A 288,358-nucleotide genomic window follows, 5' to 3' on the forward strand; every position below is an offset into this window, starting at 1 on the left:
ACCAAATGTTACCATACTGATACAAGTGAAGCAACCAGAATTTGGGGAAGAAATGAAATGCCAAGAAAATAACAAACTATTATTTCACACATATATACACCTCAAAAATGTCTTTCAAAAAATTCCATTTACTTAAGTTATTGAAGTTTCAAATTGATAGAAATGATGTGAATGCATCTACTAATATAAATGTTGGTCTAAATGCATTACTTCCACTGCAACAATTTCTTTCTTTCACTGTTATTGATGAATCAACTTTGAAAAGCCCATTTTTATTTCAACAGGACTGAGAAATTTTACTCTGTGAGCTAGATTGTGTCCTTGGTAATGAAAAGGTAAAGTTGGAAAAAGCAACATAAAGATGACAATGTAAAAAAAGTCCCTAGGAATGACCTGTGTAAATATATAATAACTCTCTGCAAATACTTAGTGTAAAACACACACACACACTACACACACACATCTTAGATTGATATTTGAATGTTAAGGACAATTTTTTGTGAGCTATCACTTTTATAAAGATACCAGAGGCCCGGAGCATGAAATTCATGCACGGGTAGGGTCCCTAGGCCTGGCTGGCGATCAGGGCGGATCAGAGCCTTCCAGCTGCTGGCCGGGGCCTTCTTTCTGGCTGTCAGCCAGGGTCTCCCTTCTCCTACTGCCGGGCAGGGCCTTCCTTCATTCTACGCCACGCCCTGGTGGTCAGCACACATCATAGCGAGCGATAGAACTCCCAGTCTCCTGGTTGAACTCCTGCAGGGACACTTCGCATATTAACCTTTTGTATATATAGATATATATATATATATAGATGTCACTGAGAAATTTCAACTTGATTTGAGAAATCACTGAATAGCTGAAAAATATTTTTCCAAACTTGAATTGTATTCAAAATCATCAAGAAAGAATCACAAGATTCAGTTTAATTTAAATAACTTAAATTTAACATGTTCAAATAACTTAGAGCTTTTAACTTTAAAGAAATTTTTAAAAATCCTAGCCCCAATATCAAGGAAAGGTGACAAAAAAGGTCATTACTTTCAGGAGAGAAGGGTCAACCTTTTCCAAGGAGGCTATTTAACACCTTAAAATAACTAATTTGCTATAGTGAGCCAAGTTTTTATAATTGGTCCATCACAAAAAAGTAGATCTTAGGTTCTAATTCCATTTTTCAAATATGAAAATTCCAATAGATTGAAAACAAAAGAAGAGCCCTACATTTTTACATCTAAATTTGCACAAAGAGAAGATATCAACAGAACAGAAATTTGATTACATCTTAGTGTCACAGAATAATGATTACTACAGTAAGTCAAATAGATAAATATCAGTTTCCATAAATTCTCAACTTATGGGGGTACAGTAAACTGCATAAAACTAAAACTTCTGGGAAATTACTACATTGTAGCTTTCAAGAGGTTTGGTGAGGATCATATTTTTTCCCAGAATGCACCTGTTGCTTTTCTAAGAATATCAATAAGCCCAAGAGCTCATCTACACACATTTCCAAGTTTCAATAACAGCCAAAGCATTAAATAACTAATCCAATATAATGCACTATTCCAAAATACAGTGTTTGGCCAATATCTTCAGAGAGATACTGTAATTGTTTCACTCGATTTTCAATGAATGATCTATAACGAAAGTTGTTTTTTAGGCTTAACCTAGAGCAGCTGTGCCCTGTGGGAAATGAAGAGTCTTTGTAAAATGTGTTACAGTTTACTAATAAGGATGAAGAAGAAGCACAACTGATGAACCAGCAAATCTGCTCCGACTTACTTGGTCTTTGCTGAATGAATTTGAATATCATCAAAATACATTATCCTTAAATATAACCTGCTTTCTATGACTCACTGTATCCTCATACTCATTACAAAAGGAACTTTAAGCACTTAAATATTTTAGATACTTGTGCTGGCCCAATGGCAATACATAAAACAATATATTTTCTAAAGGACAAAAATGAAGCTTTCAGTAAGAAAAGGTAACCACGTGAGTATTTAGGATCTGGAAAAAAAAAAAAAACAGAGAACATTTACATAGCAGCATTTATATTTGATACTGACATATAATAAACAGAATTTCTCACCTAAAAATAATGCAAAATTACTTTCTCTGAATATTTACCAATCGGCCACTGGGGAACCATGGAGATGTGAATTAAAATTCTACTTATACCAGTAACAAATTGTTTTATCTTGAATGCAGCCGTTAATTTCTCTCTCCCTCTCCACCTCCCTCCTTTCCATCCTTCTTTCTTTCCTTCCTGATTCACTCACGGATTCATTTAACTTTTATAACATGTGCTGGGCATTATGGTTACCTCTAAAGATGAACAAAATAGTTGTTTCCCAAAGGAACTCTTCATCTTTTAAGTAATAGAAATATGTATGTAAAATATATACTATAAAATATTATGAGGAATGTTTTATTTAGAGTGCTCTGGGAGCAGAAAGGGGATATAATTCAGTTTTTCTGAGATGATGATACATCAACATAGTTTTGAAAAATAGGAATTAGTCAAGAAGTTCTGTGGGTAAGGGGGCAGAGCGAGGCAGGTATTTCTACCAGAAGAAATAGGAGTTCACATGCCACAGGCTCTGCAATTATTTAGTTGCAGGTCTAGGTACATAGCAAATAGAGGAATGACAGCATTTTCCAAAGTTGGGTTCCTACAGCCAGGGGTACATAAGACAATTACAAGAGTACAGGAAGAAAATATTAGAACTTTTTTACAATTATTCTTACAACCTCATTTTTCAAAATTCTATTCTATAACTATTACATAATATACATAATATTTTAGTATTTTAAGCCTTGTACATGTGTATAATTTATAAACAAATAAATATGTATTGGGTATATGCCCTCCAAAATTTTTAATTAATGGTATTATAATTCTACAAAAAAAAGAAAGAACCACATATTCTATATTATCCTAAAGGTGATGCATAGTAATAAAAGATTTTAAGCAAATAAAGAACAATTGGATTTTAACACTCTGGCTATTCCAGGAGGTAAATTAGAAAATGCGATCTGAGACTAGTAAAGCAACTGTGAAGCCACTGTAGTAACTGTAGTGAGAAGATCCTAAGCAATGATGGTGGCACAGTGGAATGCCAAGGAGGAGCAGAGGCAGCCTGGAAGAAAAAAAGATTATAGCCCTAGCCAGTTTGGCTCAGTGGACGGAGCATTGGCCTGTGGACTGAAGGGTCCTGGGTTCAATTCTGGTCAAGGGCACATGCCCGGGTTGTGGGCTCCATCCCTAGTAGGGGGCATGCATGGAGAGGGCCGATTGATGGTTCTCTCACATCATTGATGCTTCTATCTCTCCCTCTTCCTTCCTCTCTGAGATCAATAAAAATATATATTTTAAAAAAGATTATAAACTATAAATCAGATTGACTTAGATCATTCATTACATTTCTTTAAAGTTTTCTTTTATTGGTTGATTGATTTTATTGATTGTAGAGGGAGGAAGAGAGGGAGGGAGGGAGGGAGGGAGGGAGGGAGGGAGGGAGGGAGGAACATCTATTTGTTGTTTCATTTATTTATGCATGCACTGGTTGATTCCTGTGTGTGCCCCAGCTAAGATTCATTACATTTTGATCCTACCCAATTCCACAATGATAATTTATACATCCTCCCAAAAGTAGGCTTACAAATTAAGTTCTAATGTATTATTATCCTACCAGAGACTCGGTGCACAAAATTTGTGCACTGGGGGTTGGGGGGTGGGGTGAGGGGAGGGTGTCCCTCAGCCCAGCCTCACCCTCTCCTATCTGGGACCCCTCAGGGAATGTCCAACTGCTGGATTAGGCCCCATCCCCATGGGATCGGGCCGAAACAGTCAGTCGGACATCCCTCTCACAATCTGGGACTGCTGGCTCCCAACCACTCATCTGCCTGCTTGCCTGATTGCCCCTAACTGCTTCTGCCTGCCAGCCTGATCACCCCCTTATCACTCCCCTGCCAGCCTGAGCGATGCCTAATTGCTCCCCTGCCGGCCTGGTCACCCCTAACTGCCCTCCCCTGCAGGCCTGGACACTCCCCCCCCCCAGCTGCCCTCCCCTGCCGGCCCAGTTGCCCCTAACTTGCCCTCCCCTGCCAGCCTGGTTGCCCACAACTGCCCTCCCCTGCCGGCCATCTTGTGCCCATATGGGGGTGGCCATCTTGTGTGAGGGTGTGATGGTCAATTTGCATATCACCTCTTTATTATATAGTATTTGATGTCATTAAAACTCAAAGGTAAAATTATATTCTGATTTCATGACTAGTACTAATATTTGAAAAACAAGGCAATCACTGTCCCAGTTACATCAATCTAGTTTTTCTTATGTAAGCTACATTAAAATCTTGATCACAGGTGAGGGTAAAAGTTACTGGCTGAAATATAGCTAAGATGCTAGGATGAATATGTGATTATTCCATGCTGTCATAATGGTGATGGAACAAAGCTAGTATTGTTTCTGCCTTCCCTGTCTATTTTATGAGATTCCATAGGCCAGGAAGTTTTTAAAATAAATCTGCATCCAATATAGCATAGATTGCCTTTGCTAAGAAAAACAGAAACCAAGCAAAAGAGAGTGAATATTAAGATATAACTTTGCTTCCTATTAAGATATAAGTTATGCTTTATCCCCTGGAACTTCAACAACTGGATTTAACAAAATTAGATATGTACATTTTGCATAACTGACCTCCACTAAGCTTAAATTCAGGAAAAGGAAAATATTTGATAATAGAATTTGACTACTTCAAGTATTATTCTCCATTAGCATTTTAAGAACTCTTTACCTGTTTTTGAAGGAATGAATGAGTGAATGTTCCAATTTTATTTCATATCAAAGTACTTGATCCTACATAAGAAGTATCCCATTTATGGTCTTGTTGCCAGAAAAGCTCCAGCTAATTTAAATTTAAAATGTTTTCATCCATAGCAGGTAACTTTTTAACTAGGACAAAATGGACTATTACATAAGGTATCCCTAGTGGCATTTTGTAATAGTTCCTCATCTTGGTTTTTTTAAGTATTTCACATGGCCGTCAGTGGCATGGCTCCTCTCTTAAACTACTCTAGTTTTCCCACAGTTCTGTCGGCCCGATTTATATTGAAACTGGCTAAACAGCATAGTGGCAATAAGTGGATTCTCAAGGATATTTCACAAGAACTTAAGATACGTACAGCATCTTTAACATCAATGTTAACAAGTATCACATATAATGTCAAAAATCAGTTTTTTTCATCTTAAAAATATATAAATACCTTTTGGAGTAAAGTGTCTTGTAATATTTCAAAACTAAAAATTTATTGGATTCAGACTGACAGTTCAGTTTAAAGAATAAAAACAAAATGCCAGCCCAGTTTCAAAAAGCGTTTATTAATCATTCTAAATTCCATCTCTCACTTTAATGTATTCTGAGAATACTGTAGCAATCAGCAATATATTACTGTTGCAATGATAGCTTTGGAGGCAACAGAAATCCTCTGTGGAACCCTGAAATCAGACAAGTTGGGGGCAGCTGATAGAGCACTTTGGGGGCATTTTGTTTGGAAATCACAGTTAAGGTGCCCTCTAATCATAGTAAAGTCATCTCAGTTTTTCATTCCAGATTTTAGATTTACTTCTGAACTAATCCTCTATGGGGCTCAAATACAGACTATATTCACCTCCAACAGTAAATTAACTGACATGTGAGCACATAACATGTGGCTTTAAATACAGTTCTAAATTATCCGTCCTCCACAGAAATAGAATGGACTCTGATTCATAGAGCAGGTAACAAACCTAAGGCTCTCAATCACGGCTGAAGGAATTTACGTGCAGCGCAGACATCCACTCTCGGTAGAAGGTCATCGCTTCACAGCCTGGGAAATAATCCCTGCCAACCGCCTTGCAAAGTGCCTGAGGCATCGCTCCTGAGAGGCATAACTCCTCTTCTTTCAAGGCTAGAGGTCAGAGCCATGATCACAGCTCAGTCAAATTTAAAGGAAAAAGTATCTGGGGTCAAAAATATCCTAAGGAAAAATACAAGACTAAAACTAAAAAAATAGATACTGTACTCCTCTGGGCTTCAACATGGTGATGAAAAAAACCTGTTGCAGAATATTAAATTTAAATTTTTTTTTCCATCGGGTAGCTTCAAAATAACTGCACTAAAACTGAATACAGAACATGACAGGTGCCATGCTGCAATCAGTTTTGAGGACATTTTTAAATGCTACAAATACATTTATAGCCTCATCAGCCTAGACATTCTATAAAAGAAAAAAAAATCAAGTGCAAGTGACTTAAACACGAAGCATGAGCAGCAGCTCGTGATTAAATTACTGAGTCGGTTAACCTGAGTACACAGAGAGAAGGCTGCTCTTTTAAGCATCCTTCCTTCTGCCTCTGACCAGACACCCCCTTACATCATGGCTGCTGCTTCACAAAACACTACATAGAGCCAAGGAGGGGAGATCATTTGTAAATAGGGATAAACTGCTATTTGGGAACTCGTTATAAAATACATGAACTAAATTGATGTTTGTGTGGAAAACACTGTCATTTCCTATACTTCTAAAAGTGGAAAACTCTGAAAATTGTTTTTGAAAATCATAAGACAGATGAGATTACCATTAAACTCAACAAAAGTGGCTTGGGCCCCATAGAAATCATAAAGGAGCGTATTTAAAGGTTACGGGCATTTCTGGATGTACACAATGCAAAGGGTAAAGTGTTTTATTTTGGTCGTCTCTGCCAACTGCTATTAGATGCTGTCATTTTCAGCAAGGGGAAATGAATTTGCAAAAGAGTGAGCACAACAGGCCTTCAACCAGACAAGTTGGGGACAGCTGACAGAGCGCTGTCTGCGCTCTGCCTACCAGGCCCCTAGAATATCAGGATTTGTGGTCTATTTTTCTGACATATCTGTAACTTTGTAGAATCTACAACCTCCTGATCTATTAACATGCTTTTAGCTCTACCTTGGTCCTACCCTGGCAAAAAGGAAAGGAAATGCCCCCCCAAAAAACAGATGTTGTCCTGTCATTGTTCCTGGCTTTTCAAAACTCATTTCGGAGGTTATTGTTGTGTCTTGTGTCACTCTGAATGGATTAAGTCTTGGCAAGGTAGTAACCTAACCCCGAAATCTCAGTGGTGTAACCCAAAAGGTTTATTTCTTGCTCACGCAAAGTCCATTGCGACCCTGGCAGCTCCCCATGGCAGCTCCCTCCCAAGAAAGAATGCCAGTCCTAGCTCCTGGCGACCTGGTCATCTTCACATTCCATACCTAGTCTGCCATACGAGGTAACAAAGATCTAGAGGGCAATTTACTCTCTCCTGACTGCTTTGGCCCAGAAGAGCACCCCTTGTGTGCACAGTGCATTGCCTAGCTGTAAAGAAGCTCTGGAAAGAGAGGGAATAACACACTGGTAAGCACTTTAAGTCTCCACTACACCTTTTCTAACCCTGGCCTGTAAATGTGTTTTCATTTGTCTTCACTCTGTTATAGAGCATGCAATTGTTTCTCATCTATTTTACTTCACTAGACAATGAGACAAGGGAACAACTAGATCAATTATTTCCCTGACTAAATTCCATAAACACACAAATAAACATGACCACAGAAAGTTAGATGCATGCCTGCTCAATGTTATGGAGAAATTCTAACTCCCAGGTATGGCAGCAACATCAAAAATATATTTAACTTTATATGAAAACCACCATTTATTCAACATCAACAAATATTCACTTGATATTTCCCATTTACCAATCAAAATTCCAAATACTGAGAAAATAGCAGTGAGATAAACTAGAGCCTTCTCATGTAGTAGTTCACATTCTAATAGGGAAAAACAATAAATAAGCATCATAAACAAGAATTATCAAAAATAATGATGCCAAAAATAAGAAAATACTGGTAGGAGAGTTACTGTAAACTGGGTGATCAGAGAAGTCCTCTAAAAATATTTGAGTGATAGATGAATGGCAAGAAGGAGACTGCAATTAGAAAATCTAAGGGAAGAGTATTTTTTAGATATCTCCATTTTATTTATTTTTATCACTTACATACAATAAAGTGCATAAATCTAAATTTATAACACATAAATTTTTGAGTGTACAACAAGAAAAAAATACATATATCTATGGCCAGATTAAACCATTCAGGTCAAAATATGGAATTTTTGTAGTGCTCTCAAGAAACTGGGCATAAAGGGAATGTACCTCAACATAGTAAAGTCCATATATGACAAGCCTACAGTTAACATCTAAAATAAAAAAAATCCGCCGAAACCGGTTTGGCTCAGTGGATAGAGCGTCGGCCTGCGGACTGAAGGGTCCCAGGTTCAGTTCCGATCAGGGGCATGTGCCTGGGTTGCGGGCACATCCCCAGTGGGAGATGTGCGGGAGGCAGCTGATTGATGTTTCTCTCTCATTGATGTTTCTAACTCTCTATCCCTCTCCCTTCCTCTCTGTAAAAAATCAATAAAATACATTTTTAAAAAAAATCCAAGTTCATAGATACAGAGAACATATTGGTGGTTGCCAGAGGTAAGGAGTGGGCAAAATCAGTGAAGGGAATAAAAAGGTACAAATTTCCAGCTATATAGTAAGTCATGGGGATGTAATGTACAGCATGATGATAGTTAATAATATTGTATCGCATAATAGAAAATTACTAAGAGAATAGATCTTAAAAGTTGTCGTTACAAAAAAAATAAAATCTATAACTAGGTAAGGTAACAGATGTTAACTAAACTTACTGCAGTGATCCTTTCACAATATATACAACTATCAAACCATTGTGTATGCACCTGGAACTAATAAAATGTTGTTTGTCAATTATACCTAAATTTAAAAAAGAAAACTGACAAAGCTAATTTATGGAGATAGAAATCAGAAGAGCAGTTATCTAGGGAGGGGGATACTCTTGAGAGGGGCCCGGGAAATCTGCCAGAAGAGTATTTTAAAAGGAGGGAAAAGAGAAAACTTGGTGTATTCAAAAATGTAGAACTTTTGTATGATGTATGTAAATTGTAAATGCCCCTATCTCTAGTTACATGTGAAATTATCTTCTATCAAGGACCATATGTGGAGCTCAAGATCCCCTCACTTTTATTGAATTCACCTCTACATTGTGTGGAGTTGAAGCATAGTTCCCAGCATACCTCACCCTGATCAATCACCAACTGTTAAGTGCCTTATATGTGAAAAAAAAGCAGCTATTACTGTAGAAGGTTTTAAAAATATCTGACACTCTTAATTTTAAATTTTATAATTTATTAGAGAAAAAGGCAAATATATATAAAGCGTTAATATAAAAATTTAAAAGCAATGTGTGGCAAGAATAAGACATACCTCTAAACAGTATAAGGTTAATTACCAAGAAAAATTATCTACATAAACTTTTATTTCTATATTGCCATAAAATCAAGTTTCTTTCTAGTTAAGGGAAAGTGATAATGGATTTTCACTAAATTTGCAGGATAAAATGGTATATTTATTTACATAATGGAACATTACTCGAGTAAAAAAAAAAAAGAAGAAGAAGGAAATTATGCCTTTGCAACAGCATGGATGGATCTGAAGTGAAATAAGACAGTCAGAGAAAGACAAATACCATATGACTTCACTTACATGTAAAATCTAATGGACAAAATATACAAACAACATAGAAACAGACTCATGGATACAGAAAACAGACTGACAGCTGTCAGGGGGGAGGGAAGCTGGGGGGCTAGAAGAAAAAGGTGAAAGGATTAACAAACACAAAACAAAACAAGAAAACCTCATAGACACAGACAACGGCATGGTGATTACCAGAGGGGAAAGGGAGTGGGGGGGAGGTAGAAGAGGGTAAAGGGTGGATAAATGGTGATGGAAAGAGATTGCCTTGGGTGGTGAACACACAATACAATATACAGATGATATATTATAGAAGTGCACATTTGAAACCTATATAATTTTATTAACCAATGTCACGCCAATAAATTCCATAAATTTTTTTAAAAAAAATTTTTTGATCCTCACCCAAGAATATTTTTTCCATTGATTTTTAGAAAGACTAGAAGGGAGGGAGGGAGGGAGGGAGGGAAAGAAAGGAGGGAAGAGACAGAGAGAGAGAGAGAGAGAGAGAGAGAGAGAGAGAGAGAGGTCAATGTGAGAGAGACACATCCATTGGTTGACTCCCGCACATGCCCCACCAGGGCTGGGGATCAAGCCTGCAACCAAGGTACATGCCCTTGACCTGAATTGAATCCAAGACCCTTCAGTCTGAGGGTCAATATTCTAACCACTGAGCAAAACTGGCTAGGGCCAGAATATTTTTAAAAATACGTTTTTAGTGATTTTAGAGAGAGAAGAAGAGAGAGGGAAAGAGAGATAAAAACTTCGATGCTAGAGAAACATTTATCGCTGTCTTCTGTACCCCCCTCCCTCCTACTGGGGGATTGAGCCCACAACCTGGGCATGTGCCCTGAACAGAAATCAAACCCATGACCTCTTGGTGCATGGACAATGTTCAATGAGCCACAATGGCCAGGCAGCATCTGTCCAGAATATTTACAAGATGAATGTAAAATACGTTTTCATGCCAGAAAGGAAGTAAGCTATCAAACACTATAGTGGCGTGGTCATAAGAATTTAGCTCACTTGAGGGGTTCTCACTAGCCAAAGAAGAAACAATTTGAACATCAAAATAATAAATATTATTAAAATCCTTTTTAAATAATATCTTCAATGACATAAAAGATACTTAAAATTTTAACATCCATGAGTTCATAAACATACTTAAAAACTTGAAGGACAATAAGGAACTAGCTCATTATTCTGAAAACTAGGAAATAAAGGAGAAAACTACACATTTATCCTAATCTTCCTGTATAACTGTACAGATATTTAATGAGGCAAAGTTATTATAAAAGAATTTGTGAGTAAATGTAGAATGAATAATCAAATTAGAATATCACCATTTTGAAACTCTAAATGAAATAATGGACCTATGTGATAATCATCAATGACTGCTAAAACCATTAGCTGAAAAATCCATGAAAAAAATTTATCACAAACTTTATCAGGTTGATAACATCTGAACTCAATAACCAATTATAACATGACAAAAAGAGAGACAACCAGACAGTATTTGCCTCTTAATGTAATACAACAGGAAGGAAATAATAACACCTATGAAATAGTTTTTGGGGGAAAAAAAGGCTTAATCTGGATAGTCCTGTAAATTTAATTACCAATTGACAAGAAATACAGCAGAAAGGACATCATAGGAATACAATTTGCAAAATTCAGAATGTGGGAAATTCCATAAAGCAAAAGATGATCAAATCATCAAGTGTAATGTGGAGATTTTGTTTAGATTCTGATTCGAGTAAAACATGTAAAATAAAATTTGTGAGATGATAAAATTTGATACTGAATATCTCATATTACAGAATTATTGTAAAATTTAAGTTGCATTAATGATATTGTAGTAACGTTTTTAAATACCTTTTATATTATATATATATTCATAATTCCAAAAGTTTTATTCTTAAATATTTATTAGTAAAATAACATGGTATCTAGAATTTACTTCAAAAGAATCTAAAGGACTGAAAGATTATATATTAATAATTATTTATGCTATATTATAATATATTAATAATATATTAACTTTTTTACTAATTTGTTTACTTAACATACGTTGGAATAGCAAGATTGGATATTCCTAGTGAATTAACTAAAACTTAGTATTTCTAACCTCTTGCCTAATCACAGAAATCATTAAGGACTGACGGCAACTATTGACGGACAGAAGCATAAATAAAGCTAAAAAGAGCAGTTGTGAAAGTACAATGTTGACGGGAACAGAAAACTTCACTGTGATAAGCTTCCAATTGATATATTGGGTAGTTAGACAAGAGCAGAGTAGAAAGGATGGGCCAGGTACAGAAGGTCACCAGGGCCAAAGCTCCGGGTGCCTAGCAACAGACAAAACTGGAAACACGGTATTATAGGGTGACCTGTCCTCACCTTGACTACCGCTGGCCATGTGGTTTAGAACTCCTGACTCCTTAACTGTTGCTGATTGCCCAAGAGACAGTTTAGTAAAGAAAAAATCCGGAAGTTAGAAGACTGCCAACACCTACCTTTGTCATCTCGGACTCACATAACCTCTGTAGGTTTTGGAGCATAATAAACAACAGCGGCAATAATAATTGTGTTGAGGGTACTAGCTATAGACTTAGCACTGCATGCATTATCCAATTTAAACCTCACAGCAACCCACGAAGGTGTGTTGTGGGCACTTGGTGGGCATCAACACATGGCACCATTTTTCACATGAGGAGGCTGAGGTTCGGAGGCCAACAGCTTACTTAGGTCATGTACTGGAAAGTCTTGGTCCAGGTCATATTCCAGTTTTCTTTAACATGAAAGAATGCTTTGAACACTCCATTGCATTGGACTCTATGGACTGTTGCAAACTACTGGAAAACTTAAGTCCATTCCACAGAGCTCGAGTTTCCCAAGCCAGCACCACACTCCACACATCTCACCTGGAAGACTCACCAACCCTTCACTCACCTCCAGGGAGCCTGTTGTCCTAGCCTGGAATCCTGTGCCATAGGACTGTCTTCCCCAAACCCCACCCCTTCTAGGGTGGCGCACAGCCTTGGACCTTCAAACTACATCTCCCATAAAGCCGTGCGAGGTCACCGGCCCTTGACCAAAAGTCGGGAAGTCCCCAAGTCGCCGGCTCCGGGAAGAGTAAGTGTGTGTTTCCCATCTCCTGATCTGCTGTTCTGGTCTTCGCTTGGTTAGTAGCGGCAGCGGCGAGCCAGGCGGTCGGCCGGGTCTGGGGCCGGGGACAGTCTCCATGCCTTCTGCCCCTTCCCCCTCCCTCACCCACCCTCCGAATCGCCCGGCCTGCGGGTCGCGGGGCGCCGCCTCGCCCTGGGCGCGGGCGAAGGAGCGGTGACCCCGCCGAGCGCACCCCGCGGGGCCCCGGGGGGCCTTCCCAGCCGGGTCTCTGAAGCGGTGAAAGGAGACGCTGCCTCGATTTGGTTTCACATTAAAAGGACGCTCACAGTAGTGGCGAGAAAATCAACTGTTTCGGGCATTCGACCCTCTGAAGAGACAGGCGTGGGTGGCGCCTGCTGGTTAAAGGGCCACCCTGGGTGCCAGGAAGGGGGTCGGTTGGGTAGCGGTGGGTGACTGGGGACAGAGCCCCACTGGAGGGCCGCCCTGCCTCCCCTGAGCCAGGGACCGAGTTAGCAACGTCAGAAACAGTGGGTGTTGGTTTGGATCAACTCTAAGACGGGGAAACCTGCGATTCTGTTAGATGGCCTCTCAGAACAGCCCGTGCCCCTCGGGAGCGGGGCAGCACTTAGGTAACTGAGTCACCCGCCCTGCCTTCCAGGGCGCACCCCATGGAGGACCTGTCAGTGAGACGGAAAAGTAAACGGGGTGAATAACGGTGCTCTTTCTCGGTGGCTTTCATGCCAAGAAGCTAAGGGGGAAGGTGTGCGTTTTCAAAGCCTTTCTGCTGAAAACATGTGCTGCCATGAGCCTGGCGCCGGGCTGCTGAGCGGTGCTGTGCTCTGGAGGACAGTTTTGCAGCCCCTGGAGCGGCCTGTGCGGAGGGGGAGGCAGTGAGATACTGCTCCCAGCAAACCTAACTAAAGGACCATATGCTGAGATTTTACAGCACGGAAAGTTAAGAGAAAGGCAGTGTAGAAGGGAGACGACACATCAGTCTGTGCATAGCAGTGCTTCGAAACAAAGTCCTTAAAAGGTGTCTATTAGAATATTTTTAAAGCATTTAGAAAGCTCAATATGAAGACAGTGGTCAGGTAAATTTTAAACGAAATCTAAAGAAAATTGTTTTCTAATACCGAAGTCACTCTCAATTAAGTTATAAACAGATTTTCATTATTAGGTTTTATTCGAATGTTTACATTCCTGTGACTATATTTCACCTATTTATAGTTTTTACCTACTTACAGTGGGGCCTTGACTTACGAGTTTAATTCCTTCCGTGATGGAGCTCGTAACTCAAATTACTCGTATGTCAAATCAACAGTGAACGAGTGAGACACGTGATGCTGGGCTGATGTTTTGGCGTTCACTGTGACGTTCGCTGCGCCAACTAGCGGTGGGGTATCTGAAGCTGGCTTGTAACCCGAATTTTAGCTCGCAACTCAAAGCAAAAAATCCGCGGAGAGACAGCTCATATCTCAAAAAACTCGTTAGCCGGGACACTCGTAAGTCAAGGCCCCACTGTACTTATAAGTAGTACAAAGATACAAACAAGAAAGTTAAACAAAAATAAAGTTACTCTCTTGTCCATTTTCCCCCTACTCATACTATAAAATTAGCCTGCCAAATTTGTAGTGTCAGAATTCTAAAGACAACTGTTTTCAAAAAATACGGATTCTAACCTTTCCTTCTTTTAGCACAGTGATTCCAACCTGTGGGTCGCGACCCCTTTGGAGGTCGAACGACCATTTCACAGGGGTCGCCGAAGACCATCGGAAAACACATATATAATTACATATTGTTTTGTGATTAATCACTACGCTTTAATTATGTTCAATTTGTAACAATGAAATTGGGGGTCGCCACAACATGAGGAACTGTATTAAAGCAGCATTAGGAAGGTTGAGAACCACTGTTTTAGCATGAATATCTATTGCTTAGAATAGTAGAAACCCAAATATTAACTGCATTTCATAGAAAAAAAATACACATTAAAAAAAGGTACTTTGAGGAATTCATATCCAACTGAAACATGAACCATTTCCACCAAAAAAATAGCTCAGTTTGTGCCCTACCACATTTAACCCATGTTTAGGCAACATTTATTAAGATATGAAACAATTGTTTTTTTATATTTTTTTTCTTACTGAAACAGCAGTGTGACAAAGCAGACAAAGTTAAGGGTTTAAAAAGTTTCTGTGATTCAAGGGTAGACAAAGTGACCATTAGAATACTGTCCAATAAAAAAAAAATATGGTCATCTGATTTATGACAAAGATAATACTGTAGTACAAAAGGATAAGATAGTAATTTCAAGAATGAGGCCAAGTCTTATGGGTTATTCTATGAGATAAAAATGTATGTTGACCCTTACCTCACACCTTAAACAAAAATCAATTCCAGATAGATTGCAGAATTGTGCAAGGAAAAGCAATACATGGTTTTCATGAGAAACTTAGCTTTTTAATAATTTGTTAAAGGTTCTTAATTTCTCTGAGGATAGGAACCTGTTTCTGGTACCTGCAAATCTAAGGGAAATAGTACTTGTCGTCTGCTAAAAACTTCTGTCTTTACTTCTATCTGCTTTAAGCCCTTCTCCCATTGAAGTATGTCTGGTGTACTTCAAATATCTGCTTCTCTTTGTAAAGCTGTTACCTGGTCCCTCTCCCAAGAATATGGCCCCCTCATCTGCGTTACCAAAGATCTGTGTAATGTATATATCCCTCATGTTGAATCATATTTAAAATTCCCAACTGATGACAATTTTGAAATGTATGCTGTGATGACAGTTGACTGCTAATTACCTTTTGCTAATTATGTTTTAGAGACCATAATTATTCTAATTATATCAGCACTCAGATAATGTTCAATTGTTGATATGAAGAGCAATTGCAAATGAGGTTTTTTTCTATTTTCCTTTTTTTAAGGAAGAAATGTCTTCTATAAAAAGAAATCCAAAGCAAGAAATAGTTTCTCAATTTCACTATTCAGCTGCAGAAGGAGATATTGCCAGATTAACAGTAATACTCAGTCGTTCTCCATCTCTACTCAATGAAACTTCTGAAAATGGCTGGACTGCTTTAATGTATGCTGCAAGGAATGGGCACCCAGATGTTGTCCAATTTCTACTTGAGAAAGGGTAAACATTTGAGGCTATATCACCTGAAGGATTATATGGTTTAATTTCTGGGTTACATCTTTTCAAAATTTTCTTGTAGCCATTATTTATATCATCGGACATGTAAATAACTCATTGATCAGTTTTGTGATATAAAAATGTAGCATAATTTCTAACTAAAAACTTGTAACTTTCTTTACTGAGGAATTAACTTTTCATTCTTAATAGCAAAGCAAACTTAGGAGTTAATCTAATATTTTTTCCAAACAGAAAATGTGAATTTACCCACTATGACTACCATGAATCCCTTGTAAAAGTTTAATATCTTATAGAACATACTGCTTTTTAATTTTATAATTCTCCAGAAAATTGAAATATCCACTATCTATAACTTTTCATCATTTATGATTATTTCTTTTAACCTTCCCACTTGTAAATTATGTAGTAAATGAAAAAAAATCTATGTAAGCATTAAATAAAGGAACTATAATGTGCATCTGAAAATATTAAGTAAATACTGGAGAAAACATTTTTTTCCTATTATATTTTTCCTTTTATCTATAGGTGTGACAGATCCATTGTCAACAAATCAAGGCAGACTGCACTGGATATTGCTAACTTTTGGGGTTACAAGCATATAGCTAACTTACTAGCTAATAATAAAGGTGGGAAGAAGCCTTGGTTCCTAACCAATGAAGTAGAAGAATGTGAAAATTATTTTGGCAAAACACTGTTGGACCGGAAAAGTGAAAAAAGAAGTAATTCTGACTGGCTACTAGCTAAAGAAAGCCATCCAGCCACAGTTTATATACTTTTCTCAGATTTAAATCCCTTGGTTACTCTGGGTGGCAATAAAGAAAGTTCCCAACAGCCAGAAGTCAGGCTTTGTCAGCTGAACTACACAGATATAAAGGATTATTTGGCTCAGCCTGAAAAGATCACCTTGATTTTCCTTGGAGTAGAACTTGAAATGAAAAAAGAGTTACTTAATTATACTGGGGAAGTCCCAAGAGAAGAAGATGGGTTGGTTGCCTGGTTTGCTCTAGGCATAGATACTGTTGCTGCTGAAGAATTTAAGCAAAGACATGAAAATTGTTATTTTCTTCATCCTCCAATGCCAGCTCTTCTGCAATTGAAAGAAAATGAAGCTGGTAAGAAGTGAACACTCTATACTTGTATTGATGATAATCTGGTCTTTGGAACTCTATTGGAGTTGTATGTATCTACAGTTTCTAGGGGGCATGCTTTTTTCAGTAAGCAATGAAATTAAGCTATATCTTCATTAGAAACCTTGTAAAGCTCTCACCCTAGGGGACTATTCTCCTGGGCAGTTACAGCAGTCTTAATCAGCCAAGACAGATTTCCCCAGAATTAACCCTAAAGCATGATGGTTTCATTTGATTCTTCAGTGAACAGTGAGCACCTGGTGTACAATGAGCATGATGGCAAAGACTTAGACTATTTCGTTTTTTCTGTTGCTGGGTATGCCAGTTCATGTGGGGCCTTTCAAGTCATGATAAGAACCTAGGGATGTTAGTCTAAATTCCATCTAAATATTATAACCTGACCTGTGTTTAAGGGAGAAAAAAAAAAAAAACCCTCACTCTGGCTGCTTTGTAGATCATGAATTGCAGGCCATTAAGTATGGAAGTCAGTAGTCTTATTGTGAGGTGATTAGCAATTACTGCATGCCAGGTAAGATATTTTATTGGCTTGGATTAGTAGAGTGGCAGGAGAGAGTTTGAGATATGATGGAGGTAGGACTGATAGGCCTTTATCAGTATGTTGAGACTATTATAAGTGAGAGGGAGATGATAGTAACTTGGACTATGACCTAAATTAAAGTAATAATATTAGAGATGGTGAAAAGGAGGTACATTCAAGATATATTTTTGAAAGAAAAATAACAGTACTTATTGGAATGAGGATAGAGTATATAATAATGAAGGAAAAGATAAGGAATAACTGCTAGGCTTGAGACTAATAATTTGGTAAGTAGTGATACTATTTTTTAAATAAAATAATATAGGGTGATGAGTAGAACAAGGGAAACAGGAAAGATTTAAAGTAAGTAAATCTAGATATTAGTTTTAAGCATGCTAAATTTTAGAGGATATTAGAATCTGGAAAGAGGAGAGGAGAGGCCTGAACTGGTGATACCCATATGGGAGTCATCAACACAAAGATGGTTTTTGAATCCCAGGAAACTACTGAGATTACTTCGAGTTGAGAGCAAGAAAGAAAGAGAATCTCAGAATCATACCTCAATCCCTCTCAATTTAAAGGTCAGGTAAAAAGAGAGGAGCCATCAAAAGTGAAAACCATGAGAGCAGAGTATTTTTTGGAGGTACTGGTCAAATGGATTGAATGCCGTTGAGAATATGAGTAAGACAAAGACAACGTTTTTGTGGTTTTTTAAAAGATCTTTGGAGAGTATGAAGGTTTTGGTGAATTTGACAAGAGGAGTATCAGTGGAGTGGAAGGAAAGAAGCTAGATTATGATAGAATGAGAAGTTAATGGGAGGTGATAAAGGGGTCACTTGTCAGTGTTCCCCTACCCTTAGGTCAGTGGCCAGCAAACTGGCCCCTTGAGTGTGGCTCTTCACAAAATACCACGTGCGGGCATGCATGTACAGTGCGACTGAAACTTCGTGGCCCATGCCATGGGGCCAAAGAGCCGCATGTGGCTCGTGAGCCGCGGTTTGCCGACCACTGCCTTAGGTAATGGGGAAGGCCCTTCCAAGGATATGAATGTTGTAAACAGCATTATTTTTTTTAATATTATGTGCAGTTTCCAGTTGTAAACAGGATAGGTTCCACAATGACATGGGCCAGTAGGGGCTTAGTCAGTCACCAAGGTAGAGATGAGTACCAGCAGTTTGTAATATTGCCTTTTTTGTTCAAGTCCAAGTTAGGAACAGCCTTTATAATGTATTTTTAGAAAAGTCTCCATTATAAAGTTACTATTTGTAGAGTCACTATACACCTTGTATATCCAAAATTTCAAAATCATCTGTAGTAAAAGTCTGAGCTAATACAGTGTGTAAGATGGATGTTAGTACATCTATCTTATATGAGTTATATTTTCTTAGTTCAAATTAAAGTTAAATCTAATTTTCATTTGTCATATGTAGAATTAAATCTTTTACTTTAAAAAAAATGTACACATCATCAAAATAGGAGTACTAAACTCTTGATCACACCGCTATTCAGAAGTATATTCTTTATTATGACTTAAGAACATTTATACCATATGTCTTTATTATGACTCAAGAATATTTTACTTATGATTAATTTGTTTATAATTTTTCACAGAATTAAAACTTTTTGTTTTCTCAAAAAGGAGTTGTAGCTCAAGCAAGATCCGTCCTTGCCTGGCACAGTAGATATAAGTTCTGCCCAACCTGTGGAAGTGCAACGAAAATTGAAGAAGGTGGATATAAAAGAGTATGCTTAAAAGAAGGCTGCCCTAGCCTCCATGGCGTTCACAATACATCATATCCAAGAGTTGGTAAGCCTTTTCTTTTACAGTGAAATCTCAGCCATCTGGAATCTTGAGGAATAAGACATTCTAGAAAGACAAGATTTTCAGTTGCTGAGTGTGGGGAGCCGGCGCGGCCAAGGCATACTCAGCCCCGGGCGCCTTATGTGCCATGCCAGCTCAGCCAAGGGTGATCCTGCGTGTGGGGGTGAAAGGATTGAGAAAAGACCGACATGAGAATGAAAGCTGGGTCTCGGTGGGACACTGCTCCCTGATGAGAAGACAGCGCCAGCGCCCACAAGCCGTGTCTTTATTTTATAGCAGATGCCACGAGGCAAAGTAGGGGCGTGATCACGTTGTTTACAGCATTCTCATGAGTTTCAACCTCACTTAACTACATGCACCCGAACTCTATCACAAGGCACGCGGGGCCACGTGTTCGGACCATAGGCTCAAGCTTACAACCACAGCCATTGGCTATGATTGTGCTGGGGGGGCCCTGCCCTCCAGGTGGGATTTGCACGTGGCAATGAGAGGACCCTGTCCTTTCATTAGTCCGAGGCTTGAACCTGGCCAAAACACCGTAACCGTGCCCCACAGTTGAGGGGTTGACCTTTTTGTTAAAAGCATGTTTAATTTAACCATTATGTCTATAAGTATTAAGTTATTGCATACTTTCATGAATTTTAAGTAAAGGACATTGTACATAATTAGCCATTTCTTAACTCTGGGTTAATTAATCAGTATGAATTTGATGTGTGGAGAAACACGATTTCAAAAGCCCACCAATCTGGGTCCACTTAGTTCAGAGACACCAAAAAAGAAGCCCCAACAATTTAGTACCTGTTTGAGGCATCACCCACGCAGTACAGTCTGGAGCTAGTTTCTCATAACTGCTGGTATCTGCCTATACTTTCTCTGCTCCTAATTGCTTTGAGACTGCTGTTGATTTGGAAATCTGATAACCCAGCCCTATCAAACTGTGAAAAAGAACAGACAGACTAAGTAAGCAACACCTGAAGAGGTCTCCTAGGAGTGAGTAAAGTGCTTGGCTTGGTGACATCTATTTTTACTGCTCGGGACCCTTTTACATCTGATTCCTGGATCTCAGTCATGATATAGAGAGGATAATTCACTAGATTAGTGATGTCCGGAGACATGACTGTATCTAATTTATATGTATATGTATTTTTTAATAGCTTAAATGTAATCACAGAACTACCTTAGCTTTTAAAAACATTTTATTATGGACTAGAGGCCCAGTGCACAAAAATTTGTGCACTCGGGGAGAAAGGGGGGATCTCTCAGCCTGGCCTGTGCCCTCTCACAGTCTGGGACCCCTCGGGAGATAACGCCCTGCTGGCTTAGGCCTGCTCCCGGGTAGCAGAGGGCAGGCCTAATCCCTAGGTGCAGCCCCTGGTCAGGCTCAGAGCAGGGCTGATTGGGGAGTTGGAGCGCCGCCCCCTGTCATGCACAGAGCAGGGTGGATTGGGAGGTTGTGATGCCACCCTCAGTCACGCTCAGGGTAGGGCCGATTGGGGGGTTGGGGCACCGCCCCCTGTCACACTCAATCAGCGCCGATGGGGAGGTTATGGCTCTACCCTGTCACACACAGAGCAGGGCCAATCAGGGGGTTGGGGAGCTCCCCCATATCAGGCACAGAGCAGGGCTGATCAGGAGTTTGGGGCGCCTTCCTGTGTCACAAACAGAGCAGGGCGGATAGGGAGGTTGTGGCCCCGCCCCCTGTCACACACAGAGCCGCAGGGCAATCAGGGGGTTTGGGCGCTGCCCTCTGTCATGCTGATCCCGGTGCTGGGAGGCCTCGTGGCTCCGCTGATCCCAGTGCTTGGAGGCATATTACCCTTTTACTATATAGGATAGAGGCCTGGTGAATGGGTGGGACTGGTTGGTTTGCCCTGAAGGGTGTCCTGGATCAGGGTGGGTGTCCCCACTGGGGTGCCTGGCCAGTCTGGATGAGGGGATGATGGCTGTTTGCAGCTGGTTACACGCCCTTCAGGGTGGGGGTCCCCACTGGGGTGCGTGGCCAGCCTGGGTGAGGGGCTGAGGGCTGTTTTCAGGCTGGCGGGTGACTAAAGCTCCCAACTGCTCCTTTTTTTCTTTTCTTTTTTATTCTGGTCCAGCTTTAGCTCTGGCTCCAGCTCTGAGGCCTCAGCTGCTGAAAGCAGCTATCTGGTTTGTTTGGGTTCTATAATCGAAACAATGTATCAACTCCAGCTCTGAGATCCCAGCTGCTAAAAGCAGGTTTCTGGGGTTTGTTTAGCTTCTATATTTGTTACAATGTTTCAAACTGCAGGCTCAGAGGCCGGCAAGGCAGGCAGGGAAAGTTGGTTTCCTCCATCACTGAAGCAAGCAAGCCTCATGTTAGCTTCAAGCTGCCTGGCTGCCAGCCACCATCTTGGCTGGCAGTTAATTTGCATATCACCCTGATTAGCCAATGGGAAGGGTAGCGGTCGTACACTAATTACCATGTTTCTCTTTTATTAGATAGGATTAGGATGGAAGGGAAAGGAAAATCCACTACATTTACTATGGTAAAATTTGAATTTTATTCATGCCATGCATTATCTACTCACACTTTTTTCTTATAAAAAAATAAGAGCCCTACCTGGTTTGACTCAGTGGATAGAGTGTCAGCCTGTGGACTGAAGGGTTCTGAGTTTGATTCCCATCAAGGGCACATGCCTGGATTGCGGGCTCAATCCCTAGTAGGGGGCATGCAGGAGGCAGTCAATCAATGATTCTCTCGTATCATTGATGTCTCCCTCTCCCTTCCTCTCTGAAATCAATAAAAATATATTTTAAAAAATATGCCTAGCATACCATAAGTACACAATGTTATTAAAATGAGGACAAAATTGATCTTTTACCTTACTGACAGTATTCTTTATAACTTTCCTAAAATACTGTCATTAGGTAGAAAGAAACAATCTCTTGTAACTAGACAAGTCTTGTTCTTACAGTAGATATACCTTTTAATTATCCTACTAGATAGTGACTGTATATACAGAATGAGTGGAAATTATTTTTTCCTGTTATTCATACATCCAATTTTTTTTTAATAGATCCAGTAGTAATCATGCAAGTTATTCATCCAGATGGGACCAAATGTCTTTTAGGCAGGCAGAAAAGATTTCCTCCAGGCATGTTTACTTGCCTTGCTGGATTTATTGAACCTGGTAAGCTTTTTAAAAATAATTTTTGTAATGATTTTTATTTAACATATAATCTCCAAATAAATATTTTAGGCAGCATTTGAGAAATAATCTTTGATAAATTATTGAATAAAATCATATGTTTACATATTTTCTTTGTATTTTAAATGATACAACTTTTGTTTTTACTAATGGAATAATTTTGTGTTTTAAAAATTTAATACTTGCTCTTTCATATATCTTTCATATATTTCTGTTACCCAAGATATCAGCATGATTTATACCTCACTTCCTTCTGTGCTAGACCCAGCTGTCATCTTTTCAAATATATCTTCCCTGATAGCTCCAAATGCATTCCTTAGCCCCATAGCCTACATTCACAATTCCTGTTATCCTGCCAGTTTTTTTGCTATAGCACTCATCACCACCTAACATGGTATGTGTGTATGTATGTATGTATGTATGTATTTTTGTATGTATCTATTTGTCTACCTCTATTTATCTGCTTTTACCAGAAAGTAAGCTCCATAAGGGCAGGGACTTTGTTTTATTCATTGGTGTGTCCCAAACCCTTAAAGCAGTGCCTCTTACATAGTAGGAGTTCAATAAATATTTGCAGAATAAATGAATGAATATATCTATTAATACATATTTAACCTCAAACTTCCAATATTAATCTGCATTACTAGATAATAATAGTAACAAGTATATATTAGAGCCACACTCTGTTCCCAAGGCTTTCCATGTATTAAATCATATGATCCTCAGCAGTTTTATAGATGGGGCACAAAGGCAGAGGGGCTGAATAACTTGCCCCAAATCAAGCAGGTAGTAAGTGATAGGGCAGGGACTTAAACCTGGGCAGTTGTCTCTGAGTACATGATCTTAATCACTCTGCTGCTTCTCATAGCTCTGGATTACTTTTTTTCACTGCTGTGTAGTATTCCATTTATGAATATCCTGCAATTTATTTATTCTGCTGTTGGACATTTATTTCAAAGCTCTTGCTATTACAAGCAACACTGCCATTAATATTTTTATACCACTCCTTGTACACATTTGCAAGAGTTATCTAGCGTATATACCTGAGAGTATCATTGTTAGATCGTAGGATATCAGCATCTTAACCTTTGTAGTTATTGCCAAGTTGCTCTCTACAGTGTCCCAGCTAATTTACATTCCTCTTAGCGGTACAAGAAATGTTCAGTTATTCCAAATCTACACCAAATTAGAGTTTTCAAATTTTTAATTTGTCATTCTGGTGGATATGAAATAGTGTGTCACTGTATTTTTCATTTTTATTTCCCTGCTGATGGAGTATCCTTTCCAAATGTATAATAGGCACCCAGTTTTCTTTACTCCTGAGTTGTACATGTTTATGTTGTTTGCCTATTTTTGTTTTTGGTTGTTTATCCTTTTTTCTTATTGATTTTAGGAGTATTAAAATATGTATTGTTTGCTAATCTTTATTTAGTTATGGTCTTGCAAATATCTTATGCTAGTCAATGACTCATCTTTTCACTGTTTTCTGTGAATATAAGTTAATTTCAATATAGGAAAGGTATTCATCTATTTAAAAAGAAAGCTATATTTAAATAGCACAATATTTCTAAACTTCCAGATAAACTTAACTCAGAAACCATTCCCTCTATCCTAATTCTCAATCCCAAAATTTCAAAATCTAAAATACATTTATAGGCATCATTTTATTTTATCAAAGCTGACTCAGCCGTCATCTGGAGCAGTGATTTCCAGCCTTTTTCATCTCATGGCACACAGAAACTAATTACCAAAACTCTGCAGCCCACATAAAATACATTTTTTGCCAATCTGACAAATAAAATATGTATTCTCTTGATTGATTTACAAAAGTATAATAGTAACTACCTATCTTTTTTTGCTCCTAAGTGACTTTTTGAAAAATCAGGTGCCTTTACTTGTATATAGTATATAAGGATTTCTGGTACAAAGAATTAACCAATAAGGCTGAACCTTATTATGCAATATGACCAATAATATGCACCTCTGTTATATGACTTATATATTTATTGTTCAAGACAGGGCATTCACATCGGTCAGCTATTATTGTGTTGGCTGTTGTCATGTTTCACTTGACAGCCTAAGGGAAAAGAGGTCAGTGCCCCTAACTAAATAGTCATGTATTGCATGTTTTAAAAATTCTTGTAGCACACCCATTGAAAATCGCTGATCTAGAGGAAAATACTAATGTTAAAAGAAAAATGCTGAATTTCACTTACTGTGGTTTTTAAACTTTTAGTGTTATGTGCTTTCTAACTATTTTGAAAACAGTTATCTGTAATCATTGACAACATAAGAAAAAAGAGTTGGAAGATTTTAGTGAGGAAAAGACTAGCCATTAAAAAATAGTTATAATTTATAACTATTTAGTGATAATATATTAATGAAATAATATATAAAATGTTTACAGTGTTTAGCCAAATGTAGGTGCTAGATAGTTGTATATGTTATTATTTTTTTAATGTAACTAAAAATTTGGACCTTTAAGAAATGAAAAGTTTGTTGGTATTTTGATTTTGTATGTGGTCATAAACTTTAAGAAATAATGTTTTCTTGAACTCCAATCTAGTTTTAGGCTTCTGCTTTCTGATTCTTTGAACTAGGTTTCTGTCCAAAGTGATTTCCAAATGTTTGAACCATTCCTAGCACAGTATGTCCATCAGCTACTTGTTCTTTTGCCCCATTTGATTAGGGGAGACAATAGAAGATGCTGTTCGGAGAGAAGTAGAAGAGGAAAGTGGTGTCAAAGTTGGCCATGTTCAGTATGTCTCTTGTCAACCATGGCCAATGCCCTCTTCCTTAATGATTGGTTGCTTAGCTGTGGCAGTGTCTACAGAAATTAAAGTTGACAAGAATGAAATAGAGGATGCCCGCTGGTTCACTAGAGAACAGGTAAAGTTCAATTTAATTTCCTTCTTCTATTGATTGTTCTCTGACTGTATCGGTTTAAGCATGCAGCAAAGATACTTGTTTTCAGCAAGTTGAATGAATGGCTATGGCCTCTCATCATGCATGGATTACAGTGTAATCAATGTGTCCTATGTTAAGTCATTCTCTGAGATTCTTCTAGTAATGCTGATTCTGTGCCATTTTCTAATCAAATGCCATTCCTCTGGATTAATACCTTTTAATGGACTTAAAATAGGTAACCATTATTTCAGAGATGAAAAACAGGAATATTGTTTTTAGACATTTTGTATTTTAATTTATAGCTTTAAAACAGTTTTCTCTCAAAAAATCTATAATAATCTATAATAATAAAAGCATAATATGCTAATTAGACTGGACATGCTTCCTTCCTGACAAGGCTGCAGGGGGCGGGGGCCGAGGCAGAGACGGCAGAGGCCCTGGCCACAGCGGCGGGCGGGGCCTCTGCCCATGTAGGAACATCGTGCATCAGGCCTCTAGTGTATAGAAAGCTTAAAATCTGTGAAAAATTCTTGTTCAGTTTAAAATATACTTAAGGATAAGAACGAAAAATCTCACGAGAACTTTCTGAAACACCATTAAGTATTATAATGAGAGATAAATTACTTGGCTGTGTTTTGTATAACCCAGAGTATTTGTATAGAAAACAAATGGATATACTTCAGTATTGAACACCTGAAATCCTTCTGACTACGTCGAAATAAAATTAATTTGCTCAACCTCCAAAAGTAGAAATTAGAATTTTTTTCAGAATTTTGTAAAATGGAACCTATTCCAAAAGTTGACTTTACTTTCAAAATAAGTGTGGAGCATATACTTAGCTTTTTCATGACCTTATTTTCTCGAATATTTTAAAAACTGAATCACAAACTCATTGAAGCAACTAAAGAGGCTGTACTAAATTTTGCATGTTGAATATGGATGTTAATCACTTTCTACTGTTGTTATTCACTATAAAAGTTCTCACATTTAAGTTGAATTGTATAAGCATAGAAATAATATTTAAGTATGAGAGTGTTGAAATTCTAATACATTTTATTATGTATATTTTAGGTTGTGGATGTTCTGACCAAAGGGAAGCAGCAGGCATTCTTTGTGCCACCAAGCCGAGCGATTGCACATCAGTTAATCAAACACTGGATTGGAATGAACCCCAATCTCTAAATCAATAACTAGACTTTGAGTACTACTTGATTTCTAATACTACTTATTTCATCATATGATATTAGAAATGTTCACTGCTCTTTAGAATGTCACAATACAAAATATCATACTGGGTGTCTAAAATATTTTCAAAGTGTACTTTTCATCTTAACCACAGAATTCTTAACTTTATAAATTATAACATTGCCTCAGATTTTGTTAAATCTGGATCATCCTTCTGTAAAGAGTTTTTTGGGGGTTTTTTTGGTTGTGCTCCATAATTTTATCTCACAAAACCATATTTCTAATAAGAGAAACCATGTTGTAAAGAACTATGTTCTAAAAATGTAAGTAACCTAAACTCTTGTAAGCATTAGACCAGACATTAAAGACCCAACACTGAAATTAAACATATTCTAAAGGAATTCTCAAATATCAGATTTAAATCTCAAATAGATGTACATCTATATATATATATAAAACACTAATATGCAAGTAGACAAATGGTGGAATAACCGGACAATCGGTCACTGTGAAGTGAGCTGACCACCAGGGGGTGCGCGTGGAACATGGCGGGCATTGGCAGCAGGCGGCAGAGCGCAGAACATGGCAGTTGTTGACCACAATGGGATGGTGGAGCAGGTGAGCCAGACCAGGGTGGGGTGCCAGCTGCTGTCATTGGGGCGAGCCTCTGGTGGTTACTGAAAATTCTTTGTTCCCACACACTGCCCTGATCACTCAGTGCCATCAGCGGGTGCAAGTGGCAGCTGCCAGCCCCAATCACCCTTCAGGGCTTCTCCACCTCCCCCTGCTCCTGAGGGGCAAGCGGAGCCGGCAGCCGCCTCTCACACCTACTACCGGCACCAGAGCCACCACTTGCACCCACTGCTGACACCCAGCACCAGTACTGATTGCTCGGCACCATCAAAGGGTGTGAGCTGCGGCTCCTGGCCCCGATCACTCCTGAGGGCTTCTCCACCTCCCCCTACTCCTGAGGGGTGATCAGGACAGCAGCTGCCACTCACACCAGCTGATGGCACCAGACCCACTGTCAGCTGCTGGTGCCGGCCCCAGTCACTCCCCACTGTCAGCGGGTGCGAGCGGGACCGGCACCTTCAGTGCATGGGAGCAGCAGTGGCAGGAGCAGGGCTGCCAGCAGATGGGACCAGAGGCCACAGTGGGAGGTGCCGGGTGGAGGCATGGAGGATGGGGCAAGACCTGCCCCTGTGCCCACAGCAGCCTCACGGCCCACAGTTCCTTTCAACGTCCACAAATTCATGCACTAGGCCCCTAGTATTTAATAAAAACTGACTTTATGTCTTATCTTTGAGAAATTAGACTAATTTTAATGAGTTTTGAGCTTGCTTTTTTAATCTTCCCATTACCATAACGTTTCTTTCAGTTATCAATAGCTGATTTTTTTTCTCATCTTCCCATTGTAATAAATGGTTTTCTCCTGGTTCCATTGTTCTAGCAGTGGTACAGTTACAGTGCTGCTACTAGTCTATTTCGTCAGTGTTAAGAATTTTCTATTTTGATAACTCTACTAGTGATCAGAATAAGTGAGAGCATACTATTTTATCTGGGACCTCCTCCTTAAACCTAAAATTAATCTATCAATTAATCTGTTAGTTCTACTCAAAGTCTTAAGACAAATCGGGACTCTGTGCTTTTTCACTGAAATTAAACATATTTGAAAGGAATGTTCCTTTAAAGGTCAGATAGCTTTGCATATTTTTAAAAAACACTGGCTTTATGGCATTTTCTGATACGGGTTGTATCTGCATTAACAAAAAATTGTATAACCATTACTCATTTTATTAAACTCAAATATAACATTTTTATTTTGGCCTTAAATCATCACATTCTAAGAAATCTTTGTAAAATAAATATATCTTAGAAATGAATCAGTAAGATTCTAGAGAAAGTAAATTGTAGTAATTCACAATTTCGCAATATAGAACTATATTTTACAAGGCTGTTTTGAAATTGTCTTAAAAGCAAATGCTTAAATATATAAATTTATATAATTTGGCTCTATACTATAGTATGTTAACGCTGGAAGAGAGTTTAAGGATAATATATATAGTCCATTGCCCTTCTTTTATGGATAAGGTAAGAGAAATCCTAAAAAGTGAATTTAATTCATTAAAGGTGAATTTAAATAACTTTAATACAATTAATTGTAATTACAATTAAGTAACTTAATTACAACAGTCTATACTGTGTAATCTAGTGCAGGATTCTCCCTCTAATAGGAAGTAGAAACTATTACTAAAAGTAATTGCTTGATGAATCAAAATAACAGATGATAATAAATTTAGTTTACCAAATATTGTTAATTAACATTTTTAGATACTAAAATTTATTAACTTAAATAATTTTATTAGATAAAACTTTATTTTACTGATTAAACAATGGTTTTCTTAGTAATTGATGAAGACTTATTGATAGCAGGACTTTAGACAAAATTAAGACACAGGACATTTAGATACATAATAAAATCTGAACTACATTGATACTTAGAAAATAACTTGCCTTAATTATTATGAAGTATAATGACTTAAGGTTCAGTTTTATTTCAAGTGTACTTTTAATACATACAGATCCCAAGATTACATAAAAAATTTCAGGTTTCCATAATAGGATAGCAAAGTAAAATACAAAGTTATCAACAAAATGTAGTTATAAATTTACTTTTGATATTTAATCCTGTACTCAGGGAAAATCAGTATCTAAGTAAATTATTGTTTTAATAATTATTCTTAAATTGCTAACCTCTGAGAGGTGAATAGCTACATTAAGTAGAAGGAATAGCCAAAAAATGGTAGCAGTTCAAGTGCCAAGAATGTATTGTACTGGAAATGAATGTAACAATACATTAAAATTTTTATCTACTTTCTGTGTGGTGTGTTATGTGTGGTTTTTAATGTTTTGATAAATGTCTTCTGAAAAAATGGAATAAAACAAATTTTAGTCATTATCTGTTTAATATGTAAATAAAAAGCACAAAAACCTTTTTAAAAGTTATTCTATTGGAAGACTTAAATTTTTTGTTTAAATCTTTTTATTTTTTATTATTTTTTTTAAATTTATTTTATTGATTTTTTACAGAGAGGAAGGGAGAGAGATAGAGAGTTAGAAACATCGATGAGAGAGAAACATTGATCAGCTGCCTCCTGCACATCTCCTACTGGGGATGTGCCCGCAACCCAGGTACATGCCCTTGACCGGAATCGAACCTGGGACCTTTCAGTCCGCAAGCCGACGCTCTATCCACTGAGCCAAACCGGTTTCAGCTGTTTAAATCTTTTTAATTGTATAAGTTGGGTCATATATATGTATGTATGTATGACACACACTGACCTACATATACATGTCAATAATTTATCTTCACATTTAAAGTTATGTATCTAGTCTAATGCCTGTTTTTATTACTTGTCCAATATTACCAATCTTTGCATTTTAAATTTCTCATTTGTTTATTGTTCAAGGAAGGACTAGAAGAATTAGAAGCCTACATATTTTATTTAGTTGGAAAAATGACTAACTCTTTTAAAGATCAGGTAAGGAATATTGGTAAAGACAGAAAAGAATGGAACAACCAAGGTGAGACCATGAGATGGAAGGAGAAAGTATAAATTTCTTAATAAACTAAATTAAATATCATATGAAAACAGTAGATAGAACTGATTCTTGAACTGTGTTGTTAATGTGTATATAGCAAAATATTAGGGGGAAATATTCTATAAAGCAAATCTATTATTTAGAATAAAATTTCCACAATGCAAATTTTATTAGGAATGGGAGCGTTATTAGGTTCTGAATATTATATATATACTAAAGGCCCGATGCATGAAATTCATGCAAGAGTAGACCTTCCTTTCCCCAGCTACTGGCCCCAACTTCCCTCTGACACCCAGGACCCAAAGGTCGCCTGGTCTATTTAGCATATAACACTTTTATTATTCTACTAGAGGCCCAGTGCATGAAATTCATGCATGGGGGTGGTCCCTCAGCCCGGCCTGCACCCTCTCCAATCTGGAACCACGCGGGGGATGTCCGACAGCCAGTTTAGGCCTGATCCCAGGAATCGGGTCTAAACCGGTAGTCAGACATCCCTCTTGCAATCTGGGACCGCTGGCTCCTAACTGCTCGCCTGCCTGCCTGCCTGATTGCCCCTAACCCCTCTGCCTGCCTGCCTAATCTCCCCTAACTACCTCTGCCTGCCTGATTGCCCCTAACTACCTCTGCCTCAGCCCCCACACCTGAGACCCAGGCATTTCTCCTCCAGCCAGCCACAGGCACCCGGGAATGGTCTTCCCTCCCTCTGACCGACCGCAGGCACCTGGGATTCAGGCCAGCTTCACCTGGGCCGGCCACAGGTGCCCGGGACTGTGGGCGGTTTTGCCTGGGCCTGCTTTGTCAGGAAGGATGTCCGGAAGGTTGTCTGGAAGACGTCTGGTCTAATTAGCATATTACCCTTTCATTAATATAGATAGATGCAAATCAACCAAACGGCAGAACCACCAGTCAGTGGAGGGTGGGGCCAGTAAGCAGGCAGCATCAGGCCATCCAAGGCGCGTGCCAGCAAGCAGAGGGAGGGGATGGTGATGGGGGGAGGAGGTGGCGGTGACCAGCGGTGGCAGAGGGGCAATGGGGGGGCGGGGCCGTGCTGGCCAGCACCGTCCCCTGATGGGCCACCCAGTTGCCTCCCACAGAGGGAGGCCAGCAGCAGGAGCAGTGGTGGGGTGATGGGGGTGGCGCTGTCCCCTGATTGACCTGCCTGGTTGCCTCCCACAGAGGCCAGACTACAGCTTAGGCCCACTCCCTACAGCAGTGATGGCGAACCTATGACACGTGTGGCAGAGGTGACACGTGAACTCATTTTTTTGGTTGATTTTTCTTTGTTAAATGGCATTTAAATATATAAAATAAACATCAAAAATATAACTCTTTGTTTTACTATGGTTGCAAATATCAAAAAATTTCAATATGTGACACGGCACCAGAGTTAAGTTAGGGTTTTTCAAACTGCGGACACACCGAGCTCAAAAGCTTCGCCATCACTGCCCTACAGCATTCCCTGAGGACTCCCGGACTGTGAGAGGGTGCAGGCTGGGCTGAGGGACCTCCCCACCACCACCCAAGTGCACAGATTTTTGTGCACGAGGCCTCTAGTTATAAATATATGTGCATGTATGTGAGGCATGAGTGGTGTGGGCATTGAGTGAAATTTGTGTGTGTGCTACACTTAAAAGGGCCAGTTTTCTTTAGTAGGAAAGTAGGACAAAGTAAATTCAAGTCCAAAATTAAGAGTATCTATCTACAAATGTAAAAGATCTAGGTTGTGAGACACTTAAAAAGGGATGGAGAGTTTGACTTCAGTGCAGATGGGAAAGGGTGCTCGATAAGGGGGCCAAATGCTTGGGAGCTTTGACACCACAGTGGTAGATGAGAGACAGACGCACAGTGTATTTTGAGGAGACAAATAATGTTGCCAAGAGCCTCCATCTTCAAAAAGAGTCTCATTGGTCAGGAGACAACTGGAAAGGAATTGTTTGTGAAAATAAACTCAATGCTGAAAATGACTTTTTTTTTCCACACATCATCTTATCTTCCCCCTGTCCCCTCCCCTCCCCAGACCCCCCCCCTCCCGGCCCCCGGACAGTAAATTTTCAAATAATTCAATTTATTTGCCCAAAGTAGAAATGGTCAAAGGAAAGTTAGTCAAGATGGCATGGAGGGAAATGGGTAATTAGAAGCCTGAGTTATTGTTTGAGAAAAATCTCAACTATAAAATGAATACTTGCATCTATTAATGGGGCAGGCAAGTTCCTCATTCTATTTTCACTAAAGGATATGCACATGTAATTGCACTTGGTGGAAGCAGCACTTTTCACTTTTCTGTATCCCTTCAGGAATACTCGTTTCTCTTTTGCTGTTAAGCAGACAGCACCTAGCATTGGACAGTGGATATGTCTCCTTTTCACAATTCCCATTATAATGATGCTGTACAGAATAGTGGGGGCGGCTATGAAATTTTAAAACACATTTTAAGTTAAAAAAATAAACCTTTCTGCTAATGGAAACATTTTTTCTTTCTAACTAAAAGTCTGATAAGAAACAAGCTACAACATGAAGGATGAAAGCATGCCCTGGCTTCCCATTTCTGGGCTCATGGGAACTATACCAGACCATCCCCTTGTCTCACCCCTGATGGATTAAAAACATTCCTCTAATCACTTGCGAGGTGGCCTCATACTTAGTAATGTGTAAGTTTCAGCCAGGAGTAGAAATTGAAAATGGTACTACTTATACCTAGTTCAGAATAGAGTAAGTGGACAAGTGGTCTAGTCTGAAGTTTATTTTTGGTTACTTTTTACTCAGCCCATTTTACTCTAGCCCCAAATCGTAGTCAATTGGAGCAGTGTGAGGTTTTGAACACCTCAGTAAAATACCTTATCAATATTTATTACTGCTTTCAGATAGCAGTAAACTGAAGTCATCTCTGTCAGTAGGGGTGAAAACGATTTAAAATGCCATTGATCCAACAGCTTTGCTGCTAAGAGTTATTTTGCTTTTGGTGCTGGGCTTACCTGTTATGAAACAAGTCTGAAAACTCTAGTGCCAAACAGGCTGTATGGTTTGGAACTCCAAATAAGATGCCCTCACAATGGGTGCAAATTCAAACCTCAGGGGCTGCGATGGTTCTGTCTGCCCTGCGTCTTAGGGCTTCAGTAGGATTGTAGCCATGAGTGGGAAGCCAGGAGGAACTTGGTGTGGGAGATAGGCCAACAGTACTAATGAATTGTAAATTTAAATCAACTTCAGATTTCTGAGCCTTGTTAAAATTACTTTTTGCTTGTTCTTTCCGATATATTTCTAAGAACTAATAGATCTCTACTTACAGTAAGCTCCAAAGAAAATAGAACTCTAATTAACTTATTCTCATAATATTAATACTATTTACATAGGACTTTATATATAGAATGTTGACAATTATTGTTTTTTTAATCCTTAAACAGCCCTATGAAATACTTATTAATACTGTAACATTATCTCCATTTGCAATTGGCATAGGGGAGTTAACTTTCTCAAAGTCAGCATGTTAATAAATAGGAGAGCCAAAACTTGAACCCAAGTCTTTCACTCCAAATCCTTTCCCTACCAGCTATTTTAGAGAAGTTCCTTAATAATGCTACATTGGCAAAAGCACATCCAGTCTTGACATCCTCTTTCAATTCCTTAAATTCTGGTCATTTTTCAGATTGAGTCTTCTATTATTATCATACTTTTTTTTTTCCCCCACAACCTTCAACTCCTTATTTGGTTCCCAAATTTCTATCTCCAACTGTCTGTTAGACATATTTGTTTGGACATCTCAGAGCCTCCCAAATACTACATATGTAAAATTATCTTTTCTCCCAGGCATGTTCCTGTTTCTACATCCCTCTCTCAGAGGTCTTGCAAGGTCATCATGAAACTTTGATATTGTTATCTTTGTCTCTCACCCTACCCTACCCTACAGCCAACACTTTTATGTTCGTTTTCTCTCTCTCTCTCTCTCTCTCTCTCTCTCTCTCTCTCTCTCTCTCTCTCTCTCTCTCCTGTCTCTGTCTCTCCACTGTCACCACCCTACTCAAGGCTACTCACCTGATTTCTAGCTCAGCTTAGCTTCCTAAATTAATCTCCCTACTTCAAACTTTTACTCCCAATCCATTCTTCACACTGCAGCCAAGGAGATCTTGCTAAAGGGCAATCTAATCTAGTCTTTTACTTACTCTTATTCAGAAAAACTCCTCTGTGGACAAAGGATCAAGTCCAATTTCCTTAGCATAGCAATTTACCTCCAACTCTCTTTCTTCCAACCCCTTATATTTATGTTTTTTGGGGGAAAAGCCACAGACAAACCTTCTAAAATTTTATAATGCATTGATAACATTCATTAAGGATCATCTGAATAATTATAACCAATTTCATAAGCTACTGGGTTAAATAGAAGTGTTTCATTCATTTAAAAATTCTAAACTGAATTTCCAAACTATATTTCCATTTGCATATTTCAAAGTATTTAAAAAATTCTAGATCAACGCCTTTATTATTTATCCCAGTTTTAACAAATAAGCACTTGAGTCTAATAAGTCAAATGACTTCACCAAACAACCTAGGATATGGAAATAGAACTCAAATTTAAATCTTTCTAATGAAAGCCTATAACCTCCACCATACCGTACACCATACTGCTTCTGCCCCGCTATGTACTACACAACGACAAATGAATTAGCCAATAAAGAGCCAAACTAGATCATTTAAGTTTTTATTTTTTTCTTGTTTCTTCTCATCTGCACCACGTGAACATCATATCTGTGTTTCATAAACGCCCCTATATCCAAGCTCCTAAGCCACAAGAGCACCATTCTGCACTAAAAATATATTTGAAAATAAACAGACTTTAGGAATAGTTAAGACAGATAATAATAGACCGATTAAAGGATGCTAGATCATTCCTGACACTGCATAAGATTAAATATGGTAATCAGATTTTGGATTTAGACAACCCCAGATAAATCCAAAGTAGAACAAGATGAGGTCTTCAAATCTCTACTTCATTTTCTTGCCTTTCAAAATACATATTTGCATTTAATTCATGTCTCCTTCAGAGCTGAGGAATTTATGAAGGCTTTACCCAGGTGAGCTGATTATATGTCCTTTTTACTTTTTTCTTCTTTTCTGTTCTGTTTTGAATGAAGCAGTCTCTATTTTAATCCTTGTTTTCATAAATTAGTTGCTTAGCAAAGGGAAACTTTTTTGAATATTATATATGAGGACACTTTAACAATGTATTTCGTTACAGTCACAGAAAGTCCAACATCTGTTTGTAACTGACTCTGTCATTAGAGAGGATGGATGCATCCTAAAAAGTTCTCAATGGTCAATGTGTTTAGGCTTCTTTTATTTAGGCTAAGAAAGACATCATATGCACAGTTGAATAGCTACCAGCCATATCCTAATTTGGTTATTTGAAATAAATTGTGCATTTGGAAAGCAAGGAAAATGCAATTGACAAGCTAGGCTTCTAAGCATAATTGAAATTCATTCTGAATTCAAGGACGGTCAGTCTCATTTCAAAGCAGTAATGTTTGTTTTGAATTCCTATATTCTGCTTTGTTTCCACTGCAGCATTAATTTACTACCAAATGTAAATTTGATTTTAATAAATCACCAAATGATTTTCTCATCTGGTTTAGTTAGAATTTTTCTTCATTAACTTTACCTTAATTTCACTTACATGTTTTTACTTGATTTTTAAAATATATTAATCACCCAAAACATTGTAATCTGATCTCAAGAAAGAAGACATCAAAGATTACTTTTTCCTATTACAATAATTGCAATTACTCTGAGATTTACAACAATTTCATAGGCAAATATTCTGGCTAATACTTTTGTGTAAATAATCCCAAATCAAACTTTGCAAAATGATCAGGAATTCAGACAGTCCTTGCCTTCCTCATTCTCACTCAGAATTTAAATATTAGACGGCTATCAATCTCCCTTTTCGTCTTCCAGCATTTAAGCATTAGTTGTTTTTTATTCTAGTGTCAGATTACCCTAAGGTTGAATAAGTACCCTCAAATTATTTATTTGGAAAGAAAGCAAAAATAAATTTCTATTGTCTACTTATTATTTTACATATTTCCCCAGTTACTAACAATTCGCTTTTTAAAATTTTTTATATGAAGGCATTTAACTTCTCAAACAAATCTGTAGTACCCATGTGAGTAAATTACAATCAGGAAATCAGCATGCTCATAAATAGTCTTGGTGTGTTCTTTTCAAGAGGAAAATCATCCAATAACCAAATTTTCAAACAGGTCTTTAAAATGACATACCAGGAACTGAGATGTGATGGGTTAAATTCTCAACCCTCTCAACAGCCACGAAGCCTCTTTCAGAGACTGGTTCCAGATTATTTTTGCAATAGCAATAAAAATTCTCAATATGATCTGACTTGTGAAGGTATACAGTAATTACACAAAACACAATGGTATGTTGCTCCTATCTCATGGGACTGCCCACGCCTCAGTGAATTTGAGAGATGTGATGAAATGTTAGCACTGATTATCTGCCCAATATAAACCCAATCCTAATGTAATTAAATTAACCTGGCAGGTTCAATCTAACCATAATCTATCATTCTAAGCATAACTCTCATCCTTAGCCAGACTGCAATTTACACACTTTTTTTATGATAATGAGCAAAGATACAGCACAGTCGTTCAAGCTATACATAAGGAAATCCAGAAAATATCAAGCATAGAATAATGTAAAGTGTCCTATGGGACTTAAGTGAATAGAAATGGGTTTCCCAACATTGATTCTGAAAGACCCTGTGCTGGTCAGGTCAGAGTAGGAGAAAACTATAATCACAGATTTCTCAGACATAGCAATTGAAAAAAATTCAGAGTAGCTAGCATTCTAATTGCAGCTGAATAGGGTGACTTCTCTTTCTATACTGATATTTAATTTATGCATCATTCTGCATGTGGGATTAGCTAAACTTGCACTCTAATACTCCTTCTAAAACCAAAGAGTAAATTAATCAAAGCAAAATACACTTCTTTAGGGTTTTCTAGTCTAACAATGTCATGATAATAATACATAGAGTAAGACTATACCTTCTAAAGTGAGTGACACATACCACTACTGGTCTGCAAAGTGGTTTCAGATGGTGCACAATGAAGATATTTTTGTTATTTTTTATTTATTGTTTTTGTTTTCATGAATATTTGCTACACCCCAGATTTTCACATATAGTACTGTCTAGTATACAGCTAACGTAAAAAGTTTAATGAATCAATAAACTTTAAGCAAATAACAGCACAGCTATTTCATGGGAGTAGTAAGACTCATGAAAGTAGTACACAAATGACTGAAGTTGGGAACCAATAGTGCAAGTTGCCTTCAGTCATTCATTTCTTCATCCAACAAATGTCTATTAACCACTGTGTTCTTCCACATACTAGTATATGGAACAGGAACACATCAAAGTATAAGACAGACAAGATCTTTTTCCTGGTGGATCCTACACTTTGGCCCACATCTCTAGTGCTTCCTCAGAAGAGTAGGACAGTCTGAGGATGTATAGTATACACTGGGGTGTTTTCTCTTCCTTCGCTGGGCCTCAAAGTAAATTCCCTCTGGAGTTCTGTTGGCTCAAATAAGGTTAACAATGGAGCAGCCAGGGATCTGGTTTAATCCCAGGAAGATAGTCTCACTGGGGGTGCTTCATAAAGAACAATGCCCTATAAATACTGGAGCTCTAAGAAGAGGATGGATGCCCCATCATAAAAAGGAAGGTCAAGGTTTAGGTGCCTCACTCACCCCCCCAGACATCCTCCTTCTGAACACTTCCACACTAATCCCATGTACTTGCCAACCATTTTAGCTTACAGACAAAGTCAAACCCAAAATACAGCACAGGAACCCTTTCACTCTGAGAAGCCCTAAGTGAATACAGGGAGACAAGCAGTGAAAATATGACATGATATCTTTCTTACTCTACTGGCCCTGGCCTACTAGTCTGACTTGCTAAGTCTTTATCTAAGTCATGTTTAGGGCAGATGAAAGCAAGATATTGAGGAATTAACACCTAAAATTGATTTAGGACACAATTTGGGTAGAGCCTCTACACTGGGCTGAGAAAAAATAAAAAATTATCTCTCAAGAAGGTTGTTTTTTTCCCTGTAAGTTTACTGATATAGAAAGAGAATCTTTTGTGCTTAAACCAAAATAATAATAATAAAATTATAAAAAATAAAATAAAAATTTAAACCTTAGAGGTACTGTCTGGGAGGGGAGGAATATGGAGTGAAAAGAAATGGAATTCATTGCAGGCCTCCTCAAGACTGCCTTAGGCCATTAAATATTTTCTGAATGAGCCTCCATTCCACCTGTTCAAAACTGTTATCTGTTTCAACAGTGTTTCTGAAATCAGAGTCACACGGGGTTGGAGGTTGGGTGCTTATTAAAAATGCCTGTTCCTGGGCCCCACCTCCGAATCTGAATCTACATTTTTAGCAAGTTGCTCAGTGATGCTTAAGCACTCTCACGTTTGAGTAAATCCCTGTGCTAACCTATAAATTCCTTTCCGTTTGTATTATATGCACATTTTTATGTTAAGTTCAGCTCAGAATCTTGAGCCCATAGCAAGCACAGCAGCAAATTCTTAAGGCTACCTCTGTGAGAAGTACGCTGGGGTTTCTCCATTAGAAGTTTGCTCCTTTCCCTTGAATCATTCTACAAGAAAGTGAGAGGGGAAAGGGAGAGTTCTGGAAGCATGTCAGGAAGAGCCTCTACACTTAACACAGTAAAGCAATAAAAACCTTGCAAAAATCGTCAGCAAAAAACATTCCTCACTCTCAGAGGCTTGCCGTGACGGAGAAAGAAGTGAAGCAGTATCTCTGCACTGTTTCCTTGGGCAAGTCACTACGGTACATCACTCTCAGCTTCCTCTAGTGAGAAATGAGGGGTTGGGTAGCGGACTCACACCTACCCATCCTGTCCAGCAAAGGGGAGACACTTTTGGAAGTGGAAGAGAGTCTCATTTTTAGTTCATCCTTCCCTTCCTTTACTGGTATTACTTAATGTATCAAACTTTATTAAATACTGAGTTTAATTTTTTTCTGGTTTACGAATATAAATTTTTACCTAGTTTTTAAAACGTTAAAAATAGTAATAATAACAATAATATATCCCCACTGCACAATGCTCTCCTCTGTCTGCATTTTATTTCTGCAGGGATTCTGATTTAACTTGTATAAGGTAGGCTTCTTTTTTAAAAATATGTTTTATTGAATTTTTACAGAGAGGAAGGGAGAGGGATAGAGAGTTAGAAACATCAATGAGAGAGAAACATCTATCAGCTGCCTCCTGACACTCCCTACTGGGGATGTGCCCATAACCAAGGTACATGCCCTTGACCAGAATTGAACCTGGGACCCTTGAATCCACAGGCGGACGCTCCATCCACTGAGCCAAACCAGTCAGGGCTAAGGTGGGCTTCTTGTTCTTTAAGGATTACCCTCATCTACTTAATTATGTTTGATCCATTATAGATCAAATGGGGTGATGGCATTCCTCCAAAGCTTATGCTTAAAGATAATTCTTTTGGCCCTGGCCAGTGTTTCTAAGTGGTTAGAGCATCAGGCCTGTGCACCAAAGGGTGTTGGGTTCAATTCCCAGTCAAGGGCACTTACCTGGGCTACAGGTTTACTCCCTGCCCCCAGTCAGGGCTGGTGTGGGAGACAACCAGTTGATGTGTCTCACAACAATCAATCTCTTCTCTTCTCTTCTCTTCTCTTCTCTTTCTTCTCTTCTCTTCTCTTCTCTTCTCTTCTCTTCTCTTCTCTTCTCTTCTCTTCTCTTCTCTTCTCTTCTCTTCTCTTCTCTTCTCTCTCTCTCTCTCTCTCTCTCTCTCTCTCTCTCTCTCTCTCTCTCTCTTTTCACCTCCCTCCCTCTCTTCCACTCTCCCTGAAAAGCAATGGAAAAAAATATCCTCAGGTGATATCTATTATTATTATTGTAATAAAGTGCTTTTATATTTATTTTTATGAACTCTACACATTAACTGATTAATGCTACAATGATTACCAAGAATCTCTTTTGCAGATAGACATGAATATTCTCTGTGAGATTCAACAACTACCCATTGTATGCTCAGGGAGAGGAAAAGTTGGTTTCATTGGACATGAGATTTGGATGTTTCTATTTTAAAATTTTAACCTAATAGATTCTAATATTTTACCAATATGAAAGTATATAAATATAGATATAAAAACAAAAGCTGTTCAGTTTCCAGACACTGGGAAATTTTTATTAATAACTACTGCCTAACAGCCAAGTTCGTTAAGTTTGATCCTTGTATCCCCATAGTGCAAGTCTAAAGTGATGTACAGATATTATTGAAACAGCTGTTTTCCAACATAACTCTTCTTATGCTTATACATACTTTTTAAAAAATTTTAGACAAAAAAGAGTAGTTTAAGAATACATGCTATTCAAAATCAGGAATTATAATAGATAAGTTTGTACACTTAAAACATACTTTCAAAAGTAAATAGAAAATTTACAATTTTTTTCTCTTCAAATATTTTTAAACTTAAACTTTTCATAATTTGTTTTACGTGTACAAATTTCTTCTAAACGTTTAGTGCAAAGAACAAGGGCTTTGTGATAAAATCATGAAAGTGAAAAAATAGGCAAAAGTTGCTTTCAAATTCTACAGAAAACTGGAGCCAATGGGCATTAAATGCTACCCTGGAAGTTAAGCATGTAACCTTCTGAATTAATTTTGTATTTGGTCTCCTCTAGAATTTTAATAGTGATCATTATTTACACTGTTATGAGTCTTTCTTTTTTTACTGATAACAGAACATTTCCTTTGAATATTCCAAGGAAAACATTTCAGCTTAGCAATATAATAGAGAATTTTTAAGTAATTTGTCAAAAAAAAGTGGCACCAGTAAAATTTCCTAATACCTTAAAAAAAAAAAAAAAAAAGCACCTTTACATTCTAACAGGTTTCTCAGAATAATGCTATCAATATGTAATTCTGCAGTGGAAGGATATTGTTAGTATTTCCTGTTTACATTTTTTCCTCATTCTTCTGTGAATTATAGTAATGAGTCAAAGCTCAGTTGGACAAAAAAAAAATAAATCCATAAAATCCAATATAAAGGTCTCAAATGTGATAGAATTTGGCTGATATATAACTGCAATCATGGTAACTTTCCTGAGCTTTATTGACAATTTTGCACAGAACAAATAAACATTTATGAAAAATATAAATCCAGGAAATCTGTGGTGAAATCGGTACCTTAATGTATATTCTAAGGCCTAATGGTGATGTATTTTACTGGTGGATAAAATTATACTTTATACATATGTGCAAAAAAAGCTAAAGTGCTTAGAAGTTTGTCAAAGTATAATGAGAGTCCATTAGAGGGTTATTAAAAGGGGATGGCATGATTTAATTTATATATTTTTAAAATCTGGCTCCTATGTAAATAATCTAAGGATGTAAATATAAAAGTAGGAAATCAGTTAGAAAGCCATTGCAGTTGTCCAGATTTAAAATATAAATGAACATATATTTAAACATATTTAAATATATTATAAATATATAAATATATTAGGGGCCCGGTGCACGAAATTCGTGCACTGGGGGGGGGGGGAGAGTGTCCCTCAGCCCAGCCTGCCCCTTCTCACATACTGGGAGCCCTCAGGCGTTGACCCCCACCACCCTCCAATCGCAGGATCGGCCCCTTGCCCAGGCCTGACGCCTCCGCCAGAGGTGTCAGGCTTGGACAGGGGACCCCCATCTCCCCCTGATCACTGGCTCTGGCCCCCGCCCAGGCCTGAGGCCTCTGGCCCAGGAATCATGCCTGGACAGGGGACCCCCATCTCCCTCTGATCGCTTGCTTTGCCCCCCGCCCAAGCCTGACGCCTCTGACCCAGGCTTCAGGCCTGGGCAAGGGAACCATCATATCCCCCAAATCCCCGGCTCAGCCCCCCACCCAGGTCTGATGCCTCGGCCAGAGGAGTTGACCCTCATCACCCTCCAATCACCAATCACCGGATCGGCCCCTTGACCAGGCCTGAGGCCTCCGGCAGAGGTGTCAGGCCTGGGCAGGGGACCCCCAGCTCCCTGCGGTTGCAGGCTCTGCCCAGGCCTAACGCCTCTGGCCTAGGCGTCCAGCCCAGGCAGCGGGGACCCGCAGCTGCAGTGGCCCCGCGATCGTGGGCTTCGCTTTAGGCCCAGGCACGGGACCCCTAGCTCCCGGGACTGCCAGCTTCAACCGTGCCCAGCTCCCATCACTGACTCCACCCCTACTTCCTGCTATCACTGGCCAGGGTGGCAAAGGCGCCTGATTCTCCGATCATGGCTGGGGGGCAGGGCAAAGGCGGCCCCAGGGCCGCCTTTGCCCTGCCCCCCAGCTCTTAGCTCCCCCCTGGGTTTCCGATCACTGTCAGTGGAAGGGGGCTTCTTCCTGCTTTCCCTTTCGCCTCCCTGCATTGTGCCTACATATGCAAATTAACCGCCATCTTGTTGGCAGTTAACTGCCAATCATAGTTGGCAGTTAATTTGCATATAGCCCTGATTAGCCAATGAAAAGGGTATCGTCGTACGCCAATTACCATTTTTCTCTTTTATTAGTGTAGATATTTTTAAAGTCTGGACTACCTATGTACATGTACCTGTACACACATATGTATATATGTAGAGGGAGAGGCTTACAATGGGGTATTAGTAATGGAGGAAAAAGAAGTAGACATACTAAGGATAGATATTTAAAAACAGAACACAGAAAACTTGCTGATGGGTTTGATGAGGAAAGTAAGTTAAAGAGAAACATCAAGGATGACATCTAGGTGTTTGATTTGAGTAACATAGATGGTGAAACTGTCAACTGAGATTGGAAAGATTCTGGGGAGGAAAGAATTGGAGAAGGCAGGGAACCTCAAGAGCTCCGTTTGTGACATGATAATAGGAGATTACAATTGGACATCCAAGTAGATATGTCAACTTAGCAGTTGGATGTTTAAGCCTAGACTTTGGGGAGGAAGTCTGGGGTAGAATTATGAATTTAGAATCATTTGTGTAGGTTATTTTAAAACCACGAAAATGAGTAGGATTTCCTGGGGAGAGAGTTGATAAAGAAGCAAAAAGAACTCTGAAGATGCCAAAGCTTAGAGATTGAGCAAGAGAAGATCCAGAAAAAGCATTTAAGAGTGAAAAGCCAGTGGAGCAAGATGAGGACCGGGAGAGTGTGGCATCAGGGAATCTAAAGGAAGGAATAGAGTCAGGAGGAATGGAGTGATCAGTTGCATCAAATTCTGCCTAAAGTGTGACTAAGTTGACTACAGAGAAGTGACTGTTGGCTTTGGCAATACAGATGTCACTGTTGATTGGAGGCAAGAGTGCTCTGAGTGGAGTGGTGAGGATAATAGACTTTGTGGAGTGGGTTTGGGAAAAGAATGTGAGGAGAGAAGGTGGAGTCAATATATATAGACGACTCCTTCAAGATGTGTTGCTGAAAAGGTGATCACAGGCATGTGATAATAGATGGAGGAGTCAAGAAATGTTTATATGCCTTTATTAACTATAAACTAATGAATACACAGTAAAAGGGAAAATGCATTTAGAAATACAAGAGGGCACATTTTTGAGAACATAATTAGATAGAGATTGGCGCTGCCTAACCATTTATTCGTGCATATTTATTAGTTGAGATGCCTACTAGGTGTCAGACACTGTGCTAGATACCAGGTACATATTTAACAGCACCTTCAATTTCCTGAAACAAAACTGTAGTGCTCTTTTGTAGCTAAAGTGAAAACTGATTTAAATTTGTTCTGTGTGATCAGAAACAGTCCCAGGGCATCAATACCGGAAGTGTTGGTTCAAAGAGGAAGTTTACTTAATTCCTAACAGTCTGGGTTCTTGCCCCGAATTTGCCAATATTAGTGCAATACAGGACACTAGGACTCTCTGAGTATCAGTTTTTCTAAAAAGAGAACTTTGGATGAGCTGATCTTGAAAATGTCTAGATTTTTTTTGGGGGGGGGGGTGGTGTCAAAAAGGTTAAGGTTTGATTAGCTTTATCTAAGTACTCACTCGCAGCTCTGATATGATGGATAGTCTCTCAAAGTCAGGCACTGCTCAACTCTATGTTTGCATGTATGCTAATAGATTCATTATACTCTAACACAAAGTAAGAATAACAGATGTCATTGACTGGAGTCATCTATAATATAATGTCAGTTGTGTTTCTTCAAGGTGAATCTGTAAGGCGGAATTCATAATTGCCATCTTAGAGGCAAAGGCAATTCAGCCTACCAGAGACTACAACACTTGCCCAGTAAGCAGCAGAGCCAGACAACAACCCAGAGCTTTTGAGGCAAAGTCCAGGGTACTCTCCATTAAACACAGCACAGCCAGAGGCTGCATTTTGCTATTCAAACTATGTGGGGCCGTAGAGAAATTGATAACCTAGTCAAGTGCCTTTGGACTATATGTCAAATTAGAAAATCCAATATGTGTAAGACAGGGATTTAAGAAAAAAGTAAAATATTAATTATATGTTTGTAATCCTCTCCCAAATCCAACCTCCAAGTTGGCCTTCTAAGAAAATGGATTATTGCTTGCTTAGTCAGCCATAGGAACTTAATTGTGCCTTTTGGAGGCGTAAATAGAAAGGATAATTGGAAGATGCCAGAAGAGTGGCAATTGCTCTCAATAAGAAAGGTAGCCTAAAGAAAAAAACAATTTTCAGAGAGTTATGAGAATGAGAATCTGTGGAGGAAAAAGGATTTGAAATCAACACTTACTATAATGTAGGAGATTTTGAACTGAGATGAGTTAAGAATTTACATATATTTTTGCAAAAACTGGCCACAAACCAGTCCATTTTATTTGATTTACAGTACAGCAGATAAAAGTTGAGCTTCTCTGCTGAGGTATGTAAAGACACAGACTGCCAAAAATGCACTCACAACAAACTATTTCAGTGGAAGCATTCTCTTTGCATCTTTGCAGATAGTTCAATCTTCTAAAAGTAAAGCAATGGAATCAGGCTTAGCTCTATGCGTGGGCAGGTCCCTAATGGATGTGATGCCTGGAAAGTTAGGAGACTGCCTTTCCCCTAAGTATCTCCCCCAAAACATTTTCTGTTGGCTAAGACATCATCAACACAGAAAATAATCCTTTATTTTGCAATAAATCATATGCATTTAATCCTATATTTAAATATAGTAGATATGGTAATAATGTAATTAAGGCAATCTATCTCCTGCTATACTTAATTTAGCATGGCACAAATCTGATATTAAATTTGGTTCAACTTCATAAAAAATTAGGTATTTCTATTAGGCCAAGAAAATTTGCAATATAAATAATTAATTGAACAGAATGTCATTTTATAATTTGCATCCTACATGTCTACACATATGAAAATACATGTTTGAATGTTCATGTGGTATAAAATAATGTACTAAATAGTTTGGGGGGGCGGAATTACACAAAAAGGAAAAGTATAATTTTGATAAAATGTATTCAAAGGAGAACACTGTGATATATCAGAGAAAGGTATAATGCTGTCAAGTTGCAATGAGTTAAATTAGTAATTTTGAGTGGAAAATAATTTCAAATTTTATGCTTTCAAAGGACGGTGAAAGCTGCAGACCCTCAGCTCCCAAAAATGAGGAGAAAACGAAGAAAAGCCTATAGAAAATGGAAACTCTTGAATCCCACAATATGTATGTCAAATTCATTGGTTTTATAAGCATGTAAATATGAATTACCCAAACTTATGTACTTTCTTCTTTATCCCAGGAATGTTTACAAAAGTAGAAAGATAAATGCATATAAATGTTATAAAACTATTTTAAAGGTTATAAAAGTATTTAGAAGTTTGGTCAATTGTTATTATGTATATATTTCTGCATTGATTATTAATAATATTAGTATTGTGAATAAAAATGTAAATAAAATATGAGACAAAGGCTATTAAGACCTCTATTCTTAGGAACTGTGTTTAGTACATTGCCATGAAACTATCTCAGTTCTTTCTTCTTACTTGCAAAAATTGATGCGCCGTCAATTGAAAACGGCTATCTTACCTAAGAATAGACAAACATGTAAATTGACCGTACCTTCACTATGCTAACCAGCCAATCAGGAGAGTATGCAAATTAACCTGCCAAATATGGTGGTTAATTTGCATATGTAGGCTGGTGGAGCAGCAAAAGCCTCAGGGACCCGGGGCCGGCTCCAGCTGGAGCCCGGCCAGAGCGAAGGCCTGAGTTCCGGGTGCCGGAGGAAAACCAGTCCCAGTAGCCAGGGGAGAGGAAGGCCTCTTCGTGCAACAGGCCTCTAGTAAATTATAAAACTGTAAAGGGCTACAAAGTGAACTGCTCTTGGCCTGAGAGTGCTTTTTAAGAATATATTGTAATCTACGGCTCTGGAAGGCAGTTCTATCAGTCTATAAACTGCTCTCATGTACATGCTGTATTGTAAATGGGTTTTGGAGAGAGATGTTTCCATGTCTTTTCTCCCAGAACTTCCACATGATAGCTCCAGGTTATAGCCAGACCTGCTGGGCACTGTTTCAGTACTTGTGGTGAAAAAGGCCATTCCCTCGGACTAGAAGAGCGGCAGATGGGAACGGTTAGACTCTTCACGAAAGTCCAAGGCTCTTGGAGAGCACATTGTCAAATCAGAAGTCTGTATACCTCTCCTGAAGTTTGGGGATTTATGATTCCTAAACCTATGATTCTTTATTTGATTCTGAAACAGCAATTCTTTTTCTGTAGCCCATACTTCTATGCCACCTCTAGCCAAATTTTAGTGGAATGTTTTTCTTTTTTCTGTTGAAGAGAATTTATGTATTTACTCTTCATATAAGTGTTTATATGTTTGTTTTTATATTTTATATTAAAAATATATAAGTATATATATAAAATCACATTTAAATTAAGAACATTTCAAGTAAATTTATAAATAATCCTTTAAAATTTTTAGCTTAATCAATTTATTAAAACTACTAGAGGCCCAGTGCATGGATTCATGCACGGGTGAGGTCCCTCAGCCGGGCCTGCGCCCTCTCGGAATCCCAGACCAAGTGATAATTTGCATTCTAAGATAATTGATTTAAAATAAGATGTTTATTAGAAATGCATGTTGTGGGGAATACCATGAGATGTTATTCAAAATATTTACAAAAGATATACACTGAATAGAAACTTTTTCCCCTCTTTCATCTATAGGTGAACCTCAGCCTGCTAATCAAGCATGCCAAAAAAATGTAAAAGGTCTGGAAAAGGTCAAAGGAGACACCTCAGAGGCTGTGTCTCATCAAACTAGGACATTAGGGAAATCTAAGGGAAATGGAGATGAGCGTACATCTGCTTCTATGAATGGAAAGCAGAATTCCTCTTTTCTCCCTAAAGATAAGAAGCAACCTTCCTCGGACAGCAAAAGAAGTAGGGAAAAGGGAAATGATGATTCTTCTCCATCCATTTCTCATCAACTAAAGGAAGTCTTACCAGCGATCATGTTTAATGACTGTGAAGGATCATTATCAGGAAAAATTACTCTACAGGATTTCCCAAACACAGTGGAAGGCTCTAAACAAGAAAATGGCAAAATTATTACAGAAGTAAAATATGGGGATTTTAATGTTCAAGTGGCAAACAAGAGCAGATTTTTCTCTAAAACAGAAATACAGTTCCCAACAAAAAAGAGATGTCCCAAATGTCACCAGTGTTACTCTGTCAGACATATTCCAAGATGTTACTCTTCTAGAAGCTGCTCTTATAAGTACAGGAACATATCGATAGAAGAAATAAAATCAGAGGCTCCATCTAAATATGAAGGAGAAACCGCCAGAACTGAGAGCTCCTCACTGGAAGTCAGCATTGTAGGGAAAGGAATTAAAGTTAAATACATGAGTAAGAAGCAGAATATAATAGTTAATATCACTCATCCTAAAAGAAGGGGGAAGACAGCTAAATACGGAAACGTTTCCTCCGATCACACCACTAAAGAACCTCCCAGGTCCTCTGCACAGCCTGGTGCCAGGCTGCCTGGAAAGGGGCGGCTTGGAAACAAGCATCGGAGTCCGGATCCCTTGCACACCTCTCCTCCGGCTCTGTCTGCTGTCCAGGAGGAGGTGAATCCTGACACAGCTGTGGTTTCTCTGTGCTCACCCCCCGAGAGGAAGAATAAGCCTGACAGGCTATTTTCAGTCTCCGATGGCAAGTTAGAATCTGCCATCTCTCAGCAGAAGGACTCTAAAATTAACTGGAACACCTCACAAAAGAAACAGTTCTTTGAAGCTGAGGCTCTTCTCAGAAATGTTTTTCCTACTTCACATGATGCCCTAAAGACCACAAGTTTAAGTAACGCAGACTTAAGGAAAATGCCTTTTGAGGATAGAAAAGTCAACTTCGATATCCCAGAAAATACCACAGCAGACTCATACAGGCAGCAAAGCACAGGAGGGAGAAATTATTTGCCAAGTACCATTACTAACATCTCTCCAGTCCAACGTGGCCAGGACTCTGACTTTTATTCTTCATCGTCTCTGAATTGGAAGCACACAGGAGCAAAGGCAGCCAGCATTTATGGCAAAGGCAGCAAAATTCCACCTGCAGACGACGGTGAGAACTCAAAGTGCAAATCTTTCCCTCCCAGTCAAAATACTGTGAAGCCGTCCATTCCATCCCACCCACCCGCCGGGGCCAGCGGACATTCAGAACCTAAGGAAACCCTTGGGCATGCATTTCCCTTTGGTCTCGGTGCTGAGTGTGTGGCAGACTATGCGGAAGAGCACGCTGATGGGACTGGCAGAGACTTCACAACAGCCACTTTACATAGCGACTCTCATACGAACATGCAGCAACTACTGGAAACGAAGAGTACTCAGTGTCCAAGTCTCAGCCGTGCGTCCTCTGGCGGGCTTGCTGCTGGGAGCCCACTCAACAGCAGTAGCCACAGCTCTGTGGCATGGAGTCCAACAGGGTCCCAGGAAAGTCAGGCAGAGATCATGTTTAATGACTGTAAAGGATCATTATCAGGAAATACAGAAGTGTCAGCAGTGACCTCAATAACTGATGAGTTAGAGCAAAGATTAATTATTCAAAATGATAAAGAAAGCACGGTTGATACGAATTGTCCCATGGGAATAAAACACCTTAAAGATTCACCCAGCTTTGGGGGAAATGTTGAAAAAGACGAGCTCCTCATAAGGCCAGTGGTAAAGACTACATGCCACAGAGAATTTGAAGACCTATCAAATGGTGAAGCCTGTTTTCAAATGAAATTTCCACTGAACACTGCCGAGTTCAACTCTGCAGTGTGTGCTGCAGATAATCTGTTTCTTATTGAGAAACCACTGACCAGTGACGCAGACCAATACAGTAAGCAAGATGAGATAACCCTGGGACTAACCAGCTTTACACAGGAGGCAGCAGAGTGCCAAAGCATTGCATCCATGAGGCCAAATGCTGAAGGAGATAAAAAGGAAACTTACCATCACCAAATGGACATACTGCATTCCCCTCAGAAACAGAAGGCTTTGAAAGGTGCAGTGCTATACAGAATCCTTTACTTCATTCTTACATGTTTGAGCTTTGGAAAGTCTTAATGTGAGGGCTTTTTTATTGCTTTGAATATTTTTTCTTTATTGCTGAACATATATTGAGTATTTTAGAGTTAAATGAATATGGGCAAGCATATATCAACCACCCCACCCATAAAAGTGCATAACAAAATTACCAAGGCTACAGTTTAATATAAAGTAAGAAAAAAATCAATTTCTCTTTAAAAGGTTGATGTATTGCCAAATCAATTTTGTAGGAGACATTAGCCTTTTGCCACTCTTAAAAAATCTACCAATTCTTTCCTTCTTGCAAGCTAAGCATGTTTAGAAGAATAGGAAAAATGTGTTTGTGATAAAATGTGTTTTTAAGCCTTGCTGTGGTGTTGCAGAAGCGTGGTATACATGTCTCAGGAGGCCATGTGGGATAGCAATTGAAGCAAAGAACACAAACCAGAAATGGCTATGACTAATCCTGACCCAGCTGTCCCTGGGGCCTCTGAACTCAAGCAGACCTCTGACCTCCCTTGTGCATTGGTTGGCCTTGCTCAAACCATTGATAAAACCCAGAAACTCTCCAGGCCGCAAGAGGGCTGAGATGGAAGCTCTTTCCTAAGTATATAATACCGCCTGTCTGCTTTCAATCTTGGGTCCATACTATACCATTTTGGTCACTTCATTAAGATCCCTTGTTGTTTTTCTCAGTAAGTCCAAAATATTTCATATTTAGTGTTAACATTATGACACACTGTATATTAAATTATATCTTGAACAAATAAACATTTTTATACTGCCAGTAACATTCCTAACTGTTCAAAAATGCAATTTTGAATGATGAAACTTCGAGAAGCCCTCTTTTCTTTGCTATTGTTCTATTCCTAATTTTTAAATAGAATTTAAAAACTTTATAAGTTAAAGTAAAAATACAAAAAGGACAATTACATAAATGTTGGCATAAAATGTGAAATTTATTGTATGGAGAATAAAAGCCCTAAAACAACACAAAATCTATACAGTCACCAACGTAAGATGAGCACCCTAAGGCCAAGATCCATCAGTTACATGACTGCTCCCCAGTGCCAACATACCTCCAGATACCAAGTGAATCGAATGAATCCCAGCATTGGGCTCAGCCCACGATTATTTAGGTCTTCAAGAAGCAGCCTGCTCTACTGTGTCTTGTAGAGCAGACACCTGCTCACCTAGGTGTATGTATATTCTTCCCATGTGCCTCTCCTTGGACTGCCTCTTCCAGCAAAACATACTTCCTTAAGAAGATCAGTAACTCAAGTCAGAATCCTCCCAAAGCTAATATTGCACCTCAATAGGCTTTGAAATTGTCTCATCTCGATGGGTTCCCTATGTTACTGTGATTCATCAAGACTGTTTCTGTAACTCCTCCTCCTCCAGCTTGAGGTATTCAAGCATTATGCTGATTCAAGTAGTAAACGGGTAGCAAATTTGATTCTGGGAAGTGTCCAAGCTTAGACTGAATGACTACTTTTTCAAAATCTTGTAGAAGTTTTTAAACATACAAAGGGTGGTTGGACCAAATTACCTTCTACGCTTTTGCAAAGGTGAGATTACACAACTAACAAGCAGGACAATGGGAGTGCTTTGCATCCTGTGGGCATTACAATCGGTTCTCAAATCAAACTATGAGACATACTGCAGGGCCCATATTTTCTTCTCATGTGAGTATATAAGCAGATATCCCAGACAAACGCTTTTCCCACCACATCCCAGGGCCATATTTCCATCACACACTTCCCTAAGCCCATCAGACTTCTTTTTTCTCCAGCAATTTCAGAAAACAATCAGTTTTAAATGTAAAATATTGACATTAGAAAATTATTCTTCTTATGGATGCCTTCAGAATCAACCTGGACTCTCTATCTCTACAAATAGAGGAACTACAAGGACATTGGAAAAAATAGCCAGAGACCAGTTCTGTGGCCTTTTTTAAAGTTCCACCACTCTGTCAAGTTCCAGAGGATAAAAACCCAACATGTTCATAGCTGTAGACCAAGTAGCCAGCACAGTGGAAACTAGATATAGATTCAATTCACTATCAGATTGAAGTATTCAATTACAGTGGAAGCAGCAATAACTATTACAGAATGAATGTCATTTTTCTGTCACCCTATTTCTTTCTAGGGAAGAGGTAGGAGTCAACAGCAGAGTTCTGGAAAATTAGAGGACTGGATAATGACTTGCTCTCCCTTCTGTGTCTTTAGCCCTGACAAGTGAAATTTAAATTATTATGCAAATTGATCACTAATAGTTATACATTAAAATAAAGAAGATGATTTATTCATGGATATATCCTATTTATTATTTAAATAGATCTGGGAACAAACTTTGATACTGATAAGTTAGAGCTTAATTTATAAAGATCAAGTTTTAAAAACTCCTCTGCTCCTGGGAATAGAATAAAAGTAAAGGTTAAGAGTTGGTCTTTTTTTAAATTGATGTTTACCTTTTCATATAGTACCAAAAAGTTAAAGCAAGTAAAATCTTCACCAATCCTAACCTATCAAATTATGTTCTAGGTATTACATGCTCAGCTATTTGAATACTTTTTATTTCACTCTTTTAGTTACCAGTATTTTCTTAAATTTTGCTTGTATTACAATTAGTTTATTTGTCATTTTCTTTCTTTTAATTAATACACAGCATCTCAGCTTATGAGGACAGAAGGCAGAAGTTTTAAAGTTATAATTGATATTTATTTAAAAGTTATTGTTATCTATTCAAATATAAAATTTTCAAGACTTTCATGCACTCTGGCTTTTTCCCCTCTTTTTCTCATTTTGAACCAACACATGCAGCAAGAAAAGTATCATGAAATTTTTATTCTTGTGATTCATGGAAGTCAAACCATAAAGGACTTGAGTTCAATAGTAAACTTATCATAGATTATCATATAACTAACTCAGGTAATCATATCTTGTCTTCTTATTGAGAATTCAGAGGACATAATTGAGAATTTATTTGCACTTTGCTCCTCCGGAGTAACTAATTAATATAGTATTGTGTATACTACTGCTGCCCAAGAAATATCTGTTAATTGAATCCAACTGAGGCAATGCGTGGTGACCCCCCTTTCCTATGTAACTCGATTTTTCAATTAAATGATTCTTCTTTTTTAAGCAATACAAGTTTAGAAAGTGAATCATGAAGAAGGTAAATGAAATTATTCTAATTCTAGTCTCCAGTGACTCTGTTTTAAATATTAGAATATTTGAAATTCTACCTTTTCCTATATAATGTGGTTTAATCTAGATTGGAATTTGCAAATAAATAGCCTCCTCAAGTTACCCCAGGAATTGCCTCCAAGAGGAACAAGGGCCAGTGATGGTTCCCAGAAGGAAGCAATAGACCAGTGGGCCAGGAGGAGGCAGCAATTCAAGGATGGCAAAAGCAGCAGCTCAGCCGGGAGAAGTTCATTCGCCAGCACCATCACAGAAGGATCCAGTGAGTAGACAATTACTTTCTTTTCCAAAACCAGAGGAAACTCAATGACTCACTGAACCTACAGGACTTCGGACCTATCCACATATATGTTTTCTAGCATTCCTGTCAAAATGGACGTTTGTACTTATTTCACTATCTCAAACCCACACTAGCAAATAGCTTCCCTTTGCCCCTGTAACTTGCTTTTTCACTTTCTGCCCCAGGAGTCTTACCCCTATGGACTATTCCAAGGGGATAATTTTGTTGGGCTTAATCAACAGGGAAGATCAGCAGGAGCTGGAGGGAGCGAGGAGAGTGAGGTTTTGGACACTGAGGCCCAGAACCACCTATTCCCACACATCTTAGGCTACATTGCATGACCTCATCCTGAGGCTTTTATCAACACAACTTTACTTTCCAGGAAGCTCTTGACTAGGCAAATATTTGTATTGTTCATTGCAGAAACTCACCCTTCCCCAAAGCCATCAAATTTGCAACAGAAAATGCCAACAGATCATTTATTTTCAGAGTCTCTTTGAAATCCTTAAAAGCCTCACCTTGCCATGTCTATAACTCATGATTCTGACTCAGTCCTAATCGAGTTCTCACTTTGAAAGACCTGCCTTAAACCCAATTTCTAACCCTCAATAAGATTGGACTTTGCCTCAGACCTCTCCCGGTGGTGTGCCAAGGGCTGTTGGTGTCCCTAAAGCCGCACTGCTGTAAATGCCCCTCCTCGCAGCCTTCTGTGGTTCTGGTTCCGGTCATTGGTACCTGCTCCCTCCTCTTACCTCTTCAGGGTTAATTTTACTATATCACACCTGATTTCCTTACATCTTATCCCCACTTTGTAAGTAGTATTTTTATTGTCTGTAAATTACTCATTTGAATGTGCCATGTATTTTGTGCCACAGCCTATGCTAACCCAGTGCTCTGTTTTCATACTACAGCAATGACCAGACATCACCAACACTGCACCAGTGTGCAGACAGAATGGTTTATTGCTTTCAGAGATAAGGGAGGACTCCCCCTACACAGAGCATTGGAAATGTCTCGGGGGGTGGGGGGGAGGCAAAGTCTATTTTATCGAGAATTAGAGATTTTGTTCTCAGTGTACTCAAAACTTCCTCAGTCTTGAGGTGACTAAGTAGTTGAAATTTCACTAAGATGGATTCCCCAAACTGGATTTCCTAGATAGCAATATCCTTGAAGTGTCATTCAAGTGTTTCTTGACCTTTTGTTTGATAAACTTGCAATCTGGAAATTTTCTGTCTTTTCACCGAAGAATACAAATCTTGTGTTATGCATGTAAGTCAGATACAATAGCCACTAGCCCTACTAGTCCGGATCCTCCCTGAAGAATATAGTTACACAAAAGCAATAGTCAGAGTGACAGAGATCTCCTAACGACATCCAAGGAGAGGTTCAGGAGGACATACATCACATACTCCACAGCAAACAACTCTGAAACCTCCTTTAGATGCCACAGTACTTCAAAGGCCCCTGTGCTGCGCTTCAGGCACCCAAGGAGGCCCTTATATAGCCCTGCTTTCCTCATATGATACCCGTATTCCTTGAGTTCTATTTTCTCCTTTCTGGGTTTTTCCTTGGACTCTTGAAATTCCTCTCCTTTGTACTGCAGACAATTCAACTGCAGTTCATGCCTCTAAACCCATGTAAACAAAATTATCAAAGTGTTCAACAATTAATCAACCCTACAGTAATCAGAACTAAGCCATCTTAAAAACTAAGAAGGAAGAATCTGAGGGAAGAATAGTTTGATGATAAATAAGAAAAACAGAAGCAACATTTTACATGTAGAAAACATTTTTATTGCTCATGGCAATAGCTTCCATTATTACCTGGAACTATTTATGATTGATCTAAACTAAAAAGACTGAACGGAAGCTTTGTTCAGTCTGATTAACCACAGAGGATCTTCTCGTGGCCTAGAGAAAAGGACCATTTTCCCACGTTTTCAGCTCTTCCTCCTACAGGACCAGTTCTTTCTAGTTCACAGAGTCTGTCAGGTTTCTGGAACCTTTCAATCCAAGTCCATTTCCTCCTTTGTTTTATGGACAAGTCTGCCTCTACTAGTGCTCTTAGACATTCATGTCCGTTCTGCATTTCTTGACACAAGTGTAGGTGTGCGAGAATCAGCCACAGTGGTTCACGGTAGCCAACTGTGCACATTTTTTGTTGTTTTTTTCTGACGCTGCAATTTAGTAGCATCAGGTTGGGAGCTTGAAATGGGCCATGGTGGGAGTATGTACCACAGAAACTGGCAAGCACTACACATCAGGGCTTTTTTAGGTTCCTTTTGGGAACTCTAATGTTAAACATTTACCAGTGCCCACTTGACACAACCCCTGGAATCAGCTGGATAACTTGCACCAATTCAAATTTCAGGCCAAAATTACACAATCATTTTGATTAAAAACAATGATTGTGTTTTCTTTGAGATGACTTCTGTTTTTAATGGAAATTTATACTAACAATTTGTTTTACATTGGACTTAAGGGAATGGAACCATCTGCTATTTTATTTTGTAGTTTATCTAAGCCCCAGACACAAGAGGCATGCTGTATTTCTTCAGCAGCTTTTTAGGAGAGACTGCACTTCACTAAGAGCTGCTGGAGCTAGCATTGTTTAATGTGTGGTTTAAATTTTATCTCATTTATAGAGTCAGGATATGCTACTAATCCGTGACTTGGAATCTGACAGCTTTATCGAGCATCATTACAGCTGGTGCTGTTCAGTCTGTTAATCTCATTCAGCTCTGACTTGCTCCATGATAACTGGAAAAGACATTAGGAATGACATGGTTACGTATGTGGGCACAGCTGATCAATCCATCTAGGCTGTGGGAGTGCTGACTAAGGCTCACCGGGTCAATAACCTGAAGGCTGCAAACTGAAGTCAGAAGGGTCTGCAGGCTCTGATTTTCAGAATCTCAAATGACTCCAGTGTCACCAACAGCTGTGGTAAGAATTTGGGTCTAATTGTGTGAGGCTACTTGAGAGCATTTTTCTTATTTCAGCTGTAAAAATTATTATGGAAATGTATTTTCAAACATTAGTTTGCATAGAAATAAGAAAGCCGAAGTGCGGGGTGGGGGGAAAGAGAAGGAAATGAAGGCAGGCCGAAGAACTTTAATTTCTAATAATAAGAGCTAAAAATTACATTGTGCTTATTCTTCCAAGTTTTATAACACAATAGCTTATTAATTCTCCCAATAGCACTATGAGCTAAGTACTATATTTTGATCCTAACTTTACCAGATGAGGAATCTGAGTCATGGAGAGAAGTGACTTGTCCAATGTCACTTCGCCATAGTTGGTGTTTCAAACCCAGACACCCTGACCAGAGTCTATGCCACTGAACACAACTCACTGTTTCTGGTTGGATCATTCAAATCTGATCATGGTCTCTCTCCGGGGAAGTCCAAACAGGTCTCCCTTAATCAGATACCAGTTTTTATTATCCTCAAGTAGTTCCATGGAATGAATGAGATATGAGAATGTCTAAAGACACCTGGAACTGAGCTAAGTATTTTATATTTTTTTATTCTGATATCAAAAATAAGGGAAGTATTTCAAGTTCTCAAGAGCACAGAAGTACAAATGCAGTATCAGTAATGCCAACATAATTAAGAGCTCATTGTGTTACTGTTTCATTTATTAAAAAGCTCATCTAGCAAGCCAAATTTTGGTGACAAAGTCACATTTGAGTATGTTTGCTACGTGGCTCAAAGGTCCCCAGGGACAGTTGTTGAGAAATCTAGCAGTTCAAAGCTGCAGCAGGTGTGTGGCTTGCTGCTTCAATGGACTTTAACACAGGTATTATGTCTCAGTTTATGTAAGAGGATGCTGATTAGCTCTGTCTTGGTAACTGAATGAACAGAGAACTGCTCATCCACATAATCAAATCTGCTTGTAAATAAGTGAGCTATTTTAATAGTCCTATGCATGCTGTTAAAAACAAAGATCACTATAATTTAAAGGCCCATCCTCAGACCATAACATAATAGGGGATGATTACAGAGCCACCGTGGACAGCTACTCCTCAGAAAAAATAAAATAAAATAACATTAAGTCACGGGGCCCAGGAATGTATGTACATTACAGTCATAAATATTAATATGTAACTGAATATTTAAGGCCAAGTATATAGAAGATGAATCAAATAAGGGAAGATGCTTTAAATGCCTTTGGGGCTTCTGTAACTTTAGCAACTGCTATGTATGAGAAAGCATCTTGGATTTAGACTTAAAGCTCAAAAAGATGGGTCAGTAAATTCTGATAATACTAGAGGCCCAGTGCACCAAGTTCGTGCATGGGTAGGGTCCCTAGAGGCTGCTGGCTGCCAGCCAGGGCCTTTCTTCATTTTTCACCGCCCCCTGGTGGTCAGTGCACATCATAGTGAGCGATCGAACTCCCAATCAGTCAAACTCCTGAGGGGACACTTTGTATATTAGGCTTTTATATAGAGAGATTTGGGGTTGACATTTCCTACCATATAAAGTCAAATGTCACACTCAGACTTATTCAAAAATAAATGCCAAAAAAAACCCTTAAAATATTTTGAAGTATTATGCATGGAAGATGGCATCCCATATCCTGAGTTAAAGTATTCTATTCTAAAGAGTTCATAATTTTATTTCAATAAATAAGATATCTCACAAAATTCTCATATCATTTACATTCCAACTTTGTTAATATGTAATATTCCCATATGTCATCCCCTTTATTTCCACACACCAAAATTATATTTAGTCAGTCAACACGGTCTATCTTTCCAGTGCCTATTTCCCCCTATAGTAGTGATGGCGAACCTTTTGAGCTTGGCGTGTCAGCATTTTGAAAAACCCTAACTTAACTCTGGTGCCGTGTCACATATAGAAATTTTTTGATATTTGCAACCATAGTAAAACAAAGACATATTTTTGATATTTATATTATATATTTAAATGCCATTTAGCAAATAAAAATCAACCAAAAAAAATGAGTTTGCATGTTACCTCTGACATGCGTGTCATAGGTTCACCATCACTGCCCTATAGCATGTCTATCTTCCTGTAAATGTTGCCCACTCCTCAGGGTCCAGTCTAATGATATTCTTCCTTTAATCATACCCTTCCCCTATAGCCAGAATCACTACTTCCTCTGAGATCCATATCGTTCTCATCTTTCCATCTCCATTGTGCCTAAAATTGTACCTTGCTCATGACAGAACACTTATTTTAAATTAAATTAATAAATTCATGAATGTACCAGAAACTGTTTAAACTGTGGATTAGTGTCAAATGACTAATAAAAATCTTATTTGGTGTACAAACTATAAGAACAAGCATTGTTTCTGACTGCAAGAATCTATGCTTTGTGAATAAACCACCCCTGACCATTTCTACACAAATTAAACAAATATAGGAGCTAGAAAACTACTGTTACACTTCTGTGTGTCAGGACAACAGCTGGCATTTACACTCTTCAATCCAGTGCTAGGGAAGCAGAGGTAGAAATGTAGGGGCCAGGACAAGAACCATTAGGAACGAGTCTCCAGAGGAAACCAGTGAGAGCAGCGCCACTCTTCCAGGGGCTGTAGCAAACTGACCTGCAGCAGAAGTCCAATGGTTAAGAGACGGGCATAGGAACAACTACAGTATGCAAGAAGAAATAGAAAGAGAGGTGTGTTTGTTGTTGTTGTTGTTTAAGAAGCATTCTGTGATCTTTAAATCCCACCCTCTTCAAGGGAGTTGAGAAATGCACATAAAGGAGTGATGTTTTGAAATTACATTTTGGTTATGAAACGGAGCTTCTTAATACTGCACCCTTGAAAGACTGGAAGACTTAGGGCGTGACTTTATTCATGTTTGAACTCCTGCATGGGGCCACAAAGAAGCACTTGGAAGCTAATATAAAAATGCAATTTCTTTTCCTTAACTGGCACAGTCTTCCACACTATCCAAGAGACTCCCAAATACACAGAAACACCAAAACTGCTAGGATTGAAATTGTCAGATGAAACTTTATTCTACACATTAAGACCATAGTGAGTTTTTCTAAGAATGTATGGTTATGTTGCTGCACCTTCTTTGAAGCATAAAGGCAATAATGCTTTTTTTTCCTTGTGCTTGGAATTTTGAAAGGAATGGTAAAGCTTACTCTCAGTCTTGTGTGGCTTTCTCTTGATGCCTAAATACTAATATATGTCTCAACAACCATTATTTTCCCATAGTTTTTCTACCAAAATAATAATAATAATTAATAATAATAATAATAATAATAATAAATAAAATAAGGATTTACTGTGCTGTCTGTAGTCTGCTGATTCCTGCAGTGTGGGTCCTCAAGCAATGCCTTCTTCATTTGTGATATCTTCAGATTATGTAAGTTCTTCCCCAGAGAATTGTCTCTCCAGCTAAGCTATTTGCTTCAAGGGTGATACTCTGCCTTCAGCACAGGCTTCGCCCCGCACACATCCTTTGGCTGTTTTCTCACTGTGGCCATCAGTGTGTGCTCACCTTCTTTCCAGAGCACAGTTCATGGTGTCACCTTTTCTGCTCCTCAGTCATCTCAGAAGACAGCTGTTCTGTGGACTTTGGCTTTCGAGTTGATATTGAGGAAAAAGGTTTCTACACGGAGATTTTCCATTCAGCAGCCTGGGTTTTTCGAGGGGACGATGGGAACCCGGAGGACAGCCCCAGATGCCTTAGTAAAAAACCCCGACCTGCAGCTGGTAAGGACTCTATGATTGTGATAAAATGAATGTGTATGTCTTAGAGCAGTGATGGCGAACCTATGACATGCGTGTCAGAGGTGACACGCAAACTCATTTTTTTGGTTGATTTTTCTTTGTTAAATGGCATTTAAATATATAAAATAAATATCAAAAATTTAAGTCTTTGTTTTACTATGGTTGCAATATCAAAAAATTTCTATATGTGACGCGGCACCAGAGTTAAGTTAGGGTTTTTCAAAATGCTGACACGCTGAGCTCAAAAGGTTCGCCATCACTCTTAGAGACTGTAACCAGGCTCTAGGCAAGTCTCTGAAGTCGGCAAACTTGCACACTGGGTGTAGCATTTGGAGAGAAGTATGTGTACTTGAATATATAGACATATATAATGTATTTATTAATAGTGTGAAAGAATCTGAAGCTATTAAAATAAAAACTGTCTTAAGAGCTCAGTCAAACATAGAAAGTAATTTCAAAGTTGGAGTAAAGATTACTGGAGGAAGAGTCAAGCCTATTTCATCCTATAAGTAAAAAATACTATTTTTCAAAAATGTACTCGAGAGTATAAACAAGTAACAAATTATAATTTATTGTTCCAATACCAAAACATAACCATTTTATTGTTTCTGCATTGTCTTTTTATTATACACTAGAGACCCAGTGCATGAAATTCATGCATGGTTAGGGTCCCTAGGCCTGGCCGGCAATCAGAGCCGATTGGTGCCTTCTGGCTGCCAGCCAGGGCCTTCCTTCTGGCTGCCAGCTGGGGCCTCCCTTCCCCCAGCTGCCAGCTGGGGCCTTCCTTCATTCCATGCCACTTCCTGGTGGTCAGCACATGTCATAGCAAGTGATCAAACTCTCGATCGAACTACTCCCGAGAGGGCACTTGGCATATTAGCCTTTTATATATATAGATAGGTCTAGTCCTGTTTTATTAACATATATGAAATATGCATTTGATATTGTCATGTCTATAGTCTGAAACATAAGAATGTGCTAGTTATGCTGATTGTTATGAAGACTTGAAGTGTTACATATATAAAATGCTTATTTTCTTAACTATGTGATATTGAGAGATCAATAAAGAAGATTGAGATTGGGAGGAAAGGTGATTTGTAGACAAAACCAGTCATTTTTGAACTGAAAAGCATCTTTATTAACCGAATGGTATTTTAAGATGTTGCAATACTAATTTGTATCTACCAGCATGTATTTTGTGAGAATAAATGTTACGCCTTAAAAATATCCAATTCGTTATTTCCTAAAAGAGCTCTTCTATTAGTTGGAGAAATAGATAAACAAAGGTTTGGATCACTACAAAATTCTATTGCTGGAGCCACAAGAAAAAGTTAGGGTATTTTAACTTTCACATTTAACAAGATGATTCCAAAGTAGTGTTATTTGAGGGGATAAACTACTTGAAGATGAGCCCTGAAAAAGACAATGGCATTTATTTGTAGCTTTTCGGCAGCTGTGTCATACATTACCCACCAGACAGTGGCAAGGGAAACCAGGACTATAAATCTTAAAATATGAAAAAATTATCTTCTGAATGGGGGGAAGAAGGGGGGGGGGACATGTTGCAAAACATTTTGATTGTCTTTTCTCCCACAGGAGACTGCTACAGTTGAGTTCACCAGTTAAAGATTTTATTGAATTGTTTATATCTTAACAATTTCATGTTATAAGGAAAAACAACAAACAATTTGATTTAAATCAATGGTAAAAATACTTCATTAAACAAATATCTGCTGGGTAATCAATATGTCAAAAGCAGAAGACAGTATCAAGAGGATAACCTACAGGGAGCAAGAAGTTTTGACAAGTGGGGAAGTTAAAAATTATTTCTACAAAGGTCAGAAATCGTTTCCGATTTTCCTTTTTGCCCTGATTAGCTACCAGCCTATTGCAGACTGCTAAAATATACATTTCTGTAGCTTTAAATTTCCCAGTTCTGCTTCTTAAGTTATACTGAAATCCAGTAACTGGCAGCCCAAACAAACATGTAAAATGGCTGCCACAAGGGAAATGTACTAACAAATGATAGAGATCTTCCCAGGAGCACAGAATAGAGCAGAGGGCATAATTTTAGAGCTGGAATATACCAATACCTTCACGGCAACTTGGTATGCTTTTCCAGATGCTGTTTTCAACAACAGAAAAACAGTATTTTTCCCAGGCATTTTGGAAAGACCAACATTCCTTCAGGAATCCACATGAAGAGACTATATCTTTCCTGTCTTTGTTTGCCAATTTTGGCAGCCAATGTTTATCATGTAAACTCCATGAGAAAAAAGTCTCTTGTCTGTCTTTGCCACTACAGTCCTGATGCATAGGAAAATACCTGGGCACATAGTAGATACTCAGTAAATGTTTGTGAAAGACTTCTGCTATTAGGCTACAGGGAACTGTTAAAGACAGTGATGCTTGCTTCCTTGTTGTTATCAGATATTTTTATTCCCTAGCTGACCAGGGAGATGGTCACATCCAATCACATTTGTACAGATTGACTAATCTTTTACTGTCCTTGTCATTTCTTATAGGAAACTGAATTTTTTAGAAGTATTGATTTACCACAGAATATCTGGGAGGAGTTTTATTAAAATAATGGCATATCTTCTTACAAATTCTGAAAAATACAATGTAAATATGTAATAACTAGAGGCCCAGTGCATGAAATTAGTCCCTAGGCCAGGGCTGATCGGGGCCTTCTAGCTGCCAGCCGGGGCCTTCATTCATTCTGCACTGCCCTCTGGTGGTCAGCACACATCATAGCGAGCGATCAAATTCCCAGTCTCCCGGTAAAACTCCTGAGGGGACACTTTTCATATTAGTCATATATATATATATATATATATATATATATATATATATATATATATATATATATATATTAGAGGCCCAGTGCACAAAAATTTGTGCACTCAGGGGGGAGGGGAGGTCCCTCAGCCCAGCCTGTGCCCTCTCGCAGTCTGGGATCCCTCAGGGGATGACCACCTGCTGGCTTAGGCCCGCTCCCAGGGGGATTGGGCCTAAGCTGGTAATCAGACATCCCGCTGGCAGCCCGGCAGCCATTGGGGGATGTCCACTTGCCAGCGGGGAGCAGGCCTAAGCTGCAGTCGGACATCCTTAGCGCTGCTGAGGAGGCAGGAGAGGCTCCCACCACCACTGCTGTGCTGGCAGCCATCAGCCTGGCTTGTGGCTGAGCAGAGCTCCTCCCATGTGAGAGCACCCTGACCACCAAAGGGCAGCTTCTGAATTGAGCATCTGCTCCCTGGTGGTCAGTGTGTGTCATAGTGACCAGTCATTCCCAGTCCTGCTGTTAGGGTCAGTTTGCATATAACCCTTTTATTATATAGGATAGAGTCATGGTGCGCGGGTGGAGGCCCACTGGTTTGCCCTGAAGGGTGTCCCGGATCAGGGTGGGGGTCCCGTTTGGGTGCCTGGCCAGCCTAGGTGAGGGGATGATGGCTGTTTGCAGCTGGTCACACCCCCTTCAGGATGGGAGTCCCCACTGGGATGCCTGGCCAGCTTGGATGAGGGGAAGATGGCTGTTTGCAGCTGGTCACATCCCCTTCAGGGTGGGGGGTCCCCACTGGGGTGCCTGGCCAGCCTGGATGAGGAGATGATGGCTATTTGCAGCTGGTCACCCCCCTTCAGGGTGGGGGTCCCCACTGGGGTGCCTGGCCAGTCTGGGTGAGGGGCTGAGGGCCGTTTTCAGGCTGGCGGGTGACTGAAGCTCCCAACCTCTCCTTTTTTTTCTTTTTTCTTTTTTATTCTGGGATTTATTTACCTTCTATGGCTGTCACTGGAACTGAGAGCTGGCTTTAGCTCTGAGGCTCAGCTCCAGCTCTGAGACCTCGGCTGCTGAAAGCAGGTATCTGCTTTTGTTTGGCTTCTATAATTGAAACACTATTGCAACTCCAGCTCTGAGGCCCGGCTCAGCTCGCTGAAAGCAGGTTTCTGGGGATTGTTTAGCTTCTATATTTGCAACATTGTTTCTTAGACTGCAGCTCAGAGGCCCACAGTGGTAGGAGGGGAACCTTGGCTTCCTCCTTCACTGGAGCAAGCAAGCCTCCTGTTCGCTTTAGCTGCCTGGCTGCTAGCCGTCATCTTGGCTGGCAGTTAATTTGCATATCTTGCTGATTAGCCAATGGGAAGGGTAGCGAAGTTATGGTTAATTACCATGTTTCTCTATTATTAGATAGGATAGATAATATATCTCCCAAAGATTAGGGACTCACCCACATAGAGCACCTGTCAGAGATGACAAGGAAGAGATTCCCCATAAAGTAGAAAGCTGGACTAAGGTCCTTCTCCACTCAAAGTATAACTGCTAAGTCATTTTAAATTCTCAGGATTTTCTTTGACCTCTTGATGGCTTCTAGTTCTATCCATATTTTGTCTACATAGCACATTCTGTAACAGCCTTTAAATATGTAACCTAAAGAGGATGCAGCCCTGCAAAGCAGAAATGTTCTTGATATCCAACCCAGAGAAAGATATAAATCTATCTGTAAAATGAGAATCGAAATACAAAAATACAGTAAGTCTAATCTATTCCTATTTTTTAATAAAAGGGTATTCTAGTAAATTATAATTTTAAGATGATAATTTACCCTGCCCTTATTAATAAATAAGCATTCTTATTTTGTAATTAATTACCTCAGGGACTTATAACAGGGCTATTACTAATAATTCACTTCTGAGGTTCAGGAAGTTTATCATTATATTTTGTTATGATTCTTTCTTTATTAACATGTTAAGCACCCAGCCTGTTTTGTCTTCCAGATGGAAAGTATAGTGTCAGTCACCAGTGACTGACAGGGCAAAAAGGAAAATTGGAAACTACTTCTGACCTTTGTAGAAATAATTTTTAACTTCCCCACTTAATGTGTTAAAGACTAGAGTCCAGGTGCACAAAATTCGTGCACAAAATTCATGCACGGGGAGGTGGGGAGGGGTGTTCCTCAGCCCAGCCTGCACCCTCTCCAATCTGGAACCCTTCGGGGGATCTCTGACTGCCAGACATCCCTCTCACAATCTGGGACCACTGGCTTCTAACCAGTTGCCTGCCTGATTGCCCCTAACCACCTCTGCCTTGGCCTCTGCCACCGTGGCTTTGTCTGGAAGGACATCCGGAAGATGTCCATTCTAATTAGCATATTACCCTTTTATTAGTATAGATATTAACAAATGTATACACACACGCATGCGCGCATGCACACACACACACAGAGACAAGACTGTATGAGGTAGCAAAAGGAAAGGGGACAAGATACATGGAAAAGCAGACTGAGAAGTGGCTGAGCCACATTAAGTAAAGATCCGTGGACTAATGTAAAAATCCATGGATTCTTACTGTGAAGTCTATGGAACTCTCCACCTTGAAGCCATCACAACTTTACAGTTACAGTTCCTACGAGGCTCAGCTTTTTCTGTTTCTTTCTGAGAAGCTCAGTTGTTCAGCGCTCTTGGATTTCTATAAGACCTAAATGTACGGCTAAGAATTCTGTTTTCTTATTTCTACCTTGAAATAAATGTCCCACTATTGACAGATCTGAGTGACAGACCTGTAAGGCTCAGCTGCCATTTGGGAGTCATGCTGCCTCAGAGTCGTCAGCAGTGTCTCTTCCTCACCCTGTGACTCAGGCGACTTGTTTAACCGCTCTGTGCCTCAGTTTCCTCCTCTCCAAAAATATAATAATAGGTTAATCAGAAGATTAAATTAGATAATATTTATAAAGTGTTTAAAACATTTTTATTTAGGCCTGGTATGCAATAAACAAGCAGTAAATACTAGACATTTTTATAATCATAATTATGGTACTTAAAGATGAACTCAAAGGATGTCCTCTTTGCTTCCTCTATAGTTCGAGAGCGAACCCTAAGGCTCTTCAAAGGAACTGATGATTGTCCCTGGGGCTTCCAAATTCAATTCTCCAAACCAATCGTGGTAACAGAAGTGGATGCTAGTAAGTTGTCTCACTCTAGCAGTTTTAATCTAAATAGCCTTTGATATCATAGTCCTGAAAAGCATGCATATGCAATAGAAGCAATTTCTAAATTTCAGTCTATCAGAAACGCATGGTGATTGACAGATGCCCACAACATGACCAGATGTTTTTTATAAGACATGCTTTCCTGATGGAAAATACTCCTCTGCTATACATAGGGCACTGGTCTCCCTGCCCAAAACTAACCCTACCTGCAAAGAATAACAGCCTAGGAGTAGGCTGTTGCTGATTTATTAGTACTTAATATTTTCTGGGAAGCATTCCATTACCCCCTGAATTATTTCCCTACAGCTTTTCAGATCTCCTTATTTCCTAACAAGCAAATTAAGAATTAGTAGGTGCCTAGGGAAAGTTGGATCCTTTGCTCCCTACTCTATAACATGAGAGTAATGTGAGATCAATGCTTGGAGGCCAGAACACGAAGGCGGGGAGGCATATAAACTAAAGGTGTCCACACCCACATGATGCATTAGGTGAGGCTTAATGAGATTATCACAGAGGGAGGCCCAGTGCCACTAGCGGGTTTCTCATTTACATTTCAGTACTTGTCTAGACTGTAAGTTTCCCAAGGTCAGAAACTATATCTTACACAGTATTTTATCCTCAATACTTTCTGCAGTATCCCAAAGGCAACAGAGTAGATGCCCAAAAAGCTTGTTGAGTGACAGGACGAGCCCTGGGTGCCTAAGGGCTGGGGATGCATAGGGCAGAGAGGAAGGGAGAAGTGCCGTCCAGCAGGATTATGACCCGTCCTGCCTTGTCCTGGTGCTCTAGTCCCTTCTCTGGTGCCCTTATCACCAGGGTCACATGGCGCTTTCCTTGGCCTGTCAGCAGTCAGGTACCAGTCCTCCTCTGCTGTACGCTCTGTGGTTCTGCTAGGAGTCAGCTCTCCTATCTGTAAAGAAGTGGCTGGCTACTCAGCTCTGGCAGCAGGGGTGGCAGACGCAGTATTTGGAGTTGGTGCCTCCTAGCCCAGCATTTCAGTCATAGGTGGCACCAGTGGGTAGGAAACAATGTGCCCAACCACTATCTTTTATATGAACAGAATTTTCTAATCAAATCTCAGTTCATAGGAATGGAGGCAAGAAATACTGAGTATCTATACAGAATGTGAGATATTCCTGGTGTAGCAACGAAGCCAGGTTTTCTAGTTGTAGGGCCTGCCCTAAGGAAACGTCTTACAGGTTATCACTTTTGCCAGGTGCTCAATGGCACAGATTTGGGGTAATCCTGTAGAGGCTTAGTCTCCTTTAAACAGGAGGGGATTATCTATGGACTAAGTAACCTGGATATCTATTTCACACTCATTGGTGTTTATAAAGAAAGAAATTTACATATTTATAATATCAAAATAGCAATTAAGTGCACGGCAAAGCCTTCAACCCATAATCCAGGGCTGGCACCTGTGAAAAGAGAGAGGGAGAGAAGCAGGATTGGGTAAAAAGAACCTCAAACTGCAGTGCAGCTCTGAGAAATTCTGAGACAGACTGACGGGAAGGCCCACAGCAGCAGGTCCCTGACTGAGGCCCCGCGATGGCCAGGAGCAGCTTGGCTCCCGTGTCCTTTCCGACTCACTCACAGGCCGCGAACAGCGCCTTCCCGGGGAGGACGTAGCCTTAGTGTGAGGCGCGGTGCTCAGAAAGTGTGGCAGTTGAAGACGTTTACTCAGTTACAAACCTCACATCACATCTCTTGAAGGTGTATGTTGGCAGTGTAGGTCCGACACCTCCACGGAGGGTGTGAATAGGAAGCCCTCAGCAAGCAGGAGAAAATTGATAGGAACAATCCAAATAAAGGAGTGACAAATACTAGTTTGAAAATAACAAAATATAGAAAGAAATTTAAGAACATATAAATTAATGGCAGAAAAAACATGTGTATCACTTGTAAATCTTAATGTGTAAAGATGTCAATTCTTCCTTAAATTGATCTGTAGATGTAATCCCAATTAAAATTCTAGTAAAGTAGCTGTTTTAGTTTTTGCTTTTGTGGTAAATTTTCTTAAATTAGATTCTAAAATACTTATAGAAAGCAAAGGGCCAAGTTATTAAGCTGAAATTTTTTTTTTTAGGGAAAAAAGCCTTTTAATTCTGAGTTAGATGTCAAAATTCGAATGCATGGATATATTTTTACTTTGAAATGAATGAATTTCAATTAAAGTTTAATCAGTTAATCAAATATGTAAATGATGACTTAACAAATAATTTTCTTATTAAGGGAAGGGAAAGGGAGGAAATTTACCCAAATGTAGGGGGGATTTGGGGGTGGAAGAATGAACCCCAAATAAGTGTGGAAAGGGTAGAATTGGAACATGGTTACAGAACTCAGGTGACAAAAGATAAAGATTGCAAATTTTGTCCAAGGTCAATCTTACTTGGCCCTTTAGTGCCCTTCAAATTAACAAGAACAAAAAACAATTGTGGGATTACTTCTTTATAGACACAAAGACAGGCAACTTTTTATCATCAAGTGGCTTCTGGTTTTTGTCACTGCGTTTTTAAAAAGACATCTAGCTTTAAGGATATAAATGTTTATTCATGGGGAATGTATTTATGGATGTTTCTCATCTTCCCACTCCACTTTCTTCTCTCCCCCTCCCCTCTTACCATTTTTCTCTTCTCTTTCCTTTTCCCCTTTTGCCTACTCTCCTCTTTCTACCTCTGACTTTACAAAATTTGTCTTAAATAAAGAAATAAACTAATTCATAAAGAAAATAAACGACTACCCCTTTTTCTAAAAAATCAAATAGGTCTGACTTTAAAAGTTTAGCAGATTTTTGCAAAATATCCAAAACCTTGACAGACTTGACTCTGTGCCTGTCATTCTAGATAAAATAATGAAATGCAGTTTCATAAAACGTTATGATCTCTTTAATTTTTGATACCTTTGCAACTGTTCAACTGAAATCTCTGTTAACCGTATCTCATCCATTCAAATGCGAAACAAAAATGTTTGGATTGCAAATGACTGTATTTAGGAGGCCTTGAGGTTTTGTAATAGGAAAAGCTGAAGCGTGTCTACTGTAGCAGAAATGGTACAATACATAGTTAACCTAGGATTTTATTCAATATCAGAAAGTGCTGCCCTGGCAGAGATTCATGTAGCTGCTGAGTCTACTTCTTTTTTAAAACGTTTCTCAAGAGCAACCTCTGAAACCCATTGTCTAGTCAAATCTACTAAATGAGTGGTTGAGGGACTTCAAAATTACACATATTTTCAGCACTTCTGAGAATCTCATTCACACCACACAACATTGTTCTGGATGCACTGGAGAGGCTTAATTACACACTGGAGATAAAAAGATAAAGCGGGAGACGTGTAGGTGGGATGGAAGTGATTATCCATAAGTATATAGAGAGGGAGCTTGCGTGTAGCTTACATAACTAATTGCCCACACCCACCAGCTGGCATTTGCATGAACATTTTCTATGAAAGACTAAATGCTTGTGCGATCTGTTGGCATAAACAAAAGAACCAGATGTTCCAACTTTGATACCAAGCAAACTTGAAAAGGAAACTATACATTTAGGGATGGACAAACCATACAGGAAATTGTGGACAGGCCCATCTTTCTGGAAGCTCTAGAATTAAAATGCTACTGTTGTAGTACAATTTTTTTTTTTAATGAAAAGGACAAGCCCCTTTTTTAAATTATAAGGTTTTCAGATTCTGCTTTGTATGTAAATATGCATGAAAGGCTAGAGTCGCTCAGCATTTAACTTTCTATAAACCCAGAACTATTTAGTCAAGTATCCTTTTGGAGAAACAAACTTAGAAAACAATAGTCTTGTTTTTCCACCATGTCATTCCTTCCTGTGTAATGTAGGATACACGCTTCTAGCTGCTCCCAAGGCCAAGTAGGGCAACCATCTGTATGATATATTGCCGGGTCACCTTGAAATAGTTCCCTCCTCCAAGAAGTCCTAATGCCTCAAATTCCTACCATTAATTAGTAGATAAAGGGAAAATTTGTAAGTTGCATTGCAAAATGGAACACACATCTATCATTAAAGCTAAAAACAAACTATCGAAAATAATACCGTTACTAGTACAAACAAGAATCCTTTTTACTCTCATAGCTCAAAAATACAAAGATAAATACTGTAACAATTTTTAAATGAGTAAAATATTTAAGTAGACATTTCTCCAATGAAAATGTACACATAGCCAATAAGCACATAAAAAAATGTTCAACAGTCATCAGGAAAATGCAGAGGACAACCACAGTGAAATGCCACTTCACACTCACTAGGGTGGCTATAATCAAAAAGTCAGAAGCAACAATTCTTGGCAAGAATGTGGAGAAATCCAGAACATGTATGCAATACCAATGGGAATGTAAAATGTAAAACAGTATGACCGCATCTCAAAAAGTTAAATAAACATAGTTACCATTTGACTCACAGTTCCACTCATAGGTATATACCTAAGACAAATGAAAACCTATGTCCACAAGAAAACTTGTACACAAATTTCCACAGCAGCATTATTTATTCAAAAAGTGGAAACAATACAAATTCCCATCTACTGATGATGCATAAAAAAATGTTCTATATCCTTACAATAAAATATTTATTCAGCAATTAAAAGAAATGTAATACATGCTACAATGTGAATAAATCTTTAAAAGAGCATGAGTTTGTGTGGGGGGGGGAGGTTGGGAGTTAATGGGGGGGATGAGGACACATTTGTAATACCTTAACTAATAATAATAATAATAATAAAAGAGTTTGCTAAATCAATGATGCTAAACACAAAAGATGACATACTATATGATTTCACTTATATGAAATGTCCGCAATAGGCAAATCCATAGAGGAGGAAAAAATAGATAAGCAGTTGCCTGCAGCTGAGAGGCTGGCGGAAATAGAGAGTGACAGCTATTAGTTAGGGAATTTCTTTCTGGGGTAACAAAAATGTTCTAAAATTATATTGTGGTGATGGTAGCACAATTTCAAGAACATAGTAAAAAACATTTAATTATATGCTTTAAATGGGTGAAATATATGATATGAGAATTAAATCTCAAAGGTGTTGAAAATGAATTATTTCCATATTGGTGGAGCCCTTAAGTCAAAAATTATTGTTTAAAGGCAGAGTTTACTTAGGAGTCAAGATGTATTATCACACACTTATACTTTGATTATAGTAGTTTATGACTTTACCTAGTCAATTATTTAGCAGGTATTGATCAGCACAAATAGCTCTAACATTTGTCTTCCACTTTCCTCATACTCCTTAAAATTCTTTATCATTTACTTTCCCATCTCCAGAGTTAATCACCTTTCATTGGTTCTTGTTCTTGACTTCTTTAATAGACTGGAATTTAAAAAGCTATTTCTATGGAATGTTTTGTGGTGTCACTGTTGAAGTCCATCTTGAAATTCTTCTCTTGCCTTCACTGATCTTATACTCTTGCTTCCATGTTCTCTGGGATCCATCGGCTCCATCTCTATTCTATGTTCCTTTTTGGCTCCTCTTTCCCTCCTCTCCTTAAAGGTGATTATTCATCAAGGATTTGTCCTCAATACTCTGCATTTCTCTCCTTACACTTGTCCCTTTCTTCATACATTCTGAACCCATTTCTCAGACCCATCACATATCCTAGGTTTCAAACATATTTTTCTATCAGCCTAATAAACATTTTCAATTTTCTCTTCCATGGTTATTTTAGCATTACCAAAAAACACACATGTTTAGCCAACTTTTTAAATGCCCTACGATGTGCCAGAGATTATACTAGACATGAGAAACACATAGATGGATGGATAGATAGATGATAGATATAGATAAGTAGGTAGGTAGGTAGATAGATAGATAATAGGTAGATAGATAGATAGATAGATAGATAGATAGATAGATAGATAGATAGATAGATAGATAGATATAGATAGAAGATAGATAAATTTTTACTTGCTCTTGAGGTATTCATAGTCCATTAGGTATAGAAAGGCAGATATGAAAATGAGTGAAATGAAGTGGTTTAGGTCCTATGCCAGCATTTTATACCTTCCATTCATTTCCAGTTTGTATTCCCAGAGTCCCATTACAGGCCTGTTTTAATTCTGATAATAATATATCTTCTTCATTTAATCTCTCCCTATTGTAAATCAATCTTCTAAAAACCACTGCATATATATTGTCTGCTCACAAACTTTAATGGCTCTCTATTGTTGAAGGATCAAGTACAAATTCCTCATCCTCACATGGAAGACCCTTTACACACTGGCTAACTGTTTGATCTTCTCCTCCACACTCACCCTACCTACCAACAACCTCTGCTGCAGTTGATCTGAGTCACTAACTTTTTGGCATGTCTTAAAACATTCTGCTTGTGTACCTTTGCTCAGAAAACTTCTATTTCTTGGCTTGTTGACTGAGGTTATGCTAGCTTTGGTAACAAAAATATATAAATGGCTTAAGACAATAAATGCTCATCAGTCACTCGTATTAATGAGTGACTAATAGTACAATGTGGATGTTCTTGATTGAATGCTGACTTTGACCTACACAATGTTTCAAGATCCAGGTGTTTTGTTTTCTTTTGTTGTTGTTCAGTGTTATCATCCCCTAGGGCAGCTGTTCTCAACCTGTGGGCTGCGACCCCTTTGGGGGTCGAATGACCCTTTCACAGGGGTTGCCTAAGACCATCGGAAAACACATATATAATTACATATTGTTTTGGGGATTAATCACTATGCTTTAATTATGTTGAATTTGTAACAATGAAAATACATCCTGCATATCAGATATTTATTTTACGATTCATAACAGTAGCAAAATTACAATTATGAAGTAGCAATGAAAATAATTTTATGGTTGGGGTTCACCACAACATGAGGAGCTGTATTAAAGGGTCGTGGCATTAGGAAGGTTGAGAACCACTGCCCTACGGCCTTGAAGCTATCTGCATCTGGCAAGCAGATGGGAAAGGAATATGAAGGGTGGTCCCTGGGATGTTTTTGGGGGTCAGGTCTAGCAGTGGCATACATCACTTCTACCCACATTCTATTGGCCAGAACTCAATCATACTGCCTATCCAACTGCAAGAGAGTCTGAGAAAAACTGTCTAACTGTTGAGTTCAGGTAGAAGAGGAATTCATTTCGTGAACACCCAGCAGTCTTTGCCACCCTGACCTCCTCATTACTCCCCACTGTGGGGAATCTAGCTCCACCTCCTCTGGAAAGCATTTCTTAACCACTTCAAATGGGAATGAGAATCCCTTTTCTGGGGTTTTATAGTACCTACTATCTTCATTACTTACTTTACACTTACCACTCACTGCGTTGCAAATTACTTTTCTTTTTCATTGTGCATATCTTTTCATCCCCAGGGGAATCCTAAACCCCTTGAAGGCATACTTTTGGGCCATTCATTCATTCAATATGTGTTTTATGGACAACCACCATATAGGACTTAATATTTGGTGCCATAGGGAACACAAAAAATGATTTTTTTTAAAAAGTCATTCTGGATCTATATTATCATTTTAGAATTTGATTTATAATGCATTGACATAACAAGTCCTCTGAGTCCTTTAAAACTATAGAGGAATTCATTTCAATGATCAACCATACCATAATACTTCAATTCATTACAAGGGTGGCATTATGTAAATGAATGGATATATTAAATGTTATTCTTCGCTTACCTTTCCACATTGATTGGCCGTTGCTTATCCAAGCAGCAAATACCTTCCCCCCACTACATTGTAAATAGACGCAGACAAATTGTGATCATTTCTAAAATTACTCAGTCATGTTACCTTACCAATTAAGTCATGCTTTAAGATTAAAAGTCTTTGAGGAGGGTATGACAACCTAGATAAGGACAGCCTGGTAATTCTGCACAATATTCTGCACGCCCATGAACCGTGCACATGCATTCGGCACTGAGAGCTGAGAAAAAGGAAATGGGTTCACACTGAAGTGTAGCAGAAAAAGTAGATTTAAACTGCTGGTGAAGGAATCTTGGTTAAATATATGGAAGATCTTATTAGAAATGAATTAACCTTAAAATGGCTTAAGCCCTCTTTTACCCCTAGAAAATATTAGGTATGTTACAGGAAGTGCAGATACTACAAAACCAGAAGATAAAATAAATAGCCTCTGGATAGGTCCTCACCACCCTTCAAAGTCTAAATCCCAAGGCTTAGGCTATTTTTGGTTTCCTTTCAGAACTGAGCCTATACAATGAAAGCAAAAGCAGCTCTTTATTTCTTTTTTCCTTTTTTCTCTGGCTACTCCAAGATCTGTTTTTGCCACAACTTCATAAGTATTTCAATTACTTGTTCCCTCAACAATCCTGCAGCGAAGCGCTGCCCCCACCCTCCTTTTTATAGATGAAGATATTGAGGTTAAGTGATTTTCTCAGGGTTACAAAGAGACCTAGCAGCAATGAAGGAATGAGAACTCGCAGTTCAACCTTCTGGTGGATGAATAGATTGAGTTTCTGAGCAGCTGCTATTATATTGCAAAGAGGCCACGTAGATGCCTGGCTGAATGTGCAAAGAGACCGGGTCCAGGAAATGAAAGGGAGGCCGCGAGGACAGCTTTTTCCTTCTTATTAATGACACAGTCAATTGTTTAAAGTTGGAAAGAAAGGCCCTTTAGAGAAAGAGCTTTTTAAAAAGAGGACAAACAGCAGGGCACTCCATTTGGGACCCTGCCTCAATGAGACCCTTGTTGTCTGTCTTCTTGCAGACGGCGCTGCTGAGGAAGCTGGGCTGCAGGTCGGAGACATGGTGCTGGCTGTCAATGGCACCGAGGTCACCAGTGCGGAGCACGCAGAAGCCGTGCACCTTGCGAGGAAAGGTAGGTAGAGCCACAGAGTCTACAGTTAATCTGAGGAAGCACAGAGCCGCACTTCACCAGGGAGTTCCAACAGGTGGAAGAGGCAACGTAATCTTTTCATATGAATAAAATCACATTTCTGCCCATGCTCCTTCTGTAGCAATAGCCAGCCACAATAGTGAAACTAGACAATGGCAATAAGTCAAATGTGCTCTATTTATTTCCACATATTCAACATATTTCCTTAAATTCCCTCCCTCTATTGTCTCTTTCTTCCTTTTTTCTTACCTTCCATCAGTTGTTAGAGTTAAGAGACTCCGGGTTTAAATTAAAGAGAGAGAGAGAGAAATGAAGAAATTACAACTTAAAGTTTTTACAGATTCTCCTAGAGCCACTTGAAGCCTGCCCTTAAAGCAATTCTGACACGGATGGAACCAGAGGACAGTAACACATGCCCCGCACCCTGTATCCACTCACATTAAACTCCATGGGAAGGCTAATACCATCTTCCTCTCTGCGAACCAAGTTACTTCCTTTGGTGTGAAGTTACAAATCCTTACCTCCACACAGACCTAAAAGTGCGCAGCTGGCAAATGCTTTATTCCATCACCGGCTTCTTTGGTGACGTGTCCTATGCCTGGCTCCCAAAAGGCTGTATGCATACCTCCCCGCCCCTGGAGTATATTATCAGGCAGCGATATTAAAATGTGAGCATTTGAGATAGGCCACAGGTGCCACTTGCTGAGCTGTATCACTTGCCCTTTTTCATGATGCCATTATGCCTGAGGGTTAGCAACAGCAAGAGACTTCTCTAGGGCAGAAAATCACTAACAAATGTTGCCTCCTGATAAGCTATTCTACCTTTTTAAAGAAAAGAATTTAGCTTAGCATTTGGCTACCTCCGAAGGAGTTGTTATGTACTAGGTGCACCAGGAACCCAAGGACACGATCAGGTCACATGTGCACAACTACTTGTGAGTCCTACATGTGCAGATGAGGAATCAAGATAACATGGTAATGACTGTACGAATGAATTGGTAGCATCCCATACAATACGGGAAGTTTATCCCATTGCTTTTGGATTTACCTGTTCCTAGGTTCTTTGTCACAAATGATTATTTTTCCAATTTTCTCAGTTAAATAAAACCTGATTTTAGTAACACTTACACTTGTAGGACTTATTTTATTTCCCCCCAAGAAGTTTGATGTTCTTGATAATTCTGAACCATTCAGCCTCGCTACATCAGTTAATGGAACACCTCTAAAACTTGAATGGAAGGTTTTCAGATTTCTAAAAGATGACGAGCTGACACTGAAACCGAGAGGAGAGCTAAATCTAACACCCTCGCTTGTGCTGTGCCTGGCAGCCAGTTGTAGGCTGGGTTTCCCTGCTGCTGTATTCTGGCTTCCACCCTACCTTGGTCTCCCTTCCCCAAGAACACACTCAGCCTCCCTGTGTCTCCACTCCTCAAACCCAACAGTGGAGATGCTTCAGAAGCAGAAAGGCAAATTGTAGATCTGATGTTCTAAAGTGAGGACAGTAAGAAACTTTTGAGAAGACAATGTCATTGTGGATTTTCGGAGGAGTGGGATCTACAGCCAGGAGCAGAAGAGGGCTGAACGCCTCATGTAGGGCACAGCTGGGGGACCCTTTCTTAGTGTTTTCCTCCCCTCTGGCCCCCAGTGGTCAATCCCCTACCACTGAAAGCCAGACAAACAGAAGCACCTGCTATGGGCAGACAGTGGAAACATAAGGTGGCGCATCAGCCCAGCCGGATTAGGGAGATGGTTATTCCTTTCTCAGACTCCACCTCCCACACATCTCTAAGACTAACTGAGAAATAAAAAGAAAAAATGCAAATAAACAAAATAAAATAGAAGCAATAGAAAAATAGTTTTAAAAACAATTAAATACTACTTTGAACTATGTAAGAATAAATCTGAAAACTAGATAGATAAAAATATTTTCCAAAAACATTCATGGTGCCAAAGTAAGTGCAAGAATAGATAGAAAATTGGTACAGACTATAATACATTTCCATACTACTCCATCCACCATAAAAAAAGCCCAAAATACCAGTCACTTTTATAGGTGAAATTTATTTAACTTTCAAAGAACAAGTAATTCCTATTCTATAGAGTTTTTCCAGAAACAGGGAAACAGAGAATGCTTCTTGGCTCGTTTTATAAGATTATTATAACTTTGATTCCAGAACCAGATAAATATATGATAAAAAATAAAATAATATACCCATTTTACTTATGAAGTGTAAGAACAAAGAGTAGATATCTGAATCAAGCTGTTTATTCAAATTATACATAATACATCATAATCAAGTCACGTTTAAAGTAAAGATGGCTTATCATAAGAAAATATTTTAACACAATTCATTGCATTAATGGACTAAAGAAAAAACATCACATGACTATCTCAATAGAATAAAAAAAATCATGTAATAAAGTTCAGCAAATTTATTTAAAATTCTCTAAACAATAGGAACAGAAGTTTCTTTTCATAACTTGATAAAAGGAGTCTACCAAAAATCTAACCATGAAAAGAAAAAGTATATGAAAAGAATGTACACAACAACAAAACATTTAATAGAAAAATTTTGGACATATTTTTTTTGAGATTGAGAAGAATAATGCCAATTTTAGCAACCTCTGTTTATCTAATATCAAAGGTCCTGACTTATCCAATAATACAAAAAAGAAAAAAAAAAGGTGTATTGAAGGAAAGAAATAAAATCATTATTATTTGCAGATTGTATAATTATAACAAAATCAATAGACTAATGCTTAGAACGAATTAGGGAAATATTGACCAAACCAAGATCTCCTTATAAAAATCAGTAGTGTTCACCTACACCAGTAATAACCAAAAAGAAAAAAAAAGGACACGAAGATATGATTTAAAATAGAAAAAAAACTACAAGGACTTTGTTAAAAAAAATATGTACTACTTGACCAAAATACATAAAAGAAGACATAAGTATCTGGAGAGGTATAGTTATCTTTATAGGTGAAAAAACATTGTAAAGACATTGATTCTCCCCAAATTAATAAAATGAATAATTACATTTTATTAAACCTATTTGAGTAGCTTGTCAAAGTTATCCTCAAATATATGCAAAAGAATACTTGTCTACAAATAATCACATCATTTATGAATGGGGCAAGCAATGGCGAAGAAACATTTTATACAAGATATTGAGGTACATTATAAAACCATAATAATAATAAATAAAAAGTGGTACTGTCACATAAAAACACAAGTGGGATAGAATGGGTTAGAAAACTTAGAAACACACTAAAACAAAGTAAATATTTATTAAAACTTGATCTATGATAAATGTATCATCACAAAACAATGAGGAAAGGCCAATTTTTTTTAGTACATCATTTTTATACAAAACTATAAGTATGCTACCTTATACTTTATATCACATACAAAGGTGGACAATAAAAGAAATTGTGGGAGCCCTAATCGGTTTGGCTCAGCGAATAGAGCATCGGCCTACGAACTCAAGGGTCCCAGGTTCGATTCCAGTCAAGGGCATGTACCTTGGTTGCGGGCACATCCCCAGTGGGGAGTGTGCAGGAGGCAGCTGATCGATGTGTCTCTCTCACCAATGTTTCTAACTCTCTATCCCTCTCCCTTCCTCTCTGTAAAAAATCAATAAAATACATTTTTTTAAAAAAGAAAGAAAGAAATTGTAGGAGAAAAACTTTGTTAGTGGTCAAAGAAATGCAAATTAACAAGATGACATTTTAGATCCACCAGCTTAGAGGAGGAAATTATAAATGATATGATAGCCAACTTTGGTAAGGATATGAAGAAATGAGAACCCTCATGCACTCTTGTTAGGCTATAGGCATTTCAGAGAGCAATCTGGCAACATCTAGTAAAGTACCTTATCAATCTTTTGCACTAGATTGCACTTCTGGGTTTAAGCCCAAAGAAACTGCTGAGAGGACAAATACAAGGACATTCAATGCAATGTTCTGTGTGGTAGAGAATATTTAGAGGAAGTCTGGTTAACCAATGGATACGTAACATACTTGCATTTCTATGCCACACTTTGAAACAATAAAAGAGATGAGCATTTAGCATCATGGATAGATAGATCCTTTAAAAATGGTTTTGAGTAGAGAGAGAGAGAGTAATAGAGTGAGATATTAGCACAATATCATTTATGTAAAATAAAATGACATACACAAAAGAGTGTGCCTTACAGTCCTATGAGTGCCTATTGTGAGGAGCAGAATGTTGGAAGAAGGTTAGGAACAGAGGGAGGCAATAAAGTAAAATAATACAAAACAAAAGGGAGCTTCATTCCAAAGACAATTGTATGCAACAACCTGAGTGTCATGATGGGCTGGGCGGTCTCCACCCAAGTTCAGGAGTGACAGATGAACACCTCCTGAGCAGGGACCCACCCATACACAATTTTACCTCCACCAACATTCTAAAATGTATAGGCAGTAATGGTGAAGGAAGGCAAAAACAAAAGCAAAACTGGATTATTGAGATGCAGTGGGTCTGTGAGAAGAAACTAAAAAGAGGAAAAGAAAAGGGAAAAAAAATAATAGGAATAAGTTAGTTTTATGTAGTGCTTTACATGTTTGATTTTATTAGCAAGCCTAGAAACTGGTCAGGGTGTCTCTGGAACATAAAATTTGAGGCAAGATTTTGGGTGTCCTCTCTGTGAGAAGAAAGTCACCAACTTATCTGTAAAAAGCAATGATCATAAAACAACTGATAGAGCCTTTTGTTTAACTCATCTGATGTATACAGATCTTGAAATATATATTTAAGCATCAATTAAGAGCTTATTTAAAAATCAAAAATAAAAATCCAAATGTTTCTGCTTGCCTGTTGTATGTGTTTGCCTAGACTTCTTAAGAGTCTAACTGATATCATTTTGGCCACTATATATTTCTGTACCGTTTCATTCCCATGCATTTGAAATGTTGGTAAAATCCTATTGTATTACTGGTTGCTACTTTGCTTATTTAGACTTTTAAACATTAAGTCACTTTTCTCAAAACATTAAATCCTGTATCTAACAGCACGTGAGACCCACCAGAGACACTCTTTTACGTACAGAGTTTCTGGTGGCCTGCACATTTGTAGTTTTGATCAGCTCTCCCTGGTGGCTCTTTCCCAGCCAGCTCAGCATCAGTACACAGCCCGGCATTGCAGAGGCATGGCCAGAAGGTGACAGCCATAGACGAGGAGTCTATTTTGTTAGCTTCCCATGCAGGTGTTACCATATTTCCCTAGACTTGCATTAGAAAGGGGTCCACCGTCTGTTATAAGGTCAATTTTTCAATAATTCTATTGAATAATTCTATTCAGTAATAACCATAGGATAATATAGTAACATATTATATATTACAGACAATCATACTATAAAATAAAAGCATTTGAATAATAATTCTATTTAAAAATGCTACTAATCACACCCACTTGTGCAAATTACCTTAATTCTGCCGCTGGGAAACCCAAAACAGATTTGAGAAAGCATTCAGTGTCACACCGGGAGTGACCATAGTTCCATGTGGATCTTTACCTAATTAAGTCCCTCATATGCTCTAGTTTGGGTTTTATAGAGCTGGTTACTTGAAGACTCACATGGAAGATCTAATGATCAAGGGGCAATGCTGGAAAGAAGAAAAGGAGAGGAAAACAATAAAGCTTCATCGCCCTGGAAGCCCTTTGCTTCTGTGGGGGCTCCTGGTCTCCCTGTGTGCAGGCTTCCCTGAAAACAGGCAGGGGTGCCATGGAGCAGGGCCTTGGCAGCTGCACCCAGCGCCGCCCACCGAGCAGCCCTGAGGGACGGGGAGGTGCCTGTCTTGCAGCTCTCTCTCCTGCGCCTGCGGGGTGCTGGAGTTTGTCTGACAACAGAGGTGCGACTCTGACACGGTTGAAGATTGGTGGCATAATGGGAAGACAGTGATGCAAGGAGCAAGTGTGAATTAAAAAAAGAAGTCACTTTTCTCTCTCCTGTAGCTGTAAATAACATCACCCACAATTCCTCACTTCCAAAATTCTAGGCCCAAGTGCTACGGCAGTGCTGGCGAACCTTTTGAGCTCGGCGTGTCAGCATTTTGAAAAACCCTAACTTAACTCTGGTGCCGTGTCACATATAGAAATTTTTTGATATTTGCAACCATAGTAAAACAAAGACTTATATTTTTGATATTTATTTTTTATATTTAAATGCCATTTAACAAAGAAAAATCAACCAAAAAAATGAGTTTGCGTGTCACCTCTGACACGCGTGTCATAGGTTCGCCATCACTGTGCTAGGGCATGAGAGTTTGCTAGAGACTTTTTCTTTTTAAGGACATCATCACCAAAGAGCTGTATTTGTTAAAGACATGATTTTCAAACTCTCCTCCCATGAATAGTTCCCTTGACTATTGCACCTCAAGCCATTCATCTTCCTGTATCCTTCCTCCCACCCACCCCCACACAGCAAGCAAGGTTTCTGGGATGTCTAATAGAAGGCAATGGGTATGTGTGTTCTTTCTCCAGGGTGGAGAGATACTTAGAGAAAGAAGTAACCCATGGAAAAACTAATGATTTTGTGGTTGCAAAATATTGGGGCTGAAAATGAAAGCATGCAGGGGAAACTAAATCATAGTCAAGGAAAGGAAGAAGCATGGTGGTTGGTAATAAAGCTCTGTTTATGAGCAGAGCCTCTCAGCAACTGAGAGAAGCCTGGGGGGACTTGCTACTCAAACTGTGGTCTGACACCACCTGAGAGCGTGTTACAAGTGCGTAATCGCAGGCCTCATCCCAGACCTGAATGAGGACATGCACTGCAACAGACCCACCAGGTAATCTGCAGCTGCATTTAGCCTGAGAAGCCCTCAGCTGGGACATTTAATATTTTAGTGTCCCAGTAAATTAATAGATAAATAATAATAAATCCAGGAGGTTTTATTTGTTTGTACTTTACATTGAGTTTACACACACACACACACACACACACACACACACACACACACACACACTACAGTAACTACATAAATCATCTAATTTGGAGAGGACATCTAAAATCTAAAATCTCTGTGAATGCCTCGGTCCCCTGCCCCTGATGGAATCTGCAGAGGATAGCACCACCATCACCCAGCAGCTGTTTGGAACTCAACAGCTCCCCATGCGTCAGGATCACGTCCTAACTCTGAACGTGAAAAACGGTATAGATGGCACCTTGCTGCAGTAGGACCATTTGCATCCTTGCTCCGAGAGAGTGTTTTTGGTGCACCGAGTCGTGTTGATGGCTGGCTGAAGCTCAAGCTTAGCCCGATCAGCATCAGGGAACCCCACATGCAGTCTGTGTAAGCAAGAGGAACATGACCTCCAGGGCCACCCACGGCAGCAGCACATAAATAAATGGGCAGATGTGTCGACGAGGCACATTAGTCCAGGAGTGCAGCTCTTTGGGGACTAAAGTCCAAAGACAAAGACATTTGTAGTTGCCGGTCAACCTGGAGCATTTCTGCTAATTTTTCTGGATGTGTTTTTGACAGGAGCTTAAGGGCAGCTCAATAAATTAAAATGTATTTACATGGCAATGAAGAATTATCTTGACACACAGAGTTATTTAATTACCGAAGTGCTTTGCGTGCTGCTAAAGTTAAGACTGTGTCAGCCTTTCTGGAACAAACCTTTATTTTCAGGGCCGTATGGCTCAGCCAGGAATGATCCCCGGGGTTGGAGCTTGTCATTTGTATAAGAGGAGTCTCCTCACTGACCCCCATTTCCATAAACAGCTCTAAACAGATCAGTAATCTCAATGTCAGACATCATGATGAAGTCAGCACGGCCAAGGCCAACTGTCCCCCTTCCGGGACGTGGCCTGCCTCTCAGAGGAATTGTAAATGAAGCCATCCCCCATTTGCAGTCTTCAAAACATGTCAGGGTTGCTGTCTGTCTGAATGACATTCGGAGAATTTTCTTGAGGCATCAAGAGGTGGGCGTACGTTGCAAGTCTGTGTCCACGCTGGCAGCATCAAAGCAGTTGTAAACAGTGATCTCATATTACCAGGGACAATTTCCCCTCAGCTACGGACCACCCTGATCCTATTGGAAAGGAGGCCCAGGCTGGAAGGAAGGCACTCTGAGAAGTCGAGGACAAGCACCTGGAAGCTCAGGGTCCAATCCTCAGCACTAAGTTTGGTAGAATTTCTGTCTACTTCCAAGTTCAAAGGTTTGTCATTGATCTCGATCAGAGATAATACTGGTGACAGGCATATTAGCAGTGGTTTAGATCCTCCCTTTAACTAGCTCAGGTCAAGGAGGCTCATTGAGTAAAAGTGAGATAGGAAAGCCAAACATTACCTATCTTCCTTCTTAGGATGCAAATCAAAATACATTAAAGATTTTGCTTGTCGTTGTTACAGACAGTCAGAAGGAACAGACTTGAGTGATTCATGATCTGACCCAACTAGGCTGATGGTTGAATAGAGAGAGTTCTGCACCAGAAGTCAGGAAACCTGGGTCTCCCATCTGATTCAACCCCTTGTGAGCAGTGGGGACTCACAAAAGTCACTTTACCTCCCCAGCTTTCATTTTCCTCATCAACGTGAAGGGCTGAATTACTAAAGAACGCTGATTCATTCCAATTGTGGGATTCTATTTCATCTAATCCATTTGTGAAAACGATAATTTCTTTTTCATCCATTTTCCCCCGTGAAAAGCAGCAATCCTTCCAGCTGATTGAAAGATTCAGCCATTGCAAAGGCTAGATTAGCACCTCCCAAGAGGACAGAAGTTCTCTCACTGCTGACACAGCTGATTCTCATAGCCACTTGGCCTGGAGGTCAAACCCTCCCTGGAATTAGCTACAACAATCAAGATTTAACTATAAGACTGCGAACAAAGACCACTAGGGGGTGCACCAAGGAAGCATAACAAAATGCGGAGACAAAGAAACAGGACAAAATTGTCAATGGAAGATATAGAGTTCAGAACCACACTTTTAAGGTCTCTCAAGAACTGTTTAGAAGCTGCCGATAAACTTAATGAGATCTACACGAAAACTAATAAGACCCTCGATCTTATATTGGGGAACCAACTAGAAATTAAGCATACACGGACTGAAATAACGAATATTATACAGACGCCCGACAGCAGACCAGAGGAGTGCAAGAATCAAGTCAATGATTTGAAATGCGAGGAAGCAAAAAACATCCAACCGGAAAAGCAAAATGAAAAAAGAATCCAAAAATGCGAGGATAGTGTAAGGAGCCTCTGGGACAGCTTCAAGCATACCAACATCAGAATTATAGGGGTGCCAGAAGATGAGAGAGAGCAAGATATTGAAAACCTATTTGAAGAAATAATGACAGAAAACTTCCCCCACCTGGTGAAAGAAATGGACTTACAGGTCCAAGAAGCACGGAGAACCCCAAACAAAAGGAATCCAAAGAGGACCACACCAAGACACATCATAATTAAAATGCCAAGAGCAAAAGATAAAGAGAGAATCTTAAAAACAGCAAGAGAAAGAAACTCAGTTACCTACAAGGGAATACCCATACGACTGTCAGCTGATTTCTCAACAGAAACTTTGCAGGCCAGAAGGGAGTGGCAAGAAATATTCAAAGTGATGAATACCAAGAACCTACAACCAAGATTACTTTATCCAGCAAAGCTATCATTCAGAGTTGAAGGTCAGATAAAGAGCTTCACAGATAAGGAAAAGCTAAAGGAGTTCATCACCACCAAACCAGGATTATATGAAATGCTGAAAGGTATCCTTTAAGAAGAGGAAGAGGAAGAAAAAGGTAAAGATACAAATTATGAACAACAAATATGCATCTATCAATAAGTGAATCTAAGAATCAAGTGAATAAATAATCTGATGAACAGAATGAACTGTTGATTATAATAGAATCAGGGACATAGAAAGGGAATGGACTGACTATTCTTGGGGGGGATAGGGGCGTGGGAGATGTGGGAAGAGACTGGACAAAAATCGTGCACCTATGGATGAGGACAGTGGGTGGGGAGTGAGGGCGGAGGGTGGGGCGGGAACTGGGAGGAGGGGAGTTATGGGGGGCGGGGGAAGAGGAACAAATGTAATAATCTGAACAATAAAGATTTAATTAAAAAAAAAAAAAAAGAAAGATTCAGCCATTGAACTCTCCCAAATTCATTCCCCTAGGCCCAGACATCTTGACTCTGGTGGTGGGATCTGACATCAGCCGCTGTCCCAATACCCCTCGCCCCACCTGCCGCGGCTACCTACATAAGAGGACTCACTCTGGCTTCGTGAAGGGTTGGAGGAAGAGGTGGTTTGTGCTGAAGCATGACGGCTGCCTCCACTATCACAGACATAAGAAGGTAAATTGAGGGCAGGTGTAAGGGTTGGCATGGTTGAGCTCAAGCAACCCTTGGAAGTGCGGTCAGTCCATTACCAATGCATTGTCTTGCGCGGTGGTAGGATTCTGGAAACCATGTTCTGTTCTGCGACTTCCAAAACTTCTTCAGAGGTGCAGAGCATTGTAATTTATTTTCTCTGCTGCTGCCTAAATCGAGGTTGGCATACGTTTCTATCTCATTTATTCCTATTTTCAGTTCCTCTGTGAGTACTTCCTTATCAAGCCAAGAAAATAAGAACCAAACTGCATACTTAGTGCCTTAGAGAAATCAAGGTGGGCTAAGGCAAAGCGCAGCCAACATCCCACTAGACGGCGTGCCTGGGCACTGTTCCCCAGGAAGCTGATCCCCCGAGAAAGCCGCCTGGAATACCTTGTTTCGTTCCCCAGATTTCGTTAGCGCAGTGATTTCTAACTATAGGTGAAGGTTGGAATCATCTGGGGAATGTTCTCCAATGATGCAGAGCCAGTCCCCCTCCCAGATGTTTCTCATTCTGTCAGTTAAGGATGTAGCCTGGGCCTGTTGGTCTGGGGAAAGCACTTCAGGTGATTCTAGAGAGCAATTCTGAAGAACGACCTGCAGGCTGTCTTGTCAGCAGACATATTTTCTTAGCCCTATGCAGTACGGTGTTTAATGATTTTAATCTGATGCAAACGTAAAATTCAGAGACTTCATATAGAAATCCCAGTTTCCAAATTTGCCTGAAAAATTCCTTAACGACATTTGGTGGAAGCTAAATAGCATCCCCCTCTCCTAGGGAGCGCGGGAACTGTCCATTTCAATAAGGGCCACACTTCCTGTGTCTCCCGCCCTGCTGGCCTCACTCCAGACCACATTTTCAACCCTTAACAAGTGTTAGAAACATGAGTTTGGGTTGTTTACCTTTTTATGACACAATCTTATTATTTCTGCCTTTATCCACTGCCCTAGTTTGTTCATTTTAAGCTTTTTTTATTTTATATATATATATATATACACACATATATGTATATATATACACACATATATGTGTATATATATACACGTATATGTATATGTACACATATATGTATATGTATATCCCATGTTCAAAGGCTGTTAAATCGCGTTGTTTACGCATATCTTCAGAAAAAAATCACTTCTACTGTTGTGGTAAACAATCTGCTTCCCTATTTATAATGGTCTGGCCCTCTAGCAACTTCAGCATGAAATTATAGCTAATTTGCCTACAGCCATCAGGTGGTCATAATAATCTGGCCACTCAGTGTATACGTATGTATGTATGTATGTATATATATATATTTTTTTTTGGATGACCTTAATTCTTTCTAGAACAAAGAATCTATCTACATAAAAGGCTAATATGCTAAGTGTCCTTCCCACTTTCCGACCAGTTGCTATGACATGCACTGACCACCAGGGGGAAGACACTCGATACAGGAGCTGCCATGACATGCACAGAGAAACAGCACCGTGTCCACAAAGCAACACTCGGCTTCCCCCAAGTGGGACACGGGTTCCATCACCACCCTGGAGTGACAGCCCACCAAATCACAGCCAACGCTGCCAAAACCCTATGGCGTAAAATGCAGCCCACAGCCCAGCCCAGCCCAAAAATGACGGCTGTGGGCTCCAGGTAATGATGTCGTGTAGCAATGCCTGGCTTCACCTCCCTAGTGATGACTAGACCCCTTGCAGTTTCTTCAGCCCTGGAACACAGGTGGAAACATTTTACACTTTAACCAAATGTCTGTGAAGCATTTTCCAGTGCCTCATCTCATTTGATCTTCACAGAAGGCCTGGAATAGGTAGATAGGAGACTCAGTGGAATCCTATTTGCTTTTCATTAGCCAGAAAACAGAGATTCAGAAAGTTTAGAAACTTGACCCGACTGAAAAGAAGAAGGAAATGGTGGACCTTGGAAATGACTTCAGGTTTTCTCACTGCACAGAATATAGTCAAACACTGCTGCAGTTAAATATTTTACCCTTTGTTCTCCCTGCGTGATCTACAATAATAACCTGGTTTGTGTTGATATTTACTGCTGTGTTGCTGACAATTACCTGAAAGAGAAGTTGGGGTGCTTCACTGGGCTGGAAAAAGTTTAGCTAAATCAGAAAGCAGGTCTAACTAAGCAAGTTTATTTTATATCTATAGAAGGCTAAGTTGACTCGCACATGTGAGATACATATAAAGCTCTCGCTGGCGCCAATTGCACACGTGTATTTCGATCTGTCATTGTCAATCGTGAATTTGGTTGACACTCCTATTATAGAAAAAGGGTGAATAATGATACTAAAATGTCTTCTAATTAATTTCCTTTCAATGTGCACAAATTCGTGCACCGGGCCACTAGTATATCAATAAAGAAATCAACACATATTTTAAAGTGAGGAGTAATTTTGCATATTGAATCCTTGTGAAGACTCTCTGTTCTGTGATTATTTCTCACTTATCTGTGACACAGACTAGGAGGTGTCTGCCTCTTGTGGCTATGTGAGCTGCACAGCTACTTTGGAAAAACTCTGTCTCCCTCCAGTGCAGGAAAATAAGATTCTCTGTAATCAGGATGAGAAATGATGGTTCAGCCTTGTTCTCTGTATTCTGAGTATTAGAGGGGAACAGACCAGAAGTGTCCAATCTGGGTGTGCTTCAGAAGCCCCTGAAGAGTTTTCCAAAGTGCACACGCATACCGTCTCCTTCTCCCTTACCTCCCGAGTGGGTCCTGGAAACTGGGTGTTCTTTCTTAAGCTTTCAAGGTAGTTAGGATAGACCTGATTTGTAACCTGGCCAAGTCCCACAACAAGGTTTATTTCCATCTATAGTCAGAAGAAAAAAACAGGAGGCAAAAGAAAAGCTTGCCAGTTTTTCTTCCATGGTTCTTTATCCTGAGATTTTGTTCTTTCTACCTCTTGGTGATAATTTTTGCTTTCTCTTATGAAATAGTGACAGCAGTAGATGCTGGCTTTTCTTTAATGGCCTTCCTCAGTAAAATAAATCCATAAAAGCAACCTTTTGTCAAGCACTCCATATTTTAAAATTCATGGTTCTTGAAAGTCAGAATGGTTCCTGGAGCCAGTGTTTTAGGCCTGGGTTTGCCAGGTGGCAATCACAGGACTGGTGCTGCCTGCAGATGTTATGTTTGGCTTGCACAATATTTTTATAAATTTTTAATTAAATGCATTCAGGTGCAGCACGTACTATCCAACTTGCCATAATCCTTACTACTCCTCATTACCCTACTCTGAGCCCAGTCATATAAACTACCCACTAGACCCTGTAGGGATTTGAGTATTTGAATACTGAGGGTAGAATTCATACGAAAAATTAGTTCTGTGGTTGTATAGTGGTAGGAATTAAAATAGATTTTTTTAACTGCTTCTAGTCCTCTTTGGAAAAGAAATGTGGATCTTACAGTAAGTTTGGACACAGCTAAGGAAAAACTATTTGAGTAACTGCAGTTGTGACCATCATTGCCACATAAGTTTTAATGTGGAGATGGTTAAATATAAAAACACAGCTTTATTTTGTTTATAAAGGGCCAAAATCAGATCCCTTGTGTGCTACAGATTCCAGAACACATTATGCCTGATCTTTAGAATAGATAGCAATGACTAACAGAATTAATGGGGCATAATAAGAACATAACAGAATAAATTAGCAGAAAACTAACTCAGCCATGCAGTATTTATTCATGCAACAAATATGTATTGAGTGCTTTTTATGAGCCAGGCATTACGCTAAGTACTGGGAACACACACACACACAATAACTGCGGATATTGTACCTGCCCTGTTTGTGCTTATACTTCCATAGGAGAGACTAATATTAAAAAGTGGATTCACAAATAAATATGCAATTATGACCCTGGCCAGGTGGCTCAGTTGGTTGGAACAATATCCCATATACCAAGGTGACAGTTTCAATTCCTGGCCAGAGCACATACCTAGGTTGTGAGTTCAATCCCCAGTCAGAGCCCATGCAGGAAACAACCAATCAGTGATTCTCTCTCATATAGATATTTTCTCCTCTCTCTCTCTCTTCTCTCTCTCTCTCTCTCTCTCTCTCTCTCTCTCTCTCTCTCTCTCCCTTCCTTTCTTTCTTTCTTTCTAAAATTAACAAAAACATATCCTAGGGTGAGGATTTAAAAAAATATGCAATTGTGGTTGGTCCATAAGTAAAATTACAAGGTAGGTGAAGAGAATTGTGGCAGTCTGGATCCAAGAGATACAATCCCATAGTGATTTAAACAAGTGAAGTTTAATATAGAATATTATTAAACTATGAGAAAAAAATAACTATAGGCTATAAGAAAACTGCATGGTACTAAGGGAGAGTCCCAGAGGAAGGACAAACAGAGAAAGGAAATCCCTCTCTAAGGTTGAGGATTCAGATCTCCTTGGGAAATGCAGTGCAACCCCTGGATGGCAGGGCCGCTCACTGGTTTGCTGGGTCAGAGCCAGTCTGCAGTCCCAGGGCAAAGAGGAGGCAACCCTTTGGGGCACGGGAGAGGCAGGGAATCGGAAGCTGGTAGCTGGGGCCTGAGTGTGTAAAGGGAGTGGGGATGCCGGTGTGGCAGGAGGCCTGCAGCACGAGGTGTCCTGTCGGGAAGGCCTTGTCTAGAAGGCAGTGATGTGGTCAGACAGACCTAGGGGAGAGAGGAAGCGAGCAGAGCTATCAGGCACTGGGGCTGGCAGGAGACCTGGAGCAGAGGACGGCCACCTGGGAAGGGTCACAGGAAGGCGATCACCAGGCCACACTGGGGCTGCAAGGTCTCCAGGGACAGCGTGTTCTTGGGTGCATAGCTGGGACAGAGCACCCCCAAATGTCCACACTCCCCACTACAGACCCACGCAGAGCACCTGGAAAGAGCAGGAGTGCCCCTTCCTCCTGAAATGTTCCTCTACCGCCCTCTACTGAGAAAGCGTAACACCATGTTTACTGCACAGGAGTTCCGTCCCTCATTGCAGAGCACACATCAGGGCTGAACTTGGAGCTGAGAAGCAGTAAGTGGATAACTGGCACGTGAGTAAAACAGAGGGTCTCTAGTATAAATTAAGAGAAGGAGTCGTATTTAATGAATTCCTTCTTGAGGATGTAGTATTTCAACTGAGGCCTGGAGTTTGAATAAACGTTAGCCAGACAGAAAGTTGGGATGCGCATTCTCCAGGCAGAAGAGATAGCATGTGTGAAGTCCCTGAACCGGAAAAAAAGCTTGGAAAGTGTAAGGAACTCGAGGAAGTCCCTTGTGGCTAGTTCAGAGTACAAGGGGGAGAGCAGGGAAGGCGGGGTCAGGCAACTCTGGACCCTGGGTCAGTGACAGGAGTTTTGTATGCTCTTCTAACTACAGTAAAGAGACTAAAACAGCGGTTCTCAACCTGTAAGTCGCGACCCCTTTGGCGGTGGAATGACCCTTTCACAGGGGTCGCCTAAGACCATCCTGCATATCAGATCTTTACATTACGATTCATAACAGTAGCAACATTACAGTTATGAAGTAGCAACGAAAATAATTTTATGGTTGGGTCACAACATGAGGAACTGTATTTAAAGGGCCAGAAGGTTGAGAACCACTACTCTAAAACATCTTAGGCAGGGAAGTGTTGTTTTTAAGGTGCAAGATACCAGTATAAGTATGAATGCTGTTGAGAGTAGAATCAAGCAGAGAGAGAAAAGTTAAAGGTACAGAAAAAGGGGGATACCTAATGGACACATAAGCCATCTATCCTAAAAGTTGGGTATGTAGTCCATAGGTACCAGCAGAGACACTAAACTTTATGAAGGATAAGACTGAATGTTCAACCAGATTAAAAACAAAAAGACACGTTCTCTGCACATTGTAGCAGAACAAGGCAGTTTTGTTTTGTTCTGTGAAGCTATGTATGCAAGAACCCACATGTGGGTGTGTGGGGGAGAACCAGGGGCTGGGAGACACTTCACACACTGGGCTTCACAGATGCTCAAAGAAGAAAGCAGTGTTATGCCTTCAATAACTGCCTCTATTCAGGGCTTCTGATGGTCACAGCATATTTCCGTGGCTGAGCTGGAGGAGGAGTCCAAGGGGCTGAACGGCACACAATAGTGTGAGAGTCTTCATTTTGAACAAAGAGTAAAATTTGAAGCATGAAATAAGATTAATTATTTTAGTCATGTGGTCTTGAACCCCTTTTCTAAGTGAGACCTGTTGATGTTTTCCTTTCTTTTATGAAAGGCAAGTGAATGATATGCCTTTCCCAAATGGCCAAGAAGCTAACAATTCACTTTTAAAAGCTGCAAAGCCCTGAAACCAAATGGAGGCTGAGTGAAGTAGAATAGAGTGTGGGCTTTGAAGGCCAACCCAGCTTTACAGACCCCAACCTTAGAATATAATGGTCCCCCGGACCCGCCGGGGATTCCTCTCAGGACACCCAATGAATGCCTGACACTGAGCGTAGTACCTAGCCCTAATCCACTTCTGCAATTCTGCCAGCAATGCAGCAGCAGCAGCAGCACAGGCAGCCTCTCCAATCATTTTTATGTTGTTTTTTCAGACCAGACCTAGTTTTGAGTCTGTGTAACCATCCCTTACTTAGTAAATGGCTTGGTGTCACTTGTTCCAGAGATCCCTTGCTGAAATCTCAGTGCTTTCTGGTGCAACACCTTGCCATCAATGAGAACACATTTTTGGTTCGTATCTTCCGCCCATAAATTGAATGCCTTTTCCATTTTAACTAAGCACTTAAAATGCACTGTGGCTGTAACATTTTGCAGCTTGAGGTGCAATAGCAAAACTAGCAGGAATTTCTTTTTTCATCTTCACAATTTCATGGCTGGAAGATTTATTCTTACCATAGATCTTAGCAACCTCACCATAAGATATTTTTCTTTCCTTATTAAGTTGAGAACTTTCACCTTTTCACTTAAAAGAATCACTTTTGTGGTTTCTCTTTGGCATGCCAAATTGCCAGTATCCCCACTCCTGTGTTTGGGCCATTATTAAATAGAATAAGGGTAATTTGAACACAAGCACATGATTCCACGACAGTCGATCTGATACGAGACAGCTACTAAGTGACTAACAGCCAGAAGTGTCTCCATTGCGGATAGGATAGATGGGCCGGACAGAGCAAGAAGGTAGGAGATCACTCTACTCAGAACAGAGCACCCCCAATTTCAGACTTATAAATTGCTTAATTCTGGAACTTTTATTTAATAGCTTCGGATCTCCGTTGACCACAGACAACTGAAACCGCAGAAAGGGAAACCATAGGTAAAGGGGAACTAGTGTAATTTTATACTCCGTCTTTAAGTAAACTAAGAGTTACCAGAAAATGGGTGACTCCTGGGACTTGCCCTCGAATTAACCCAAGGAGCCGAGGAAAACCCAGCCCACAGAATGGGTTTGAATGGGCAGTGTAAGGCATCAATGCAGTTGATTTCTGATGACACCTTATGGCCCTGCTTGTTACCGACACGAGCCCAGGTGACCATATGGAGGAGACAGAATGCTGGAGCTCAGGGGAGTGATCTGGCAAGAGCTGTGTTAATCATTTGCATATAGAGTTGGCACCATATGCCTTGAGGTCACCCAGGAAGAATGTTGATTACAAGAGAAGAGAGCTGAGGTCAGTCTTGAGGATGAGAACAGAGCCAGTCAGAAATCTGGTGCAGAGAAGAGGATCCGGCATTACCGGCTGAATAAGAACGGCCAATGAGACAGGAGGAAAACCGAGGGAGTCTTATGTTCTCATAAGACAGAGATGAATGTGTTTCAAAAAGGTGAGAGTGGTCAATGGTTGTCAAATGCTGCTGTGAAGTAATGGCCCACTGGATACAAGCCTCGTAGTGAGAGAGTGGACCTCCCTTGCTATGACTGGTCCTGTGTGGAACTTATTTTTTCCCATCTAAACGCATATTGTCTCAGCCATTCTGAGAGGGCAGGGGAAACTGCCTTGAATGCACAGTTTTGGGGACTAACTTTCTATCTTTCTTACCCCTTTCTAAGGCAACATCTTGGAAAGAGTTGTCTAACACTATCTTCCTCCACTTTCTTTCCTAATCCACTGCAATCAGGAGTCTACTTTCATTATATATGTGGCTGCTGAAATCACAATCATGCCAGATTATTCAGGAAGAGAGTGTAGGATGAGAAAAATGTTGGGCCACCAACATTTAATGGGACATGATATTATCTACCTGATAAGACTCAGGTGAATTGAAGTAGCACATATACACTAATAATATAATCAGGGTCAGCACGCAGTCTCAAATACTATTTTTTATCCCCTTGACCCACTTTACCCTTTTCTACGTAACCTGCCTGTGGTCACGCAGCTAGTCAGTGAGAACAGATTTAAACTCGCGTCTGCCTGGCTAAAAAGATCATGTTCTTTCTTTCCATTATGCCAAGCTTCCTCCCCAGTACTTCTGTGCCCACCGACAAGCCACCTGCCCCCGGGAACCCCAATCCCTGGCCCGTTTCCCAGGTTCACGCCTAGGAGCCTGAACTCACTCTGCTAATCTGCTTCTACTCCAGGAAGCGGCCTCCTCTGGATGCCCATCTCATTTGTCCTCACGTCCTCCCTGAGTCAGCCCCAGATCAAGATGCAGCACAAAAGAGAGGCGGACGTAAAAACTGAGTGAGCTCTGTGGGCACCGTTTACTGCATTTGCAGGAATGGGGTGGATGCATACCCCACCAGTGAAAGAGTGCTGCGGCACTCAGAAAGCAGGGAACCAGTCAGTGTGTGCATGTGTCAATATAATAGAGGATCTCCACGTTTCCAATAGTTCATTCCCAAGTCTCAATACCTCACTGGAGCCTTACTTTGTCATTTCAGAGATGCCCAGTAGGTGGAGCAGCTTACTCACAGATGGTTTTTCAGGGACGGCCAAGGATCGGATTTTGAGTCATACATTTCTTGTTGATTCAGGAGATTGAGAAACAATTGAGACCAACCTCCTCCTTTTCCACAATACAGAAATGAGGAGTAAAGATTACATAATTTACAACAGCATATCCAGCACGTAAACTAGCTGGCTGATGTTCACCTGAAATCCTGTTTATACGATCTAGGAATCTCCAACTTGGGATAACATTCCGTAAGAAGGCCACGTCAAGGCACCAAGCGGCGCATTCTGGGTTAGGAGGACGTACGGACACACAGTGATGTTGTCTGCTGTTAGGTGACCTCATTTCTTAGGATGATGCCCTGTTGGAGCTATTTGCCCGGTATTAATAAGTCCCAATTTTAAAAAAAGGACACTTTAGAAAGGGAAGAGTACACCCTTAGCCTTTTTTACTTTCTCCCACCACCTGCTGCTGTTTCCCCTACAACAAAATCCCACCTACAAAGGGCATGTTCAGTGTAAAGCAGAAGAAAGCCCATTTCCTGAGCTGGCTTCCTTCCTGGGTGGTCCCAGTACAGTACTTGGAATGCCCAGGGATAAAGGCGGGGCCATGTCCAATGTTAAGAGATATTCACATCCATTCAGTCACCGGCAAAACACTTATTGAAAACTGTCTATATGCCAGGAATAGAGCTGTAAAAAGAGTAGACAAAGCCAACAGCTCTCCTGGAATTGCACTTTACTGTGGGAAGAAACAGGAAAGCCACAAGATAATTCCGGATACTGATAAGTATTTAGAATTGTGAATGCCTGAGGGCGGGGTGGGGTTGAGAGATTATTTTCAAGGAATGGTCAAGGAAGCTTGTCTGAGAAGATAATATTTAAAACACAGATCTGGGAGAATGATTTTGGCAGGGGAAACAGCTAATACAAAGACCTGAGCAGGGAGTGTTAAGCTATTTTCAATTAGGACATTCTCCATAAGCATTAGTTCATCAGGTTGCGCTTTTATTTTTTAATCTGTAATTTTTTACTTTAAAAATCCATAACACATGGTAATATAACAGTTACTCAACGTGGGATGGGTTTGGTCACTGCGTTCTGAATATTTGAAATATTTTATTAAGAAAGATACTCTATTATAAACAGCTCCGATACTAGTCATGAGATGTCATGGATACCGTGTGGCTACAAGAGTGTTTGGGGACCATCACAGGGATGCTTAAATACAGCATGCTTTCCTCTAAAAACATAGAAAGTTACTTTTTATGGATGAATTGTGTTTCAATTTGCTACCTCCGGATGGGGAAGGTACCAAGTCCCATGGGTCTGAATTTAAAAGACGAAGCAGCTTTATGTTTCCTTCAGGGACCACGGTATCCAGGGTTTACACTTAGGTTTCAAAGCAAACAATTTCTTTCTAAGGAAAGGGGAAACATAAGAGAGCATTCTGTTGGAATATCTAAATTTAGCAAAGGAAACATGGGCAAAAAGCCCTGTAAAAGGATAACAATAATTTTAACTGAGCAACTTCATCCCAATAATTTCTAGACCGAAAACCTGTCAGTCACCTCAATGAAACCAAGGCCACTGAAATGTGCTTGGAAGGGCAGGCAGATCACTGGAGCAAGTTCTGACATATTCTTGAGAATTAAAAATGCACGGCGCACACACAGAGGAAGGGGGAAGAGGGCCAACACCCTAAAACTGTGGTTCTCAACCTTCCTAATGCCGCGACCCCTTAACACGGTTCCTCATGTTGTGGTGACCCCCAACCATAAAATTATTTTCGTTGCTACCTCATAACTGTAACTTTGCTACTGTTATGAATTATAATGTAAATATCTGATGTGCAGGATGTATATTCATGGTTACAAATTGAACATAATTAAAGCATAGTGATTAATCACAAAAACAATATGTAATTATATGTGTTTTCCGATGGTCTTAGGCGATCCCCTGTGAAAGGGTCGTTCGATCCCCAAAGGGGTCGCGACCCACAGGTTGAGAACCGCTGCCCTAAAATAACTTGTCTACCGATTTTTAGCTGCAAGTTTTTTAATCACAAAATCACTCACCTTCTATCCTGAAAGATGTGCTCGCCTCTCCTCTGGATGGGTGGCCCTGGCGCTGGCAGGACAGAGCACTGGTCACATAGCACTTGAACTTCATGCCCCAGGGACGGTGATGCTGGTGATGTGAGCTGCAGGTTCAGCGGGGAACCCCTGGGACGCAGGCCGAGAAGGCGGGCTTCCTTCTCCACCCCGGGCCTCGGGATGGCTTTGCCCATCTCGCGGGAGGGATCCTGGGAACCGCCCTCCTTCCACGCACCTGCACCTGAGGGTCCCATAACCCGAGTCTCCTCAAGCGGGCGAGGGCGCACCTGGGAACCATGGGGTTGGTCGGGCCTCCACTGTGGCTGAGCCACGCGGGGCTGAGGGCGCACCTGGGAACCTTGGGGTTGGGTGGGCCTCCGTTGTGGCTGAGCGCATTGAACTTCTGACGCTCCACTGCGGTGACGACAACTTCTAGGGACCCTGGAAGCCAGAGTCCGGGTTTAATTCTCCCGAGAAGTCGTCTTTTTCATCCTGAACTTCCACATATGCTTCATCTGGAGATGCTCCAGGACAAAGGGCGCCTTCGTCCGCTGAGGCGATTTTTCTGATGAAACTGGTCAAATTTCTCCTCGATTCCATCCTAACGATCTCTTGCAGAGCCTGGAGGCTATACCCGGCGCTGAAATAGCTTTGGCGAGTGACACTGGCTTCCTAAATATTCCAAGATGATTTCCTTGAAAAAGATCAGCTGTGGGCTCAGAGCGGCCTGGGCTCTTTGAACGTGGGGAGGAGTCACTGTGGGCGGCATCTTCCTGCTTTAACAGCTCGTTGGCCCAGGTTTTTGAAAGCCTCGTTCAGACTCAGTTTTTGTTTTTGCTGAAAGGTCTTCTTGGCCGGTGTTGTGTTTTTTTAAACTCTGGGGGTTACTAGGGCTTGCTGGACCCAAACCCGACTCCCACAGGAAATCAGCCCATCAGGATGTGTTTTGGTTTTTTGTGGGGTTTTTTGTTTGGTTGGATGGTTAGTAACATTTTTTAATCTGATCAAATGGTTACCAGTTGCTGTGAGGCACCTTATACTTTATTTTTTTTAATCTTTATTGTTGAAAGTACCACATATGTCCCCCTCCCCCCTCCCCCCGCATTGACCTCTCCCAACTCTCCCAGGGTCCCCACCCCAGGCCTTCACCACCCTATTGTCTGTGTCCATGGGTTATGCATACAAGCTCGTTGGTTGAGTTCTTCCCACCCACAAGGGTGCTTCTTAAGTGCTACTTGCTACCTGGTATAAAGAAAATACTGAAGGAGCAAAAGTTTAAATGAGGGAGGGGAAAGGGATGATCCTAAAACACAGCAGCTGTGTCTCCTTTTCCCAGCGGGGAGGTGGGAGGCCACTGAGTCCAGCTGTGTGGCAGTAGTTCATTAGGCTTTCTTCAAAGGTGCAGTATTATTTTTTCTCTGGAAGGTGTAATTTTGTGGGCAGTACTCTCCCTTAATCGCAAGCGCATTGAGCTCTCTCTCCCCTCGTCCTCTTCTGGGGACACGATGGGCAGAAAGTTCCATTCATGAGATTGTGGGTTGGGAGGAGGCGATTTCAACTCCTGTCCTGACCGCAATGAGAACACGGCAAGTGCATTTGGAATGGAGCTTGCTATCCATTCCTCACGTCTGCTGGTACCTTTGTATGCAATTTAGAAAACCATGGCCAAAAGGCAAGAATAATCTGGATGTCTTACTTACCCACCTCCCATCTGTAATTAGGTATTGAGGTGTGTTTTTTTAACTAACCCTTCCATTGACCTGAGCCCAATAAACAAAGGAGCAGGGTTATTTGGTTGCCTGATACATTTAATGCTTGGGGTTTTTTTAAGGTTTTATCATCAAAAACTTGAAGAGAAAGCCTATGCCTTCTTTCTTCCACATATTTTTCTGGTAGGCCACAATGCCCAATAGTAGCAACAGCAACAGCAGTTACTAGTACAGCCGCAGGGCCTTTGCAAAGATGTTTCTTTTTTCGGAAACCTAACAGCCTTTGCTTAAAGACTATTCAATCACTATTCACACTCTTCAAATGCTTTAACTGAAATGTCAGAGGCTGCATCCGGGTGGAAATTATTTTATGGCTCCATAATACATTATTTTTCTCTGCAATAGCCTTATCTCCTTATTCCAATAAAATATCTGCTAAATATCAGCAAAAGGGGAATCAGTCAATTAAAGTTTGTATATTTGTTCTTCACAAGCAATTCTCTAGGTCCAAGTCCAAGAATGGACAATTAAGGCCAATTATTCATGAAGTGAAGTGCCATTTGCATTTTTCCCTTCAGGATACATTTGTTATCGTCACTTACAGGGAGAGTATTTGCTTGCAGATCTGCCCTTTTACCGCAGAACCGAAGATAATGTTTCTATTTAAACTGAGTCATCCTTGTCCTAAATATTGCAGAGTGGCAAGGACTGCCACCTCCTGTTCCCTTGGGCCAAGCATGATGACAAGGCAAACTAGGCTATGGTCCCTACGTCTCTTTGCACTCACTGCCATTTTGTGTGGTGGTCAGATGTGTTTATCATATTGCGGAGAATTCTAATGCTGGATGAGTTGCATAAAATTCTATCCAAGAAATTTTAAAATAAAATGCTTGCAAATGAAGTGCCTGTTCAAGGTATGAAAAATGTGTTCTGAAAGCACTGAAGGAACATTTGCAACTTGAAACTTTTCATCAGAAATTGAGAGAACTCAAGGTCAGTTTAATATTAATTCTCCCCCAGCTCTTTCATCTAACAGATATCAAGTTGCATTTGAATCAGTAAAGAGATATGAATTTAGGTCAGATTAGCCTTCAAAGGATGAATTTCTTGAGAAATATTTTGTATCCATCTAGTTAGTCTTAAGTATCACAGGTTATTCTGAGGTAAAAATGACCAAAAACCTGCCTTTTTCATAGAAATGTAAATTCATTTCTGGTAAGTTGAAATTGCTTTTGAATAATTTATGGGGACAGAGAATTCATCAGGTCTGATAACATCAGCAGCCATGAGATTACCTTGTTCTGTAATGGGTGCTATGGGAACTGGAGAGCTGGAGTTGGTTAACATGAGACTTTCTATCCAGAATCTCATACTGGTTAAAGGCAAGCAACATTTCAGGAAAGTAAAGACTTGGTCAAAACGATGTAAGAAGGAACCTTAACAGAAAATTGCTTCACACTGAAATTGTTCTCTAGTCCTCCCTGCCTGATGCTGATATTCATTCCACTGCAGTTCCCAGTCAATATACTAGTTACTAGTACAAGGCCTCCTCTCTTAATAGCACCACCCTCTCCTCCCTTTCATTAGATGGGGTAAGGAAAACCTCCAATTCATTACTGATAAACTCCCTATTTCTCCTACTCAAATATTAAAATTCTTTCTCTCACTCTTTTAGACCTGCTGCTGAATCTAACTACCTTGAATCCCACCTGAAATTAAAAAATGTATAATCAGGGGACTCTCCCAAAAATCCATGTTTAGTCTTCTTGTTCATTCATTTAAAATGCTATATTGGTCATCTTTTGTGTGCAAAAGACACAGCTAATCATTAGTTTAGAAGCTACGTTGAATAAGACAAAGTTCCTATTTTTAGCATGGGTAGAATTTCTGCACATATAATGTGGGAAAGAAAATTCCAGATGGAAGCAACAGCCTGAGGAAAGTCTGGACTACAATGTGTTGGAACCCCCAAGTGGGCCAATTTGCATCACGGGGTACATGGAGAAGACCAATGGAGACTTTGATTATAAAGATAGAACAAAGCCAAATGCTAATTAACCTTAAATTCAGAATAAAAAGCTATACCCTATTTGGGAGGCAATGAAGAACCTCTGAATGGTTTTGAACCTCAGACGCATAACTGAAAGATAAAGGAAGTTTTTTCTATTTCATGAGCCTTCCTTGATACATCTTCAGAATGCCAGTTCTTCTGTAGCCAAGCATAATCTCAATCTCAATTTGTCCTTTTGTTTGTTTGTTTGTTTTTTTCTTAAAGAATTATTTCTATGCTAAATAAAATGCTGTACTCTTCCTGGATCTAGTTAGTTTGTTGTTGCTGCATTCCAGAAGCCAGCAACTTTTAAAGGTGAATGCCAAGTCTCCATCATTCACTTCCTTGTAAGCGGTAGCAGGAGATGAGAGAGGAATTTTCTTCTGGGAAATTAATGCTGCATAAAGCACGTGGACAAACCTATTGACTGTCCAATGACATGGAGAGAGAGGGCAGGAAGGAAATTGTTGACCAGAAAATAGACAAGAGGGCATTTTCGGATACAACAAGTGCACCAAACATGAGTTTCCTCTAGAAATGACTCTGACTGCTCCCACTGAGTGATCCTGTGTGTTAAGAATCTTGGCGCATGTGCATAAATTGATAACCTCTGTTACATAACTTCTCAAAGGGCATAGGCTTAGGCCTCACACTGAAAATGAAAGCACAGTAAATATTTTCTTTGCTGACATTGTGATGAAACTAGAATAATTTCAACAGATTTTGTTTTTGTGAAAGTTCCTTCCAATTTACCTCATTTCCTATGACTAAGAGATGGCACTGGTGACAGAGAAAAAATACTATGTATACTATACTGTACAACTTTGTGGAGGGTTCCATGTGGGGGTTTTTTTTTGTTGTTGTTAGGCTTTCTCCTCTTTTAACTTACATATTAAATGACAAGTGAAAATATAGTTTTCTAGAAGATTGTACACAGAATTTTCATCAGTAGTTTCTCCCATTATTGGAAGTAAATAAGATTTCAGTTGCTGTATTTGAACATCTGTAACTTGACATTTTCATAAGTAACCAAGGAACACAGGAATGTGAGGTTTGATCAGTAGATTGGAGCAGCAGATGCAAGGATGAGTGGTATCACAAAAGGTAGACTGAGAATTCAGAGACCAAAAGGGTCAAGGGATTAGAGTGGGCCATAGCATCTGCAAAGCAGAACTAAAGTGAAAAATGCTCACTGTCTGGCCACTGGGACATCATTGTTTCAATAAGGATAGCACCGGGGTGCTTTGCCTGAGCCCTGTGCCCAGGAAGACATGAAGGAGGATAAATGTCACAGAGAAGGTGAACAGTCATATAGTATTTTAACACAAATTATTAAAAGCGTACAAAGGATATGACATATTACATTTGGAAAAACATAAGATTATGAGAATTAGGGTGAACAGACCAATGGTGTTCCCTGGTGGTATTCAAAGAGTCCATGGCAAAAAAGGAAAAGAAAAAATTAGAGAACAATGTATAAGCTGTTCATAACGAAATTACTTCCATTTTAGTGGTTTGTCCTTTCTTCTGCAATTACATTCTTCTTAATTTTCTGATGTTAAATTGTTTTTTCTTTTCAAAATACAAGTAATAGATGGCAGTCTTTTCTTAAACAAAAAGAAAATTTTTAAGAATTGAAAAGTATATCCAATCTTCCCAACTTATGTTAATTTTCCACTTTTAGAATGGGTAGTTCAGACCAGTGATCCCTGAACCTACTTATTACATATATCTTTCCGAAAAATTTTAGCACACATCCCTAGCATATGGGACTTTATAAAGTACATTCATATGCTGCTCTATAATATATATTGGTATTATTAAACTTACACAAAAATATAAATTTAAAAGGATGAAATAAACATTAAAACTTTATTTATTAAAGATTCAAAAGACACTTTATGCTCTCTCTCATTTTAAAAATATTGTTGAGATTCCCTTATTTGATACATCTGATTTTTTTAAAATCTTAGTATAACACTTTGTGAGACAGGAATTCAGTTTATTTTCCCACGGAGTTTACTGGCTGCCATAACTTAACTGCACACTTTACAAAGACAGCAGAGATCCAAACGGAAAAGTGCCTTATTGGTTGTACTTCCTGAATTATGATATTCATTTTTCAGTCCCATCCACCAATTATGCAAAAGCTTTTCCTTTAAATTTGGCTAGTAAATTTCCATCTGCCCTGATGTCAGTCATTCATCCATGCAAACTAACTGGGCAGTGTTGCATTCTCCTATTTTTAACACATGGATTCAGAACATCTTATTTGGAGATTTTTAAAATTCCAAGTGCCTTAAATGTGGAGCTATGAGTTTTATAGGTGAAACCCACTGTTTGTGGCAACTAAATCATTACTAAGAACAGCATTCCCCAAATGCTTTTTTCATGAGTTTCTTTCAAAAGCAGTTCCTTTCTCATCCATTATTAAAATGTGACCTTTACCTTGAAGAGACAGATCAAGTCTGCTTATTTTTTTATATATATATCTGCTAGGTAACACACTACTGATAGCTACTTGTCATCGCCAAAAAGGTCAGCAAACCTAGCTCATGAGGGCTTTGTTTTGTTTGATTTTGTTTATAAACATAACCAGCAAACCTCTGTGTTGTGGAAAAGATTTTCATAGCCATTGCTTCATATCCTTAGAAAGGATTCTAAAGATATTTTTAAATATAAGGTAATATAATGTGTATTCCTCTTACCCATATGTTAATTTCACATTGCACTGTGCTGACACATAGCATGGCTGAGCAGTCAACACTTCCAAGTGTGGAACTCCTGCTCTGCCCTTGAGAGGTGGAGCCTTGGGCCAGGTCCCTAACTTGTAACTGCTGGAAATGCAGGCGACATGATGATGCCTGGGAGATACAGTCAATGTTTATAAAGCTTACTTTATTATCATGCTTGTAGATAAAAGTCTAAAAATAGAAGTGCTATTATTTTCTTCTTGCATCTCCATCTCTGAGGTGTACATACAATGAATACCAAGGCCTTAGTTGATTTGGATGTTGTGCTTTTTTATTTTTTGAATTGACTGTCAAAGATCAGTAATTTTAATGGAAAAGATTATTAATTAACATTTTCATCTGTCTCTATGGACATAATGGTATATTATATAAAGTGTGGTGTCCACGAATTCTTTAAGTTTTCCAAGAACAAGTTAAAAGTGTAAGGACATGAAGCCTAGAAAATTAACTCTGGATAAATTAAAATAAAGAATTCCTTTTTAATGAACAGTGTTAAAACAAATTCTTTAAAAAAAAAAATCTTTCTCTCCACATCTTTTCTAAAATATTAAACTGCCTGAGATGAAAGGAAATCTATATAACATGTGTTGGAGCCAGACTTTCCTGCTAATCTATGAACACACAGTTTCTGTGCCTGAGTTTTCACAATAAGAACCTAGGCACAGCCTTTCCTGGTTCCCTAATGATTACATTCTCCCTTCAACTAAAAGATGCATTTGATTTCTATTACTACCACCTTTATCAGGATCTTGTGATTATTACTCAAAGTGATCAACCAATAGAAATTAAACACAAACAGAAATTTAATTGAGGATTACTAAAAATTATAAATAGCCTGAAACAAATATCCAAGGAATAAAATAATGAAAACATTAGCTTTGACATTTTGTTATAATTATTTTTTCACTAAATTGTTAGTTTAAAATTAGCAGATTACAACAAAACACTATAAAAGGATAATCAAATGAAATTAGTATCATTGGGCCATATAAATTTACCGATAAATAACAAGTTGCCAGAAATATTAAACAATACTTTCATATTTGCAAAGGTATATATTCTTATGGTGACTATTGATTAAATAATTAACCTATTATATATAATATAACCTATTATATTCATTGTTACAAAGACAAATTTCAAAAGTACATTCAATGCTCATTATTCTCAGTATTAGATTCTATAAAGTAACTGCAAATGCTGAATTCATGAATACTGAACCACTTCTCCTAGGAGAAACACAAAGTTAGGTTCCTGCAGGCCTCTGATCACAGCATTTTCATCAGCTAATCAATCATCATCTTATTTTATATGTGTTCCTTTTTAAATGTACTTTAATATATTATTGATTGATTGACATTGGACTCACAGCTCTAGCATTATAACTCATGCTTGAACGAAGCTTATTTACATGCAGATATTTTCTCCATGAGGTACATCACAGTCTTCTTGCCCTTAGGAACACTAGCCAGCAATTCAACATTCTCTTTGGAGACCATTTTAAAAAGTGAAATTCCCAGCCCAAAAAAACATAAAAATACAAAGAACATGGCAATAAATAGACCAGGAGAAGGGCACTTGTTTACAAAATAAGAGCTGAAATGAGAAGAAAGAGCATTGCTTTGTTTGGCCTCAGCTGAGAACATGGGCATTAGACAACTCGATTTTTTTTGAAACTTTACATGTGTCCATGAATGACCATGAAAGTGCTACAAGTATTGATCTGGGGGTTACAAATAAATTTTAGCAAGCAGGTGGATTCACACATACAGAATCCATGAATAATGAGGACCATCTGTTCCTTATAAAACTTAAAATACTAAGTTAATGGAACAGGGAAGCAAAATATGAAAAATCATTCTTTTTTTATCGTCAAGTCTTATTTAAAAATGGGAGGAAAGTATTGTGGTGAAAATGACAAATGACTCTTTTAAGAGTTTTATTATGAACAAAATAAGACCCTGTTAAGCACTTAAACTTTTAATTACAACAAGCCACTAAGGTGGTTAACACTGTTATGCCCATTTACAGATGAGGAAACTGAGGCTTAGAAAAGAAAGCAGCCCTGACCACTGTGGCTCAGTTGGTTGAGCGTCATCCGATGCAGCAAAAGGTCACTGGTTTGATTCCCCAGCAGGGCACATGCCTGGGTTGCAGGCTCTATCCCCAGTAAAAAGTGTGCAGGAGGCAGACTATTTATGTTTCTCTTTCACATCGATGTTTCTCTCTTTCTGTCTCCCTCTCCCTTCCTCTCTCTCTAATAAATACATAAATAAATAAATAAATAAATAAATAATTTTTTTTTTAAAGAAAGAAAAGCATATTCCTCAAGCTCACCCAGCTATTAATTGGCTGAGCTAGTACTCAATGTAAGCTCAAAGGTCAGAGTGCTCCTACAACTCTAGGAAATATGGCTTTCCTAAATTTAATTCCAGGCTCTCATTTTGAAATCAGTTGATAAAGTTACTACAATGCCATTTTTTAGCTAGAATGTAGTTGCTTTTTTAAAAGTTTTTCCTTTGTTCATGTTCTTATAAACATTCTATCTAAATCATTCATCTTAACCATGCACAGTCATTCTGTTGACATTCTTGTAAACTCCGTGGAACATAAAAGAGCAAAATGTAACCTTTCAGGTAACACAATCCTGTTTTTCTTGTATTTGTTCAGGAATACACTCTTTTGTACACAAGCTTACAGTACTTTCCCAGAAAGGAGGAAATGTGTTCTTTCAGGAACACAGATGGTAAATACTTGTCGCACCTTAAAAATACTGCTAACTCTTCCTTATATTTTGTTATAAATAATAGGGAATGCTGTCATTTTGTTTAACAAGTTTCAGTTATTTCTCACTATACACAGAACAAAGTAAAACGCCTCAGCCTGGCCTCTAGAGTCCACAACATGAGTCCGACTATCTCCATAGCATTCCTCGATGCTTACTCTGCTCCATCCAACCCATTCAATTTGCTGCCACTTCAAACACCTTTTCCCTCCAACTCCTGGGTCATTCTTTACACCATTCCTTCTCCTTGTCTCTCTTACTTCCCAATACCTCTCGATGCAAAAATATGGCCCCCGCTATACCACCTCAGTGTCTCCGGGTCACAATTAGTTTATTCCACCTTCATAGCTCCTATATGTACTTGTCTTTAAGAAAGTGACTACACATCATAGGTGTCCAACATATGTTAGTCAAACTGAAACGAAAGAGCCATGAATATCTACGACATAGGCATATCTGTTAGGACATCTTTTACAAAGGACAGCTGAGAAATCATTGCTAATTCTTGTTGGGAAATGATTGAACTTTACATGGGGACAGACTAGCTCTGGGTATTTGGTAATTGATCAATAAATCAACACTTTAATATAGCTCTTTGTTTTTGTTAGCTTTCTCTACATCTTCCTTACTGCCTGACCTACCCATAGATTTTGGTCAATCCAAATCTTGGGCTAGTGAGATCTAGACCACATCAAGAACTCTCTTCTGATCTGTAAGAGAAGCCGAGATAAGTTTCATTTATTATGCTCTTGGGAACAACATACATGTGCCTACATCCTAGAAGTTAACTCGCAGCGTGAGAATGAAGAGTGACTAATAACACCTTTTCCATGAAGTGGGGAGAGGCTTCTGGATTATGCAAGAGGGTCCAATGTCATTACAAGGATTCCTATTAGAGGGAAGCAGGAGAGTCAGACTCAGTAAAGCAGATGTGACAAAAGAAGCAGAGATCACAATAGGGAGGGGCCACCAGGCTAGGAATACAAGCAGCCTCTAAAGCTGGGGAAGGTGAGGAAACCATTCTCCCCTACAACCTCTAAAAGGAAGGCAGCCCTGCCAACACCCTGATTTTAGCCCAGTAAACATGATTTCAGACTTGGGGCTTCCAGATCTATAAGAGAATACATTTATGTTACGTTAAGCCACTAAGTTTGTGGTAACTTACTACAGCAGCAATAGGAAACGAATACAATGCCATGGCTTCTGAGTGGAGAATGGCTTGGACGGGGATCAAAGGTAGAACTGGGAGGCCAGCTGAGATACTATTACAACAATCCAGACAACGTAGGTCTGTCCAAGCGGAATGGGAGCTGCACAGACCTGAGCTAAAGAGACAAACTGGTGATCTATTTTGGAGGTAAGGCTGACAGGACTGGCCAAATTCCCATAGCTCCTAAACCACTCTTTGTCTTGGCAGAAGCTGGAACCCCTAGGTACTATTTGGCACGCTAGAGTCATCAGTCTTAGAAAGTAAGTGCTGCTTTATTAGGTGACAGATTTGACAAATAAATAATTTACTCACCACCAGAAACATCCAGCCAATGAAAAAAAAAAAACCAGCTCACAGTCCGGACTAAACAAGTTTCAAGGCAAACTCTTGGGTTCTGTGCTGTCGTAAGGAATGGAAAAGCAAGGTCAGAGAGAGCAGCAGGCACAAAAGCGGATGCCTTCAAGGGGAAAACTGTGCTGTGGTCTAACCCCAGGCTCTGCAGAATTCCCTCTTTACAAGAAGAAAAGTTCTTTTCTCCACCATGGAAAAGAGAAGGGAAGTAATAGCCTTTTCACCCCAGTACTATTTGTCAGACCTCCAGTCCATGCCTCCTGCGGGCCAGGACCCCACCTGGCTGATTGCAGGGAGGCCTTCCTAGAGGCAAGAATCCAAGCTGCGGCCTCTGCCCACAGTGCTCTCGCTGCAGCCCAGGGCTGTCTGAAAGGCCAGCTTGAGCACTTGAAGGCCCAGGGAAGGGGGACACCCGCAGGAGACCAGCAATGCTGCCCTGTCACACAATAGACATGCTCATCTCGGGGAGAAGACTAACAGAAGCTCTCACTCCACCAAGCCACCAGGACCTTGCCTGCAGGATTTCCCTTAAATCACCTCCCCAGACTAGCCCCACCATCCCACGTCATCACGCCTTTTCCTACCAGTACCGAGTTCATCTCAGCTTCCCGAGGACGCAGCTGACCCAGCAGACAGGTCTCAGGGCTGTAGCATGACTCTTATTTACCCCACGGTCCACATCGTTGCGTGTTGTCCTGTGTGTGCCACTCACTGCCCTTTCCTCCAACGCACTCTGATTTTCTAACTCTCCCTAGAAATGAAACCACTTGTCATCACAACACAGAGGCGCCCCAAACCCAGGGTTTTGCACTGTTGAGAGGGGAGGGGAGCATCCTCATTATCACGTGATCCCTGAGGCTCAGAGCCTCCCACGAGGAGCTCTTCTCCACAAGGGAAGAGGGAGTTAGTTGCGCGAACAAGGTTCAGAAGGCTGCACGCCCTCTCCCCCTGCCTGGCTCCAAATCCCCAGCCTCCTGCATAATCGCCCTGTCCTCCAGCGTTTGGAGATCATTTGCAGCTCTAGTCTCTTTTGTTTGTTTGTTTGTTTGTTTGTTTTGTTTTATTAAGGTATTACATATGTGTCCTTATCCCCCCATTGCATTCTTCCCCCGCCCCCCGTTCATGCCCTCACCTCCCTGGTGTCTGTGTCCATTGGTTAGGCTTATATCCATGCATACAAGTCCTTTGGTTGATCTCTCCCCCTTACCCCCACCCTCCCCTACCTTCCCTCTGAGGTTTGATGGTCTGATCAATGCTTCTCTGTCTCTGGATCTGGTTTTTTTTCATCAGTTTATGTTGTTCATTATAATCCACAAATGAGTGAGATCATGTGATATTTATCTTTTTCTGACTCACTTATTTCACTTAGCATAATGCTCTCCAGCTCCATCCATGCTGTTGCAAATGGTAGGAGTTCCTTCCTTTTTACAGCAGCATAGTATTCCATTGTATAGACGTATCTCCATAAGGGTTTAATCTCCAGCATTTACAGGGAACTCATACAATTTAACAAAAGGAAGATAAACAACCCAATCAAAAAAATGGGCACCGGACCTAAATATATACTTTTCGAAAGAGGACATAAGGAAGGCCAAGAGACATATGAAAACATGCTCAAAGTCACTAATCATCTGAGAGATGCAGATCAAAATGACAATGAGGTACCATCTCCCACCTGTCAGAATACCTATCATCAACAAATCAACAAATGACAAGTGCTGGTGAGGATGTGGAGAAAAAGGAACCCTTGTGCACTGCTGGTGGGAATGCAGACTGGGGCAGCCACTGTGGAGAACAGTATGGAGTTTCCTCAAAAAACTAAAAATGGAACTCCTATTTGACCCAGTGATCCCACTTCTAGGAATATATCCCAAGAAAACAGACACACCAATCAGAACGGATATATGCATCCCTATGTTCATAGCAGCACAATTTACAAGAGCTAAGATTTGGAATCAGCCTAAGTGCCCATCAGCAGATGAATGGGTTAAAAAACTGTGGTACATCTACACAATGGAATACAGCTCCAGTCTCTTATCCTAGAGCTTATGCAGCCTCATCTCAACCCAGCTGAGCTGGTCACAGGCCTAGTGTTCTTACCCAGGACAACCAGAACAGATCACTCTACCATTTTTTAATGCACACCATTTTGACTTAATGGTCCCATTTCTGCCCCAAACCTCTCACTCTCTGGATTAATACCTCACTTGACCTTTTCACATCCCCCAGATACCCAAAATGTTTATGGGCACCTACATTTTTATTGATAAGGAAAATCAACGTGCTTTTTATTGATGAGGAAAATCAAAATGCTTTGCTGAAAGAGTAACACAGATGCCCCGTGCTCATAGGAAGGTGCCCTCCAGCTCTGGTCCCTCCCATCAGAACCAGGCCTCATTCCTGGCCTCTATTTTGGGAAGCTTTTCATCCCACAGGCCACAAAGGCAGCCAGTTCCCCGAAGAGAATGGCACTGTGAAGAACACAGAGGTCACACTGGAGACCGTGTGCTGCTAGTTGATTACACCCTTTTCCAAGCCCGTCCTTGGTACAGACGCAGTGAATGCCTGTGATTCTCGTTCCGGCAATTAGTTTTGATCTCTCTCAGGCTTAATGCTGTGTCCAGTTGTTCTGAAAGAGAAAAGAAATGCTCTCTGCCTCTGCACCATTTATTTTTATATCTGCATTCAATGAAGACTTATTGAAGCTGAGGTCTCTCCCAGGCATTGTGAAGGATAAGAATGAATCATTCCCCACCTTCAAGAAGCTAGTAGCATAGAAGAGAGAAAACATGTAACCAGTATATGGCATACAATATACTCCAGTGTTTGAGGGAGAGAAAGGGCCCTTCCTTTTTCAACAGGTAAATGCTGAGCATGGTTTACGGCAGGGGGATAGGGAAGTGAAAAAGTCAAAAGAGGTCTTTCCCTGCGTGGGGAGAGATGATCATTAAACCAATAAAAAAAGTTAAATACACAAAGTTAATTTAAAAAGTGACCAGTACAATTACTAGCAGAGGAATGGGACAGGGTGGGATGGCGGTCAGCTTAGAGCAGGTATTCATTCGGGTGGACCTACCTGGAAGGTGAGCTTCGTCCTGAAAGACGAGTGGGTCCCAGCTGCACAGGCCGAGGAAAGGGAGGAAACAGGTGCCAAGGCCAGGAGGTGGGCACAGGCGGGGGGCTTTAGGAGAGAAGTTAAATTGGCGTTTTAAACACACAATGGCATCAGCAGAGGCACAGAACTGGGAAAGCATGAACTGCATTCCCTTGGCAGCAAGCATGGATTTGAATCAAGGTACGGTGAAGCCTGCAGGCAGGGTGCGGCTAGACTATTTACGGAGCCCCCAGGGCCACGCTGTCTTGGTGAGCAGGGGTACAGTCTCTGGCTTGATAAGAATGTGCTTTAGGAAGATTTCTCTGGCCTTCGCGGGAACTAGCTTTGCCTTTGACAAACAAATATCCCTCTGTGCTTGTCGAAGCTTCCTATTTCCTGGTAAATATTCATCTTCATGCCTAGGTTTCCTGTAAGAGGCTGCGCTATAAAACAGTTTTAAGTGTGCTGGCAATACAATTTGTGGGGCCCAGCGCAAAATGAAAATGCCGGCCCTTTGTCCAAAATGCAGTGTAAAAGCTTTTTCCTTTCTCCAGCCATCTCTGTCACAGCTAGTCATGGTGTTTTGTGTCTGTTACTTACTACACAATACCTCCCTCAGGATGTTCATGGGGGCAAGTGCAGCTGGTCACAGGCACCAAATGCCCCCTCCCCCCACCCCCTGACCCTCTGGAACCCACACCCAGCGCCCTGCAGCAGGGGAAGGAAACAGTGGGCACTGAGTGGGGTGCCCACACCCTGACCACAGAACAGAGACAGAAGTGGAACCACATACCATCCAAGGCTCCCCACCCCCGGCACATGCTCCATTGTTCTCCTATTTCACATACAACACACAACTCAAAGGTACAATCATTAAGAACTTCACGATGCGAATTGCATCCTTCTGCATATGGGGCTTTGGCACATGTGAAGCCCGCCTTAGTTTGAGGCCTGGTGAGAAGGTAACTGCATCTCAACATGGGTTTTCCCCCCCTGGAATTTAAACTCAGTGAGCTACTGTCCATCAAAAACAAACATGCTACCCTCGTCTGTAAGATGTTGCCACTGGGAGACCTGAGTGAAGGGTACATAGGACCTGTCTGTTTTGTTTCGTTTGTTTTTTTTTTCAACTCCCTGTGAATCTACAATTATTTGAAAATAAAGGTTATGTATGCAAAGCCCTCACACATGCGCTATTTTGCTGAAGGCAATAGGAGAGAAAGAGAGATAAAACGAAGGGAGGAATCGAAGAGCAAGATTGAGGGGATGAAATTAAAGCCACTTGGTACTCAGCCGGACATCACTAGTTATCTTGCAACCTTAACTGGAAATGCAGACCTTGTCCTTGAGCTGGGAAGGGATAAAAGGACAGTGGTCAGGCTCACATTTCCAAAGGTGAAGGCCTAACCAGCTTGTTTCTGACCACACTCCCCTTTCAGCCTATTCAAATCCATCAAATGGTCGTTTACGGATGGCTCACTGTGTGAGGAATGCACCACACTGCCCTGTGCTCTCCGGGATTACAGTATGAGAGAATTGCATTTTATGCAAAGAATGTTTTCTCAAGAACTGATGGAATCCAAGAAGAGTCTTGACAGAGAACGGCAGGCACTTCTGGTTACCAGGTGAAGAAGTACTGCCTTGTGGTAATAGAGTGAAAAGAATTCTTTTGGCCCATATGTTTTGGAATTCTTGTTCATTTTTCATTTAATTTGGGAGTATATCTGATTTTGTGCCTAATGTTTGCATAATACGATTGCAAATTTGCATAATTCAAATTGTCATAAAAGGACCTACACAGTTCCTAAAGGCATATTGTTGGAATTAAACTAACATATATAAAGCATCTAAGCAACCTTGGAAACAAACAGGAAGAAAATTAAAGGTAGTCATTCTTATTGTTGTTATATTCAATAATATTCCCAATAAATCACAGTCTCCAATCCCAAAGAATAGTATCTCTAGGCTATGAAGTTGGAACATTTTTTTTATCAGTATGAGTAGAATAAAAGTAGAGCACATAGAGTTAAAACATTTCATAGGAAAATACCGTTTAGCATTGAGGTTCTAAGTGTTTTTCCTCTGAAGGGAAAATTAATACCCAGTTAATTCTTTTGTTTCTGTGCTAATGAGGAACAGAGTAACACATCAAACCTACACATCATCCCAAAGCTTTCATCTAATCAATGATTAAGATACATTTTCCATGATGTTATTTTTCTTTGTCCTCACCATGGGGGAAGGATTAGAGATCAGTGAGGTCTCTGAATGAAAGGCCAACAGTGGTAGAAGCATTCTGCAAGGTCATACCCCCTGAGCATCAGAGCAGGGCCAGCGCCCCAGCGTTCAGAGCACCCAGCACCATCCTTATGCAATCCGATGGCAGGCTTCCCTTTGGCTCTGGCCATTGTCAGCATTGTCATCTGTCCTGCGTAGCATGTCCTCCAGAGCCAGTCTTTTATCTTGGTGGGACCTTGAAGATCAAAAGAGGCCAAAGTCACCAGACAAATAGCCTTCACACCATCCCAGGGACAGGAAAATTTTTATGAACACAACTAGGGGGACTTATCTCTGGAGAGGTCATATCATTGCTCTGAAGAAATACAATAAAACACTAGAAAGTTCGGTATCCCTGAACTGATGCTGGGTTCCAGGACTCTGGGCTCCTTAACAGTTGTCCACCCACCTGAGTATTTCCTCTGGATCCAGCACTGTCTTAGCTACTATCTGGGAAAAACGCAATGTCTCCTCAGGTGGAGCTTGTCTGTACCCTGGTCCATTTACCTACACAAAATAGTCCATCTAACAATAGACTAAGAGCACCTTTTCCGGATTTCATAGACTGGGACCCAGGCTTTAACCCTGCAAATCTGCAACCTGGACAATTCAATGGAGTTTTCTAAGCCTTAGAAAACTATGGGATGGGGCTAATAACAGCCCTGACCCTCCAAGGTGAAGATGAACATGAGATGCCTTTATGAAATAAATCTGATTTCACAGAGACAGTCTCGTGTTGTGGTTAGGTGAACCTTGGTTCACATCCTGGCTTTACCGCCTATTAGCTGTGTTTCCTTGGTCAAATTACTTAATCTCATGTGCTGCCCCACTTCCTTGTTTGTAGAATGCAAATAATGTAACCCTCATGGTGAGATCATTTTATAACCATGCCCAAATCAACAAGGAGTATTAAGACATCTTTCTGGACATGTAGAAACAAGACGAATCTGCTGCCGTTTTAATCTTCACTCAAGACTAAGGCTAAACAGCATTCAGAAATCACCTACACTGCATTTACCTGTATGCTGATGAAATTTCTTTTCCTTTTTTCAAAGGTGTGAGTCATTCAGTTTTCTTGAGGTTAGCCAGAAGAGGGTTTGCTAGAAACTTCCAGTAAACTCTATGGACATGACGCAGCAACTACTGAAAGAGGGTTAGGTTTTCTGACCCTTTCTATCACCTCCCTGGGGTTTCACTGTGGATCACAGGATGGGTTATCTCACTGGAGGCAGGTTCAGAAGAAAGGCTTCCCTTTATCATTTACTACAAATACTAAACCAGCGGGCGGCTATGCTTTTCAGATGCACAGAGAGATTTCTCACAGGAACATGACACATATTATATGTCCTCTCCCTCATTTGTACCTGTCATTTATCTTCTAAAAAGGGTACGCCCTGACCTCATAATCTCTTACTTAAGAACAAGAGACTATCGTTCCACTTTGCTAATTTCATTTGGTTCCAAAGAAAAATAAGAAAAGTTTTTATTATATGGTGACTCTTGGGGGAGCACCTAGACCCATAAAGAGAGTATTTGATGGAGTATCTCCCACAGGAGATGATTAAAAGTGCACACCATAGCGCAGTGTGCATAAGAACGCAATCTCAATAACTATTAGGAAAAAGCCCCACATGAATCACTATATAATTCAGCATTCAATTATATGGCACAGGCGTGCTTTGTAGGAACTTCACTACTACAGGTAAGCTTTCCCTGGCTTCCCCCCATAATTCCAAATTAATATTTCTTGTCTTGTGTGTCAATTTGTGCATCAGCTCTTTCTCCAAGCCTTTGAACCCGAAAGCTACGCTGGCCATGGCCTTTCACAATTGCAGACATTTTAATTTAAGTTAAATTAATTTAAATAGAAGAAGTTTAATATAAAGAACTATTAACCAATGATAGAAAAGTAATTATAAAAATAAAGGAAAGAGAACTCTGAAAGGTATCTTAAAGCAAAGAGGAAGAGCAACCACAGAAGCACAAGTTTGAAAGTAGAGGTTCAGAACTCATTGGAGAGGGTGGTTGCAGCCGCTGAACGATGGAGGATTTTGCTGGGTTGCCTGGGCCAGAGCTGGTCCACAGTCTCTGGACAAGGAGGAACAACCTGCTGTACCTCAGGTGACCCAAGGCTGCTGCACAGGTGTGCAATGCGTCAGGAGTGCGGAGGGCATCGGGTGCTACTGTAGGTGGGAGGTCTAGAGAGTATAGTGTCTGCATTGGCACAGGCACAAAAACTACTGTCCGCCATGTAGGTGAACCAAGGCCAGGCACACAGAGGCCGTTGGATGCTGGGTGCTGGGGTGCCACAGTGCATGCTGTTAGAACAGGGAACTGGAGCGGCCTCCCTCATAAGAACCTCATGTACTTTTGGGTGCTTCTTAAGCCATGGGGGCAGTCTCCTACATGCCCAGTGGCACCAGACTGAGGAAAGGGTGTGCAGAGCAGAAACCTGAGATAGAGTGCAGGCATCACTCTTTGGGGCTCCCCACAATGCACCACTCCCCAAACTGAGAGCTGGGAAATCCTGGGGAAGCCACATCCTGCTGGCACTTAGCACTGGAGGGCACCTCACGGCCGAGGATGCGGGAAAATGCAGTACTCTCCAGGTCCCTTTGAGCTCCCCACAGGAGCCAGGAAGAACAGTCCTCCTGCTGTGTCTCTCCAGTGTTCTGTGCTGGCAAAGGGGAGACATTTAGAAGTCCCAGATCTCTTCTCACAAATCAGGCAACAAGGTATAAATTAGGGGCAGAGAGGCAACACGTTGGCAGTGGCACCATGGGCAGTGCAGTGGGAGCAGCCCTGTGTGGGCGGTATCAGATGGTTCCAATTATGTTGTCTAGACTTGACTGGCCTCGAGACGTTCAGGCAGGAGGCTGCTGGAGCGATAAAGGCATGAGATGCCAGGCCTCAGAGCAAAGTGATGTCAGGAGGAATGAACTAGAAGGTGGAGTGAGATATTTCAAAGGAAAAACAAAATTCTTCCTCAGGTTAATCACCCTGTCATAGTCCATTCAGGTTGCTTAACAAAAATATCATAGGCGTGGTGGCTGACGTAACAAACACTTATTTCTCCCAGTTCTGGAGACTGGCAAGTCCAACATCAAGGCCCTGGCAGGTTTGGTGTCTGAGTCACAGACAGCTGTCTTTCCCATGGGTCTTCCCGTGGGAGAAGGGGCACTGATCCATTCATGAGGGTTCGACCCTCAGGCCATAATCACCTCTCAAAGGCCCTGCCTGCCAACACCATCGCAGTGATGGTTAGGATTTCAATATAGGATTCTGGCGGGGTGGGAGGGGCAAAAACTTTGGTCTATAACACATCCCAAATTTTTAAAAGTAAAAATGTGAGGAATCTGCAAAGAGCTTAGAGACAGCCACTTTTCCTCCCCTTGGCTGTGGAGTAGGCCTCACGTGTACAGACAAACATCTGAATCCACTGAGAGCAAACCACTGCCCTCAGGAGAACCGGGATCAGACGAGCCCGCCAAAGGACCGCGAGGAAGGATGGGCACATTGGGTCTGGCGAGTTCCCGTGGTCTAAGAACATGGCCAGAAAGGGGCTGAGGAATTGTCAGGACTGAGACCAGAACTCGGTCTAAGGCAAATGCCGTGCAGGGCCTTAGGGTGCAGCACTTCTGGCAGGCGGCACAGACACTCAGTAAGCATTGGTGGGAGGAAGGGAGGGCGGGAGGGTGGCGACAGGAGAGACATCTTTAACATGTAGAACGTTAATCCAGGAGGGGCGGGGTTTGGCAAAGGTCTGAAAGGCACCCTCACAGTGTGAGAGCATAGAGGAGGCGGAGACAGTGATAAGAGCCTGGCTCTCAGCAGCAGGCAGCCTCTACCTGTGCCTGTGGGAGACTCTCCATCCATGTGTAGCCAGAGGCAGGTCCTGGATCTCTGAGGAAGGGGGAGAGAGCATTCGGTGAGCTCTGTCACCTGAATGACAAGAATCCAGGAAGAAAGCCAACCACTCAGATCATCACAACTCCCTTCCAGGATGTGACAGGGAAGTCACCCAGCCTCCCTTCCCTCTGTCTGCTCCCTCAATCCAGATGGGGTAGTACTGGAGGAGGGCCGCGGTGGCCTAGGGCAGGAGCTTTTCTCACAGCTGCCCTGAGTCCTAAAGACAATGTAGTGATGCTTCATTTGCACTTAAACTGAAAGTGGACCCCAGACATAGGAAAGAATCTCCATTGAACAGCTATGTGTCAAACACATTGCGTAGATGAACTCATCTCATCCTCAAAGGAAGGTGCTGTTACCCTCCTTACCCCCCCACCCCCCGCCCCACTCCCACCCCAGTTTTACAAATGATGACACAGATTTCAAGAGATTAAATCCTTCCCCTTGTTCATGCAACCTATTGTTTTTGGAGCAAACAAACAAAAAAGACAGATAAAGAAATTTAGTTTAAATAGAGTTATCCTGTCACCCATATTAAAGCTTCTTGGTAAACTAAATTTTCTGGGTTCTTACTCTTGACTTTCATCAAATTTCTACATAATAATGAAATCTAACATATGAAGGGCAAGACAGTGTTCTTAATAACATATATACATATATGTGTGTGTTAATTTTACAGGTAAAGGAAAGTGGGGCACAGAGAGGTTAAGTAACTTACCCAAGGTCACACAAGTGACCTAATAAGTGGTGCGTGAGGATTCCAACCCAGCTCGTCTGGGCGTATAATTCATCAACAAACCAACAGCACAGTGAGTGCAGAGGGAACCCTTGTGGGACCAACATTCAATGGCAGGGCTTAAGATGTAGAATGTCTTGATGTTATAGGTAACTTGATGGTAACTTTTTTAAAACTTGGAACTAGGTCATAAGTATGACTCAGCCTTACTACTTCACAGTCTTTCTGTTGTGATGAGAGTATCTCGTGGTAGTTGTTGTACTCTAGGGGACAGTTTAGGAGCCAAGGAAAATGGTGACAAATGAGACATGTGATTGAGGCCGAAGTGTCTCTTCAAAGCTGCAGCGTAGCAACCCTCCACTGGGCTGCCTCTCCAGCAGAAGCCTGTCAGTGCCTGCGAGCTCCTTCAGCCTCGGAGATGCCTGTGCTTCCTGGAGCCCAGTCTCCCGGAGCCGGGAGACAACGTGGTGCTGCCAGCACGCATTTGTCACTCCTCAAAACTGGTCCACCACTCCAGGCAAACGGAAAAGAAAAGCACCACATCTGAGTTTGCAGTCAGTTACCTCTGCTGATGCCATGTAGCCAGGCAGCGTTAGGAACCCAGGGAAAGAGCAGTAGTACATTCACACTGGAGAGGTGCTGTGATGGGGGGGGAGGGGGTAACGGAATTGCTATTGTCTCAATTTCATGACGAAATCAAAAGGAGTGATGTTAAATCCACGAAGCTCTGGCGGGGAACATCCGCCACCTACAAACATGCATCTGACTTGTATGCTCGCCTTACTTTCTGTTCTCTATTCTTCATCCTCTCTTGCCTACCTGGAGGGAAGAAAAGAAAGCATCTATAATAATAAAAGCGTAATATGCTAATTAGACTGAACAGACGAACGACCTTCCGGATGAAGCCGGAGCTTGCACGAGTTTCATGCATTGGGCCTCTAGACCAATGTAAACAATCACATACCTACATAGATGCATGTAAAAGTCATGAGTGATGTAGCGAGGGGCTCGCAGTGCTCAGAGTCAAGACTTCTATTTAATCACAGGACGAGGGTAGCAGAGTCACTACAGGGAGAAGGCACTCTTGCATCTTTCCCTCCTTCTTGCCTCTGCAGGCTTTGCTGCTCTCCTGATCCTATCAGCCAAGACATGGACGGAGGCCATCCTCTCACAGCTATCAAGGAGTGGTGGTTGTCCATCACCAGTGGGGGAGGTGCCTCCAAACTGCTGCCTAGCGATAAAGGGCCCCCGGCATCATTAATAAGGCTCCAAGAGACACTCATCCTTGAATTTTGCTGCAACCTGCCAGCGTTAAATATAGCACTCTGGCTGTATATGCCATGCACCCTTTCCTGTGGTACGTTGCTTTAGGACATGCTTTCTTGTCCTCTAAATTTATCTTGGCTCTGGCTTCCCCTCTGAGATTTAGCTATTTTTCATGGCTAAAGATGCCTTTTTTCCTCCTCCTTAGTTTGTGGATTTTCATGACTGTGCCTTGAGATAAAATGAAATGTGTTGGTATAGCTTCCCAGCCTTTTCTCTTTTCTTAGACAATGAGGCCTAACAGTAACAATCAAAAAAAAAAAATAAAATAAAAAATAAATCTAGCACGTTCAAACCAAAACTTTGACCAAAGCAAATTAACTCAAAAACATCTATAGGGAATTTTATTTTACTAGAGAGCCGAAGTTGCAGACAGACACAAATGTCCTTGTCTGTATTTTTCTTTATAAGAAATAATTTAAAGTAGAAGCGGCAGACTCACTCTGGGCTGGGTCTTTGTCATTACTATTGTTTACTGTTTCCCTTTGCTGAGCAGTGTGACCTTTGGGATTACTGCTGTAGAAATCGTATTTCCATGATAGACAATGTCAACATTATCCTGGGCCATCTGGCATAAGCAGCCTAAGTTCCTTTATTCTCCGTGGATAGCTTCTGGACTTCTCTGAGCAAATCCCTTCGCCATCCCTGCTATGTTAATCAATCCTGCACACATGAAGCAGCTGGATCTCTGATTTGCTCAGGAATTTTTAAAAAATGGAGCTGGAGCCTTTTCGCGTCTTGGAAAGGAGAATATGAAGTTCTGGGAAACCCGTACTGACAAAAGTGAGACTTTTGGCAGAGCCAGAGGGGCGGACTCAAACAGACCCCATTTAAGAGTTATTGCCAAACCGAAGGACTGAGTTTTGCTTAAGGGAGGAGTTGAAAACCCCAAGGGCACAGTTGTAAGATAGAAAAAGGATCCTAGTTGTTCTTTATCTCTCGAAAACGTTTGACTGGGGACCATGGAACCACAGTCAAAGCAGCATCAGGATTAGACTGAATAGAGAACCTTTTTCCAAACTCTGTGTCTCCACAAGATTGGAGCCTCAAGGTGCTTGGACTGGTGAAACCCACGGAAAGAGTCAGGTGAGTGAGCACAGCTGCAGGAGCACCACCCTTCCCACACTGGCTGTGCCTGTGGTTTTCGTTGCAGCTGTTTCCAGGCCACAGCAGGCTTGTCATCGTGGGCCAAGGGGCAGCAGGTGAGTTCAGTGACAATGGAATCTGGGCCAGGACAGAGACCATTTAAGACAAATAGCCTCATTTTCCATCTGATTTGTTCACCAATCATGCATTCTCCCCACACAGCTGCAACTTGAGCAGAGGGGAAGAGCCTCAGGCGTGTGTCATATGCCACATGAGTGTACTCTTTGGCATGTTCCAGCAGCAAAGGATGTGGGAGAACATGGTAGCTCCAAAGTGACCTCAGAGGGCTGACTCTGAGACACCAACATAGGATATCATCTTATCTGCACAATGGGCCCAAACAAAAGCAGACCCAGCGAATATTTGCTCATAGCAAGTGAGCAGACGAAAGTGTGATCTCCGGGATTTATTTATGCTTCCCTCCTCTCACTTATTTTTCTTTATTTGTTTAAGATGCTCTTGGGGAAGTTATATAAATAATTAACTGTGACTTATAGTCATCTAAAGTCTTTTTCCTTATTAAAGCTAATGAAAATATATTCTTCTGATTTCTAGTGTCATAGTACTGGCCATATACCATTATTATAAGGCGTGCTAACTTCCTAATATTTACTAAAACTGAACAAAAATTTCATATTTCTGTCTCTATAAGAAAACCTGATGACTTCAGGAAATACTCTGTATTTAAATGTTGACTACCCAGTCTTCATGTGTTGACTCTAAGAGTCAGCCGTCTCCCAAATTGCAGTGGCCCAAGAAGGCAGACGTGTGAGAGAAGTAGTGTGGAAGACAGAGCCAGAAGACCCGCTTTCTTTCTCTATAAAATGGTGTAACATTAGCTTTCTACTTTATAGAATAGTTGCAAAGAATAAAAAGATAGAGTCCATGAAAATTTTTATAAATTGAAGTACCATACAACTATGATTTATTACCTTTAGAGGAAGAATATCTTTGTATCTTTTCACTAATGAGTTGCAAGACATATTTGCATGTGTGTACATGCATGCACACATACATGTGTATTTACATACACATGTAGGTATATACACACATACACATACATGTGTATACAGGCACACAAACATGATTATGCATTTTTGGTGGGGTGTTCATAGTTTTCATCAGCATCCCAAAGGAACTCATTTTCTAAAATTGGTTAAGAACCTCTGCACCTGCCAAAACCGGTTTGGCTCAGTGGATAGAGCGTCGGCCTGTGGACTGAAGGGTCCCAGGTTCGATTCCGGTCAAGGGCATATACCTTGGTTGCGGGCACATCCCCAGTAGGAGGTGTGCAGGAGGCAGCTGATCGATGTTTCGCTCTCATCGATGTTTCTAACTCTCTATCCCTCTCCCTTCCTCTCTGTAAAAAAAAAAAAAAATCAATAAAAATATATTTTAAAAAAACCTCTGCACCAAATGGGATTCCACATTATCAGTCATTAGAAATAAGCAAATTAAAACCACTAGGAGATACCACTATATACCCAGTAGGACAGCTGTTATCAAAAAGACAAGCAATACGGAGTATTGGTGAGAGTGTGGAGAATCCGGGCCACTCATACACTGCTGGTGGGGATGCAAAATGGTACAGTCACTGTGGAAAACAGCTTGCCAGTTTCCTATAAAGTGAAAGCTGAATTTACCATGTGGCCCAGCAATTTCACTCTTCGTTATCTACCAAAGAGAATGAAAGCATATGTCTACACAAAGAGCTGTACACAAGTGTTCTTAGCAGCATTATTCAAATGGACAAAAACTGGAAAGAAAAGTCCCATCAAATTGTGAAGGGATAAAGTAAATGAGGCATAACCATATAATAGAATACAGAGTGAGGCAAAAGTAGGTTTACAGTTGTGAGTGCATGAAAAAAAAGAGTTTATTCTTGTATTATTATTTATTATTGTATTCTTTTCCAAACAAACAACTGTAAACCTACGTTTGCCATGCCTTGTATAGCTCAGCAAAAGATGTGAAAAACTAGTAAGTGCTATAACATGAATGAGGCTTAAAAACATTACACTAAGGGAAAGCAGCCAGTCACAAAAAAACCCATAATATATGTTACTTATATGGAATGTCCAGAAATGGCACATTTATAGGGACAAAAAGCAGATCTGTGATTGCCTTTGATTGGAGGGGCAAGAGTAGCAATTGAACGCACATTGGCTCAAAGAAAATTTAGCGGTTGATGGAAAAGTTCTAAAACTACATTGTGGCAATGGTTTCAGGACTCTATAAATTTATTTTAAAAATCACTGAATGGTCCATGTACACGAATGTCTATGATATTTAAAATATACCTCAATATATTTTATAGCTGTTTTTAGAAAAGGGGTAAATAATGGAGAGGATATTTTGAAATATAACTAAAATAAACATAAATAACAAAATATCTGTAAAATGCTTTAGTCTTGCAAACATATCGTGGTATTCTAAACTATTGTCATTTGAAGAAAAGTGTTCTTTATTCTCGCTATACTGCAGTTTCTCATCTGTAAAATAGAGATAATAAAAGTAACTACCTCCTGAGCATTTGTGAAGTTAAATCAGTTAATGTATGTGAAGTATTTAGAAGCGGTCCTGACACACGAGCATGAAATACATGTTAATTAGACACTAACTAGAGATCTCATGTCGCTACCAATCACATACACTTTATAATATCAATTTCTTTCTTTTTTCTGATAGAAAAAAATGGGCATTAAAAATTAACGATACTTTCCTGAGATGGCATGGGTAAAATGCATATTAATAGATACTCTTCAAAAGGGATATGGGAAAATATCCTCGCTGGAAATTTGGAGTACCATGGAGTATATCATGGAAAACATAATCTACAAAAACTCATTTTGGTTTTCTTTTTATTCCAGAGCAAGCAATCAATTGAAAGACTAACCCGAGTCCTTTCCTCTCTCACTTTCTCCCTTATCTGTTAGTTGCAGCGCCCAGGCTGACCCTCTTCCTTATCAATTGCAGGATGAAGGGAAATGCCCCCCTCTAGAGGTAATAAAATTAGAAGGTGCCGAAGTCGACATTGACAGCAGTTTGGGAAAACCATTTGTATTTAACTGTGTGCCGCAGTCTGGAAATAGAACTTTTTGCCTCTGTGCAACCTCAAACCAAGAAATGAAAAGGTAATTCGTTCATCTTTTATCTTACCAGATTCATTGGAGGGGGTTGCTTCTTCAACAGCAGGCTTACAGATGATTGGGATTGGAACAGCAAATTCATAGCAGGAGTCAAGAAAGTATCTGTTCCTTGGGTATGAGAAGTCTGGTCCTTCACTATCCCCCCAGCCTTTTCTAACAGAATATCTAACGAACATAAGCATCTTCTCCTAACTTACTTTGGATCTCCACATTTTCCTAAAAAACTTAGTAATGCCACAGTTCATATCTAGCTTCCCCAAAAGTTACCGAATTTATTTATTTTAAGCTAATTCGATGGGTAATCCCAGGCATAAAAGTAATGTGCTATGGCTATAATTGAACACACTACAGTGAGGCGAGCAACATAAATAATAGTGATGTAGCTTGGTGGGGAATGAATCCAGTTGGCACTTGTCAGCATACAACCCAATCAGAGGGTAGATGTGTACAGGCATTCTCAGAGGGTGACCTACAAACTCCATTCATTTAGAGACTTATGATCATTATTCAGTGTATCACCTGCTTTAAGGTTTCTAGGACTATGAGTATGATGAAGCCTTCAGAAAGCTCTCAACTAAGACTATAGGGCGTTTATTCCAATATTTTTAATTCAAAGTAGAAATTGAGAAGCGCTACAGGAGAAGACAAAGGTGGCACAGGAACGAGGGGAGGAGAGAAGGTCTCTGGTGTAGGGCTGAGGGAGGAGTTTATGAACGGTGCAATATCAAATCAGATAAGCAAACAACAGAAGAAATGGAACGGAGGAGGAAGAGGGACTAAGTCAAACTTTTAGACAAAGAGCAAGCAGTATGGTTTGATGGGAAGTTATGTGGTTCAAAAGGAAATTTTAAAAGATTGGCAAGATGGGATGGGTTGGGGTGGATAGGCTGGTCATGGCTAAGGAGGCAGGACTAAGAAAATTCAGTTCGGCAAGTAGAGGCACTAATTGCTCCCTAAAGGAGACCACTATGTCCAAGAGACGCTTGAGAGTGACTATTTACCAGTCTTCCCATATTTTAACAACCAGTGCCTTGCAGTTAATACATGAGTTGCTATCAGCCCTGCTGGTATTAATAAATGCACATACCTTAGTAACATGAAAAATGAATGAGTTTGCTCTAAGGCACTAATTAAACTATAGTAGAGAAGAATAATTTATTTTAAATATGCCTGGCGGGTATGGGATTTGCCACTTAGTAACAGTAATTCTGTAAGAATGTGTTGCCCTTCAACCATGAACTTAAGAGAGTAAAATATATGTGAGCCTCAGTACCGTTCTGTCTGGATGATGGGTTTCAGGGAGAACAGCCAGCCCCTCCAAATAGCACTTATCAGGGACCCCCAAGAAAGCACCCCTCATTTTATTGTCTTTCAGGTGGCTTGAGGCAATGCACAAAGCGGCCCATCCTGTCCGCCAGGTAAGTGTTCTCGATATTTACCTTGGCCTTCATTCTGGTTTTCTACTCAGAGGGGCAAAGGATCAAGTGCACCCTGGGACTTATCAGATCTGCTCTACAAGCTGGGAAAGAGGGTTTTAAGTCAACAGGGTTTCCTACTCAGAGTCCAAGGGGAGCTTGCATTCCTGCTGCTCTTTTTCTTTCCAGGAGTGTGTGTGTGGCACTGCTCCCAGTGAGCTCAGTGGGGAGTCACAAACGGGGGTGGAATTTGTTTCACACAGAGCAATCCTGTAGCTCCCCGAGAGGTTAGACACTGCTGCTGTTTTCTTCTCATTCCCCAAGTCCAAGGCGTCGGGGATGGCTTGGGATAGTGCAGTGGGCCGAGCAGCTGATTAGAAAACGAGTGTCTTAGTTCATATCCTTGTTCTGGAGACATATTAGGCCACCTTTCTTTCACTGTTCTTGCTAGTTCATGATTCCTAGCCTTGGAGCAGTATAATTTTTAACTTAGATTTGACCTATAAACTGACAGATAACTTCATAACACCAACAGGTGAGTCATCACTTTAGCCCTAAGGCATTTGATATTCCTTTCTCTGAGCTCATGCTACGACCTGGGGGAGGGGCGTGCCGGGGAGGGGAGTGAGGGAAATTGCTTTAATACCCAACTGCTCCATTTTTATACTCTGTATATGATTTCTAATGGGGTGATAGATACACGTTCCTATTTAAACACGTTCATTTTTTCACAAAATGGCATATAAGCAAAAGGCATTTTCAGTTAATTATCTTCTATACATATTTTGGCTCTTGTCTATTTTGGAACATTTGCCTCACTTGAGCTTGAGTGCACTGCCCCGTGCCCTGGAACTGTCCTTCCAGAACAATCGCTGGCATCATCATATGACAAACAACAGGACTCGTGTTTCATATCACCTGGAACACAAAGCTCACTGCACTCAGCCCCTCTTCAATGCGCGCTCCCAGTGGGCGTCAGTATTTTAAGAGGGATCGTTTCTGCTAATGCCCTCAGTGTCCGTAGCCGAGTGAAAAGGGAACAACCAAACCCCCAGCGGGCTCCCACTTCACAGCAACGAAAAAAGCCAGCTCCACATTCTGAAATCTTTCGCAAGGCCTTGTTAAAACTAAAGAGCAACAATGAAACTAAACAAAGAGAAACTGGCTGGGCGCCAGGCATGGTGTTCTGATAGAGATGAAGCCGGTGTCCTATGCCTCGGGTCAAGTTCCCTGGAAGAACCTGCCTCTAGTCCTATGGACTGAGGACTACCCTCCAGGGTAGAGGAGCTTGGTTTATTGTGGGCCTGCCATAAGAGCCCAAGGCCTGGTCTGGCCTGGGGCATTTAGCCTGTTCCACTGCACACCTGGGAGTAAATTAAAGCATGAACCCGGGGCTGCTATTAGTCACAGTGGACCTACCTGGAGCAGGGCAAACGGGGACCAACCCTGACAGACAGCGCCATTCCCACTAGTCTTTGCGGAGATGCCTGTTTCCACTTCCTTTCTGTACATCACTGGTGTCCTTTTGATTTCCTCACAGTAGAATCCAAAGAGAAGGGCTGTCTTTGGACATGAAAAGGGAGACATTCTCTATGGCCAAGAGATGAATTCAGGTTTTCTGGCCAGTTGCTCAAGTATTCACATGGCCTTAGCAATAGAATCGCTGAGGACTGTGGCTTCTCTGAGGTCAAATAGCCTGGGTGTGATGCCGCCGGCTCAGGGAATGTCTGGCGCAGGCTGATCACTCAGCCCACCCTTTGTGCCGCACCTGCAGAACCATGTCTGGGAAGATGTTACTCTGCACAACAGTAGCCTCCCACCCCTGGCTATCAAGAACCCGGAGTGCCTGGGCCTTCTGCACCAACTGGACAGAAGCACGGACATGTGGGCCCAGCGCTACTGCATTCTGAAGGACGGCTGCTTGTACCTCTACGCCAGCATTCGCTCCACCCAGGCCTCAGGTATGGACTCAACTTTCACATGAAATAGCAGTAATTACAATAATAATAGTAATGACATCTTAGCTTTATGGAGCCCTTACCAAGTCTTGTGCTATGTAATTCACCTAAATGAACTCAATTATCCTCCAAAGAAGAGGTACTACTGTAATTTCCATTTTACAGATAAGAAAACTGGCTGGAAAGTCTACGTAACTTGACAAGATCATATGTAGTAAGCAATGAAGCTGAGCTCTGAGCACAGCCAAACTCCAGAGCCTTACCCCTGACCCCATGCTTTTACTGCCTGGAAATGCGAAAAATCAACTCCATTCTTTCAGACACTAAGGACATTCAGAGTCGATGTAGTGACAGGTAGTGACTCCACCCTTTTCTCACAGTATCCCTAATCTTAGATAAGTGAGTAAAAAAAAAGAACTTTAGCTGTCAATTTTCCCTAGGCAAGTTCCTTAAATTCCTAAAACTTTCTTTCCTCATTTATAAAATGGAAACAGCTATCTATTTCACAGGACTATTGTTAAGATCAAATGAGATAATTGCCAATGGAGTGACTTAAGCTCTACATAGAAAGCTCTCTACATAAAAAGCTCTCTATTTTATACATGTATATAGATATATGCATTTATTATATTTATTAAATTGTATATATTAAAAAATATATATATACAAAACAAGTATTTAAAAAATATAGTTTAATAATAAAATAATTGTGCCTGATTTCTACAATAAATTACTTAACCTTCTTATAATTTTTGACAAAAGAGATCATTAGTGTTTTGTTTGCAGATGGACTTTTTCCAAAATGAAAAATCCTTAAATAGTTAGCAGTAGTGAACATTCTGCAATCTCGGCCATTTAATTTCTTTTTGTAGCATTAATGCTTAGGTGTAATTAATCTAGAAAGACATGGCAACTGGGAAATGAGTATCTTGTGACAATTTTCTATCTTCTTGGAAGGGTACAAAAGAGGTACAAAGCAAGCCTGGTCCATTTCTCATCATTCAGGATGAACAATACAATAATTCTCTCCACTTAATCGCCCTTTGGTTTTGAGAGTGAAAACATGACCCAGAATATCATTCAACAATTAACAGGTAGAGGGCATCTCTAAGCACTCACAGGACAGCCTGTTCCTATTCAAGTCCAAATCCACAGCTTCAAGCACCGGACACCAGGGTGGGAATGAAGTAAACACAACAAACCTCCAACCTGGTCATTGCCTGGGACTTTGTTATAAAGTATCATTATAAAAGTCTGAATGTTTTAATTCCCAAATCAATGAAGCTCATTTTCAAGAGACTGTTTCCATCGCTAGGGAGGAAATGTTTAGGATTGAATGCTCAGACTACTCCAAACTGAAATATCAACACAGTGCTGCCAAACCCCTAGGCCAGAGACAGCTGCTGATTCCAAAAGTTTAAAATAGCCAGTGGCAGCCAGTAGATGGCTTCCCTTAATCGGAAAAGTCAGAGGAGGCCCTACTTAGAAAGTCCTAGTTGGAGAATTGGAAAACAGCTACTAATAATGGCCATGGCCAAAGTTGCCGGTTCGATCCCCGGTCATGGCACATACAAGAATCAACCAAAGGCCCAGCCAGTGTTGCTAAGTGGTTGGGGTCGGGGTCCTATGCCTGGAAGGGGCATATGTCCAGGTTGCTGGCTCAATCCCCAGTGGGGAGCATGCAGGTGCAGCTGATCAATGACTCTCTCTCATCATGGATGTTTCTATCTCTCTCTCTCCCCCTCACTTCCTCTCTGAAATCAATTTTTTTAAAAAAAATCAAACCAATGAATGTATCAATAAGTGGAACAACAAATCGATGTTAAAGCACCCTGCACTCTACCCAAACATGGTCACATTCTATTTCCTTAGCACACCCTTGGATGTTTTCTGATCCATCTCTTTGCTTGTGCTAACTCCGTCCCTGGAAACAGTCTCTACCTACTGATTCCCTAACACAAGTTGTCCAGATCCTACCTGTCCTTCAAGTGCTTTTTCCATTGTTAGCTGTCTCTGCTATAAAGCGATCCCAGATGGTCCTGGATAAACAAGCATCTCCCTTTTCTGAACTTGTACACTGACCTATTTTATGACACTTATCACCCTCCACTTTGCATTTTTATCTTTATTTAAGCAATCCTGTCTCTTCTAAGGGATTATATGCTCGGAGATATAATGTGTGTTTAATGAATGAATGAATGACCCATATCACCTCAATTAGCCATTATTCCCATGAAATGTTAGAAGTCTGTCATTCCCTCATTTAATAGTAGAGAAAGATTAGAAAACTGAAAACCCAATTCAAAGGTAAAACCAAAACTCAGGCCTTCCTGCCATATCCCACTCTTTTTAGCTATTATGAATTACCTAATTTCTAATTCCTTTCTAGAAAATATATTATTTTGTGGTTTAAAAATACTCAATCCAAAGCCATTCATTCTCCCTCAGCCTTAAGTCTTGAATATTCCTATCTCCACAGGTCATCAATTTCTAGCCCAAATTATCTCAAATATGGATTGAAAGAACATTTCCCTTGCTGAAATTCCAAGAGAAATTGTATATCTAGGCCATGTTCTAAAATAGAGGCCTGTGGTTTTTAGTTTTACATGACTCTGCTTTTCCTTGAATAAAGAAATAACACTTGCCTGAGCACATACCTTGTTCTAAACGGTGCATGTTACTGCCACCCCCTCCCCACTCCCACCCTGACAGCTGCTGGGGCCTCACAGAAGCTCTCCAAGGGTTAATCAGGTGGCTGTACTCTTCTAAAGTCTTCACCCTTTCCTAGATTTCAATTTTAAATTGAGGTTTACAATCTATTTTGGAGAGTCCTGCTCAACCTTTCTGTACATTTTAACTTCAATCATGACCCGATGTTCACAGCCAGTGATCTGGCACAGTAAAACTAAGATAGGATTGATGCATATCCACATCCCCGGTGGGACAGTCCCAAAATAAATATGCCCGTCCCCAGTGCCCTGGTTAACCACATTTTTTTAGAGGACTGGACCACACTGCTCTGGTGTATTGAAGTGGGAAAGTTAGCATGTATTATGGGATGCTCCCTATGTGTCCAGGACTGGATAAGCACTTATGTTCATTGCCTAAGACTGATATTTGCAAAATATCCCCCGGTATTTCACCATAATAAGTGAGAAACTAAAGCTTAGAGAAGTTAACAATATCCGGTGATCACCCAGCTAGTAAGTGACAGCGACAAAATGTGAACAAATGCTATCTGAATCCTGTGCCCAAACTCTTAGCCACAGTGCTACGTGTAGTTCTCCCTGACAGAAAGTAGTCTCTGAGAGTAACACTCAGTCTAGTGCGCTGTTTGTCTGGTCTCTGTACTCTGAACATCAGCAGTCCAACTGTTTATCACAAGAGCCACGGGACTTGTGAGGACAGCAGAGACACTTACTGAGAATGGCTGAACCCACGATGTGCCGTAAACACTGCAGGCCCTCAAATACGCCATTTAACTTAATCATGTTACATGTATGGAATGTGAATCATTATTATATTCACAGAGATTATACAGAGTCTTAACACTCATTTTCAGTTCTTCCAAGTGATGCCAAGTGAGTGGCCTTTGTGCTGGTCGAATCTAAAATTCCTCCTTTACTTGTATTATCCAAGCTCTGCTTGGCTCTTGCACATCCCACCCTAGCCTGGTTCCTTGTTCTCCAGCCCTGTGAAGGTCATAACCTTGAAATAGGCCATGATTACCATTTATACCAAATTGCAGGTTTTGATCCCATTACTGAGTCATGCAATCAATGTAGCAGGTTGGGACCAGTATTTAAAACTAGAATATAATAGAATTGAATAGAAAATATTATGATATTTTGTTCTAAATGTACGAAACATTTCATAAAATTTTGTTCTAAATGTACGAAAACATGTAGAGGTCTGTTTTTCTCACAGGCAAAACAGTTGGGAAAATACAAAAATACTGTCTCTGAATATATGCTTATTCCGTCAGTTTTCGGTTCAGAATTGTAGGGTACTTACAAGGGCTCTTTCCTTTCTGTTATCTTTATAATATGCCAATCATATTAGTTGACTTCTGTGGCCACCACTTCATAGAGACATGGTCCACTGGCTATAGCATCCTTGTTGCTTTACTGTTTCATTTTTACTTATTTTATTTTTTAATTTACTTTATTTCATTGATTTATGTTCTTTATGAGCATTTGCTATTTGTCATTTCTGAAAGTTTCTGTAATATTTTGAGCATGTCTTATTTCTTGTAACAGTCATCTGAGATGCTAAGACAATACCGAGGACAAGAAAGGGAAGACAAGAAGAAATAACAGTGAAATGAGAAAGAGCAAGATATGAGAAGCCACACAGCCCTGATTTCCTGTAAAAACCACATCAGATGCTAATCCCACATTTTACTTTCCGCTAGATAAATATGCCTCTAATGTGTATTGTGGGAGTTAGAAATAGCCGCAGACAGTTCCCTGAAGTCTGTCCTTACTATCAAGGAAAGTGCTGGTACTTTCACAATATGGATTACTGGCTTGCCTGTGCCTGTTAATACTAAAAAGGTATTGTGTGAGGATTCTAGAAGCCCTTTAGTCAAGTGCCTCTTGACAGGCCTGAGCCCTTTGTCATTCACCATATACTTGATTTTTTTTCCCTTTTATCTCTCTCCAGCCAAAGCTGGAAGTAGCAAATTGTGACTTTTAACTGTGCTTCCTGAATAAGTCACATCAAGGTCTGTGAGCAAATGGAACACGTAATGCTTGCATAGTTTTTGTGAGAAATCTCTGTCCAAACTTTTGCCAGCTTGCTATTTATTGCTGCTATCCAGGAGCAGATAGAGACTGGCCCAATGAGGTCACCTCAGTGAGGTAATTGGGTTATAATTAATTGGATGTCTTCACTGTCAATCATTTCTACACTATAACTAGTTAGAAAAGGGGTCAGGTAACCTTCCTGTTTGTAGCAGACACATTTGGACAGCATCTTCTCTCCATTCTAAGAAAGGGTAGGGATAGGGGAGGGTATTCATATCTGCTCAGATAGATGAGAAAAGGAAATCTCACAAGCAGGAAGATGTCAGAAACCAGTGCAGCAACATATAAATGCTGTGTGCTATAGTTTGGAGCAGAAAATTAAGACAGCAAAATTACCCTCTGATATGTCTTTAGGTAACCTAGAGTCCTGAAACGTCTACCACATTGCTTATTCCACTTCTAGCATATACCCCCAAAACACATATCTAAGCAAAATATGTACATGAACATTCATAACAACATTATTCATAATAAAACAATGAAGAAAATCCAATTATCCATCAACTAATGAGCATATGAATAAATAAAATGTGATATATCCAAACAATAAAAAGAAATGAAGTGCTGACACATGATATAACATGGATGAATCCTGAAAACATCATGCTAAATGAAAGAAGCCAGTCACAAAAGACCACATATTGTATAATTCCATTCATATTAAGTGTCCCAGGAAAAGCAAATCTATAGAGCCAAAAAATAGGTTTGGATTGTCTAGGGTTAGGTTGGGGCAGCAGATGGGACGTGACTACAAATGGGTATGGAGTTTCTTTTTGAGGGGATGAAAATGTTATAAAATTAGATTATGATGATGGTTATACAACTCCATAAATACACTAAAAATCATTAATTATACACTAAAAATGGGTGAATTTTATGATGTGTAAATTAAAGTTGACACATATAATGCAAAGGAAGAGGTCACTCTATGATTTTAGTAAAAACCATTGTACTGGGTCTACTTAATAAAAAAAAATCTAACCCTTTCTAAAATGAATATTTTCCTAGTAGTTCTAAAATTGACTTTTTTTAATGAAAAACTTAAAAAACTTTAATATTATATCTAAATCCTCTTATAAAATAAACAAGTTTTCCCTTAATTTTTAAAGTCCAAAAGCCACTCAATTCAGTTTAAAAATGAAAATATATGACTTCCTGACCGTGTACATTGGTGCCAGGTTAACCAAAAGGAAAACAAAAGTCACCCATATTCAAAGGGACCAAATTTTCTCTTGGCAGTTCCTTACTAATGCATGGGCATGAAATAGTTACCGTGTGAGTAGCAAAAATCCAAGTTGTATTTTTGTCAGTACAGTGCACTAAAGTGGCTCCTAGAGGGAGGTGGGGCATGAGAACAAGAGTTAGCAAGAGCAAGAGAGAGGTTTAAACATCTCATCATCGCTGCTAATGATGTTGCCCGAAGTCTCTGCATGAGATGCAGGTTACCTCAGAGCAGTGGTTCTCAACCTTCCTAATGCCGCGACCCTTGAATACAGTTCTTCATGTTGTGGTGACCCCCAACCATAAAATTATTTTTGTTGCTACTTCATAACTGTAATTTTGCTACTGTTATGAATCATAATATAAATATCTGATATGCAGGATGTATTTTCATTGTTACAAATTGAACATAATTAAACATAGTGATTAATCACAAAAACAATATGTAATTATATATGTGTTTTCCCATGGTCTTATGCGACCCCTGTGAAAAGGTCGTTCGACCCCAAAAGGGGTCGTGACCCACAGGTTGAGAACCGCTGCCTCAGAGCATCAAGACATCATAAAAAACAAAACACTCAAGCGTTTGATTTTTCAGCACCTTCTACACTGATATCCTCTCCCAAACCCCCACATAATGGAAAGAAATTTCATGCCAAGCAATATGTAACCACTAACATAGATTCAAAGGACCATGGGGAGGAAATTATCTTTTAAAACCAGTCATTTACTCTCATTTTAATTCGAGTTGGCTCCCTCACTTCACCCTGTGGGTTCATATTTTAAATGTGCTTTGCATTAAATATGCACAAAAAGGTAAGAATCTGTGTTGGTTACAGAAACTGCTGGCAGTCTACATTATTCTTCAGAAAGGATGCCTTGCCTGGCTGGCATGGCTCAGTGGCTGAGCATTGACATATGAACCAGGAGGTCACGGTTCAAGGTTGTGGGTTCGATCCCCAGTAGGGGGCATGCAGAAGGCAGTCAGGCAATGATTCTCTCTCATCACTGATCTTTCTGTCTCTCTCTCCCTCTCTCTTCCTCTCTGAAAGCAATAAAAAATATTTTTTTAAAGAAAGATGCCTAAATAGTTCTGCCCAACCAATATTATTAAATTTTCCTCTAATGTGATATTGCAGGTGTTATTCTTTGATACCAAAAAATTTATTTCAAAATGTGTTCCCCAGGTAAAGAAGCTAACTTAGTAGGCCCACAGTAAACCAAAGCGTAATACCAAACATACATTAAGAAGATTGCAAAAATGAAAACCAGAAAACCCAAACTTTATTACCAATCTTGCCATTAATCATTAATGGCAAGACTGAAATAGAACAGCTGGATTAGAGTTTCCTTCAGATGCAAGTTCTTTTCTTGGTACCATTTCAGTCTCATTTTCTCTATCTTAACTCTTTCTCTATTCTCCTCACTTGTTTTTTCTTTTCTTTCACCTTCTATAGGTGGCCTATATCTACAAGGATATAGGGTCAATGAGCAGACCCTTAGCTTCAAGCAATCAATAATTGAACTCAAACCTCCATCTGAAGAATTCAAGACTTTCTATTTCTGTGCAGAAAATAAAACAGAAAACCAACGGTAAGTCAAGATCTGCACATTTCTTCTTCTTTATTAGTCCTGCAAGAGCCTTCATAGCAAACCCTTATTCTTATTTTCCAACTTCAACTCTGATATTCAATCAAATCACTCCCTTTCTTTGCATGGTCTCTCCATGGTTACTATTACCCAGGATTCTTTTTCTTTCAATGTATAGAAGGTGGCTCTTCTCAAAGTATTATTTTCAAATAAAAAAGCAGTTTACAATTTTTCCCAAGGCAGTGACTGACTCAGGCTTCAACATAAAAAATATAATACCATAATCTGTGAGGTTGTAATTTACTAATTCAGATGTGCTGTTTCACCTCCTTTCACGTAACTCCTATTGATATGTCCATCTGAATTTGACCTTTATTTTTTTATTTTGTCATAAGTCATTGAAGGACACAGGACTTATCCATCTAATTCAATATGTTCATTGTACAACTTGGTATATACAAATGGGCACTTGGTTCATAATGATTCTGGAGAAAAAAAGCACTAAAGTTAACAAAGACAGGACCACGAAGCAGAGGAAGTGTGCTCTGGTGTCTAGAACGTCCTCCTGCATATCTCAAGTCTCCCTGTCCTAAATCCAATTCCCAAGACAGCTGTGCCCTCCAACCACTTGGTGATCATTCCTCACCTCATACGGACACTTTCTCTCAACTAATAAAAAGTATCTAATAAAAAATTCACAGTAATTTATTAAAACAGATGATGTAATAAAATTTCCAGAGACATTTGCGAGAACTAGATACACTGTTTTAACCCAAAGGAATAAAACTCTGAAAGTAGAATTTCAGGATCTCCAGCAAGTGACCATTTGAGGAAGGGAAAAAGGATCTCCCTACACCTTCCCCCATATGTAAATCTTGTCTGTTTCACTCATTCCTAAGGGCAGACTAGAGCAAGAGGAAAATGAATATAGAATTGCTAGATATTTTGCCAAGATTTTCTTCCTTGGGATGGTACTATACAATTTGGGTGGGAGATGAAGATGTTTCCCTTGAAGGTGAAGCTCCAATTGGCATATACAGGAAACAGAGTTAACTCCTATTCGATATAATGGACTGGCTTCTCTGAGAAGAGGTTGAATAGTTGGATCTCACCACCAAATCCATGAGTGGATATTATCAAAAGGAAACAATATGTAATCATCACAGAAATATTTAAAAGCATAAGAGCAAGAGCTTCACAAAGTGGTTCATGGAACTCTGGTTTCACAAGATACCCCACTCACAAAAAGTAAGTGTAAGAAATGATACAAAATATTACCTTCTTAGGTAATCACAGAGCACACTAACTTATTAATGTTGCTAAGGCACCCTACCCTGATAGAAAGAATCCTGGTTAGTGCTCCATAATTCCCATTAGCCAAGCTTATCTGACCCAAACCATCTTTTTAATAATCCCTATTAACCACCCTTAGAATAAATGCTATATATGCACATTAAAAAAAAAAACCATCCAAGAAAATGAAAGGAAGGGAGAGGAGAAGAAAGGAAAGTTAACTGCTGTGGTTTCCAAAATTTAACAAAGAAATATTTGCTCTAATGGCAATATTTGATTGCTATATGTGTGGTCAACTAAACTTTATCTTTAAATAGAAACAGAAATGTTTTTTAAAGTCTTATAGTTTCATTATTCACCATTTACAAATATTGTATCCTCTTCTGATTCTATTATTTATACGAACACAGTTTTATTTCAGAGCTACAATTGCATATTTCTCATTTGGTGTTTTATTTTTTTGTTTAATCCAAAACCTAAGGAGCATTGCTCACTTTATTAATTTCAAGCTAAATAACCAAGAGAAACAATTAAAAAATAAATGAAATGATTGTGTAACATTTCACCTTCCTTGAGTGGGATGGTTTTTTAATGACTTGTCATGCACTGTTATTTCTGCAGCTGGATTACAGCTCTGAAAATGTCTATCAAGAAATGGCTTCCTTTGCATCAGGCTATTCAAGACTTCATCAATCGACCCCTAGAGGAGACCAGAATGTAAAAAGAACCCTAATCTTAAGAGAAAATATCCACAAAATCATTACCAGCTAGTTGTGGGGATAAACAAAAACATTTCTCATTATAGAGCTTTTCAAATGAATGTTTCTCCAATATAGTAAAACTCTGTGATAAGATTATAGTTTTGTTTTTTAACTAAAGCACCAAAATCGATGTGACATTCAAATAATCCAACTTATGTCAACATCATTAATCCCCCCTCATGTTTTCCCCCCTAAGACTGTACATGTTGGCTTCAACATATACTATGCCCTATCCACCCGCCCCGTCTTTTGAAAACATAAATACAATAAAGTTGATTTATTTTATTTTCTCTTTTTTATTCTTTTCTAAATGTTCCACTCTGTGCTTTAGCTATAGGCTTCTTAGAATGCCTACAGGCCCTGATGTGGGAAGCTGATATTTGGGAAAATGAAAATCATGGAAATGAAGTGCCTTAAATGATGAATAAATAATTCGGCTAAACAAGGTCCTCTCTGTTAGGTCATCTTATAATCAACTGACTCAAGTGACTCCTAGGACTTCCCACATGGAAAAAAAAAAAGTAATATTATTCTTATAAAAATTAAACGAGGAAAGAATTAGACTAAATTTAGGGGAGAAAAATGCAAAGGCATAGGTCTTATTATTACCTGAATATTTATCATACTATAGGGGGCAAACACAAAATAATTAAAAATGTCTTGCTCTTGATACTGACAGTAAAATTCAGAGAAATTGGAAAGTGAATTCTAGTCATTGGGCTAATTTCTCAGGGGAACAATTTTTAAGTGTATCCAAGATGTCAGGATGCATTTGGAAGTCCTATGCCTTCACTAATGGAACATAAAACACAGATTCCAGGGAGTTCAACTACCAGATGCAAGTGCTCTGCAGCAGCTCAAAAATGAAAAAAAAAAATAAAAAATTGAAATCTTGTCTTTTCATAAAATCATAGTATTTCAGAACTCATACGGGCCTTACAATGCAACCCCTTTTCTTCCTGGCTGAGGCTCAGGGAGGTAGTAGTCTGTTGAAGATCACATTGGTTGTTACTGGCAGAACTAAAACGGAATCCTGGTCTTCACCTCTCCATCCACTGCTGCTTCCATTCATCCTACGGCTCCTCACTGTGCTCACGAATGTGGTGTATTTTCACAAAAACAATGTGACCACTCTCTCCCCAAAGTTATCAAAGACTTCTAGTCGTTGGCTGAGAACTGAAACATGTCAATTCCAGCCATGTTTATATTTCCGCAATCTCATGGAAGACTGCATCATCTTTCAAATTATATCCTTTTCCAGCGAATCTTAAATGTGAAAAATATATCAAAATTTGAGTCATTTTTCCTATACTCTTCACCACCACCGCGCGCCCCTCCCGCCCAGTGAACTCTTCAAACAGATGGCTCCAGTTTGCAGCTGCCTTTCACAGCAACTCAGATAAAGGCGGCTTGTGAGTAAGCATACACTGCTCAGTTGCCATATTAAGAGAAGCGGCCCACAGGAACTCATGCCCAAAACAACACTGTAATACTCTGGCCAACTTAATACCATAATCAAAAATATCCAGTTAACAATAACAGATCGCCCTCTGTTCTGAGAATGGCCCCTTTGTTCTCCGGGTATTGACCATGATAATAATGAGGCCTTTCAGCAGGGGCGTCATCAGTAATGCTCATGTCAGAAACCTGGAGCTCACACATCCGCTCCCAGCAGGGTGCTCTGCGGGTCTGGAGCCGCGCCATGGAATGCAGAAACTGCACAGCCAGCAGTGCCCACAGCCAAGGGCAACACTGACCGGAGCTTCCCCACAAGGAGAGAAACAAGAGCAACTCCCTCAGGAAAGTGTGAATACGATTTTACCTGAATTAAGCAAGCACTCATATACCTCGCTGGCAAGTGAAGGGTATCAACATTCGAAGTTCCAAGTCACAGCCCAAAAACTATTGTTGTTAGTCCTGGAAGGTTCTAGACACCTAAACAATCCTGGACATCATACCAAAAAAATAAAAATAAACGTGTTGTGTATTTTTATGTGGAGAGGATTCTAAGCTTTTATATGGTTTGCAAGGGATATGTGACCCAGAAAGAACTTAGTTTTAAGATTAAGAACATTTCCCTGGATCCATAGGTTTCCATCTCCAATAGACCCAATGCAGAGGGAAAAGGGTGCAGGGCCAGCCGTCTACATATGCACCATCTGACTGCACATTGTAACATTAGCCCACCTTTTGGCAAATCAAGAAGAATTCCCTATGAGCCCGATAGTCACGGAGTCAATAAATGTTCATTGGGCACCTACTGTGGGCCACTGCGGGCTGCCACCCGGCCTACTTTTAAGGAGAGGCAGAAAGAATTGTTCAAAGCATGCACTCTGCAGCCCGAGGGCCCGAGTTCAAATTCTAGCTTTATCACTTCTGTCCATCACCTTGGTTTAACTCTCCCTGCTTTAGTTTCCTCATCTACAAATGGATATGATTATAGCATCTGTCACATGTTTATGAGGATTAAATGACTGGTCCATGAAAAGCACTGAACAGTGAGCAGCCCCAGTGAACTCTCGATCTCATTAGCAAGGATTGCCAGCTGGTTCTATGCAGACCTCCTATCCCTGTGGACAGCTCCAGAAGGAATGCATCTTGCCTCCTTCGCCTCACTACCTGCAGAGGGGAGGATGGAGCGTCCCATCAGGGAGGAGCATTGTCTTAAGTGGACTTAGGAGAAGGCCAAGTACTAGTAGAGTTTGAGGCTTTCTGAGTCATATGCAGCACAGTGCTGCCTATTTAGAACCCCAAAGACTGGCCTACTGTTGTCAAAACTCTGCTAGCCCCCAAGTTGATAAACTGGGAAGAGTTTCCATCAGCACTCCTAGAAGCCCTAAACTAAGCCCCCATTGTTCTCAGGAGGTCCCCGCAGGCCTACGTCAGTGCTGGTGTAACTCCAGTTCTCGTTCGGCCTCATCCGCGGTCTTAATGTGCACACAATGAGGAAAACCCGTGGACTGTTCTGTACTTGGGAATTACATTTAGGGATGATAGAGTAATAAACATCAAAGACACAGTAATTTGTTCCCATAGAAAAGGAACACTAGAAGCAATCGGTCTATTTCCTTACTTGCCTCACCCACTCAGCCTGAGAAAATGATAGCAATGATCCTTTGCCTTCAAATCACTTCTCAAGCTTCTTCCTGGGTTCGGAACAGTCTCCCCGACCCTCAAAATGAGAATAAATATTTTCCCTAAAGAGGTTTGGCTAACACAGAAGAATTGTCTTTTCCATTCTAGACCACCCAACAACCATGTAACACTCATCTCTAAGACATGTTCATAGCAGGATGTATTTTTTCAAATCTGTCTTTTTAGAATGAAACCATTCTTAAGCAAAGAATTTTCACTGTAGTGACTCTTCATAGGCTATGAATGCCCAGGATGCATAAACAAGGTTCTGAATATACTAGTGGATCATTTCATCCTTTTTTGAAGCAGACTGGGAAGAATCTCATGCCTGTAATTACCGGTTTGATGATTTCACAGGGGTAGGAATAGGAATATGTCTGTCTTACCGTTTTCCCTGAAGCTAGCACAATAACTAGCCTACATTGAGCATTTGATATTCATATGGTAAAAGCATAAATAAATGAATTTCAGGCATTTATTTAATCACAAATGAAAACTAAATTTACTAATTTTGTGCTAGGAATTTAAGGACTGCAAATTACAGAAAGGTTTTAGAGATAAGTTAAGCATAAAGGTATTATAATTATTAAGAAACTAGCCTTGACTAGTTTGGTTCAGTGGATGGAGCATCAGCCTGCAGACTCAAGGGTCCCAGGTTCGATTCCGGTCAAGGGCATGTACCTTGGTTGCGGGCACATCGCCAGTAATGTGTGTGCAGGAAGCAGCTGATCAATGTTTCTCTCTCACTGATGTTTCTAACTCTATCCTTCTCCCTTCCTCTCTGTAAAAAATCAATAAAATATATTAAAAAAAGAAAGAAACTAGTAGCCCTGTGCACGAATCCGTGGGCCAGTAGCTCACCAGTAGTTCGCTGCCACCCTCTAGTAGCTTTCCGCCTGCTGCCCCGCCCTCCTGTAGTTCCTCCTGCCCCCCGCCCTCCTCATAGTTTGCTATCTGTCCCCTCCTGTAGCTCTCTGCCACCAGCTTGTAGCTCGCTGACCCACCATCCTGTGGATCCGTGATCCGGTTGTTATGCAGTCGGTCATTATGCTTCATGGTGTAATGACCATGTGCATATTACATCTTTATTATATAGGATAGTGGCATATGATGGAACCTAAAGGCAAGAATGCACCTCAGAGGGATGCAGCCTCAATAGGGATTGGAGCATAAGAAACCCAAGGTATCTTCTCTGCTCTACTGCTTGCCGTCCACCTACCTCATTCTTCTTCCTGCACGTTGACTTTGTTTGATATGGAGAATGAATGCAGGAATTGGAAGTCAAAACCCCAGTGACAGTCATAGCCTCTAATCAGCATCACCCATGAAGATTGCCTAACCCACATATTCATCAAGTCTATGACCAGAGGAGGGGGTAGCCTAGCCTTTGTAGACTCATATGTAGAGTCAGCATGTTAGAGTCTGCATCTCACCAGCAACAGCAAGGGCCTACCCAGCAACACGTAAGGGAGAACCAAACTCAAAACAGGAGCTTTCCCTTTACCAGTGAAGAGCTAGAGGAGCCTTCCTAGTGCCAAGGCACTTGCTCCCACACAGAGGTAAATGCCATCCCTCCACGCTTTCCAGATGCTTGAAAGCTGTCGCACCCTGGATGATGGTACTCAGAGAACTAGGCAGCTGCTATTCCAGTCGAGCTTCTATCACTTGCCATCAAAGTGTCTAGAGTGATTAAGATAGCCACATGATTTAGCTTCCAAATCAGGGAATTTTGAGAAAAGACTATTTTTTTAATGTTTTTTTAATCCTCACTTGACAATATTTTTTCCATTGATTTTTAGAGAGAGTGGCAGGGAGGGGGAGAGACACAGAGAGAAACATTGATGTGAGAGAGACACATCTATTGGCTGCCTCCTGCATGACACCAACTAGGGCCAGGGATTGAGCCTGCAACTGAGGTATGTGCTCTTGACTGGAATCAAACCTGAGACCCTTCAGTCCTTGGGCTGATGCTCTATCCACTGAGCCAAACCCACCCACTAGGGTGAGAAAAGACACTGTTAATAATTATACGGAAACAACAGATACAAGCAGGCAGTGTCTCAGCAAAGTGAAACTCATGCCATCTTATGAATACTGGACAAACTGGTGTTCTCTGCTTCATCATCCACAGGGCGGAACATGATTTTAGCTGACAGCTTCAAGTATGGATGTTCTCAGGTCCAGTTCCCTGTGAGAGAATGATTTCTCTCTTTCAATACCAATGCCAACAAATAGAAAGAGACCCATTACTCATGACCAAGAAGGTGGGCTTAAAATATAAAGAAGTAGGTTCTGGAAGCTGGGTAACCTTAACACTGTTTGTTTGGAGTAGAGCAGAGGGAGGAAGAGCTGGATTTCCAGTAAAATGAAGTCTCTGGGAAGCCAAGGATTGGGATTTTATTCTACTTAAATAAGTTTAATGGTGAGAAAAAAGACTTAGAAGCCAAAGAATTCAAATGACTGTACAACTTAATGAATTAGCCTGCCACAGTTCCATGCGTGCGTGCAGAAAACATGGGATTCTTGTGTCTGAAACAAGACTTTTTTTACTCAGTCAAAGCACTGTTGTTGCTATAACTTATGACACTGGTTTCAGCTCTGTCACTAACTAGCTGCATCGCCTTAAAATAAAAGTCATTCGGCTTTTCAGATATTTACTCTCATCACCTTTATTTTTGTGCTATGCAGACGCAGGCCCCGAATAGATTTCAAAACTAATTTACTTAAGCAACAGTTCTTGAGAAATATGGTAGAATAGTGGAATTAACTACCCCACACTTTAAAGAAGTTTCTATATTATACAATAAATGAGAATGTAGTTTGAGATTATGAGGAAGGTATAGTAATCTGTAATTAAAATTATAAATATGAAACAAGAGACCCCTTTTGGGCAGACATTGTTCAAATAACACTGGAATCAAATTTGACCTTTCACAGAGCTTCACTACTGTGTTGATTTAGCAGCAAAGCAATGAAGTGTTATATTATAAGTGTGAGTTTCAAACAGGAACTCTCTTGGGTGAATGCCATTGAACCACACCAAGTCCTTTATTTTACTAAAATCTCCCTCTCAGACAACTTTCCAACTGATTATACATATTTGTCCTTTATGCTTCATCAGTTTCTCAACTTGTAGATATAAATAAAATGTTTTGTTCACAGAATCTGTTCAATTGTAGTCACTGTAATTATGACTTTCTTTTTAAATGGTTATGCTGTACTTTTCTATGCTGTAAGATAAATTAAAATTTTGTTTGGGGGAATTTTACTCTATTTCTTGTGCCAACATAAGGTAATAGGATCCAATCATTTTGTCCCATTTTCATACGGACTTTTCTAGCTTCTCTCACCTTCCTCTGGAGTGTTAATTACCTGCAAAATCTAATACTAATTGGACCAACAGAGTTATATTTAGCCCCAGTACTTTCAGCAATATTATATTTACTGTGAATTTGTTAATTATGGATTTCCATGAAAATATACTGATGATGCTATTTTCAGGGTTTTTTTTCCCTTAGTCTCATGAGAATATATTCTTGATCTTTGAAAGGCATGTGTTTGTGTTTTGATCTTTTTTTTTATTTTTTATCTTTGCTAGTACTTCCTAACTTTTTTTTTTATTGCATGACAGGGTTTTAATTTAACACAATGTTCCTTGATTGCAATAGTGATACTGAAGTTCCCCTTCCACAGAAATATATGTCATTAAAAACTGGAGGTTCCTCTGTTCTCCTACAGCAGTGGTTCTCAACCTTCTGGCCCTTTAAATACAGTTCCTCATGTTGTGACCCAACCATAAAATCATTTTCGTTGCTACTTCATAACTGTAATGTTGCTACTGTTATGAATCGTAATGCAAATATCTGATATGCAGGATGGTCTTAGGCGACCCCTGTGAAAGGGTCGTTCGACCGCCAAAGGGGTCGCGACCCACAGGTTGAGAACCGCTGTCCTACAGCATCCATTCTTTTGTCCACGACTGTGGTGCTTTTACTTCAGGAACCACTTAAACCTGGTTTCAAATGCAGTAGCAGCTTAGAATCATGTACACACCATTCAGCTGAAGAAGTTATAGGTACTAAAGAGTGCCTTCATTCCTAGAGAGGTGAAATTTTCAAGTTCTTACCGAGAATTGACAAAGATGCCATGTCAAATAAGATCATTACTCCATCATGTTCCGCTACAAAGTTTCCATGCTTCAGGTATCAAGTAAAATAAGCATGGCTCCTGAAAAACCTTCATGGAATTATCTTTCTCATGAACACTGGTTAAAACAGCAATAGGCTTTCATCCAATTGGTAAATAATCATTTGATCAGGGGAAATAATTATGAGCACAGCATCCATATATTTAGTCAAAAGATAAAATCAGGTTTAACATGTATTCAAATTTTTAGCTTCTGTGATCATTCATTCATTCTCAGCATGTGTCAGGCCCTGGAGAACAGTTGCCTGGTGCACAAGGTTGCTGTCCTCACTGCAGAGCTGACCTTCTAGTGGAGGAGTCTAGCATTAAACTAGCAATGCAGTAAATCAATGAATGAAATAACTACAAAAAGTGATGAATGCAACAAAGAAAATAACCAGCTTATTCTGAGAGAGAAGAAAGTGATCATGTTAGTCAGATAGGATGGGCAGGAAAGGGCTCTCTATTAAACGGAGACCCAGAAGATGAGAAGAAGCCTCTTTGGGAATAGCTGGATTTCTGTCAGAAGATGGAAAACAAGTGAACAAAAAAAGGGGGTTGCAGATGCAGAAGAGTTTGCTAATCATGGAGCAGGAGCTGTGGAGGCACAAGGAGCCAAGGGAGATTGAGTCAGCTTGGCTAACATATTGAGCCCCCTTAAAGAGACAGGTACTGAGCCCCTTACAGAGACAAGCTTATTACTATAAAGACCTGGGCGCTTGAGCTTCATACCACTGCTGAGGTAAACTAGAGAGGGAGGCATGATTAAATTAATTATAATAAATTCTTAGTTAAAAAAGTAAGCATTGTTATAGCATTGAAGCATCACACATTTTGCTGGGAGGGGTGACATCCTACAGTACACCAACTGACTAGCTATTATTAAAGCACCACTGCTCAAATTTGTGATGACATAACTTTTCATCCGTATTTTCAACTAATTATAATAGTTTAAAAATAAAATGTGATAAATTTGCATGACATTTTCTTTGCACTACCTAATACCTCTTGGTAGGCTGAGTGCTAATGGATTCTGCTTCCCCACCGCACCTGTACTTTTTCACTGATAAGTACACTGTCATAATATAGTGTTAGAATAACAAAGTATTGTGTCTAAATCATTTTTTATGTACCCTGAAACTACTTGGCTCAGGTAGTTACTTGCAAGGCTAATAGATGTTTTAATAGGTTAAGTACCTTCCTGATTGAATTGGCTTTGTTCTCTTCCAATGCCATAAGTTGCACTCTTACTACAGACAATTTCTCAAAAGACCATGTTGTTTTGTTGTTTTTAAAAGTGCTCTGCCATTATAAAAATAACTCCAAGCACAAGTCCTAAAATCATAGGTCAACTGTGTCACATGCAAAGGACATTCAGTACATTCTTTTGTCATATCGTAAAGTACTTCCTTTGTACTGAAGCAGAGACATAAAAAAGGTAAGTGACTTACTGAGATCATAAACAAAAACGATGATAAAAAAAAAGAGAGAGAAGTGAATACCCAGCCCTGGCAGTACAGAGGAAGAAGACTCTATCTAAAAGATAAGCCCTGCCACATGATCACTAACATGACGCAGAAAGAAATGCCTGGCAATTTACAGGTTAGAACAAGAGGATAAAGGCTCAAGGTAACCACAAGTGTTTTACATCTTTCTTAAAAGAAAAAAAGACTGAATAGAGTGAGTTTTTAAATCCTCATTTTCAAAATAAAGAAGTTGAAGTCTGTTGGAAGCTGAAAAATCTACAGGTTACCCGTGAATAATGGAATTAGAGACACCAGATCCTATAATAACATAGAAGCACTAGTCTAAGCAGCAGAGATTTGCTTAGAGAACCCAATGGTTTATGGAGAAACTCCAGTATAATGTAGAAAACAGAGAGAGAAAAGAAAAGATGGTGACTCGAGAAATGCATTAGGTTCCCTTTTATTCTTTAAGAACTGAAGTCAGTTCATTGACAAAGAACCATAGGTGCTAATCATCCGAGAGATGCAAGTCAAAACAGCAATGAGGTACCATCTCACACCTGTCAGACTGGCTATCATCAACAAATCAACAAACGACAAGTGCTGGAGAGGATGTGGAGAAAAAGGAACACTTGCGCACTGCTGGTGGGAATGCAGACTGGTCCAGCCACTATGGAAGACAGTATGGAGTTTCCTTAAAAAACTGAAAATGGAACTCCCATTTGACCCTGTGATCCCACTTCTAGGAATATATCCCAAGAAACCAGAAACACCAATCAGAAAGGATATATGCACCCCTATGTTCATAGCAGCACAATTCACCATAGCTAAGATCTGGAAACAGCCTAAGTGCCCATCAGTAGATGAATGGATTAGAAAACTGTGGTACATCTACACGATGGAATACTATGCTGCTCTAAAAAGGAAGGAACTCTTACCATTTGCAACGTCATGGATGGAACTGGAGAGCATTATGCTAAGTGAAATAAGCCAGTCAATAAAGGAAAAATACCACATGATCTCACTCATTCGTGGACAATAGAGACCATTATAAACTTTTGAACAATAATAGATACAGAGGCAGAGCTGCCTCAAACAGATTGTCGAGCTGCAGCGGGAAGGCCGGGGAGGGTTGAGGGGCAGGAGGTAGGGGGGTAAGAGATCAACTAAAGGACTTGTATGCATGCATATAAGCATAACCAATGGACATAAGACACTGGGTGATAGGGGAGGCTAGGGGACTGTCTAGGGCGGGGGGATAAAATGGATACATATGTAATACCCTTTGTAATACTTTAAGCAATAAAAAAAAAAAAAAAAGAACCATAGGTGGAACCTTGGCCAACTGAGAGCTCAGTCATTGTGGTGAGTTCTTGATGTGTCTAAAGAAAGATGAATCCCCAGTGGCATGATGATTTGGTCACCTGAAGCAGCAGGTCTGCTATGAGAATGGCTGTATTACATCATACAAGGTTCCCGAAAATTCAAAGGCCACTGACCAAGACAGTAAGAGCGTTTCATGACACCAAGAAATGAGATCAAGAAAACACTCTGAATTTAGGGTATAGTAGAGTCAACTGGCCCCAGTGACAAACTTGTTGTTCTCGCATAGGGCATAAGGGCAGGAGATATAAGTTCAGGCAGCACATCTGGAAAATGTGATAAGTAGTAAATGTCTAGTTCTAGAGAACACTGACCTTCTGCCCCATGAAGGAGGAGCAAACGATCATGAATTACTACACTGGCTAGGAAGAAAGAGCAAAAACAGGCCCACTGCATCAAGGATCTAAAAGTTCACCATCCCAGTACTACAAACATAATGGGGAAAATGTACTTTCCTTGTTATAGTTTCCATGTCAAAATCTAATCCAACTAAGAATGTCTCTGAAAGACATAAGGTCCCCAGGTGGTTAGTACTGAGGAGCTGAGGCTAAACTATATCAGTCAAGAAGTTATACTCAGCGAGAGCCTTTTAGCTATACATGTTTAAAGAGGCTGAAAATTCCATGGTGGTGCCAGCCAGCTTCCTGCTACGTGTCACGTCACTGAAAGAAGTGATGTTGACACATTAATTCTCCTTCCATGGACCTTTGAGTTACAGTGAGAGAAAGCAATTAGTACCTAAAGACACAAGACCATCACATTCTGAACCAAAGTAAGTTATTCTCTCTTTAGTTAGAGCAGCACTGTCAATAGGCAGCCTCTCCAGCCGTGGGCAAACTACGGCCCGCGGGCCGGATTCGGCCTGTTCGGCTCTTCTATCCGGCCCGCAGAGCCGAAAGAGCGAGGGTTCTCTTGCTCTCCCCTCCGCTCCTTCACCAGCAGCAGTGTTAACATGTATTAGTTCACACAAACACTCCATCCATGCTTTTGTTCTGGCCCTCCGGTCCAGTTTAAGAACCCATTGTGGCCCTCGAGTCAAAAAGTTTGCCCACCCCTGCTAGCCACATGTGGCTATTGAACACTTGAAATGTGACTAGTGGTGTGTTGTTAGTGTAAAATATACACTAGATTTATTAGATTTAGTACCAAAAAATGTAAACGATTTCACTAATGATTCCTTATATTTGTTACCTGTTCAAACAATAATCTATTGAAGTTATTAGTCTAATTAAAATAATTTTTAAATCTTAGCTATGGTAAATTGTACTGCTATGAACATAGGGGTGCATATATCCTTTCTGATTGGTGTTTCTAGTTTCCTGGGATATATTCCTAGAAGTGGGATCACTGGGTCAAATGGGAGTTCCAGTTTTAATTTTTTGAGGAAACTCCATACTGTTCTCCACAGTGTCTGCACCAGTCTGCATTCCCACCAGCAGTGCACGAGGATTCCTTTTCCTCCGCATCCCCGCCAGCACTTAAATAATTTTACCACTTTTTTTTTTAGTTTTCTAATGTAGTTACCAGAAAAATTTTAATTACATATGTAACTCACAATATATTTCTATTGAACAGTGCAGAGCTACAGCTTCCACATTATACTGATAAAAAAAAACAAAAAACAACAACCAACCAAACAAACAAAAAACACCAAACTTGCCCTAGCTGGTTTGGCTCGGTAAATAGAGCGTTGGCCTGCAGACTGAAGGGTCTCAGGTTCAATTCCTGTCAAGGGCACATACCGGGGTTGCAGGCTGGATCCCCAGTGTGGGGTGTGCAGGAGGCAGCCAATCAATGATTCTCTCCCATCATTGATGTTTCTATCTCTCTCTCCCTCTCCCTTCCTCTCTAAAATCAATAAAAAAAATATATTTTTTAAAAAACAAACAAACAAACAAACAGCAATGGAGACACGAGTCTCCTCTTCCAGAAGTCTAGGCTGGAGATGAGCCCTGACACAGTATCACTAAGAAGCTGAGATACGGAAGGCTCCACTTTTCCAGCTGACTAAGAAACTGGGAAGTCTGTGATCCTACAAAAATTAAACAAGAGCTATAAATGAAACTGTCCATGCTGGAATGAGTACAACTTTTAAAAGAACAAGAGAAAAGGTGCTCAAAGAATCATGGGAATAGACCTCATTCAGGCAGATGCACTAAGATAATTAGTGTGAGGATTGTGCAAGTTCATAGGTAGAAACTGAAGTGAGGCATACTCCAGGATGCATTTGTAATTTGCTGTCAGCACACATCCACATAAACCCAACCCCAAACACAGTGCCTCCTGCTATGACATAGTGAGGATTAGCTTGCTCTACCTCTATTCCAATGCCCTTTCTGAATTTCCTCCTATGGATAGAGCTAGAAAACTGAAGAAAATGGCTTCGGTTTCAGATGATATTTTTTTGGTTCTGTCAGTCAGACGCACAAATAGGAGACCTGAGTTTGGAACTGCATACACGGGGTAAGAGCAGAGCAGTAGCATTTATGTTGGGATCTTACTTCCCAGGCTGATAGATGGGAGGGCAAGAGCATCAGCTGGACAGGTGACTCCACTGGTGGCGAGGGCAGCAGCTCCTTGGCAGCTTAGTTTTGTATGAAGATTCGGGAGCCATTCCAAGAATCTCAGTCTAATCTACGTATGTCTCTTCAACTATAGAATGTACACAAAAATGGTCCGTATCTTATAGGCCATTTTGGGTAGTAATAAACTACTGCCCAAATAAATTTCTTTGTAGGGCTGGCATAGTGATCAGCACCTGTTCGCTTTTATTAGAATGTTAATGTTCGTTATGAGGATTTGAATTCGGGGTTTATCGTGAAGGAGGCTTGCATCGCAAGTGAGATTCTGACCAGAGGTAAAACTGATTACGTTTTCCTCCCACGAAGAACCAAGGGGAAAAGTCCTTAATCTAGTCACACATTGAATAGAAGTTGGAGAAGCACCTTCTTCCATAAATTCCTGAGAGAGGATAATAACGCTCTCAAGCAGGTAAGAATAAGAGACCACAGGCATCTGCCATGTAGCAATGCTTCAGGAAGCTAATTACCTGGGGCTGTTCATGAAAACGTGTGTGGCTGGAGGGGCCATAAAGAGAAACAGCCATTTCAAAGTAACAACACAGAAATCAAAATAAACAAAAACTCTTTGCTGCTTAGTCCTCATACTAATGGAGAATGTTACATGAAGGTTGAACTAATTTATTTTCCAAGACTACATTGCTGACTTCATTTCCAGAGGGCACCGTTAATTAATTCTTTAAATGGCTATTAAGCCTCCATGTACCAGGCACTGGGGATTAAAATGTCAGAAAGCAAATCAGTGACCTGTAGTTGCCATGGCAAGGGGAGATAGGAGCTGAAATGAGATAGGAATGGAGTTTGACTGGAAAAGCATAAATCTTGGATACAGTTCTTGGGATGAGTAGGATTCAGCGGCATAATGTTCCCCAAAAGTTTTTATCTCTTTACTTACACTTTACATCAGCCTTCTTCCACGTTCCCTTGCCCAGAGGACTAACAACCAATCTAGAAGCGATGCTCTGAGCTGCTTGGCAAAAGTCAGGGGAGCAATGTTAACTTTTTAAAACAAACTAAAATTTACAAAAAGTTTACAAGTATTGTACAAAGAAACTTATTCCTGAATCCCCTGAGGATAAGTCACTGCCATGATGCGTCATCATACTCAAATACATTCATGTGATTTTCCTACAAGCAGGGACATTCGCTACACAGCCACAACACAACAACCAAAATCGGGACGTTAACACTGATACATTGCCACCAGCTCCTCCTCAGACCCCGTCTGAGTTGCACCAGTTGTTCCAATAATGCCCTTTAATAGGATCCACTTCAGAATCCTGGGTTGCATTTAGTTGCCACATCTCTTTAGTCTCCTTCCATCTGCAACAGTTCCTGACTTGTGAACTGGGCACTTTGAAGATTATAGGTCAGTTATTTTGTAGTATTACCCTCAATTTTGGTTATTCTGATATTGTCTCATGATTATCAAATGGCAAACAATCTCTGTTGGCACCATTTTGACTAACATTCACTTTGAGCAAGGTGGTAATCTGCCAAATTTCTCCATTGCAACCTTATTCTTTATCTCCAATAATTAAAAAGGAGTTTGTGGAGAGACACTTTAAAACTACATAAATAACCCATCCCTCACCGATTATTTTTATTTATTCATTTATTTATTTACTAGTATATCAGTATGCCCTCATGGTTTCTGATTTTAATCAGTGAGTTATAACCCATATTCTCATGACTTAGCTTGATGTTCAGATTGCCTCAGATTTGGTCAGTGGAAGTTCCTTCAGACTGACTCTGTGTCCAGTTGATGTTGCCCACATCATTCTTTGGGCACTTTTTAACTTTCTGGTGCAACAAGATGTTCCAGATTCATATTGTACTTTGCCTGTTCCATCCTGGAATCAGCCATTTCCCTAAGAAGCTTTGGATTCCTTTTGGTTGAAGGTAACAGTATTGCCAGCTGTCAGCCACTTCAGGGAGTGCCTTAGCTACACATAGCGGCCTTGCCCAAGGTCACACCCTATTCTGAGCAACCCAGTTGAGGCAGGTGTGGAAGTCTGTCTCAGTGTATGCCTCCTGGAAAACTAAAACTAAACCAAAGCCCAGATCTAGTTACTAGTTGTTTTCTTTGATATTGGGGTGTTGCTACTCCTAAGCCCTCTCAGTGAGCAGAGGGAGATTTTTTGTGTGTGCGTGTGTGTGTATACACGTAAACACATGTATATTTATACAAGGTGGGGCAAAAGTAGTTTTACAGTTGTGGGTGCATGAAACACAGAGTTTATTTTTATACTATTTTTATGAATTATTGTATTATTTTTCATACAAACAACTGTAAACCTACATTTGCCCTACCCTGTATAGCTATGGTAGGTTTAAATATATCCACAGCTGAACTCTGGAACCTGTGAATGCTACCTTATACAGTTGTTGTTTGTAAAGGAGGGAGCCATTGTAGATATAATTAAGTTTAAACAATCTTGAGGTGGGGGAGTTAGCATGGATTCTCCAGGTGGGGCAGTGTAATCCCAAAGGTCCTTATAAGAGAAAGGCAGGAGGGCAGAATCAGAGCATGAGATATGACAATGGAAGCAGAGGCCAGGGTGACACAGGACCACAAGCCAAGGAATGCCAGCAGCTTCTAGAAGCTGCAAAGACAAGAAAATAGATTCTCCTCTGTAGCCTACAGAAGGAACGTAGCCCTGCAACATCTTGATTGCAGCCCAGTGAAACTGATTTTAGACTTCTGGCCTCCAGAACTGTGAGAAAATTCATTTCTGTTGTAAGCCACCAAGGTTTTGGTCGTTTGTTAGCAGCCCTAGGGAACTAATTCAACATCTATCACTACATAGAAGCCTTCCTTGCCCAGCTCAGACTCTGATGCCCATAGCGGGTCACCACCCCCTGCACCCTGCGGCTCCAGCATCCTGGGGTGACATCCCCTGGAGGATGACCATCTCCTCCTGCTCAGATGCAGAGAACGCATGCCAGGCCACACTCTGTACAGATGCTCTCCTCACCCCACGGAGGTTCCAGCTTCCCATGCCCCACACCAGGCTGCCTTTCTGTGCATAAGGGATGCATTACACAGCATTGCTTCGTAGCTTTCTTTGCCTCACTTCCCTTTTTTTTTTTTTTTTTTTTTTTTTTTTACCTTCCCCTGCCTGGGCTTATACTGCCCAAACAAAGTATCAAAACAGGAATCCCTGAGTTAATCTGTTTTTAGAACTGTATTAAAATATATTTCATTTTCAAAATTGAGCTATCAGCTATTAAAGTGTGTATACATTTTTGGGGACACCTTTGTTGAGACAGAAGATTAATTTCCTTTATAAGTCTTCTGATATTACTGATTTTAAAAATTAACTCTGTATATTACTTTCATAAAGTAAAAAAATAATTTTAAATTATATGATGACTACCATTATATGCAGTTAAAATTGCTCACATACCTTTCATAAGTTTTCCCCATAGTTCGGAGGAACAAGGTAACAATTATTTTAGTAGTATTCTAATAATGTTGACTTAAATCTCTGCACTTACACACATTTTATAGATTTTTGTAAAAAAAAAAAACACAAAAACAAACAACCCTTTTATAAAAAATGAAGGAAGATGTCATCATAAGATCAATGCCTCCTTGTATCCTGCTTAAAGTGCTATGTTCTTGAAATGGCAGCAAGTGCTTTATGGCAGAACAGCAATAAGTCAATCTATAGACTCATCTTAATGAATTATAGAGGAAAGAGCAGCAGCTAAAAAAAGAAACCATTTTATTTTTACATTGACTGTCTTTTGAAAAATGGAACTGAGGGTGGAATTAATGATTTAATTAAACCACTTAATGTTTTATTAAAGTCAATATGGTCTAGTGTTCCTGTGCAACCATCAGATTATCAATAAAAGCTCATATTTATTTTTGCCAAAGAAGTCATATTTAGTATAAGATGTGCCTGCATTACAGAGCCTCTAATTGTGTTCAGGGACTTTCCATTGGGGGCGGGGGGGGGGCGTGTCACAAAATTCTACTGAAAAAAAATCAGGTCAGGCTCTGAAGGCATGATTTATTCAGCTTGGTTACCACTCGCCACGAGGAGCTCTATTTCTGCTCCGTTCAGCAGAATATCGGCTGGACTTTTACAGGAAAGGAGGGACTCAAGGTCACCAGTGCAAAACCCACTTGAGGCTAACGTAGCCAGCAGCAAACACTGAAGCACAGGAGCGGATTTTCTCACCAGCACCTGTTAGTTCCTCCCCCTTCTTTGGAATATGTCTTTTCTCATCCCTGACTCCCCATTTCTCTAGCCAATGTAAATTACTGAAAGTAAATGGCCAGTTAAGGGAAGAGGAAGATAGCTTAGGAGAGGCCTCCAAGATAATTTACAAACGTGAGCCTATTTTCATTTGAAGCCTTGAGATTCCGTGGGAGCAGTCCTGGCAGAGAGAAGAGTGTGCAAATGCAAATTCAAAAAAGAAAAAGTGATCCAACGTGTATGCCTTGCCTGCACCCTGCCTTTCCCCTGATGTGGCTTCACTTATGCACCTGCATTTATAAGACCTAGGACAGTTAGACCAATAACCAGCTACCGACACCATGTTTTCACGTCCTATGACTTGTTTTGCTTTGGTCTATATATTGCTAGAGGGAAACTTTCCAGACAAAAGCTGCCTTTTAACCAGAAAGAAGTATCTGTTCCTGTAATGCTGACGTGGATGTTCACAGATCAAAGCCTCAGTGGGTGGGTCATGCTCCCACACTCTCTCCTCAAGCCCCTCATTTAACAGAAAACACAGACTCACAGAGGAGTGTGTTCATCAGGTCTATGACACACATGCGTCAGGCCGACCGATGTTACAGACTTGTTTTCTCCACACTTTGGCCCAAGGTATTTTTATAAGATTTATTTGACACAAATTAATTTGTTTTAAATTCACAGGTTTCACATTTTTTTGTTTTTAAAAATATTAACCAACTGGCTTGACTGACTTTTCACATAATTGACTTGCTTTGTAAAACAAATATGCAAATAAGGCTCACTAAATATATATATCTTAATGTTCAGTAAATAATCTTTTCCCCTAAAATATAGAAAAAAACATCGCCTGCATTCCTACAATCCATCCTCAGAATTGATAACTTTTAATATTGAATTAATTGCTCTAATACTCTTTTCTGTATGGATAATATTAAATAAAACTACACAAGCAACTTATGCTTGTATTATCTTAAGAAAAGAAGGGAGGTGGGAGGGAGAGGAAGGGAAGGAATAAAGTTCTCCTTGACAACCACCAACCTCATTTCTCATCTCCCCTCTTTATTCTCTGCCCCATAGGCAACTCCCCCACACCAGGCAACCCATAGCACAGTATACATAATTTTTTCAAATTTTCATACTTATATATGTATCCAGAAATAACATACTGTACATATCCTTCTGCCACTTGCTTTTTTATTCAGCATTAAGTTTTTGAGCTCTAGTCCTGATGATTTATATAGATCTAGGGCACTGTCATTCACATCTTTGTCAAAAGTTCCCTTACTACTTGCTAAGAAAGTAGCACCATTTGCTAAGTACCAGGGACAAGCTCACCCCTTCCACCTACATGAAGTGCTGAAAAATCGAAGTTACTTTGGCAAATTCATAGAAGGACAACTTTACAGTAAAGTCCTGATTTAAAACCAAAATGAAAAGCTTTTCTTTGGAAAGCTTAAATAATTTTACACTTGAAAAAAGCATTTCTCCAGCTGGCTAAATTCAGGCACTACGAAAGTTCAATCCAAGAATACTCCTCAGCTTGAATCCGTTGCCTTTACTTGTGGTTGGAAATCAGATACACTTCCTCCCTAAACGCTCTTGCCAATGTGTACTTTTTTCTAAAAGAGTTAAATAAATGTCAACAGGCAAGCCAGCTCCCTTAATATTTCCTTCATTCGGTAACCTATTTTGGTTGAAGTTTTGCATATAGAGATGCATTCAGTTTCTTTAACACATTTCCAGAAAATATGCAAATAAGGTTCATATTCTTCTAAAGTCTTACAAGCCACTAATGTTCAATATGTAATATTCCTTCTCTCCACTGCCTGAAGCCTCACTATCTCCTAATTTTGATGCCCTTAGAAAAAGGAAAATGTTTTTAAGATGTTCTTCTCTTTCATCCCTTACCCTGTCCTACTAGGGAATGTTTTAGGAACTGTTTTCAGATAGGATCTACCTTGCTTTCCACTTACTTTGCATTTTTAAGCTCTCCATCTGGACTCCGTTGCTCCTTCACCTTTTGAATTTTGAAAAAAACTCCCAGGAAAGCATACATCTGCACAGAGACTCCGGCATTGTGCATACGTGTACCAGGAGGGTGGTGTCCCTGAATTCACCCAGCCTTTATCAAGCATACATCGCCCCCCCCCCCCCCGACCTCGCCCCCATGCTCTTTCTGGAACCTCTCACCTGGCAGAAACAGCTATGCCCCTGCTCTTTCCTCCCACTTTCCCAAACTCTTGCAGTCTCAGTCACAAAAGAAAGTATTTCTAACCAAAGATGCAGGCAAGGTTGCTTGGTGGTCTCATTTCAAGAACCAAAAAACCTACCCCCTACACCCTCCTGAAAAGTAATGCTGCTTTCAGCTATTGGTGGGGTAAAAATTGGTGTTTTCAGATGATAAAAAGAAGCACAGTGAATGAAAAGAGAACAAAACTACTACATATTGAATGGTACACCGTATCTGTACAGTTAGACACTCTGGTTGACCCATTTCCCCCCAAATGTTTCCTGCCCCTTTTCTATCCATTCTCAACATCATATTGCTGCTCTCTATCCCCTCTACAAGAAGAACTTGAGTGTCCTGAAGGTTAAGGCCTGCAGGTGTTAAAAGAAGAATTGCTGGTCATGCAAGCTGCCAAGAACCAGCTTACTCCAGATACTCGGGGGCATTCAGTACTGAAAACAAAGAAACATGACCTTTCTGTTTGGGGATATCACTTGCTCTATGTATTTTTTTCCAGGCCTGCCAGGAATTTTTGGTGAAGGCAAGTGACAACTGAGGTAATACCTAGACAGACTCATCGTAAGCCCGTCAATGACTCATCTTTGATTCTACCATCTGTACATTAAGAGAAAAAGATATAGCATTTCTTAATTACCTCTATGTATGTTATTCTCCTGAAAATTTGATATTTAAGGTGATTTCCCTTCAGCATACTTCAGAAGGTAATTCCCCAGTCACCAACTGGCTCATACTGAGAGAATACAAACTTATAATATCACCCTCAGTGAAACCCACTGTGGGAGATGTTTATGTTGCCCAGAATTATAAACTATATTCTTGAGTCAAAGGTACATAATTTAGGATTTAGAAATTCATTTTGGATATTCTGTACTTATACTACTCTCTATCTAATAGTTACATAATTATTTTGTAAGTAGATATAATATCTGATAAGTGGGTAATTGGTATCTTATTGTTCACCCCTCAGAGCTTCTAGAATGACTGTTTTTAGTATCAAACATGAAAACCAATTGAATGGTACACCGTATCTGTACAGTTAGACACTCTGGTTGACCCATTTCCCCCCAAATGTTTCCTGCCCCTTTTCTATCCATTCTCTACATCATATTGCTGCTCTCTATCCCCTCTACATACAATATGTCTGTAGTGTCCTAGTCCACATAATCCTGTCTCTGTGTCAGAGAAATTGTGGTAAATCTTTGGTGGTCTGGATTATGCAGCCTCACACTAGGGTGAGAATACTGAGTCCAACTGCTCAACACCAAACTCGCCACCTTTCCAACACAGCATCTCATGTAACCCACCATACATCTGTCAACAAATCTGGTCAGATATCCCTAAATACCTTAATTGAAGTCTACATCTTTCTGATTCTTACTGTCATTGCCCTCACGGTTTTCTGTTCTATTAGAACATCAACCTTTCTCACTGTCTCCCTAGACTTATCCATTCTCTACCTGACTGCTGAAAAATCTTCCTAAAATGCCACTTGTATCCTGTTTCCCAGCAGTGATAGACAGCATAATGTTTCCCAAAGTTGTCCACGTCAGATATCTGTGACATGTCATGTTATCTATAATAACAAAAGCATAATATGCTAATTAGACCAGACATCCTTCCAGACATCTTTCCAGATGACCTTCTGGACGAAGCCAGGGCTATAAAGCCGGTGCCGGCGGCCAGGGGAAGGAAGGCCTACTCTTGCACGAATTTTGTGCACTGGGCCTCTAGTATGACATAAGAGACTTGGCATATATAATCAAGGCTACAGATGTTAGAATAGGGAGATTATCCTGGGTTACCCAAGTGGGCCCAGTCTAATCACATGAGCTCTTAAAAACAGAGAAGAAAGACTCTAGCTACTAGTACTGTTACTGGCTCAAAGATGAAGGTCAAAATGACAAGGAATGTGGTGGCCTGAAGGAGCTAAGAGATGGTATCAGCTGACACTCAGCAAGAAAACAGGCTTCAGCCCTATGGCCACAAGAAATTGAATTCTGCTAACAACCTGAAGGAGCTAGGGAACAGATTCTCCCCCGAGGCCTCCAGCTAAGAGCTCAGCCCAGCCAACCCCTTGATCCCAGCCTTGATTTCAGAGCAAAGAAACCAGACTTCTGACCTACAGGACCATGAGATAATACATTTGTGCTACTGTAAGCCACTGAGTGTGTGGTCATGTGTTATGACAGCAGTAGACTAATCAATCCAAACTCTCCCTGTACTTTTCAAGACACATCCCAGTCTAGGCCTGCTCAGCTAATCTTAATTAATTTCCCTCTGCTCACACACACCAGCTCTTGGTTTCTGCCAGACCAGGTTCGGCTTTGACACAGAGCTTACATTCTTTGCAAAAGGAAAAAGAAACAGTGAGAAATAGCTAAACATTAAAAATTCAGGGAGTTTGTGGCAGATGGAAAGCTATGCTCTCCATAACCCTTTCAAAAAAGAAGGTGCTGTCCAGCTGTGGGGAAGTGTGGTCAGCAAGCAGCTCCAGCTGTCAGCACTTTCAGGACCCACTTCGGGGACAGAGAGCCACCCTTCATATGGCCATACGATTTCCAAGGATGTTTGCATCTGATGGTTGAGCAAGGGAGCAGGGATAGAGAGGCCCAGCCATGTTGGCTCAACACAGGCCACTCTGACAGGCAGACTTTACCCCAGAGCTTCCCACAAGGCTGGCGGAGGCTTTCTCAGGCCCACATCGCAGTTTTACTCCCCCCTGTGCCCAATCCTGCTCCCCGCTTTCTTTCACAGATTAATTGCTGATAAACAACTTGGAACCCAAAATCTACCTCGGTATCTGCTTCTGTTGAATTCACCCTGTGACTAATAAAAAAAAATAAGGCAGGTTAATGAGATACTGTCTGGGATAGCAACTCAGAGGAATGAATAGCTTGTAAAAATTGTCATGCTACGAAGACTCAGAAAAGTCAAACGAAAACATTTTTTAAATTATGGCTAAGGTCATATGAAAGTAAGAGATATCCCAAAATGCAAGAAACAAAGGTGAAACTAAAAGTCAAAATAGTAAGAATGCAAGCTGACATGGTATGAATACGGAAATAGCTGGACCTGGAAATAGGACTTGATGGCTAGGAGACTTGATTGTCATTTACACACAGGGGCAGAAGAAAAGAACTTAGGCCTATGTGAAGCAGAAATTGAGGCTAAGAACTTGCATAAACCTGGCACCCTAAGAGATCTACATCCTCAGTAGAAGAAAAACTCAATTCATCTTCCAATAAAATTATAGAGAAGCTTGTTTTATGAGTAAGAAAAAGAAATATCCCCAAAATTGCCACAAACATGCATTTGGAGTTCCACTTGAACTATAAGAATTTCCTATACTTAGTAATATAAGAATTTCCAGGCTGAGAATTAAAGTAAGTATGTCATGAGCCAAAATATCTCTGGAGAATCAAGCAACAGCAAATCGTCTGCCCTTGATTCCCTCAGAAAAAACAATACCAGCAGAAGATGCATTCACAAGTTATGACACATGTTAGGGAAGGATCCAGGATGTGAGAGGCAGATAGGATGGAATATAAAATAAGCATAATTAAACTAATACAAGAGTTTTAAAAGGTATAGAAGCTACAAGAAAAGATGCTGAAAAAAGGGAAACCTGACAGATTTGAAAACAAAAACTAAAATAACCCCTAAAATAAAAATCTTAATCATTGACTGTGAAACTCATTCATGGTTAGGTTAAACAACTAATCAAACAGAACTGAAGAGAGAATTAGCAATGTAGAAAATGGATCTGAGAACATTTGCCCAATATTCCCATAGAGGTGTGCCATGCAGATCTCCCTATAAGATATTCTGTTGAAGAGAGCTTAATTGACCAATATCCCCAACTACTAAACTTCTGGATTCACACTGCATTCCCTCTGAGGACTACCTAGTCTCAGGGGTACTACAGTCAGCTCATTCCCACTCAACATACAATCTTCTAATGGGTAACTTTTGCTCAGGAACTCCTCATCAAAACATTCCCAGAATGACCCTTCAGTCTAAGCTTCTTCCGATCAAATCTTTCTTTTCTTCTCACCCTTCACAGTTGTCAGTCTTGCATGAGGGTCTGAAGGCTCTGCCTATCTATTCCTGTGCCCTCCCTCTTTGCCTTTTATTTCCTACAATTGATCTCTTGCATACCTAATCCTACCTTGCCTTCTGCTTCTCAGAAAAGCCAAGCTTTTACAAAAACTAGAGGCCCGAAGCATGAAATTTTTGCATGGATACAATCCCTAGGCCTGGCCTACATCAGGGCCATCTTCCCCGGCTGCCTACATCCAGCCCCTCCCCACACCACCACTCACCTCTGGTTCCCCATTCGCCATCAGGTGATCAGAGGCTGCCAGCTGCGGGGGGGGAACCAAAAGGTCAGTCGTTCCCACCTGCTTGCTGGCCCTGCCCCCACCGCGGGACACCATTTGTGTGTGGGGTGACCAGCGGGGTGGGGGCCTTGGCCTGGCACCATCCATGTCCCCGCCACCCACCCTTGGTTCCCCATTCGCCATCACGCTATGGGAGCCTGCCGGCCAGGGAAAGGGACCAAGAGGTGGTCAGTGCACCTCATAGTGACTGGTCGAGCAGTCATTCTGGTTGTAATGCCATTAGGGTCAATTTGCATATTACCCTTTTATTATATAGGATTATTATGTAGGACACAACTAAAATAACTAAGAAACTTTAGCATTGAATATAGGAGGAAGGAATCAATATTAGTATATTTAATAATGTTTTTATTGTATAAAGGCAAGGAGTTTGCCAGAGAGTTTATTAGATTTATATTTTGTTAAGAATGAATATTTAAAATGTAGGGACAAACTCTTAAAGATTACAAATAAGATTCATTATTGTAAACCCAGAACGGAGGAGAAACCTATTAGCTGTATGAAAGAAGACAAAGCAAAGTAAGAAAAAAGGGAGATAACTAAAAAGAACAATTTAAGATGGCAGAACAATACAAGCAAAGTAATTACAATAAAATACTGAAACTATTCAGTTTATTAAAAATCAAGCTATGCCGAAACCGGTTTGGCTCAGTGGATAGAGCGTTGGCCTGCGGACTGAAAGGTCCCAGGTTCGATTCCGGTCAAGGGCATGTACCTGGGTTGCGAGCATATCCCCAGTAGGAGATGTGCAGGAGGCAGCTGATCGATGTTTCTCTCTCATCGATGTTTCTAACTCTCTATCTCTCTCCCTTCCTCTCTGTAAAAAATCAATAAAATATATTTTAAAAAAAAATCAAGCTATATGTGATAACAAGAGAAACACCTAATCTTAAGGTTCCCCAAAATAGAAACTAAAATTATGTAGAAAGATGTTCTAACAAAAGACTTCCTAAGAGAGGGTTGCTTTCTTAATATTAGGGGGAAAAAACCAAGGTTTAAAAAAAATTGTTTAAGCATTACAGGAAAAAGGAGGAACATTTCATAATGATAAAAGAAATTTACTAGAAATGTCATAATCCTGAACCTGTAAGCACCTCACAACATAGTTTGAAATACATAAACAACAGGGAGGAAGAGAAAGTGTGAAGAGAAGCACGGAAGGAATTCAATCAATCAGAAACTAAGTCTATGTATGTTTCCTGAAAACATGTGCCACGAATGTCCCTGTTCTGGAGCACTTGGCCTCGGGACTTAAACTTGGGCTTGGACTCCCTCATTCCCGAAGCAGTGAGGAAACATTCCAGAGCATAAGCTTAACCCAACAAACTGCAGATTTCAACTCCTCGCACCCATAAGGGACACACTCAAGAAGCAGAATCAGGTTCGGAGGAAGCCAGAAGAAGACCCGGCTGGGCCAGCAACATGGAACGCTGTACCAGCAAACACACAAACAGATCCACCAGATCCAGTCTCACATGGGACGCCGGGAGATGGCAGACAAGCAGTCTGTGCACTTAATAGAAAACAAAATCCCAGCAAGCATACCGGAAATTTAGCCAGCAAGAACACCTGGAGATTTTGTCCAGCAAGGAGCCGCCCAACAAAAGACAGAATGCCAAACTTCGTGTTGCTGAGACGGCCCCCGTGAGGCTGAGCCAGCCCCCATGAGGCTGAGCCGCCCCCCGTGAGGCTGAGCCGGCCCCCGTGAGGCTGAGCCGGCCCCTGTGAGGCTGAGACGGCCCCTGTGAGGCTGGGATGGCCCCTGTGAGGTTGAGATGGCCCCTGTGAGGCTGAGACTGCCCCTGTGAGGCTGGGACGGCCCCTATGAGGCTGGGATGGCCCCTGTGAGGCTGAGACGCCCCCTGTGAGGCTGGGACAGCCCTGGTGAGGTTGAGACGACCCCTGTGAAGTTGAGACAGCCCCTGTGAGGCTGGGACGGCCCCTGGGAAGCCGGGAAAAATACTACATGATCTCACTCATTTATGGATAATAAAGACCATTATAAACTGATGAAAAAAAATAGGTACAAAGGCAGAGCAGCATTGAACAGACTGTCAAACTACAGTGGGAAGCCTGGGGAGGTTTGGGGGGAGGTAAGAGATCAACTGAAGGACTTGTATGCATGCATATAAGAATAACCAATGGACACAAGACAGTGGGGGTTAAGCCGGGGGAATGTCAAGAGGGGGGGGGGGGAAGGAGACATGTGTAATACTCTTTGTAATACTTTAAGAAATAAAACAAAATTAAATATAAAAAAAAGAAATACATAAACAAAAATAGGAGAAAAAATTTCCAAGGGAAATGGAAAATTACACAATCCTAATAAGAATTTGATATACTTCTCTCAGGATCTTAGAAATCAAGTGAATAAAAATTATTGAGGACATAGATTTGAATATATAATAAGTATATATACAATCCAACACAAACTATTAAAAATTACATGTTCTTTTTAACTACACAAGGAACATTTACAGTAATTGATCAAATTTTGTTGAGCAAAACTCAACAAACACCAAAGCATTGGCATAATACAGATCTCATTCTCTGACTACAATGCTATAGTAAAACTAGATATCAGGAACAAAATAACCCCCAAATCCCATATATTTGACTATCTTAAAACATAAGAATTAAATAATCTGTGACTCAAAATTAAACCATAAGAGACATTTTAAAAATATTTAGAATTGAACAGCAATTTTTAAAACACATTATTAATCAGAACTAGTGGGATACAGCTGAAGTGATATGGAAGTCACAACCTTAAATTCATGTATAAATGGAAAAATGAAAAATAATGAGTCAAATATCCAATCAAAGAGTCAGTATAATACTTAAAAATTAAACTCCCAAAATGTCAAAGTAAAACAATAAAGAAAAAGCGAATGAGTGGGTAGGATAGAAGTGGTTATTTATTTCAGACGAAATGGTAACAACAAAAAATGGACAGGCCTTTTAGATAGAAATATGCCAAAAGAAAAACTTTCAGATATTAATAAAAATGCTTTTAAAATAACAATATGCACATTTTGCTTTCTGCTCTACCATGGAAGGTGACAGAAAATTGGCTTACCAGACTGCAGTTCACAGCAGGTGTATATATAGAGTGGAAAAATCATGCATCTCTTGGCTCACGAATCCTCCCTGGGGATGAAGTCATAAATGCAGCAAGTGTGATGAGAATAGACCCCTGGAGGAAAGGATGATGACAGACTGTGTGAAGGGCGTCCATACTCCTGAAATTAGAGAGCCTCTCAATTCTGCCACCCAGTTACCCCAGTGAGAGTCAGCAGTGGCAACTTGTGTCCCAACCGCACAACAGTCCACCCTGGCCTCTTACCAGCAAGCAGGACTGCCCTTCCTGCTGGCAGCATCACAGGACTTTGGTGCCTTGCAGAGGCTTGTGCTTCTAATCCTAAAGCACCTTTTGCTTATCCCTTTGCTCTTGTATCCTGCTGATCACCTCGTCGAGTCAGCTGATTACTCACATTCTCCCAAAAGATGATTCTCCCATCGTATCACATCATTGTCACCAATGCAGCTCATCCATCATCACCTAGACATTCACCGCCCCCCCCACCTTCCACTATTCAGTAGCTCCATTAATTAGGTCCAACTGTCCACACCTCCCAGCCTTTAGAAAATCCAACATGGAACTCCCCATCACATCTGTTTGACTTCTCTACAGAGGACTTATCATCTGGTCATTTTCTTGATAATTTATTTGATTGTTTCTTTCATGTCTTCCCCCATGAGAACATAATCTCCATGGACCTTCTGTGTCTTTCTTGTTCACTGCCATATGCCAGCTCACAGGAGTGCTTAGCACCTTGTGGAAACATAATGCATTTTTGAACATATGATCTAAAGTAATATAAGTAATGAATGAATTTCTTCATGTATATCAGGGAATCTTCTCTCCATATGAAGACAAGAGGGAAGATCATTAGCACTAATGTTCACTCTTTAGTATAATCCTGCCATTTCAGAATTTGTAAGCAACTGTAGAGATAATGTTGTGCAGCCTCCTCACGTCCATCTTTCTCTGCCTCATGAGAATTATACTCCTGCTATTCTGGTCCCATGCCCAGATTAAAAGGACTATACTACATCGATTTTTGCTGGGCAAGATGCCAACCAAAGACCATTTGGGAAGAATTCCCCACAGTAGGCAGAAAGTGACACCTCCCAAGCAAGCTTAAACTGCTCTCAGCAGCCAGGCTCCATGTGACACTGCGCTGTGGAGAGTACACCTGGGCATTCTGGGACATGACATCAGCAGCCCAAACTGCTTCTGGTATAAACCCCAACTCTGGCAAACCTACTCACACAGCAGGAAACCTATTACACCCTGTTAATCACAGACGGTTTGCAGGCCCTAATTAATCCCTGCCTCTTTGAAGGATTTCTCTTCGGCATTTACTTACTTCAAAGTTGCTACCAGTTCAACAATCAACAACTCAGTTGATTTTATTTACATTATTTTTTTTTAATATATTTTATTGAGTTTTCACAGAGAGGAAGGGAGAGAGATAGAGAGCTAGAAACATCGATGAGAGAGAATCATCGATCAGCTGCCTCCTGCACATCCCCCACTGGGGATATGCCCGCAACCCAGGCACATGCCCTTGCCCGGAATCGAACCCGGGACCTCTCAGTCCGCAGGCCAACACTCTATCCACTGAGCCAAACCGGCTTCGGCTATTTACATTATTTTTGTTTTTGTCAGCAAAGATGTGTGTAGATGCAAAAAAAATAAAATGGCAATTGAGAAAAGGTAGCCCTAGAATAGTAATGGTATCTTAACCAATAATTTCCCTGCCAAATATTCATACTGTGGCAGAAAACTAATTCTAGCACTTAATGAATCATTTGGTAGAAATTTGCTAAAGACTAAAGTTTAATAGGTAAAACTGTCAGAATTTCAACCTACTTGGCTAGCTCTCACTGACCACCGTAAGGCCAGTCACAGTCAAGTCTAATTGGCTACCTTCCAGGCTTTTCGAAACACCTTAAATTTTGCTTCCTCTAGAAAAAAGAAGGTTCTTTACCCCTTCCAAGACTAATTTAAGTGACCCTGTGTGTTGTTCTTATAGAACCTTCTGTTGACTCTTGTTAATTTTTATTAACTCTTATTTCCTCAAGAAAATATAAGCTTCTTAAAGATAAGGATTGTGTTTTGCTTTCTCATTGTGTCCATGGGGCTTAGCGCATGGCCTGGGTTAGGATGGGTGCTAAACAAGTGCATTGGGTTGAACCGATAGATGAACAGATGGCTAGATGGACAAAAGGAGTGATGAGTGAACCAGAGTGAACCAGTATAGCAGACTCCTTAGGTACCCGGTATCACAGGGCCCTCTGGTTTTAGGACCCCTACAGTAGACAGTATGAGAAAGCTCAGACTAAACTCTCTCATTGCATTGCACCTCAAACATAATCTGCATGTCTTTCTGCTCAGAGTCTTCTCTGACGCTGCAGGTGCCCATTTAGCCCAGCACAGGCACAGCAGGAGAGCTTACACCCTCCAGGATGCTCAGGCAATGAGGTGCCCGAGCCACTGAATGGACATCCAGCCTCCTACCCTCAGTAGCATCTGGGCATGTCTCATCAAGTCTCAGCAGAATGGAGCCCCTGTTGCCTACAGCAATGCCCTTGATACTACATCCTCATGCTGTCTTTCACTCTTCTCACTCCTTCACGTCTGTCCTGAGCTCATCTGTTCCATAAACTGCCTGCACCCAAGTCTTTGTCTCAGGCCTTGCTTTCATGGAAACCCAAAGAAAAGTGTCATAATGTGAGAATCTCAACCTGAGAAAGATGTCCAAGGGCCTAAATAATCTCAGACATGACCACCTCGGAGAACAAATGTATCATATCACATGTGGTCCACCACTAACAGAATCATGAAACAGCCCAGCCGGCGTGGCTCAGTGTTTGAGCATCGACCTATGAACCAGGAGGTCATGGTTCTATTACTGGTTAGGGCACATGCCCAGGTTGCAGGCTCCATCCCCAGTGTGGGGTGTACAGGAGGCAGCCTATCAATGATTCTCTTGCATCATTGATGTTTCTATCTCTCTCTCCCTCTCCCTTCCTCTCTGAAATAAATAATAAAAAATTAAAAAATGTAAAAAGATAATAATGAGAGAAAGCACCGAACATAGTCCCTAGGTCATAGCAAATGCCTGACAAGTTGTGCCGTCCCTCTTTCCTGGTTAATTCCCATCCTTTCTGCATTGCTTCCTCTATAAGCTCCGTGGGAACCCAAAGACATGAGCCTCTCAGCTACTCTCACCACCTTCTATGCAAATGTCTCAGAAGGTTTCTTACTCTAAAAAATGAAGGCTCTTGGTGAGTAATTAGAGATCAAGAGAAGTGATCAATGAAAGTTGCAACAGCTCATGTTTAGTGTAAAAAAATACAAATATACTCTAGTGTTTGTATTTAGATCTTCCACTTTTACAGAGAGTAATAATTGATTAATTAATATTATTGGTTAACTAAATGAATAAACTCAATACCATATTACAAGTACTGGAGGATAGCCATTCTTACCTATTCAAAGCTTCATTGCTAGATCCATCAGGTTAAATGTAGATGTAGTTCCCAGGGTAGTCACATGTAGTCAAGCCTTATAAATCTGACTCTGCAAAATCAGTATAGACATTGCCACTTCTCCAAATTGCATTTTCATTTTAGGATTTTACCCGAAGATGTGAGATATCTTAGGGTTTCAGGCATCATGGATAACCAGATGAAGAGAGTTTGGGGACAGATTGACCTAAAATCAAATCACATAAGTATTCCACCTGAGACAAGATCTAAACTATTCCCTGATGAACATTACTATTCCTTTGACATGCCAATAATGCCACTCATATAAATATGAAAAATGCTATAATATTACTATCTCTTTAACACAGAGTTAGAAAAGCCTTGGATTGTTCAAGCAACCAAACTTAAAGTGAGCAAACATCACAGATCCTGTAAACATCTTGTCTTAGGAAAGAAATCACAGCACATGCACAGCTCTGATATCACACTTGCAGTTCTCAACTACTTTTTCAAACACCTTGTTTCTGCAAAGATGGAAATCGTTCCAAGTCTAGGAATTAGTGGTGAGTGAAACTGGCAACATTTGAATTCTTCACGTGTCTAATCTTAACACTATATTTTATGCAAATTAAACTTAAAACAGAAACCCTAAGTATAATTTTGGACAGAATTTATCAACAGTGGTGGCAAAATTGAATTGCAGCCCTACCACTGTCTCTAACAATACCCCAAAGCCCCCAACAAGCATATGGTTAAGTAATGATCTTTATTGGGCTTGCTATGCAAATGAGGCTTTGAGAGGAGGCCTGTTTTCTCATCAGCATCAAAGTCATCTCTGATAAGCATGCAATCTGGGCTTGCTATGAAACCATAATGTCAATAACAGTGGGCTTGCTATGCAAACATAATGTCAAAGCCAATTCTAGCTCTTCCTTCTGACCGTATTGTCATCCTAAACCTGCTTTCATAGACACTCAGGGCCCACTATCATCTACCATTTAATTTTCTAAATTTTGTAAGTGAGCTAAAATTTATAGTAACAATAGTTAGCCAATGATAGATTATGTGATTTTTTAAATACTTTATTTTCTATTATTATTACATGAGGTTTTTCAAGAAACTCTTTGAATGTTTTCAGAACATTTGTTTTCATTAAAATATGGAAATAATTCTATTGTAAAAATTAACAATTTAATACCATCGGACTTGACGTAGATTTCCAACCAATTTTGTCCAGTGGACAGTTAAATGCTCTGATCAATTCCAGGATGCATATTTTTGGACCTTCAGCATTGGTTTCCCTACTTCAACAAGGACATAAAAGAAAACAAACTGCAGACTTTCCTCTGTGTTGGGTGCTCTGCCATCCCAACACCCAGGGGTGATTAAACTTTGCTTCTGTCTCTCCATTTATAAATGGGAGCCTGGGTTCTGAGTTGTTCACTAGCTTGCTCAAGGTCACAGTGACAAAGGCAGAACACAGACAACAGAGGTTGAAAATCACTTCCTAGAACTTGCTGTCGCTGATGCCAAAGAGAGTTAATTGGATTAAACTATATGTCTCCCTCTGTCTCAGCTCATTGGAATTCGAAGAGGAGCTGCTACGATGCCGTGACTAGTGTGTACCACATCTTGCTAGAAGATGCTCTGGGAGTTTACTAGAAAACTTCCTTTGAAACCAGGAGCTAGAGATGATTAAAATTAATGAGAAATAAGATCATTGCCCAAATGGGGAATAGCAAGATCGAGGAGTGAAAACAGACACACGGAGCTTGTATTACTATAAAACCCTTAGCAGAAAGTGGTAGCACATCCGTCTAAGAGCAGGAACAGAGAGGGTTGGAGTGTGGAGAACAGTTAAGTGGGAGTTCAGAAGCTATGTCTTGCCAGATGGTAGTTTAGTTCAAGCCTGTCAGTGAGTTTCAAACAATCAGAGAAGAGGAGGAGTGAAAACCATCTTTTCTGTAAATTCTTCAAAATGTACATTTAGCACAAATCACAATGCAGACTAAAATGAATGCTAGGTTTGAAAAATAAAAATAAGCTTATTTTTATAAGCTGTTCCAAGAATCAAACTTCCACTAACAATCAAGGTCGCCCCTCTTCAAGGTCAAAAGGCACATGAAGGTGCTGTGAGCAGTATGTGCGAGCATGAGTAGGAAGTGCTCTCAGGTGACACACCTCCATGCTCTCACAGTCAGTGCCCTCAGAGAGCGGAAGACCTGCACGGGGAAAGGGATGCGTGTGCCCTGTTTTGTGAGTCCCCCGACTTGAGAAATATTAATTATCTGGAAAAACAGTAACAGTGGCCTGAGGACAGGATTAAATGAAACAAAGATTTCTTCCTGGGGTTGGAGTGGCGGGGGAGGTGAGGAGTGGATAAGTCCCCAAATCCTCATTCCTCAAGGCCAAAATATTAACAGCAAAAAGGAACAAAACACGGGCACACGCCCATTGAAAGGAAGAGCACTGGGAGCCCAGGGTTGCTGTAAACAGCTGCATCTTAGAGTTGAATAGTCCTCAGCCTCTTCAGCCTGCCAGACTCTTTTCACCCAGGAGCTTAATATGAGCTCTGTGTTAATTATACATTACAATTACACAGAGACATGGGCGCGTGTGCACACACACGCACACGCACGCGCACACACACTGTAATGATCATGCTGCTATTGCGCACCAGCTCTGGAACTGATTCAGGTCACCTCGGCCCCTGTGGATACGACCTTTGCTGTCTAGTACCTCACCCTTGACTTTCCCCGGAGATGACTACCCGGAAATGAGCCTCCTCCAAAGGGCACACTCTTTGTCAAGGTTTTCCAAGGAAACAGATTACAAATGTCGTATGCTACGCAGTGACTAAAAAATGTGTGTGCGGTGACAAAATCAAAATGTCCCGACCACACATCTTGGGCAAGTGTGGCCCAGTGTGCTGGGAGGGCCTTCCCGTGCGTGTGGCAAGGCCTCGCAAGGCGGTCAGATCCAGAGCGTGGCTTTTAGGTTGCAGGGGAAATGGATGTTGAAGGCTCTTCCTGTCATCACAGCAGTTTGGGTGATTGCAAGATGGGCCGGGGAACAAAGACTCGGCAGAAATATCCCTGCACTTCCCCCAAGCCCAGCTGCCGGCCCTTGACATCTCCAAACTGGCACTTCAGTGAGCGCTTAGCCCCTGAGAGCAGCGCACAAAATGTAAGGCCAGAAGCATCTATTTATGAAGCGTGGTCACTAAATTAATCTTTCCCTGTGCCCAGCTGTGAAGTGGAGTTAATGAGGATGAAGCAGAAGCTGAACGGGGACATAGTTAGCCTTGGGCTGCGCCTCAAGGCCTCACACCCTTGGCAAAAGAATCAGGACATCTCCCTCCTGACATGGGAAGGGGGTGACAGGGGCCCACTGGCAGAGAATCCAGGCAACTTTTACTTCCGTCACCCCACCCCCTCTATTACTGAACACCTGGCAGTATGTGTGCTCCAACACAGTGTTGCCTCCCAGGCCTGCAGCCTTCTCACCAGAGTTGGGCTTCTCCATTTGTCAATCGGTCAAATAGTCGTATTGACTGTGCCCCTCCCATGTCTGAGCACGGGGCCATGTGCTGAAGACATGGCAGTGAACAAAGCAAACTCCCTTCTCTCAGAGACCTCGCCGTGCAATGCGAGTAACGAACAAGGATGCGAACAAACACGCAGTTTCAGGCTGTGAGGAGGCCTTGCTGGAGGCTGCAGCACAGCTGAGAAGCAACCCTAGCTGGGTGGTCAGGGAAAGCCCCTCTCAGGAAGTGTTGCTTCAGCTCTGCCAAGCCCCAGTGTGGAGACCCAAGCACACGCTCTAACAAACAAGGGAGGAGAGACATCGAGAGAGTTAAACACAGCAGTGCTTTGATAAGTGCTCTTGCATTTGATCTCCCCAATGAATTACAGAGAGGTAGTTATTATTAGGGACTCAGCTGTGAAATGGATTCAAGTTGTTTGGTCACTGAAACCCCAAAGAGGACACATGATGTAATGCAAAGAGACCGGCACAAGTCCAAATTCCCAACGTCCCCGTGGCTGGGTAACTTTGAGCGTGTAATTTAATTTCTACATGCCTCAGTTTTCTCACTGGGAAGAGTGGGTTGCTACAAGGATTAAATTACCGAGCATGCAAGAATTACCTGGCATCGCTCTTGGCGCACAGTAGGTCCTCCAGGAGTGTTCATCAGAGCCAATAGTTGTGTGTGGGCTAGGTGTGAAGGTAAGCCCTTTGCAGACATTTTAAAACTTAATTCCCCTAATGGACACTATTGCTGTCACCGTTTTAAAAATGAGGAAGCAGAAGCCAAGAGGACCTAAACAAATTGCTCCATATGTAAAGCTGGTAGGTGAGAAAGCTGGTACTTGACCCTGGTTTGACACGAGAGCCAAGCAATTAGCTCACTTCCCTGTTACAGTGTACCCATACGGGAAGTGTCTAACCCCAAGCCAAGTTCCACCTCTTCACATGGCATCAGAAGCCATCCACTTTAATATTCCACTACCATCTCATCTTCCTCTGAGAGGATCAAGAGAAAAAAAAGTTCCACTCCATTTTGACCTTTTCTTTTCTGGTTTCTTCTCAACTGACATGTCATGAAACTCAAAGACCTTTAGTTTAACTCTTTTTACTAAGAAAATAGGCTGGAATAAGCAGAGCTGGGGTGAGATTCCTATTGTTTTGTGTGGTTTACCTCTCTCTCGCTCTCTCTCTCTCTCTCTCTCTCTCTCTCTCTCTCTCTCACACACACACACACACACACACACTGTCACACATTAGGTCCAGTGATAGAAGTGGTCCATGAACAGTATACCATTTTGCCACTTATCTCCAAAGGAAAGCTGTCTCCATAATGATGAAAACTTTGTCTGACAAATCAGAAAAATGCAAAACAGCAAAAGTTTTAATGAGCTTGTCCATGAAAAAAATCCTGCTTTATTCCATATTCCATTGAGATTAAGAATATACAAGGAATCAGACACTCAGATACACATTAACAAAAATAGGGGAGACAAACCAAGAATTAGTTATCTTAATAATAATAACAACTGTGATGGCTCAATGAGAGTTTAAGGAATACAAAAAGTATCTTGAAAAGTATATGGGTTTTCATTCATTTGACCCACAGAAATTTATTCCTGCATATTATATTCCTGGCACTGCTCTAAACACGGGATACAGCAGTAAACTAACCAATAAAAATAGATACCATCAAAATAATAATATCAACAATAAATGCCCACCGTCATGGAACTTTATTTGTGCAGATACTGAATATTATACAAATATTCTTCATTTTTTGTTTCCTTTACTTTGAAGTTGACTTTTACTTAAATGGAAATATCTGACAGTATGCTCCTTTAATTGGTGACCAGTCTAGTCAACCTTACCCTTTCATGAATTTCCTGGTGGAAATAAAAAGGAGCGTGTAATGTGAGGGCAGGAGGAGTTTGTGCCAGGTGAGGTGGGGGACGGGTGAGGAAGGAGGAGAATGGTGCCTCTCATAATTTTGCCTACCAAAAACACTGGCAACACAAAAATAATCTCACTATGATTCTAATTAAAACACCGGCGACTGCTTTCAAAAAGGAAAGAAAAAACCTCACATCACACATTTCAAAGTCAGAAACAATAGTTGTATGGTCTGAATTACTATTCCTCCCATTAGCATGAATAATCAAGTTTACTATGTGTTCAATCAAAGCGAGCCACGAGTCCTAAAATATAGCATTTGCATAGGTTCTTCCCACTCCTGCCCTGCATAATGGGTCCTGAAGGCGAAAGAGTGTTCAAACAGGCAGATGCATAGTTCTAAGTGCGTGGGTAAATCCATAAAAAGTGCAGCATTTTACACTAGGTAGGAGAAAGGCAGGCATGGGTGTGCCCTTCCCTGAAACACCAAGAATAGTCCCTTTTTAGAGGAAGGAAGATGAAGCCAGAGTGACAAGATGAGATCTGATTGGTTGGTTACTCTTTCATCCCCAAAAGACAATTTCAGGGGATTGAGACCATAGACTAATCCAAATGTCAAATAGTAGTTAGTCAAAAGAAATGAGAGAGAGAGGGAGAGAGAGAGAGAGAGAGAGAGAGAGAGAGAGAGAGAGAGAGAGAAGAATAAGAAGGGAGAGGGAGAAGGAGAGGAAGGGGGAGGGGGAGGGGAAGGGAGGAATAGGGGGAGGGGGGAGGAAAAGGGAGAGGGAGGGGAGAGAAGAGGGCGTGTGGGGGAGGCCCTGGGAACTGTCAGATCTCTGGGATAGGAATGGCACCATTATGCCTGCATTTTCAGAAGTGGCCCTCCTCTTATCCTAGTTTCAAAAGAAGCCCCTCTATTCACCTTCTCATTAAAACAGCCTCCAGGAAAAATGCTGAGACCACACAAAGCAGGGCATTCATCACTAGGGCAACCCATGTACTCAATGAAAGCTGGCAAGCACAAAAGGCTCGCTTCAGGCTTTGCAGGGAAGCTGGGTCTCTTTGCCTCAGATCATATTTCAGATTTAACATTGAACACAGATAGGAAGCATATTTTATTTTGGGGGGGAGGGTTGTACTAGGAGTACTTATGAAGAATGAAATCATCCTTTTAATCTAATTTCACTTTTAAAGCAGGCAACTTCTTGGATAGTATTAAGGACCAATTTTTTTTATTTACCAAGACACTACCACCAGCTACATCCCATCCATTTTATGCCATCCCGTATATGCCATCTAAATTTAATGTGGCTAATTGTCTCCGAGGATGGCCTTGAGACTAAATCTTAAGGGCCATTCAGATACACTTCTCAGCTTTGCCCCTACCTGCCCACCCCCACCCCACCATCACAGTGACTTCCACCCATCCACCCTGCCAAAGACCACACACACACTCCTCAAGGTCAACACGAGCCTACTCAGCTATAGCTCAAATATAATGTGTGAAATGACACCAGAATCTGGATACAGCATTATTCACACATATAATGGAATTTAATACAAGTCATTTTTTTCTTATATATTCTTTTTAAGGACTCTGAGATATTAAAGTTACCAAAGAAATCTTCATTCCTTGGAGGCAAGGGGCAGACTGTCTTACAGTAAAACCATCATAAACTAAGTTTCAGTTAGTGTGTGCACCTGATCAACCCTGCTTTATTCCTGGTCCTCCTTCAATGTCTTTCTTTTCCTGGAGATGGAATATAATTACGACATTGGGCCGGGATAATTATACTGTATCTCAGCTGTATTTTAATTTGCTGTTGACAGAGCTTCTTCTCGGACACTTTTCACAAATAACATCTCCTAAGAAATCACTTTAGCATATTAGAATCTCAAGCAGAAGTTCCATTGTGGACACCTGGGGCAATTTTCTCAGTGATAGTGCAGACTTCAGCTGGAGTGTGAAATTTGATCCTTTTTTCCTTGTCTTTTGCATGTGTTTTGAGGAGTGGGGTGAGTTGGTTTTGTACTCCTGTTTCATAACCTATTCTTTCCGTTTGTTTTAAATCTATACAAATCAGCTAAAAAAGAAATTTGAACAGAAACTCAGCTGACATACTAGCTAACTCTTCCATTTACCAACAGAGAATTAAAGAGATTGGGTAAATAACCAGATAGAGTAAATAATAACCCCCCTCTCCCCCCCCCCCAAAAAAAGTGTTAAGTTCTGAGTCAGGTACCAGGGATTGCAAGATTAGTAAAACATAAATTCTGCTTTTGTGATGTTCATTCTAGGCAACAGAGTATTTATCCATCTGGAAAGAGAAGGTAAACATCTCAGAATAGATAATACCTTGTGGCTACACACATAAACAAGAGCTGTTTGAACTCCTCTATAAGTTTCAAAATTCTAAAAGGGGTCCTGAGATCAAAATGCTTGAAAAAGGCTCTTCTAGGAAATGAGGAAACAGACAGAGAGTAGAAACAATGCTTTCAGGAAGTTTAATGGGAAAACAACAAACAAAGGATTATTGTTAGAAGGGAGCTTTGGGGTCAGAGATGGGGTGTGTGTGTGTGTGTGTGTGTGTGTGTGTGTGTGTGTGTGTAGAGACAGTATTTAAACTTGAGCATGTTTAAATACTAAGGGTAAATGCCCATTAAGAAGGGAGATACAGCCTGGCTAGGATAGCTCAGTGGTTGAGTGTGGACCTATGAACCAGGAGGTCACTGTTCAATTCCAGGTCAGGGCACATGCCCAGGTTGTGGGCTTGATCCCCAGTGTGGGGCATGCAGGAGGCAGCTGATCAATGATTCTCTCTCATCATTGATGTTTTTATCTCTCTCCCCCTCTTCCTTCCTCTCTGAAATCAATAAAAAATATATTAAAAAAATAATTAAAAAAAACGAGATACTGTGCAGTTGGAGCATATTGATGTAGAGAAAATAAAATACCTTAGAAGAAATAGAGACTGGAGAATTAGACTGGAGAAAGGATGGCTTAGTCCTTTTAACAGGAGAAAATTAGAAAAGAATTGCTTCTGATGTTGAGAAATTTTTGTTTTTGTGGCAGGAGTGTGAGAAAACTCTCATCTTATGGCTGTTAATATGCTCTGCGAATTAGAAGGTAACATTATGTGCTAAGGAGGAGGAGAGGGGTTGGGAGCAGGGGAGGAGTAGGAGTTTGGAGAGAATGTGGAATATTTGAAAGTGTTCCTCTAGAGAATGTCAGGACCATGGCGATGAAAACCAAGGCAAGATTGCCAAGAAGTAATGAAAATCCTGTTGCCCTCCCAGGAAGCTATCTAGAATCTACCTTTAATCTCCTCCAGCCTTCACACTCTCCCCATCCCCAGGCCAAAGAGGGCCAGGCCCATGGACACAGAGGCATTGGCCCGTGATTTTCATGGTGGTAGCCAATACTGCATCCCAGAAGCAAAATAACAGACGAGCTCATGGAAAAAGGATTATGGCCACCGAGTCTGAATACCCACAAACAGTCCTGCCAAAAGGCAGATATATTTCTAGACGTGCAACTGTGGATACTACGTGAGATGACCAGTGGAGAAGACTGTTTCTTTTTTAGTTTTTTTATTATTTGATTTATTGAGGAAAACTGTTTCTGAGGAATGTCCTTGCACATCAGCGCTCAAAAACAGGGCCAAAAGAGAATAACAAGGACCACAACCAAAACCACAACAGGCTGCAGGGGCAAAACAAAAGGCAATGCTGCAAACACCAACACACCCTGACGCACGCACACATGTTCCCACGTCCCCACGTCCCCACGTCCCGGCAGGGTTCCCAGGAGTTTAGGGTGGCATTAGTCATTGCTCCTAATTCCTGTCATCCAGAGCCCCCTCCAGGCCAAGGCATCATCCCATGACACACGATGTCTTCCTTTGTAATGAATGCATTTTCAGTTTTGCCAGTAACACAATCTGCGGCTTTGGTGTTCTTTTACAGAAACACTGATCGAATTACCCTGGGACCTTTTTGCGTGTTCTGGGTTACTGGGCAGAATTCCAAAAACAAACGCTAACATTATCCTCAGATACAATACCTAATTTTTAAAGACTACTCAGAAGTAGATATTTCTCAGTCATTCCAGGCTTGGCCATTGATAAAGGCACAGTCCACTTGACATCCCGTTCTCTGGCCACTGGGTTACACAGGCCATGTATAATCTTATAACCTGTAAAACAGTTCCCGTAAAAGCTCTTTGTAGCCAGACATCCTATGCTCTGCACTGGAAATGTAAACAGGACGCGTTTCTCTTAGTCTACTCCCTGCACAGTGCAGACTCGTTTCCCAACCTTATTACGTCTCCTTGTCGTTTCCATTCCATTCAATCAATTCACTTAAGAAATTTCTGCCTATTTCATCAAATGCCCAGGAAAAAGAATCACCTCCTTTTTTCTCCAGTATGTTTCAGCATTGTGCAACATTTTAGAAGTTCTTTCTAGTGGCATCCAGAAAATCTATCATTTAGAATAGAAGTAAGAGTAAAGTCTATGACAATTATGTCGCTTATCCCCCTAATTTGACAGTCGGAGAAACTGAACCTACAATTTAAATGACTTGTCCAAGATCAACAGTGTCAAAATCAAGTGCCGTATTCATTCTAGTCCTAGTGGTTTCCTACCATATCCCTCGCATCTTAAAATCTGAACTTTTTTATTTGCTTTATGCTGCCAGGATTCCTATAACTTTTCCTTTTCCTACAAACACTGCTGATTACATGCTTTGCCTGCATCTTCACCAAAATAAAACCCCAACACATCTTTTTAAAAAATATATAGGACTAACAGAAGCTGACAATTGAATATACATCATGTCAATTTGACCTTGAAGCGTCAGTGTTATTTAATGTGAAGCTATCAAGATGATAGCACAGCAGGTGCTGCCAAATGAAAATTTTGCTGCAATGAGCTTTTTATGAAATATTGAGGCTAAGCAGAGAACCGGTGCCTCTGACAAAAATATTCTCAGTCACTCCCCTCACTAAATCACGATGTGGAGTCTGCAGCGACTCTGGGCTTTCTGTGGCCAGCAATGACATCCTGAATGTGCTTCGCTGGGAAACACCCAAGATCAAGAGATAACCTCTCTATTGCAGATTGTGAGATCATCTTCATTCCCATAGACTTACATTCAAGACAAAGGTTTTGTTTTGTGGGGTTTTTTAAAATTAAATGGTATTCAAGAACTTTGTAGGAAGTAAAAAAAAAAAAAATACCTCCCACTACCCAGCCGGTGTGGCTCAGCAGTTGAGTGTCAACCTATAAACCAGGAGGTCATGGTTCAATTCCCGTTCAGGGCACATGTTTGGTTTGCAGGCTCAATCCCCAATAGGGAACTTCCGTGCAGGAGGCAGTCAATCAGTGATTCTCTCGCATCCTTGATGTTTCTCTCTCTCTCCTCTCCACCCCTCTCTGATATATACCCTACTGAGCAGGAAAGGAAGTGGTGGACTTTCTCACTATGGCTGCATCTTGGAAGCATCTTCTCACATCTTGGAAGCACACTGTATTCTCTCTCTGCTACTGCAGTCCCAGTCAGTCGCCACTCTCCCCTCAGGTGGAGAATCTACATCACACTTGTAGAGGAACGCCTTTGACCCACCACTCAGTGAGGCCAGCTAGGTTTAGAGCAGCGGTTCTCAACCTGTGGGTCGCGACCCCTTTGGGGGTCGAATGACCCTTTCACAGGGGTTGCCTAAGACCCTCGGAAAACACATATACAATTACATATTGTTTTTGTGATTAATCACTATGCTTTAATTATGTTCAATTTGTAACAATGAAATTGGGGGTCACCACAACATGAGGAACTGTATGAAAGGGTCACGGCATTAGGAAGGTTGAGAACCACTGGTTTAGAGGAAGAAAAGGAAGTCCTAACTAGAGATGCTGCACTGGGACAGCCAGGATGTGCTGCTGTAATAAGGAGTGTGATGGTAAAGGCCTCCTGAGGGGCTCCTCTTGGTCACCTGGTGGGGACTCTACATCAGATGACATTTATTAAGCAGCCAGTCACTGTTCTGCTGGGGGACAGGTTTAGGAGATAAGGGGTAGGCTGCATTCCTCCACGGATACAGAAAGCCAAAGGTCTCTCCACCCGATGCATGGAGCAGGGACTGGGGTGGAATAAGGCATACAGTCCAGCTACTGTTCAAGGACATGCCCTGAAGACACCATGGTAACCTTTAGTTTTACTGACTGCTATGGCCTCACTGTTCTATTCCTGGCACAATGCTCACTGTTGGCCAGGATTCATTCCTCCCAATTCAGTTCAAGTTGGAGTCACGTGGTAAAATGCACAGTGACAAGATTTCCTGAGGCTTCCAGGCGCCCTCAACCTGGCAGGCTGCGAGTTGCTACATCTCTAGATCCCAGGGTTTAGGGAAGGCGCCCATTGCTCCTAGACTTCATTTGGAATCCAAGCAGATGCTGTCTAGCATTAGCTATTCAGGAGGCAGTTAAAGATCATTTCATTCATTTATATGACAAAATACTTTTAGAGTACCAACTATGTCCCAGGCATTATGCTCGGCCCTGGATGATACAAATATAAATAAGACACAACCAGGCGAGTCTCTAGGTACGTGAGGGAGAGAGAGAAGTACAGATGTAATACAACATGGTGAGCGCAAGATCAGAGATATGTGCAGGGTCCTCAGAGAAAGAGCATCTAATCCAGAGAAAGAGCATCTAATCCAGTCTGAAATGGATAAGAAGAACTTTGTTAAGAAAGTCTGGCCAAAAAAAAGGAGGGAAAGTGGGTTAAAGAGCACGGGTTACAGGCAAAAAGAAAAATATAAGCAAAGGGAAGGGCATACATATATGAAGCAGAATGCTTTGTGCACAGGGTTGCCAAGGACAAGTCATCCAATGTGCGTGCGATCAGGGATGGCGACCGACCACTAGCTAGGAATTCAGGTAGAGGCCGGGTCAGGAGAAGTGTATGTCCCATGTAAGGAGCTGTATTCTATAGGCACTGAGGAGCCATTGGAGGCTTTGAGATGGGGCGGGACAGCCCATTAGCACTCCTGAAAGGTCACTCTGGCAACAGTGTGGAGGAAAGGTCTGGGGCTGAGACTAAAGGGAGGGAGAACAGTTAGGAGCTTATTTCAAAAGCTGAGATGAGTAACGAGGGCCTGCCTCTTGACCTCTCAAAGAGCTGACCACCACGTCTGGAAACCACAGACATCCCCATTTATGCACAGAGCACAATCAGCATTAAACCCACGGTAGCAAACCTACTGTGTGAAGTGTGGCAGACTTAACCTTGGTATGTCCTCCTAAAGCAGATGGAAGCCAGGGGAGAAAAGGTCCAGACATTTCATGCACACCCTACTCCCTGCCAGCCTCTTTCCCAGTTGCTTAGGCTTCTGGCCCCATTTCCTGAATGCTCAGACCGACCCACACCCGGCTGTGGCCTTGCTTGCTTCTGTTACACAGGGTGGCTCTGCCACATCCGGGTCTGCTGCTCGTTTTTCCTGCCTCTGTTAACTTCTGAGGACTTGCTTCTCATCTGTCTTATGGTCACTGTCATTTCTGCCCCTTTCTAAATAAACCTGCTGAGTTGGCCCCTCCACACCAGCTCAGTTCTATGGCTGCTGAATAAGGCACGGTGGCTACCTCCAATGACATGAGCAAATGACCATTCAGTTAGATATGCCCCAAGGTATTCTAAGGGCTGCACCTCTGGCAAGTCCATGACTTATGTCCCAAGGTATTCTGAGGGCTGCACTTCAGGATACACATGACCTACAGGCTGCAGCTTGCATGGAGAACACTCTGGCTTGGAGGCCAATATTTTTCTTTTCAGGAGATTTGCGATCCTAGGCAAGTGACCCCGAATAGCAGGTTTAAAAAAAAAAAAAACGAATCAAAAGAACAGAAAATTTTGCACTGGAAAGAACAAGAAAACATGTGCACCCTCTGATAAGAATTCAGCATGCACTGGAGAGATAGCCTCCATGGTGATCTTCAGTGACCAAGATTTGGGCAGATGCTGGACAAAATTGCAAAAGGCAATTTGCTCTCATGCCCTCTCTTTTCCCCACTGGCATCATTTTCAGGACAGTTCCCGCCATGGGGCGCACGACATTGGAAATCATTCACAGCAACATGGAACTTGTGGGGAGATCAGGAATGTCAAGTGACATTAAGCCTGGCGTGAAGCCAAGCACATGGATCTGAACTGGGGGGACTATCTCAGCTGTACCCAGACAGACCCCCTGGTGTCCCACGGGCACAGTTAACTTTAGGCATGATTTACACAATAATTGGCATCAACTCAAATCTAGCATTTAGGGGAGATTGACTTCTGGCATGGCAGAGTGAGGAGCTCTGCTGACCTACTCTCCAGTGAAACTGATGAAAATTATTAAAAACAACACACCAACAATCATTTAAAGCCTCTGGAAATGGCCCTAAGAGTATACAAAATAGCAAGCTCCCACCACCAACCTGGCTCATCCTAACCCCCTTTCCTGCTTTCTCTTTCTCCGTAGTACTTATTACTACCTGACATACTATATATGTACTTGCTTGTCTGTTAATTGTCTCTCCTTAATAGAATGCAAGTTCTATGAGGACACAGGCTTGGGGTTTTTGGTGCCTAGAACATTGTAGACCACAGTATCTGCTCAATAAAATACTGTTGAATGAATGAATGATTGAATGAATGAATGAACAAATGAACGAACCAGGATTCAGTAGCCATAACTGGCCCACTGAATCCCAAGCCTGAGAGTGTACCTTTATATTATGATCATTACTTAATAAGACTGAAGCTGATGCTTGCATCCATAAGAGCACCATACGCTCCTACCCACCCCATTGCTACTCTATATGCATTGCTTCCAGCTGATTTACATTGAACCACTGCTAAAATAATTAAATTGTTATTGGCTAGGTTTAAGGTATAATTCATTTAAGATGTCTATGCATTTTTATTATATCCAGTAAGGATTTGCTGAGTGTCTAGGATATAAGTTTACTATAGGATTGTGCCAAGAGCTTTGGAGCTTCACATATTAGAATAATGATGAAGTTTATAATCTCATCTACAATATCCAGAAAGAACAGCTGGGGATTTAAATGCATTCAAAACTCAAAAAAAATGCAATTATGGTCAAATCAGAGATGGTGGAAGTTTGATCTATAGTTATATATAAATTTATACCCACACCCACAATGGTAGGCTAGAGCTGGCTTATATTAGCACCTGAAAGCCAATTGAATTTTCAGAAATTTTGCAAGCCAGTTGTTAAATACAACCATTATTAAAATTAAATTATTTAAACTTCAATTAAAGAAATAATATTAAAAAGAAAGGTAGTAAAAGTACATAAAATTATCACTTTCTTATGATTTTATTACATCTTGTTACCAGGTTATTTATATCTATTCTAATGGTGAGCTACTGACCATCTCTTCCAGACTCCACATTCCATGGAGGCCTGAAATCTGCCATGGTGAAAGTGTTCATATCATGCCAATCAGTAAATTGTTACAAAATAGGGCTTAAGTTATTGCTTTGTTGATTGTTGAGCCTTAGGAAAGTGATGGAGAATATGTTAATAGTTTTGATTAAAATTAAGATTGTGACATATCTGCAGCTGTTACATTGTGAAAACTCAAAATGTTCTTCTAGTGTTTGAAATCTATTAGCCGAGTTAATGAAAAGGTAGCTCACATCATTGAGAAATCAGTAAAATTTCAAAATACATCTTTGTTGCTTCACTTAATTCATGTCATAATATAACATTCATGTTATAATTATACATCATCATAATTGATGAAGGATACAAATGTTTGACAGAAATTAATGAAAGCATTCTAAATATATGGCATTTGTAATAAAGAGTTGTATATTTTATTACTCATAATGTAATTTCTTTATAGCAGAAGAAAATGATAATAAACTTATGTATGTATAAATTTGCATACCTTTTTTTCAGCAAGCTGGTTGTCAAATGTTTCCAGCACATTACTTTCCACCCCACCCTTCTCCCCTACATTATAATTAAGTAAATTAACTCACTTTGTGTAACATAATAAGAAATATATGTTCAATCTCTGTCCTGAGTTCCTGGCATAGAGCTCTTAAAATCTTTGTAATTTCCTGAAGGATAGGGGGTGAAAGGAGCACCTTTTGTCATTATAATTGTTCTGCATCCCAGCTTCCTAACACAAGAGCTTCAAGATCCTTGGAATCTCTGGAGCCACAAGAGTATCGTTTTGTTTGGTCATGAGATGACTGGTGGCTGCAGGCCCGGGCAGCTTCAGGATGGGGGCAAGTCACAGAAAATCAAGACATGCTTAGAGGGTTGGAACTTTTAGGCCCAGCTCCGGACCTCTACAGCGGGGAAGGGGCTGGAAATTGACTTGATCATCAACGGCTGATGACTTAATCAATTGTGCATACATGATTCAGCCTCCATAAAAACACTAAACAATGGGGTTTGGAAAGTTCCCAGGTTCGTTCCCACATGCTGGGAGAGTGGCACAGCCTCTAACTCCAAGAGACAAAACTCCTGTACTGAGAGACCCTTCTGGACCTCACCCTGTGTATCTCTTCGTCTGGCTGCTCATCTGTATTCTCTGTTGCATCCTTTACAACAAACCAGTAAATGTTAAGTGTTTCCTTTAGTTCTCTGAGCCATGATAACAAATTACTGAAACGAAGGAGTGGTTCAATATAGGATGAGCAACCTATAGAAAACTAATAGCCAGATGGTCAGAAGTACAGGTGACAACCTGGGACTTGCAGCTGGTATCTGAAGTGAGACAGCCACTTGGGACTGAGCCCTCAACCTGTAGGGTCTGCACCAACTCTGGGTAGTCAGTGTCAGAATAAGTTAAATAATAGATTATAAGACATTCAGTTAGTGTTTGCAGAGAATTAGAGAATACGTGGTGTGAAAAACCAGCACATTTGGTGTCAGAAGTGTTGTGAGTAGAGGAAAGGGTTTTCCTTTGCTTTGTAACTGATTTTACATAAAACCTTCTATGTGAGACATTTTCTAATCTACATCTATGAGTCTACATAGAATTTTTACAGAAATATATCATAGGATTATCCACATAGCAAAGAGTGTAAATAGTTTGTAGTGGCATATTTTCTCTCCTGCTACATCTGACTAAATCAACTTCAGTGACTTATTAATACATTTGCATCTGCTAATAACCCTTTCCATTTAGACTTGTAACAGTTCTTTTTGTGATAAGTTATAGTGAATACAAAATAAAAAGACAGTGTATGACTTTCTTACAATTCACACTTTTATAATGCTGCACTTGGAATGTGTGCAACCCTGCACAGAGGCATCATTGGCACGGTGTGGGTCGACGTGTAAATCAAGTAGGTGCCTGAGCATCTCCAGCTCTGCTTTATGTCTCTGCAAGGTCATTATCATGAAACACCAAATGAAGTAGCTTGCTTACAATTAAAAGCAATAGAACATGACACGGTAACTTTGATAAGACTTCAAAAATCTGTTTTGCTTAGCACTCAAAATATGTCATTAAATGTGTTTCAATGTATATAACTATTAGGTCAAAGCTGTTTTATTTATTTTTTTGTATGATAGGAAAACATTTGCACTTTAAATGCCTTTTTAAATAAAATGGCACAAAACATTTTTATTCTATCTTCCAATATTTTCAAATAAAACTACGAATCTTCTGGCCTAGTTTATTGTATAAGCTTTTCTTAAACTATTAGATGTTCACTTTGAGGTCCTTTCCTGATACACCCACATCGATTGAGCAACCTATACACAAAATTATTCTATATATTGTGAGAGGCATCTAAGAAATAAGATTGTGCAGGAATGAATCCTCCCTTATTATCTATACTGCTTGTCTGGGCCTAGTGATGCACTGGCCAGACATTCTGTCCAGCAATTCATAATAATTACCAATTGACTGGTTGTTCAGTCCAATTGTTTGACTGGCTTGAATGTAAAGAGCTGGCATGATTTCTCTCAAAGGAAGTTTTCTGGTTGAATTTTCCAAAAATTAGAAAGCATTTTCCTGGAAAGTATTGTGTGTGTCTGGACTTTATTTCCTCCACAATTTTGACAAAGCCTGTGGCTGCTAGACTTCCAGGCACCAAGAACACGGCATCTTTCCAGGCTTTCTGTGTATCTCCAACATATTGCAGAGATGACCTTGGCTCTGGAATATCTCTTCATCTGTATCTCCATGATAACAACCAGCAAAAAAGGGAGAAGTTAAGTCAATCAGCTGATTGTTGTTTTTTATATAACCCCAATAGCTTTGGTAGATTTTCTTCCCCCTGTCTTGGCTGATTGCTTGGAAACTATCAATAAAGAGTTTGCTAAGTGTGAGATTGAGGATTAGAGAAGTGACTAGAGGCGTGGTGCATGAAATTCATGCATGGGAAGTGAGGGGGTGTCCCTCATCTCGGCCTGTACCCTCTCTAATTTGAGACCCCTCAGAGAACATCCCTCTCGCAATCTGGGACTGCTGGCTCCTAACCACTGCCTGCCGACCTGAATGCCCCCTAACTGCCCTCCCCTGTCAGCCTGATGGCCCCCAACTGCCCTCCCCTGCAGGCCTGATCGCCCCAACTGCCCTCCCCTGCAGGCCTGATAGCCCCTAACTGATCTCCCCTGCCAGCCTGATCGCCCATAACTGCCTCTGCCTCAGCCCCTGCCACCATGGCTTTGTCCGGAAGGACATCCGGAAGATGTCTGGTCTAATTAGCATATTATCCTTTTATTAGTATAGATTAACTTTAATATGATTATGAAAGTCTACTTAAAATTATTTGTACACTGTAGTGTACAAATAAAAAATAACATCAAAATGACTACTATAGGCATTGTAATGAGGAAGAAAAAAAGCAGGAGACTGAAGACACAATTTTTCTTTGTCTTCCATGTGGCATCTTTTTAAAAGACCTGTCTGCACATCTTTCATGGTGGCTGTTAGACTTTCAAAATGATGGTCTAAAAAGAGGACTAGCAACTTGATCTGTTCACTCTGGACACCAAAATCTTGCCTTCACCCACAGGTGTCCAACTTGGTTGAGTCTCTTTTGCTAACCTAAAAAGAACTTTTAATGAGTCTTTTAAAAAAATTAAAAATGGTTAGCTGAGAAAAAAATAAACTTCAATAAGGAACAAGAAAACTCTAACTATAGACTATATCTAATAATAATAATGATGGCTGTAATCATTAATTTTATGTATCAATTTGACTGGGTTATGGGGTGCTCCGATATAAGGTCAAACATTATTCTGGGTATTTCTGTGAGGGTGTTTTTGGATGATATTAACATTGAAACCAGTAATCTGAATTAAGCCGATTGCCCTCCCACTTCGGATGGGCCTCTTCCAATAAGCTGAAGGCCTGAATAGAACAGAAGGCTGGCCCTCCCGTGAGTAAAAGGAGTTCTCCTGCCCGACGGCCTTCCAATTAGAACATCAGATCATCCTGGTTCTCCAGCAGCTTCCAGCCTTCAGATTTTAACTGCAGACTTGGCCTGACCAGCCTCCATAACTGCATGAACCAATTCCCTATATTAAACACCTCTTTCTCTCTCCTCTCTCGATAGATAGGTAGGTAGATTGGTAGATAGATAGATAGATAGATAGATAGATAGATAGATAGATAGATAGATAGATAGAGATAGATGATAGATAGATAGATAGATAGATAGATAGATAGATAGATAGATAGATATAGATAGATAGAGAGATGATCGATAGATGATAGAGATAGATGATCGATAGATATAGATAGAGATAGATAGATAGATAGATAGATAGATAGATAGATAGATGATAGATAGATAGATATAGATAGATAGATAGATAGATGATAGATAGATAGATATAGATAGATAGATAGATAGATAGATAGATAGATAGATAGATAGAAATACAGATAGATCCTGTTTCTCTGGAGAAGCCTAACTAGTACAATGGCTATAATATACTGAGCACTTACTGTGTCTCCACCACTGTTACGGTTATTACCTCTACCATTTCATTTAATTCACACAACCCTGTGAGCTGGGTTTCACACATTATGTCCATTTTACACATGATGAAACTGATTCAAAGCAGATATATTACATTCAGGGTCAGTGAACTAACCCTGGCATTATAGCCAGATGCATTGCTCCCAATCTTGTATTTTTACGTATTTATTATTATCCTATTTTTTAATGTGGCATAAACGATTAGTGCTCACCTAAAGTCCATGTGCTCCTCTACATTTCCCAGCCTTCCTTTCAGATATGTTGGGCTGTGTGAATAGTGCTGCTCAATGAAATATGTGTGGATGTGACATGAGACCTTATGGAGTAGGCAATTAAGAGCTGATATGGCACTTTCATTTTTCTTTCTCTGATTATTCAACCCTGGAGGACACCTGTCCCAGCTGGCATAGTTACAAGAGGATAGCAGCCCAGGTCACTGAGTCATCTTTTGGATAAGAGCCACACAGGAAAGTCATCTAAGCCACATAGAACTTTGAGTAGGAAATAAACTTTTATTGGGGCAAGCCACTGATATTTTAGTGTTTGTTACCACAGCAAATGTTACACTATTAAATTCCAATTTATACCATTATGAGACAATATAAAAAATGATCAGCAATGGAACACTTTATGAATTTATGTATATAACAGCATAGCAAGGCTTTGGAACCTGGCTACCTAATTCAAATCTTAATTCCACTAAGATTTGACCTGGGACAAGTGACTGACCTTGGATGAGTTACTGACTATTCTGTGCTTCTCATCTAAAACAGGGGTTATTATAACAGGGTGGCTGTAATAATCAGGTGGGTAAGTATGGGCATACTCAGAGATACTGCGGGTTTGGTTCCAGACCACCACAATAAAGCAAACATCTCAACAAAGCAAGTTGTAATCTTTTTTGCTGATGGAAGGTCCTGCCTTGAAACTGTAGAAAACACAACATCTGTGAAGCACAATAAAGCAAAATGCAGTAGAATGAAGTATACCAGTATACTTAAAGCTATATGTTGGTATATATGAAAAGTATAAAATATGAGATATGTAAGTAAACAGTAATATACATTGCCAGTGTAAAACAACTTTTTACTACGATTCACTCAAGTTTATCAAACAAACAACAATATCAACACTAATAAAAGAGAAAAATGGTAATTGGCGTACGACGCTACTCTTTTCATTGGCTAATCAGGGCTATATGCAAATTAACTGCCAACTAAGATTGCCAGTTAACTGCCAACAAGATGGCGGTTAATTTGCATATGTAGGCACAATGCAGGGAGGCGAAAGGGAAAGCAGGAAGAAGCCCCCTGCCACTGACAGTGATTGGAAACCCAGAGGGGAGCTAAGAGCTGGGGGACAGGGCAAAGGCGGCCCTGGGGCTGCCTTTGCCCTGCCCCCCAGCCATGATCGGAGAATCAGGTGCCTTTTCCGCCCTGGCCAGTGATAGCAGGAAGTAGGGGTGGAGCCAGCGATGGGAGCTGGGCACGGTCGAAGCTGGCAGTCCCAGGAGCTAGGGGTCCCTTGCCTGGGCCTAAAGCGAAGCCCACAATTGTGGGGCCGCTGCAGCTGCGGGTCCCCGCTGCCCGGGCCGGACGCCTCAGTCAGAGGCGTCCTGCAGGGGCAGGGGCGGAGCCCGTGCGATCACGGCACCCCCCCGCCGCCCCCGCTGCCACTGCAGGTCCCCACTGCCCGTGCTGGGCGCCTAGGCCAGAGGCGTCAGGCCTGGGCAAGGGGCCGATCCTGCGATTGGAGGGTGATGGGGGTCAACGCCTGAGGGCTCCCAGTATGTGAGAGGGGGCAGGCTGGGCTGAGGGACACTCCCCCCCACACACACCCAGTGCACGAATTTTGTGCACCGGGCCCCTAGTATTTAATAAAACCATACAGCCAACACTAAACTAGATTCTGGGGGTAGGAAGATGAATGAATGAAACATGTTTCTATTTTCCAGAGTTCACAACATATTAGAGGAGCCATGTGATTAATATTGCAATTTAATAAGCACCATAAAGAACCATTTTCTGGACTTCACAATTATGCCTTTGTAAAAAATACTTCATTTCCAGTTTGAGATTTTTGGCATGAGTAACCCAGGCAATATTGGTGATATGGTAGAAGGAACACATCTCCCAATTCACCTTCCAGCTTCTATTTCCTCTCTCCAAATCACTTTCTAGACTGTCTGCTAGAACACAGATTTGATTGAAAATGCTACTACTACTTTAAAGTCTTTGAAGAATCTCTATTCCCTATAGAATAAAGTATTGGAGAGTAGCAAGATGCCCCTGCAGCTCTACATACTTGCAGCTAACATCCTCTCATGTAGAAGAAGAATGGGTGAGAAGTCATATAAAGAGAACTAGGAACCCTGAAGACAGGCCTAAATTCTACCTCTTATTGTCTTTGAATCCAAACTTCTCTATATCTCAGCTTCCCCATCTATGAAAAGGAGATGTTACCTGTTCTTATATTTAACAAGGTTGCTAAGAGTCAGATGACATTGTAAATGTTAAAGTGATTTATGATTTATCATACACACACACACACACACACACACACACACAACTTCAGGGCAGGAAAAATATTCTTTCTAGGATGTTTTTAAATACATATTCACCCAAGTGCCTTCCCCAAAGATCTTAATTCAATAAGTTAATTTGATTTTTTGCCAGACAAGCCAAGTGATTCTGAAACTGGTAGTCAATGGACCACACTATGAAAAATGCTGATGTAAAGTGTCATAAAGTCCAGAAAGATGAGTCCTAACCAACATAAATATGTTTGACCCAACAAAAATATATCTTGGTCAATATCTACTTTTCTATCCTTTATCATTCTAAAAATAGAAATTGTTGTCAGACTACTAGCAAACCGGAAATTGATATAATTATTGAGAAACCCAGAAAGTTTCATAGGCTTTCCCCTCATTTTAGGCCTTGGAAAAAATAGAAGTCTACAGTTATAGTCCAAATTGGTAAGACTTAGATGTGGTAGAAATCTCTAGTGCCATCTGGAAAGGCATTTGAGACTTTTAAAGCCTGAGTAGGGTGGAGCCAGAACTGGCCAGAAGCCAGACTTTGTGGAAGCTCTTGAGGTGTAAAGGTGGCTACTATCAGTGCTGATGAGCTGCAATTCACAAATCGATATTTTCCCATTACCACTCTGCCTCCAGATTTTGTTGAATCTGAAACATTAAAAATATTACCTCTATTGTAGTTATTCCTCATTTCCCCAACGCAGCTCGTGTATATGGTAGAATGAAGGCCACAGCTATCCTTAAGGGAGCTAGCCGCATCAAACATTAAGAGACTAATGGCAATAATACTCAAAGTCACTTTCTTTGGTAAAAACTCCAAATAAAGCTCCATTCCATCTCGATTGTGAGAAATGTAAATAAGGAGCTGAATATATACAAATTTCTTAAAAGCGTTTACTAATAGCCCTTTGGCAAAGACAAAATCAAGCAATCTAAAGCTCTTACATTCTTGCCAGCCAATTATCTTGTTCTTCCTTTTGTTTCTGTTTTTGTTTTTAAACTACTAATATAATAAATGAGAAAGGATCATAAAATTTTTCTGCCCCAAATACACAAAAGTCCTAGTAAAAAGAGAGAACTACCTCTCACACATAGTTTATCTTAATATTACAATTAATAGCTATAATAAAGCATTCTGAAATTCAGAGGGGTATGATGATTGGGGAAAAAATATTTTTATATATAAAAAATAATAAAGCCAAGATAGTTTTAAGTTCAAACAAACCTTTGTGTGACTTAAGGGAAGCATCATATTTTCATTTACTCCTTGAAGTAAAGTGGTAATAATTCATTAACAGAAAAAAAATTCAGGAAATGGAGCAAAATAATAAGAAACACAGAAAATATTTTAAAAGGAGGAAAAATCCTGTATACTGTTTGTTCTATAGCCCACTATCCACAGATTTAAAAAAAAAAAAAAAAACACAAAAACACCACTAACAGATGTGCAGCAGAAACAGAGAAATTCTTGCTTGCACTAATCTGAACTAACAGCTGTTATTAGGGCTGACTCTGAAATACTTCTGTCATCACTTCTGAAAACGAGCTTTTCAAATGTGGAAAGGGGAATTTGCAAATATGAGAGGGAAACTTCAGGGATATAAATTTGGCTTTTATCGGTCCTGAAGTTCATCACCTTTTAAACTCACAATCAATATTTTTCCATTATAAGCTCTGCCTCCAGACATTTTTATATGGAAGCTTGAAAATATCACTTCTATTGTGGCTATTCCTCTTCACTATATTGACCACATTTTGAAGGAACTAATACAGAAGTTTAAAATGCTTGCGCCGCACATGAACTTCATATGAATATATCTCAACATGTGCATGCTCTGGTGACGCAACCAAAGGGCACTGTAATACAGTGACAAATAAGTAGCATAGGCTTTACATGCAGATGGCCCACATTTAAATACCACCCTTCCCACTTTGTGACCCTGGATAAACAATGCTAGCTCTTTGCGCCTCTATTTCCTTCTCTGACAAATGGTATCTATTAGTAGGTACTAGTATCTACTAATGCCAAGGATGCTTTGAGGATTAAATATTATACCTATGTATATGTATATGTATATGTATATGTACATTTGCATATGTGAAGTATAGGTATGTGTGTGTGGGGGGTGTGGCTTAAAGCCATGCCTATCACAATATACACATTCTTTAAGTGTTAAATGCCGCTGTTGCTGTTATTTATTATTAGTGTCATTATAAAGCTACTATACTGCTTAACCTATAAATCAGACTGGGGCACTGATTAATTCAAAATCTGTGTCTGTAAAACTTAACTCATGAGAAAAGTCCAACTAAACACATTTCACTTTTTTTTTCCACTGAGAATTGTTTTTAAAGAACTTAAATTTACTGCCTGTTTGGTGTGGTGTACACACATAGAGAATACGGCCATGATTCATCTCAAAGCTGTTTTCTCAAATTCAGTTCTCAGTCAGGAATCAGTTAGAAGACATTGAAGAGTTTTATAATTTCACATTCAATTGTGGCAACCAGCGGGGTCTGTTTGGGTTAGTTGCCTTAACGACACATTTCAATTTGTGCTTATCTAGTATTTTAGCATAAGATAGAATTCTCTGCTGCATTGTTTGGTGAGGGCTCTACTGAGGCTGGCACCAAATTGTTAAGTCTCTAAGGGGGCTTGATAGTTAATATGGGGAGTGAGGTGTTGTTTTCCAAGTGAGAGAGATTGTGTTTTTAACCATTTTTTAATAGAAACCAAAGAACCATATTCTTTTAGCGTTAGCAATGTAATTTCATTTTAACTTCAGTAACAAAAAATATATAGTTTGTATATAAAAAAATTGTTACAGGATCATTATTCTTTCTTTTTCCTATTAAAAAATCCCAATTCTTCTTTTTCTGACATACTCTTCTCCAAATAGCTTTTCTAAATCTGCCCTTTTAAAATCGTCTATCAGACATTGATTTTTTTCATCATTTAATGGAATGAAAATTAAGAGGACCACACTGTGTGTGCGCGCGTGTGTGTGTAACACTTTTTTAAAAACCCTCACCTTTGAGCTCATTATTTTGATAAAATATGTTTTCAGACACCAATATATTCAGGTGTGTTAGCTCTAGCTTTGGAAGAAATATGATTTTTCATTACCTCCTTCTAAGTCCAAAGGGAAAGGACTGAGTATGAGCTTTTACAGAAACTACCAAATATGTGAATTCTTGTATTACTTTTTACATTGTTCAGTAATTCAGTGATAAATTTTTCCAACTCAGTATCCTTAAGTTGAGCCTTGTCTTGAGGCTAAAATTTCAACCGTGGCTCTTTATTTGCCTTGTCATTTTACATATTTCAACAATGCATTAATTTTAGTTGATTAACAAAAAGCAACTGAAATGCAAAGGATAATAGAATAATAAGGCAATTGATAGCATTCTTCCTGCCAGATAAACATGCCTCACAGAAGGCTTAACTGTTACATACCTACAGTTTCAGCTGTCTGAGAGTTTTGATAATAGCCTGACATGTCAAAATTCAGCTGCCAACACCAAGCTGTCAGCTTTCAAAACGTTCTATGGAGTGTTTGTCCCTTAAGGGCATAAATTCCAAGGAGCAACTGAGCTGCCCTACAACTTGACAGCTATCCTAGTTCTGGGAGAGCCTTGCATCTGTGCAAATCTAGGAAATGTAACTGCAGCTCGAAGATGAGGATCTGTGATTGGAGCACAACTGCTCAGAAAATAGCACAGAGGCCATTTGGGTGCTAGATAATCAAAGGGCTTTTGAGGTCTCTGGAAAAGAAGCTTACTTCAGCTAACTAGCTGGTGCAGCTGGACAGAAAGCACTTACGCAACTGCTTCGGCCAAGATTCTCAAGGTGGAAAATGATATCCTGGAACCACTCTTTCTTTGCTGGTGACCCTGCTAAGTAGAAGCAATTTCCCATATTATGACGGCAATTTCTCATCAAGCATTACATAACCCCTATCATTTCATCTTCCTAAAATAAATTATGCATGGCGTTTGGGAATTCATCTGGGAGTTGCAGGTCAAATGCACCATTTGCTGCTAAATTACTGTTAACATTTTTCCTTTTCTTCTGAATTATTAGCTATTTACACAGAATATTGCTTGGATATAACACATATTTCCTCAATGCAGTATTTCTATGAAAAAGCAAATCTTTATTTTCTTTTGACTCCCCAAGGTCAACTTAAGGAATATCAGTGGCCCTGAAAAATAGTAGAGTAACATCCTCAAAAGATTCACATCATCTACAAAAAATTTCTCACCTGACACTTCGAAGTTTTGATGACATAAAATGGCTGTTCTAGGAAGACAGTCTAGTGTAATGGAAAGTAGTTTGACTGTGGGATTGGTTATCCCAGCTCTTCCATTTCCTGGCTGTGTGACAAGAGGGAATTTATTTCCAACTCTTAGCCTAACTGGTGTCATCACTAACATGAAAATATTGTTAGCACCAGTTTTGAGAACCATTGTAAAAATCAAGTTAGTGAATACATAGAGCAGGGGTGGGCAACCTTTTTGTGAGTGCATGCCAAAACCAGAAAAATCTCTGACTCAAAATTCTTCTGCGTGCCAACCCTAATTTTTTGAGAACATGTTACGCCTACTTGATATATCTTAAGGTGTATGTATGTGAAGAACCTTGAAGAAATAATAAAATTTATTCGAGCGACAAAAACACAGTATATGATGATGAAAAATACATTTATTTTTTAATGTATACATGTGCACTGATGGTCCGACAGAAAACTTTACGACTCCGTTTGATATTATCAGTGGGACTTTTGCTGCTGCATCACTGATGACAGAGATTTTACATCAGGTTTTTATTTCGTGACCTTCAGAGATATGCACGAGCTACTACTTTCATCCGTCAGGCTACTCCTATTACGAGACTTAACAAAATTCATCACTGAGAACAAAGATTCACAATTGTAAATGGAAGATTATAAGAGAGGGTGTCGCATGCCAGCAAAAGTTACTAGCGTGCCATGTTTGGCATGCGTGCCAGGGGTTGCCCACCCCTGACATAGAGTGTTTATACTACTGCTGGATTTAATTATGCTTGTAAATATTAACTATTATTTTGTACATGCTTAAATTGTCACATTATCCTGACTTGATCTTTCAGGATTCATTATTTTTAAAAAATGATAAATTAGTGAGTCAGCAAGCAGCACAATAATGTTACTTGTGGAATGTGTGTTCCTAATCTAGCCATGGAATCTGAACCCTAACCTACAGGGATTAGTACACTAGATGTCCATGCACGTACCTAGGAGAGGGGGAAGTTGCCCCCTCACTAGGAACAGCAGCAATATAGATTCCTGAGTCTCAGTTCTGACCTACCCAGATGCACATCCTCTGAGGGCCCACCCAAACATCCCTTCTTGTTTATTTCTTGTTTATTTCTTTCATAGATATAAAAGTATCTGAAATTATCACTTTTTGATTTTTATTTATTTGCTCCTTTATTTGCTGACCACACCCACACATTTTTCACACATTTCTATAGTTCTACTTCTTTTTCCTTTCCACAATATTCGTGGGAAAACATTCCTTCTGCCCATCATTTCTCACCACCTTGCACAAAGGAAGCAATGCATGCAACAAACAGACCCTTCAGTGTTCTCCTGCTGCCCATGTGAAGCATCAATGCAAATATGTGTGGCTCTAATCAGAGGAATCAGAACGGTAACAGTTGTCAACCATCATTGTTACATTCCACAGTTATTCACCACCACTGTAAACATGTAAAAGATGGCTGAAAAAATAGTATTTCAGCTCTTGTCTCTTGTTCTGAGAATGTTTTTCCAGACATAAAAATGTACACTCTAAAACAAGACTATTATTCTGATATTCACCTGGGTCATTCATTTTTAATTAATTAAAATACATAAAAGTAAATATTGCCCTGTTAAATGTGAAGATTTCTACACGTACTGGTCTCCACTAAAGGTATTTGGTCCCTGTTCTGTATCCACAGGTGCCTTGCATTTTCTATCTGCCACAAATTTGCTTCCTTTTTTATGATATTAAGTGATAGCATAGCGATCATCTTTGGCCTTGGATTCAGACACAAAATTATTCCATGTCAACTATGACAACCAGGTGCGATCCAATTTGTTGATCTGAGCATTTTCATGTTGAGTATAGCAAGTTCTTTATGCTGAAATTACTGTGGCGCTCCTATATTTGGTTTGCTTTCATTTGCAAGAGTCCAAATTTAGAAAATATTTTTACAACCATCACTTTCGCATGGGATTGACCAAGGTCATTAGGTGGTGTTCAGTTGGCAGATGAGAGATCCCAAATGGATTCACTGACATATCTGATGCCACAATAAAAGTGGCTGCAAGAGAGCTGTTGACCAGAGTGTCTCTGCAGGGCCTCTCCAGCATGGCAGTCTCAGGGCAGTCTGCATGCATAGTTGCTATTCAACATATGTTTTCTCAATAAATAATGAATACGGTTGTCACATTGATTAAATTTCCATTGGAGCGCTCAACTAAGGTTTAAGAATGAGCAATAATGTATCTCAGTGCCCTGAAGTAAAAACCTAGAGCCACAGGGAGCACTTCCTCTCCATACACAGTACGAGACCCTCTGGTTTGGAGAGCAGTCCTTGAAGGTCCTGCTTGCTTGCTGACTCTTGCAGAAAACCTGCCAGAAGATGACTAAATGGTAGTCATTTACCGTAAAGAGTCATTACCTGTGCACAGCACTGGAAACATTTCTGGTGTATTCTTTGACAATATACTTAGCATGAATCTCAGCCCACAATTCTAGGTGTGTAAATAATTCTATATTATTTCTGACTCAAAGCACCAATTCTCTGAGATTGTGAACAACTTAATACCAGCTGTCTTTGAGTTCCCTCTTTAATAGGGTCTGTCAGAGTTCTAGGACCTTCTGCCAAGCCAAGGCATGGAGAAGAATGTGGAGACTAGAGTACCCTGTCCTCAATCACCATTCAGACAGGTTGCTTGTGAGGTATATGATAGCCTTTCAATAGGTCCTTAGGTCTTTGCTGCTTCTGTGGGGAAGCTATCGATGGTTCTCTCTGCCCAGACAGCTTCTCCCCACCCCCACCCCCCAACACCAGGGGATATCAAAAGTAAAGCACAGGTCCTCTTTCAATCCCAGTAGCCATGGATTTTCCTCTCTTCCTCTCATCAGGCTGGGAGCACCTCTTTATCTAAAGGCATTTTCTCTAAACCTATGACTCCTACGCCTGAACTAGGGTGTAGTGGAAATCGCATAAATGGACATTTCATATGCAGATCACTTTTCTGATCATTTTGTACCTAGGGGAAATCAAGCCACTTTTGGTTGATTTGCTAGTCAATTAAGTCTATATTACCAGGACTTAATCTTCAAAATGACTCTGTAAAGGCTGGCTCATGCTTACAGCAACCAGATCGAGGAGGAAACAAGTGTAAGATGCTGGCTGGAGAATGCAGAATCTAAGGGGTGTGCTGTCACTCAGTCCAGACCTGTGGTGAGATCATCCAAATTTCAAGGGATGCTGAAGATTTTTGTGTTAAAGCTCTTAGATTTTTAAAAGCTGACTCATTTGTTGTAACACAGTATGTTCATACATAGTGTAGGCTAAATAAAATACACCCCAAGGTAGATAGAGCCAGCCCATGAGCTACCAATTTGCATAATCCAGATATAAGTGTATCACTTGGTCAAAGAACTACTGTACCCAATAGTATAGAGAAAGGATTTCTTTTAATCAGTGATTTGTAAAACTCAGCTCTTTTTCCATTTTATAACAAAACTCAAATTTCTGCTGCTACCAGTTATAAAGGCAGGATGTAAGATTTACTATCATTATAAGGAAATGTGGTATCTCTGGCTCTTTGGACATCACCATAAAGATAAGGAATCTATTTTCTTGGCCTTCTCCTTCCCTTTCTTATCATTGCCACTTTCTTAACCCTTTCAGAACATCACCAGCACAACCCAGTCCTTACTCAGAAACAGAGCCCCATTCCCTCAAGCCCCTTTCAGTACATGTTAGTAACTGTGATTCACAGAATCATTTAGAATCAGACCAAAGTGCAAAATTGCACCATCCACACAAACAAATCCTGACAGTTACTAAACTGATGATATTCTTTTCCCAGAAACCAAGAATTCATATATATATATATATATATATATATATATATATATATATATATATACACACACACACACACACACACACACACACACACACTAATAAAAGACAAAAATGCTAATTGACCATACCTTCACTATGCCCATCAGCCAATCAGAAGAGTATGCAAATTAACCCAACAAAGATGGCCGTTAAATTTGTGTACTGCAGGCGGGGCGGGACAGCATGAGCTGCCATCCAGGCCTCCCATGTGTGACCTGGGGCGGTGGGGGGGACAGCGTGAGCCGCCACCCACCGTGCTGCCATCCGGGCCTCCCATGTGCGACCCGGGGTGGCAGGGTGGGACAGTGTAAGCTGCCACCAGCCCAGCCATCATCCGGGCCTCCCGTGTGTGACCCGGGGCAGCGCGATCCGCCGCCCGCCCTGCCACCATCCAGGCCTCCTGTGGATAAGCCAGCAGGTGGTCATCCCCCGAGGGGTCCCAGACTGGGAGAGAGCACAGGCTGGGCTGAGGGACCCCCCCCCCGAGTGCACAAATTTTTGTGCACCAGGCCTCTAGTATATATATATATCATATAATCATCCAAAACTTAATCTCTTAAAATGATAATGATTTAGTATTTCTTATCATTCAGTGCAGGGCTCGGCAGTCCCATCTGGTTGTGCCTGGACTCACTCATGTGCTTTCACTGAGCCAGAGGGGTGGCCAGGCTAGAAGATCCATAATGGCCATACTCACATCTGAGAGTGGGTGCTGGCCATCAGCTAGCTTGCCTTGGTTCTCCTCAGAATAGAGAGCCTGAAATACATACACACAAATATAATACTACTGCTCAACAATGAAGTAAAAGCAATACAAGGGAGCAAAGAGAGACTTCTCCACAAATGGTGCTGGAACAACTGGACATCCACTTGCAAAAAAATGAATCTAGAGGAGAGAACCAAGATGGCGGCATAGGTTAACGCCAGAGTTTGCTGCTTTGAACAACTACTTCAAAAGTGAAACCAAAAAACGGAAGGGACATCTCCCAGAACCACAGGAACGCTGGCTGAGTGGAAGTCCTACAACTAGGAGGAAAGAGAAACGCACACGGACACTCAGAGGAGGCGCAGTGCTGAAGTCAAATTCTGAGGTGCAGAGTGCGCGGAGCGGGCTGGCGGCGGAGGGCGCGGTTGTTGTTTTCAATCGGGAGGGAGTCGCAGACTCTGAGCTCCAGATCCGGGCGAGTCTTTAGGGACCCAGACTCAAACGGGAGAAGCGGGACTGTCTGGCTTCGGTCAGAGCGAGTGCAGCTTTCTCTCCCAGCTTTGCAGCGGGTGCTGGGACTCAGAGAGGCAGAGCCCCTGGGGACAGGACTGAGAGCCGCCATAACTGCTCTCTCCGGCCCACCCTGTTGATCCTGTGCGACCCGCCCCGCCCAAGCCCTGCACAGAGGCATTTGCCGGATAGCCTCAGGCAAAGGCTAGATTAGCACCTCCCTAGAGGACAGAAGTTCTCTCACTGCTGACACAGCTGATTCTCATAGCCACTTGGCCTGGAGGTCAAACCCTCCCTGGAATTAGCTACAACAATCAAGATTTAACTATAAGACTGCGAACAAAGACCACTAGGGGGTGCACCAAGGAAGCATAACAAAATGCGGAGACAAAGAAACAGGATAAAATTGTCAAAGGAAGATATAGAGTTCAGAACCACACTTTTAAGGTCTCTCAAGAACTGTTTAGAAGCTGCCGATAAACTTAATGAGATCTACACGAAAACTAATAAGACCCTCGATCTTATATTGGGGAACCAACTAGAAATTAAGCATACACGGACTGAAATAACGAATATTATACAGACGCCCGACAGCAGACCAGAGGAGCGCAAGAATCAAGTCAATGATTTGAAATGCGAGGAAGCAAAAAACATCCAACCGGAAAAGCAAAATGAAAAAAGAATCCAAAAATGCGAGGATAGTGTAAGGAGCCTCTGGGACAGCTTCAAGCATACCAACATCAGAATTATAGGGGTGCCAGAAGATGAGAGAGAGCAAGATATTGAAAACCTATTTGAAGAAATAATGACAGAAAACTTCCCCCACCTGGTGAAAGAAATGGACTTACAGGTCCAAACAAAAGGAATCCAAAGAGGACCACACCAAGACACATCATAATTAAAATGCCAAGAGCAAAAGATAAAGAAAGAATCTTAAAAACAGCAAGAGAAAGAAACTCAGTTACCTACAAGGGAATACCCATACGACTGTCAGCTGATTTCTCAACAGAAACTTTGCAGGCCAGAAGGGAGTGGCAAGAAATATTCAAAGTGATGAATACCAAGAACCTACAACCAAGATTACTTTATCCAGCAAAGCTATCATTCAGAATTGAAGGTCAGATAAAGAGCTTCACAGATAAGGAAAAGCTAAAGGAGTTCATCACCACCAAACCAGGATTATATGAAATGCTGAAAGGTATCCTTTAAGAAGAGGAAGAGGAAGAAAAAGGTAAAGATACAAATTATGAACAACAAATATGCATCTATCAACAAGTGAATCTAAGAATCAAGTGAATAAATAATCTGATGAACAGAATGAACTGTTGATTATAATAGAATCAGGGACATAGAAAGGGAATGGACTGACTATTCTTGGGGGGGAAAGGGGTATGGGAGATGTGGGAAGAGACTGGACAAAAATCGTGCACCTATGGATGAGGACAGTGGGTGGGGAGTGAGGGCGGAGGGTGGGGCGGGAACTGGGAGGAGGGGAGTTATGGGGGGGAAAAAAAAGAGGAACAAATGTAATAATCTGAACAATAAAGATTTAATTAAAAAAAAATGAATCTAGACACCGACCTTATACTCTTCACAAAATTTAACTCAAAATTAATCACAGATCTATATATAAACCACAAAACTATAAAACTCCTAGATGGTAACATAGAAGAAGACCTAAATGAACTTGGGTATAACAATATCCTTTTAGATACAACACCAAAGGCATGACTCATGAAAGAAATAACTGATAAATTAGACTCCATTAAAATTAAAAATATCTACCCTGCAAAAGAGAATGTCAAGAGAAAGCAAAGACAAACCACAGACTAGAAGAAAATATTGGCAAAAGACATTTAATAAAGGACTGTTATCTAAAATATGCAAAGAACTCTTTCAAGTCAACAAAAAGAAAACAATCATATTTTAAAATGTGCCAAAAACCTGAATAGACACCTCACTCAAAAAGAAAAGATGTCCAACAACATATATCATTAAAGAACTACAAAATAAAATAATGATATGCCGCTGCATAACTATTAAAATGGCCCAAATCTGGAACAGTGATAATACCAAATGCTGGCCAGGATGTGAAGCAACAGGACTGTCATTCATTGCTGGTGGGAATACAAAAGGTTCTAGCCACTTTGGTGGTTTCTTTCTAAAGACACTCTTACCATTTGATCTGGCAATTGCGCTCCTTAGTTTTTACCCAACGGTGTTGAAACTTATACACACGAAGAACCTATACATGAATGTTTATAGAAACTTTATTCATAACTGTCAAAACCTGGCCACAACCAAGATGTCCTTTGGTAGGTGAATGAATAAATAAACTGATACATCCAGACAATAGAATATTATTCACCACTTAAATGAAATGATCTATCTATATATATAAAAAGCCAGTGACCAGAATGCTGTAATGACCAGAATGACCGGTCGCTATGATACCCACTGCAGCTATCAAACCATCTCGATCTAGGGGTGGGGTCAAGCCGGCCAACCTCCCATGGCCCCTCCTCCAGCCAGCACCACCCATGATTGGCCTCTCCCACCCCAATAGGGGGTGGGCAGGCTGGCCAACCTCCTGCAGCCCCTCCACCCAGCCAGCCCCACCCTCAATGGGCTCCCACCACCCTGATCAGCCCACAGCCCCTCCCCCCAGATTATCCCTCCCACCCCGATCTGGGGCAGGGCTGACCTGTCAACCACCTGCGGACCCTCCCCCCAGCCAGCCCCAAGCCCAATGGGCCCCCATCACCCCAATCGCCCGCCCCGCCCCCCCAGCCAGCTCTGCCCCTGATTGGCCCCTCCCACTCCAATCAGGGGCAGGACCGGCCGGCCAACCACCTTTAGCCCCTCCCCCAGGCCGCTGGCCCTCAATCAGTCCCCCCACTCCATCTAGGGGTGGGGCTGTGGCTGGCCCAGCACCCACAGCCCCTCCCCACAGCCAGCCTCACCTACAAAGGGCCCCCACCACCCCAATTGGCTCACTGCCCCTCCCCCCAACCAGCTCCACCTCCAATCATCCCCCACCCCATGCAGGGGCGGGGCCAGCTGGCCCACCACCCACAGCCCCTCCCCATGGCCGGCCCCACCCCCAATTGGCCCCCACCCACCCAAATCAGAGGCAGGGCCTGCCGGCCAACCTCCCACTATCTCCTCCTCCCAACAGGCTGGGCCCTGATCCACCCTGATTGAGGCCGGGCCAGCCGGACCCCACTGGTGCACAAATTCGTACACTGGGCCTCTAGTCAAGTCATAAAATGACATGGAACCTTAAATGCATATTACTAAGTGAAAGAAGTCAATCTGAAAAGGCTACATACTATGATTCCAACTCTAAGATATTCTGGAAGAGTTCAGTCACACAGACCAATTCTGGCTCTATCATTTAGCCAGCTACTTGCCTCAAGTCAAGTGACTTAATCTCTCTTCTTTTCTTAAATTACTCACCCATGAAAGATGACTAAAGGGTGCCTCCCTCATGGGGTTTATCTGAGATAAAGAAAATAATGCATCCAAATTGATTAGCACAGTGTCAGGCAGAAAGCAAGCCCTTGCCAACTCTCTCATGTCTGAGAAGCATCCTTCAATACACTCTAAGAGATACAAAGAAGAAAAAGCATAAAAGTGCCCTCCAGGAGTCCTAATCTAGTAGAAACTATGGAAAGGTACTGACATTAGTTCACAATAAATTTTGTCATAATTATAAATGTGACTTAATCAGGAGTTAAAGGCCTTAAAAGGGAATTTCCGTTGTAATTTATTGTAAGAATAGAAACCTTCAAACACCAGGGCAAGTACAAAGACTGTCTCAGATATTTTCTGACCACATAGTCTTCTGCAGAGCTAAAATCCTGGTATTAGTCAGCTTTATAGCTTTGATGAACATCACAAACAGGAAGCCACCAACTGCTGTGTCAGTGCTATATTTGGTGCTGGTTTGCCCTTACTTAGAGAACCCTATTCCGTATTGATCCTCCTACCTCAGAAATGATATAACTACCCTTGGGGAAGTGAAAATATACAGAGCTATGTGAGCTAAGCTTAGCTCCAGGATTTATGGCTGCAAGATATGAAATGCTAAGTAGGCAAGAAAGCTCAAGAACATATTTTCATCAAAAAGACATAGAGACTTGCAGTCCCTGCTACACAAATAACTCCCTAACAACCATACTGAAAATATGACCACACAAAAAAGACAATGTATCTGAGTTGTTAATATGATTAAAAATATTGACACCCTTGACCCACTAGAACAGGGATGGGCAAACTTTTTGACTCGAGGGCCACAATGGGTTCTTAAACTGGACCGGAGGGCCAGAACAAAAGCATGGATGGAGTGTTTGTGTGAACTAATATAAATTCAAAGTAAACATCATTACATAAAAGGGTACGGTCTTTTTTTTTTTTTTTAGTTTTATTCATTTCAAACGGGCCGGATCCGGCCCGCAGGCTGTAGTTTGCCCACGGCTGCACTAGAACCTCCTACAAGCTTCACTGGACAGAGTAGTAATCAGTGCAAGGGAGATTATTAAGGATAAGACATTAACTTTATCCCAAACCAACTACCATAATTACACTTTTAACACTGATGAAACTTTCTTGGTGTGATTCAAAAGATTATTTAGAGTGATGTTCTGACTTAGTTACATGAATTATTTTTAAGCATCACATGGCAGAAGCGTATTAAAGGTAGAATTTTTACTGAATTCAATGAGTAAACCAGTTGTAAAGAGTCACTATCATGACTTCTAAAGCAACACAATTTAATGCAGTGTCTAATCAAGACCTTTTAAAAGTTCTAATTAGATATGGCATTAAATTGTATCAAAATTAAAACAAATTTTTAAAAACTTATTTAAATGACATGACACCATATCTGACATTTTATGTTATGCTGTCACTTTTTAGAAGCAAAGAAGAGAATAATGGCATATTTGTCTTGCATCATAATTCAAATAATGTAATTTTTAATCCAAAATTGCTCCAGTGGCAAATTTCCATTTTTGCAGAAAACCCATTTGTACAGAGTATCTATGGTCCAAAATCATTGTTTAAAAACAAACTATTAAACATTGTCTTTCTGGGTTTTGACATTTAGAGTCAAAGTCTATACAAGCATAAAAGACATTTGTAGTTGCAGAATGAAATGTAAATGTTAACTTGACCATGTGAAAGCCAATGTGCAACTGATAGGTGGAGGAGGTAGAAATAGAAAAGGAAAAGTGAGAAAAAAAAGGAGGGGTCCTACTACTTAAATGTACTCGTTTTACAAAGCAAGGAATCAAAAAAGTCTGACCCCCCCCCCCCGAAATGAGTTTATGTTATTATTTAAAAATTACAAAGGCTTAGAAAAACTAAAAATAATATTAATATCAAACTTTAGCATAGGAGATGGGGATGGGAGAGTAATGGAAGTGAGTTATTACCTCACCTTTCATAAAAGGAATTCTATAGGTGTGGTTTATTGATTTATGGAAGAGTACAGGAATAGGCACATTATCTAAAGTTATCAAGGCAATCTTCAAAAATAATTTTTGAAGTAGCAGCTAAAAGATGTTGTCTTTAGGGAGAATAATTGGGAATGGAGAAATATGGGTGAGAAACTGTTACTTTTCACCAAAAACTCATCTGTACTATTTGATTATTTATCATATGCATGTGGTATTATGAAAGAACATCTTTTAAAAAAACTATATATGCATATTGGCATTATTTATTATATGTAGAGAGAAATGCAATAATAGGTAACTTTAAAAGACAACATTTACAGAAAATTTTCATCATAAGCCACAATACACTTAAAAAAACATTCTGAAAAGCTCAGTATTTTCTAATTTATTAATATTTCCCTGATAAAATATGTACATGACAGAAAACATTCCTTTTTAATAGTTGAAAACGATTCAGCAGTGTAATAGAGAAACAAAGAAGAGACTGCACTTCAGGCACAGCCAGGAGTACATGTGTGACATTGGAAAATTCTACCGGGGCCTTAGTTTCCACTGGATGAAAAGGTTAGGCAAAAAAGGCCTTGAAGGCTACTTCAGGCTTGACCTTATATATAGAAAAGCAACTCATTTCATGTAATTAGAATCAAAAATTTCAAAGATTGGAAAAGAGCTTAGAAGTCAATCTTTCAACCTCATTCTGCAGAAAGAAAAGTGAGGTCTCATAAAACTTCTAGAGCCGCAAGAGCTAAGGGTGGTGGAATCAGAAATAGAACCCATATTCCTAGACTCTCATGCTGCCATAACAAATACCATAGAACCAGAACACCTTTTCTGGAAGTTACAAGTTCAAGATCAGGGTATTGGCATGGTTGGGTTCTAGTGTGGACTCGCTTCTGGGCTTGCAGATGGTAGCCTTGTCACTGTGAGCTCATATGGTCTCTCCTTGGTGCACTTACATTGGAGAAAATCTATTTCTCTTCCTCTTCTTAAAAGGCCACCAATCATGTCAGATTAGGACCCCACCCTGTTACCTTGTTAACCTTAATTGCCTCCTAAAAGCCCCTTCTCTAAAAATAGTCACATTGGGGGCCGGGGCTTCAACATATGAATTTGGGAGGGAACACAGTTCAGTCCATAGCATCTTCTTTCATAAAATGTATGACACAACTTTTTGTTGTTGTTAATCCTTCCATTGATTTTCAGAGAGAATGGAAGGGAGGGGGAGAGACAGAGAGAAAGAAACATCGATGTGAGAGAGAAGCAATGATTGGTTGCTTTCCACACGCCCTAACCAGGGCCAGGGATCTGAGTCTGCAACCAATATACGTGCCCTTGGCCAGAATCAGACCCAGGGCCCTTTAATCCCATGGCCAACGCTCTATCCAATGAGCCAAACCAGCCAGGGCAGGATGACACAATCTGTACACATCTCTTCTCCCTGCCAACGTAACACAACATGTTATAATTTTCAATATGAGAAAATTATACTTGACTATAAAAAAGGAAACTATTTCACAGCTTGATATTGTTTCTCGTTTCTTAGTGATGACTTAAGGAGACTAATTGCATAAAGATTTGCATGTGATATAGTTTGCACTTTCTCTACATCGAAGTGTAAAATCAAAGACACAAACATAGAGGTGCTAAGTTATCCTGTGATAGCCTTCCATACACACTTATCGGTTGCTCTGACAATATCCCCAAGAGCAAAATATACCCATTAAAGATAATAGATTTCTAGGAAGAAAAATGTTTTGTACTTGGTTGAACATTTCCTTAGCAGTCCAGTTTTGTGAAATAAAACCCCAACTCTTCCTTTCAAATCAACAAAAGCAAACAATACAGTCAACATCTGGGTGAGGTAAGGGTTATATTTTCAGTTCAGAGTTGAGGAACTGAACTCTAATCATAAAAAGCATATGAAGTTATTGAAATACCCCAATAAGGAGCTGAGAATAGGAAACTTTGTTTTAGAGCAGGGGTGGGCAAACTTTTTGACTCGAGGGCCACAATGGGTTCTTAAACTGGACCGGAGGGCCGGAACAAAAGCATGGATGAAGTGTTTGTGTGAACTAATATAAATTCAAAGTAAACATCATTACATAAAAGGGTACGGTCTTTTTTTTCAATAGTTTTATTCATTTCAAACGGGCCGGATCCGGCCCGCGGGCTGTAGTTTGCCCACAGCTGTTTTAGAGGAAACTACTACTTAAATTACAGCATGTCTAGAAATGGGAAGGAATGCATAAAACCCATGAGGTTGCAGATAGTATAATTTGTTCACTAAAAAAGATAAAAAAATAAGAGAAAAGGCTGTGCACTATAGATCAAGTAGAAAATACTTTAGGCGAGGTTTTAGAGACAACTACAAGGAGGTTTATATGACTTCATACTCACAGGTCATGTGAGAGGAGATGGTGTAGTCATCCACTAAAACTCCTTTCCAGGGCCTCCCCACCCTCTTCCTACTCCCTCTGCAGAGTCAACCAGCCCCTCCTTGGCTCCCAGAGCACCGGAGTAAACACCTTTGCTGTAACCCTTACATATCGCCTGGCAGTGTTTTTCCCGGTGTGGTTCTCACACCATCTGCATCAAACTCACCTCCACTAGTCCCCAGCCCGCCCATCCCTGCATGCTTATTAAAAATGCAGATTCTTTGGCAGCTCTGTAGAGAACATCTCTTTGAGAATGAGCTCAGGAATCTGCATTTTATCCACCTGATTAAACGTATACTACATTTTGAAAATTGCTACTACATGTTAGCTATTAGCTTGTCTCTCACCAAACTGCGAGTGCCTTTGATGACAGGTGCTGTGATTTATCAGCCTCTTTATCAAATGACAAGCTTGAGTAGGTCCTTGATAAACACATGTTGACTGGGACCCTAAGGAGCACCTCCTAGTCAGCAGAAGGCAGGGAAGTGGAACTCACAGAATGACTGACCAAATCTAAAAACTGGCACTCAGTCCTCAAAGTCGAGATGAAATAAGCAAGAAATGATGTTGGGTTCCGATTGAGAACTGACTCAATACTTTGCAAACTGCTTTCGAAATATTTACTAATTTTGCTCTGTGGGAAACCACGTGAGGGCTAGCTGAGGCTCCAAGGAGTCCTGCCACTGCGTGCAGTGACTTAGGCAGGACACAGCAGTGGTACCAACGGATGCCAGTGAGGAGCAGCAGGGAAGAGGGTCAGCGAAGAAGCCAGGAAGTCCCTCACTTCTGGGGAGTGCCGAGAAGGATTTGCAGCTGAAATTTGAGGTTGAGTCGAAAACCACATGAGAAGCAAGGTGTCGAAATGAAGCCTCTCAGACTCACACAGGAAGCCACACACCAGAGGCTGACCCGGCCATCAAGCTGACTCCTCCCGTACATCTGCGCTTGGGAATGTACTCATCGCAAGTACAGATCAGGACTGGGAGCGACTTTTCCAGAAAGAAGAACATTGGGATGACAATTGGTCAGTGGAAACTAAAAGGGGAATACTGAGATCTTTGTTGAAAGCTGTGAAATCTTGCCTCTCACCTGAATAGGGAGGGCGTAGGGTTAGACTAGGCACCTTCTGTCTTGCTGTAAAAGAACCTTCAGGCTTGCAGAAGCAGAATATGTTACTTCCAAGGAGAAAAGCTACATGATATAATATAAATGCTAGTTTATATTATATGTCCAGTTTTTGTGGTCATGTTGATCAACCTAATTATCATACCAACTTTAAAAAGGATTTACATTTAAGTTTGGTTTCTGGGAAAAACATGCTTGAACTCATTGTTTTTATTTGTTGGAAGTCCTGCAGGTAGAAAATGTTTAGTCTTTTACAAAAGTCAATGTGTCAGCCTCAGGTACATTCTGTCTATGCTGAGGCTTAAATTCAGAGAGCAGCTAAGCGCTGGTGAGCAGTTCAGAATGGAAATAACAGGAGAGGTGTCTCTCACATCTAAGTAGCTAAGAGCACCTGGAGAGAGAAAGCTACCCAACCTTGCCTTCTGATAGCCTGGCATTTCCTCCTATGTCTCTATTCTGCTCCCGCTCATAATTCCATCATAGTTATTCCAAAATATCTTCATAAGTCCCTGACCCCATTGCTCTCCTTATCACTTTTACATGATGACTCTTCACTTTGTAGATCACAGAGGAAATAAGGTGCCAGTGATAAGAGCTTCTTCACTTTCCTGCTTGCACTGGGCCCCCACCCAGAAAAGAAACTTATTCACACCCATCCTCCTCTCATAAACATCACGTACACACATCTGTCTTACAATGTTTGCCCCAGTATTTGCTTGTGAGACATCCCAATCAGTCTGCAGGGCACAGAGCAAATCCCGCTTCTCGCCCCTCTGCTTCCCAATACATAAATGTTCTATAAGTGTTCATGGAAGGAAGCAGACATGAGAAAGGCAGAGGTATTTGCCACATGTTTGAGAATGTTTAACATTCAAGGTGAATGGTGGGATAGTGCTAATTCAAGGAAACATTTAATATAAGTTTAAAACCAATGAGACCACTTTAGCCTACCTACATAGGCACTTACCTATGGCTTCATCAAACCATGGGTAAGAATAAGATCATGAGCCTCATTTAATGATTTTATTTTTAACTAGAGTCCTGTTGCACGAAGAGATTCGTGCAATAGGCCTTCCCTTCCCTTGGCTGCTGGCACCGGTTTTCCTCCGGCACCCGGGACCCAGGCCTTTGCTCTGGCTGGGCTCCGGCCGGAGCCGCCCTGGAGCCCTCAGGCTTTGCTGCTCAGCAGGCCCCGGGGTTTTGAGGCCTCGCTGCTCAGCCAATCTTGGGGCCATGAGGCCTCGCTGCTCTGCCAGCCCTGGGGCCGTGATGCCTCGCTGCCCTGCCTGGCGCCAGGGCGTGTGGACTCACTGCTCTGCCTGGCACCGGGGCCATGTGACCTCGCTGCTCTGCCTGGTGCCAGGGTGTGAGGCCTCACTGCTATGCCTGGTGCCGGGGCCATGAGGCCTCGCTGTTCTGCCTGGCGCCAGGGTGTGAGGCCTCGCTGCTATGCCCACCCCGGGCCATGAGGCCTCGCTGCTCCGCCTGGCGCCGGGGTGTCCTCACTGCTCTGGCCCCAGGCCGTCAGACTTCACTCCACTGCTTGGAACCTAGTTTGCAAATTAACCATCATCTTTGTTGGCGGTTATTTTGCATATTGTGCTGATTAGCCAATGGGAGGCATAGGGAAGGTATGGTCAATTACCATGTTTGTCTATTATTAGGTAAGATTGTGGTAAAATTCATATAACATAAAATTAGCCATCTTAACCAATTTTTAAAATTTTGAATTACTTTTTGCTATGTTTTTTTCTCTATCTTTTTTATTGAATTCATTGGGGGAAACATTGGTTAATAAAATTTAGATAGGTTTCAGGTGTACAGTTTTATAATACATCTTCTGTATATTGTATTGTGTGTTCACCACCCAAGTCGTCTCCTTCGGTCACCATTTACCACCCCCCCCCGACCCACCACACACATAAGAAAACACACACCTTAACCATTTTTAAGCTGAGTCGTGTTAAATGTGTTCACATTGTTATAAGCCCACCACTTTTAATGATATAAAACGAGGTTATATCCTCCTTTTGTAAAAAGGACAAATAAAGGCGTTCGAAAGATTTGCCTTAGGAAGGCTAGGCTTGTGCCTAAAGCACATGCAGTGACTAGGCAGGCCGCCTGAAGGAGGCACCACTGATTACCAGGCAGCAGCTTCTGGGGCTGAAGGCAAGACTGGGCTGAAGTCACAGTAATTGAAGGGTGTTTTCTTCCAAAGGACTCGAGCCGCAGACGACATTTCTGGTGCTAAACATCCCCTGGGCTTGACACCTGCCAACGATGATAGCCAGTCAACTTTAGGCCTGGCCCTGATTAACCAACAAACTAGATACTGAGTGATTATTGAGAAGCAATTCAGATCCAAAATGTACCAGTAAGTAAACAGCACCTCATCCCACCTCTTACCCCCCAAAATGCATCTTTATCCAGCCCTGAACTCTCTGGACTGGACCATCTGGCAATCTTCCACAGCAGGCGAGTAAGTAAGAGACAAGAAATTTGAACGTATTGACAGTATCTGAAGCCAGGCAGTTAATAGGGTCCTTGCACCAATTCTAACATAATCATTTCGCAGCACAGGGTCAATACCCGCCTAGAACCAGGGCAGAGTGTTTTACGTAACAACACAAAGCTTCAACTGCCACCAGAAGGACTTAGAAAAGAAGTCAAAATACATTTTCCACAGCTACTTATTGAGGCTCTCCTATGGACCAGCTGTGTGTTAAACAGTATAACATGAATATTAGCACAGTTGCTCCCAAATTTCAGAAATAAATCTTTCAAACTATGAAAAATCTGATCAAAAGTTATATAACAAAAAATAGTTATATAACCATGAAGGAAAAATGATAATATTTGCTTCTTCAAAACTTGTAGAGAATACAAACTGACAGAAAATATTACAATGGACTATAAAGGGAATGTCCTAGAAAGAAAGAAACTGGAATATTTGAAACGATTATTCAGAATTGGATGATGATAATTTTCACAATTATTTGATTACTTTTCTTGGTCTGGAATTTATTTTGACAGTAAGAAACAGAATGTGCCAACCTCTTATAAGCAAATAGTGGTGTTTACTAGAAAGATAGATGGATAGTTTATTGAACCCAAAGGGTAGGAAACACACCTGTGCAGTGCCAGGGAAGGAAACACGGAATTGGGAGTTAGGAATTGTGATTACTCTACAATTGCGCTGGAAAGTAAGATGCTCCCATTTCCACTTCTCTGTTTGCCTCCTTTATTCTTTTCCTCTGCAGACAGGCTTTCTCTGCCTGGGGATGGCCCAAATATGCAACCCCCTCTCCCACCAAAGCCCTGTTATTCTCACCCCTCACATTCACTAGGGAAGCACTAAAGCTTCTGAGACCTAATTTCAAATTCCCACGTGGAGAAATTGATGAGGATAGCTTAGGCCAAGTATTCACTCGCAGGTGTCTATGTTTTCCAGAAGGCTCTATTTCCTGTGACGCCAGATATAGTACTATATTTTAATGTTCTACCCATAGGATTGCAGCAACTTGATTCATCAGCAACCAAGTGAAGTTACAGAAATGTGAAGCAAGAACATTCTGTGCCAAATGCTTAAATTAACAGATCAATATTGTTGGTTTTCATCCCATCCACCAAAAAGCATGTGCAGTTTTTCTTAAGTGAAGAGTTGCAAGCATATCCTTAGGATATTCACTTTGTACTATGCTTCTTTTTTCACAGGAGATAAACTCATCTTTACTTACTGGAAAAAGCAGTCTGTGTGGTTGTTCTCATCATCAGCGTGGGAGCTGCTCTATGAAAGGCTAAGCATTTATCGACTTCAAGACTGTTGCAACACACAGACAGAGAGCATAAACCAGCATTTCTCACCACAGATGCTTTGTCTTAGAGACTGGGAGCTGTGCTTGGTAACAAATGCTGGAAGGCACTGAGGTATCAATTACTAACTATTTACGGACAATGCCATCTTTAGAAAGGAATAACACAATGATAAAAACAGTTGATTCTGTTGCAGGAGTCAAGTATTTCCATACTCTCTTTAGCAAGCCTTTATAATCTATATTTAATCATGACTTTCTTTGGGGATTCTTGCCTAGGGACAAGCTTAAACCATTAATTAAATCACTGCATCTGTGATGCTGGAGTTGTTCCTTCCTTGTCTATAATATACACTTGTCTACTGGTCTGAATGAGGAGAACGGGAGGCAGAACCCAGACTGTGCCGCCTCATCTTGGGTTGAATTGTCCCCCTCCCCCCAATTCATATATCGAAGTCCTAACCCCAGTATCTCCAAGTGTGACCGTATCTGAAGACAGGGCCTTTAAAGAGGCGATTACGCTAAAATGAGACCACTAGAGTGGGCCCTGATCCAGGATGACTGATGTTCGTATAGTAAGAAGACATTTGGACACGCAAAGGGAAGTTTGAGCGCCAGGGATACTAAGCACAGAGAAGAGATCATGTGAGGACCCAGTGAGAAGATGGCCGTCTGCAAGCCAAGGAGAGAGGCCTCAGAGGAAACAAACCTGTCAGCACCTTGTTCTTGGGCTCTCAGCCTCCTGAACTGTGAGAAGCTAAATTTCTGTTGGTTAAGCCAGCCAATCTGAAATATTCTATTATGGCAGCCATAGCAAATTAATATGCTCCCCTGGGAGAGATTTTAATAGCAGAGGATCCCCTAATACTTTTCTTCAGGTGACCCATTCACAAGTTTAACTGAACGTGAGCTCATTTAAGAGCAGTTCCCACAGTGCACGGCTGCCTTCCCTCATGGCAACAATTAGCTGGGACATGTAGCAATTGCCTCCTTTCTAAGGGAGTTTTACACAGTCCCAAGACTGCCTACTGTCATACACATAATTGCTCCCCCCATTTACAACATCGCCCTGACTTCTGCAAGCATTTGAGCCGCTGCGATGGTCTGCTCAGAGCCAGGTGCTGAAGTCAGGATGCCTCCATGACGGGGGCAGAGGCGTGGCTCAGACAGCCCTGAGACTCGGCAGCAGCACGCCCACCACTCATGTTTCCTCCAAAGCCAATGACATTGATTTTTTTTTTTAATGGATAGACCTCCCAGGACAAAACAAAGTTGCAGAATCAAAGAAGCAATAATTTTTCTCTGGCCATTGTAATTGTTAAAGTGAAGTCACCTTGTGAACAAACCAGATTATGAAACATGGGGAAATCCTCCCCTTTTCCACTTGCTTATTTAAACATTTGTTATCAAAGGAAGGAAAGCTGATTATGAGTCCAAAGGGGGATACTGTGGCTTAGTACAAATCAGGGGTTTAAGTTGTTGCAGGACTTTTTGGTGAAGAGTTGAAAAGATTAATTTCCTCCACGTTGGGGTTGGTTCAAAGGTTGTTCTTTGCTGGTTTGTGATGCCCCCAGCACTGTATTTCCTTGGTCCGTGGTTAATTTATAGAAGTTGAAAATAATCAGGAAAGGCCTCCAGAGATAGTCTGTGAGCCCTGTGACCCTTATTACTCCCCTGGCCAAGGAGAGTCCCCCAGGACAAAAGCCAAAATGTGCGAGGGATGCCAGGGCTGCACAGAGCTCAAAAGCAGAGATCTCTCTCGTTCTGTGTCTCTCCCTAACCTCTCTCCCTCTCCCTCTCATTTTCTCCCCCACTCACTCCACTCTCATTCATTCACTCTCTCTTGCTAGAGCAGATCGAAAAGATTTTCAATTAGGCAGTCCCCAACAATAAGAGTTCAAGGTGGGGCTGCTTTTGGAGGAGGCTCAGGACTTGGGACTCACATTAGAATCTCCAGGCACAGGCACTGGTTAGCAAAAGACTTGGAAGCAAATAGCATCTCAGCATTGATCTGTGCTCCCCCATAAACTAAGGATGCAAAAGATTCATGTGTTCACATGACCAAATGTTAATTCAGGACCCTTCCTGGACAGAAGCTAAATGCACACTTCCCACCAAACACACACACCCAGCAACAACAGCCCCTCCCACGTACACACAAGAACCACCACGCTCACACACCACAACAACCAGCACATACACCACCAACCGCCACACCCACACACATCATCAGCCACTACTCACCCACATGCATGTCGATAACAAACACCATCCACACACAACGCATCCCACACACAGTTTCACAAGAGGCACTTTACAAAAATGCAGCCCTCATAAATGAGTTAGAGGGAATATGAAAAACAAGAACCCTCAACAACATCATCTCTATTCTCTATTCTTCTCGTTGTTTCAGAGTCTCTACCTCTGCATTACACTAACCCAGATTTTAACATTGACTTTGGAAGGGAAATGTTTAGTACCTTGGATAGGAACCATTTGTTCTATCTTCCCCAAAATGTTTGTCTGGAGTCTCCTGATTCTGTCACTTTAGGCAAGAGGGTTTGCTCAGTGTGTCTTAAAAAACAAAGGCACAGCTACATTTTATAACCCGGTACCAGACCACATTCTCTCGTCATGTCTGCCTCCTTGCCCAAAAGCAATGAATGCTCCTTTACTAATGGAAAAAAATTCTGCGTAAGGTAATCGGGTCACTTTAGAAGGGTGTGGATTATGTGCGTTTTAGGGCATGAGGGGTGTGCTTAGTTTTTCAGAAATAAAAATTGGACATATCACCCTCCTCTAATTTGGAAAGAGATTATTCAAAAGCAGTCAGCTCATGATAACACTAAGCCCAATGTACTTGAGCCTTGTTTTGTTTGTTTTTTTCCCTTCTGCTGCCTACTCTTTCTCATTTTCACTGTTCATTATCTTCTTTGTCAGTGTGTAGACAGAAAGGTCATGGTGACATATAAGTCAATCCCTTTCATTTTATCTTTGTGGCTCTGCAAAAGATTTGGAAGAGGAATAAGCTGAAACCTAAGGATCACCTGAGGATTTTAATTACTTCTGTGCTCTCTGCCCCCCAATTTGTACCATTTAATTGAGTTTTTTTGCATGAGATAAATGTGTCTTTATCTCTCCATCCTTGCCTCAGTACAAGACATGCCTCAAACAAGCAATTTGGCAAATGAAAGTAATCAATAAGAGCCACTGCAAAGGGCTTGTTAACCCAAACTATGATGTCTGTACCACATTCCTCTGCCAACTTCTAGGTCATCCACACCAAAAGGTTGCTAAGCTCCATATCCTCTGGAAGGATTTGACATAAAAGCGAATTGCATGCAAATTGGGTGTATGACTCTGTAATGCTATAACTGCACAGAAAACTGTTGTCATCTCTGGCCACTGATAAACTCTACTTGGCATAAAGAAAGACACCTAAAATGTATGGACTTCAGTAAGCCCATCTTCAAAAGATTCATTGCCCAAATTCATAGTGAATGACTGACTGTGAGTTGTACATAAGGGCTATTCAAGCTGTTCAAGAATTTTAACATTCCATTGTTTGAGAATGATTAATAATTAATTCATGACTAATACAATCAGTATAATTAATGAATGGTTAATACAATAATTACTATATGACACACTGTATAAAATGTAAATAGATAGGTTGAATGGGCATTAATGTTAATGGAGGACAGTTTGCACTTATGTAATTAGACAATTCATTGTTGGGTGCATAATCAATTGGGATGTATTGCATAGAATGTATTGACTGCTAATTAACTTTAATGATACTTATTCCATTGTTTAAATAGAAAGTATGAAAACTAATCACTGCAGAATTTCCTGAAGCTCTATTCTTTGTTTCAATCAATATTTGCTTTCTCTACAGCGTAATACTTCAGAAATTATCTCAAGCTTGACCAAGAATATTGGCTCTGATTCACCACAATTTAAAAAAAAACCAACAAATTGTTATAATTTCCAAAATGTTGTCCCTCATTTCTGAGTAATTGTTGTTGTTTGTGGTATAATGACTCCACTCTAAAAGGCATGGGGAAAGTAGCTAATCTTTTCCCTGTCTTTGGATATCATCAGGAGTTAAAATGCAAAGTTCCTGGGAGTTCAGGGTTTAGGAATATGTGGAAGGGAGCTGTGCTTTTTCTAAGAATATGTTCTGATTCTGATGATTCTAGCTACAAACTGTGTAGGGAATGTTTCACAGCTTTAAATGAACAGACTTACTCACTAGATCAATGTCTGAAATCAGATTTTTATCCACTCACAGTAATGATTTAATGTACATGAACAGCCACTGGTTAGATGTATCAAAAATTAATGCTAGTGGGCCAAAGAGCAGTTTTATGCAAATAAAAAAAACACCTGACATTGCCATTTTAGTTATTTCTCACTAAGGAGAAAGAATAATAAAAACAATGACTAATGTTAGTTGAGCCTTTTCTAAGTCCCAGACACTACTATCACAATTGCTTTATATGGATTACGTCACTGAGTCTTCAAACAACTCCATGTTGTAAAATTGAGACATATTAGAGGTCAAGTAACATGTTCTAGGTCACACAATTATTAAGAGGCAGACTAGATCTGAACTGAAGCATTCTTACTCCAGATCCCCTTTTTTAAACTAGTAAGTTACATAGCCTGCAAACTCACTTACACATCAGAATTCTACATAGCCATGCCTAAAACTTTTCTGGATTACCAACAAAAGGACAAATTCTTATCATACCATTACACAGTTTTCCTTCCCTCCACACTTCAACATTCAAAAAAGCACAGGTGATATACATCACCTTCTGAATTTCCTAACTCTTCTCACATCTAGAGCACAGTTCTTTATTTTTCTGTACTAATTGGAAAACAGCATATACAAGAGTACATAGGATCATGGTGCAAAATAAAGAACCAAGTCACACTCACAAGCAAATTCACATTGGGATAGAGTTAACCAATTTCCAACAAATAAGATAGTGTCCTTTAAATTTTTCAACAAATTTAACTCATCAGCTTGTAAAAACCAAATCAGCTTGGGAATGAAAGTGAAGTAACTCTGGCTTGGTCAAGGAAATGAAAAGGAAAATGGAGTCAGGAGTTTATAGTCTTATTTTCTTTCCCCTCAGGTGACTCATATCACTTCAACCTTATCGCAACATACCTGTACACACCCAGTCCGTTCATCATCCTATGCCCAACACGAAACCTTTTTTTTTTAACTTATGTTTTTACTGATTTCAGAGGAAGAGAGAGAGAGAGAGAGAGAGAGAGAGAGAGAGAGAGAGAGAGAGAGAGAGAGAGAGAAACATCAACAATGAGAGAGAATCATTGATCGGCTGTCTCCTGCACTTCCCCCACTGGGGATCGAGCCTGACACTTGGGCATGTGCCTTTCCTGGGAATTGAATGGTGACCTCCTGATTCATGGGTCAATGCTCAATCATTGAGCCACACTGGCTGTGCTTAAACCTTTTTCAATGAAACACCAAGGACCTATAACACAATTCTCCCTCAAAACCAACAAGCCATTGTTTGCTATTAATTTCAAATCTCCCAAAGTGTAATTTTCCCCATTAATTCATTTAAAATTGATCGTTGGAAAGCTATGACTTAGCTATTCTTCATCCTTGATATTGGAGTTCTACAGCTACTTTTCCCAAATTCTAACTAATTAGTATCCACCTACAAGTATACCCTTCAAATGAACATACTATCAAATTTATGTTTTTATAAATTCTTCAGTTTTTCTATTAGACTTCGATGGTGTCTGATATCTTTCAAAGTATCTTCTCACTCAAAAGCTACTAACCCATATCACCATAATATAAGTGTGGGGATCTTCAATTTTCCTCATAATAAAAATATTTGACACCTTTGAAAAGCACATAAGCTATTGATGAGTTAAATTTGTTGAATATTTTAAAGGACACTATCTTATTTGTTGGAAATTGGTTAACTCTATCATAGTGTGAATTTGCTTGTGAGTGTGAAAGTAGCTAACACACACATTTTCAGTATACATCAATTTGCTTTGTGCAGAATAGCAAATTGAATAGCAATATAGTAGTTTTAATAACACCAAATAACAGCAGCATTGATGGGCATTTAATGTCTTTGTTACTCAGCTAGTTTGTTGTTACTTAATAAGAAAAATTATGTAAACATCAAGTACTTCTAGCTTGAAAGTTGATTTTATTTGTCCTTCCCTTTAAAAATCTTAAATAGGCAGCATATATCTCTTGGAAAGTGTTGTTTCCTTTTAATACAACAATTCTTCTTTGAGTGTGTGGTCAGGCAATAATAAGCTTATAGTTTTGTAGGTAAAAAACCTGATCACACATGAAATACTTTTCACATTTTCTCTTGTTCATATGTCTCCATGGTTAAGATGTATAGATATTTTTAAAGACTTGGAAATACCTGAATACTAACATAAGAACAGTGAATCCAATGCCCTAACCCAGTGGTCGGCAAACTCATTAGTCAACAGAGCTAAATATCAACAGTACAATGACTGAAATTTCTTTTGAGAGCCAAATTTTTTAAACTTAAACTATATAGGTAGGTATATTGTTATTAACTTAATTAGGATACTCCTAAGGCTTAGGAAGACCCACACTCAAGGGGCCAGAGAGCCGCATGTGGCTCGAGAGATGCAGTTTGCCAACCACAGCCCTAACCGGTTTGGCTCAGTGGATACAGCGTCGGCCTGAGGACTCAAGGGTCCCAGGTTCAATTCCGGTCAAGGGCATGTACCTTGGTTGTGGGCACATACCCAGTAGGTAGTGTGCAGGAGACAGCTGATCGATGTTTCTCTCTCATCGATGTTTCTAACTCTCTATTCCTCTCCCTTCCTCTATGCAAAAATTAATAAAATATATTTTTTAAAAAGAACAATGAATCCAACAGCAATAAATGATATTGTACCATTTATATGTGTCCATGTTGAATCAAATTAGCCAGCTTTAGATTGCAGGGCAAGGATAGACTAACCAGTTTATTGCAAGCATTTATTCAACCTTTGAAACTATACCTTGTCATAGGTTGCTCCAGGGAAAGACTGAGGAAATGTTTTGTAGGATGTACTTATTTTTCAACACTATGCCTAGTGTCCTGAAAATAACCCTTTTGAAAAAATACTTCTGCAATTTTGGTCTTCCCCCCGCCCCGCCTCCCCCCTGCTTTACAAATATGGTAACTTGATAGTTCAGTAGGGTTCTTCACAATATGTTCCAGGAGTACGTAGTTATTTGAAGCTTTATGAGATTAATATAAATACATTCTAAAGACTCTGCCAATTGTATATGCTTAAAAGTTGTTCCACATGGTTTTTTTGTTTGTTTGGTTTTTCTTGATAAGTTCATCGAGGTCCAGTGTCCCAGGATAGGGTAAAAGATCAATGAAAGCATTAGGGGCTAAGGCTTAAGTAAGGTGAAATTATCTGGCATGCTGTACACCTGCCCTGCTTCCACCGATTACAGGATTTCCCTCTGGGAGGTTTCCACACAAGAGTCTCAGTTAGAAGAGTCTATTAAAAACAAAGCTTTCTAGACAGGTGGGGTTTGGGATGTTGTTTTGGTTTTTTTTTTGCAAGAATATTACATTCAAAACAACCACAGCAAGACTTTCAATAAATAAGTTTATAATATTTCTGATGTTCAAAATAAATGTCAGAATCATCCATTTTTCATTCAGAGGATTCAATTTTCAACCTACTATGTAAGCACACATCAAGCTAGGAAAAGAAATCTATGCACAGCATGACCTACTTTTGGTGTACTGAATTTTTTCTTAAAAAGAATTAAAAACTGTCATTAAAAATCCAGACAGTGCTGCATTAATACAATGAATGCAAAAGCATATTTCAATATAAATAAGAATGAGCTGTATTTTTTCAAGAGATTCTACAAGCAATAATTTTAGGTATATTTTTCTGTTATATATACTACTATAAACACTATTAGACTATTTAAATTTACACTCATATCCTCAGTTGCCTGTTCTCGCACATAATTCTTTTTGTAAAGGAAAGAAAAACCTTTATTAAGGTAGGTTCAATTTTGATACTATGATTATTCATATTCTCATACTATTATGTTTTTCATTTAGACATGCTCAGAGATACCCTTGCCTCTATATTAGAATTTTATTTTTATTACCTAATTCTTCTGCTTTTATTACAAAATGCACTCTAAGTTGTTTAAAATTCTTTTCCTAACACGCACAAGAACTCTATGACATATGCATATAGCCCATTTTATAGTGGAGGATGCGGAGGCTCATAAATAGTAAAGAACCTGCCTAGAGCTCAATAACTAGAAAGGGGAAGAGAACCCAGTTCTGTTTGGCTTTATACTTCTGCTCTTTCCACTACATCAGGTAACAAGTCACATATGCTTCATATAGTTGTAAGCATCAGAGATTATATAATTTTTGGCCTATTTTTGACATTCAGTAAATGACACCTACTTATTGTCATCATCATTCTTTTTTATAGTGTCACTTAGCTATGAGCATTCCTTTGCCAGAGAAACACCCTCTAACAGGTCATTTTCAACCCAAGCATATGCTTTTTGTGCCTCTGCCTTCTCTCTGTTACCCTACACAATCCATTGCATAATTGAAATATTCCTCATTTTCTCCTCCACATACACAAGTTCAGGATAGTAGTAGAACAGTAGAAAGAACACTGGCTTGTGAGTCGACTAGAACCCCATTTGACTCTCAGCACAGACCACTTCACAGCTAAGTAACTGTGGGCAAGTTACTTAACTTCTCTGAGATGAAGATCTTTTCATCTGTAAAGCAAATAATGATGCCTATCTTATAGGGTTTGTAGATTAGAAACAATGCATGCACATAGTAGGTACTCAGTAAATAGTTTTTCTCATTATCATTTTCATAATTATAACCTATGCTTCAGTTAAATCAGACCAAATACCCACCCCCAATACTGTCTGTGCTTTGCAATTCTTTCCCCATCGCATTGTCACCCAGTTCATTCTTCTTCTTCAATCTTAGTTCAAAAGTCACTTCCATCAGACTTTCCTAGGTCCTACTACAAGAAGAGATCGTTCCTTTATCTGAACTGCTGTAGCACTTGGAACTTGCTTATTAGGCCACTGTATATTGTATCACAATATGTTTATTTTTGCCTATGTTTGTTATTAAGCTGTAAGAACCTTGATTGCATGGACAATATCTTAAACTTCTCTGTTTTCTCCATAGCACTTAGCTCAGTACCCGGCACTCAATAAATGGATGAATAAATCACATATATAAATAAAGTTTTTATGAAATCTGTATTCTTTCTTTAATAGTTTCAAATCTCTTAATTTAAAATGTGTAGAAACTCTTAATAGTTTTCAGAATATGATCTATTTCTAAAGTGATTAAATAAAAAATTATGCTCCTTGACCCTCCCTTAGAAAACATCCCTCCCATGATGGCTATGACTATGTGGAATTTCCAGAGGAGCCTTAGGCACACTGAGGTACATGTAGACATGTGGCCTGAAACAAAGAGAATGGGAAGACTGGAAGAAACCAAGATTATATATATATATATATAAATGATTTATTATAAGGAATGTACTCACATGATTAGGAAGGCTGAGAAGTCCCACAACCTGCGATCTGCAAGCTGAAGTCCCAGGAGAGCCGATTGGTGTAGTTCCATTCCCAGTCTGAAGGCCTGAGAAGCAGCTAGTGCTCTGCTTGCCAAGCTCTCCCAGGAGCATCCATGATGATGTAGGTCCAGTCTGAGAGCAACAGAACATTGATGTCCTAGTTCAGTTACCCAGACAGAGAGGGAGAGGGAGAGGGAAAAGGGGGGCGGGGGGAGAGAGAAAGAGAGAATTCTTCCTTCTACATTAGGGAAGACAATCTGCTTTACTTATCCTACAGATTCAAATGCTAATCTCACCCAGAAACAATCACAGACACACCTTGAAATCATGTTCAGCCAAATAACTGGGCACGCCATGATCCAGTTGAGTTGACACATAAAATTAACCATCGCAACTCTCAAGTTTAAAAGGATGTGATCTTGGCAAAAAATAAAAATAAAAAAATTCAGCAACCTAAACCAGAGTAATATCTCATTCATCTGCTGCAGGCGAATCATTAAAGACAGGCCCTGAGCCGAGGGAGAAGTAGGCACTGAAACCACACTCTGCCCACCAAGCTTTACCAAGTTGGCCTGGGGCAGCCTCCACCTGGGGGAAGGTGCCTCTTTTTAATTCGCTGAGTAGTTGTGGGCCAGGAGAAGAAAGATGCATTTGATGTGAACCCCTGGAAGGAATTTACCTGCTGAGATGGACTTCCTAGGGTCAATCGAGGACCCAAATTTTATGAATAATAAGTCTCGCGGCCATTTGCTAACAGGGGGTCCTCACATTGAACTCTGGGCTTCCCACATTATTTCCCTGCCTATTTACACTGTTGAGTCAACAACTGCAGGGAAACTCTCTGAGACCTGCCCACTTATCCAATAGTATATTGTATATTTATTTGTCCAATAGTATATTTATATGTATGATTGCTGTCTTAAAGTATTTTTATAGAACATTCCAAACATATACTGAAATAGAGAGTATTATATAATAGCTCTCAACATACCCATTAATCAGCTTCATCAATGACCTACCCAATTTTATTTTATCTATACCCCCATAGTATAGATTTCAAGGGAAGAGAGAAAATAGAAAAAGTAAAAAGAACCCCAAAGCCGCTGGAATGATAAATAAAAATATTATTTTTCAATCTGTTACTTGGTCTGGTACTCATCACATATTCTGAGTTCTTATGGCAGATCAAGCTTCTAGACTTCAGATCCCTCATTTGTAAAATAAAGGGAACTAAATGGTCTCTAAATCACCTTTGACAGGAATTCTATGAGTTTATTGGGAAAAGCCTAAGAAAGCACAGGAGGGATCTTATTGAAATAGCATTTGCTTGTTGGCATATTTCCATTTCTGGTTTAATTAATTTTAAAACATTTTATATCTTCCGGAAAAAAAATAATAACTTCCAAAATGAGAAAGACCCCTGCTCAGCATTTCTCTGTTGGGCAGTAGATACTCTATAGGAAAAATAAATCTTTTCTCATTCACATATTTTTGATTCCAGAAAGGAAGGGAGAGAGAGAGAGAGAGAGAGAGAGAGAGAGAGAAACATCAATGATGAGAGAGAATCATTGATTGGCTGTACGCCCCACACTGGGGATCCAGCCCACAACCGGGCATGTGCTCTGACTGGGAATCAAACCATGACCTCCTGGTTGATAGGTCGACATTCAACCACTGAGCCACACCCCCAGCCCAGAGGTAAGCATTTTAAAATTTTCCCCAGCAGAGACTTTGCCTTCTGCAAAGAATAAGATTGGCTTAGCTTCTGTGGAAATTACTTGTCTCCTCTTAAACACACGTGCCTTTATTTTAAGCTCCTCTTGTTGGAAATGTTCACTTGCTTTAGAGACAAATCTCAGAATAATACTTCTTTTTAAAAAAAATTCAGCTATATTTAGGAATCTCATGGCTTTAAAGTCTGACATGATTCTTAAATGCTATCAGGTGAAAATATATTTGTAGAATTGCAACTAGGAATTTACTTTTATTGATCAGAATAAATTGGTAGGGGGCAAATGGCCTCAAGCAACACAGAGATAGCTACTTCAGCTATGAATCTCCCACTTGCTACCTACTCTCCCACTGTGTCAGAAGGCAAGATACCTAGACAATTAAATAACCCACTTCCCCCCATTAGAGTCTCCTCCACAAGAAGATTCACGCGCTGGAAAGTTTGGTCATTTGAAAGACACTATTACCGGCAAGATGACAACACCTCGGTTCTTCTCTTCTTGAAGGAAAGATTTCAATCAAGAGACAAAGTGTAGCAAAGTGAGAACTTATTGGCCACAGCAAAAATATACTTACAACCATGAAACAAGGAAGGTACATGGAAGAAGTAAAGGAGAGCCTAGGCTGGGCTGCTCTGGCTCACTGGGAAGTTAGAGAAAAGGGGGTTAGCCTGGGATGAGCTGCCACCCCCTGATGGCAAGTCTGCCCCCTGGTTGCAAGTCTCGTGTGGTCCCTTAGAGGGAAGAAAGAATGGTGTGGGTGTGTTCCTCCAGGGGAGAGAGTGGCTGGGTCCTTCATCCTGAGCGTATTTATCTCTCTCTGGTGGAAATCTTTGGGGAGGTCTCAATAGAATATTCATCAGCTTTCCAGGTGTGCTCTTTCAGGGTTCTGGTCACTCCTGATTGGTCAGTGCCAGGGCAGGGGGTCATTAGCCAATGCAGCTGGTCCTGAAGCAGCCATGGCGTCACTTATCTGGTTTTGCTGCTTTTCTGGGCCTGGAGCTGAAATACAACTGAGGCCTAGATGCTATCTTTGGGAGGAAAAGGTCAGGGGGTCTAAACCGCATGACCAGCAACATGGACAGCCAGGGGTCCAAACCACATGATCAGTGATATGGTAGGTTACCCTGGGGGTGAGGTTCTTGTTTTCCCAGTTTTGCCCCTTGCTAGGCCTCTGGGGCTTTCTGCCCTGGTGAGTTTCGGTACCTGGCCCATCGTTCTTGCTCTGCTCAGGTCTGTCTAACTGCCTATAGCAGTACCTTCTCTGATTTCACGGAATCTGTATTTATCTAAATTTCTGGTTGCAGAGATTCATAGGCTCTTCCTAAGATAACTGGACAATATAGATCTGAACACCTTAAAAGTAGGCATAGCCTTTGTGACATCTGAGATGGCTCTAAATGATCCTAACCACCTGGTATTCACTCCTTTGTGTAGTCCCCGCCCACAATGAATCATGGATGTGAGGCCGTATTAGCATTGTTTTGCTGCTGTAACAAACCACTACAGAGCTAGTGGCTTAAAACAACACAGATCTATTATCTTACTGGTTTGGAGATCAGAAGCTCAAAATAGATCACACCCAGCTAATATCCAGGTGTCAGCAGTAAGCTCTAAGGGAGAATCTCTTTCCTCACCTTTTCCATATTCTAGAACAGTGGTTCTCAACCTTGGCTGCACATTAGAATCACCTGGGAATCTTTTTAAAATCCTGATTTCTGGGCCTCATCCTCCGGAAATTCTGTTTCTTTGTTACTTATGTTGTGGCCCCTCCCCATAACAAAGAAATAGAATTTCCAGAGGATGAGGCCCAGAAATCAGGATTTTAAAAAGATTCCCAGGTGATTCTAATGTGCAGCCAAGGTTGAGAACCACTGTTCTAGAGGCTGCCTACATTCCTTGGCTCAGGCCACCTCACCAATCACATCACTCCAATATCTGCTTCTGTAGAGACATCACCTTCTCTGATTCTAAATCTCTTGCCTCCTTGTTTTACTCATAAGGACCCCTGTGATTACATTGGACCCAACTGGATAATCCAAATAATCTACTCATTTCAAAATCCTAACTTAATAATGTCTGCAGTGACATTCCTTTTGCCAGGAAAGATAACATCTTCACTAGTTCCGTTTTCTTAGGTCATCTTTAAGGGATCATTATTCTGCTTACCACAATGACCAACAGAAAATGGTAGAAATAACAGTATGTGATTTCCTTTGTGTGGTAAAAGGCATTGCAACTTCGGTCAGGCTTCCTAAGTGTTCTGCACTGGGGAAGTCAGCTGCCATGTGTGCGGAGACTCAGCCCTGTAGAGAGATCCAGGTGGAGAAGAACAAAGCCTTCCTATCCACAACAAGCACAAACCACCAGCCATGTGCATGAGCCACCAGGGAGTAGGCCAGGCCTTCAGATGATTACAACCTCAGCCAACAACCGACTACAACCACATGCGAGACCCTGCCTAGCCACTCCTGGATCCCTGACCCAATAAGAAAGAACTATTTTCACTTGATGCCACTAAATTTCAGGGTGGCATATGTGCAGCATTGTAACGAATACAACTTTGATCCACTCCTAGAAATGGAGGTCAGCTGTATGTGAAAATAATTCTGAGGAAAGAACCAGTTATACTGTACAAAGAAGTTACATAGGCACAAAAAGTTCTGAATAGAGAAGCTCATTAGAGTTGTGTGTTAGTGAAACATCAAAACCAACTTAAGTATTCAGCTATGGAGGACTGATAAATAAAGTAAAACACACCCATATAATGGATGAGTGTGTGTCCTGTTGTAGATCATAAAAAGCATGTTGCAGAGGAGTAGCTTTCAAAATGTTTCTGGTTAGAACCTTTTAAGTAAAATTTTAAGAGAAGCTTCACAATAAAAGCAGTCTTTTTTTAAAAATAATTTTTAAGTTGATTTTGAGAGAGAGAGAGAGAGAGAGAGAGAGAGAGAGAGAGAGATTGATTTGCTTCCCCATTTATTCATGCATTCATTGATTGTTTCTTGTATGTGCCCTGTCTGGGGATCAAATCCACAACCTTGGCTTATTGAGAAGATGCTTTAACCAACTGAGCTGCTCCGGCAGGGCTAAAGTAGAGGCTAAAGTAGAGTCTTTCATGTCAATGCTCAGGTTGAGGTAGGTGCAGCTTCCCAGAGCCAGGCCCTAGCATTGGCGTACACCGAGGATTCTGGGAGCACAATTTGAAAGCCACTATTTAAGAGGATCACTACTGACATATGAATCAATATGCTAGTGAAAAGAGAAGATCTCTTTTTAGTAATACACTTGCCTACCTCTCCACCCTCACCTTGGATTCTCCACCCTGGTCATCTGTGCTCTGGCCTCTGGTTTCTCAGCTCTCGGCTCAAATGTTACTTCCTCAGTTAAAACTTACTTGCTGCTCCTTTCCTCTCCTCATACTAGCTCAGATGGGATTCGATTCCCTTGTTTGATGTCTTCACACCCTCTGTACATTTTCCCCTACTATTTATCACCATCATTTCATTATTTTATTGATGCCTTTCTCCCACACGAGGCTGCTAATTTCAAAGTGATTTAAAAAAATAAATATAATTAATATGTATTCGTTTGCTAGGACTTCCACAAGAAACTGCCTACCAGCTGAATCTAAAGTGAAGCATCTTGTAGTACCAGAATGTAAGGAAGTGCTAAAACATAAACAACAACAAAAGGACAAGGTTATGTCAAAGGGACACAGAAAGCTACCTGAAAGAGCTCCAAATTGCCAAAGGTGGAATATTTAGAGCAATGAAATAAAGCAGTATTGCATTATAACTGAAAGTATAAAATAAGTATATATAAATCCATACTGATATAAAAAAAAAATCTATACTAATAAAAGGGTAATATGCTAATTAGACCAGATAGACTGGACGTCCTTCTTGACAAAGCCGGAGGCGTGGCCGGCCTGCAAACCACCCACGGCCCCTCGCCCAGGCTGGCCCTGCCCCCAGCGGGGACCCCCCCACCCCGATCTGGGGTCCTGTTCAGGTCAGGCCAGCTGGCCCCCACCCGTGTACCAGGCCTCTATCCTATATAATAAAAGGGTAATATGCAAATTGACCCTAATGGCAGAACGACCAGAATGACCGCTGAACCAGTCACTATTAGGCGCACTGACCACCTCTGGTTCCTTTCCCCGGCCTGCAGGCTCTGATTGTCTCATGGCCACCGACAGCGGGGGTGGGGCTGGCAAGCAGGCAGGAACAACTGACCTCTTGGTCCCTTCCCCCGGCCATCAGGCACCAGTCACCCGTTGGTGAACAGGGAACCAGGGGTGGGTGGTGGCGAGGGGGGGCTGGGGAAAATGGCCCTGATTACAGGCCAGGACTAGGGACTGTACCCGCGCACAGGTACAGACTGAATTTTGTGTGCTGGGCCTCTAGTTAAATACATAAGAAAGAAATTAGGTAAAAGAGACAAATCTTCACAGAAGAGGACATTAATGGAAAAACTGATGAAATCCGAGTACAGATTGGAGTTTAGTTTAAAAAGATAAGTATTTCAAAAGCCCATCAAAAATAAAAACTTTATTCTGATATGTAACTCGGGAAAAAAATTTTTTTCATCATTCCCTAGAAGCAGGTAATTCATATTCTCAATACACAAATGGAAAAAAAGGGACAATAACCTCATCACACCCACAGAGAATGTCCCTATTACATTCAAAGTAACTTGTTGGAAAAGTTGGCTCTCATTCCATGTACATTAGAATCCTCTTAGTAATCTTGCATAAGATATATTCTCAAAATACTGCATTCCTTTCTATTCTCCCTTACACATGCCACAGCCAGAATGCCAACTCAGCTTCAAACTGTTACATTAAGAAAGGATATTCTTTACTTTTTCAAAAAAAAGCTTCAAGTTGATTAACTGAGATCTAAACCCATATATTTCATACCCAGTGCTAATACAGCTTTAATCCTTTTAAGGAAGATTGTCAAAAGGAGCAAAACTTCCAAGAAAAATAAAAAAAGAGTAAATGATTTAATAGAAAGAAAAAAGTCATGTACAATCTTGTATAAACATATCAGGAGAGGCCTTCTTGCATATTTAAACTGATAAGCAGCAAAATATTCTTTCATTTCAGTGGTACCATAAACAGCCATCAAATTTAGAAACTTTCCAAGGACTTTCAGGGAGGGAGATACTAAAAAAACAAACAAACCATGTGAGGACATTGTCTTTTGCTCAGACAGTCTTTTATGCTATCCAAGCTGCTTTCCTCTTCTGGCCTTTTCCTTTCCTAATTCTTTAAATCCATCTTTCTCCTCCATCTAAAATCAGAGAGTGTAATTAGAGGGCCTGTGGCTCCACCTTTTATGGAAATAGCTATACTCCCTATTTGCATGTGTTTGGAGCCATTACCAGCTGTCCTTAAAAGCAGGAGGGTGACCAGTCCTTGTTATCCAGGAAGATTTTTGTTCAAAGCCAAAGATGAGAGAACAGTGCAAGTGGTAGAAAATAGCTTTTTTCTCTCTGAAAAATACGAGAGCAGTTTAAAGTGAATAGAAATTAGTGGATCAGTGAACTGGAAGAAAACGTTATTGCCTCTGAAGCAGCCTTGCTCCCACTCAACTTTGCATAACAACATTCAGGTTGCTATTATGAAGCAGGACTTCCAGTCTGCTTCCCAGCCCAAATCAGGAAGGTTCCCCACTCTACCATGAGATTGGGGAGAATGAAAGGCACAGTGCAACCAAACATACTTAAACCTTTTGGAAAGGATTTTTTTTTAACTCTAAACAATGATTTCTCCATTAACAGGTATAAAATGTCTTCTAACTAGAAACAGCAAATGCACTTTTGAAATATTCAGCACAAGTTGCATATAAATAAGACATTCTAGGAGCCTATCTGCTTCAGTTTTTATAAAGCAGATGTCTGCTGTCCTAAGCAAATAGTTCAAGTTGTTTCCAAAATATGGAAGCAAAAGGCAATAGAGGTACCATTTACACACTCATTAGTAAGAGAGGAAATGCATCCGCTTTGCAAAACTGCTGCTCACGAAAAAGCAAATTTCCCTAGCAACGGCTACATCACACAGCTCTTAGAAGACCATTTCTAAGATATGAGAGTAATTATAGAAAAATGTATAAAAAGATCTATCAAAATTTTTTTTATCTTTGCCATGGGAACATTTTCCCTAAAGTTAGATATGCCTAAAGTCATTCTATATGATCAAATGAGAGAGAAAGGAGAGAGAGAGAGAGAGAGAGAGAGAGAGAGAGAGAGAATATAAAAACTGGGAAATGAATGGTGAGGGGATTTCCCACCCAAGGCACCATTTCAGCATGAGGTGCGGTTCGTTTGGTGACTCCTGACTCCATTCTTTTTCTTTGTGACTTTTCTTATTTCCTTCCTTAACCAAAGAATAGTTACAAATCAAAGAATTTCTAACTGGATGAAAACAGAGTCAAAAGGTAGAGGCTCTAAATCCCAGAATTCTGTTGATAGTTAATCTCACGCCCCACCCCCAGCTGCCAGAGGCGACCTCAAGGGAGGAGCTGGGCCTTTCTTTGGTCATCACTCTGCCTAAAAGCTTTCATTACTCAGAAAGGCATGTAGGATTCTCTCAAACTCCAGCCAAATCCAATAGGAAATGTCTTAAATTTTCCAGAAATAAAACCCTATATGGTTTTTTTCACCACAAGTAGGAAATACACCTAAAAATAAAGTGGGATGTCTGAATTTGCCAGCATTTCTGGATTGTTCTGATATGTATACAGTATATTGTTTTAACTGAAATATTGTTTGGGAATATAGCGTATTTTCGGCAGGGAATTGTTACCTTGCAATACTATATTTGAATGTATTTTATTGTTGATACATGTTTTAATGCCATAAATAACAGTTTGTTTGAAATGTCTTTTCATTGCACCAGGTAATATTTAATACAGCTTATCTGTTCCTAATCATTTTCAGCCCCTGGATCTGAGGGAGCAAGCATGGAGAGCCAAGATAGTAGATGCAAAACAGATGGAAGAACATACCGTGTTCATGGATTGGTAGAATCAACATCATTAAAATGTCCATACTACCCAAAGCAATCTATAAATTCAACGCACTTCCCATTAAAATACCAACAGCATACTTTAGAGATCTAGAACGAACTCTCCAAAAATTCATCTGGAATAAAAAAAGACCCCGAATAGCTGCAGCAATCCTGAAAAAGAACAAAGTAGGTGGGATCTCAATACCAGATATCAAGCTGTATTATAAAGCCACTGTTCTCAAAACTGCCTGGTACTGGCACAAGAATAGGCATATAGATCAATGGAATAGAATAGAGAGCCCAGAAATCGGCCCGAACCAATATGCTCAATTAATATTTGACAAAGGAGGCAAGAACATACAATGGAGTCAAGATAGTCTCTTCAATAAATGGTGTTGGGAAAATTGGACAGATATATGCAAGAAAATGAAACTAGACCACCAACTTACACCATACACAAAAATAAACTCAAAATGGATAAAGGACTTAAATGTACGACAGGAAACCATAAAAATTCTAGAAGAATCCAAAGGCAACAAAATCTCAGACATATGCTGAAGCAATTTCTTCACTGATACAGCTCCTAGGGCACTTGAAAGGAAAGAGAAAATGAACAAATGGGACTACATCAAAATAAAAAGCTTCTGCACAGCAAAAGAAACCATCAACAAAACGACGAGAAAACCCACTGTGTGGGAAAACATATTTGCCAATGACATATCTGATAAGGGCCTAATCTCCAAATTTATAGAGAACTCATACAACCTAACAAAAGGAAGATAAACAATCCAATCAAAAAATGGGCAAAGGACCTAAATAGACACCTTTCAAAAGAGGACATTCAGAAAGCCAAGAGACATATGAAAACATGCTCAAAGTCACTAATCATCTGAGAGATGCAAATCAAAACAACAATGAGGTACCATCTCACACCTGTCAGACTGGCTATCATCAACAAATCAACAAACAACAAGTGCTGGAGAGGATGTGGAGAAAAAGGAACACTTGTGCACTGCTGGTGGGAATGCAGACTGGTGCAGCCACTATGGAAGACAGTATGGAGTTTCCTCAAAAAGTTAAAAATGGAACTCCCATTTGACCCTGTGATCCCACTTCTAGGAATATATCCCAAGAAACCAGAAACACCAATCAGAAAGGATATATGCACCCCTATGTTCATAGCAGCACAATTCACCATAGCTAAGATCTGGAAACAGCCTAAGTGCCCATCAGTAGATGAATGGATTAGAAAACTGTGGTACATCTACACGATGGAATACTATGCTGCTCTAAAAAGGAAGGAACTCTTACCATTTGCAACGTCATGGATGGAACTGAAGAGCATTATGCTAAGTGAAATAAGCCAGTCAATGAAGGAAAAATACCACATGATCTCACTCATTCATGGATAATAGAGACCATTATAAACTTTTGAACAATAATAGATACAGAGGCAGAGCTGCCTCAAACAGATTGTCAAACTGCAGCGGGAAGGCCGGGGAGGGTGGGTGCAGGAGGTAGGGGGGTAAGAGATCAACCAAAGGACTTGTATGCACGCATATAAGCATAACCAATGGACATAAGACACTGGGGGATAGGGGAGGCTAGGGGACTGTCTAGGGCGGGGGGGAAAAATGGACACATATGTAATACCCTTTGTAATACTTTAAGCAATTAAAAAAAAAAAAAAAAAGAAAGCCAAAAAAAAAAAAAAAAGATAGTAGATGCAGTCTTCAACCCACCACACTCACGGTACTCTGAGACGGGAAAAAAAAGAAATAAACTAAGGCGTATATGTACTGAAATTCAACTACACCATCCTGCCAAAACCTAGATGAGATCAAGAAAGGAAAAAGGAGCTGAGAAGATCTAGGTTCCTGTTCTGTGCCAGGGGTTGTACCTATATTCTCCCTTTGATCTTCACATCAATCTCCAGAAGGCATTAAAGGCCTTTTCAGATGAGGGGTTTCAAACTCAGAGACGAAATGATTTGGGCAGCACCACAACAGTTTTACTTACAAATGTGAATTAATTGCCAGAAGATTTCATATAAAATTCTGATTTGGGCTCCCCTTGAAAAACAGAGCGTAAAAAGCCAGGCGGGTGTGGCTTAGTGGTTGAGCATCAACTTGTGAACCGGGAGGTCATGGTTTGATCCCTGGTTGGGGCACATGCTTGGGTTGCAGGCTTGATACCCAGTGTGGGGCGTGATTTCGTCTCATCATTGATGTTTCTATCTCTCTCTCCCTTTCCCTTCCTCTCTGAAGTTAATAAAAATACATTTAATTTAAAAAACAAAGAAAGATGGAACAGCTTCAGGATTCTCTCATGGCAACTAACAACTCCAGTTGTATTCTTTCTCCAAGGTCGATGGTCTCCAGGTCACCCCAGCCTGCCACACACAGTTAGCAGCCTGGCTGCACGGTATCAGAGTTTGCCATCCCTGGATGAGTGGTACCAAGTGAAGTCTCCTAATATTCACTGAACATTGTCTACAAGAAGGGCCAGGGCCTTACACATTGGGAATGGATGTGATGGGTGCAGCTGGGTGCTGTAAACCGAAGGAAGGAAATGGGACTGAAGACCAAACTTGAACCTGTGAATTCATCTTGACCTGCTCATTCTCTAACCCAGGAAGATAATGGGCCCAAGTGTTTAAAAATTTGTCATAAAAATGTTTAAACTTGCCCTCAGCTGAATAATGGCCTTCCATGAATTTCAGCTAAGAAGAGTAAAAGAGCAGGAGTCCAAGAATCCAAAAACTAGAATGCTCATCCTCACTCACTTGCTGACTCACTTTTCCATCAGTAAACAGCACTAAGCATTGGTTGGATTCAGGTGCCATGTCTGTACATGGAAAGAACTGGACTACTGATGGACAGCAGCCATGCAGGTATAAGTACAAGGACACAGTGGTAGGGACTGGGTCTCAACTTCACTCCAGACCACTGTCGCCTGGGGGAGTCTGGTGTGAAAGCTGCCAGATTGTCTCACTTTGCCAGAATAGCCACAAACACATATGAGCCTGTGAATGTGTTTTAATTTGAAATGTCTGACTCTTTAAAATATTAACAACTAATTCAAAAATCTTATAATCCCACCTAAGCCAACTCTGGACAGTGAAACAAAATGTCCCTGGGTTGGATTGGCCTGGAGGCCCTCGGTTTTCTGCCTCCGGACTAAACTCTATTTAGCATTAGGATTCTGTGATTTAAAGTACTGAGTAGACATATGTTCGGGAGGAAGAGAGGGATGTAGGTGGGTATGTTTTCAGTGGAAAAGCTCAGAAAGATGAAATGTGTGGCATTCACAAAGTGGCCCATTTTGCCACCCTCCTCTGAATCCTGCATTCTGTGAGCACGAAGCAAGAGGTGTGGGCACATGCACCGTGTGAGCATCGCCTGCAGAGGCTGAGTGAGGAGATGCTGCCGGGGAGGAGAAAAGAGAGCCGAAAGTGGACATTACTCTCTGGGGAAGTAGGAGAATTGTACCCAGTCCCTGGAAAGCCAAGAAGGAAAAAACATTTTTAAACATGTACTTGGTGGTAGATGCTTTATATTTCTTATTTAGTCCCTAAATCTTTTTTAAAAATCTATTTGTATTGGTCTCAGAGAGGAAGGGAGAGGGAGAAAGAGATAGAAGCATCAATGATGAGAGAAAATCACCGATCAGCTGCCTCCCGCACTCCCTGCACTGGGGATCAAGCCTGCAACCTGAGCACGTGACCTTCTGGTTCATAGGTCCATGCTCAACCACAGAGCAACGCCAGCCAGGCAAGTCCCTAAATCTTTAAGGTAGACGCTGGTGCTGCCCATCATTATAGTGATGACCATGTACTGTGCATTTTTCATGTACCAGGCACGGTGCAAAGTGACTTAACTATGTTTTATCTTACCAGCACCTCGATAGAGATTCCTTTATGGCCAATATATAGATGAGAAAATTAAGCCTTTGAGATTCAGCAATTTGGCCCAAAATGTACAACTAAGGAATTAGCAGTGGGTTTCAAATTCTGTCTACACAGCACTCACTCTTCACTCTTCTGCTTTTCTAAAAAGTTAGGGGACTGGTTCAAGATCCCATTACCAGAAAGCAGTGGAGTCAACATTCCATTGTAACTGTGAGTCCTCAGAGCCTTTGGTTGCTTTTCCTACTATCTGTCCCCTAGTTGCAACAGGTCAGACACAAGTCCCCAGGGTACAATATCCCCCTAAATTCTTCTCAAATTCACAAGCTTCCATCCTCTAGATATCTTTTCTGGAACGTAGTGCACATAGCCACTGGCTCCCCTAGAAAGTGAAAGCAACACTGAGCTAATTAGACAACATTTAATAATCAATGTTGCTCCTTCTTCAATAAAGCAAAAGATTTAGTGAGAGTAAATGACAGTACTTACTTGAAAAGAAACCATAGCACATCTGAAAAAGAGTGCTAGCGCATTGAATATATGTCTATTCGGTATGCCATTTGCTTTCCATGTGAGGAAAATATTGCAGACATTATTTCCAAATACAAACAAAATGCAAAACCAAGCGAAGTAGAGAAGCTGTTTTGAACTAAGTCAAGTCCACACCAATACTGACACCAGTGAGCACATACTATGTGCAGGGCACTGTGCTAAGCACTTTACATGTATTATCTCATTTCATCCTTGCCTGAGCCCACCTTTAAGATGCAGACACTGAGATACAAAATGGCTAAGGCACATGCCCAAGGTGACACAGTAAGTGATGGAGCCGCTTTCAAGCCCAGGCATGTGTTCCAATACCCTACCGGCTTCTCAAAATGTCAAGTGACAGAAAGCATGGTCTAATTTGGGAAGCATATCATAGCTGGAGAATTTAAAGCTTTCTCTTTCTTTGGTCGTTCCCATTTTCTAAAAGCACAGGATTCACTTAGAGTGATACAAACGACACTTTTAGTATTTGATCTATACCTACGGAACTCTCTTTAATATGTATTAATTCTTCCAGATCGTTTGGGCCCTAGTAACACAGATACTGCAAACTACAGACTGCTTGGATGGGAGGGGGGTTGGAATTCCACATTTAATAGAGTGTTAACTAAATGGATATATTCAAACCAAGATAGGCACTTCTATGAGGCACAGTCACACAGTGTCTGCTTAATAAATATCTGATGGATGGATGGATGGATGGATGGATGGATGGATGGATGGATGGACGGACGGATGAATGGACACTATGTCTCTTAAAATTCATTTACTTATTTATCCAACAAACATTTGGTACCAACTATGCACCAGGCACTGTTCTAGACAATGGGGTACAACACTGTGCAAAAGAGACAAAATTCCTGCTCTTGTTGAGTTTACATTATGATAGAAATAGAAAATAAATGGGATAAGATACTTAATATGTAAGAATGTCCTAAAGGCTAAGAAAAAATACAGCAAAGAAAGTGTATTGGGAGAACCGGATGTAGTTTTGCAATTTTAGATAGGGTAGCAGGGAAAGCGGCCCTGACAAAAAGAGTCATGCTTTAAAAATACTGACCTTGGCAAAGGTTTTTTCACTTGCGATTAAACGTTCAAAATTATAGTTCCGCTATATGTATAGCAAATGTTGCTAAATATATTCAATTGATATCGTTGGATATTTTTTATGTTTGGTATTGATGAGATGTATTTTTCTAGACGATTCCAGAATGAATTTTTGAAAATCACAAAGCATGATAGAAAAACAGTATACATCTTACAAATCACTAAAGACAGGTCTAGGTCATTACTGTTTTGCCAATTTATATTGCTGCTTAATACATCTACACTGCCTGTCTTTCCAAATGAAACCTAAACAAATAAGTAAAATCCCACCTGGAGCTTTCTTGAAAACGATCCGCCTCTGCGGATTCCTGCTGCCCTGTGTGACCCACCCCTAGGCAGCCTGAGCAGCATCTGAGGGTGGACTTGATGACCAGGTCAGTTGGTTACCTACGCACAGCCCCTCTAGTGCCAGCAAAGCACATCGTGATGCAACGCACTCATGGCCACCACGCAGGTAAAGCAGCTTTGATTTTCTTCTTTCCTCTCTAAGTTGTGGACACTCACTAGAAAAAATCCACTCAGTACGAAAGTGAAATGATTTCACAATGCAAGGCCTTGAAAGTGGATACTATGGAATTGGGGTTAACGTTCAGGCTGTCACTCAAGACACAACCATCTATAGCTAATTCTAAATGAATGATGAGAAAAAGCCCTATTCACCTCCTCAGAGTTCATCAATCTTACCCATACAGTCACACCTTAGAGATATTGTGGATAAAGTTCCAGATCACTGCAATAAAGCAAATATCGCAATAAAGCAAGTAATAATCTTTTTTTCTGGTGGAGGGTCTTAACCTTTAAGTTGTTAAAAAAAAAAAAAGTAACATCTGTGAAGTTCAAAAAGTAAAGTGCAATAATACAAGGTATGCCTGTGCTTAATAGTGTGAAATTGTATTTTGCGCTCACCAAAAATGTTTAAAGTGGGGTTGTTTTTTCCCCGTTTTTATTATTGTTTTATTTGTCCACAAAGAAACTGTTACTAAGCTTTCAATCCATGAACTTGTCTTCATTTGTTCATTGCTTCCTAAAATGTGTCCATTTTAAAAATAAAGAAATATCTGAAATATGTTGCTTTTTAAAACCCACTAAGTATCAGTCAATATTTTCCTCCTTTGTCACAGATTTTAGATTTTCTGATTTTAAATTCATTTTCACACATAATTGTGGCTGCATTCTGGTAACAGAAAATATGCAACTTAGACATTTTAAAAATATATCCCAAACTTGCTTATCTAACCATGCAGTCTTCTACATTCATTTGAAAAAAGACCATATATTTACTACTTAGGAAATCTATAAAGTTCTCAGTTATATTTAGGCACACAGAGAACTACGAACACATTAGGAGCGAGACCATCACTCAAGTACTTAGCCCTCGCCCCTTCAGCTCTTTCCACGACGCTTCATCCAGCCTAATAGCTAAATGTCACCGCTCCCTGCCAAACCCATCAAGGGCTTTCCTCCTACTTCAGGATAAGCAATATTTCAGAGTCATCAGAATTAACCGTCCACTAAATTCAATTTCATAAGGTTGCATCATCCTCCATATTTCACCTTCATGCACAAGTTATTATAATTTCATAGGAAAAGCTAAAAAGCTCAGAACACACATATGCTATCAGATTCCTGAACAGAAAAGCCCTTTCTTTTCCCGAGCAGTTTTAGACCCTGGATAGCAACTCAGACAGTAATTGGATGTCTTCTCAGGGCATCTGACAGAGTTCACACTGAAAAAGAGATTAGAGACAAAACTGTCAGGATTCACTGGCTGTGAGAAATCCCTGCATTCTCCTTCAGCCCTTCAGCACTGACAAGATGAGAAGCTTCAAACAAGGGTTCCAGGGTTCTTCTGAAAGCGACAGTCCCTGGCTCTCCTGAAGCTCCCGGTAGGCGCAGGGGAGAGCGGGGACAGGAACTGCCGTAGGTGCTTTCCGAGGGGGACTGGAGATGCACCTCATCTGCACTTATGTCTTCTCTTTAACTTTCCTTTTTTATTACTCTCAAGAAAGAAAAACAACAGGCACTGCAATGCAGCTAAAAACTGAGGAGGAAAAGGAAGAAACTCTAAGTAAGGACTGTCAAGTCAAGTCTAATATTAGAAACACTAACAAGGAAGCAGCAGCATTTTGCAGGCCTCTGGGTAAAATGGTGCCTCTCGGGTTCTCTTAGACTCAGGAGAAAGTTATCTTGAGACGTCCTAGGGAGGTCCTAGTTGATGTAAGTGAGACACAGACAAAACTCCCACCATTAAAAAACCAGAACTTTAAGGATGGAGGAGGGGAACGGAATCCTCCCCAGGGACTGACCTAATTCAGAAGGCTGGTCACTTGCTACCAACGAAATACGCTGGCTGTGTGCTCATCTTATAAAAGGGCGATGCTTTCCACAGGAAAAGCAGAAACCAACCACAAGAGGGTTATTTTCTCAACAAGACACACAGGTGTCTACAGCAGGCAAAAGCCCAGGCCCCTACCCAGCCAGCGGTTTCCAGCAGTGTGGACACGCCGCGGGGCGCTCTCTCCCCCTGGTCTTACACACTGAACAATAACTCAAACCCATCACAAGATCACTTGTCAGTCCTCCTGGGTTAAATGGGTCTTTATTTTTAGAGAACAATGGGAATTATAGGAAACTGGTGGCCTCACATCACAGAACTATAAATAGCTGCTCTTCAATGCAGCCCTATGTTTTTGTTTTTCAGTTTTAAAGTGAAGTTGACGTTTAAGAGCGAGTATTCATCTGTTGGTCAGTTTGGGATGCCCCAGTGATGTCATCGTAGGCAGGTGATTAGGGACCTATTTGGTTCCCCATCAGACAAAGCACCAGCTCTCCACAGGAATTTTAATCAGGAAGATTGTTTGCTGTGCCGAGACTGTCTCCAGGGAGCAGAACACGACTGACCTTTTTCCTCTACAGGAAATTTAAATTTGTATCATTTGGCTGGTTAGGATTTCTGCCTTTCCCTGTGGATCAAGATTAGAGATGAACTTTCAGGTTCAGTCATACATTAAAAACACAAACACATAAAACTGTGAAAAGCCAGAAGCAGAACCATGTCCTTCCCCCGATGCAAAGGTCACCGCTGTTTTTTTCTCATTCATTCCAGCCAACCACAGCTCCCACGCTTACTGCCCCCATTTAGAGAACTCAGATTGAAAAACAGCGGTACGTATGGGTCCTCAGCATGTTCATTACCTAATTGTGTGTACTTAATTTTGCTCTTTCACTTTTTTGTTAAAGGAAGAAGTTCCCTTGTGATAGAGTCGAACTAACAGGACATTTTTCAAAAGATGTGTAAATGAGGTTATATTTATCAGAATAATTCTTGTTTGGTCTAGAAAGCTCCTGACTTGTACCACTAAGGCAGTGGTCGGCAAACTGCGGCCTCTTGAGTGTGGCTCTTCCACAAAATACCACGTGTGGGTGCGCACGTACAGTGCAATTGAAACTTCGTGGCCACACTCAAGGGGCCAAAGAGCCGCATGTGGCTCACAAGCCGCAGTTTGCCAACCACTGCACTAAGGGAAAAAGAAAAAATTTGCAAGTAAATATATCTTAGAAGAATCTGCTGCTCTCTAAATAAGCAATTTCAGGATGCAAACTCATAAAACTGCTGTGTCATCACATATTAAGTAGAATAGGGGGGGTCACACAGAAAACAGACCCCTTACCCCAATAGAATAATAAAAAATAACTTAGGAAAATTACTTAACATGATCTCAGTATTAAATTAGCAATTGTTTTTATATTTCTAAAAATGAATTCATAAATTGATATAACTATGAAACATAGCAATGTTCACACAACATTCAATGACTTAGGACTGGGAGAGGTTGGAAGGTCTTACCCTAGAATTATGCCAAATCTGAAACAGATTTAATACCAAAAAGAGACTCGAGACTAAAGCTTTATTATACCTAATTTAAAGGTCATGTTGTCGGCAAGCAAGGTCAGCCTACATTTCCACCTCAACTCTTAGCTCCTAAATTAATTTTCAGTTTAATTTGTTTATCTACATTATAGCATCTGATTCCAAGAGGCTATGCATTTAATTATCACTACACATCAGAAAATATTAGGCAGTCTTACCTGTTGTAACTAACCTATAGGCCTAGGCTTGGAAGCAATTTAGAAATATTTTAATATTTATCTATAAATTATTCCATGAATTTTCAATATTATAAAGTATGCAGATACTTAGTCATGGATGGGCTGTTTTTTTCTTTGTTATTTGTTGTTCTTAAAGATATTTAAATCAGTGGCTTAGGGATTTTTTATATCTTGATAGGCAGGTTTGATTATGCATTGTTTTGATGAATTGTCTTCACCACCAAAATGAATGTGGTATATATATATATATATATATATATATATATATATATATATGAGGGGAAGCTCACTTTGGAAATCAGCTCGAAACAAATACACAACTGCTTGACACTCTTCTTGGAAACTCGATTCAGACTTGACATCAGCCATTGAACAATATCAAGGATAAAAAATATCTTAAATCCTGGCTGGCATGCTCAGTGGTTAGAGCTTGACCAACGCACTGAAGGGTCTCAGGTTCGGTTCTCGGTCCCTGTGCAGGAGGCAACCAATCAATGTGTGTCTCTCTCAAACTGATGTTTATCTCTCCCCTCTCTGTCTCACTCCCCCTTCCTCCCTTCCACTCTCTCTAAAAATCAATGGAAAAAATATCCTGGGGTAAGGATTAACAAGATATATTTACATATATCTTAAGAAAATAACTTATTCTTCATAGCAGAAGAAAATGCCTGAAATTGTTTTTAAACTGAGTGACATGCCAAGGCATTATTAACAAGACAAAAATGAAAAATGAATAAAAATGAATGATGCAAAGATCCTTAATTATATGCCAAAGGTGAATGATGTCTGTTTCTTTATCATAACTAATCTGGGAGAAAAATCAGTAGCTATTGAACCAGACACTGTGCTCAGCCCAGATTTCAAATCCAGATTCTGTCCAATTTTAAGGCCCGTGTTCTTTCCATTGCATGTTCTGCTGCTTGCTTTCAGGCTCACCCGCTCCTTCCAGTAGTGCATCCATTCAGTGACCGACCAGAGCAGTGCGGAGCAGCTGAACTGCATGCAGAACAAAGATAACTGCTTCCCCAAGTCCACTTTGTTCTTTCCCACCGCCCTCCCCTGAGAATTCTGGGTAGGACTCTCGCTTCCTCTCTCAGTGATTACAGTAAGTGCCCAAGCTGAACAGTGTGTGCAAAAAGATTTTAAAATCATTCTGGCATAATTATCCCAATCAACAAAAACCAACGACAGCTCAATCAAACTTTTGAGAGAAAAAGCCGGCGCGGGAGTTCAATGAATTAAAGCATAAGGTCAGGCTTTTATAAGGTGCTCCAGATTCATCACCTTGCTCTAATTCTTGCATATTTCGGCAGTCACGTTTTTGTGTGACTTCACAGAAGTAACAAGTCATTTTTAAAAAATCCCGAGATAGGCTACAAAAGTACTGTTAACACACACTGTGCATCTACATACTGGTATATATAGCCCATGGTACTGAGACCATTGGGATAAAGTTGGAAGTCTGCAATTGAAATGTTATCTTTAAATCTGAATCAGGTGGTAATTTTCAAAAACAGAGGTGTTACTGAACCAACTTAGATGTTTTCCCCCTCAGCTTCCACATTGATTGCATTGCTCCTTTCATTTCTGACACTATCAGTTTCCTAAAGATTTGAACAGATCTAGAGCAATTATCCCTAAACTCTCACACATAGGCTGACTTGAGCATCCTGAGGCCTTTTATCCACATATTTCTTCAAATATAAAGTGATATTATTTATCAATAGATACTTTATCTCTTTTTAGAAGTTTCTTGAATAGTACTTTAGTGATAGGACATAACTATTAGCAAGTTGTCTCATTAATGGCAAAACTGTCATGACAACCCAACTCCATGATACCTTTGTTTATAGGTACACAGAATAGAACAAGCAATATTTAACTTAAGGAAAAGTCATAGGCTTCTTGAACATTAACTGTCATCCTTAAGAGCCAGCTACTACCTAATCTGGTTTGGAGTCAAAGCATTATGTGCACACAGTAGGTCCTCAATAACAGAGTCTGAATAAACCGAAACACTTTTAATCTAGCAAATGGTCAGAGGAAAAATATATATGGTGACTGATTTCAAAGCAAAACACAGAAAGAATGAGTATGAAGCATGGCCCATAGAAGGCAGGCCTTGAAAAGGGGCCACAGACTTCCCATGTATGCTGAATGCAGGCTGTGAATGGGGAGTTATTCATTAGACAGCCCACATAAAGAGGCTTGTTAGTACGGATTTTTAATGGAGCAAGGACACACACAGAGGGTTGTTACAAAATCTGATTATGTATCTAAATTCGTATGAATGGAGCACTACTTTGAAAAGCCTTTAGAAATAAAATGTCTTGAGAATTTCTTTAATTTCAAAAGATCCAATCACACACTCACAGAGCCCTCTTCCACCTCAATTTTCCATTGCTTCAGCTGTTTTTATTAGAACTAGCAGCTACAGACGTATAGTGAATGCAGATTTGAGCCAGACAGATTTTGCCTTTTACACACTTGCAACCAAATAAAAATTGATTAAAAAAAATTTTTTTTGCCAATTTGTCCATCTCTTAGATATATTATTACAAACCTTAAAGGGAAGAATTAAGACCATTTCATGGCTTTGTCACAGGATGAAGAATTCTACAGTTATACATAGAAAAGCCAAATTTGATTTTACTTCAGGAGCTATGAAAAACTAAGCTGTCCCAGGCAGAAGACACTTTTGGAATAAAGATCAAAAGATGGCTAATAATTTCTTTATGAAAAACGAAGACAAGCAGAATTCCCAATAGTCCTTGTCAAAGTCAGTTTGCATCTTGGCTCGACGACAAACAAGGGCATTGTTAGCAATTCCAGAAAACTCCAGCAGAAATCATTGAAAATTTCCCCTCTGGACTCTCAACTTACCCTAGGCAAAATAAAAACAACCCTAAAAACAAAAACACACACTATAAACCAGACCAGCCATTGAGATGACAGCAAAACAAGTCTAATAGAGGAATTTAAACATGCAGGTGTTGGTACATGTATTAATTCTTCATAAGGAGAGTAAGGAAATGATAAAAATGGATGCAGGCTGTGAATGGGGATTTCATATTAAGTAAAAGTAACGTGTAGTAATATCAGACATATGTCATAGCAATATCTTCACCAATACAGCTCCTAGGGCAGTGGAAACGAAAGAGAAAATAAATAAATGGGACTACATCAAAATAAAACGCTTCTGCACAGCAAAAGAAACCATCAACAAAACAACAAGAAAGACCACTGCATGGGAGAACATATTTGCCAATGTTATCTCTGATAAGGGTTTAATCTCCAAAATTTACAGGGAACACATAACAACTTAACAAAAAGAAGATAAACAATCCAATCAAAAAATGGGCAAAGGACCTAAATAGACACTTTTTGAAAGAGGACATTCAGAAAGCCAAGAGATACATGAAAACATGCTCAAAGTCACAAAACATCCGAGATATGCACATCAAAACAACGAGATACCATCACATACCTGTCAGAATGGCTATCATCAACAAATCAACAAATGGACAAGTGCTGGCGAGGATGTGGAGAAAAAGGAACCCTGGTGCACTGCTGGTGGGAATGCAGACTGGTGCAGCCACTATGGAAAACAGTATGGAGTTTCCTCAAAAAGTTAAAAATGGAACTCCCATTCGACCCAGTGATCCCACTTGTAGGAATATATCCCAAGAAACCAGAAACACCAATCAGAAAGGACATATGCACCCCTATGTTCATAGCAGCACAATTTACAGTAGCTAAGATTTGAAAACAGCCTAAGTGCCCATCAGCAGACAAGTGGATTAGAAAACTGTGGTACATCTACACGATGGAATACTATGCTGCTATAAAAAAAAAAAAAGGAACTTTCACCATTTGCAACAACATGGATGGACCTGGAAAGCATTATGCTAAGCAAAATAAGCCAGTCGGAGAAAGATAAATATCACATGGTCTCACTCATATGTGGGATATAATGATCAACATAAACTGATGAACAAAAATAGATCCAGAGACAAACATGGAATGGACTGTCAAACCTCAGAGGGAAGGCAGGAGAGGGGAGGGGATGGTGGTGGTGTAAGAGATCAACCAAAGAACTTGTAAGCATGCATATTAGCATAATCAATGGACACGAACACTGGGGCGGTGGGGGCTGGTCCTGGGGGGTGAGAGTCGACGGGGAAAAGGAGACATATGTAATACTTTAAACAATTTTTTTTTAAAGTAACATGTAGCAAAGTTAACTAGGGCAAACAATTGTTTCTGAGGGTGTACTACGCTGTACAGTTTGATGAGCACCAGCTGGACCTAAAGATGGAGAGAGCAATGTGTGGGTTATCCGAAACAAGCTCCTTGGACCACACTTAACCCTGTGCCTAGAGAAAAGAACAGTCAACTCTGGCTCTTAGAAGTTGCATCAGCATCAGAAGAAAAGGAGAGGGAGAAGAAAAGGAAGAAGCCACTTTCTAGACACTTTCTGTAGTTGGTATTTATCCCTTTGTTGCCAAAAAGTTTCTGGAAACAAAGTGTATCAGAACAAAATCCCTCTGCCCCCAGAATACAATTTACCTGTCAGTGCTAGAGAAATCAACCTCTGAATAGGCATATTCTGTAACAGCATCCCAGGCCAAAGAATGAGATTAGAAATTCTGCTAATACTGTAAAAAAGAAAAAAGTCTTCAAATGATTAGAGATGGCTGTCTGAAAGATTTCTGGGATAAGAAGGAGAAAGTTCTGCAGGGTAAAGTGGTATCATGCATGCTCTTAAAAGACAGGACACTACTAATCGTAGCCAAGAACACTGTAGGCACAAATAATGGATTCTGCAAATAATGGATTCTTCATGACATGGTTCAGAAGTCCCTGACCAAAAATATGGAAAGTTCACAATACAAACCTCAGAAACCTACTGAGACAGGTGGGTTCTGTTCTGCTATCTTTTATTTCCCAACTTGTATCAAGTCCTTATATTAGGAAATAGAAAGCAAATCCAAGAAATTTTTAAAACTACTGCACTGGATAGAAATTATCAGCAAAGAGATGTAGAATAAGAATCAAAATAAGATGTCCCATACACATCTAAACATGATCTTTATTTTTTAATCTTGCTAAATCTCAAGCCCATGTTCAAACATTTAATAAGATGAAATTTCAAAAAGGTAATTATGTTCAAAGAGAGCATTTTTTCATGTTATAATAGATGTAGCCATTTACATCAACAATTTCCAAACTCTATGGTCTTGACATTTAAGTTTTAAAAAAGTGTTTATATCTCCAGCATATATATACTTATTTATATATTTTATGCATTACTGCTACTGGAAAACTATATGTATGACATATACGACAAATAAAAAAATTTAAAAAGATAAAAAAAATATTTTAAAAATAGGCCTAGTACTTTCTAACCCAAGTGGATCATGTTTACACCATGTGAAATGTCAACAGCCCATTTCAGAAAACACAAGTTTATCAATTCATTAATCAGATGTGAGAGGCAATACATCTTCACCTGTCACTCCCTCTCTCACGTATACAGGTTTCCAGGTTTTACAATATTTTATCCAAAAAAACCTTAAATTTTAAAAATAAAAGCACTGCTTTTATTTTACTGCTTAGCACCTTTTTAAAGTAGTTGTGGAGTGAATAAAGACATGGGAAACCAGGGGTTTCAAAGATTGTTTTTATTACTGCCAATGGCTACACTTTACTTAGCAACTACTGTGTGACGGACATTTTACATTACATACATTATGTCTAATTCTCACAAGTAGGGTAAAGTAGATATTATGTTTCCCATTTTATAGAAAAATAAAACTAAGGCACATGATCAAATGTATTCCGCACTTAAGTGGTGAAGCCAGGTGGGTGAGACTTTATCTTTAAATGACACAAAATTAAGATTGTCACAATTACAGAACATTATGTGAAGGGCCAAGCATTTTAGGTCTTCCAATATATATATTTTTTCATTTATAGCTGGCTCCTTAGAGCACAGAGAGGAATAGAGAAATAAGCCATGGACTATTAAGAATTCTTTAGATTAAAAAAAAATAATAGCCCCCAGACATTTCACATGTCCCTCTCCTCCCAGCTCCCGTCACTAGAAAGAGCATTTGAGACTTCTCTCAGGGCCCAGAGTTTCCAGCTATGTTCCTAAATAGGGCCTGAAACTGGTGATGTGGTCCCCCAAAGATTATTCCTCTTCCGGATGTATGTGCAGCTAATGTCTATGAGAGCTCTGGACTGCCAGGAACCCACAAAAACTGAGAGGGTCCTCGAGGCTGGAGGAGTTACATAAGGTAAAAAGGTTGTTGAATTAGGAGAAATGCTAACTACAAAATATTATTTGGCAGTTTAACTATCATGATTTAAAATGTCACTGCTAAATTCCTCACCAGCCAAACGTGGGTCGAACTCAATGACTTCCTTTCTAGAGATTTTTATTTTTAGAAAGATATATGACATACTTCTGTCTAGGTAGGTTTGGATAGTAGGAAAAGTAGGACGGATGAACCATGAGGCCTTTTCCAGTTTTATACTCACACACAGCATTCTCTTCTGCCTGGGAGGCCCCCACCTTTCTATCCTCCTGGCAAACTCCTGTTCACCCTCCAGGCCCCAGCATAACTTCTCTGGTGATGCTTTCCCTACACTTATGGTGGAATTAGAAACTTTCTCCTCTCTGTGCTTAAAAAAAAAAAAAAAATCTTAAAATCCATGTTTATTAGCAGCACTTATTTTAAAATGCAACTATCTGTTCTTGACCATGGCTTCTGGGTTCACGCACCTTGTAGTCTCATGATTTATCACTGTGGGGGCAAAAAATGTCATCACAATAAATATTTGGTGGATGAATAAAGGTTGGATCATGAATTTGAAGGAACATCAATTTCTACAAATATAGTAGCTTGCTTTGGTAGGTGGTTCTATTTCAACAAAAATTTGTTTGTTTTCTTATATACTTTATATAAAATCCCTCATGTTCTCTGAGCATTCTGTTTGGAGCCTCCTAAGATCACACATTTGGTTATCAATATACAAGGAACCCATACTATAGCTCTAGGGCAGTGGTTGGCAAACTGCGGCTCTGGCCCCTTGAGTGTGGCTCTTCCACAAAATACCACATGTGGGCATGCACACACAGTGCAAAGTTAACTTAAAACTTTAAGCAAAGTTTATTAAGTTAATTTTAGGGAACGTTGTGGAGTGAAAGAAGATGTAGTGTCGAGGATTGAGAAAGGTATGTTGAGATGGTTTGGACATATAGAGAGGATGAACGAAAGGAGATAGACGAAACAAGTATACAAGACGAGTGTGGATGGGAGAGTTGGAAAGGGTTGACCTCAGCGAACATACCTCAATCAGATTGAGGACGTTTTTAGCAAAGGCCAGTTTAGGAGTGCCCTAATTAAGTTAATAACAATGTACCTACCTATATAGTTTAAGTTTAAAAAATTTGGCTCTCAAAAGAAATTTCAATCGTTGTACTGTTGATATTTGGCTCTGCTGACTAATGAGTTTGCCAACCACTGCTCTAGGGTAATGCAAATGAGGTAGCTCTCAGTTTTTCTATTTCACAAATTAGAAACTATTCTCATTTGCAGCATTTCCTGGGATTTCTATAGAGTAACTTGTCCCAGTGGGGAAAGACATGCTTTCAATTGTTTATTCTCTGGTATCTCTAGTCTAGTCAAAAGGATCCTTAAAAAAAAAAAAAAAAAGCGAGGAATGATTTCAAGAAAACAGGAAGGAAAAAAACACAGTCCCCATCTATTTCACTTTGAGTGCTTGAACCAGCAAGCATTTAAGAAATGAATTTCTGGGTAGGGGGCAGAATTTATACGCAATATAATTTTATATGCCCTTTTCCTCTTAAAAAAAAGTCACTTTGTCACATGTAATGAATATCTTCTGAACACTGAGTGTAATACCTTATATGACCTAACATAAAACAATATTCAAACCTATAATGTCTTAATCCCTTAAACATTTTTCCTTTAACCACATCAATTTATTAGATGAGCATTACACTAAAAATGTGAGAAACATTAATAAAAAATACAAAACTCAAACTTTATTATAAATATTAGAAAGTAAAATACAGAAATCTACCAACTAATGCAGGGTTCTAATTGGTCATTTCAAAAGATGATCTGTATTAGGGAACTTCTTGAGCAAAATACTTTCCATATAAATTTCTCATACACATTATGTCAAGAATACATATTTTTAAATGTACTTTGGACCTTACATAATTAAAGCAAACCTTCTCTGTCATTCCCACCACACCCCAGGATTAATTGCAGGACAAGAGAAAAAAAAATCACTAAAATATCCATTTACTTATTCCCTCATAACTCTCACCTCCCTCATCTCCAACTCCAGTATTTCAGCTTTTTAACTATGCCTCTACCTTAACTCTTCTAGAAAGTGGATCAGTCCAACTTAGCCAGCCACCAAGAATAGTGGCAATAACCACTGAACATTATTGGCATGCCCTGCTCCTTCTCAGACTCAAGTACTTTGAGATTTCTGCCTTCTCCTATTTTTCATCTCCTAGACTTCCTATGAAGGTTGTGGGTTTTTTGTTCACCTTCTACGCAGATAAACAATGAGAGCACATCCAATAAGTTGGCCAGCCAACTGAAAGAAAAATGAACAAGATAGTTCTTTCTCAGATTTTAGTCCCAGATGATTTAAGATCCTCACTTTCCCTCTCTCTTAAATTACTATTTATTCTACAAAACACTCATTTGGCATTTATCTAATGCCACCTTCCTCAAGAAGCATGTCCTTGAAGGTGAAATCAATCTTAAGGGTGATGGTAATGGAGACCATTCTCCTCTGTTCTCTGGTTAGAAGAGAGGACCCAGAATGGTCTCCTATTCAAAGATGTTCAGACTATTTTTCAATTCACACTATAATCCATTGCAGGAGGTGGGGGGAGGGGGGAGTAGGGTGTGTGGTGGGCAAACAGGTTTTATCTCCAGTGTAATGCTGGTCAATTCAGTAGCAGCTACTCTAAAGGGCTAGTTTAAGAAAGATAATGAGGCCATATCTGGACTCAGAGTCTGTGCACTGACGGATTAGCCATGTCTGTCACATGGATTGGTGAGGTGTATGGTGGTATGCATGCTCAGTATCTGCCATCTTGGCTCTAACCACTTAGCCAAAATCTGAATTTCCGTTACTTCAAGAATGTCTTCCTGCATAAGTTCCTATTCCTAATTAAAGTGTTAGGCCAAAGATAGATGCTTCAAAGTATTCCAAATACATGTCTATGTGTAACCCTTTTACATAAAAGTTTGGTGAAAATACTCTCCCTTGGTGAGTCAGAACTCCAGGTCAACATCATGAACCCAGTGCCCTCTCCTCTTCCCATGATCACAAAGTAAGAATGTTCTTGAGAGCATTCAGCAGAAACTTTGAAAGTGATGCTAGCTTTTCTACAAAAGCAAAAGCATCAAAGCTCTTCGCTCCAGAAGCCAGCCAGCCAGGATCACTTAAGGATTCCACCGACTGGAGCAACCCTTTTCATTCCAATGGACCAGTGGTTCTCAACCTTCCTAATGCCGCGACCCTTTAATACAGTTCCTCATGTTGTGGTGAACCCCAACCATAAAATTATTTTCGTTGCTACTTCATAACTGTAATTTTGCTACTGTGATGAATCGTAATGTAAAAATCTGATATGCAGGATGTATTTTCATTGTTATAAATTGAACGTAATTAAAGCATAGTGATTAATCACAAAAACAGTATGTCATTATATATGTGTTTTCCGATGGTCTTAGTCGACCCCTGTGAAAGGGTCGTTCGACCCCCAAAGGGGTCGCGACCCACAGGTTGAGAACCGCTGCAATAGATGCTGCATTCTTCTGATTAAAGAGTTTCTTTTCTCACCCTGTGCTCTCCCAAAAATTGGCACATCAAAGACAACCACAAAACCAGGGTTGACAACATTTAGGAGATATGGTTTTAGACTTTTTCTCTTAAAAAAAAAAAAAATCGTTTGACAATGATGAGAAGACAAATTCAACATCTCCCCTCCATTGGAGTAACAAAGTGTCCTGGGGGCTCGGCAAACAGACCAATAAATCAAACCCATTCTTGACTTGTTTCTAGTACTGTTCTCCTTGGCCAGAAAAATCCCTCATTCTTCTTATTTAAAGAAGCACATTACAAAGTGAAGTGCATCATTAAGTGCTGACAACCTCCACTTCTGGCTTTCTAATCACATTTATTATATTTCCAAGGCAATCTTCATCAATTTTTCTCTAATCAAATCGTATTGTTTAAAAGCCAACTTTACTTACTACTTGCTATCCCTCTACACTGTAACGCACATCCTTGCTCTCTCTCCACCACAACTCTTCTAGAGTATTCCTGCCATTAATGGGCTTGCCAGTCTCTCCTACTTTCCATGACCGAGAACAAACGCTTAGGCCAAGGTCATTGAAAAGTTTCCTTAAAATAATGTCAATGGTTATAATGGAATAAAAGCCTTTCTGAAATAAAAGTATGTTAGAATGAGAAAACAACTAAAAATAGGTTGCTTTTCTCAAGATCTCAAGAAGTGTTCTTTCTTTAATGAAAAGGTCAGTTTACCTTTAAAAGTTAATGTAGAATCTTCTAAAAAAAAAAAAAAAGCTTCCTCAAGCCCCAAATCTTAAAATCATTGAAATAAACATCTCAAGGAAGAGAAAAGACAGTGCCCCACACATGGGCATCATAGGCAATAGACAGGACGTGATGGGCCCTGAAACCAAATGTTGGGTTCCAAATGAGTTTAGATTTTAATTCATCCCTTGAGTCTTTTCTTCCCTGACTGAAGGCCAGAGGAGCCCAGGAACCAGAGGTGCACATGCAACTGGATGGAAGTCAGGGGAGCAAGTCTGAGGCGAGGACTGAAATTCTATAGCTACTTTATGCATCAGGTGGGCCTCTAGAACAGCGGTCGCCAACCTTTCGGACCTTTCGGACCTCACGGACCACCAGTCGTCCGCGGACCCCCGGTTGTTGACCGCTGCTCTAGAACATATCTTTGAAAAGAAAACTTAAAGTTCTGTGGTACTGCAATGTATTTAAGGGCAAATACTAGAAGATAACATCATCAGTCTATATGACCAGAAGAAGTGTGCTCTGTTTAGTATAGAATATTCAATTGAATAAAAATGGTGGGGGGAGTTCAAAAACATAACACATTCAAAGACTAAATGATATGGGACTTTTTTCAGATAAAAGAGACCCAGCCTAACCTTTTTTCTAGCTAGGACAGCATCTACCACAGGAGCACCAGGCCATGGAGTGCAGAGAAACCAAGAAGGAATGAAGGAAGGGGCTCTGCAATCACATTTTTAAAACTGCTGACCTAGAGTTTCAAAACTTTCTAGGAAACCAAACTTAAAAGTTATGCATCTTTACTAATCAGACATAGCAAATGTGCCATATCTCCAACTTTAACCCATTCATTTTTGCCAGAGTTTTACTTGTCTTTAAGGGAAAAACAAAACAAAACAAAAAGCTACATATTTTTATTTAGCTCAAGAAATTATTTAGGTGCACAGGCAGAGACAGCTCTCACAGGTACACAGAATACAATCATTGCCATGAATACATCCTTTACCTTGAAATGTGGAGGAGCACCAAAAGTAATTTTTCAAAACAAAAACAGGGCCTAAAAATAAGTGCTTAGGTGGAATTCTTGAACGGCAACCAGCCTAATGATGGTGGACCTCGTTTAAAGCATCACACAACAATGTGTGTTTACATCACCCTTTTATTTCATAGTTAGAAATAATACAGTTCCACAGGGTAAATCATCAATAAATAACGATGTCTAATCATTAAACGTAAAAATCCCAACTCTTTGGCATCTGACAGGATTCTATTTCTTGTCAAACTAATGACTGTATAGAGATGGTTAATCTTAGTGACCATTTGTCAATATGTTACAAAGGTGCAATTTACGTTAAAGTATCAACAGCTGAAAATTTCCAGCCCACCAAGAAATTTGATCAACTCAGTAAGCTATGGGCCAACTTCACCAAGGTTCTTTCATAAGGTCTGCCTCAGTGAAAGCATAATAAATGTTGATTAAGAGTTCCTAGGGGTTTCTAATACTTATTCTGCTCTAAATAGTTTGCCATTCATTCCGGCTAAAGAAAAGTCACAACGGCACCAGGAATGGCCCATTCATTAATTAAAAGGTGTTCTTACTTTATAAGCAAGAGTGCTAACACCCAAGAAACTCACAGCCCCCAAAATAAACTTTAAAATAAGCAGGTCTATGCTGCCAGAAATGCCAATTCAGTGATAAATTGCACCTTTAAGAGTCAAAAAAGAAATAGAAACTTTTAAAAAAGGTAAGTGACATACATTTTTTTTCCCCAAAATATATTCAAGAATAGTTGAGCTGTATTTGTTACTAAAGCCAGGACAGTATTTCTTTAGCAACAATTAAACCAGTGCAATTGACATAAATTGTTAAGTAATCCAGGTTTAACCTATTAAATCTGCAGAGCACTTTAGGCTCCTACACTAATCCTAGAAACTGGAATTTCAATGAGTGCTTGCGCGGCAAAAACCTAAAACTGGGATGACCCGATGCCATGCTGAATGGTATCACTTCATACTTTGATTAAGCATTCGATAGTAGAAATCAAGAGTTCCTCTATTAAAGTTCCATTCACTTACAGAACATTCAGATGCAAACAGTATTATGCCTATAATCCACAATTAAAAGAATCCTTTCCATTTTAAAGTTCCAGATGAATTTTAAATTAGAAAATAAGCCCAAAGGAAACTTTTTCAACTCATGAAAACTTCACATTGGAAACTTTCTGGAAAAGCTTCCCCCACCCCCCACCTATTGTAAAATAAATACTTTGTATCCCAAATTTAATTTTATTAAGACATGTTAATAACACTATAAAGAAATATTTTACAGCCATAGAGATCAGTAACTTTCCATGCGGAAATAAAAAATTCATTGCTCAATAATATTATTGAGGCAAGTGAAGAAAGCTTATGCTCTTGTGTCAATCGGAAATGTTAGTTGTTATTTTTTTTCAGTGCAAAACCAGTTATAAAATATTTAAACTCAATATTTAAAAATAAAAAGTGGTCCAAAATTCAGCAATGTTCAAGTTCTAAATTTCATAAAACAAATCATGACATACATTGTATAGTAAAATACAGAGGTTAAAGAAGTACTTGAGTACTTAAGATATGAATTTCTAATGAATCATACCATGTCAGCAACAACCGAGCAGATAGCATTCCCAATTCGAGCGTGAGAATCATAAAGATCTTACCGTACCAAGCCTTTTTTCCTAGCTAAAAAGCTATACAAACTAATGGTCAACATTCTGTTTTCTTTGTAGTTGCGTGCTCTAGAATGATTTCTCCCCAAGTACCTGTGATTTTATTTCTGTATTCAAATTTGATCCGAACAATTTTTATGTTCCTGGAACACTTAGCAGATATAACCATCTATAATGTGGAGAGTCCTGTACAGAGTCCAACAGCGGGCTTTTTCTGGCCGAGTGCAGGCTGTCATAAACTGGTTTACACATTCCGCAGGTCATTCATGTGTTATTCCTAGCAAACACACGGTCCCCTCTGAGGGTTAGGTGCTGAAGCTGGTACTGTAGCACTTCTGTGTCAGCTGGCTCCTTGATGCTCATTTTATCTAGATTGAGGTAGTCCAGAGATTTGGAGTGAGCCCTCTTACCTTTAAGAAGACAAAGAGGCAGGGGCCCATGGAGGGCCTTATAAGGTTCATAAGGTAAAGATTTAGTGCACTTGTCTCCTGAGCTGGGCATCCGCCTTCGCCTCCTGCCATTGACAGCTGGAATCTCATACGGTTGGTAGTACCTACTTCTGGTTTTATATAAACGAGAGGAACGTGCAAGTCCTGCATCCAGCTGTTTGGAGCGCAAGGAAGGCACGGCTTCTCCCTTACTCTCTTCACCTCCTGTGCACTTCTGGGCCAACTTCAGGAGTTCCTCGCCAGTAGTGAAGCCAACCAAATAGTTCGAGTCCATGTGGAGGATCTGGTAGCCTGAGACCGTCCGGCGCATCGGCGAGCACGGTGTGCTGGAGCAGCGGGGCTTCTCGGCCTCTGCCTTCCCCGGGGAGCTCACCTCAGCCACGGGCAAGGGCAGGGTGCTCAGGGTACTTCTGGCCTCTCCATTAACATCTACTTCCATTTTAGGCACCAGTCTGCACACTCCTAAAAGTAGACAGACAGATTAGAAGAGTGTAATGCGCAGAACCATGGGCCAAGCTGGGTCATTTTAGAAGGTTGAAGGAGCAGGAAGTAACTCTGGCCTGGAAAACAGCCAATGTACATTGGACAGATTTTTATCTGTCTACTACACGCTCCAGAGCAGCCATGAAATGACTACTACTTCTCTGCCTCTAAGAACTCAAAGCAGGTTAAATTAAAGTTGGAAGAAAGGAGAAGCCTACAGATAACAATACTTCTCTAAAACCAGTGCTCCATTCAATCACGCCAAGTTTACTACTTGAAGCGATATTAAGCAAATCAAATACAGATCTCAACATTAAGCAAGTAAGAATAATCATACACAGTTTCACAAGAATCTACAAACTCTTTCCAATATGAAAATTAAAATCTTTTCATTTTCCATCATATGATTAAAAATACGTGCTCAGCTCTTCAACCTGCAATTCTTTTCAAATGTGTTTACGGGGCATATAATGAAATCGATAAAAGCTAATCCATTTCTGCAAAGATTCAATGTACAGTGGGGCCTTGACTTACGAGTTTGATTCGTTCGGAGACCGAGCTCGTTAAGGAGCTCGTTAACTCAAATTACTCTGTCAACTCAATGCAAAAAATCGGCCGAGAGACAGCTAGTATCTCAAAAAACTCGTTAGTCGGGACACTCATAAGTCAAGGTCCCACTGTAGGCCTAAAAAGCTTGTCTTATGGTAAGGCGAAGTCTTAGTGGAAGGTTCCCCCAAACCTTGTAAATATTCCTCCTTCCATGTTCCCAATGAATTACGCAAAATTAACCATTTTGTACTTTAAAAGTTAATCCTAAATACAATAAATCATTTTTAATATGAAACATATGTAAAATATCAGATGTTATTTTATTTGAACATTTCATCATAAAACATACCATCTAAGATACTACACTTTTGAACTGTTTAATAAATGGCAGAAGAATTCATAATGAATTAAGAATACTAATATTATTCATCACAATAATCTCATTACATTGTTTGGAAATCTCATTGACAAGAAGTACCACAAATAATGGCCAGATTCTAGAACATCACAGATAAATCAAATTTTGGAAAATAAAATACTAAGGGAACCTGAATGACAATGACATTTCTGAGAAAGTTTATTTCTACTTGATCCTCAATTAAATGTAGATAACACAGTTTTAAGTATGTCAGATTGCTTACTATAATCTTGTCATGTAGTAATTGATTTTAAGATTAAATATTTATTGAAAAAGGTTATATTAAATAATTCTTATGAATCCTTTTGTAAAACAAAACCTTTTCCTAACTGATGCATTTCCTAAAATTTGGGTTTAAAAGCCAAGCAATTAGAGCCCGGCCTATGTGGCTCTGAGGCTGAGCATGGACCTATGAACCAGGAGGTCACGGTTCAATGCCCACTCAGGGTACATGCCCGTGTTGCAGGCTCGATCCACAGTTGGGGGTGTGAAGGAGGCAGCCCATCAATGATTCTCTCTCATCATTGATGTTTCTATCCCACTCTCCCTCTCCCTTCCTCTCTCTGAAATCAATTAAAACATATATGTATAGTTTTTAAATCCTTACCTGAGGATATTTTTCCATTGATTTTTAGAAAGAGTGGGAGAGAGAAGAAAAGACAGAGAGAAACATCAATGTGAGAGAAACACATCGACTGGTTGCCTCCTGCACGAGCCCCTATTAGGGCCCGGGCCAGGGAGGAGCCTGCAACCCAGGTACGTGCCCCTGACCGGAATCAAACCCAGAGGGGACCCTACAGTCCACAGGCCGATGTTCTATCCACTAAGCCAAACCAGCTAGAGCCAATTAAAACACCTTTTTTTTAATCCAAGCAATTAGAAAACTAAAGAAAGTCACAACCTTATTCCTTCATTTGCATGCTGCACTTCCTTCATTAGAAAATAAATAAACCAAGACTATGAAGTTACCAGATGCCATCCTGCCCTTACTACAGTCCACATCTATATGTCAGCTGAAAATTAAGTTTAATTCCTGAGATAAAACAAATGCTAAAGGGATCAATATAGTTTTACTTACATTGTACTCTAAATCTTAGACTATTTCCAATTTTAATTTAACCAAAACACCTTAGCTTCTCAACCCTTCTAGATTTAAAGTAATTGGCTTTTTCTATTTTATTAATGTAAAAACAAATTTGTATTTGATTGTGTAATTTATTTCTCTATGGAGAGGATGGAAGTAGGTGACTACTGGCTACTTTGATCTGCACTCTAAAACCTAAAGATTTCTCATCTCATAAACTTCAGAGGGCCGTCTGAAGCTTCATCCAATTTTGTGCTGAAGAAATAATTGTTTACTCTAAGCCAAATGACAAACTAACCCTCCCTTTCTCGAGAATTCTGTTATCCAGATAAGAGCACAAGGGAACAGCTTATTGGAAGGCCTCCAACCTGCGTAACCGGACAGGCAGAAGTGATTCTGATACTTTATTCTGAAAAGACAAGCAGAGGAGAGTCAGGGAGGCCCAAACAACCAAGGCAGCATACACACAGACTGAGCGCCCTCCCAAGTAGGTACCCGGGTGGTGACACTGAAGCATCAGTCGCATTAAGTGGCACTGGCCCAGGTCTCTTCCAAATCTGGCAGTCTGTGACAGTCCACGGATTCCCACCAGCCACCTTACAGAATTTGCACTTGGTATATTATGAACTTCCTAAAATCCGTGTTTCACATCCCACCCATTCTGAATTGGGTAATAATTCAAACAGAGGCTAGGCTGAAAGTCACTTTTTTTTTTCCCTATGAGGGAGAAAAATTGCTAAGCAAGTTAATGGTGTACAAAGTCACAGGAAAGAAGAGTGGACAATAGGATCATCAAAAATGTGTTCCCGCATGAAGTCAATCCTGCGCACCAGGGCAGACCATCGGGAATTCCTAGAATATCTCAGGGTTAAGGATAAATGACGGTAGGATACAAAGGTTTGAGAGTAAAAGGCAAAAGTTACATAGCAGCTAGAAAATAAGTACCTATAAAATTAGAAAAGTGGAGTGAGGCAATGTGTGGCATGAACTAGAAATCACTGTTAGATGAAAACTATCACTGGTTAAGTTTCCAGCAGCCAAAAACACCATAAAAAAACATTACCTGGTGTGGGTAAAATAACCAAAAGGATCTTCAGGCACCCACCTGACAGTCAATGATTTAACCTACATTCTTAATTAGATGTGGTTTAAGAACTCTGGAAATTTCAACCAAGTGGTCTGGTATAAGAAACCAACATACTAGAATGACATGAACAACATACTCCAGGTAGAAAACATGATTTAACAAAAAAGTTAAAGAAATAAGCACTGCCAATACCCTCTTCACAAATAAGTAACTAAGGTCAATACCCAATGTAAAATTTCTGAACCAGAGTCTTGCTGCACTGGAACACAAAAATGCTCGTTCTAAATCTTTACATATATAGCGGTAATATATAGTGAACATCTCGTGAATAATTCTAAGGGTTGAAAATTTGTTTGCATTTTTTAGCTATAAAGCATCAATACTTCTCTCCAAACGATAGCATAGTCTCAAAACTAACAGATCTTTTAGGTGGTTCCATTGGTCTCTATAGGGTAGTCATATGTACAAGAACATCTCCAGCTCCAGATATTGAAGTAGGAATGAGAAGGGTACAACCAGAACTTCTACAAATTGCTTAGATTTTTTTTTTTTTTTTAAGATCCTTTCCACTTACATATTGCCTTTCTAAAGAACATCCATTATGTGGAGCCTTGGATTTCAGACAAGGAAACAATGACTGGCGAATATTTCATTTTGAGCTGGGTGGAATGCTAACTTCTTCAATGTGACTGAAAATAAAAACTTTCTATGTGGTTAAATTCCTGATAATTTCCTGACTGGATTTAAATATTGGGGCAAGAACCTGACAGTAGTTACAGAATCTACTTTCTCAGGTTATCTTTCAAATGGGCCTAAGTGGCATATGTACTGTCCTACCTGAAATAGAGGAAGTTTAGGTATTTTCTAATTCTGGAAATCTACATAAAAAGGGTGATGCTAAAGGTAGTAAAAACCTAATGGTCTCAAAGTCAGCATATCTTGATTTATGGATGTCCAATATTTTAGACTGCAAAATTTCTTATTAAAAGTCATCCATCGGTAATGAATGACTACAACTGGAGATGGCCTGTGTTTTAGCAACAAATTCTTCACATTTTACCATGAAAAATCTGCTTGTAAGTTTTTAACAAACTTATTCACGACTAAGCATTTTGTTTCATATTCTAAAATAACCTTGGTATCAAAAAGAGCATGCTTGCAAGATAAATGATTACAAAGCACTCTGGTATACAATGCAGATATGTGCAACAGGCAGCCCCCCCCCCCCCGCCCCGCCCCCCCCCCCCCCCCCCCCCCCCCCGCCACTGCAGCAGTAAGAATAAATGTGAACTGAGAAATCGGGTCCAGTGCTAACTCAGGTCCAATGCTAACTTCTGCAATGCAGAACACTGAAAGTCAGAAACCAGCAATACCCTATTGCTTCCATTAGTGCCTTTCATGTATAGTTAAAAGCAAAAATAAAGACTGGCAACAGGAAACAGAAAAAGTGTTTTATAATAACAGAAGCAGCAAGATTGTAGTAGATAGAAGAGTCTAAAACAGAAAAAGCAACAAAAGTCAACTTGTAGTTGAACAATGCTTTTAAAACTCAGTTTCTTAAACAAGTGCCAGGAACAAACGTAATTCTTCAAATGACACCGAAGGTTCTTCAATATCATATTCTCTCACAGTCCAATCAGTAGCAGTGATACTGAAGTACATTTATAACACATATGGAAGACCTGGCCATGTTCACAGGTACGACTATATTTCCTTGAAATATACGAGGATTCAAACTAGACAACATGAGACAAGTAACACTTTAACATTTACCAGAAAAATGTACACAGTGCACATTTTAAAAACAATGGGTGCAGCACGCCATTGGGAATTTTGTCCGAAACTAAAGCAAATATCCAAACCTCAGTCCACATGCAGGGGAACCTGATGCACCAAGATGAGCACATTTAAAGCACTGTGACCGGTATGGCAACTGATCAGCTCCGAACAACTCCCTATACATTTGGCAAAAGGAACAACATTTTTAAAATATAACCTAGATGCCTTAGTCCTTAGACTATCTCTGAAAATAGCTGATAAGTTTCACAACTGTTATACAAAGAAGTACTGAATTTTTTTTTTAAATCAGGCTTATCAAAAAAAAAGTCACCCTCAGTAACAACAACAAAAAAAACTGCTCCATATGCTTGAACTGTTTTTAGAAACCTACAGCAATATCACTTAAGAGAAAACAGATATAACATAACTGTCTAAAATATACTGAATGAAAATGGCATCATGTAAACAGAATTCTGTTCAAGAGGTACCTGAAACAAACTGTTCAGAATAGAGCCAATGCTTGGGAAATGGAGTCTCTTCAGCACGGCTATTATGAGGTTAATAATACCAAGAACCATCACATTGTAGTGCAGAACCGTCTTGGAGTTCACCTACCTGGAACCTCCAATTACAGAGCAGACAACCCTGAAGGCACAAGGCAGGGATTTGCCCAGAGCCAGGCAGGCAGTCCCAGGGCTGCTGGCTCCAAGTTCAGCGCTCCTGAGTTCATCCTGCTGCTGTGCTTCTAACCACCATGTGATTCCAACCCTGCCTGCACTGACATCATCTAAGGAGCTGCAAAAAAACACTGAGGTCTGTGCTCTACCCGGATCGTGACTTAATTCGCCTGGGCTCTGAATTGTAAAAGATCGCCAGGTGATTATAAGAAACCTTCATGCCTAGGACCTTGTCAGACAGAAGAATTTCATCCCTATGAGTTCCGGCCCCACCTTTTTCTTTCTTTTTTTTTTTTTTAAACCAATAGTATTAGTCATATCAGTGACCATCACATTAGGGACCAATTGCTAACACCTATTCCTAAGGCCTTCAAGTTTACTGTTCCTAATCCTCTGTGGGCTTTCAATAAATCTGCTAACCAAACTTGTTAAAACTGGATATAAAATAAAAATAAACCTGTGCTGAATGAGAATCAGGTCCCTCATCTGCATACACTTTGGTGTAGTTATTCTAGCTTCTCAGAAGCCTCAGTTAGGTACAGCCACTTTGAAGAACAGTTTTACAGTTCCTTACAAATTTAAATAAATGATTATTAAACAACCCACGTACCCTACTTGTAGATATTAACCTAGGACACGTGAAACTATATGTTCACACAAAGAACTGAATGTGACTGTTTACAACAGCTTCATTCATAATCATCAAACGTGGAAACAAAGCAAACGTCCACCAACAGGAAAATGGATACACTGTGCTCCGTCCATACAATAAAATGCCACTCGGCAATGGAAAGGAGCAAACTAGGTTTACAGTCAGTGAAAGGAGCAGACAGAAAACGCTCCATGCTGTGTGATTCCACTTACATGACATTCTGGAACATGCAAAACTATTGGACAGACATCCATCAGTGGCTGCCTAGGGATGGGGTTGGGGGAAGGGGATGAACTACAAAGTGGTAAAGGGAATTTTGGAGGGTGGTGACAGTATTTTCTATACTGACTGAAGTGGTCAATACACAATTGATTATATCTGTCAAAACTCATCAAACTCTATACCTTAACAGGGTGAATTTTGCTGTATATAAATTATATTTTAGTAAGTCTGACTTTAAAAATAAAATAAGCTGTGACATATTTCCAAGTTTTTTGATGATCCTCTGAATTTTCTATTCCTGTAGCTACAAGAGTGTGTGAGTATGTGTGTGTCTGTATCTACCTCTTTCCAGATACATATGTACACATATATACACACAGTTATAGATGTAGTTATATATGTAAACAGAAGGACATTCTAGCCGAGCTGCCAAAGGGGAAATGAACCAACTTGAGAAGTAGTAAGGGACCTGTCACTTAAGGTATTCAAACATAGAGTGGGCAACCATTAAGATACCTTCTGATTCTGAGAATATACAATTTGAAGAATTTTAAAAATTGGAGGACCAAATTTTGTGCTTTATTTCCGTTTTATGTGCCAGTGACCCAGCCACATTCTTATTTAACATCCTCTAAAAGTACTTTGTACTTGTGATGTTCAAACTTCTTGCTCTTTTCTTCAAAACAAAATATTAGTAATGTTTCCATTTTTTCAGTGTTTTAAAATGCATTTTCATAGGTTTGTTGAGCTACATCTACGTAACAAACAAAACTGTTTGTGTTTCCCCACTGTCCCTTTGACGCATTCTGGGGCTGACTGATCAACTGGAAATCATTTATCATGAAATCGCCTTTTTCAAAGATTATAACCACTCTAAGTAGTTCGAAAAAAGGACTTATAAAGATATTGGCCTAGTAGGATGTCGCACCAAAGCATGAACTCACACTAGTCTAGTCTATAAAATGCTAAAGAGTTACAGAGTCATTATTAATTTTTTTCCCCCTTCAAAGACTTGGAGCCATATGAACAACTGTGTCAGCACAGATACACAGACAACATACTGAAAAAAGACAACTAAAGGAAAACAACAGCATTGCATATTTTTAAGTTTAAATTCATGGTGTGATAAAAGGAATGTCACACTTGCAGTGAACTGCTATCCAACTAAGTGAAAATGATGTTCTTTCAGTCACCTGCTTGTCATTCTTTATGTACAATAACATACACTAGAACTTTTTGCCAGTCTCTGGAGACTATCGTTTTTACTAAAATTTCCTTGAAATTAGAGCAACTACCTCTTAACTACTATATTATGAAATATCCCATAAGACCTCGTTTATCTTACAGGAATTAAAAAAGGAAATTTTCAAAAATGTTAGCATTTTGCAACAATAATTTCAGTTCTCAATTAAAATTTAATTAAATAAAAATCTAATAATTAAAATGTTCATAATTATAATATACATATTTGCAGTAATATACTCAGATTTCACATTTATCAGTTCATGTAATTCTTAAAACACATTATGATATTATGTTTATACAACTGGTTAACAAACAGAAAAGGCAAAATATAACTCACCAGACTAAATCCCAGAAGATGTCACTGTACAATTTCCAATGAGTCCCAAGGGAACACAGGCATAATTTTTCTGCTCTATTCCAGATACTAAACATGAGATACAAAAATAAACCTTTAATTTAACAAGTAACAAAACTTGTAAAGCAATTATGCCAATTCTAACAGCAAAACTGGCAAGAAGTACTAATACCAGGTACAGGTTACATAGGATACAATAGCTATTAATTTAATTAATTAAAATAATTTTTAGTATTTTCAGCTAAATTAAACCTCAAATGTTTTATCAAGTTTGTTCCTCTGTGTTCTGTTGCTTAAGCTCTACCTGGAGACCATAAGTAGCTATCTGGGCTAAATCTCAGGGATTTAAATGTTGGTTCCACCACCCAACAGACGCACAGTAGCCTATGAAAGAAATAACCCCAAGGCTGGGTTCAAATGAACAGGCCCTAGCCCTGGCCTAAATAAGAAGTCTACCTCACGACCTTGCTTAGCAATCTTTGAATTGAGGACAACAGCATCCTCCCTCCCTCATACTGTAGTTACGTGGATCAAGTGAGATGAGATAGATGAGTGAATGTGCTCTGCCTGCTGCAAAGCCTTTTACGATGTGTGATGTTATTATGCAATTAATTTTTGTTATCTACTCATTTTAGCCATAAAATAGCAGCAATAAAATCCTTCATAAGACTGCTCTGACGCAAATGATTGGAAGGCTCTTGGAAAACATTAAAAACCAACAAATAGAAAAACCTCCACAGAGAACAACTTGAAAAAACAGTCCTCTACAGTTATCACATTGCTTAAGGTTTCTAGCATCTCCTCGGTGCCTTTCCCTCTTACCTGGGGAGGTAAAGGCGTAAGAGAAAACTTCCCAAAGTCTTTTCCACCTGTAAAGGTTTCTGGGTTGTTGGGTTTTCTACTGTTGTGTTTAACCTCGGGGGCGGGGCAGAGGGGGGGACACATTTTACCTACATAGGTGCACAGAGCCTGAAGTGGCAACAGTCCAGCAGAATACAAACAGCAAGGGAAAGGGAAAGGAATTTGTTACTGTATTACTTCCCTTACCAGCCCAGAAGAGTTTTATTAAAAGGAAATGCACAATCACTGAATTAAAGGTATTTGCTTCTATGGATTGAGAAACTGGAGGAAGTTAATGCATCACGAACTGTCATTCCAAGAAACTAACACGTTTCAGCCTTTGGAACTTTAGATTTAGGTAACACTCCCTTTCATTTCTTTTGCCACAAACTATTCTTAAATTGGGTAACCAAGAAACCTAGGTAATTGCGACTTGGTTCTACTCCACCACTGCAGCCCCTGGTTTTAACATAAAGTGAACTGTAATGTAACCACAATGGTTACCTAATAAGACATTTTATTGAAAATAACCACCCCCAAAAGAATTTCCCCAATACTAATATTATAAAGTTCAAGTTATTTCTTATTTAAGTAAATACACTTTTAATGGGGAAGGGAAATAAAAAGCAACGAATATCTTGAGCAACTTCTATGTCAGGTGCTATACTCAATTTAATGTTAAAAAATGCTCCCTGAGGAAAACAGTATCCCTACTGTAAAGCATTTTAATACTATCTGCGGGTCAAAGCAGGAATCTGAACCCCAAACCATCTGACTCCAAAGCCCACTGACACGGCTTCAGATATGAAACGTCATTGCAGATTTGAAAGCAGAGAAGCCTTAAAGTCATTATCTAACTCTTGCACTGGAGCTGATGTGGAAGTTTAGGAAATGTTTTTCATAGTAAACAAAGTGTAGTAACTGATTATCCCTATGATGCCAGTGCCAAGCCAAAAATAGAATATAAACACAGCGTCCAGGGGAGCCACAGAGGGCAAAGCCAAGGTGTGCAGGAGCTCCTTTCCAGTTCTCGGATTTTACTCCTTCCTGACTCTGCTTACTGTTTTGTCTGTTAACGGCCTGCTAACCGTGCACAGGTGCTAAGAAGACAATGATGAAGATGGTGAAAGCAAGAACAAAAATTAAAAGAGCAAGGCCAGAAACTAATAAAAGAATATTCCTTCTTTAAGAGATTGCCTATAAAGGATTCCAGTTAAACATTTTAGTAACCCATCTCCCATTAAGAAACAAAACATTGTAATATTAAAGTTACCCCAAAATACTTTTGAAATAATGTTTTCAGAGTACTTTAAAAAATCTCTAACACTTGCAATTGATTCTGGCCAATGTTTTGAACACGAAGGCTTGGCAAGATATCAACAGATCTCCTCTCAAAAACAATCAACAAGAAGGAAACAAATTCATGTGAAATTCTTACAAGATGGACTAAATGCTGCATAGAAAAACAAATTCAAATAAACACAGCACAGACTAGAGTATATAATGCTTTCATCTATAAGCAGCTGGAACAAATAGAAAGCCCTGTGACATTAACCTGTAAGCAATGAAAATAAGAAAAATTAAGTATGGTCAAGAGTTGTCCACAGGCCTCTGGGTAGAGAAACCATGAGTGACTAAGCAAAAGACACCAAGCATTTGACTGGAAATGAGGCTTCTACAAATAGAAAAGTTTGCAAACATCAACTAGCAAGTGTGTCAAATTTCTCAGGCAAGATGATGGATATCATCAGAGGTAAATAAAGAAGAATGTCCTTCAAAAGGAGAATGGCCACATGTCTCAGGTCACAGCCACCAGTGCCCTGGCGTAATTATTTACAGCACTCTGTTTTGGTCTCAAAAGTGTCCCAGTTGGGCAATTATAGTGTTATCTTATTCAAAAGTAATAAATGACAATGGAAAGGCAAAGATTGTCGGGAGGGAGGAAGGACCCTCTGCTTGCATAATGGCTTCCCATACAGTATCTGTTTGGGTGTATCCACTCAGCCACTGAGTTATTCATTTACTCATTCAGTCATTCAACAATATTTCAACTCTCATTATGCCCCCGCACTGTACACACTCTGGGGCAAATACAAAAAGTGAAGCCTGAGACCAGGCCAGAGGGAAAGACAGACAGAGGTGGAAATACGTAAATATAACAGATATAACAGTAAATCTGAATGGCATTGAGAACCAGAGAAGAGAGTGATTTCCCCCAAATATAGAGAGCGCCACTTGGAAATGTTTAAGCCCACACAAAATCACTACATACAAAAAGCCATAAAAGTCAGACTTCAGCATAGATCCACTAACTAAATAGCAATAAGAAAAAATTTAACAAAATCTATCACTTCCAAATCATATAAGGTTATAAATATGAAGGCTAGCACATAGTCCTTGTGAATTTTGGTAAATAAATTCCACTAATCATTAAAGATTATGTTGTGAAAAACGAGATAAATTTTAGGCAAAGAAAATTGATAGAGTAGAAGGTATGGGTTCAAAACACAAAGACAAAAATTGAAACAGGTAGTACTCTCAGGTTGTCTGAGGAAAGACCAATAATGAAAAACCACTTAAAAAAATTTTTTAAAGTTCTGCTGAGATTAATGAAAATACTTTGCAACCACCAGTCTCAAAGATCACTCTAAAAACACTAGAAGAGAGGATCAAAACATCTCTCCAAAAACAGAACACTGAGCAGAAATAAAATGATTTAACAACCCGCACAAACAAAAATGCTTAGATGTGCATACAGGCTCATTGTATAGTTTACTTTAAAATAACCTTTTTAATTTGCAACTCACAAAAACAAAATCATCGATAATTTTTAAGAAGCGTTAAGTAGGGTGTGACTTTTCTGAAACCATCCTTGAGCTTACAAACAAATTGTTAACCTCACCAACGTTGTAAGACAACCCATAATGGGTTCCGTAAGACAAAAATGTGTTTCTCCATTATCAGTTCTTTTAATAGCAACCCCCTTCAAGTACAGCACCCATTTTCTATTTCTGCTAGAAATTAAAGCTAGATTATCAATTTCTTATCATTAGATGAAATCATCCTTCCACCTATTTTAGGAAAAAAATTCAGTTTCACCACAAATATGAGGGAGGGTAACTAGAACTGCAGGGCTGCATGCAGTCTTTACATGAAACTTGCCACTGAAAGCATAACCTACACGGGACAGGTGTTCACAGTGGAATTGACAAAACTTCCTGATGAAAGCTTAAAACTAGGAACATATTTTGATAGACTAGTGACAAAATCAGAGTTCTCTCTGGAAAAGAGTTGATCTCCACCCTACCCGGGATAAAAATCCTGTACATAAAAGTTTGGTTACTCCCACCACACTACATCCTTAAGGGTTAATGTGTACAGTACCTCTCCAAAGTACACAAAATTACATAGAGACAGTAAACAAATCCACTGACTCTATGTAAGATCAAATCAAGAGGTCTCTGGACTGATTAATCCTTGTATTTCATTTTGGTCATTTTTTTAAAGTTTATGATGCATACACAGGTACATAATAAAACACTGAGAAACCTGTGAAACATCCATTGAACATAACTGTGTAAGCATAAATCATGGTCTTGAATTAAAGCACCAAAAGCTTCTGCAATAATAACCAGTGCTGTATTTTAAAATACCTGGGGAAATAAACTTTGGGAAAGGGTCATTTCTATCTCTGTACTGTCTAGCCTGCTCTACAGGGTTAAAATCAAACCAACTAACCATTCTAAATTGTAGGGTGGCTCATCTGAGAAAAAGAACGTAAAATGAAAAGTCTAGTAACGTCAGAAATGTTGTGCAAGAATTGCTCTTTCGGCTAGGAGTAGCAAGCACACTATAAAATGCTTCTGCTTTCGTTCTTCCAATTCCTCAAATGTTTAAAAAGTTCCCAGCTCCAGTTTTAACCTGTGCGCCACAGCCACCCACATTCACACTCAGCATCTTGGCTCGACACAAATTACTAACCCACTGGGTGCAGCTGGCGCGGATGAAGCAGCAGGGAGACCCTAAGGCTGTGGAACAACTGCAAGGGGAAGGGACGGGGCCGTCATTCCCTTCGTGTGCCCAGCTCCTTTCTGGCAGAGATTTGCAGATTCCACCACTAGAGTTTGGCAGCCTCACAATGGGGCCGCCTGCTCAAGGGCTGACTGCCGCCGGCCTGGAAACCCCTTTCCCCCGCTTCCCACCCGCCCCAAAGTCGACCCGCGACAGGTGGGGCGAAGGCGGCGATGCCCAAAGACATCTGCCGCTTTCGCTTCAAGCCAGCACCCCGCGCCGGTCCACACGCGCGACCCCGGACAAGGCCGGCCAGCCCGCGCCCGCCGCACCCGCAGCCCCGCAGCCCCGCTGCCGTCACGGGCTGCAGGCTCGCGTCAGCCTCGCCCCCCGCCCCCCGGTCCCCTCCGGGTGGCTGCGCTGGCGAGGAGGGCGGCGAGATAAGGCCGCCAGGGCTCGCCCAGAGGCGCTATCTGGCCCGGGCAGTCGCACCGGCGTGCGGCCGGGCACGCGGCCACCGCGCAGCAGGCCTGGGAAAGAGCTCCTTCTCAATGGGGCCCCCAGGCCCGCCGCCCCCGGAGCGGCCACAGCAGCGGCGCAGCGGCGGTGCGCGCCAACGCGCCCCGACTTCCGCGGCGCCGCACCCGGGAGAGGCGCTGCCCGGAGCTCCCCGAGCGCCCGCAGCTCCCGGCGAGCGCACGCCGCGCGCACACGGGCGCACGCCCCCGCACACTCACTCACACGCGCTGCACACTCACGGCGTCTCGGCCCCACCCCTGTGCCAAGGAACCGCGGGCTCCCCGCACCGGGCAAGGGCCCCACCCAGTTCACCATACCCCAGCCCCAGCTCGGGCGTTCAGGGACCTGCTCGCCGAGGCCGGGGGTCCCGGAGGCCGCCCATCCCGGAGGCCCGCCCGCCCGGCCAGCCGCCCGGGGTTCCCCGGCACCGCGAGGTCTCCGTGCGCCCGGCCCCGACACCAGGCAGGGAGGAAGGGGCGGCGCCGCGACTGGAGCGGGCACTGGGAGTCGGGGACGGGGGCACCCCCATCACCACCACCACCCACCCGTCACCACCTTTTCTGCAGCACAAAAGGTTGCAGACGGAACCGCCGTCCCCGTGCTACCTACCGGGGGCTCGCAGCTTCTCCACCTCCGCCGCGCCTGGGGCCGCGGCGCCGGAGACCAGGGCGGGAAAGGCTCCGGGCTGCGGCGCGGAGATCCGGGCAGAGGCCGCCTGCCGAGCCAGCGGGGTACCTCTCGGCTCCCACCGCCCTCAGCGCCAGCAACCGCCCGGCGCAGGCCCCGCCCCGCCTCCGCCCGCCTTCCCGCCCTCCCCCGGCTGCAGAGGCGCTGCCCGCGAGCTGAGCCCGCCTCCCGCGCCCGCCTCACACCCGGAGGAGGGCGGGCCCGCAGGAGAAAGGCGCTAACCAGGCCGACGAAGTGGCCGGCGGGCGGAGTTGTGGCTGCGGAGGGGAAGGAGTTGGAGGAGTCGTCACACCCCTCGCCAGCCCATCCATACCCGGCACGCCCACTGAGGAGCATGAAGAGCACCAACTCACGGACCTGGTGACACTCACTCGGGTTTCCCCAGTTGCGTGGTGTGGTGCTGTTTGTCATTTATGAGTGGTTCTCAACCTTCCTAATGCCGCGACCCTTTAATACAGCTCCTCATGCTGTGGTGACCCCCAACCATAAGATTATTTTTATTGCTACTTCATAACTGTAATGTTGCTACTGTGATGAATCGTAATGTAATTATATATGTGTTTTCTGATGGTCTTAGGCGACCCCTGTGAAAGGGTCGTTGGACCCCCAAAGGGGTCAGGGGTTGCGACCCACAGGTTGAGAACCTCTGGCTTAGAGGATTCTGCGCTGAGCAGAAGTAGACAAGACTAGAATCCCATGAAATTACAAATTATAAGATCAATCTTAGAAAAGTGCTAAATATCTAGTGAAGGGAGGGTGGGGTAAAATTCAAATTGATACTGATTGGATTAGCTATTTATGAATCTTCAGACTTGATCTTTCCCATTCTTGTAAAAAATTCTTTATCAAGATTTTCTCTTCTCAATTCTTGTACATCTCTGCCAAAACAGTTAATAAACTCAGCAATAGGAATATTTACTGATGTTTATTTAGCTCTCACTATGTGCCAGGCCTTTTTCATGTATTTTCAAATTTACAGCTCTCAACAATTTTATATCAGTGACCAATAATGATATGTATTTTTAAAATGCAGAAAGTTGAAGTAACTTCTTCGAGTCACACACCTAGTTAGTGGCTGAACTGGGTTCGAACCAAAAAAGTGAAACCTTAGAATTGTTAATACACGTTAATTTATATTCCAATCTCTATCGAAGAGAGTTTGTTGTTCTTTTTGATTGATTTCAGAGAGGAAGGGAGAGGGAGAGAGATAGAAACATCAATAATGAGAGAGAACACAGAACCTAGAGACAGAAGAACTTCGCTGGAGAGAACATGGCAAAAGATCCTGGACAGAAACTGGAGACAGAACCTAGAGACAGAACCTAGCGAGAGAACCTGGCTACAGAACCTGGCTGAAGAACCTAGAAACAGGACCTAGTGAGAGAACATGGCAAAAGATCCTGGACAGAACCTGGCTACAGAACTTGGCTGGAGAACCTAGACAGAACATGGCAGGAGAATCTGGATAGAACCTGGCTGAAGAACCCGGCTACAGAACCTGGCTGGAGATCCTAGACAGAACTTGGCTGGAGAACTGGCTACAGAACCTGGCTGGAGACCCTGACAAGAGAACCCGGCTATGATGATCACCTGAAAAAAAAAATAATAGTGAGAGAGAATCATTGATCGGCTGCCTCCTGCACACCCCACACTGGGGATCAAGCCTGCAAACCCAGGCATGTGCCCTTGGCCGGAATCGAACCCAGGACCCTTCAATCCTCAGGCAGACTATCTATCCACTGACCCAAACCAGCCAGGGCTCTTCTTTTTTTTTTTTTTTAACAAAATATTTTATCTAAACATGGAAGGCATACTCTTGGTGTAAATTAATACAAATTTAGACAAATCTTGATTCAAATTTATAAAATCTGATAATTTAAGGCAAATAAATAAATCTGAACACCCCTACTTGAACAGCATGATGCCTGGAGGCTCCTCAGCTAGAAGACATTTTATACTACTCTGTGTGCCCTAAAATAAGCAAGGGAAGATAGAGGGAGAAGGAGATTTTGACTAATATTCTCTCAAGGTCAATTTTAGAAAACATATATCACTTTATTTCCAACATGGATATGTATGTAACTTCTCAAATATAGAACCTGACACATTATATGTGCTGAATAAGTGATTGGACTTTGGCTTTGCATCAGCAATTTAGGAGAACACACTGAAAGTTATTTCAGATTATAATCTGTTTGACACTGCAGTATATTGTTCTCATAAAACCACCTCCAAAACATTGACTACTTTATATTCAGAAATGTACTTTTATTCTGTCCTGTCTGAAATTTTGTAACCTTTTTAGAAGTATGCCTTGTACTTGCCCTTTGCTCTGAAAGTTTGGCAATGTTCTTTGGCCAAAAGCAATAAAGTTCTGTTTTGCCTTTAAGTTTATTAGGCTCAGGGCTAGCCCTCTTGAGAGGACATTGTCTCCAAATTGCCTCTCTTCCTGGGCAGTGCTCCCATTCTAGCCCTGACTCCTAACTCAATCAAAACTTCAGTCAGTTCTTGAGTGCTCCAATGAACACCTAATAAACCAATTCACCAGGCTGATAACAAACAGCTCTATGTGTGGGCCCTCAGTGACATGACTATGCCACTAAAGACTCTGAATGGGCACTGTCTTAACTCAGATCAGTTGTGGATTGCGAAAGCTGTGTCTGAGGGTCTGCGGGTGGTGGGAGTGACGCAGAAGCCCTTCCCAGGGCTCTTCTATGTTCTGTGGAGGGCTATTCAATCTATTTTTAATGGCATGCTTATAAAGAATTGGGAACAAACATAGAATAGTTCTTGTGATCTGAAAGGCCTTCTGAGTATGGAGAGTCACACACTCCAGCTCACATGCCCCCTGTAAGTTACATCTTTGCCTCAAGGCACTCTTCCCACACAATCACTTTAAAAGGAAGATTTCCTAGGAAGGATTATGCTTTTTTAAAATATCTGTCCCCCACTCCTTGCTCTTTGGCAACCACCAGCTTATTCTCTATATCTATGAGTCTGTTTCTGTGTTCTTTTTATTGCATAATATTCCATCATATATATCACATCTTATTTATCCATTCATCTTGATGGACATCTTGGTTGCTTCCATATCTTAGCTGTTACTAGCAATGCTGCAAAGAACATCAAAGTGTATCTATCTTTGCAAATTAGTGTTTTTGTTTTCTTCAGATAAGTACCCACAAGTGGAATTTCTGGATTTTACAGCATCTGTATTTTTAATATTTTGAGGAATCTCTATACTGTTTCCCATAGTGGCTGCACTAAATGACAATCCATTGACGGTGCACAGTGGTTCCCTTTTCTCCACATCATCACCAGCACTTGTTATTTGTTGATTTATTGATGATAGCCATTCATCCAAGTGTGAGGTGATATCTCATTGTGGTTTCAATTTGCTTTTCCCTGATGATTAGTGATGTCGAGCATCTTTTCATATACCTGCTGGCCATCTCTATGTCCTCTTGGGAGAAATGTCTAATCAGGTCCTCTGCCTATTGATAAAAATAGTGTCACCCAGCAAACAGCCAGCTACAGAGAACAGGGTAGGTAGACTTGATAACATAGTGAATATAAAACAAACACTGCAAACCCAGTTGTGCAAGAAACATCACATCTCCACCTTTTCTCTAAACATGCTTGCTTCAATCTGGGGCCAACCAGGAAATTAGAGACTCTAAATATTTACAAAGACAATTGAATGCAAGGAATTGATAACACAGGCAATGGAAAAACTCAGAAGCTAAACTGGAGTTGGTGAGGTAATCCAGAAATTAGCAAATGCAGCCCATAGCTGGAGAAATGAAGGGAGGAAGCAGGGTTACTGGAACACAGGGGCCAGGCAGTATGGCCAGCCTGGTGAGACTGCTGCACAGAGGAGAGACAGCCACTGCCACGGAAGTTGTCTATGGCAGGGGAAGGGGGAAAATATAGCATAGATTCTCCTCTCCTCCTGCCCTCCAAGGTCCTGACAGTGCCTTCCAGTTAGCCAAGCCTAGACCCCAGCTGCCATAAGAGCCAGGGAAACAGCCTGCAAGCCTGCAACAGAGAGGTGAATAGGGGAAGGGTCTGGAATATGAATCTGAGGGCAAGCAGGCCCCAGATCAGTACAGTATTTTATTTCACTTTCAAGGCGTCAGTATTTCAAAGGTTTTTCCCCACTCCCTTGGGTAGGGTCAAAGTTCCAAGAGCATATGTCATTCCAGGCCATGGGTAGGTGGTGATGATGGGAAGTAGGAGGAGGTCTTTTGGTTTATACTCATCTGTCCACAGAGGTTTCTATTGTCCTTTCCCAGAGCTGCCATAAACTCTTGATTCCTCCCATCAGCTCTCTCCTGCTCCAGCACCACATTTGGACCCAGGGAATATTTCTAAGGTGCCGGGGTCCAACCCCAGCAGGTCCAGGGGTTCCCAAAGGCGTAGACGGAGTCGGCGAAGAAGGAATGACACGGAGACAGTGTTCAGTTGATCAGCAGCCTAGCCAGGATCTCCAGCCAAGTTCTGGTCTCGATCTTCAGAGAGGTTCTGCTGTTTATTGTCTTGTTACATCTGTATTTATCCCAGTTGATTTTAATCCTGTCAATTTCTATTACAAAGGTTAGGGCGTTTCTTATCTCCATTCCAGGGAGTAAAGATTATGTAGCTTAAGCATGATTGTTTGTAGTGATTAACTACCCGCCTGGCACTTAGTTAAGGAGTTTCATCCCCTCCCTGACTTCAGGGAAAAATTCCTACCTGGGGAAACAACCTTTCTTGGAGAGGTGACCTTGGTTAAAACACACAGCGCTAAGGGGAGCAAACATATTAAGAACAGTATGCTATATACGCCAGGTCCCTTGAAACATATGCTGTGCAGATGTTTCTTTCCTGCAGCGACTGTGTCAAGCAGCAAGGATGGACCGGCTTCCAGCACTAAGGTATGGGACCATCCTGCTAAGCCTCATCAGTATTTCTATATAGAGTCCTCTATCAAATATAATGATATAGGCAGGTTCAAGTAAAAGAATAGAAAAAAGATACTGTATGCAAACACTGTTGTAAACAAAGTAAGATTAGCTACATTAATATTAAATAGAGTAGACTTCAGAGCAAAAAAAATTTACCAGAAACAGAAAGAGATGTTATCCTATATAATAAAGAGGTAATAGCAGCCAAACCGGTTTGGCTCAGTGGATAGAGCATCGGCCTGCAGACTAAAGGGTCCCGGGTTCGATTCCGGTCAAGGGCATATACCTTGGTTGCGGGCACATCCCCATTGGGGGGCGTGCAGGAGGCAGCTGATCGATGTTTCTCTCTCATCGATGTTTCTAGCTCTCTATCCCTCTCCCTTCTTCTCTGTAAAAAATCAATAAAATATATTAAAAAAAAGAGGTAATAGCAAATTGACCATCACACCCTCGCACAAGGTGGCCGCCCCCATGTGGTCAAAGATGACCGCCCCCATATGGTCACAAGATGGCCACCACAAAATGGCCTGCAGGGAGGGCAGTTGTGGCAATCAGGCCTGCAGGGGAGGGCAGTTGTTGGCGATCAGGCTGGCAGGAGAGGGCAGTTGGAGGTGATTGGGCTGGCAGGGGAGGGCAGTTGGGGGCAACCGGGCTGGCAGGGGAGCAGTGAGGTATCGATCAGGCTGGCAGGGGAGTGGTTAGGGGGTGATCAGGCTGTCAGGCAGAAACAATTAGGGGTAATCAGGCAGGCAGGCAGGCGAGCAGTTGGGAGCCAGCAGTCCCAGATTGTGAGAGGGATGTCTGACTGCTGGTTTAGGCCCACAAGGATCGGGCCTAAACCGGCAGTTGGACATCCCCCAAGGGGTCCCAGATTAGAGAAGGTGCAGGCTGGGCTGAGGGACACGCCCCCCCCTCCAGTGCACGAATTTCGTGCACTGGGCCTCTAGTATAATGATAAAATGGTCAATATACCCATAAGACTAATGTATATGCACCAATCAGCAGAGCTATAAAACATGTAAAACAAAGCTGACAGAACTGAATAGAGAAATAGGCAAATATACAAGTATAGTTGAAGAATTAAAACCCCTCTATTAACAATTAATAGAACACCTAGACAATAAATCAGCAAGGATCAACACCACCATCAAACAGGGGGATATATTTCACATCTATAGAACACTCCTCCCAAGAATAGAAGAATGCACCATATTTCAAACACACATGGGCTATATACCAAGATATACCACATCCTAGTTCAGAAAACAAATCTCAACAAATTTAAAAGAGTTGCAATCATACAGAATGTTTCCTCCAACTACAATGGAATCAAACTAAAATGAATAACAGAAAGATAACAGGAAAATGCCCAAACACTAGGAACAAAACAACAAACTTCTGAATAATCCATGAATCAAGGAGGAAGTCTCAAGGGAAATAAAAAAATATATATATTTGACTAAATACAACATGTCAAAATGTATGACACACAGGTAAAGCAATGCTGAGAAGGAAATTTATACCGCTAAATGTGTACAGTAGAAAAGAGGAAGATCTCAGATCAGTAACCTAAACTCCTATCTCAAGAACCTAAAACAAGAAGAGCAAAATAAACCCAAAACAGAAGGAAAGAAATAATAAAGATAAAAGCAAAAATCAATGAAATTGAAATGGAAAAACAAGAGAGAAAATAAATGAAACAGAAAGGTGATTCTTTGAAAAGATCAACAAAATTGACAAACCTTTTGCAAAACTGACTAATAACAGGGAGAAGACCTAAATGACCAATATCAGGAATGAAACAGAAGATGTCACTGCAGACCCTACAGTCATTTTAAAAAGGACAATAAAGAACTATTATGAACAACTCTGCACTCATAAATTTTACAACTTAGATAACAAAATTTAAATTCCTTGAAAAATACAAACTACCACAACTAATGAAATAGATAATATGAACAACAATATAACCATTAAGGGAATTTAATTCATAATTTTAAAACTCACCCCCCTCAAAACAACAACAACAACAACAACAAACAAACAACAAACCAAAAAAACAACAAAGAGGCAATAGCTGGGCCTGGAGAACTCTTGAAGAACTCTACCATACATTTAAGTAAGAATTAACACCACCTCTGCACAATCTCTTACAGAAAGTAGGAGTGAATATTCCCCTATTCATTTTATGAAGCTAATGTTACTCTGATTCAAAACTAGAAAAAGACACTATTAAAAAAGAAATCTATGGACAAATATCACTTATAAATATAGATGTAAAAACTCAACAAAATATTAGCAAATACATTTCAGCAATATGTAAAAGGAAGTATATACTATGATTAAGTGAGTTTATTCCAGGGATGCAAAGCTGGTTTCATATTTTAAAAAATCAATCAATGTTATCCACTACAGTAATAACTAAAGTAGACAGTCCATATGATCACATCAATTAACAGAAAAAAAGGCATTTGACAAAATTTAACATCCATTCATGGTTAAAAAAAAAAACCAAAAAAAAAACCTCATAGGAAAATAGGAGTAATGAGGAAGTTTCTTAATTTAATAAAGAGCATCTATATAAAAGCTACACCTAACATTATACTTAATGTTGAAAGACCAAATGCTTTCCACCTAAGATTGGGGAAAAGGCAAAATTGTCTTTTCACACCATTTGTACTGAAATTGTGCTGGAATTTCTATCTAGTACAATAAGGCAAGAAAAGGGAGACAGATTGGAACAGAAATAAGTAAAACTGCCCCTATTTGCAGATAACCTGATTGTCTACATAGAAAATCTCAACAAATCAACCAAAGCAAAAACAAAAACCAACAACAAAAAGACATTCCTAGAACTATTGACTTCAGCAAGGTCTCAAGATAAACATAAAAAATCTAATGCATTTCTACATAATAAATATGTGGAAACCAAAATTAAAAACACAATATCATTTACATTTACTCCAAAAAAAGATAAAGACTTAGCAGAGATATAACCGAAGAAGTGTAGGACTTGTATGCTGAAAACTACAAAATACTGATGAATAAAATAAAAAAAGAGATCTAAATAACAGAGTAACCTACTGTGCTCATGGATTGGATTCAAACTAATAAAGATGTCAGTTCTCTCCAAATTGACCTATAGATTTTGTAGATACAGACAAGCTTATTCTATAATTTATCTGGAAAGATGCAGTTCCTAGATGCATAACAAACTTAACAAAAAAGAATAAAGTCTATTCCCCTGCATTTTGTGAACAAGAACAGTATACAGTATAGAGAACCCAGAAATAGACTCACACAAATAGGGCAAGCTTATTTTTGACAGAAAAACAAAAACAAGTCAATGGAGGAAAGACAACCTTTACAAGAATAGTACTGGAGCAATTGGACATCTATAGGCAAAATGAATCTCCACCTTAGTCTCACACTTTATACAAAAATTAACTCAAAGTGGATCATGGACCTAAATTTAAAACATAAAATTGGAAAACTTTTACAAAAAGGTAAACATCTTGGGTACAACATGAAAAGCATGATTCATATAAGAAAAATTGATAAATTGGACTTCATTAAAATTAAAAACATGTGCTGTGCTCAAAAGTCTGTTAAGAGCAAAAGACTGGGAGAACACATTTGCAGATCAAATAGCTAATAAAGAACTAGTACCTAGAATATATAATAATGTATTGATACGGAACAGTAAAAATATCAAATAATCCAATTAGAAAATGGGCAAAAGATCGGAAAAGAAATTTCACTAAAGGGGACATATAGATGGCAAGTTAGCATATTAAAAGATATTCAATATCATTAGCCATTGAGAAACTACAAAATAAATGAAATGTCACTGGCTAAAATAAAAAAATAATTACAACAAATGCTGGTGAGGATGTGAAGAAACCAAATCACTCATACATTGTTAGTAAGAATGTAAAATGGCACAGCTGCAAACATTTTGGAAAAACACTTTGGAAAAAAATGCAGCTACATATGATCCAGCAATTATACTCCTGAACATTTTTCCAGAGAAATTAAAACTTATTTTCACCCAACTACCTGTACATGAAGGCTCAGAACTTTCACAATGACTGTCCTCAGCTTTATTCACCATAGTCAAAAACCGGAAACAGCCCAGATGTCCTTCAGTGGGGGACTGGTTAAACTGTGGTGCATCCAGACCAAGGAACACTACTCAGCAATATAAAGGAACACATTATTGATACATGCAGCAACCTGGATGAGTCGCCAGAGAATTATGCTAAGAGGAAAAAATACAATACCAAAGGGCTACCAACTGTATGATTCTATTTATAAAATATTCATGAAACGACAATAGTATAGAAATGGAGACTGGATTAGTGGTTGTAGGGATTAAGGGAGAGGGAGGGAATGGCGGTAGGAAGGAAGGGAGTGTGGGAGCCTTGTGGTTATGTGGTGATATTGCACCATAGCAGAGTACTATGTAGTACTATACTGTAAGTTACCAATGGGGAAACTGGGAAAAGAGGACATGGGACATCTCTGTATTATTTCCTAGAACTGCATGTAAACATAAAATTATCTCAAAATAATACGTTTTTGAAAATTAAAGGAGTTTAACAGCAACATTTGCATATTTAGAACATATCTCTAGAAGCACACCCAAGAAGTGGAAAAATGTTAGTTTCCCCTAGGGAGGAAAAACTAATGGCTGGGAACAGAGGTGGAAGGTAAACATTTACTTATATATTCTTTTGCATATTTTGATTTTTGAGCTATGCAAAATCAATGCATAGTCAAGAAATAAAATTTTAATTATTAATTTTAAAATTCCTCAGCCAATCAAAGCTTGATGCTTTCCAAATGTTAGCAGTCTTCATTAGTCTGTTAACTTTTATTTAGAAATTTTCTGAAGTGGCTTTTTAACCTTTCTAATCATTAACTTACTTCAGTATTATAACTTCTTGTTCTTCCTAAACACATAGTCCAAATCCTTATCTTTTTTAAATTATGAAGATTCACTTCTATATACTCATTCTTTTCCAGAATAAAAAGCAGCTTATGGAAGAAAACTTTGTTCCTATATATAATTATTGCTGTGAACTACTTGCACACTTAAGGGAGTGTTGGAGCTGCCTTGACATCTTACCTTCTCACCGAATTCCTTTACTACACACTGTGATTACACAGAGATAGATGGACCTGGATTTCTAGCCATGTGACCTTGTTCCAATCACTTATCCTACCCAACCCTGTGCAATTCCTCAATTATAAAAGAAACAAAATAATACCCATTTTCCAGATTGCTCTGAGTATTAATATAACCTATATACAGTACCTGAGATGTGGTAGTGGCTTGACAGTTAAAATTAATGAAAGAAACATTTAGTTGCTAAAAGCATAAGTCCACCAAAATAACATAAGAGTGGGAATAGTCTATGGACACACTTCTTAGAAAATAAGGGCAGGAAACAAGGTACCACCAACTTTGTGGCAACTTAAAACTTATCAGGAGCTTAGATGTCCTTTTGCCTCATGGTCTGTGTCTCTGTTACATTAAACATTCCTTCCAAGAACAATATTGGGGGATGGAAGCTCCTGCAGCAGAGTGTTATAGGAATCTATCAGAGGGGCAACCTAATCTCAACTTGAGGAAGCCACTTTTTATGAAATACCATGAAGATAATCTTATTGTAAAGAGGCGGTCTCTAGAATATTTGAGACATGAGGTAAGGTCACCTTTTCTGTTATAATGCACATTGTTTTATGTAGCTCTGCATGCTTTATGTATAGTCATTGTTGGCTCTTCTTCCATAGAAATTTTTTCACAAGAATCTATAAAAATCAGCAGAATATTTAAATCTGCAGTCCTCTGCCATCTCCAGCAGCTCTACTATATCCCCTTTCTTATTTGTTTGTCTTGCAAGTATTTATGACTTTCAACCCATTCATTTAATTGATCTTGTTTGGCATCTGTTTCCACCTTTAAAATGTAAGCTCCGTGAAGGCACAGATTTTTATCCCATTTATTCACTGCTGTAGTTCCTAGGACCTTAAATGTTCTGGGCACCTACCTATTAAGCTCTTGATAAATATTTCTTGTTTGGATAAAAAAAATTCCTGGACCTTCCATTTTCTCATTCATCATAAACAGAAACCTCTTCATTTGTTGTTTAGATATATCCCAGTCCTTTAGAAATCATATCCTGTAATGGATTCCATTAATTTTAGATTTACTTCTCAAATTTCTTTCAGACTTGTCCTTCTGTCGTCTTCAACCTTTTCTTTATTTAATTTATTTGTTAACTCAGGCTATCTGATGAAAAATCACTTCCACATCTCTGGACTACAAATTATTCTTTTTTACAATTTAATGACAGTTGTTAGGCCTATGAGTCTCAACTCCAAACTGACTCTTCACTGTGCAAAACTGGGTCATTGTAGACACTTCTGCTTTGCCTGGTGAGCTCTGACAGTAGGGGGCGGTGGAAGGAGATGGGGAAAACAGGAGGAAGAGGGGACTCCCTGCTTCCAGCTTTGCATTTTGTGCCTGTCAGTATCTCTGTAGTGGGAACTCCTCTCCCCACTTGCAGCAATTAGTTGTTCAGTTTCCAACACTTCCCACCACCAACACCACCAACCTCTGATGGGTGAGTCCAGCCCCATAGGTCCCCTAGGTCACCCCAGTCACCAAGCTGCTTCCTGTAGTTACCTCCTGTGAGTTGCCTTTGTAATGCACAGGCTGACCTATTTAACCAATTCTTCCTTTCTAAATGATCTCTGTTAAAATAACTGGTATGATTTCTGTTTTCCTGATTGAACTCTGGCTGATAGGTAACTTCAAAAATTTAGCATTGTGAATTATAATATCTTCTGGCCATTTTGAGACATACTTTGAATAGATTACTGTGCTTCTGTTTGTCAAAATAGTTTGAGCTACAGTATTTGTAAGATCAAAACCTCTTCTTCCCCAACTTGGGCCAGAAGTTGAAATAACCTCAGATTTCAAAAACCAAAAAATAAAAGTATAATTTCAAAGCTGTTGACAGAACCCTGGGTAGCAAAGAAGAGGGCCTTGAGGGTTAGGCGGCTTTGTGATGTACCTGATGAGTAAGCTAGAGGAAACTGACATGGCTGTATAACAACCTAAAGTGTATTCCATCAGCCTATTTTATATTACAATCAGGAAAATGTTTCTAACTCTTCATATGAATTTAGATGATTCTGCTCTGAGATTTGTTGTTCAACCTGGTGTGCGTGTGATCCGTCAGTTACCCCTAGGAAGGATGAAAAGGCATAGCTTTACCTTAAACCTTAAGGATGCTCTACCTTTACAGTAAGCCCATCCGGACTCTCTGCTGAAATCCCCTTAATATTCCTGATTGAATATCTCATTGAAAACATGTGGTTGGGTATGATTTCGTTTTCTGGATTGAACTCTTTGGAGAAGGGGGTTGGAAACTAGGGCAAGACAAATCCCTGTGGGGGGCCGCAATAGATAGCATTTTACTAAAAATGGGAGGAATGGACATTGGAGGCAAGGAAAAGGAACTTGTCTTTTTTTTTTTATCTTCTTCTTCTCTTGGACTGGGGAAACAGATACAGTTGGGGTATAATATTAAAGTGTTGTTTTCCTCTGTTGAAATGAACTTTCTTAAATTACTTGTAGTTCTTCAGGGGAAACTGTTTCACACAAACTTGACTGCTGGTGTTCTGGGGAACTTAGACCAGACAATAATAAAAGAGCATGTGGGATAGCCACATTATAGCAACATGCAGTCCAGCCCAGTACCCTGGCGTGGAGGACAGGAGGGAGTTCCAGGAGTCAGTAGCCTGTGGTGGAGCTGGGAGCATGGATGAGAAGCAGTGTGGAGAAGCAGCTTCCAAACAGAGGCCGCAGGAGTAAATACGAAATGAACCTTCTTTGCAAACCTCAGTGAGAGTTCAGCCTACAAAAGGGGAAGAGGCTGCCACGGAGATTATACTCTGTAGATACAAGAATCCTTACTCACAACATGAAAACCACCCTTAAGAAAAGCACCGTCGCCGAGACCGGTTTGGCTCAGTGGATAGAGCGTCGGTCTGCGGACTGAAAGGTCCCAGGTTTGATTCCGGTCAAGGGCATGTACCTGGGTTGCGGGCATATCCCCAGTGGGAGATGTGCAGGAGGCAGCTGATCGATGTTTCTCTCTCATCGATGTTCCTAACTCTCTATCTCTCTCCCTTCCTCTCTGTAAAAAATCAATAAAATATATTTAAAAAAAAAAAAAAAAGAAAGAAAAGCACCGTGGTTCCCACTTTGGCCTCTCTCCTTCCTATCTTGGGTGCTCTCTTGCACTGCAGGCAAGCTTCCAATGTGAGAGAATCATCAGCTGTGTGGCCACCTAACCAAATAAGACAACAAATCAATCCAAGCCCATTGTAACAGGTGAGTTCCTATGAAATCAGCAAGTTAACACTAGTAATGTGTTGTATCTACACATGCACCCATCTTAATCGACAGGGCACCAACAGAGCCGGAGTCCCGTGACACTAAACTAGTGTTCATCAGATCAAACTTCTGAATATCCAAGTGACATTTCCTTGATGTTTCTGCATTCCCTTATTGCTTTAATAGCCACATGTGTTAAATGTATTTCTGAAATGCTGTAGGTAAAGAATAAATTTTTAAGATACATCTTTTACTGTAACTTTCTGGTTGCCATGTTGAAGTCCCCAAAATAATATAACTCTCATATTCACTTCCCAAAGCAATCTGTTCTCAGTTGATGTGCAATACGCATGTGATAAGTTCTTAGTTCAAACTATAATTTAGTCAAAAGGACAGTCAAATACAGATCTTCTATATGCTCGTTTCATAATAGTACACATATGTTAATGTGAACCACATGGCTGATTTTTATTTCTTAACTTCTTTTTTTAACTCTAAGAGACTTTTCTACTGAACTAAACATCCTACCTAAGTATTCAGCAGAATTCATGACTAGAAGACTCATAGAGACAGAATGGCATGGATCCGATGTTCACTAATCTCAGTTTCACTAGGAACATAGTGTTCATTTATGAAAAAACTAGTTTTATGACAAGGCTTTCTTTCTCTTGTAAGTTTTGAAATGTTATTGAGAGGTATGTAGTTATGAAGGACAAACTGCTATTCAAAAGTATCGCGCAGTTCCTTTTCTCTCATCCTATGCTATAGTTTGTTTTATGGTTTCCCAACCATGGAAGATCAACTAATGAATTCCCTGGAAAAATTCACTACCCAAAGTTGCACAAAACAAGTTTGAAGTAGAAAGTCCATGTCCAGGAAATACTGCTTCTCGGCAGAGAGACCAATTTGATATGAAATGCCTGCGTATTTAGAATGTGGGGCAGGAGCTATGCATACCATGGAAAGTCTGAACTGATTATCCAGGTCCTTTTGTTGGCCCTTTGGACCTCTCTTTCCTGGCTAACCCTGAAGACAAGAGCCCCAAATTGTTCTCAAACCTACATTTTCACTCCTCCAAGCTACCCTTTCTGTTCTCTGAATATCTGAGTATTGGAAAAGATGCCTGGTTGTCTTACTGTGCAGAGAGCCTCTCTGTACTAACCTCTTTTTAAAAATCTGACAACTTCTGTTTTTTTATAGAAGTGGTATCTCTACCCACCTCAATTTAGTGTGTTTAATCAACATGCTATCATGTTAGGTACCATTAGCAAACAGTAGGCTGACTGCAACTTCCTTATAAGGCACAGTGATTTTGCACTATCACTTGATTGATTATTTTTGAAACCCAAGGCCATTCTTAATGCCTCATCAGCCAGAAATCATAAATCTGCTCTTTGGTTCCTGTACTTATCAGTAACACAGCCATCTCAGAGACACTACATTTTCAACCTCTATCATAGGCAGCAGGCAAATGAAAGCCTGTGTTCCTCATCAAAGTCAGATGCTAAGTCACCAAAGTCAGACAAAGTTGGTTCTTTTTCTTGTTTTTTTAAAGAAGGAGGGAGCCATTTATTTATTACATAAACACTTATTGATCTATCTATACATGTCAGATATTGTGCTGTAAAAAAGAAATAGAAAAATAACAGAAAATTATACTGTGTGTGCTTAAAGTTAGTCCTTGAGTCAAACTTGATGTGTATGTGTGAGAGAGAGAGAGAGAGAGAGAGAGAGAGAGAGAGAGAGAGAGAGAATTATTGCATGTTCCAGATTCTTCACTTTCTCAAGTCTCTTAGCCACCAGGATATTCAGCATAGGACTGCTGAGCATCCAGCAATTGCTCACTAATCCTTGAGGTCTTGCAGAAAACATAGGTCGGGGACTAGAACTTTTTCTCTTTTGTCACCAATATCATTTAGTGCTGGTACAAAGTAAGTGCTCAATGTTAAGAGAAGGAAAGAAGGAAGAAAAGAAAGGGAGGGAGGGAGGGAGGGAGGGAAGGAGGGAGGGAGGGAGGAAGGGAGGGAGGGAGGGAGGGAAGGAGGGAGGAAGGGAGGGAGGGAGGGAGATTTTGCAAAGGATTTGGCAAAATATAAACAAACAAAAACCTAGGCACTCATGTTTTAAGGCATGGTATAAAGAGATTGTTGGGGCAAGGAAATACTAACACCCATGAGGGTAGTGAAGAGAAGATGATGATCATGATGACAACAAGGACAATGATGATAATGCTTACTCAAAACCTGCTGATTTTTAACTGGAGGACCAAAAAAGAAGAAAAAAAAAAGAGACGATAATTAAAATTTTGATTGACTGCAATAATATTACTTACAATCAGGAACTGTTTCCTGCCTAAGCCCAGTTACTTTGCAATATGATCATGATGATAAACACTATTAAGTGGACAAGATTACTTTTATTATAAGTTTATCCAATTAGGCTATTAATCTATCTATATACTTCATCATAGTTGTCATGTAGCATTCACAAGGCTGCATACTTAGGACTTTAAAAGAATCAAAGGGAATATTGCATCTATTCGCGGAAATATATATTCTCTGGCCTTGTTGAATAAGTTGTTTTGCTTTGATAATAATTATTAATGTCCTCAAGCCAGTTTGGATTATCTTTATAATCAGCTTTGGCAAACAATTGTTATTTTGTTTCAATTAACAGGCAAATTGATAGGTTAGGAGTATAATAATTTCTTATGTACAACAAATATTAGAATAATCAGAACAAACACAAATTAATAACTCAGTGAACTGGGGTACATGATTTGCTTTTTCTAAAATTTACCAAAATATTGTCCTACATACAAGCTCTTAAATTTTATATAATATGTCTAAATGTGGCTTTTTCCTTATTTCTCATTTTTGTCCCTCTGTAGTTTTTTTTTTTTCCCCAAACTGAAAACATTCATCTTTAAGTCTGAGAAAATTATCTCCATTACTAGAGGCCTGGTGCATGAAACTCATGCATGAGGTGGGAGGCTATCCCTCTGCCTGGCCTGCACCCTCTAGCAATCCAGGACCCACAGAATCCCAATTGGGATTGGGCCTAAACAGGCAGTTGGCCATGCCTCTTGCAATCTGGGACCCCTGGCTCCTAACTGCTCACTTGCCTCATCACCCCTAACCACTCTGCCTGCCTGCCTGATCACCCCTAACTGCTCGCCTGCCTGCCTAGTCGCCCCTAACTGCTCGCCTGCCTGCCTAGTCGCCCATAACTACCTCTGCCTTGGCCCCGCAATCTACTTTTCACTCTATCTATTGTGCTCTTTATCTCAACTATCACATTTTTACACATAATATTTCCATTTGGTTTTCTTTACATTGTCTAATTATTGTTTCATATTACCAATATCTTTCTTTATCTGTTTCATTGTATTTTATCATGTTTATTTTGAATCCTTGTCCCAACAGTTGTAAAAATTACTCTTTTAATGGACTCTAATCCAATGTGCCATTTTCTTTGGAAAGTGCCGTGTTCCTCAGATATCTCCTTATTTTACCCTGTCAGTTACTATTCCTTTTGAGGTATTCATTGCTTTGTCCAGCAACATATACAGGGAAGGCCAGGGGTCAAACTGCAATCTGTCTCAGACCTGATGACCTTAGATTGTTTGAGGGGCAGAAGGGAGGTGTGAGCCTAAAGGTGAGTGCCTTACGAGCCAGAAAGCCATCTTAGTTTCTGTCAGCAGTTGGGTGAGGACGCAGGGGAAGAGGAGAAGTGACTGTTTGGGCCTTATAAATTCTCACGTGCTTCTGAAGCTCCCAACTAGCATTGGTGCTGCCAAGATTTCACACCTAAGGACACCTACATGGTTATAGATTCTGGCCTCACTGATGGCCCTAAGGTGAGGCAGAGAGTAACAGTAGCCAGAGCAGAGTGCCCTAGAGTAGGACCATGTACCTACAACAATTTGAAAAAGTCCTCCGTCTTCCCAGGAATTTTTAACAGTTCCATGTCTATCTTGATGTTTCTCTCTAGTTCCAAGAGGTTGACCTTGGGGTCTGATCTTGTAGTACTTAATAGCTCAGCATTTGACCTTACTTGAACTCTGTAGAAAACCATCTGTAGCACTCCAAGTGCTTCATGAAAATGGTTAAGATTCTGTGTAGGCCCACAGGGGTAGGAAGATGCCTGACCTCAATGTGCTAATAATTGCAATGAGGACTTTCAAGTACGTAAATGCTGTTCCATGATAAAATATATTAAGGATGTTAGGCTGGAAATAGTAAATCAATACATAACACAAAAGTGTTGCTATATGTTTGTTTTATCTCTTCTAGCTGAGCCGTATGATTATGTTGTTTTTCAATCCAGACAGAGATAACCATTTAGGATAGCATCATACCTATTTTTTAAGCCACCTAAGGTCCACCAAATCTGGCTGGCAAAATTTGATTGGCTGCTCTGACACATAACAAAGCTAACCCCTTGCTTCATTTGCTAGTGAAGCCAGCTAAATGTATGCTTTGGAAACTAATCAATCCTCAAATCACAGTTGTTTAACACCATATAAGTGCATTTCTCCCTCATGTTATCTGTCACAGTAAAATGCTCTGCTTCATGTGGTCATTCAAGGACACAGCTGAGGGACATTCACCACTCCAACCCTGGCAGGGAAGAGAGGGAAAGGACATCTTATCTCTGTTCTTGTCTGGCTTGCCACAGAATTGACACCTGCCACTGCTGCTCAAAGTTCATTGGCTACAACTAGTCAAATTGCCATGCCTGCCTGCAAAGAAGCTGGAAATACTGTTCTCTACGTGCTTGAAAAGAGAGGAGAACAGGATATTGATGAGCCCGTAATGTCTACCACGTGTCCTAAATGCCATGTCAATACATTAATGATATAAACTTGATTGCCAAGATGACACAGTGCTCACATCCTCCCCTTCACCGGCACTCCCCACTAGATTACTTATTTTACATCCCTTAAAATGCGTTTCCCAAGGTTCAGTTTCCAGCCTTATGCTACCTTTCTTATATTCTAGCTTTCTTGGGGATTTAAGAATTACCCATCATGACTTCTCATAGTTCCTTAAGAGCAGAAGTTTAATAAACATTGAATGATTGATCTACCAATTAACTAGTAATTGAAAGTGAAACAATTACTTTAAAAATTTAATATTTAGTATTTTTTCACACCTAAATAGTAGAAATCTTCAGCATTTTATATCCTTTTTCTCCTACTATTTTCCTCCCAACCGTTTTTTCCCTAAACACCTTAACTTTACTATAAAAAAATATAATCCTATCTAATAAAGGAGAAACATGGTAATTGGCGTACGACCGCTACCCTTCCCATTGGCTAATCAGGGCGATATGCAAATTAACTGAGAGCCAAGATGGCGGCCAGCAGCCAGGCAGCTGGGAGCTAAAATGAGGCTTGCTTGCTTCAGTGACGGAGGACTCCAAAGTTCCCCGCCTGTCTTGCCAGCCTCTCAGCTGCACTCTAAGTAACTATGTTACAAATATAGAAGCTAAACAAAACCCTGGGCTTCAGCCAGCAGGACCACAACATTGTTTCAAATACAGAAGGGTAAACAAGGCCAGAAACCTGCTTTCAGCAGCAGAAGTCTCATAGCTGAAGCTGAGCCTCAGAGCTAACGCTGGCCCAGAATGAAAAAAAAAAGGAAAAAAGGACAGGTTGGGAGCTTCAGTCACCCGCCAGCCTGAAAACAGCCCTCAGCCCCTCACCCAGACTGGCCAGGCACCCCAGTGGGGACCCCCACCCTGAAGGGTGTGTGACCAGCTGCAAACAGCCATCATCCCCTCACTCAGGCTGGCCAGGCACCCCAGTGGGGACCCCCACCCTGATCCAGAACACCCTTCAGGGCAAACCAGCCGGCCTCCACCCGTGCACCAGGCTTCTATCCTATATAGTAAAAGGGTAATATGCCTCCCAGCACTGGGATCAGTGGAGCAGCGAGGCCTCCCGGCACCGGGATCAGCGTGACAGGGGGCAGCAACCCCTGATCAGCCCTGCTCTGTGTGTGACAAGGTGTGGCGCACCAACCCCCCCCCCCCCCCCCCGCCACGGGCCCCGCTCAGTGTGTGACGGGGTAGAGCCATAACCTCCCCATCGGCCCTGCCCTGAGTGTGACAGTGGCAGCTCCCCAACCCCCTGATCGGCCCTGCTCTGTGGGTGATAGAGGGTGGCGCCCCAACCCCCACCACACAGGCCCTGCTCTGTGTGTGATGGGGTAGTGCCATAACCTCCCCATTTGCCCTGCCCTGAGTGTGACAGTGGCAGCGCCCCAACCCCCTGATCCGCCCTGCTCTGTGTGTGACAGGTGGCGGTGCCCCAACTCCCCTATCGGCCCTACTTTGTGAGTGACAGGGGGGAGCTCCTCAACCCCCTGATTGGCCCTGCTCTGTGCGTGACAGGGGGTGGCGCCCCAACCCCCTGATCCGCCCTGCTCTGTGACTGGGGGTGGCGCCGCAACCTCCCCATCGACCCTGCCTTCAGTGTGACAGGGGACGGTGCCCCAACCCCCCAATCACCCTACCCTGAGTGTGACTAGGGGTAGCATCGCAACCTCCCGATCCGCCCTGCTCTGTGCATGACAGGGGGCGGCGCCCCAACTCCCCAGTCGGCCCTGCTCTGAGCCCGACCAGGGGCTGCACCTGGGGATTGGGCCTGCCCTCTGCCACCCGGGACCAGGCCTAAGCCAGCAGGTCGTTATCTCCCGAGGCGTCCCAGACTGCGAGAGGGCACAGGCTGGGCTGAGGGACCCCCTCTCCCCGCTGAGTGCACAAATTTTTGTGCACCGGGCCTCTAGTCCTATCTAATAAAAGAGAAACATGGTAATTAGCGTACAACCGCTACCCTTCCCACTGGCTAATCAGAGCGATATGCAAATTAACTGCCAGTCAAGATGGCGGCCGGCAGCCAGGCAGCTTAAATCGAACATGAGGCTTGCTTGCTTCAGTGATGGAGGACTCCAACGTTCCCTGCCTGCTGCTGCCGGCCTCTGAGCTGCAACTCTAAGCAACTATGTTACAAATATAGAAGCTAAACAAAACCCCAGAAACCTGCTTTAGTCCTCAGGGCTTCAGCCAGCAGGATCGCAACATTGTTTCAAATACAGAAGGTAAACAAACGCCAGAAACCTGCTTTCAGCAGCAGAGGCCTAAGAGCTGGAGCCAAGCCTCAGAGCTAAAGCTGGCCCAGAATTAAAAAAAAAGAAAAAAAGGAGTGGTTGGGAGCTTCAGTCACCCGCCAGCCTGAAAACAGCCCTCAGCCCCTCACCCAGACTGGCCAGGCACCCCAGAGGGGACCCCCACCCTGATCCAGGACACTCTTCAGGGCAAACCAGCCGGCCCCACCCGTGCACCAGGCCTCTATCCTATATAGTAAAAGGGTAACATGCCTCCCAGCACCGGGATCAGCGGAGCCGCGAGGCCTCCCGGCACCGGGATCAGTGTGACAGGGGGCAGTGCCCAAACCCCCTGATCGCCCTGCTGCTCTGTGTGTGACAGGGGCCAGGGCCACAACCTCCCTATCCGCCCTGCTCTGTTCATGACAGGGGAAGGTGCCCCAACTCCCTGATCAGCCCTGCTCTGTGCCTGATAGGGGGAGCTCCCTAACCCCCTGATCGCCCTGCAGCTCTGTGTGTGACAGGGTGCGGCGCCCCAACCCCCTGATCAGCCCTGCTCTGTGTGTGATGGGGTAGAGCCATAACCTCCCCATCAGCCTTGCCCTGAGTGTGAGAGTGGCGGCGCCCCAACCCCCTGATCGGCCCTGCTCTGTGGGTGATAGAGGGCAGAGCCCCAACCCCCTGATCCGCCCTGCTCTGTGTGTGACAGGGGGCGGTGACCCAACTCCCCTATTGGCCTTGCTCTGTGCGTGACAGGGGTGAGCTCCCCAACCCCCTGATTGGCCCTGCTCTGTGCGTGACAGGGGGTGGCACCGCAACCTCCCCATCAACCCTGCCTTGAGTGTGACAGGGGGCGGTACCCAACCCCCCAATCGGCCCTACCCTGAGCGTGACTGAGGGTGGCATCGCAACCTCCCAATCCGCCCTGCTCTGTGCATGATGGAGGCAGCACCCCAACTCCCCAATCGGCCCTGCTCTGAGCCCGACCAGGGGCTGCACCTAGGGATTGGGCCTGCACTCTGCCACCCAGGAGCAGGCCTAAGTCAGCAGGTTGTTATCTCCCGAGGGGTCCCAAACTGCGAGAGGGCACAGGCCGGGCTGAGGGACTCCCCTCCCCCCCGAGTGCACAGATTTTTGTGCACAAGGCCTCTAGTAATAGTAATAAAAGGCCAAGATGCGTCACGACCATAATGACCAAACGACCCATTGCCATGAGGTGGCATTGACCACCTCAGCCCGGGTTTGGTGGGAGGTGGTGGTGGCCGGAGCGAAGCAGCCCATGTCCCGGTGCCTGGCAGCAGCCAGAGCAAAGGAGCCGGGTCCTGGGTGCTGGTGGAAAGCCGGTGCCGGCAGCCAGGGGAAGGAAGGCCAATTCTTGCACGAATCTTAGTGCATCGGGACTCTAGTTAACTGTAAAATGAGCACT

At 40.5% G+C, this 288,358-nt stretch overlaps 3 protein-coding genes and 1 long non-coding RNA gene across 11 annotated transcripts; 2 read left to right on the forward strand and 2 right to left on the reverse strand.

The window, feature by feature from the left end:
- Positions 1 to 12,701: 12,701 nt before the first annotated feature.
- NUDT12 (nudix hydrolase 12) lies at positions 12,702 to 29,521 on the forward strand. Of its 5 annotated transcripts, none has more exons than XM_059693999.1 (7): positions 12,702 to 12,746; positions 15,665 to 15,876; positions 16,420 to 17,006; positions 19,199 to 19,366; positions 22,420 to 22,533; positions 25,241 to 25,440; positions 26,530 to 29,521. In XM_059693999.1, exons 2-7 carry the CDS (start codon positions 15,671 to 15,673, stop codon positions 26,638 to 26,640), a joined length of 1,386 nt encoding a protein of 461 aa, XP_059549982.1. In that variant the 5' UTR covers positions 12,702 to 12,746; positions 15,665 to 15,670; the 3' UTR covers positions 26,641 to 29,521. The 5 variants fall into 5 exon arrangements, with proteins under 5 accessions (XP_059549982.1, XP_059549981.1, XP_059549983.1 ...); XM_059693998.1 differs by having other exon boundaries at positions 12,722 to 12,795; XM_059694000.1 differs by having other exon boundaries at positions 12,722 to 12,795; positions 15,669 to 15,876.
- A 5,677-nt stretch (positions 29,522 to 35,198) lies between these two features.
- Positions 35,199 to 135,913, forward strand: LOC132233378 (uncharacterized). The gene is made up of 13 exons (XM_059693966.1): positions 35,199 to 35,312; positions 45,851 to 45,942; positions 47,452 to 49,770; positions 53,070 to 53,261; positions 59,811 to 59,978; positions 65,852 to 65,953; positions 74,699 to 74,809; positions 84,973 to 85,151; positions 122,410 to 122,567; positions 123,958 to 124,000; positions 125,772 to 125,958; positions 133,442 to 133,577; positions 135,489 to 135,913. Exons 1-13 carry the CDS (start codon positions 35,296 to 35,298, stop codon positions 135,586 to 135,588), a joined length of 3,804 nt encoding a protein of 1,267 aa, XP_059549949.1. The 5' UTR covers positions 35,199 to 35,295; the 3' UTR covers positions 135,589 to 135,913.
- Positions 108,904 to 220,466, reverse strand: LOC132233379 (uncharacterized). Of its 2 annotated transcripts, XR_009452610.1 has the most exons (6): positions 219,626 to 220,466; positions 162,318 to 162,434; positions 116,947 to 117,783; positions 112,275 to 112,515; positions 110,025 to 111,392; positions 108,904 to 109,577 (listed from the first exon to the last, which is right to left on the reverse strand). It is a non-coding gene; the product is annotated as an uncharacterized LOC132233379 (long non-coding RNA). The 2 variants fall into 2 exon arrangements; XR_009452609.1 differs by having other exon boundaries at positions 110,025 to 112,515.
- A 29,374-nt stretch (positions 220,467 to 249,840) lies between these two features.
- Positions 249,841 to 266,524, reverse strand: MACIR (macrophage immunometabolism regulator). Of its 3 annotated transcripts, none has more exons than XM_059693968.1 (3): positions 266,384 to 266,524; positions 260,387 to 260,473; positions 249,841 to 252,315 (listed from the first exon to the last, which is right to left on the reverse strand). In XM_059693968.1, exon 3 carries the CDS (start codon positions 252,290 to 252,292, stop codon positions 251,669 to 251,671), a length of 624 nt encoding a protein of 207 aa, XP_059549951.1. In that variant the 5' UTR covers positions 252,293 to 252,315; positions 260,387 to 260,473; positions 266,384 to 266,524; the 3' UTR covers positions 249,841 to 251,668. The 3 variants fall into 3 exon arrangements, with proteins under 3 accessions (XP_059549951.1, XP_059549952.1, XP_059549953.1); XM_059693969.1 differs by lacking the exon at positions 266,384 to 266,524 and adding an exon at positions 261,227 to 262,490; XM_059693970.1 differs by lacking the exon at positions 260,387 to 260,473 and having other exon boundaries at positions 266,384 to 266,515.
- Between the last annotated feature and the right edge of the window lie 21,834 nt (positions 266,525 to 288,358).

The sequence above is a fragment of the Myotis daubentonii genome, chromosome 4, assembly GCF_963259705.1.
Source record: "Myotis daubentonii chromosome 4, mMyoDau2.1, whole genome shotgun sequence".
Classification (NCBI taxonomy): Eukaryota; Metazoa; Chordata; class Mammalia; order Chiroptera; family Vespertilionidae; genus Myotis; species Myotis daubentonii.

Excerpts from the sequence above, each read along its gene's own strand:
- MACIR (XM_059693968.1), bottom strand. The coding sequence starts at position 252,292 with ATGGAAGTAGATGTTAATGGAGAGGCCAGAAGTACCCTGAGCACCCTG.
- NUDT12 (XM_059693999.1), top strand. The coding sequence starts at position 15,671 with ATGTCTTCTATAAAAAGAAATCCAAAGCAAGAAATAGTTTCTCAATTT. Across the intron at positions 22,534-25,240 it reads TGCTGGATTTATTGAACCTG|GGGAGACAATAGAAGATGCT; the intron begins GTAAGCTTTTTA and ends CCATTTGATTAG. Across the intron at positions 25,441-26,529 it reads GCTGGTTCACTAGAGAACAG|GTTGTGGATGTTCTGACCAA; the intron begins GTAAAGTTCAAT and ends TGTATATTTTAG.
- LOC132233378 (XM_059693966.1), top strand. Across the intron at positions 49,771-53,069 it reads GAAACAGAAGGCTTTGAAAG|ATTGGAATTTGCAAATAAAT; the intron begins GTGCAGTGCTAT and ends GGTTTAATCTAG. Across the intron at positions 59,979-65,851 it reads AAAACCCCGACCTGCAGCTG|TTCGAGAGCGAACCCTAAGG; the intron begins GTAAGGACTCTA and ends CTTCCTCTATAG.